General features: G+C 41.8%; 6 protein-coding genes across 9 annotated transcripts; 4 read left to right on the top strand and 2 right to left on the bottom strand.

The window, feature by feature from the left end:
- Nucleotides 1–60,229: 60,229 nt before the first annotated feature.
- Nucleotides 60,230–104,749, top strand: IREB2 (iron responsive element binding protein 2; the record flags this gene model as incomplete). 3 transcript variants are annotated; one of them, XM_079701100.1, is made up of 20 exons in its annotated part: nucleotides 77,681–77,796; nucleotides 79,224–79,361; nucleotides 80,473–80,720; nucleotides 83,015–83,100; nucleotides 83,596–83,779; nucleotides 84,807–84,946; nucleotides 87,405–87,576; nucleotides 89,490–89,590; nucleotides 91,641–91,757; nucleotides 92,832–92,991; nucleotides 93,786–93,921; nucleotides 95,104–95,188; nucleotides 95,561–95,717; nucleotides 96,030–96,154; nucleotides 97,799–97,903; nucleotides 98,000–98,142; nucleotides 100,614–100,761; nucleotides 100,847–100,969; nucleotides 103,742–103,927; nucleotides 104,639–104,749. In XM_079701100.1, the coding sequence occupies 20 exons, from the start codon at nucleotides 77,696–77,698 to the stop codon at nucleotides 104,747–104,749; spliced, it is 2,766 nt and encodes a 921-aa protein (XP_079557226.1). The 3 variants fall into 3 exon arrangements, with proteins under 3 accessions (XP_079557227.1, XP_079557226.1, XP_079557225.1); XM_079701099.1 differs by having other exon boundaries at nucleotides 77,696–77,796; nucleotides 80,473–80,691; nucleotides 83,031–83,100; XM_079701101.1 differs by lacking the exons at nucleotides 87,405–87,576; nucleotides 89,490–89,590; nucleotides 91,641–91,757; ... (9 more) ...; nucleotides 103,742–103,927; nucleotides 104,639–104,749 and adding an exon at nucleotides 60,230–60,314 and having other exon boundaries at nucleotides 77,631–77,796; nucleotides 80,473–80,691; nucleotides 83,031–83,100; nucleotides 84,807–84,955.
- Nucleotides 104,750–115,225: 10,476 nt separating this feature from the next.
- Nucleotides 115,226–133,868, top strand: HYKK (hydroxylysine kinase; the record flags this gene model as incomplete). The annotated part of the gene is made up of 4 exons (XM_079700435.1): nucleotides 115,226–115,571; nucleotides 116,487–116,626; nucleotides 125,992–126,175; nucleotides 133,408–133,868. The coding sequence occupies 4 exons, from the start codon at nucleotides 115,226–115,228 to the stop codon at nucleotides 133,866–133,868; spliced, it is 1,131 nt and encodes a 376-aa protein (XP_079556561.1).
- Nucleotides 133,869–141,689: 7,821 nt separating this feature from the next.
- On the top strand, nucleotides 141,690–146,327 carry PSMA4 (proteasome 20S subunit alpha 4). The gene is made up of 6 exons (XM_079701036.1): nucleotides 141,690–141,841; nucleotides 143,114–143,191; nucleotides 143,514–143,602; nucleotides 144,065–144,195; nucleotides 144,681–144,804; nucleotides 145,925–146,327. The coding sequence occupies exons 1-6, from the start codon at nucleotides 141,705–141,707 to the stop codon at nucleotides 146,077–146,079; spliced, it is 714 nt and encodes a 237-aa protein (XP_079557162.1). The 5' UTR covers nucleotides 141,690–141,704; the 3' UTR covers nucleotides 146,080–146,327.
- Nucleotides 146,328–161,395: 15,068 nt separating this feature from the next.
- CHRNA5 (cholinergic receptor nicotinic alpha 5 subunit) lies at nucleotides 161,396–212,143 on the top strand (the record flags this gene model as incomplete). 2 transcript variants are annotated; one of them, XM_079700723.1, is made up of 6 exons in its annotated part: nucleotides 161,396–161,522; nucleotides 199,849–200,000; nucleotides 204,735–204,779; nucleotides 206,327–206,436; nucleotides 208,104–208,935; nucleotides 211,982–212,143. In XM_079700723.1, 6 exons carry the CDS (start codon nucleotides 161,396–161,398, stop codon nucleotides 212,141–212,143), a joined length of 1,428 nt encoding a protein of 475 aa, XP_079556849.1. The 2 variants fall into 2 exon arrangements, with proteins under 2 accessions (XP_079556849.1, XP_079556850.1); XM_079700724.1 differs by lacking the exon at nucleotides 161,396–161,522 and having other exon boundaries at nucleotides 199,878–200,000; nucleotides 208,104–208,805; nucleotides 211,982–212,006.
- A 4,239-nt stretch (nucleotides 212,144–216,382) lies between these two features.
- CHRNA3 (cholinergic receptor nicotinic alpha 3 subunit) lies at nucleotides 216,383–239,994 on the bottom strand (the record flags this gene model as incomplete). The annotated part of the gene is made up of 5 exons (XM_079700725.1): nucleotides 239,860–239,994; nucleotides 239,702–239,746; nucleotides 238,464–238,573; nucleotides 223,403–224,414; nucleotides 216,383–216,511 (listed from the first exon to the last, which is right to left on the bottom strand). Exons 1-5 carry the CDS (start codon nucleotides 239,878–239,880, stop codon nucleotides 216,383–216,385), a joined length of 1,317 nt encoding a protein of 438 aa, XP_079556851.1. The 5' UTR covers nucleotides 239,881–239,994.
- A 6,015-nt stretch (nucleotides 239,995–246,009) lies between these two features.
- On the bottom strand, nucleotides 246,010–263,869 carry CHRNB4 (cholinergic receptor nicotinic beta 4 subunit; the record flags this gene model as incomplete). Its single annotated transcript, XM_079700239.1, has 6 exons — nucleotides 246,010–246,150; nucleotides 249,587–250,574; nucleotides 251,667–251,776; nucleotides 251,880–251,924; nucleotides 259,381–259,529; nucleotides 263,815–263,869. 6 exons carry the CDS (start codon nucleotides 263,867–263,869, stop codon nucleotides 246,010–246,012), a joined length of 1,488 nt encoding a protein of 495 aa, XP_079556365.1.
- Nucleotides 263,870–288,358: the final 24,489 nt, after the last annotated feature.

The following is a 288,358-nucleotide window of genomic DNA, read 5'->3' as shown; positions in this document are numbered from 1 at the left end:
TTCAAGCCAACAGACACAGAGCCTTCAGTGCTTTGAAAAACCAAACCAGGAAAAGTTTGGCTGGGCCTCAGTGGCTTCTAAATCAAGAGCTGAGATGAGAACGTGGATGTGGGGAAGGACTAGACTCTATTCAAGCCTCTCCCAGGTGGCATCTCCCTGTGTGCTCACTATGGCTTGGGGAGCCAAGTGGGACCGCTGGGACGTGGATTTGCCACTTAAACCCTGATCCGGATGAGCCCTCTGTTGAGGAGCTGGTGTCTGAGTTCTGGGCCCCAGCAGTCTGGGAGGACCAGCAGAGGATGGCTGCCTGGTGAGAGGCAGGAAGGATATCTTTGCTGAGCTCCTAGGAAATCTGATAGGACTTATTTCATGTAATACAATCCACTCTTGTGTCCCTGGGCTTTTGCATATGCTGATCCCTCAGCCTGGGACACCCTCCACACTCTGTCCATCCGGTAAATTTCTAATTTGCCTTCAAAATTTAGCTCAGAGAGTATCTCTTCCAAAAAACTTCTGTGACAGTTTGAAAACATGGCTGCAATGGGGTTTTTTTGTTTGTTTGTTTTTGTTTTTTGCTTCTCCTCCCATCAAGAGGTAGATTCTACAACCCCATCCCTTGAATCTGGTTGGTCTTTTTTTTTTTAAATAAATGTATTTATTTATTTGTTTATGGCTGCGTTGGGTCTTCGTTGCTGCGTGCAGGTTTTCTCTAGTTGCGGTGAGTGGGGACTACTCTTTGTTATGGTGTGTGGGCTTCTCATTGTGGTGGCTTCTCTTGTGGCGGAGCATGGGCTCTAGGTGCGTGGGCTTCAGTAGTTGTGGCACGCAGGCTCAGTAGTTGTGGCTTGTGGGCTCTAGAGCACAGGCTCAGTAGTTGTTGCACACAGGCTTAGTTGCTCCATGGCATGTGGGATCTTCCCACATGGGAAGATTCTTCTTCTTCATGGGTTCAAACCCATGTCCCCTACATTGGCAGGCGGATTCTTAACCACTGTGCCACCAGGGAAGTCCCTCTGTTTGGTCTTAAGACTGCTTGACTCGTAGAGCACATTGAAAGAAATGCTGCATGTCTTCTGAGGCTAAGTCGTAAAAGGCCATGTAGCTTCCGCCTTGTTCACTGGGAACACTCACTCTTGAACCCCTGAGACACCATGTAAAAAGTCCAACTACCTTGAGACCACCATTCTGGAGAGGCCACAAGTAGGCACTTTGGTCAACAGTCCCAGCTGAGCTCATTCTTCAGCCAGCCCAGCCCAGACACTCAATCTTCAAGTCACCTCCAGCCATTAGAGTCACCCCCACTGAGGCCCCAGGCATCATAGAGCAGGGAAGACACAGCCCCACAGTGCCCTGTCCAAATTCCTGATCTACAGAATCTGCAAACACACATGGTTGTTTTGTGCCACTAAGTTTTGGGGTGGTTTGTTTTGGAGCAAGAAATAACTGGAACACCACCCTTGACTCCTCTGGGCAAACTTCAATGCTTCTTCCCTTATTGTTTTTTTCAGAGTTCCTCGTGCATCGTTCCAACAGAACCCTGGCCTACTGGGCTGTAGTTGTCTCATTACATGCCTATCTCTTCTGCTCAACTACGAAGTCCTGGGGAGATAGGGGACCAGGGGCTGTATCTCCTTCATCTCCATATTTCCATGCCCAGGAGCTGCACTTATCAGACGTTAGCAGATGAGAAAGAGAGAGAGAGAGAGAATGAGGATGGCTTGGGGAAGCCCTCAGCAGGTCCAGCTGTTACAGACAACAAGGGATGTCTAGCCAGGTGAGCAGCTGAAGGATCCCGTGGGAGCTGACACAGCAAAGGTAGCACTCTAGGCGGGAGGCCACAGTGAGACCCACAGCAAGGATGACCTGAAATTAAGCCACTGAGGTAAGTGGCAGCCTCAGGCTCCTTCCATTGGTACCAGCCATTGACAGAATCAGTCTCAGAGGCTGGAGAGGGGCTGAGCCCACGATGAGGGTGAAGTGGCCTCCGTCACACAGAAAGGAGAGCTCTGGGGCCAGGAGCCAGGGAGACTCATTTGAGAAACAAAGGTTACAACAAGCCTCGTTCAATAATAGATCTGGTTGCTTATTTAGATCATCATGATCTGGGGTGGGAGGGGGTGGGGAAGGGGCAGGTATGAGGGAGCTGAGCAGAGACCCAGATATGCTAACAGAAGTGCATCTGCCAGAGAACCCACTTAGCCCTGCCTTTGAACAGTGGAAGCCTCAAGCTGAGAGAGTATTTTCATTTCTTTTTCTTAGGATAATTGTTCAGAATTTACTTGGGAACCCAGTCCTGGAAATGTTAATAGCGGGGAAAGTTAACCCAACCTGCCCTCGCTGCCTTGAGTTAGGAGGAGAGACGGCATGCCAAGTGAATCTGGATCTGGATCTGGATTTCAGGGTAGAAGGATTCAGGCTGCAGAGCCCAGCTCCCAGGCCTGCCCATGGGACCTTTTGGCATAGCCCGAGGCTTCTGGAGAGAGGGCAGTGTTCTTGTTTGAGCCTCAAGCAACCTGTGAGGTTTCAGAACAAGGATACTAAAGAGAAGGAAGAAGAAGATTCATATTTGTTGCGACATATGTGCCAGAAACATTGCAGTCGTTGGCAAACGATCCTCATCATAACCTTTTAGATGTGTATCTGTGGTCCCACCTTACAGCCAAGAAAACCGAGATTCAGAGAGCTTTAGCGAGGAATTGCTGCAGTCTGATTTGGGATCCCCTAAGGGACAAGGGAGGAAGCACAGAAGGGCACAGACCCCTGGGTCGATGTCTCTGTGACCCCCTTGGTGGCCTCGGAGTTCCTGTCTGCACAGAGAGAGGGCTGACTTGTGATTCCACCCCGACCTCTGCCACTCACAAGCAGTGCGACCTTGGGCAAGTCGCTCACACTTCCTGTGCCTCTACTTTCTCATCACAGAGTTCAACAAGAGTTAATTTTCAAAGAGAGGAGGGGGCCCCTCCCTTCTTCCACTGCCCATCTTTATGGAGTATTGAATGTAGAACGTGGCATCAGTCAACGGCAGAGCCCAAGAGTACAGGGACCCACACCATCCTCCCCGTGGGCGTCTGGGGCTTTGGCCGTGGCAGACAGTGTGTGCTGTTCCCTGGGGAAGGGTAAGAGCCCCACGTCTGAGCAGCCGCCCCTCCACGGAGGTGGTAAGCCCTGTGCTCTGACAGGCAGGCGCCACTCTGGGCTGTGAGCTGAGGCCTTCCGGCAGGCAGTTTTCTAAGTGGCTACAGATGTGTTGTGAGATCATCAGCAGGCCAGCTGCTGACGAGAAGAAAAGGTCCTCCAGCTCTCAGGCCTCCACTCAGGGCTGCGCTTCCACCTCTCAGGGATGGGGCAGTGAAAGGAGGGATGGGAAGAAGACACTTGTGAAAAAGACCCACAGAAAAACTGCTGTGCTGTCTCGGGGTGGGATGTGTAATCACAGGAGGTTTGGGGGGAGATTTTGCTGGCACTTTTTTTCCAGGATGTTTTCCAATGAAAAAATGTAACAGCCTTGCCCTTTCTGATGAACTAAATATGAATGTCAGGCAGGCATTTTATTCCAAATAGGCAATGTGGTACAAAATTTAAAAGTACCAGGGGGAACTTAATACAAACTAGGTCTCCCTTCCAAGTCCCCAACTCCTAGAGGCCATACCATTACTACTTCTTATGTGGCCTCTGGGAGATACTCTGCATTTTATAAGCATGTACTCATTATGCTCATCACTGTTACACTAGCCCACAGGTCCACACCTCGCTTTCCCCTGCTCTTCTTTGTACCCGAAGAGGCTGCCCCTCACTGGCTACTGTTTCCAAGGTACTGGGTCAGCTGGCTTCAGGTTGAGCACAAGTCAAGGGGAGGCACCCAGCAGGAGATAAAGGGCAAAAGAGGAAGAGAAAAGGTCCTCTCTTCCCCTCCCTCTCTGCCTTGGGTGGTTTCTCGGCAGCAGCTGCGTCTCCTCCATGGATGGGGGACAGACCCACTGAGACTCCAGCCTCTCAGCCCCAGGGACAGCCTCATCCATTTGTCCTTCCAGTGGACAGGTCCAGCAGCTTCCTTGAGCTGCTAGTTTCTGAGCTGCCTTGCCTTCCCCTATTTGGTTTCTCAACTCTTGCCTCGTTTGTCTAATCAATTTCCTGAATTAAATTCTCTCTGTCTAAAACACCTTGGGTGGTTTCTGTTTTTCTTACTGGACAGACTGATTCCCTCATTTTTTAAAACTCTTGCGCAGCTGAAAACTCATGGGTTCACATAAATATTTCCCCTTTTTTCACCCAAATTTTGACATGTTATATATGGTTCTGCATCTCCCCCCCCTTTCTATTGTTTACTGATATGCCTTGTAGGATTGTTGTTGGGTTATATATATATATATATATATAACATATATAGAGCTACCTCTTTTTTTTTTAATAGCTGCATAGGATTCCTTTGTGTGCACTACAGTTTATTCAACCAGTCCCTATGATGATCACTGAGGCCTTTTCAGATGTTTACTATTATAAATAATTTCTTGGTTAATATCCTTTCCTTATGTTACTTCACTCATATGGAGATCTAGCTGCAGGATAAATACCTAGAAGTAGACATGCTGAGTAGGTACCTTTACAATTTTGATAATGATGTCAACTTGCCCTGCAGAGAAGTTGTGCCAACTCAGTCCCCTGTGCAGCATCCTGCATTGAGAGGCTTGTGAAACCCTGGACTGTAAGTGTCCTGAGGGCAGAGACTGTGTCTCTTTTGCTCACTAGTGCACCCCCAGTGCCCAGCATGGTGAAAGACTCTCAATAAATATTGTTGAGTGAAATTGGTAAATTGAAAGGTGCTATGGATGAGGCCAGGTCAGCAGCCTCCTGCTCTTGAATAAGTCCCTTGGATGTCATGATCTCAGAGCCCCCTCCAGCTCTGGAATCAAGGGCTTCCAAACCTGGCAGAGCATCAGAATCATTGGGAGAACTTTAAAAATGAAAGGTCCTGGACTCCATGCAGGGATTCAGCTGCAATGGGCCTGAGGTGGAGCCTCTGGTGGATTGTGAACCATCACCTAGATCCCCCTCAGGAATGAATGGCTTTCTCCCCCAGCTTCTGGGAGTGCTGCTGGCAGGGAGTCCTCAGCTGCCAGCTCTCTCTGGAAAATGTCTTGACTGGAAGAGCAGCCTTGCCCAAGGTCATATCCCTTTCCGGGGGCAACTGCATCTAATAACTGGTCAACGTGGGGATATAAAGGCCTGGCCCTGATACTTCAACTCATGACAAATTTGAAGAGTCATCCCAGCCTCAGAACTGTACACAGGGCCAGCTGAGGCTTCTATGGAGACTACATCTTTTCCCTCTGCTCAATCCTGTTTCCGTCCTCTCCCTTCCACAGGTGTTGATCCCAAAGGCACTTCCTAATAAACCCCATCTCAGAGTTAGCTTCCCAGAGAACCCAACCTGTGACAAGGTCCTGGAATCTGTATCTTAACCCCCTCCCCCTCAGTGATGTGACCTGTAGCTTCTGCCCACTGTGAAGGTTATTTTGGATGCATGAGATTTTAATGGTTTTACTTTCTTGGTGCCATAGACCACCTTCTCAGAATAATGTTGTTAAATACAAAAAATAAAATACATAGGATTGCAAATGAAAACAATTATATTGAAATATGGTAATCAAAATATTTTTTGAATTCTGATATAGTCATGTTTGTTTCTTTATTAACCCCTCAGTTAGGATCCAGCAACACATCTAACAACTACCCTAATTTTGAAGTAGTGAGGAGCATAAACCATATCGCAAGATAACCATGACAATTGTAATGTGATATGAAAATGTTGGTGATTTCTGTGGGGACAGAATTCCAAGTGCTACTAATACTACTGGGGTTTGTTGCTTGCATTCACAATGGGACAAAATGCTGAATTACATTTAGAGGTTAGGGAAAATAAAGGTGTCATTTTTGTGTGTCTAAGTCCACAGACCCCTCTGAATTCTATCTGCAAATCTCTGCTCCAGTGGGTGACCTGCTCCAGTGGGTCCCTTGATCTAGTGGGTTCCTTGGTCTAGTGGCTGTTCTCACTGTAAGTCTCCAGTTGGGATCTACTGCCAAACTGAGGGCAGAAGGTTTTTAAACAAAGAATGTGTGGGATGTCTGGGGGCCTCTCTAATCTCTGCCCTTAAGCGGGGTGCAGGCAGAGAAAGCTGAGCCGGCAGAGAAAGCTGAGCCTAGAGCATCATCGCTCAGCAGTGCAGGGGAAAAACCACGCCTCCCGGTTAGAGCAGGTTTCTGGTTACACCCAGAACAAGGCGCCAAAATGTTTTCCAAGTCCTCCAACTGGGCTGCCTCTTCCTCCTGTCAGCAGGGGTTGAGTTTCATCTGCTTTTGGCCCTGATGCCCCATGAAAGGCCAGCCAGCTCCTGCCCAGGTGGGACGGCCCTTAGCCTAGACCCACAGCAAATGCACTGGCTTGTTAAATTAAGGGCAAAATCCACTCAGGGCATGTTAATTCCCTCACTCCTTTGAATAAGTAATTGTGATTTATCTGCCCTGAAGCCTGTAATGTGGAAACTAATGTAATGATGCTGGGGGTGGGTGTTGACTGAGTGTCTTAGAGGTGTGATCCATCAGAAAAAGAGGAAAAAGTGAGAATGCTGAAGACGGCAGGGAAGGGTGGGGAAAGTGGGTAGCTTTCTAAAGAGGAGCCTCCTGAAGTTTGGGCCGCTGGCAGCAAGTGACAAGATGGAAAGCTTACCTGCTACAATGCATGCCCCACTCCCTGCTCCAGGGCCACCTTGCACTGAGTGATGTCACAAAGGTGGCAGTTCTACATCCAGCCCCATCTCATACTAGCCAGCTGACATTGGCAAGTCATTCACGTCTTTTAGCATCAGTTTTCTCATCTCTAAAATGGGACAGTAATACCAATGTGGCCAATCTCGCAGGGTTGTTGTGAGGATTGAGTGAGAGGACGTGGGGGAATACTTTGAGATTTTGTAAATGCTGAACTTCTGTGAAATAAGTTCATATATTGGGGCGGGGGTGATACAGCTGGGTAAGCGGAGCCGCTGTGTCCAACTCTACATGTTGCTGACTGTTCAAGGGAGTCTGGCATCCAGCTCCTACCCTACTTGCCAAGCCATTCACCCTGGCACAGGACCGTGGAGGGATGCCTTTTTATGGTACACAGAGTGTCCCTGCCTGCCCTTGCAAACCCAGGCCACATCCAGCTGGAGGGAGGGAAATGAACCTCTGCCTTTTCTCTAATGGGCTTTTGTGGCACTCTTAGACTATAACTATTTAGTGGAGACGTAACCGCAACAATCTCAACTTGTTTCTGTTACTATCTATAGAGATAATTTTTAAAAACTGTAGATAGGGGTTTTTTTTGTTTTTTTGTTTTTTTTTTTTTACAGCTTAGTACATAGTAAATGCAGCTACAGTTCAGAGGGCAGACTATCCAGTACTGAAGAGAGGTGGCTGTGACCTGGCTGGGTGGCAGGCAGATGTCACACTTGCTTTGTGGACTACCCACAGGCAACCGGATCATCAGAGCTGCCTTTAAATTCTCCCTCCTGGCTTCCTGATTCCCCAACATATTATTGTTTTCAGTATAAAAATCCTGGTTTGGGAGGTTTGCAAAACTTTCCCTTGCTCTTTCTGATCCTCGGCACAGAACAGGGTCAGTCCCCCGTAGTTACAAGGGATGTGGTGGCTGGGGAAAGGGTAGCCATCTCTCGGCAAGGGGTGATATCTCGGGTCCCAGGGGCTGAGGGAAATGGGAACTGTGGTGGACTGAATGATGTCCCCCCAGATGTCCATATCCTAATCCCCGGAACCTGTGAATGTTACCTTTTATGACAAAAGGCATTTGAAGATGTGATTACATTAAGGATTTTGAGAAGGGAAAATTAACCTGGATTATTCAAAAGGGCCCGGTGTAACCCTAAGGGTCCTTATAGGAGGAAGAGGCCATGTGACAACGGAAGCAGAGACTAGAGTGATGAGGCCCGGAGCCAAGGAATGCTGGATGCCACCAGGAGTGGGCAGAGGCCAGGAACTGATTCTCCCCTGGCCTGCAGGAGAACCAGCCCTGCTGACACCTTGATTTTAGCTTCCTAAGACTCATTTTAAACTTCTGAACTTCAGAACTGTAAGAGAATAAATTTGTGTTTTAAGCCACTAAATTTGTGGTAATTTGTTACAGCTGCAATAAAGAATGAATACAGTAATAAACCTGGTATACATGATCTAAAAGGCCCAGTGTGGAGCTGGTATGACTTCAGAAACACCCAGAGTTGCCCTATGTCAAAACTTCACTCTCCATGTCTAAAATTTGATCGTCAAGGCTACCAGGAATAATGACTAACTTTAATGAGCGCTTACTACGTGCCAGGCTTGTGGTTAAGTGCTTTAATATAAAGCCTGTCTCCCTTTGGTAGAGAGGTCCTCAGCTCTGAATATTAATTAGAATTCCCTTAGAGTATTAAAAAAATAAATAGGGGCTTCCCTGGTGATCCAGTGGTAAAGAATCCAGCTTCCAATGCAGGGGACGCAGGTTCAATTCCTGGTTGGGGAACTAAGAACCCACACGCCACTGGGCAACTAAGCCTGCACCACAACTACTGAGCTCGCGCACTTCAGTGAGAGCCGTCCTGCTGCAAACTACAGAGCCCAAGTGCCCTGGAGCCCGCACGCCACAACTAGAGAGAAGCCCGAGTACAGCAACAAAGAGACTGGGTGCTGCAAATAAGACCCGACACAGCCAATAATAATAATAATAGTAAAGAAAATAAATAATTTTTTTTAAAAAGTCAAGGAGAGGTAGTAATTAAAAAAAAAAATAGGCATGAGAGCCTCACCCAAGACTTTCTGAATCAGAATACAGAGGTGCAGCCTGGGTATCTAAAAGTTTTAATTGCCCCACAGATGATTCTAATACGCTCCAAAGGTTGTGTCAATGTACACAAAATGTATAACACACGTCAAAGATTTGTTTAATTCATAAATGAGGGAACCCAGAAGAATGGCAAAACTTGTTCAAAGGAGGGCAAGAGACACTGGAGTATATATAGTTACTGAAAGGAAAATGCTGGAATAAGATTGCTAAATTAGATAGAAAACTGGTTATGTCCTACAGGACAATCAAACCATAACCTTTAGGGTTATGCTTTTCTGAATGTCTGGAAATCATTTGTAGCTTATCAATTTTCTAAAGTTAACATCAGTTTTTATGAAGTCTGGTCCCTAATTAATGATAAATAGTAAGTCAAACAAAGTTACATCCCTAGAGCCAGTAACCCTTAGGCAACCCTTAGAAAATGCTCTAGGGGGACTTTTAAAGGGCACATTTTTGTCTTATTTCCAAGTTTTGGGTAATTCCTCTACATTAGGGCAAGTGGTGGTCCCTGTTAAAATGCAAATGCCCCTGGGCCAGGAATACTTCTCACTGATTTTAGGAGTCCATTCAGGCCTTTATTAGGCCAATATGCATTCATTGAATACTTGCCATGTGTAAGGCCTTTGGGGGTATGGAGATGGATAGGACCCTCACACACTGTACAGAAAGAGAAGGACACATACATACAGATAATCCATACTTGAGGCAGTAAGTTAAGGGCCTTAAGGTCTGTACAAAGTGCCCTGGGATTTAACAGAGAAAAATAGCCCTTCAGGTTTGAGAGATGGAGGAAAAATCCATGGAAAGAGATGGTACCAATAAAACTGGACTTTGAAGAGTGGGTAAGATTTCCATAGGAGAAGATGGGAATGAAAGGCCTTCCAGGCAGAGGGAACAGCATGAGCAAAGGCCCAGAGGCAGAAATGTTTAGAGGAATAGTGAGAAGGGTAATTTTGCAAAGAGTTTTCTTAGGAGGTCAGTGAGAGAGATAAGGTAGGACAAATAGTCAAGGATGGGACCAAAGAGCAGCATGAATGCCAAATTAAGGGATCTGGACTTTATCTAGTTGACAACCAACAACCATGGCTGGTTTGGGGCCAGAAGTGGGCCAGTTTAGCTTGTGAAGAAGGAATTGGATGGGAGTACAGGGCATGGAGGGAAGAGCCCCCACTGCCCCTGACAAAGGTTTTAAATGTCATGGTTTGGAGGTGTCAGCTCTGGGCATGACCTGACTTCTCATTTGGCGTCTATCTTTTCTGCACCCAAATGGAAGTCCTTCAGGTTCAACCTCCTGGAAATCCACCCCAGTTTTAAGATCATCAGAGGCCACGGTGGAGAAGGGCCTGCACCCTGTGCAATTAGCACTTCAGAAAGGGAGGCCTCTTCTCCCGGGTTCTAATTGCTACCTGCTCCCAACTCTGCCCCCAGGAGCCGGGTGCCAGGGGCCAGGTCTTCGAGGGGCCATCACCCTGCTGGGCCTTTTCCCTCACATAGGACACATTGCTCAGTCAACCCCACTCCTCAGGCACTCCTTTCCAAACCATCCTGGTGAGGGGTATGGTTTCTGAGAATACCAGTCTTGGGGGCAGATAAATCAGGATTCAAATTCTGTCTCCAGCACTTTCTTGCCAACTTCAGCTGCCTGAGTCTTCAATTCCTCAGCTGTAAAATGGGGGTAACAATAGTGCCTCCTCTGCAGGGCTCACGTGGGATTAAGTGAGTTGATGTATGAAGACAGCCAGCACCAAGCTGGCACACAGTACGAGCTCAGGCATGGTGGAGAGCGCTAGTAACAAGCCCTACCTGCTCCTGGAAGCCTTCTTCACTTTTATAAATTTTGGAGAGGAAACCATCTTAGACCCGAAGGACGCCTGGGTTTTAGGCTTTTTGTGGGGGAAGAGGCCACTGTTAGTCCTTGAGCAAGTCCCTGCCTCATGGGGAACTTCAGCTTCTTCCTTCGTGAAATGTTGGGACACACGTGGATGGTACAGGTTGGGCCAGATAATCTCTGGGTTTTTCCAGCTGCGGGGGTTTGTTTTATTCATGCCTGCAAACCTCTGTCCCTTCAACAACTGGTTATTGAGCCACCACTATGGCCAGGCCCTGTGGGGACATGGCCGAGAACAAGGAGGATATGGTCTTTACCCACAGGGTCCAGCCAAGGCCCCCTCCAAGGTGCTACCATGCTCTCCTTTTCACAGCCACTGGGCAGCCTGGCCATGGGCAGCTAATGCAGGTTCCCAGGAAATTGGGATTCAACTCTGTGCCAGGCCCAGTACCAGGTGCTGAGGCTACACAGGTATGAGGCGGGGCTCCTGCTGTCGAGATGGCTCACAGTTGGAGGGGGGTCGGGAGTACATATACAAGGGTGCACAGTGATAGGGAACCAAGAGGAGAGAATCACGCCTCCATTCGAATGGGCTGCAGAAGGTTCCCAGAGCTGACCCCTGCAGAATGGGTGGTTTTCCAGTGGGAGAGGGAAAGGGAGTTCCAGGCAGAGGTAACACAGACACAAAGACCTGGAGGCGTTCCGTGCAGGGGAGCGTCTGGAGCATGGTAAATAGAGAGGGGAGGTAGGCGGAGAACCCTGAAATGGCCCTGCAGTGGAATTTGGACTTTATCCTGCAGACTTTGAGGACCAGAGAAGTTTGAGTGTCAGGTGACCATATTTACACTTTGGGATGTTCACTCCGGTTGAAGTGTGGAGGAGGGCCTGGCCGAGGCAGGAATAGCAGCAGAGGCAGCTGAGGCAGATGCAGGGAGAAAGGATGAGACAGTGGGGGCCCCAGACCAAGGGTGGCAGTGGGAATGGGACTGGGGCGTGAGGTGGAGGTCAGGGCATGGCGGTGGGTTGGACATGCTGGGGGGAGTCCAGGAGGCCTCCAGGATGCTGGCTCGACCACAGGGTGGAGGGAGAGGCTAGTCACTGAGGTGGGGAAGAGGAAAAGGAGCAGGTGGGGGGCAGGAGGGTTGAAGATGGTGGGTATGTTTGAAACATGGTGCCTGGGAACATAGGATCTCAGGAGCAGAGGCCCAGCTGGGTACTGTGTGCGCCGACAGCAGACAGGTGCTAGTAGAAACCCAGGTGTGAAGGTCTCAGCCCAGGAAGGGCATCTTGTATGAGAATTGAGGACTGAGGCAGAGCACCGAGGGCCACCACCACTTTAAAAATGCTCCATTTTCTTCTGATTGTAAGAGTAATACATGCTCATTATAAAAAAAATGAGGCCAGTTTTTTGGCATCCCTCCTTGTTTGTGAAGAGATTGCTTATTCATCCAGTCATTGTTTATTTATTTATTTTAAAATATACGGTTTTTTTTTTTTTAACATCCTTATTGGAGTATAATTGCTTTACAATGGTGGGTTAGTTTCTGCTGTATAACAAATGAATCAGCTGTACATATACATATGTTCCCATATCTCCTCCCTCTTGCGTCTCCCTCCCACCCTCCCTATCCCACCCCTCTAGGTGGTCACAAAGTATGGAGCTGATCTCCCTGTGCTATGCGGCTGCTTCCCACTAGCTATCTATTTTACATTTGGTAGTGTATATATGTCCATGCCACTCTCTCACTTTGTCCCAGCTTACCCTTCGCCCTCCCCATGTCCTCAAGTCCATTCTCTACATCTGCGTCTTTATTCCTGTCCTGTCCCTAGGTTCTTCAGAACCTTTTTTTTTCTTTTTTAGATTCCATACATATGTGTTAGCATATGGTATTTGTTTTTCTCTTTCTGACTTACTTCTTTCTGTATGACAGACTCTAGGTCCATCCACCTCACTACAAATAACTCAATTTAGTTTCTCTCTTTTTTTTTTAGATGCTAAATATCATTAAATTATTATATAATTTAGACAGTAAATATGGTCTGTTTTTGCTTCTTTCCAATAGAATACATTTGATCACATTTTTACCAAAGAAATATGTCGGGATAAAGTTACTACTCATATTAAAAAATAAATTATAATATTTTAAAACTTAGCTTAACCATGTGTCTTTACTTTATCATAAAAATAATTTTTTCATCTTTGATTTTATTACTCATTATTAGACATGCATTCATTCATACCACCACAAAACATAAAATCTGAAGTATTATTTTCTTCGTATTTTGAAGGTACGTCTGGGTGTATGTCAGAAGATGCACCTGGTCTGTAAATGTCAGCAGAAGTAAGTTTAAGAGGCATTTTTTTACATAAGCAACAGCTGCAAGATATTCTGCTACAAAAAGAGCTATCCTGTGTCATTGCATTTCTACCAACCAACATCTAGGGCATGGCAGTGAGGAAAGTGAATTGAAGATTGTAACACTAAATGGTAAATAGTATCTTTTTTTTTTTTTTTTTTGCCAGTGGTAATGGATATGTAAGGATATTGACAACAACATTGGAATAACAGAGGAATTGAAAATGCTATACATTGATTAATGGGAAACTAGCTAAATTAATTATATTGCATATATACAATAAAATACCATGAAGAAAGCAAACACATATATAGTCTTTGGTTGAACCATATACCATTCTAAGTGTTCTACATTACATATACTATCTCACATAATTTCCCAACAATACTACTACTATCCCATTTTACATATGAGACAAAAAGTTAAGTAACATGCCCAAGATGACACACATATATATATATTTTTCTATGTCATAATATTGACATTCAGTCCAGTAATCCTCTATTGTAACAGCTCCTTTACTTTGCAGTGAAAATTGATTTGTATATTTTTTGCCTCTGAGTCCTTGTGGGATTTTTTTTTTAATTCAAACAGAAAGTCACAAAAAATATGATCATCCTCATCAGTTCACTCAGTCCCATGTAATTAATTTTTTTATCTTGATCTTTTGTTAGCACTTTTATGAATTCATCAGTTTTCCATTAGAATTCTGAAAATGCTTATTCATTCAGTTCAGCAGTATAGTCAGTTACCAGAAACCTGTACTTGTCAGGGTCTTTTCTATGAATTCCTTGAAGATTAAACCCTTTTATAGGAACATTTTTGCAAAAGTATCAGAGTACACCCAGAACTCTCTGTAAATGACAAAACACTTAAAAATGACCACGGTTAAAGATTTGATGAAAGTTCATAATAATGCAACTGACAAGGAAATTTAGTTATTTCTGAGATATACATTTTAAAGTAATAACTAGAATTATGACTTATAACATTATACTAGAACATATAAGATTTTCAGAAATTTCATGTAATGTCTGAAACATTTATATTAACATATTTCCATAAAAATAACCCAAAGAAAGTTTAGTATTAGTTGTTTTTTTTGTCTGTTTGTTTGTTTGTTTATACTGCAGGTTCTTATTAGTCATCAATTTTATACACATCAATGTATACATGTCCATCCCAATCGCCCAATTCAGCACACCACCATCCCCACCCCACCGCGGCTTTCCCCCCTTGGTGTCTATACGTTTGTTCTCTACATCTGTGTCTCAGCTTCTGCCCTGCAAACTGGTTCATCTGTACCATTTTTCTAGGTTCCACATACATGCGTTAATATACAATATTCGTTTTTCTCTTTCTGGCTTACTTCACTCTGTATGACAGTCTTTAGATCCATCCATGTCTCAACAAATGACTCAATTTCGTTTCTCTTTATGGCTGAGTAATATTCCATTGTATAAATATGTGCCACATCTTCTTTATCCATTCATCTGTCAATGGACACTTATGTTGCTTCCATGTCCTGGCTATTGTAAACAGAGCTGCGATGAACATTGTGGTATACGTCTCTTTTTGAATTATGGTTTTCTCTGGGTATATGCCCAATAGTGTGATTGCTGGGTTGTATGGTAGTTCTATTTTTAGTTTTTTAAGCAACTTCCATACTGTTCTCCATAGTGGCTGTATCAATTTACATTCCCACCAACAGTGCAAGAGGGTTCCCTTTTCTCCATACCCTCTCCAGCATTTATTGTCTGTAGTTTTTTGTTGTTTTTTTTTTTTTTGCTGTACGCGGGCCTCTCACTGTTGTGGCCTCTCCCGTTGCGGAGCACAGGCTCCGGACGTGCAGGCTCAGCGGCCATGGCTCACGGGCCCAACCGCTCTGCGGCATGTAGGATCCTTCCGGACCGGGACACGAACCCGTGTCCCCTGCATTGGCAGGCGGACTCTCAACCACTGCGCCACCAGGGAAGCCCTGACTGTAGATTTTTTGATGATGGCCATTCTGACTGGTGTGAGGTGATATCTCATTGTAGTTTTGATTTGCATTTCTCTAATGATTACTGATGTTGAGCATCCTTTCATGTGTTTGTTGGCAATCTGTATATCTTCTTTGGAGAAATGTCTATTTAGGTCTTCTGCCCATTTTTGGATAGGGTTGTTTGTTTTTTTGATATTGAGCTGCATGAGCTGCTTATAAATTTTGGAGATTAATCCTTTGTCAGTTGCTTCATTTGCACATATTTTCTCCCATTCTGAGGGTTGTCTTTTCGTTTTGTTTATGGTTTCCTTTGCTGTGCAAAAGCTTTTAAGTTTCTTTAGGCCCCATTTGTTTATTTTTGTTTTTATTTCCATTTCTCTAGGAGTCATTATTTATTGAGGACCTGCTATGTGGCAGGCATGATGCTAGGTCATTCTTTTTTTTTTTTTCAACTTTATTTAGGTATAATTTACATATTGTAACACTCATCCATTTCAAGTATACAATTCAATGATATTTAGTAGATTTAATGAGTTGTATAACTACCACCTTAATCCAGTTTTAGAACATGCATAAGATCCCTCTACCCACTTACAGTTAGTCTCTATTCCCACCTCTAGCCCCAGGCAACTGCTAAGCGATTCTGTCTCTATAGATTTAGCTTCATTCTGATCTCTTCAATTGCACAATTTCGGTTGTACCTCACAATGGCAGCCCTTCTTGTTGTCGCTCAGGGCATTCATAGCAATCCTCGGCCCTTTAACACCCCAGTGCCAACAGCCCAATGCCAATATCCCTTTGCCCATATGCCATCATTACCAACCCAGTGCCAATATTCACAGCCAGCATCCCAAATCCACACATCCATCCCATTACCAATATATCCCACTGCCCCATCACCAACAGCTCTTCCAAGAACTAGGCGGTCCTTTGCTGCCAGGTGCTCTTCTAAATGCCTGGTAATGCCACCTCTGTCCCACTCATGTGTTTCCATGCCACCCCACTTTCTGACAGTCCCTCACCGCCAATAAGTATCCAAGGAGCCAAAAGAGCACAGACGAAAGACTTCTCTGCCAAAGAAGAATCAAGGCAGACCTCCAAATGCAGAGGGACCCAAATGAAAAGGAAGTAATTCCACCCCCTTGCTCTCAGAGACACCCTCCCCTCAACTACTGCACTGCGATTTTATGACCCCAGCCTTCAAGTGGGCACTCAGTACTGCTAAACAAACCTATCACAGCTGCCCTAGGGAATTTACTTTTCCACTCCCTAGAATAACCATTTAATACACTCTTCTTGAATCTCCAATATCTTCTCCCACACCCAGTCACACTTAACTTATGGTCTCATCATCCCACCATCTATTCACCATCCCACTGTACTTAAGCCTACACCTCACCTTCCTTTCTGTTACATGAGATGAACTGTCAGTCTAATGGCAGCCCCTACCCCCACTCACCCCTCACTCCAGATCCCATCCCATCTCTGTGGCCTCTTTCAGGATCTTGCTCCTGCAGCCAGCCCCTCCCCTTCCTGTATTACCCATTTCCCCCTCTCTGCCCGGCCACTCTCATCAATGTATAAATATCCTTTAAAGAAACCTTTCCTGGGCTTCCCTGGTGGCGCAGCGGTTGAGAGTCCGCCTGCCGATGCAGGGGACACGGGTTCGTGCCCCGGTCCGGGAAAATCCCACATGTTGCGGAGCGGCTGGGCCCGTGAGCCATGGCCGCTGAGCCTGCGCATCCGGAGCCTGTGCTCTGCAACGGGAGAGGCCACAACAGTGAGAGGCCCGCGTACTGCAAAAAAAAAAAAAAATTTCCTGATGCCACAGCAACCCATTTCTCTCTTCCTTTTCACAGGAAAACATCTCCCGAGTGTTGTCTCTATTTGATATCTCCCTCTTGTTTTACTGCCCATTCTTTCCTCAACCCATTGGGGCATTTTGAATAGGTGCTTGTAACAGCATTTAAAAAAAACACACAAAATGCAGTATAGTGAAAAGGAAGGTTATCCCCTTCCCCTGCTGCCAGCAACCCAGTTTCCCTCCCCAGAGGCAATTGATAGTCCTCGTTTCTCATTCCATATAGAATTAAATACCTCAATCCACTCTGAATCTACTTTTATCTCCACCCACACCAGTGACCTCTCTCAGGCCAGAGCCAGTTCTCTGTCTCTATCTTACTCAAGTTCTCAGCAGCATTTGACGTGGTCTACCATTTCTACTGTATTTTCCTCCTTTCTCTCTCTGGCCATTTTTTCCCAGTCTCCTTCACTAACTCCTCCATCTCTTTTCATTCTCTAAGCGGTCGGTGGTGTGCCCCGAGCCTCGGTCTTTAATCCTATCCCTCCCTAGGCATTCTCTGCTCTCAGGTGACACTGTAGCTCCATATCTTTTCTATATGCTGACAAAAACCACATTAAAAAAATCTCCAGCCCAAGATCTGGAGCTCCAGACTCCTAAATGTTAATCCCCTTGCATATCTGAATGGCATCTCCGATTTAGAAAAATACTGATTTCCTGCTCCAAATACTTTCCTTTCAGGAAGTGATGGCATCATTCACCCATTTGCTCAGACAACAGAGCTTGACCTTCCCACAAGCATCCAATTCACCGGAAGACCTGTCTGCCCCCTTTTCAGGATATATCTTGAATCCAGCCTCTTCTTACACTGCCACTATGACCCCCCCCAACCCAAGTCTCCATCTTCTGTCATCTGGAACACAAGAGCCTCTTCCCTGTTCTCCCTGCTTCTGCTCTTCCCCCCAAAGCTACAGTCCTTTCTCCATACGGCAGCTGGAGTGAGTTGGAAAATATCACTCCTCTGCTTGAGACACAAGCCTTCTAATGGTTTCCTGCTTTGCTTAGAATAAAATTCCGCCACTTCACTGTGGCCTAGCATGATCCTACTCTCCCCCGCACCAACCCTCCACGCCCGTCCCCTGTCATTCTCCTTGGAATGCTTTTCTCTCAGACCCTCAGGGGCTGCCTTTTCTCACTACTTCTAAGGACACAACTCAAATGTCACTTCCTCCAGGAAGCCCTCTCTGACCACTGTCACATCTCTCTACTTGTTTTTTTTTTTTTTTTTGCGGTACGCGGGCCTCTCACTGTTGTGGCCTCTCCCGTTGCAGAGCACAGGCTCCGGATGTGCAGGCTCAGTGGCCGTGGCTCACGGGCCCAGCCGCTCCGCAGCATGTGGGATCTTCCCGGACCGGGGCACGAACCCGTGTCCCCTGCATCGGCAGGCAGACTCTCAACCACTGCGCCACCAGGGAAGCCCCTGTTTTTTTCATCTTTACAACCCTTCTCAGGTCCTGAAATTACTTGTGTACATGTCTATGCCCCACTGGAATGCAAACTCCTTGAGGACGGGGTCCGTGATTTGTTTCATACTTTTTAATCCCTCAACACCTAGAACAGTGCCTGGCACATGGAAGGAGCTCAATCCATGTTTGCCGATTGACTCCTAAAATGAAAGAACAAGCTTATAAGTGAAGGGTAGGGTCTGTAAGGGCTGGGAGCCCTTCTGAGCATTGTCAGATCATCTGTGGTCTCTTCAGTGTTAAAAAAAAAATTCTCCAGTACAACCCTCCCCATCAGTCCCACCAGAGACTTGGCAGAGGTCAGAAAGGTAGTCCTATTTAACTCCTTCCTCCATTGTCCTCACACCCACAAACCCAGCAGAATCTGCATCTGGCTGCATCGTCGTACTACAGGCTTGTAAATGTAAAGCCTCCTCTTCCCCCACCCTTCCTCTCCCTCTCTCCCCATATTTCCCCTGTGATGTCAAGGGGAAACAAGCTGGCTTCACATCAGACCCAGAAGTGGGAAAGACTTCTACACTAACTTATCTCCCCACAGGGAGACACAAAATTTGCCCATAAATAAAAGATTTTATTACTTAGCTTCCACATTAAATTTCATCGGTCTACAGCATGTGTTTCATTACAGCAGACACTAACATGTACTTAAAAATGAAATTCTGAAATGCAGCCCTGGCTTGCAGAATTCTAACAAAGAGACTCCAGTGTGGTCTTAGAGAGATGCTCCAGATTTCACCTTCCGAAACGGCACTGGTCATCGTGATTCTTAAATTCGCAGGGCACTTTGTGCTGATTTAACATGTGGCATTAGAGGCGGCAAAGATGTTCCCATGGTGTCTCTAGCTGCTTCTATCTACTGCTGCTTCCATCTACTGCTGCTTCCAATCTACTGCAGGCTGGAAAAAAAAAATCCCGCAGCCAACGATGTTAGAATGGACTCCTAAGTAAGCATCAAGACCCCCCAAATGAGAGCTGAGAATTCTACGTGAAAGACACAAAGACTTCATGATAGCTGTTCTTTCTGTCCACTAGCCTTTTTCCTTTCTTTCTTTTCTAAAACCTCCTTTGTTCTTGACTGTGCTCCAGAGAAATGCTTCTCATTTGTAAATATGCATCACCTGGGATCTTGTTACAATGCAAGTCTGATTCAATAGGTCTGGGTGGGGCTTAGGTCTAATAAGCTCAGGTGATGCTGTTGTTGATGGTCACTAGAACGCACATCGAGCAGCAAAACCCTGGAAATGCCCCCTCCAATATGATAGCCACTAGTCATGTGTGGCTATTTAAATTAAAACTAATTAAAATTAAATGCAATCCAAAATTTAGTTCCTTGGTCGCACTAGCCACGTTTCAAGGGCTCAACGGCCACAAGTGGCCAGGTGCTACCATCCTGGACAACACAGATGCTGAACATTTCCATCATTGCAGGAAGCCCAATTGGACAGCAGTGCTCTCCAGAGCCGAAGGAGTTGGAAATATAACCCCCAAAGTGTGATATGTGACATTCCCTGACACCCCCAGAGTGGCCAAGTGCAGACAAAAATCTACTTGAGATCAAATGCATAAGCACAGGTATCATTCTGTCCAGGTGAAGTCCTCAGTCTTACACTGCATTTTTCCTCTTCCTCACGGCCAGGCCCACCACTATAGGTGCATCTTGTCAGTCATGACCGTGGCCGTCACTTCTGGGAGACGTGGAGCAGTGATTCAGTGCAGAGGGAAGGTTTACAACCTGCCCCCACCAACCCACCCCACCTCCCTTCCCCTCTTTATTTGCTAGAGGGTCTGGAATGTGGAGGGGGAGTTTACAGGACAAACTGCAAAGAAACTGAGACCCTTTGTCTACTGCTTCCACTTCTCTGAGCATCTTCATTCCACGAAGAGGAGGGGAGACGAGAATGCCAGAGAACTGAGTTGATTCCACACACATTGGAGCAATAAAGCAATGAGACCCAGCCCCCTCCACTCAAACCGATCTGGGCCGCCAATTGCTGCAATAATTCACAGCACAAAATTCTCCAGCAGGGGAATGAGGGAGGGCGGAAAGATTTTCCAAGAATGCCTTTCATGTGGACCCAGAGCTGTCATTTTCCCAGCAATTCTGTGAACCAAGACCTGGGGCAATTGCCCAAAGTGCATTTGGTGAACATGTGGCCAGCTGTAGCAATCACCCCGAGAGGCGCATAACTTGGGGCCCCAGAAATGCCTGCCTCACCGCCCTCAGAGTTCATGGCCCAGCAGGGCTGGAAAGGACCAGAGAATGGGGCAGCCTTGCTATCTGCCTGGGGAACTGTTGTCCCCAGCTAAGCAGTGAAAGGCTGGCCTGGAGCTGAACCCAAGCAGCCTCCTTCCTTGGGCAAGGACTCTGTTAATTTGCATTGGAACTGCAGCCTTATGTCTATAGATTCACAAGAAAGGCTGATGCCATCCATCCCAAATAGTCGGGTTAATCCTTCAACCAACCAGTAGAGATGTAGCGGAAGGAATGCTGGTGCCTGAGTCAGAAGAACTGGATTCAAAGCCCGCTTCTGGACCTTACACAGCATGGGATTTTGAGCAATTCTCCTTTCCTCTCTGGGTCTCAGTTTACTTCTCTGTAAAGGAAGGATAATACCTATTTTCGGGGTTATTCAGCATTTGGTACACAGGACCAAGTGCTCAGTGAAGGTTGACCTACCCATTCCATACTTACTAAGTGCCAGGTGCTAGGCAAGACAGTGGGGGAGATGATGGTGACACAGCCCCTGTCCTCATAGACTTGATTGTGTGGAGAGGGAGACAGACATTCATCAAAGAGGCACATGAAGGGCTTCCCTGGTGGCCAGTGGTTGAGAGTCCGCCTGCCGATGCAGGGGACACGGGTTCGCGCCCCAGTCCGGGAAGGTCACACATGCCGCGGAGCGGCTGGGCCCGTGAGCCATGGCCGCTGAGCCTGCGCGTCCGGAGCCTGTGCTCCACAAAGGGAGAGGCCACAACAGTGAGAGGCCCGCGTACCGCAAAAAAAAAAAAAAAAAAAAAAAAAAAGAGGCACGTGAAAAAGCGTAAAATGACAACTGTGGCAGATGCAACAAAGAGAGCAACAACCTGCAATGAGAATCTGTCTTGGGGAAAGTGACCTAGTCAGGGAGGCTGACTTCTCTGAGGATGTAATGACTGAACTGAGAGCTCAAAAGTTATACAGGTTAACTAGGCAAGTGAGGGGGTGGGGGGGAAGGACACTCTAGGCTTAGGGAAGATATGTACGAAGGTCCTGTGGCAGGAGAGTACTTGGCTGTCCAAGAATCAGTGAGTCAGAGGACACATGGAGGGAAGAGAGACTGGAAAGGGTGTTGAGATAAAACTCTGCATCTACCTCCTAGGGCCCTATGCTAGGTCTTGGAGGTCAAGCCGATTATAAACATGCCTGCCCTCAAGGAGCTTACAATGTATTAGAACAGGATGATAACTGTTAAAAGTTTCCTTTCAGTGTTCTTTGGTGTATCAAATACATTATTGCCTCTTGGCCCATGGCCTGTAAGAAATTAAGATGATGTCAAACTTGCCCACTTGGAATTTCTAAAACCCCTGACCTCTTACACACACACCTAGCTCATCTGCAAGGAACCGAGAATGAATCAGACCCAGCTTCCCAAAGAAGTCCAGGGATGGTTACAGAGAATGAATCCAGCCTGACCAGAAATGTCCCTTCTCTGCAAAATGCCCTGCCCTCTTCATACTGGTCTCTTGAAAAAGAAGATGGAAAGTCCATGTGAATCACATCCCATTTTCCTTCTGACCACACAAATGGTTTGCATTAGGCGACCATAGTGCTTTGCTGCCTTCATTCTTTCCAGATGAGGGTAGGACTGCAGACATCATTGGATGAGTGAGTGGGGTGATCGATGCCTCCAGCCAATCGGAGGGAGCTTTCTGCTGGAGACAAGAGAAATGCCCCAACCCAACCCACTTGGAATGGCTTAACCTGAGAATGAGAGACCCTTGACCGGGGAAGAGGAAGCCGTATTCCCAGTAATAGGTACATCTTTGTTCTTACCCTAGGTGTGGCGGCACCCTTTCCTGCTCCATAGCAGGCGGCCTAATGGTGGTGACAGTGGCAGGAGAAGCAGCAACAGCAGGGAGTAGGACTCCAGTACTAGGTGGTTATTGGAATGGGAATGAATGTTAGTCCACAAACACTTTATTAATCTATAACGGAACTAAATTTGACTGGTGAGCCCCCTTCTAGCAGGTGGTAGAAATTTAATCTCAGTCAATTTGGAAGTTTCCCTCCCTGTTTTATTTGGATTGTGCCTAAGCGTTGGGGAGGTTGATGGGGAACCAGGGGTGGGGGGAGGGGAGTGGATGGTTCGGTACGGAACCTGATCCTCCATGTGGTCAAGGATCCATGTGGGCATCATCCACCAAGGCAGCCTGATCTTAGCAATATAGTAGAGTGGTTAAAGGAACAGATGCCAGAGCCAGACTGCCTGGGTTCAAAACCTAGCCGTCTCTTTTACTGGCCCTGTGACCTTAGCTAAGTTATTTATCCTCCCAGTTTCCTCATCTGTAAAATGGAGATAATAATAGTGCCTACCTTACTGGATTGTTGTGAGGACTAAATGAGTTAATGCATGTGAAATGCTTTAGAATAAATGCTATATTTAATGAATATTTTCTCCTCTTTATGTGGGGGTTTGACATTGTTATCCTCCCCCATGCCCAGTGGCCTGGCCTTTCTGTGTTCCCAGGACCCCATCCAGGCCATTTTTAATCACACAGGACTAAATGTGGTACCAGCATCAAGCTGGACCCAGAGAGCTTGGGGAAGACTCTCTCCAACCCCAGCTGGCCTGGACACACGCCACAGCCACCACTTCTGCCCCCATTCCACACCGGACACTTAATCTAGAAGAGGGCAGAGCACAGATCCCATTCAATGCCACCACCCAGCCTCCAGTATCCACAGTCTTCATCTTCCTCTGCCTCTCCTCCTACTTTCCAACCATAAACTTGTTTCTCCTCACTCATCCTCATGTCTTAGTGCCATAAATATTGCCAGGACCTCGGCAATATTTGGCTTGAGTTTGTGACTCATAGCCAAAAAGACTGTTTTGGGGGTTCTGCTGTGTCATCTCTTCCAACAAGGAGCAAGGAAGGAATCCTTTGACTGGTGGAAAGGGGAAGGGCCAAGAGGTGGAAGGAAATGTTGGGGGTTGGGGAAACAGGGCCCAACTAAGATGTCAAATGTTTTCTCCCCACATGTGTTGTCACCTTACTGAGGATTCTGCTCAGGGCTAGTGCCTGGTTGTAGGAATAGTGGTGTTAGTGCTGGAGGCCTGCTGCTACGGGACCATGTTGTACCTCTACACACTCCAAACAGAGCTGCAGAGCCCTTTAGGTCAAAGGTGGGAGCACTTGGGCTTCCCTGGTGGCGCAGTGGTTGAGAGTCCGCCTGCCGATGCAGGGGACATGGGTTCGTGCCCCGGTCCGGGAGGATCCCACATGCCGCGGAGCGGCTGGGCCCATGAGCCATGGCCGCTGAGCCTGCACGTCCGGAGCCTGTGCTCTGCAACGGGAGAGGCCACAACAGTGAGAGCCCCGTGTACCGCAAAAAAAAAAAAAAAAAAGTGGGAGCACTTTAGGAGAATCCCTACAGTCAGTGTGTCAGGAAGCATGTTCTCAGCACAGCAAATTGGTCCAGCCAGTGATTGTTCCCAGGTGCACAGGGCGCTCTGCCAGCTGCTGATGCCAGCATTGCAGCGTGTTTCTTGCTAACCAGCCCTATCAAGCTGATTCTGATTACACAATGGTACTTACCCCTGGCAGAGAGGACCAGCTATATACATCCTTCTAGAGCCAGTTTCTATGGAAACCTACTGCTCTTCCTTTCCTTTCTAGCTTTACTCTCCTCCTTACTGGGCCTTGAACACACCAAGCTTGTGACCACCCCAGGGCCTTTGCACTAGCTGTTCCTTCTGTTCTGATAGCTCTTTCCCCAGATATCCACATGGTTGGCTCCTTCACCTCCTTCAGATCTTTGATCAATTGTCATCTTATCAGTGCGGCTTTCTCTAAGCATCCTATTTCAAACTGTTATCCCACCCCTCCCCATTCTCCACTCCCTTCCCTAATTTATTGTTTTCCAAGGCATTTAGCACCATCTCTCCTATTTATTGTTTATTCTTTCTCCCCACCCAATGAGGGCAGGGACTTTGTCGGTCTTATTCATGGCTTTATGAAAGAAAGATGAGATGAAAGGGCCTCACAGGAGCTCTCTGCCTTCTCTGTATTGTGTACACAAAGCAATAAAGCCCAGAGAGGTTAGGTGACTTGTCCAAGACCACACAGCCATTAAAAAGAGAAGGGGAATCTCTCCTAGTTAATTTCTAGCGAACTTGCACATCCTGCTTTTTCCAGCCTTCCTGTGGGTTTCTCACATATTGCCAGTACCTGTCATTCATTCCCTTCCATCTCTAGCTGTAGAAAACCCTCATCCTTCCAGGTACACCTCAAAGCCTTCCTGGGTGCCCTCGTTGGGAGTGACCCTTCCCTCTTGGGAACTGCAGGTTCTCTTTCTCTGCCTCGTGAAGGCACTTCCCGGAGTCAGCCTTGTATTATAGTTGTTTGTGTAATGACTAGGCATTGTGCAACCCCAGGAAGGGGCTGCACTTCCCATCTCAGTATCTCCCGTCTGCACCAGCCCCCAGGAAGGGAGTACAAGTATGAAAACAGACTCTCTTCAGCTTCAGTCCTTCCACATCCGCCCCCAAACAACCATTTCTACCTGAGAGCTCGAAAGAAGGAGAGGGACTTGGTGACACATTACTGACCCAGAACATGAAAGAATGAACGGAGGGATAACTCTCTCTGACTTCCTTCTAGATTGTTCTTTCCTTATGGGCAGGAATTGTGTGTGGTAATTCTTCGAAGCCCCCCACAGTACCTGCCTCTGGGTTTGTAAGAGGCGTTTAGCCCTCCTTATGAAAGGAAAAATGGAAGGAATGGTAGAACTAAGTCCAGACCCGTTTCAAGTTCAATTCTGGTACTGTGACTGTGCTGTCAGCTCTTTCCCGATGCTTTGCCCCACACCCCACACCCCCCGATGGGAGGGTCAGGCCCAAGTCAAATGCTCTGCCCCCAAGCCCAGAGGGGCTGGCAGGTCCGCAGCAGGTGCACCCAAAGGGCAGGACCACGGCTCTCGGGCAGACTCCAACGGGGCCAACATCAACAGGGAAATGATGAGGGGGGTTGCAAACAGACCTTCCTGGGCCTTGGTCCTCCTGTCCACCGCCCCCCCGCAGCACAAATCTAAACAATTCAAGCTCCCGCTGACAGCTGAGATGGGGGAGGCAAACCCCGGCTGGGGTTTCCAGCTTGGATTTCACATAACGAGCCTCTGGAATCTGGGAAGTGATTACAAGCCCACTGGAGAGGGACCACCTACAGGTCCTGGAACCTTTCATCGCTCTCCCACATGTGGCTCGATGGATGTTGGGCTCACCAGGAAGCTGCACTTAGATGAGAAAGATGCAAAACACAGACTCCATAACAGCACAGTTCAGCAGGGCAGGGCTTGAGAATTCTGTGATGGAGGCGGGGGTGAGCCCAGGAGAAGAGGGATTGGGTCTTGGTTTTCAGCATTCTCCAAGAGGCGAGGCTTGAGGAGGGCCCAGAATGCACCCTAGCAACTCCACATCTCGTGCAAGTCCCATCTACGGGCCCGGATGCGTTTATTGAGTACCTATTTTAAAATCAGGGAACTGGAGAGAACTTGGGTTTCATAGTCAAACTGCCTCATTTACAGATGAGACCACCAAGACAGAGAGAAGGAAGGTGGGTTGCCTGGCATCATACAGGCTGGGAGGGGCTCAGCCAGGCCTCGGCCTCAGGCCCCTGTCCTGGTGCTGTTAGCCCACCTGGCCATCCTCACCCAGTTTAGAGCCAAGAGGGAACCAAGCCAGGCTGGGATCCTACCCACTCATTCCTTGTCTGAGGGGCTGAGCTACTGGAAGCCCAGCTCCTTGCTGGGTGCTAGGGTTGGGTTGGGGGGGACCAGTGACAGCCCTGTGTGCTGGTCACTGTGCCAGGTACTTTACCACATCCTCTCACTTCCTCCCTAGACTCCTAGGAGGTGGTGGGACTCGTGCTCTTTATTTTACAGACGAGGCAACTATGGCTCAAAGAGGGTAAGTCACTTGCCCAAGGTCATACAGCTGGAAAGTAGTGAAGATGTGATTCGAACCCAGGCCAATCTGACACCAAGCCTTTGCCCTTCCAGTGTGCTAGGCTCAGGGAAGATCACCTGGTACGGTTGAGGCACAAGCTGTCATACAAGGTTAGGAAGAACTTTGGGAACTATAGCTAGGAAGAGAGAGAAAGTGGCATCTTTGAGGCCAGAGATTCTTAATCACAGAAGTATTAAGAGGTTACCGGGCCCCCAGGCGGTCACATAACCTCTCTGGGCAGCTTTTTTCTGCTCTGACTACAAACACAGAAACACAGATTCTCCAGCCAAGAAAGGCCAGCTCGTAAAACAGAAAGCTTCACAGAGATGGGGCTTCAGGGAAGGGTCACAGGAATCGTCCTCAGGTTCCTCTGGGGAGGCAGAGGAGTTCAGTGATGCTGGCAACAAGATAATACCAGCCTGGGTATCTAGAGGGCACTGGCCAGGGTGAGGCTCAAGGGAGCAGGCAGGGCTGGGGACGTGGAAGCCCACCAGAGTGCAGCCTAGCCTTGGGCCAGGCCCAGAAACCAGTCCTGTTAAGCAAAGCATTGCACAACCACATAATTAACTACATTAATTGAGAAGGTCAACTAACTCATTCCAGCTCTCTGAGGCTCTGGTCAGAGGGGGTGGGAGAGGGCAGGCTCCTGAGTTCCAGGGCAGTGTGTCCATGTTGGTTTAATTAGCTCCATGATTTCTGCTTGCCTTGGGCAGAGCCTCGCAGGCCAGACCCCTGGCAGCTGCCTGGCATCCTTAGAGGAGCCAGGAAAAGAGGGGGATACCCTAGGGCAGTGGGCGGGGTGCAGACGGGAGTGGATTGCTTGCCCAGGGCAGCCAGGACAGGAAGTCTGGGGGTGGCAGAGCAGTGATACAAAGACCAAGGCTGGAGGTGCTGTTGGTAGAGCTCAGGTCAAAAGGACCAGGAGAGGGCTTCTCTGGTGGAGCAGTGGTTAAGAATCCACCTGCCAACGCAGGGGACACGGGTTCGAGCCCTGGTCTGGGAAGATCCCCCATGCCACGGAACAACTAAGCCCGTGCGTCACAACTACTGAGCCTGCGCTCTAGAGCCCACGTGCCACAACTACTGAGCCCATGGGCTCAGTAAAGCCCAACAACTAAAGCCTCCACGTCTAGACCCCGTGCTCCGCAACTAGAAGCCACAGCAATGAGAAGCCTGTGCACCGCAAAGAAGAGTAGCCCCCGCTCACCCCAACCAGAGAAAAGCCCATGTGCAACACCGAAGACCCAACGCAGCCAAAAATAAGATAAAAATAAATAAATTTTTTTAAAAAAGAGAAAATGCTTAACTTAAAAAAAAAGGGCCAGGAGAGGTTGTCAGTGGGAAAATGAGGCCAGCAAGCTTGTAGAGTGTAAGGCAAGTCAAGGCAACCAGTTCAAGACAGAGTCATACGAATGCAAGGGTGTCATTGGCCAAGTTTGGGAGATTGCCAGCTATGCATATGACAGACTAAAGGCCCTCAGCAGCACTGAATTTTCGCAAAAAATTAGGACTGCAGACCTCTAGGAAAAGTCACAGAACTCAAAGAATACTAATAAAGGTAATGAAAAAATTGGGAAACTAGAACAATGGTTCTCAAAGTGCAGTCCTGAATCCGTAGCATTAGGGTCACCTGAGAACTCTTAGGAATGCAAACTATCAGGTCCCACCCTAGGTCTACAGAATCAGAAAATCTGGGAGTGGGGCCCAGCAACATGTGTTTTACACCAACCTACAGGTGATTCGGATGCATGTTAAAGCTTGAGACCCACTTGGCTACTCAAAGTCTGGTCCACGGACCAACATCATCAGATCACCTGTAAGCTTGTTAGAAATGCCAAATCTCAGGCCTGGCCCCAGACCTACTGAATCAAACTCCACAGTTTAACAAGATCCCTAGGGGGTTCACATGTACCATACAGTTTGACACTTGAGCTCCAGCCCTGGGATTCTTTGGTCTGAGAATGGATGGGTCTCTAGGACAAATAGATGCAGATGACAAGTGGGCCACATAGATCCCGTCATAAGCAAGGGCTGCCCTCGTCTCTTCATGAATCCACGCTACTCCCAGAAAATGTCGCCGAGAAGAATAATGGCTGCACTAAGCCTGCAAACATACCCCACCTAGACATTGTGCAGAAAGCAGATTGCTAAGGCAACATTACAAACAGCCTGATGGGAATATTGATATTCCACAGGAGACAGCTGGGGCCCCCGAGATGCAAGCAGGCTCCCAGTCCTCTGTGATGTGGAGATGATTTAAGAAGAAGCAGCTGAGGGTGGCTGCAAGCAAGTGAAAGACCCGCAGGGACACTCCTGGGAAGACAAAGCTGCTGAGACAGGAGGCTGGACCCATGACCTGTCATCCTGTCTGCCTACAGTGACCCGGGTTCTCATTCTTTCCAGGGAAACCAGCAGGGCAGCAGTGGTGATGAATTATAGGAGAGGAGCTTGCCTCTGATGGCTCTAAGCCAGAATATGAATGGCTTTATCCTCATGACACCAGAAATAATCCCTTTCTCTCCCATCTCCCTGCTGGCTTCCTGGTGCCTGATTCTATCAGACTAGCCGTTCCATACCCGTTAATAATAGCTGCTAGTTATTATTTAGTGAGAGTTTACTCTGTGCCAGGCTCTGGGTTAAGTACTATGTGCCTACTTTTTTCACTTAATCCTTTTAACAATTCCATTAAGTAGATAGCACTATTTTGGGTTTTCACTAATAATTAGGCATTTACTAAATACTATTAGGATTTACTACTCTACCGATGGGGAAATTGAGACTAGAAGAAGTTAAGTAGCTTTCCAAAAGTCAGCTGGATGGAAAGGTGGCCAGACATCCTGACTCCAGCTTCTCCACCAAACCACTGTCTCTGTTACTCAAAGTGTGGTCCTACGGCCGGCAGCTTCAGCATCCATTTGGAAGCTCGTTATGCAGGACCCAGACTTACAAACTCAGACTCTGCCTTTTCACAAGATCCCCCAGGATTGATATGCACGTTACAGTTTGAGAAACATGCCTGGTTATAAATGCCTCCCTCCCTTGTAATGATGCAAATCCCACTCGCGTGAGGGACACAGCTGATATAAGTCATAGACACTTCAACGGGGATGTTTCAGATTGTCTTTGGGGAGCAGGATGTTAGGCACCCAGAGGGAGCACCGGGTGCTAGAGGGACACAAGGGAGGGGGAGGGAGAGAGAGGGAGGGAGGGAGGAAGAGAGAGAGGGAGAGGAGTGCATGCCTTCTTTAGAAACACATTGTCCTAGAAATCTGCCTTCCCAGGGTGAAGTTCTGCCTGCTTTTGTTTTCTGCATGTTGCAGTCTGGAGAATTGATGGCTCCTGCAGACACCAGTGAGAAAGAGATGCAAGAAAGCATTTCTGAGTTTCACTTTCCTTGGGCCTCAGCAACCTTATCTGGTGCGGATCATAATCCTGCCCACCTCCCTCGCAGGTGTGATTTAAGGCCTGCCAGTGTGGGAAATGATTCACAGGGTTCAGAGTAGAACACAAGTCTAGAGCACAATCCTTATTATTAGGTTGACCAGGTGCCTGATCGCTCTGTTCTGCAAAGCCGCATTATAAAATTATTTGCTGACAGGCCAGATCTGGATCCCTCTCAGTGCTACCCCCGCTCCCCTCTGCTCCTCGCACTAACTCGAGGGCGTTCCTGGACCAGCTTCCTCTCTCCTGATACTGGCACAAAAACAGCATCTGCCTGTTTATGATTCTGCTCTTTCTCATGGAATGTGGTCCTTTCAAGGCCTTTGATGACCGTGCCTTATGTCCGTCATGGTCACTGCATCACAGATCCGATTCCAAAGGTCAGTGTTACCTGTGTTTAAGAGTTCAGGATCAGGGGACTTCCCTGGCGGTCCAGTGGTTAAGACTTCACCTTCTAATGCAGGGGGTGCGGGTTCGATCCCTGGTTGGGGAGCTAAGATCCCACATGCCTTGTGGCCAAAAAAATCAAAACATAAGACAGAAGCAATATTGTAACAAATTCAATAAAGACTTTAAACATGGTCCACTTCAGGGCTTCCCTGGTGGCGCAGTGGTTGAGAGTCCGCCTGCCAGTGCAGGGGACATGGGTTTGTGCCCTGATCCGGGAAGACCCCACATGCCGCGGAGCGGCTGGGCCCGTGAGCCATGGCCGCTGAGCCTGCGCGTCCGGAGCCTGTGCTCTGCAACGGGAGAGGCCACAGCAGTGAGAGCCCCACGTACAGCAAAAAAAAAAAAAAAAAAAAGTCCACTTCAAAAAAAAAATCTTAAAAAAAAAAAAAAGAGTTCAGGATCATCAGAGCTTAAGTCCCAGCTCCGCTATGTATTAGGTGTACGATCCTGAGTGAGTTTCTTTATCTATCTCCCTGTGACTCGGTTTTCTCATTTGCAAAGTGGGAATAATAATAGTCCCTAATTTACAGGATTACTGGGAATATTAAATAAAATACTACATGTGAAAAACTTAGCGAGTGCCAGCATTTAGCTGATACCCAGTAGCTATTATTTATTAAACTGTATTTCAAAGTCTCTTAAGATACATCAATTGTGAGACATCCGTAATTTCAGAGACGTTAAAATATTTTTATTCATTCAACAGGAAAAGTGTTCCAAAGCCAAAGATGTTTGGGAACTATCAAGTTTCTCTCCTGCCAGATATCTCTGAACCTTTAAACGCTGCCTTCCAATGTGATTTCCAGGGTAGTTACGGCATTCAGTATTTCCCAGACTTAGTAAACAGGAACCCCTTTTCCATGGAGCATGTAGAGCATTCTGTGGAATACAGTTTTGGAAGTGCTGACCTAGTCCAATGCTCTAATTTCATAGATGGGGAAACTGAGGCCCAGAGAACAGAAGAGGCTTCCTGAAGTTAGCTGGTTAAGTGGTGGAGCCCAGCTCACTGAACAGCCCATCTGGAGCCTCCTCTGCTAAACCAACTTCTCCCCCACACTTAACCTGTCACCTGTGGCTCTCCTCACGCTAACCCTGAGAGGTCCCAAGGAAAGGGATCCTCTCCATTGTACAGACACAGTCCCCTGGACACAGGGTGATGGGCAGAAGTGGAACCCAGATCCGATTCCTTGGCTTCCTGCTGTATTTTCTTAATACCCTAAAAATTGTGACTCTGGAGGGAATGAGGTACGGGACTGGGAGGGAGCACGTGAGCAAGGAAGGTCTGAAAGGCCTGGGGCAGGAGGTGGTCTCAGTACAGACAGGCTCCAAACCAGGCTGACCTCCCCTCCTGAAGCAGTATTTCTGGGCCAATCCCATCCTCTCCCATGGTGGGCTGAGCTGCAGGCCATCATCCATCTGCCCCACCAATCTTGGTCAAACAGTGGGGGTGGGATGAGGGAGGAGGTACCAGACATACTGCCCCTCATTTCACACCTGCCTGTGTGCAGAGCCCTGTGGAATGGAGGGCGGACCTCCAGGTTCAATGTTATTCCATCACGAATGAATAGCCACAGGGACTCACTGGGCAGATCAAACCACATATATGAAGTCCACCGGGAAGTTCTTTCAGCACGGCAGTTAATTTGATGACTGCTTTGTTTTAAGAGCAGTTTGTGTTTCACTGCCTAAGGTGAATTACTCTGAGGAGTTGTTAAGAAATTCTTCAACTTTTAAACCTCAGTATGATGTTTGTCGTCAAACATGATTATTTTCACAGACTGAGTGACTCACAACCTTTTCCCCTTTGAGATGCACATGATGGATGATGTTTATCCACATGCTTGACCCACCCCCAATGGGAATAGACTCCCTCGGATCAGCAAAAATGGTAAAGAATGGCCGCCCCAAGTGTTGGTGGGAAAGGTTAACTTTTATACATTGCTAGTGAGAGTATAAATTGATATAGACCCAATAGAGAACAACTTGGCTGCACCTGATGAAACAAAACATGTAATTTTGACTGTGTTCCCTATAAACCTGCAATTCCATCTTTAAGGATGTTCCAGAGAGGAGTTCAACATGTACACAGGAAACACCTCCAAGGATAGTCACTACAGGATGTCGGTATTCATGGAAAACTGAAAACAACTCAAGTGTCCATCAATAGGAGAGAGACTGAGCAAAATATGGTATAGTCACATAATGGAATATTTCACAGCAGTTAAAAGGAATGAATTAAATCTGTATGTAACATTTAGGATAGATCCCAAAAATATATTGTTAAGTGAAAACAGAAATTTACTGTTTGATACAAAATTTAAATTCCATTTATATAAATTCTCAAATAGAAAAATCAGTACTACATATTTATCATAGATGTATACAAATTTATAAATGTAAAAGAGAAAAACACAGACTGAAAGGAATCTACCACATACATGATAGTGGTTGTCCCTGAAAAGGGGAAAAGGAGTGGGATGTTCTGAAGAACGAAGGGAACTTCACTTTCTCTGTAAAGCTATCATGTCAGTTGCATCTGATGAATCTCAGATTCTCTTGACTTCCCGTCTCCTGAACCCTTGACCACTTGCTCTGCCTCTGGCACTCCACAGCAACTGACACTCCGCAGGCCCACCTGGTTCCACCTGAGGCTGACTGGCAGCATGCCCAGAATCTTGGGTTCTCGCATCATTTCCGGGCTTGAATGAAACAGAACCTGGGATCTGCAGCAGGGCCTGGGGTCTGGCTTCCTCAGTGGCCGCCCAAAGGGGCCAGGCATAATGCAGTGGCTCTCAGGTGGGGTGATTTCCCCCTGCAGGGGATATTTGACAATGTCTAGAGACATTTTTGGTCGTTAGACCTGGGTGTGTGGGGGGGTACTACTGGTATCCAGAGGGAAGAGGCCAGGGATGCTGCTAAACAGCCTACAAGGCACAGGATAACCCCCCTACAATAAAGATTCGTCTGGTCCAATGCCCATGGTGTCGGAGTTGAGAAACCCTGGTGTAGCGGTTAAGAACGAAGTCTCTAGAAAGACTAGCTGTGTGACCTCAGACGAGTTACTTCACCTCTCTGTGTTTCAGTTTCCTCATCTGTAAAAAGAGCATAATAATTGTATCTACTTCATATGGTTGTTGTGAGAATTAAATGTATTAATAATTAAATACATTAATAATTTAAAAATAAATTTATTTAATTTTGGCTGTGTTGGGTCTTCGTTGCTGCGTGTGGGCTTTCTCTAGTTGCGGCAAGCAGGGGCTACTCTTCATTGCGGTGTGCGGGCTTCTCATTGTGGTGGCTTCTCTTATTGTAGAGCACAGGCTTCTAGGCACGCAGGCTTCACTTGTTGTGGCTTGTGAGCTCTAGAGTGCAGGCTCAGTAGTTGTGGTGCATGGGCTTAGTTGCCCATGTGGCATGTGGGATCTCCCCAGACCAGGGCTCGAACCTGTATCCCCTGCATTGGCAGGTGGATTCTTAACCACTGCCCCACCAGAGAAGTCCCTTAAATACATTAATAATTTATGTCAGTGAATGTCACTTTGAGAATATAATAGTAATAATAGTAGTAGTAACTCTGCCATGGAGAATAGTAACATTGAACATGGTAATATTTTTTAAGGAAGCCACTCACAAACTTCAAGCTTCAAGAGTTACAAATATTTCACAATATACTTCACAAGTTATGAATTCTTAAATGCACACTTTCCCCACACTTTGACCTCTCTGTACTCAGGGTGTATCATACAATCATGGTTGGCAGGTGGCCATCACACAGAGCTGTCACTGTCTGCACACGTGCATAAAACTTGGAAGGAAATCCTGGAGACAGCAGAGAAGCCCCCCTTTTAAGAAATGGTACATTGGGCTTCCCTGGTGGCACAGTGGTTAGGAATCTGCCTGCCAGTGCAGGGGACTCAGGTTTGAGCCCTGGTCCGGGAAGATCCTACATGCCGCGGAGCAACTAAGCCCATGTGCCACAATTACCAAGCCTGCTCTCTAGAGCCCGCGAGCCACAACTACTGAGCCCACATGCCACAACTACTGAGCCCACATGCCACAACTACTGAACCCCACACGCCTAGAGCCCGTGCTCAGCAACAAGAGAAGCCACCGCAATGAGAAGCCGGCGCACTGCAACGAAGAGCAGCCCCCGCTCGCTGCAACTAGAGAAAGCCCACACATAGCAACGAAGACCCAACGCAGCCCAAAATAAATAAATAAATATTTTTTAAAAAGAAAGAAATGGTGCATCACTCACTGTTGATGGCTCAGAGGACAATATTATGTGAAAATATGGTCATTAGTGATGCTGAATCAAAAAGTGACCCAAGATTTGCACTCTTCTGAAGGGAATTCATTTTGCTTACATATTTCTTCTTATGTATGTACAAAAGTGATATATTATCAAATGCCCATGTCTAAATAAATGAGAGATTTTTTAATAAGGACATGTTTAAAAATTCTACATGAGAAAACCTTGTGTCATAGTTTACTAGGTAATGTTCTTTTTCTAGTGGTACATAAAATAATGGTGCATCTTACAATTTATGACATCATAGATTTGATGAAATGTGTAATAATCATACTGTCATTTACTGAGTCCTTATAATGTGCTAATCAGACTGTATATATTACCTCACTTAATCCTCTTAACAGCTCTATACTGTATGTACTATTATTGTTCATATTTTGCTAGTGAATAAACTGAAACTCAGAAGTGAAATAACTTGTCCAAGGTCAACAGCTGATAAGCAGAGCTAGGACTCCAAAGCCTTGGGGCTCAACCTTTGAATCCTGGTTCAGAACTACAGTCAGAGCCTGTGTCTTATTTTCCAGGTGTTAGCAACCTAACGCACGGATAGTAAAAACAGAAGGTGGCTGACCCAATGCTCAGCAACCTGTGGGCTGGTCTTTGTGCTGCTATTTCTCCTTCCCTACCCCAGTTTCTTAGCACCACCAGACCTTCCCCAGCATAGCCCCCTGCCCAGTCCAATGGTAGAATACAACCAGAACTGTGATCAACATGGAGTACCACATTTCAGAGACTGCTGGTCTCCAGGCTTCCCTAAGGAAGAAAAGTTCATGTGCTGCACAGCTGAGAGGGGCTTAAAAGGATGGAGATGTTTTACAAGCTTTGGATTAAAATCATGTGGTCCTAGGCTGAACCACATCTTTAGAATTTTTCATTTATTTTCTCCCTTATAGTAAACTTCTGTCTCTGCAGATTCCAGCAAATTGCAGAGCAAAACACAGAGTCATTGTAACCAAACATCCAAAGGTAATTATACAACGGCATTACCAATGTGCAAATAATAAAAGCCAATTGTGAAGCCTAGCAGATGTATCCTATTAGCATCACCAAGACTTGATTCCAAACTATGTCTCCTCTCCAGCAGTACATGCCTTCCCAAGTCTCCCTGTGTGTTGGTGGAAGAGAAGATTGGCTGTTTGCAGGGGGTGTGGGGAGATGGTAAGCATTGCACCGGGAATCGAGAGACCTGTGTTCTTAAAGCTTGTGTGACCTTGAGCAAGACGCTTGACTGTCTATGCCTCATTCTCCCCTCCTTTAAAATGTGTGCCTTCCCCCGCCCCCCGCCCCCCACCGCTACCCCAGTTTCTAAAACTAAATGGCAACTCTCGTTTACTCTCTCCCATAACCCTGTGGAATCTGGTTTTCATTCTCATCATCTTTCAGGGCCTCTGAGCAAGTTCCTGTGCCCTGTTTCTCTCAGCAAGGATAACTACTTCCACCTGCCTTTGTAATTGGTTCCTGGGACAAGCAAAGCCTCTTGACAAGGCTGGGCTGCCTCGTGTGTGTTGGATAAATGCTTGAAATATGGATTTTCTCCTCCCTCACCCACCCGTCCCCAGGGTTCAGAGCTGAATGCATCAAGAAGTGCTGCTGTTGGCATTGCAGCAGCAGAAGTTTTGCTTTTCCTCTGCATTGTGACTCACTCACTCTGATGAGCAATGAAAAGATTGGGGTCTAGACAGTCTTGGATTATTTCCTGCCCCGTTCTCCCACTCAGGTCGTGGAAGTTGGCAACTTCAACAACTCTTTGCATAGAGGCCTAGAGAGGGGATGAGATTTTCTCAGTGTCTCACAGCAACTTATGGCTGAACTGGGATGTCAGTCCTGGTGGTCTGACTCCAAGTCCAATTATCAGAGTGAGAGAGTCAGAAGAGTCTGGGCTATGGATTCAAACTGACCTGATTTTAAACCCAGCATTGACACAGGCTCACTGTGTCTCTTCTGCTTCCTCATCCCTGAAATGGAAATAATAACCACCTCACAGAACTGTGAGCATCAGACAGGATAATGTATATGGCACTCATGCTGTCTTGGGCTTAAAACTAGAAAAGACCCAAGTGACAACTGCTGGCACTTTAATGGGGATAGAGAGGAAGTGTTATTGCCCCACAAAAACAGGGAATTTGGGTTAAGGTAAGATACCTAGCAGGACAGGACTCTTTTTACTTGAGGGACCTTAAAACACTCCCCATCACTTAAGCATATGAAGAGACAGGAGTCTCACTTGTTAAAGGGAGAAGTGTGAATCAAAACTACCCTGAGTATCATACATAAATCATACCTCAATAAAGATAATTAAAAAATAACTACCCCAGGGCTTCCCTGGTGGCATAGTGGTTGAGAGTCCACCTGCCGATGCAAGGGACACAGGATCGTGACCCGGTCCGGGAAGATCCCACATGCCACAGAGTGGCTGGGCCTGTGAGCCATGGCTGCTGAGCCTGCGCATCCGGAGCCTGTGCTCCACAGAGGGAGAGGCCACAACAGTGAGGGGCCCACGTACTGCAAAGAAAAAAAAAAAAAAACTACCCTGAAATTGGTAAAGATCAAAATTCCTGGTAACAGACGGGTATCAAAGGGTGTGGGGAAGTGGGGGCATCCAGTGCAATGTCTGAGGAGGGCAACTTGGCAAGAGTCATCAAAATCAGTCATGTCCACGCTGTTGGGTGCAGCAATTGCACTAGTGGTAGCTGGTTGCAGACGGCCCCTCCACCAGTGCGGTAACAACCCCAGCTCCTTTGGTATAAAACACGCCACCCGCACTCGAGCGCCGAGTGGGCAGAGGCAGCTTCACTTAGAACTGGTTGAGGTGTGGGTGAGGTGATGGGCGTTGTTACTAACTTGAGGGGAAACAGTTTTGTGCCACTAGAATCGCAGAGGGGGCTGGGGCTGGGGAGCAGCTCCTGGTCACGAGGGGACCACTCTGGGAGGGCTTGGAATCTGGCAGACCTGCCCATTCGTCCCTGCTCTTCTACCTACTAGCTGTGTGGTCTAACACAAGTCACTCAGAGTTGCTTTTCTCCATCTACTCACTGAAGATGGTACCACCTTCCATGAAGAGTTGACATGAGGATTAAATGAAATCCACAGGAGGACCTGGCTCAGTGTCTAGTGTCTGGCCAGCAAGCAGTGAAGGTTTTTCTCTTCTCCAGTTTATCTATGTATCCCTCTTCCTATCTTTTTCTCTTCACCTCTCTGTTGCCTTTTTTGTAGTTGTGGCCAACACTCCCCTGCATCACACCCCAGCAGCTTGGAAGAGCATATTTCAGACAGTGATGGACCCAAGAGGCAACGGCTCATGTCTTAGCTTGAAGCTCCAACCTGTTCTGCCCTCCCTCCCTCCCCCTGGTCCTGAATGCCTGGTACACTGAGTTGGCTTGATCCTTGCCTTAGGCGCCTGGATTTCCTCCACTCCCTGACAGGGGCCCCAGCCAACTCCCCAGTGTGGTTTCGGTTTGGCTTACACCTCTGGTGCAGGCTTCTTCCTTTGTCTGACTGTGGAACCTCCCCCAACCACACACCTTAGCAGAAGAGGTGGGAATTCAGATCCTGTCTCCACTAGTCATATCAAAAACAATGCGCTTTAGAAACAAACAAACAGCCCTTTTATTTTAAAATAATTATAATCTTGCAGAAAGTTGCAAAAATAATACAGAGGTCCTAAGTACCCTCCACCCAGCTTCCTCCTATGGTGACATTTTACACGTCAGCATTACACTTCTAAAATATGTGTTTGGGCTTCCCTGGTGGCACAGTGGTTGAGATTCCACCTGCCAATGCAGGGGACACGGGTTCGAGCCCTGGTCCGGGAAGATCCCACATGCTGCGGAGCATCTAAGCCTGTGAGCCACAACTACTGAAACCTGCACGCCTAGAGCCTGTGCTCCACAACAAGAGAAGCCACCGCAATGAGAAGCCCGTGCACCACAACGAATAGTAGCCCCTGCTCGCCACAACTAGAGAAAGCCCCCACACAACAACAAACACCCAACGCAGCCAAAAATAAATAAATTAATTAATTTAATTAAATAAATAAATAAAATATGTGTTTGGTACTTGTACCATCTGGGCAAGAATCTAGTATAGAAAGAAGATTTAGTGGTTCAAACCTTGTCATTGCAAATCTTCTGTTCCATCCCTCCCTGAAAGGCCTGGTCTTCCCTTTCTCCAGGACATTGTTCACTCACCGCTTCTGCCCAGAAAGTATTCTTTATCAGCCAGAGACTCAGGTGAGCTTAAGTCAAAGTGGAATTTACTGGAAAGCTATTGAACTGCACCGGAATCCGTGGGAAGACCAGGAGGCAGAGCAGGAGCCAGGAGAAGGACAAGGCATCCAGAACTCCCTGGTCACTTCCTCAGAATGCTCCCAGGGCAAGGAGTAAATGTCCACTGCTTTGCTTTGTGCTGTTTTTCCTGTCCTTTGCCCTCTCTTTGTGAAGCGTTTCCACGTCACCCCAGGCAGAAGTGGCTCACACATACAGCCCTTCCCAGCTGGACTGTGTTTCTTTGGGGTCAAGTTCTCGGTCTCTATATAATCTATAATATTTATTCAACATAGGCAACCAAGAAGTATTATGAATAAATACATTTGGGGGCTTCCCTGGTGGCGCAGTGGTTGAGAGTCCGCCTGCCGATGCAGGGGACACGGGTTCATGCCCCGGTCCAGGAAGATCCTACATGCCGCGGAGCGTCTGGGCCCGTGAGCCATGGTCACTGAGCCTGCGCATCCGGAGCCTGTGCTCTGCAATGGGAGAGGCCACACCAGTGAGAGGCCCACATACCGCAAAATAAATACATACATACATACATACATACATACATACATACATACATTTGGCACCAGAGGCAGTTAATTTATTTTACCAAATTCTTTGGCCTTCATACATAACCAAAATGAGGGGAAAACTGCCTCTTTTCTCTTCATTTTTGACTCAGTGAGAGTGCCAAAGCAGTGAGTGAGTGAATTGGGCTTTTAAAATCACTAACAAAGCTTTTAAGGAGCCCATGAACTTGTAAATAACAGCTACAGAAGGTTTTAATTAGCATGATGTGAAAAAAAGTCACTTGACCTCTAGGTGCCCTTCTTTAAAAAGTGGGATAATGAGAGTGGCCACCTGCCTAGCTCACTCGAGGCACTAGTTCATTAATGAGACCAGTGGTAGCAAGGTGCTTGGAGCACTTTGGATGAAAGAAGGAGGAAAAAGCTCTCCAGATACTAACTGTTATAATGATGGTTTTAGCCAAAAGTCCTATTATATCTAGACTCCCTCTGGTGACCAATTTAGCATACTGTATATAATACATTCTGAATTAATTAGTTTCTACAGCCTCTTGGTAGACTGGGAGTTGCCAAATGACAGTGGTTATGCCTTTGCTGAGCCACCATGAATATATTCTCTTGGTGGTTAGCCCTGCCATCTTTTTCATGCCGGGCCATCTCTCTGCCTTTGCTTTGGTGCTTTGCTCTCCTCGACAGTTTTCCATTTGAAAGCCAGGCTTTTCAGTGCTGCTGTGCAGTTTGGGGAGCATCATTGTCACCATCCTTAGATCTCTGGACATGGACACAGGAACTGATTCATTCTGTTTGGTTCCAGAAAGCAAAACTGGCACAGGTGAGACAGAGAAGCACAGGTTTCAGCCCAACATAGAAAACGTTTTCATAGCCACACTTTCATATTCAATGGGCATCTCGCAGTCAGTACCCTGTCCCCAGAGACAGAGCCTGTTTGACAAGGGTTCTTGGTTTGTAGACATCCAAATGTGCTCCAGTGAGTTTTAACAGAAAAGAGTTTATACAGGTGGACTGTGCTTAACGTCGACTCCCTTCCGCCTTCATGTGTGCCTTCCTCTAATGGCAAGGCCGGAAAGCTAGTCTGTGTTTCCCAGGCTGGCAGATGGGCTGGCACAGAAGGTAGAGGTGAGGAGGAAGCCACAATTCTACTGGGTCTACTGATTTTTTTCAGTGGCCCTTGCAGAAATTCCAGCGTCCAATCACTAGCTTTATGAGTACCGGGAGGCAGAGCACAAGGCATTCACTGGTGTAGACTAACAGGCACAGTGGGACTCCGTGGTGGAGCTGCAGCGGTGGTTGTGGTTTCTGATCATGATGGCGTCCTGATTGTGACACTTTGATAACCATAGAGGCTTCTGGACTGTGGCAACATCCGTGTGGTGCTGGAACCAGTGGCGTCCTGATCACAGACGAGGCAGCAGCTCTCTTGGCCCCTCTGAGAGTCATTCACGCGACTTCAGCCTAGAGTCGTATCTACAGCTCTGCCATCAACTCTAAGCCCTTTCATACCCTGTAGTGAATCATTTTCTGCTTAAATGAACTAGAATGGACTCTGTCCTCTGTTATAGAGCCCTGGCCGTTACAAAAAGATACATAGAGCCTAACAAATCACTGGGACTCTGTCTAGGGTGAGTTTACGGGAACAATTCACAAAACTACACTGCAGATCTGAGCTACCAAGGGAGCTGTTATTATGTGACAATCAGGACTGTCCTCACCTGCTCACCCCAGAATCATGCCAAGTCTACCCCGTCCTGTGCCAGCAAAACAGATGTCCATGCTCCACCTCCTTCTCCACATAATTCAGTTCTGAAACAGAGTCTCACACGGATGCATTTGACCAGCAGAATATGAATCACAACCAGATCCTGACCTGCAGAGGAGCCTTGGAAATGTAGTCATTAGTGGTTTAGCCTCTACAGATCAGAAAGGAATCATGTGAGCCAGTCCACAGTATGTACTACAGAATCACTGACTTTTAGGGCTGGGAGAGATCTTAGAGAGGAGGATAGTTCAGCCTTCAGAGACAGATGAACTTGGGTTGTCCAAGTTAGAGTCAAAATTACAGCTGGTAAGAGACAAAATCCGTGAGTACGAACATCTGGCCCTGTCTACCTGCTCCACTTTCTCCCTCTGAAACTCTGACAGGTTAAGGAAGGAATTCCTGCATTTGTTGGGAGTCTAGACCATATATACCCAGTGTCCAGGGATCCACATTATTTTTCCAAAAGGAAACACTATGGGATTTGGAAAACTTCTTTCCTCTGAGTTAGGCTAAACTGGTTTCAAATCCTGATTGCTACACGTTGTCGGTGTGGCCTTAGACAAGTCACTTACCCTCTCCGAGCTTCGGTTTCCTCTTGAGCAAAGTGGGCAATTGTAATGTCTGTTTAAATGGGTTTTTGCAAAGCGTGAAATGTCAAAATCACCTGACATACAGTAAGTGCTCAATAAATATTAGTCCTGTGATTCCCAACTCTTTGGTATTCAGTCAACATGTAGTTATATTTTTATGCAACATGAAAATATTTCCTAAAAGAGCAACAGAATTTAGAATTCTCAGAATTTACCATGGAAACTTAACCCTTCAATTACTGCATAAGCCTGCAAACGTCTCCAGGCCCATTCTTATGTTGGCAATTTTTCAGGCAAATGCCCCAGTGTAAGCTATATCTAAGATGAGAGTTACTGGGAAAGTTTAGTGCCTTCCATAAAATTGGCGTTTATTCATTATGAAGCAGAAGGGAGGCCCATTAGGACCTGTTGCAGGAGCACACACTGACTGAGAACTGTTCCTAAGATGTATGACTTGGGGCTGATCCAAAGGAAGCCTTCAACTTAGTGCAGTTTGATGTTCCCACTGTAAACACAGGCTCTCCCAATCCTGACTTCTTTCTTATTCTTTCCAGGGACAACTGGTGAGGCTCAGAGGAAAGAGTTGTGCCCCAGGAATCACTGGAAAGCTGGATCTCACCTCCCTTTTTCTCTCTCTCTGGGCCTCAGTTGCTTCATCTAACAAAAAGGGCTAGGGCTAGAGGGACTTCCCTGGTGGTCCGGTGGATAAGAGTCTGTGCTTCCACTGCAGGGGGCACGGGTTCAATCCCTGGTCAGGAACTAAGGTCCCGCATGCCACTCCCCCCACGCCCCCCAAAAAAAGAGGGCTAGAAGACTGTTATATCCTCGTGCCAGCCCCCACCTCCCTCCCAGTGCTCAGATCTGTGATTCCAAGGCTTAATGGTGGGCTCACCCGCTAGACGGGAAGCATCCTGGGACTCAGGAGATAGTATACAAAGGCAAAGGTCTCTACCTATGCAGAGCAGCTATTTGTTCAAACAGAGTCTTAATTCCTAATGATCTCACGAACTATACATATTGGACTCAGCTCATACAGGGCTAGGTCCTAAAGTCAGGACTTAAAGATCCTCTTTAGTCAAAATTACCCTTGAAAATCCCCAAGATTGTATCTGCATTGCATGACAATATCATCTTTCAATAAGATCAGTACAGCCAGTTTTTCCTCTAGTTTGGGATAATTGAACACCAAATACAGTAGTAGCCTTGTGTCTGGGGACTGTGTTGTATGAAAATAGAAAATGTTCAATGCTATAGACACATCCAGTGCTGGGAGATAGATGCTCACGTTATGAAAGTTTGAGTTCCACTGAGGGGAGAGATGCAGGGGCTGGGCAGGCAAAGTGAAGTCCAGAGGAAGGACAGGAATGGTCCTTGACACCAGGAGCAGGGGGAATGTGTAGGGTGGGACTCCAAAAGGTCAAAGGCCAGCAGGATGGGGGAGGGGCTCCAGAGATCAGGCCAAAGTGACGCAGTGATGCTGAAGGGGTCCTCAGCAACCCTGCCAAGCGCCCTCCAACCCAACCACCCTTCTGCTCAGCACTGCTTGGTCTTAAAGGGCCCTTCCCCTACGTCTGCAAAGAGATCTTCAGAAAAGGCTCAGATAATTATGTCATCTATGTTGAGAGAGAAGTGATCCTACTGAGATGTGGAAGATTGGGAAGATTTCGGGGAGAACAAGGGTGCTGGGTGGGTCTGCATAGCCAGGGAGGATGGGGGCAGCATTCTGGCATGGGAGACAAGTGGGAGGCAGGGCAAAAATAGCAAAAGCAGAAATGCTGAGGTGGGGAAGCTCAGGACCTGTTAGATGGCCAGGTGAGCCAGGAAGGTGAGACATTAACAGGAATGGAAACACGTGTCCTGAGCCAGGTACCAGAGGGCTCAAATATCAGGCTAGAGACTTTGGACTTCGGCCTTTGTGTAGAGACTAGGGGTTTTGAGCAGGAAAATTACTGTAATCAAAGTTGATTCTCCTGGAAGCCCAGCTGGTCAGTGGGGTGCAGGTGGATGCCAGTTAGGAGGTCAGATAGGAACCGAGGCTAGAGATAATCCAGGTCCCATATGGGGTAGTGGTGAGAGCATGGAAAGGAGGAAGGTAGGAGAAGGATGCAGCATGCTCTGAGCTCAGGTACCTGGGAGCCAAACTTCAATTCCTTCCATGTAACACAATGTTGATCCCCTACAGTTCTTTCTGAATGTCAGGACCAAGTCACCCCATTTCCAGAGACAAAGCTTCTTGCTTTAGAAACACACAAAAGTATTCTGGGTCCTAAAACTAAGAGAGAGTGTGAGCTTTTGTGACCTCTGGCCCAGGACTGAGAAGTCTTCCCTAGAGCTATGGGGCTCTCTGCTGCATGGATTTGAGGAGTCTCAGCTTGTCTGTCTTCTGCTTTTAAACAATTTCCCACCATCATTGCTGCTGACACCATAGGCATACTCTCAACTGGGAAAAACCTTTCTAATTTGAAACTTTAAGTGATCAGTTAACTAAGGTCACAGAGACGGAACTGACCAGAGATCAGTAGAGGTCCCTGCCTCTGATGTTCTCCACTCTGCGTTCAGAAAAATGAATTAAGTACTCTCTGAGCTTGCGTATGGGGTGCATTGACTCATGCATCCACTCAACAAATATGAATTGAACACCTACCATGTGCCAATTCTAGGCACTGGGGATACAAGAGTAAGTGAAACAATCAAGTCCCTGTCCTCATGGAGTCCACATTCTAGTAGGGGATAGACAACAAACAGTGAGTTAAATGTACAGCATGTGAGATCATGGTAAGTGCTACAGAGAGGAATAAAGCAGAATAATAAGCATAAGGAATGCTGGGATTTGCCATTTGTGTTGGGTGGTCAGGATGGGCCTCAATGAGCAGGTCACATTGGAGCAGGGACCCAGAGAAAGTGAAGGGCAAGTCATATGGGTGTCTGGGAGGAGTGTTCCAGGCAGAGAGACCTGCAAGTGCAGAAGCCTGGAGAATGGATTGTGCTGGGTGCTCAAGGAATAGCAAAGAGGCCAGTGAGGCTAATGTAGAGTAAGGGGAGGGGTAGGGGTAGGAGGTGAGGTCAAGGAGGGGGCAGATCGCGGAAGGCCTTGGAGGTCACGGTAAGGACTTTGGCTTTTTCTCCAAGTGAGATGAGAGCCAGTGTGGACTTCTGAGCAGAGGATGACAAGAGCTGGCTCCCATCTGGACAGACTCCCTCTGGCTGTTGTTTTGAGACCAGTCAGGAGGCCACTACGATAATCTGGTGGTAATTCAGATCAGGGTGATCTTATCAGTGGGGGAAGAGCAGACGTCTGTAGGAGTAAGGCCCAGGGCATCTGAAATTTGAGGAGGAAAGGTCAGATTTTAACATTATGAGCTTTAGATGAACAGCCCCCAAACAAGTGCTTGCCCTCAAGCCTGACCCTTCTAGTCCAGCCCTGGGCTCTGAAGGCTATTCTGAGAGAAGAGTTGCTGCAGGGTTTTGAGTAGGGACAAACTTTTTCTTTTTTTAATTAATTAATTTATTTTTTGCTGCATTGGGTCTTCGTTGCAGTGCATGGACTCTAGGCGCACGGGCTTCAGTAATTGTGGCACATGGGCTTAGTAGTTGTGGCTTGCAGGCTCTAGAGCACAGGCTCAGTAGTTGTGGTGCATGGGTTTAGTTGCTCTGCGGTATGTGGGATCTTCCCGGACCAGGGCTCGAACCCGTGTCCCCTGCGTTGGCAGGCGGATTCTTAACCGCTGTGCCACCAGGGAAGCTCAGGGACAAACTCTTTTAGAATAGATATCAAGCCTAGCAGGATGGCTGCTTTGAAAGGGCCATTTGGGTGTCCTAAGTGTAAAAAAGAAAATCAGTTTTCATTGCCACGTTAGAGGACACAATTGGGAACTTCATTCCCTGCTTGCTCCCTCAGCGTTTCATTCACCACTGGTGCCAAGGACATTCAGTCCTTAATGTCGCTGTCATTCAAAGAGACAATGCCTCATGCTGCTGCCCCCCAGAGGCTACTAGCCTAATTGCAGCCCAGGCTGTACCTCCCAAACTTCACCGTGTTTTCTGAGCACAAACCATGGGCTCCACGTGCAGAGCAGCATGGCAGAGCCCTCAGAGAACTAAGACCAGAAGGGTGACTCTAAGATGCCCAACCCCGGGGCATCTGGCCTGCATTCCCATAAGGGATGTGGGACTGGGGGCCCAGAATCTGGTTTCCCATTCCTGCTTGGCTCTCATCTCACTGGATAACTCACTGTGGAACTCAAGCAAGACCCATGCTCAAAGAGCAAGCCCTTAAACTGGACAGTTTCTCATTTTCCCTTCCTGCTCTGACATTTTAAAAGTGCTTATGGAATCTATACATTAAATGGAGTATGGTCTCCATATCATCCCCAATTCCTTTGAGATTCTTGCACCCTTCATCTCTCTCTCCCCAAACATCCCTCCTGGCACCCAAGGAAACCTGGGAAACCACACTGCAAGGCTCCTTCTGGGCCTGCCTTTCCTGCCTGTGCCCCAAGATTTTTGGAGTTTTTTTCTTCTTTTGCTCATCAAAACTGACCACTCCTAGTTCCATCAACTAACTAAAGAGAGCTAATGAGGGATTATATTTGTCCACATCTCTGGAACCTTGGTTTTTAAATCTGTACAACACAGCTAATAATAATATTTATCTTCAGGGTTATTATGAGGATTACAAATTCTTTATGCAAACTGTCTGGCAGAGTGTCTGAGGTATTCGATAAATGGCAGACATTAGTTTAGAATGGACTCAGCTTAGACATCATCTTCTCTAAGAAATCTTCTTTGATTCCACCAAGTGGGGTTAAATGTTTGTCATCTGTGCTTCAAAGACTATGGAAATAATTCATTGAGTACTGGATATATGTCCACAACAGACTAGACACCTTTGGTCAGCAGAATAATCCCCTCTATCCCCCACTCCCAAGATGTCCACATCCTAATCCCTGGAACCTGTGGGTATGTTACATTACATGGCAAGAGGGAATTAAGGCTGCAGATGGAATTAAGTTTGTTAATCAACTGACTTTAAGATGGAGAGATTATCCTGGATTATCCAGTTGGCCCAATATAATCACAAATCTCCTTAAAAAGTGAAAGAGGGAGGTAGGAGAGTCAGAGGAAGAGATGTGATGACAGAAGCAGAGGTCTGAGTGAGACCATTGCTGGCATTGAAGATGAAAGGGAGCCCAGAGCCAAGGAATGACAGCAGCCTCTAGAAACCAGAAAAGGTAAGAAAATGGATTCTCCCCTAGAGCTTCCAGCAGGAATACAGTCCTGCTGACTCCTTGATTTTAACCCAGTGAGACCCATTTCAGACTTCTGGTCTCCAGAACTATAAGATAATAAAACTGTGTTGTTTTAAGCCACTAAATTTGTGGTAATTTGTTACAGCCACTGTTAGGAACTAATACAACCCCTCACATACATCTAATTTGTACAGTTATCCAAGTCACCATTGTTATTGTTCCCACTTTACAATTGAAAAACCTGCAGCTCAGAGAAGTAATTTGTCAAAAACTGCACAACTAATAAATAGCTATCAGATCTTTCAATGCAAGTTACAAAAAACAAACAAATAAAACACAAATTGGCTCAACCTATCTGGGGGGGGGGTGGGTATTGGCTCAACCTGTCGGGGGGTGGGTATTGGCTCATATAACTGAAAAAAAATTCCAGAGGAGGTACTTGTGGAGACCAGGCAAGGCTTGATCCACAAGCTAAAAGGAAGACACCAAAAATCCAGTATTTCTCTATCTCTTGTGTCTGTTTTCCAGAATCTTGGCTTCATTCTCAGGTTCCACACAGTGGACCCCATGGCTCCAGGCTCACCACTGTGGTGGCAAAAATGGCTACAGCAATTCCAGATGTCACAACCTCACTCCCCACTTCTAGAGGAAAAAAGAAACCTTCCCTTTTTCAGACGGCCCAGCAAAACTCTTGTAGTGATTTGTTGCTTCTAATTATGTTAAACCCCAATTCCTGGGCTAAATACTGAGCCCCATGGTGGACCTGTGAATGAGGGGTGGGGAAGGGTTGAATTGCCTGAAAGGAGATCAGAGTCCTTTGGGCAGGAGAAACAGACAATTGATATCAAATGTCCACAGTGCTGGCTAGGAAAGGTCCACCACAAAGTTTCTGAGTTCAAACACTACTGCTTCCCAGTAAAGTCATTTTCTGACTCTTTGGACACATGGTCATTGTCTGTTTATCTTTCAGTGAGACTAAGGGACAAGCCTGGAGCCATCCTAATCTCCTCTGTGTTCCCAGCCCCTAGCCCATGGCCTAGCTGAGATAGATCATCAGAGAAATGTTTTTTGGTCACTGGGGCTGCTTTCTCCAAGGAAGTGAGCCATTCAGGAAGTGCTACCTTCCTCTGATTCTGCGTGAAGCTGTGATGGTGCCCAAGCAAGCTAAATGTTTCTGAGAAAATGTAAGTACTCCAATGGATATAAGCAGTGGCTTGGATTTAAGCCAGTTTGAGTTGGATGTTTCTTTTACTTGCAGCTCTAAAAACATCCTAACAGATACAAATGCCTTATGGGGTGGGTGTTGTGAAGATTTAAATGAGATAATGCATGTAAAGTACTTAAACACGTTTAACAGGTGATAGATATTATTATTTTTATTACCACTTATAATGACATTATTAATGAGTTCCTCAAGGGCAGGTTGAATACTGCCCATTCTGGAATGTAGTAAATAATATTTAAGTAATGGTTGAAACAAATTGAAGTATTCAGGGCACCACTTTACAAGGGTTAAGTTTCCATCAATTGAATTTTTAAATGCAGGTTATATTTTCAAATTCACTAAGATAACTTGCTATTTACAGAATTTTCCTGTAGAAAATTATTTTTCAATGATAAGTCATTTCATAATTCAAATCATTTATGTTTAATTCGCCTGTTGTACAAATTTGGAAATTCTTATATGCATGATCAGGTTTCTTCCATTCATTCAGTAGTTTACTCATCCATTCATTTACTCAGCAACTTTTTGGAGCAACTGTCATATGCCAAGCCCTGTGCTGGACATAGGGAGATAGAGTTAAAACTTGGCCCCTGTGTTCAGGGAGTTCACAGCCTAATGAATGAGCAGACAATAAACCAAGAATTACAGCAATGTGGCTAGGAGGGCAAGAAAGAGGAAGCCCAGGGCAGAGGTGGTGGGAAGTGGGTGAAAGCAGTGAAAGCTTCATGAAGAGGAGCCTCTACTGTTCCTGAAGGACAACTAGAAGTTAGCTGGTGAATGTGCAAAGGCTTGAGGTAACATAAAGCTTATTTTCAGGGAAATCCAAGTATTGACAGCATTGGTTCTGTATGGGTACAGCTTATGTAAGAATGACGCTTGTATCAAGAGGTAAGACGGAGAATAGGCGAGGATGAAGTCCAAAGGGCCTCAAATGCTGTGCGGGGAAGTTCAGATTTTATCTTGAAGACAATGGGGAGAACTTTGAGGGATTTTAAGCAAACATGATCAGATTCGTGTTTCAGAAAGACTATCTTGGTGGTGATAAACAGGGTGATTGGAGCTGTGGCAAGAGGGTGGAGGAGGCACGCCTGAAGCAGTTAGGGGGAGACCAGTTAGGAAATGACTGTTAGGTGAAACCATGTAAAATCATGATTTTTTTTTTTAGAAAATGGTCAAATGTCATCAATTCCATACGGTTCAACCTAATACAGTGGTCCAGGTAAGAAATGATCAGAGCCCCAATGAAGGCAGAGGCAGAGGAGATGAAACCAAGAGATATTTAGGAAGTCTAATTTGATAGGATACCATGATTTCTTTGGTAAGAGGGACAAAGGAAAGGGCATTTGTCCTAAACTGGAAATATACAATCACAGACTATATAAAATAATTCTTGAACCTAGAAGAACACTTACTTCAATTAGTTTTACAGCTGAGGGCTGATAAATTCATTCATTTGGATACAACAACACAGTGTGTTTGGGGCTGAGTTGAGTCTGAAACCCAGGTCTCCTGACTATTCCACTATTCTAGCTTCACTGCACCTTGGATATTCCAAGAAGATATTTGTGTTAGTTTCCTGGGGCTACCATAACAAAAATACAACTAACTGGATGGCTTAAACAACAGAAATTTATTGTCTCACAGTTTTGGAGGCTGGAAATCTGAAAACAAGGTGTTAATAGGGTTGGTTCCTTCAGAGGGCTATGGGGGAGATTCTGTTCCAGGCCTTTCTCCTTAGTTTGTAGGCACATCACCCTGATCTCTGCCTTCATGTTCACATGGCATTCTCCCTTTGTGTGTGTGTGTGTGTGTGTGTGTATGTGTGCCCATCTCTTCACATGGCTGCCTCCACTTTGTATATCCATGTCCCTATTTTCTCTTATAAGGACACCAGTCCTTAGTGTCCCCACAGGAGACACAGTCATAAGGACTCAGTCATAAGACCCACCCGACTCCAGTATGACATCATCTTAACTAATTACATCTTCAACTACCCTATTTCCAAATAAGGTCACATCCTGAGGTACTGGGGGTTAGGACTTCAACATATGAATTTGCAGGGGGACACAATTCAACTCATAACACTACTTCTGAAAGTCCTACATCATGTTACTGGTGGTAATTCTGTCTTTTCCCTTGGAAAAGGAAATACGGATCTGAGGAATAAGAGTCTTTTCTTTTTCCTTTATATCTTATCACAATGCCAAGGATAGTGTTCTACCCTGCAAGTCTGTGTTGACATACCTGCTGGCAAGAGACAGGGATTTCAGTGAGTTTCTAAAAATTTTACTGTGTGGTCTACTCGTATTAGCGGAAAGAAAAAACTCTTAACTGCATTCCATTTGACTATATGGGCAGAACATGTGGTTACCTGCTTTGGTTGTACAATGGTTCCCTTTGATTTCATATGCCAAGGGCAGGCAGCCAACTGCTCTTGCTTTACCTGTGATCAGGCTCAGCAGTGGCTTCCAAAGGGAGCTGAGGAATGGCAGGTGTTCCTATTCATCATGATGTTGGTTTTTTAAGACATGGCCTTTATTTTGGAACTATCAATAATTAAATAGGCTTTCTCTGGGTAGAATTAAAATGTAGGTTAGAAGGACACTCAGGGCTTAGCTATTGAGAAGCCTTACTGAGAAAATTTAAAAGAGTGTGGGAGTCTCCACCCCACCACTCACAGTAACTGAGACCATGTTTAACCACAAAGCTGTGGATGGGTAAAAACATGGGCTCTAGAGTCCCACAGACTTGGGCTTGAAACTCTGCCCTGATTTTACATTAAGAGTTGGCTTAGTTACCAAAAAGGGAACTAAGTAAAATCAGGTGCTTCCTGATATGATGCACTGAAAAGGACACAACATTGCTTATATAGTGCCCCCTCCAAAAGCGCATAATCTAAATTTAATCATAGAGAAACAACTGGGCAAGCCCAAATTAAAGGACATGCTGCAAAACAATAGGTATTCTTCAAAAATGTCAATGTCATAAAAGAAAATGAAAGGCAGGGACTTCCCTGGTGGTCCAGTGGGTAAGACTCTGCACTCCCAATGCAGGGGGCCCGGGTCTGATCCCTGTTCAGGGAACTAGATCCCGAATACCACAATTAAGACCCAGTGCAGCCAAATAAATAAATAAATATTAAAAAAAGAAAAGAAAATGAAAGGTAGAGGAACTGTTCCAGATTATAGGAGACGAAAGAGACATGACATCTAATGGAATACTTGATCCCGAATTAGATTCTGGATTGGGGGAAAACGTTCCTTGAAAGAGCAATATTGGGAAAACTGGCAAAATTTGAATATGAATTATAAACTAGATAATAGTATTGTAGCAATGTTAAGTTTCCTGAATTTGATCATCATACTGGGGTTATGTAAGAGATGTTCCTTGTTTTGGGGAGATACATGATGTATTTAGGGTTGAAGGGTTGTAATTTCTGTAACTTACTCTTAAGTGGTTCAGGAAGAAAACTAGAATAAAAAATAATGAGGATTGGTAATTATACTTAAAAATACTGTATTGATATTTGAAAGTCACTAAGAGAGTAAATCTTAAAAGTTCTCACTACCAGAAAAAAAGGTAACTGTGTGAGGTGATGGATGTGTTAACTAACTTTATCATAGTAGTCATTTTACAACATATATGTATTATGAAATCATCATGTTGTGCACCTTAAACTTACACAGTGTTGTATGTGAATTGTACATCAATTAAGCTGAAAAGTAAATAAATACCCCCCCCAAATTATGAGGATCTTATTTATGTAATATGTAAATAGAGAGAGAGAGAGAGAAAGCAAATGTGGCAAAGGGTTAACATTAATTAAATCTAGGTGAAGTATATTAGAAAATTTATTATAATTTTCTCACAATTTTTCTCTATCCTTGAATTTTTCCAAAATAAAAAGTTTAATTAAAAAAGAAGAGATGAACCAGACTGGATATTGTCCAAGACATTGAACTAAAAAGGTGCAAAAGTATTACTGGAGTGTTAAAAATCTAACTAGAAATGTAACTTGAAAAAAATGTATTGTGAAAACTTCTCTTTGGAGAATACGAATGTGATTGGAAAAAAATGCTTATACAACTCACTTGTGGTTGAGAGATGAAGTTCCTAAGGGCAAAGCGAAGGATTCGTGGACAGTTACTGTCATTTTTGGCTTTTTAGGGAAGGTCCTGCTTCTCTACCATTCCCCTGTGAAGTTCTCAGTCTCTCTTCTAAATAAAAATGAATTACATATTTTTTTAATGTTTAAAAGAGAACCAAATTGCCAGCCTCTCTTTTTAATCTGGTTCTGCCAGCTGTACAACCTTGAACAAGTCACTTCATCCATTCAACAAACATTTATTTAGTACCCACTCTGTGCCAGGTACTGTTTAGATGTTGGAGAATTGGCAAGGAATAACATAGATATGGCACCTGCCCTCATGGAGTTTACAGAACAGTGATATGTGACAGATACTAGGGGTTGCCAACATTACAGGAATTTCCTTTTCTTCCTTGCTAATAAAACTCCAATTTTGCAGAAAGCAATCTGTGAGGGGGAAAGCCATGTGTGCTACAGATTGGGAGAAAATACTTGCAAACCCCATATCTGACGAAGGACTAGTATCTAGAATGTATAAGGAACTTTCAAAAGTAATGAAAGGAAGAAAGAGAGAAAGAGAGAGAGAGGAAGGAAGGAAGGAAGGAGAAGGAAGGAAGGAAGAAAGAAAGAAAGAGAAAGAAATAAAGAGAGAAGGAAAGGAGAAAACGAAAGGAGAGAAAGAAAGAAAGAGAAAGAGAGAGAGAGAAAGAAAGAAAGAGGGAAAGAAGGAGAAAAAGAAAGGAGAGAAAGAAAGAAAGGAAGGAAGGAAGGGAGAAAGAAAGAAAGAAGAAAGAAAGGAAGGAAGGAAGAAAGGAAGGGAGAAAGAAAGAAAGAAATCACTCCAATTAGAAAATGGGCAAAAACATAACACGCGTTTTACCAAAGTGGATATAGAGATGGCAAATAACCACACGAAAAGGTGTTCAATCGCATTAGTCATTAGCAAACTGGAAATTAAAACCACAATAAGGTATCACTTCATCCTTATCAGAATGGCTAACATAAAAAATAGTGACATCACCAAGTGCTGGTAAGGATGTGGAAAAACTGGATCAATGGACCACTCATATCTTGCTAGTGGGAATGTAAAATGGCGCAGTCACTTTGGAACAGTTTGGTAGTTTCTTTAAGCACTAAATATGCAGCTACCATACAACTCAACAACTGTACTCTTGGGCATTTATTACAGAGAAGTAAACATTTATGTTTACCCAAAAACTTGTACATGAATGTTCAAAGCAGCTTTATTCATATTAGCCCCAAACTTAAGTCAACCCAAATGTTTTTCAGTGATGGCTGAACAAACTGTGGTACAACCATATCATGGAATACATCCAGCAATAAAAATGAACCACCTAGTGATACAACAACCTGGATAGATCCCCAGGGAATGATGCTGTGTGAAAAAAAGCCAATCCCCAAAACATTATATACAGTGTGATTCCATTTGTATAACATTCTTGAAATGACAAATTATAGAAATGGAGAACAGATTGGTGGTTACCACGGGTTAGGGGATGATGGAGTATAGCCTAGAAGAAATGTGGATGTGGTTATAAAAGGGCAACATGTGGGATCTTTGGAAATGTTCTGTATCTTCACTGTGGTGGTGGTCACAGAAATCGACACATGTGATAAGATCACATAGAATTAAATACACACATGTTCCCAACAAAAGAGTGCTTGTAAAACTGCTGAAATCTGTTTAAGAACTGGGGAAGACTGGGTGAAGTGTTGTATGGAATCTCCATTACTCCTTTTTTTTTAAATTTATTTTTATTTTATTTATTTTTGGCTGCGCTGCGCGCAGGCTTTCTCTAGTTGTGGCAAGCGGGGGCTACTCTTGGTTGCTGTATGCAGGCTTCTCATTGTGGTGGCTTCTCTTGTTGCAGAGCACAGGCTCTAGAGTGCAGGCTCGGTAGTTGTGGCACATGGGCTCAGTTGTTCCACGGCATGTGGGATCTTCCTGGACCAGTGCTCGAACCCGTGTCCCCTGCATTGGCAGGCTGATTCTTAACCACTGCGCCACCAGGGAAGTCCTCCATTACTTCTTATAACTGCGTGTAAATCTACAATTATCACAAAATAAAAAGTGTTTTAAATGGGTGACTTAAATCTCAGTAAAGCTGTTAAAAAACACACACACAACAGAAAACAGGAGGGTGTTTTTGATTGTCACCATGGGAGGGAAGCACTTTTAGAATTTAATGGATATGAGATTCCCATATTCCATAGGACAGAATTTTACAGCAAAGAATCAACCTCCCCCATGGAACATGCTGCCAGATATTCAGGTAGATAACACACACACAAACAGAAGAACAGTAACAACATATATGTTTATACTTATCTGAACATAGAACTTAATCCCATTTACAAATAAATGTAAAAGTAATTTGTGTATTATTTTAATACACTCTGAATTTTCCAGGAATGCTAATATTGTGTAAAAAGAGGAAAAGTTATTTTGTTTTTCTTGGAACTTTGCCAAGAATTATTCCTCATTCCAGAAAATCAACAGTGACAATGCTTCCAATAATATTTGAGTCACCAGTACATTTCATTAGCCTCCATTTAAGCCGGTCATTCATGATATATATATATATACACATATGTAATTTATTATATAAATGCATTTATTATATACATGCATTCTATATATATATATATATATATATATATATATATATATTTTGCCACATGGCATGCAGGATCTTAGTTCCCTGACCAGGGATCAAACCCATGCCCCCTGCAGTGGAAGTGCAGAGTCGTAACCACTGAACCACTAGGGTAGTCCCATGATATATATTTTTGAATGATATATGTATTTAGTCCTTATTTTGAAATGTCAAATATAAAGTGTTGACTATATTTGGTTAAATATTATCTTATGTTCTGTAAAATCATTATAAGTAGATGCAAGCATCTGATTACATCATGTTGTGTAATGTAGATGTGCCTGTGTACCTCCATATTGTAATCCATATTATTTTCTAATAAATTACTTTAAAAACTTTTAAAATACTATTAAAGTACTTTTAATACTTTCTCATAAATTTCTAAAAAATTACTTTTATTTCTCTTTTATATTACAGTTAGGGCATTATATAGATTATTTGTAATATGTGTAATATTACACATTACATTACACATATTTGTAATATATGTAAGTTATATTATCTATGAGTTTCATGCCAGGATGAGTAAAGGAGACATTACAAAATATGTGTCTTGAAAAGAGGGTGTTGAGTTTGATAGAGTGGAGAACTACTAGTCTAATTTCTTGTCAATGAGAGGTCTGTGGAGGATCTTCAGGAAAATATTTTCTTCTGTGATTAAAAAAAAGAGAGGGGCTCTGCACCACTTTCCCTCCCTCTTTTGGAAGTTCTAGGACACATAATGCTTCTGTATGATGCAGTCATCTTGCAACCAGGAGGCAACAAGTCTGAGAAACAAAAATTAAAATGCTGAGAAGCGCGGGGCCAAAATATGGAACGAGGCTGGGTATTTGATGGTGTCACTGATCTATTGCACTAATCCTAGAACTGCCAACTGTGGATAATTATAGGTCTGCATTGTTTAACCCACTGTTAGTCGGGTATTCTCTTGCACGCAGCTAAAAGTATCTAACCAAGATATGGAGAATACAGTAAATGGGCAATTACAATCAAGTATAATAAAGTGCTCTAATTGAAATAGAGGAAGATAGGGAAGCATTTCTTCACGTTCCCAACCCAAACTGGGGGTTGGGGGGTTGTCAGTGAGTATTTCCTGTAGGAAATACCTGGTCTAAGGCCTGAAGAATGAGTAGGGGGTTAGCAGGACAGGGCACAGGAGAGTGTTCCATATAGAGAGAACAGCAAGTGAAATACTACAGAGTGACAGAGCAATGATTCTGCCAGAAAGCAGGTTTCCTGAAAAAGGTATAAACAATAGGTATGAGATACCAGATCAAATCCTGACTCAGTCACTTGGTAACTGTAAGTTACTTAGCCTCTCTGAGTTTCAGTTTCATCACCATGAAAATGACAGTTATGGTAGTTCTCATGTCCTAGGGTCTTTCTGAGAAGATTGTCACAATCATCTAGACAGGAAATGTTCAAATCTAGACCTGGGTGGTTATAAAGGTGCATAAGTAGAGGAAACATATTGGGGTTTGCTTCGACAAGGCTTGCTGAGTCAGTATTTAAAGGGAGAGGGTACAGGATCAAGGATGATGTGTCGGTTTCCAGCATGGGTAACTGAGTGGTTGATGTGCCATTCACTGTTACAAGCAATACAAAAGGAGTAGTGGATTTTAAGGGGGAAATTACGGAGTTCCGTTTTGCAGATTTTGAATCTGGGGTGCCTGTGGGATGTGGAGGCATCCAATAGGTACTAGAATATACATCTCTGAGCTTAGGAGATGTGTTTGGGTTGCAGGTAGACAGGGAAGCAACAGCATATAACTAATAACTGAAACCAAAGGAGAAGGTGGGACGTGCCAGGACAAGTGGTGAGAGGTGGTGTAAGGTCAGAGCCCTGAGATATATGTAATACCCAGGACATTTAATGGCTGGGAAGAGGAAGTGGGGCCTGCAGAGGAAACTGAGACGGAGCACCCTTAAAGATAGGAAGAAAAAACAAGCAGTAGCGTTTTAGATCACGAAAGCTGATAGAATAATATTTCTCAACAAGGGGAGAGATCAAGTAGAGTAAGGGTTTAGAAACGTGATATTAACAAGTGGAGTTATGGCTGACCTTGACCAGAGGCGTTTCTAGGGGGTGGAAGGCAGATTGGAGAGAGATAAGGAGTGGGAGGGGAAGGTCGAACACTAGCAGCTCCTTCTGCAAAGTTGGCTGCCAACGGGAGATAAGACGGTAGAGAAGAACGTAGGGACTTGAGGAGCGGATGTGGAGGAGGGATGGAGGCTTAAGCATGATTAACTGCCACTGGGAAGGAGCCAGTAGGAAGAGAGAGACTGAAGCTACGGTGAGCGCTTCCTACGTGCCAGATCAGTTCTCCCATCCTCTCCAGAGAACACGCGTGTAGGCTACACATATGACAGGTTTAACCTAAGGCTTTATCTTCAGGGGAAAGAGGTTCTCAAGCTGTTTTTCATAGGAGTTCCAATTCTGCCCCTCTGCCCACCCCCCACCCCCCCACATCACCGGATACCCCGAAGGAGCCCCAACACTGCTGGATCTCACAACCTCAATTGGACACTTGAAGCCACAACTAACGGATCTCTAAGAGTGCCAAACTAGTGACGCCAAAGCCACAGCCTCCCCGGCGTTTCGCCCCAGCTCGCGAGAACAGAAGCGATTACGCACGGAATCGTTTTCTGACTGGCTCCGCCCCTTCTCTTTCTTTGTTTCCAAGCCGGAGGATCTCGCGAGAGTTTGGCGGCAAATCCCGCGAGCTGAGACCTGGGGCCGGTTCTGCGGCTCTCGCGGTGTTTGCGCGAGACTGCTCCTTTCCTGCTTCCCTTGCCGGTCCGGCTGCTTTCCTCCCCCTCTTCCCCGCCCGACCTCCCCCTCCTTCCCCCGCGGGCCCCCTCCCCGCAGGGATAATATGGTCTCCGGCGATGGACGCCCCAAGTGCAGGTTAGTTTCAGTTCACCGACTAGATCTGGCAGCTGGAGACGCGTGCTGCCCCGGCTCCGAGTTCTTTGCTTCTCTCTCCTGGAGTTGCTCGGCCGGCGCCGGGGCCCTTCGGGCTCAGGTTGTGCTCCCTTGGGGCCTGCCTGCTGGGCCGCACTCTGTGCGCCCAGGCCTCGAGGGCCCGGCCTCGCCGCCCTCGTCCCTCAGCGTGACCCCATCAGGGCCGTCCGCTCCGCCGCTGGCCTTGACTCGTGCCGGCCTTGGCCCGTTGGCCACTGCTGGCTGCCAGCGGCTTCCCGGTACTTCTCAGTAGCACTAGGGTCGAGGAAAGGCCCACCATCTTCTCCCCGCCCCCCATTTGTAAGAGATGAGGGTGGGGGCTAGTGTCTCCTTGGTGGCGTCTCACGCAGCTAGTTGTTTATTCCGCTGTCCAGCCTCGAGCCCCTCCCTCTATCTTTGCCTCTGGAAGCAGAGTGGGGGGTGGTCAAGGCCGAACACTGGTCAGCCAGTTCTCGGACCATTTATTGCAGCGCTGGCTCTCCTCCCCCCATCCACCTCCCTCGCTTAACTCTCAATAAAAAAGGAAAAACATTATATATTCTCAAAAAGTGAACAGTGCTTATCGCTTCTCATTTCGGACCAAGGTCCTAGCAATGTTGGGGGTCCTGCCCACCTACTGCAGTGAATCTGCACAAAAGATCTGAAGGTTCTTTAACCTCAAGGCTGCCTCCCCGCCACTTCCCCCAAGAACCTTAGGAGCTGGGGCACATTCAGATAAGTCCCCTGGGTCTTTGACTTGGTAGTTAAGCTTCAATTCGTACAAAACCAGAAAGACGTGTCTTTTAGGGAGTATCTGCTAATTTACCCAGATATTTTGTTGTTCACCTTTACCTTTAGTCTTAAAGCCTGTGAAGGTCTTACCTGATAAGCTGTTTTGGTTTGGTTTTGATTTTATTCCTGTTGTTGAATGCTGTGTAAAAGTCCATCTTTTGGTTATTTTTTAAAAAATCAGTTCTTCTAACATAATTGTGGCGTTGTCCTGTCTGTATTTATGCAATTTTCAGGACATGTCTTCACAAAACATGCCTATTCATCCTTTAAATCATTCTTATTGTCCCTTTCTAGGTATTCTTTATTATCACATTTTCAGGACTTAATTATTTTACTTTCTAAGTATTCTTGCCCCTTTCTAGGTATTCTTTATTATCACATTTTCAGGAGTTAATTATTTTACCAGTTTTTATTTGACAAGGGTCATGGCTTAGAGTTTTACTGTCCAATACAGTGGACACCAGCCATATGTGACTATTTAAATTTTAATCAATTAAATAAAATTAAGAACTCTGTTCCTCAGTCGCTGTAACCACATTTCTTTTTTTTTCTAATTTATTTATTTTAATTTATTTATTTTTGGCTGTGTTGGGTCTTCGTTTCTGTGCGAGGGCTTTCTCTAGTTGTGGCAAGTGGGGGCCACTCTTCGTCGCGGTGTGTGGGCCTCTCACTGTCATGGCCTCTCTTCTGCGGAGCACAGGCTCCAGACATGCAGGCTCAGTAGTTGTGGCTCACGGGCCCAGTTGCCCCGTGGCATGTGGGATCTTCCCAGACCAGGTCTCGAACCCGTGTCCCCTTCATTGGCAGGCAGATTATCAACCACTGCGCCACCAGGGAAGCCCTGTAACCACATTTCAAGTGCTCAATGGCCACGGCTACCTGTAGAAAATACAGGTAATATAGCGTAAATATAGAAAATTTGCGCCATTACAGAACATTCTTTTGGACAGAGCTGGTTTCTAGGTATTTTCACTTTGAATAAGGTAATTTGTAGCAGTGTTTAATGAAAGTATAATTTTTTTTCAGTTTTTATTAGACAAGAGTCATGGCTTAGAGTTTTACTGTCCAATACAGTGGACACTAGCCACATGTGACTATTTAAATTTAAATTAATTAAATAAAATTAAAAACTCTGTTGCTCAGTCGCTGCAACCACATTTCAAGTGCTCAGTGGCCACGGCTACCTATAGAAAATATAGGTAATATAGCACAAATATAGAAAGTTGGAGCCATTACAGAAAATTCTTTTGGACAAAACTGGTTTCTAGGTATTTTCACTTTGAATAAGGTGATTTGTAGCAGTGTTTAATGAAAGTATAATTTTTTTTTCAGGATATGCCTTTGAGTACCTTATTGAAACATTAAATGACAGTTCACATAAGAAGTTCTTCAATGTACCTAGACTTGGAGGCACCAAGTATGGTAATGTTGCTTAAATTTTCTTGGATTTGTTTAGTTTCTAATAATAAAAATGCATTTGTCGAGCTGAGTTGAAGAAATTTTAAATTTATTCCCACCATGTCGTAGCAGGTACACCTACACATATGTCTAACATTTTAAAAGCTTCTTGGGCTAGCTTTTGTTTGAGGAGGATGTAAGTCCATACCATAGCTTCTCATTTTAAAATCTAAGTTAGTTTAGTAGTGATTTTTACCCCCAAGAAATTACTAATACAATTTAAAAAACAACAGAAAGCTGCCAGATGATATTCTAGAGCTATTAAATGTATATTTTAATTTTCCAAGTGAACAGTGTCACTATCCTTTGAATAGGAATCATCAGCAGGGCCCACTGATTTGAGTTGTTGACCAGGGCATGGTTTGCCCTGGCTTGTGCCCTGACACTCTTGGCAGACCTTTGCAGGCGCCTGACCGGGATCAAACCTTTCACTGAGGTTTCAGAAGAGTGAACTTGGCGGAACCCCAGAGTATTGGATGGAAGTCTTTACTTTATTGACAACTAAGTAATTTTCTCAACCAGGCCGGTGAAGGGAAGACCTGTTTGGAAGAGTGATTTAGATTATTCTTTTCTGACTTTTCAGTGAAAAGAAAAATTAAATGCCAAATCTGTTGCAGTTTTGGAGGGAGCTTTCCCTAACCTTGGTTTTTGTTTTTGTTTTTTCCTTCTTCTTGTGTTACTTAAGAAGATTGCTTTTGTGAATTTCTGTAGATTTTGGTGGGTTTAAACGTTCTAGACTAGCAGTATTTTCTTGTACATTCTGAGAATATTTGGATACTTCAGAGTATATTTTGGAGAAGATCCCTATCCTAGAATTAGGTTGCCATTTAAAAATAAACAGTTCACCAAAATCCTTTACCTTGCATGTTTAGTTGCTGTGATTTGTATTGAGAGGTTGGTCTTTTCTTAGTGCCATGTGTCTTTCATTCACATTTATTTTGTTTCTTCACTGATGATGAGTTTGTATTACTTTTGAAAAGGGAACAGCTAAGTTGATTATATACAAGAAAGTTCTTTTATTTCCCTTCTCTCAAATATCTAGTGATTCTGGCCTGGAAGTTTCTTAACCCACATTTTATAGCTTAGTAAAGTAAAAGAACATATATGAGGATGTTTTTTAATTTGAGTATAAGTTCTTTTTATGGGTAATTTGTGGAAATGTGCCTACTTGAAGAAAGCCTGTATTTCCCAAATGCAGGAAATCAGTAGGAAACTATCAAAACAACTGTAAAATGCATTGAAAGAGTGATTAATAAAGTAAGAGCTATATTATCTCTGGAAAATAAGCTGTCACAGGCATCTGTACATAACTGAGTTCCAGAGTACCAGGGTTTTTATAACCATGATAAATATAATAAGAGAATGCCTGTAAATACAAATGCCTTTAAAACAGAAATTTGGTTTTTATTTCTGTGGGGTTAAAACATTGTTTTTAATAGAATGGTTTTGTGAGAGGTTTACTAAGTAACTACCTAAATAATTTCTTAGTAATTACTTAGTAGGGAATAAAATTTGGAAGAAGAATTGACTTCGAAAGAAAGGAGCAACTTGAGTAGAAAAACAAAAAGTCCTTGCTGCATTTTTTTTTTTTTTTTTTTTGTGGTACGCGGGCCTCTCACTGTTGTGGCTTCTCCCGTTGCGGAGCACAGGCTCCGGATGCGCAGGCTCAGCGGCCATGGCTCACGGGCCCAGCCGCTCCATGGCATGTGGGATCCTCCCGGACCGGGGCACGAACCCGTGTCCCCTGCATCGGCAGGCGGACTCTCAACCACTGCGCCACCAGGGAAGCCCCTTGCTGCATTTTTGGAGGGACCAGATTGAATGGCCTCCCAGACATGTGCTTAGGAGAGAGACATTGCTTTGGTAATCACCAGGGTTCTAGACCACTGCCCTCTCTGCTTCCCACATTCGGATGCCTACCAGGCTGAGAATCACAGTTGTAGTGAGTAACTTAATGAAGGGCAAGTGTTCTAGCTCTCTTATATGTTGGGGAGGAAAGATAGTTGAGAACACTCTTCTAAGCTCCCTGCTAACTGTATCAGGAATGCCTGCAGCTGCAAGGAACCAAAAACCTACTGTACAGTGACTCTAACAAATAGGGGTTTATTTTTATCACCTAACAAGAAGTCTGGATGTGGACATACTGGGACTGTATAGCACCAACATCAGCAAGGACCTAGACTTCTCACTTTTTTCTGTCTGCTTTCATTTTGGGGGTTGCAAATAGCTGATGTACCTGCATTAGGTCCATGTTTTAGGCAGCTGGAAGAGCAAAACAGAAAGAAAAGCCCACCCCAGGAGCTTTTGCCTGTATCTCCTTGGCCAAAATGTCATCTCCACTCTCGGCTTTAAAGGCTGAAAGATGGTGTATTTAGCTTTCTGGATTTTGCAGTAGAGAAAGACAAGGGAGAAGTGGTTGGGAGTGGGCAGTGAGTGAACTAGCCTAGACAATCTGCCTCACTAACAGTACCTTCCCTTATTAAGTGTGTCTTTAGATAGAGTACAACACAAATTACTTGATTTCTCCTTTTTTATTGCCATTTTATCTTTTCGCTTCCCAAGTTTATATTCAAGGTATCTTTTTTTTTTTAATTAGTTAATACCAGCCGTTTCCTTAGTCAGTAGTTCTCAAACTTCACTGTGCATCAAGATCAGCTGGAGGCTTGCTGGGCCCCATCTCTGGAGTTCTGATCTGGGGTAGAGACTGAAAATTTGGATTTCTAACAAGTTGCCAGGTGATAACTGATGCTGCTGGCCTGGGGCCATATTTTGAGAGCCACTTAGTTTTTTTTTTTTTTTTTGGCTGCGTTGGGTCTTCGTTGCTGCACAGGGGCTACTCTTTGTTATGGTCTGTGGGCTTCTCATTGCGGTGGCTTCTCTTGCTGCGGAACACGGGCTCTAGGCGCTCAGGCTTCAGTAGTTGTGGCATGTGAGCTCAGTAGTTGTGGCTTGCGGGCTCTAGAATGCAGGCTCAGTAGTTGTGGCGCCTGGGCTTAGTTGCTCCGTGACATGTGGGATCTTCCCAGACCAGGGCTCAAACCCGTGTCCCCTGCATTGGCAGGTGGATTCTTAACCACTGCGCCACCAGGGAAGTCCTATACTCAAAGTATCTTTATGGAAGTGGGCATATTGTACACGTTGACCACGTTTTAAACTTTCATAATTTCACTAGTGACAAAATGCCTTTTTAATGATCTGGAGCTGCCTGTCTGGCACTCCAGTGCATTGACTACAACCTTAGAGATTTTGAGTGACTCTCTTAAGTAGATCTCTGAATTTGAAAATATACCTGGTTCCAAGGAAGAGAGAAATCACTGTTGCCTGGAATAGTCAGAGACTGCTTTCTGAAGGAAGGAGGACTTGAATTGATGTTAAACAGAGGAATCACAGAGGCCAGTCAACACTTGGGGAATTAGAATGACCAGCAAGCATAGTGGAAAATGAGTAAGGGGGAAGACAGTGAAGAGACTGGCCTGGCTCTAGTGAAACATATTTTAGAGAGTAGCTGTTATTGGGCAAGAGGGCCTTCAGCCTGGTGTAAAGCCTCAGGCCCCCTTCTTTATCTCAGGTTATCTCATTCATCTTTCTTTTTTCCTTCCTAACTGCTTGCTTTTTAACCATGGTACTGCTTAGTCCTGTAGTAGAGCCAGGACTTGGTTTTCCAAATCCTACCTTGTAATCTCTGAAAGAAAATCTGTATTTAATTTTTTATTGATTATAAGAAATTAGGTTGGGATTGGTAATCAAAGACAAAAACATTATAGGCAGTGTAGAAACAGTTTCATTTTTACGTGCATATACAAATACATGTAAATGTGCTACTTAACAAAAAATACAGTATATATTGTTTTGTAACCTTTTTTTATTTAGTATATCATGAACATCTTTCCATGTCATTGAATACAAGTATCCCTTGCTATCTGAATCTGTCTGGTTTCTGAGTCAGGGATTATCAGTTTGAGTAGAAAGGGATACCTGTACTTTTCTACAGCTTCTACTGTACTGGCTGCATGGTATTACCTATATGAATGGATCATGGTTTAGTTAGCAGATCTTTGAATATTGAGGTTGTTAACCAACTTTTCCCTGTTTATAAATAAAGCCGCTGTGTGTGTGTAGTAGTTAAATTTTGATGCAACCTTATTATATAGTTACCAGATTGAAAGTATTGCTCCCTCCACCCGCATCACTTTTCTTTTTCACTTTTACTGTATATGTACTGTCTTTTCCAGTCTTTGTCCTTGAATATAAGGAACAGAAACTCACTTAACTCAGCACTCAAGAAAGAAGATGCTGTTACAGTTTCCAAACTTCCAAAGGCAAAGGAAGAAAGCACAGTCAGGCCTCATGGGAACTAGAATTTCTAAGCCAGAGGCTGTTCTTTCTGTCATCTGTTTCTTTTTGAAGATCTGCTCTCCAGTTTTCTGTCTCCACAGCCCACTTTACTTATTGGTATTGTGTAATACCCAATATAGCCACTACCAGCCATTCTTTGTGTGTTATGATTAGCTTACCAGCCAGTTAAGACTGTATCTCTAGATGACTTTTTCTCCTATTGTTTTAACCTATAGTTAACCTATGGTTTGGCTGGGCAAGTCAGGCATCTATTGCTGGTCAGTTATCTTGCTGGTAGGAACACAAGTCCATGTTTTCTAATCTTGTCTCTTCCATGCACTCTGGAAAGGGCTGTAAGTTCGGTAAGCAATGAAATAGTTTGCTTGTAATGTTTACACACAATACATAACTTTCTAAGGATTACCTTTACCTAATGTGATTCTATTCCATCTACAATCATGCACTCACCACCCTCCACATTTTGTCCAACGGTCTGTTGGTTTTAACTGTGCTTTTGTAGACAATTTCTATTCTAGATTAGGTCCTTTGGGTAGCAGAGAACAGACACCCACTAGCTCAAGTGAAGAAAGATTGATTGTAATGATACAGAGCTCCCGGGCAAATGAAAGGTGGCTGTATCTCAAGAAAATGGGCAATGAGCCAAAAGTGAGGGAGCTCTTTATTTTTTCTCTCAGGGCTTCAGATTCCTGGCCCTCTTCCACTCTTCTGCTCCCTCTACTTCACTGCAGACAAGCTGCCTCTGCCTACTAACTTTATACGTGGCCACAAATGGCAACCTCTGTCTCTAGCTTAGCTCTTAACAACTTTCTGGTTCAGCCTGTGTCCTGATTGCAAATTCCTGAGAGAGGAATCTATATTTTTTCCACCAGGCTGTTGGTCATTCACCTGCCAAGGGGTTGGCTTTTGCTTCAGCACTGTAGCCAGGGAGGTAATGGGACACTGAGCACTGTCTATTCCATGGATGGCGGTTTGGACAGGCACCATGAAGTATGCCTGTTATGTTAGCAGATAGTGCTAGATGACATGCTTACCAGGAGCAAATGAGAAGAGTGAGTGTGTCTCTACCTTTATCAATAATAGATATTATTTTTCTGGTTTTCTCTACCTTTGTCAGTGAGTGAAAAAAAAATCTTAAAGAAGCAGGAATCCGTTTTCTCTTTCTGCCTTCTTGGACTCTCCATGGCGATACTAAAAAACAAAACAAAACAAAACAAACAAAACAAAAAAGGTCTGAGTTCTTTATTGGAAATCAGTTCCATTCCAGCCTGGTACTGGTTAGAGATATAAACAGTACCTTGAGTAGTGAGACGTGGGTGTGAGTTAATCCTGTTGCAAAGTCTGGGGTTACAGGGCCTTCTAGAACAGTTTCTTAATCTTTTCTCCAGGCTCCTGGCCTTGAACAGGGTTTTTAGTTTACCCTAAAGCTACTCTACCAGTCCCCTTGCTCTCTTAGCCTGGACTCCAAAGATAGCCTCCTTGAGGCTTTAGGCAGGCCTAGAGTGTTTGAGTGTTTCCCCTTTCCATCAGTCTTCAGTGTATTTCTCTTTCATATTTAGTTTATCTAAAGCCTGTTGTTAATACTGATATTTCCTATGGGTAATTTCTCCATCTACTGTTTAAACCTGGAATTAATCACTTTTGAGAAATAACAAAACCCTTTTACATTATCTATCTTCACTACATTGCTTTGTGTTAGGGAGGATAGTTTTATGCACATGAGGAAAATGAGGCTAAAAATCTCAGTAATATGCCTAAGGTCACATATCTTCTAAGTGAGAAGATCTGGTCTTAGACTCATATCTTTTGACTTCAGACCAACACTTTTCCCCCCTTAATACCATTCTGTTTCCCAGCTTAATAAGGGCAGTAATAAAGTGCTAGTGTTTATTGATTATTTACTATATCCATTCTATAAGTTCTGTTATTACCCACTTGGCCAGGGTCCCGCTACTCAGTACCATTACCTAAAAAATGATAGAGGAGAAACTTGATCAAAAATCTGAGATTCCAAAGTCTATGCTTGTAAAACTGCTACACTAGGGGTTGTATGCTCATGTTTATAAGGACCATAGAGGCACCATAAACAAGTGAAATGGCCCTGGCTGGAATTGTGGCAAGCAGGAGAGCAAATGCTCTATATAAAAGAGTAGGTGCTACTCAGTTCCAGCAGAAATGTGAGGTTGGTGTTGTAAAACTTTCTATTTATCTTAAGCCAGAAATTTGGATTTTCATGTAAAAAAATCTCTGGTTTTTCAGTGTTGGCAATTAAACTTTAAAATGTTAAAAACTGTGTAGAACAAACGAAACACATCTGCAGGCCAACAGTTTGCGACCTCTGCACTGAGAGATAAATTATATTGCCTAATCATAGTAGCAGCCACTTAGCCTTGAGTGGTAAGATCTACAGTCCTGGAAACCTGGATATGCCTTTCATCAGCTGCCTCCCATGTAAAATAGCAGACCTCGGCATCTTTTTCTAAAGCCTGAACCACCTCTTGGATCTTACACTGAGTAATTGATCAAAAGGATATCTGTTGTTAGCAGTTCATTTCAGAAGTATGATAACACATGTTATCATACTTTTTCAGTTTAAGCCACAAGCTTGTTCTGGTTCCCCGCATGTCTTTTTGATTATCTTTAGAGGATTAGCTTTCCAGATTCATAGGATTCTGGAAATTCCTGGTTAGAAGAGGTGGTATTAATCCAGCCCAGTTTTCTATTGATATTCGGTGCATGCATCTCTCAACAATGCTGTTTAACTCATTCAGCTAAGATTGAGTACTCAGATGTTTCTGGCGGGTGAAAGATGGCTAAGATAGCATCGTTGTGCTAAAGAAAGCACACAGTTCAGTAATGGAGAATGTAAGTACAGTGCCTTAGTATGTTGTAACAGTCTCAGTCCAATCAGGACATAGAATAGGGGAACTTTAATGTAAATAATTATTAACTGTGATACAAGAGTAATTGTAAGATGTAAGGAAATTCTTTATGGTACCTGTAGGGCTGACAGAGAATACCCAAGGAAGGAAAAATTGGAAGGGTGTCAGGTACCATTGAAGAAGGTGTGGTTCAGCTCGTTAGATCGCAGAGAAGTTTGCTGGTTTGGTCAGACTGGAGCTGGTCTGGAGTTGCTGGGCAGGCAGTAGGCCATCATCTTGAGTACATGCAGGGGAGTAGGCAACCAGCAACTGGTACTGTGAACGTGTATTGAGAGAACAGATGCTGGCAGGGGCAAGAGCCCTTCACGATGTATGGGACACATGGGGGCTTGCAGAAACAGCAGCAGCTCGTTGTGTGACCCTCCAGGCAGCTTCATGGGAGCTCTGGTTCCCGTGTTGAAAGGGCTGCGGTGATACTAACAAATGTGCGTGTCGGTATTTTTTATATATTGTATAATAAAATATGTCCACATTTGGAAGATCTGTGTAACTTAGTGAACCTTTATTTCTCAAAGATCTTCAGTGAACACAGTGAGCAGAGAGTGGTGGGACTAGATAATGAGCAGACAGGCTTATTACTTCATTCATTTTTGAGAAAATGTCTGCCAGATATCCATATTTGAATAGTCATAGTTGGTCATTTGTTCTTTCAAGTGAAAATGGTGTTCTTTGGAAAAAGTGGCTAATTTAGCTTGTAATTCAATCACACAATGTTTTTCCCTTGAGCAATGATTGTACTTTGGTTTTGAGCAGAAATGCTGTATACACTTCATTGTTGTCACACAGAATATTGAGACCTGACCTCAGTGGTTGAGATTTAATAAAATTAACACTTTTTCTGCTTCATCAAGGACATTATTAAATGAAACTGGTATTTTGCCTGAAAATGAACGATACAGTGAGTACAAGTACAATTTGGTGCCACTGCTTTGAGTCCTGCTAAGGCATCAGCAGTTTTATCCACTAGTTTTTGAACCTTCAGCGCATATGTCAAAATGGTGGAAAAAGCAAATAATGTCTTAGTTGACCTTGCAGATTCCCTGAAAGAGTTTCAGGGCCCCCCCAGGAGTCCAGGGACCACACTTTGAAAACCACTGGTATGGGGCATGTATGGAGATAGAAAGATGAACTAAAGAATCTGGGTGAGAGATGACATAGTAGTGGCTTATACTAGTTTTAGCGGTGGTGGTGATAGAAGTAGACAAATTCAAAATATATATAAAAGAGGTGTCAAGGATGTTGCCTAGATGCTTTGGCATAAGCATCTGGGTGGAAGGTGGTGCTGTTTACTGAGCTAGGGAACACAGGTGGTAGTGATATGGGACAGGGGCAGTGGGGAAATCAGAGTTCAGTTTAGGTACTAGTGAATTTGGGAACATATCAATATTCAAGTAGAGATGTTTGTGAGGCAATTAGCTGCATGGTTCTGGAGCTCAGAAGACAGATCTGGACTGCAGAAAAATATTTTGGAGTTATTGGTATAGAGATAGTCCGTTGAAGCCATAGGATCAGTTAAAACTCCTGAGAGGAGACGATATGGAGTGAGAAAAGAAATAAGCCTAGATATGAACTCTGAGGAACTCCGACATTTAAAGATCAGGTAAAGGAGTAGAGGTCAGCCAGGAAACTGAAACAGGACTGCCAGAAAGTGTTGAGAACTGTAAAAGTGCCAAAATTTCACTCTCCTTGTAGGTTAAACTGACAGTTTCATAGATGCTGGCAGAAGACACAAAACTCTTGGATCAGAGACAATGGACAGTTTATTACCCACAGCAAAGCAGTGTGCTTGGTACCAACATTTGTTGAAGAAGGCCAGGTAATACCTGCACACAGAGATTGTGTTACAGAAAATGAAGTCTGACTTAGGGAACCCAAATCTTTTATAATGGACAGTAAGCATGCCTGCCGTTTGCTCCAGAAAGAGACACTATCTTTATCTTCCAAGGCTATTCACTATATTAACATCTTTTTCAAGATAGTCTGGAACAAAGGCAGTCATTGCTTCTGTGTGCAAGTAAGGCAGAAACGTGAGATTGGAGACATGGAGAATGGTATTGTGAAAGCCAGTAGAAAGAATGTTTCAAGAAGGAGGAAATTGTTAGCTCCATTTAATATTGTTGAGAGAATATTGAAACTCTAGTTAGAGCTGTTTCATTGATATTTTAAGAAATCACATTGGGCTGGGCTGAAGAGTGAATGGAAGTGTAGAAGTATAAAATGAAATGTGTAGAAAAGTGGACACTGGGAATATAGGTGACTCTTTCAAGAAACTTGGTTGAGAGTTTGAAGAAAATAGTACTTGGAAGCTGTGTGTGTGTGTACACGTGTGTATGTGTGAAACTGGGGCTAGAGACTTCAAATGCTGATGGGAAGAATCCAGTTGAAGGATAGATTACAGAAAAAGGAGAGAGAATTGATGACTCATGGGTCCTAAAATGTATCACTGGGAATTGGATGCAGAACTCCTATAAAAGTTGGCATTTAGTAGGAGGAGGTCCACAGCTGCCTTCTTAACTGGGAAAAGGATAAATCGAGAGGTATCTAGGCTTGTGTGTAAAGTAGGAGGAAGTGAAGATAGGAACTATTAGTTTTTATTTATCTAGGAGGTAGGAAGTGGGGCTAGATTCTGTAGGAGGCAAATAGAGATTTGATTTTAAGGAGAGTAGTTGAAGGTATGAATGAATGATTGTGGAGTGTGGGAAAACAAGCAGATCAGAGAAACAAAGTAGAATTTCTGAGTGAATGGTGAGGACCCAACTGAGGTTGTAATCGTGTATTTATATTGGTACCAGTTTCTCTGGTTGATGTTTTAGGGATTTGTTTTTTTCCTTCCTCCTCCTTTCACATCACCACCAATAAAACCACAGTGAACTACTTCGCAACCACTAGAATGGGTATTATATAAAAAACAGACAATAACAAATGTTGGGAAGGATATGGAGAAATGAGGTCACTTCATACACTGCTGGTGGGAATGTAAAGTGGTGTGGCCACTTTGGAAAATAGTTTGACAGTTTCTTAAAATATTAAACATAAATTTAACATATGACCCAGCAGTTCCATTCTTAGGAATCTACCCAAGAGAAATAGAAACGTTCTCTACACCAAGATTGGCAAATGAATCATCTCAGCAGCATTATTCATAATAGCTGAAAATTGGAAACAACCGAGATGTCCTTCACTGGGTGAATGGATAGACAAAATTTGGTATAGCCATACAATGGAATACTCTTAAGCAATAAAAAGAAATTAACTATAGATACATGCTACAACATGGACAGACCTCAAAAGCATGCTCAGTGAAATAAGCCAGACACAAGAGACCTTATTGGATGATTCCATTTGTATGAAATATACAGAAAAGACAAAACTATGGAGACAGAGTAGATCAGTAGTTTCCAGGTGTGGGCAAGGAGAGGACAGGGATTAACAGCAAATGGGCATGAGGAATCTAATTAAGTGATGAAATATTCTAAAACTGATTTATGGTGCTGATTGTACAACTTGGTAAATTTGCTTTAAAAATCATTGAATTTTATCCTTGGAAAGGGTGAATTATGTGTAAAATATGCCTCAATGAAGTTCTTTTTAAAAAGAAAGAACAGTTCTTCATAAGTGGGAAGGTGATGTGGGGTTCACCAACTGAAAGGACAAAACAGGTTGGTGTTTTGGTGTTTTGATGGACAGATAGGATAAAAGAACAAAGGGGAAAAAGTGTACAGTTTGGGGAAACAAGAGATTTGACCACATGGAAGCTAAACTGCTTATGTGAGGGGAGGTACAGACAAGCAGGTGCTGATGGATAAGGGAGAAAGAAAGTCCTCATGGTGTTGAAGAAAAGGTGTGAGAATGGGGATCAGAGAGATTTGGAGAAGGAACTTTTACGATGGTGTAATTGGAGCATGAGATAGATAGTATGTGGTGGGGGGCCATAGGGAGAATACGGAAGAAGAAAGAGATTAAGGGCCTTGGTGAACTTTGTGCCTGATCCAGAGTAGGGATATGGAATTAATATTGCTAAAAACAAACTAGAGCACCTGTGTCCATTTTTCCACACCTGCTAGCTTATTCTCTACTGTTAGGGCTCTGGAGTATCTACCTATAGATTTACTTTAAGGATTAAATGAGATAATGTAGGTAAAACACATTGATATTTTCTCCTTAGTAGATCCTAAGTAAATAACTGTAGATGTTACTGTTTAAATAAAGTTGAGGAAGAGAATTGTATTAGTTTTCCCTTACTATGTAATACATTAAACCAAAAGCTTTGTGGTTAAAGCATTAGTAAACATTTATTATCTCACAGTTTCTGTGGGTTAGGAATTCGAAAATGGCTTAGTTGAATAGTTCTGGCTCAGGATCTCTCCTGAGGTTACAGAAGGGGTTAGTTGGGGCTGCAGTCATCCAAAGGCCTGACTGGAGCTAGAGGATCTGCTTCTAAATGCGGCCCATTCACACATGGCTGGCAAGTCAGTGTTTGCTGTTGGCACAGAGGCCTCAGATCTGCTCCACATGAGCCTCTCATCAGTGCTGCTTGATTGTCCTTGTAACGGGCTGCCAGCTTCTCCCAGAGTGAGCAGTCTGAGAGAGGAAGGCTAATGCTGGAATACTTTTATAATCTAGCCTTAGAAGTCACACACTGTCATGGGCCTAGAGATTATCATACTAAGTGAAGTAACACAGAGAAAGACAAATACAGTATGTTATCACTTATATGTGGAATCTAAAAGAATGATACAAATGAACTTTTTTACAAAACAAATAGACTCACAGACATAGAAAACAAACTTATGGTTACCATTGGGGAAAGGGCAGGGGAGAGGGATAAATTAGGAGTTTGGGATTAGCAGATATGTACTACTATATATAAAATAGATAAACAACAAGCACCTACTGTATAGCACAGGGAGGTAGATTCAATATCTTGTAATAAACCATAATGAGAAATGCATCTATATATCTATATCTGAGTCACTCTGCTGTATACCGGAAACTCACACAACAGTGTAAATCAACTATACTTCAATGAAAGAAAGAGAGAGAGAGAGGAAGAAAGTCCCCCACTGTCATCTCTGCCATACTCTTGGTCATACAAACAACTGATCTTCAGTGTAGGTTATGTGAGAGCATGAATGCCAGGAGGTGAAGATTACTGGTATCATCTTGGAGGCTGGCTACCACAGAGAGAAATAAGAAATAAATTGTTTTTGTTTGGGGGAGAGGGTGTTTATTTGCATCTTCTCTTGCTGTAGGCCTCTAGTAGTTATTCTGAAATTAGACGAATCTGCAAGTTAGTGCTCCTTAGTGACAAAATGTCCAGTTAACATTTGTGATTCTTTTTTTCTTAGCACACTGTTATCTGATATTGCTTTTTAATTTAATATTAATTTTCAAATGATAGAGTTAAAAAACAGACCACTGAAATTATAACCAAAAGAGTAACCCTGGCCCAAATTTCTACTCTGCAGAGAATACTTATTTTTAATTCTTTTGGCTATTTGTTTTGGTAGTGTCCTCCATATTATTAAATAGTCTTGCTTATACAGCTGTTTCTTGATTTTTCAATTTTAGACTTTACTTTTTACTATGGAAAATGAGAATTTGGCACTTTTCTTCTCCCCTACATATATCCCATTTACCTCTTCCTAGTATAGTTATAATTTTTGGTTAAATCAATGTTCAGTGCTTATATTATGACTGTAAATATTCTCAGCCAATCCATGTAGTAAATGATGATTGCATCTCATTTCTCTTACAACTTTGTATTTTTTTTCCTGGAATTAATGACTGTCTTTTTGTTTGCTTAGTTTTCTATGTCTTTATCAATACTTCATCTCCAAACTCTCCAAAAGAACTAAACTCCTTCTGGTATAATCAGGTAATCTATCAATTAATTTTTTTCCCTTCTCTTAGCAGCATACCATCTGGACTCCATCTTCGATTGCACTGTGGCTTACACGGTATTACCCTAGAAGAGTCTCTGTGCTTTCCTGTGTCAAGAGACTATTTCCTAGATATTATGATTTTTTATTTTCCACTTACTTCCTTGTTTTATAGAACATATCCCAGTAGCTTCCTAAGAAAGGGTGCCTGAGAAGTAAGTTTTTGAGACGTTGCCTGATTAATTGATAGTTTACCTGTTCACAGATTTCTAGGTTGGAAATTCTCTTGGAATTTTGAAGGCATTGTTACATTGCCTTCTAGTTTCTTACACTCCTCTTAAGAAATTGCAGGCTATCCTGATTCCTAGTCTTTGTTTCTGATTGCCTTTCCCCTATGTAGACATTTAGTTTCAGCTTTCTCTATTCTGTTCAGTCCATTACCAGTCAACCAAGGACTATTTTCCAAAATTTTGTTAGTTTTGCTTCTCTCTGTTTCTTTCTTTGTTCTTGTGAGTTTATAATTTTTTTATTTCTTTACTGTTTTCTTAGTGGGTTGCAGGAGAGAGTGGAGATAATTACTGGTGTTTATTTTACCATATTTTACTAGAAATCTGACAAAATGCTTTTTATAAAGCTATTTAAAACAAAAAATATTCCTGAGATTGTTTTTCCAGAATAATTAACCAAAGTTAATTTTGTGTTTGCTTCTGGGATAATATTTTACTTCTCATCATTTCCAAATGTTCTGTTAAAAAAAAAATGTCCCCTCTGTAATTCCTCTTGGTTTGGGGGGCTTCATTATGTTTCTCATTGAGGTAAGAATGGAAACGAATATTTGTTAAGTACCTACTGTTTGTCATAATATGTTTGTTTGAGGGTTTTACATGTACTAGATAGATGCTGAGGTAAGATATTCTTCACATATGTTAGGTAGCTGGCATTCCCATTTTAAATGAGAAAATTCATCAACTTGAGTTGCTTTCCAAAGGTCATACCTATTGTAAATAGCAAATACTGGCTTTGAATCTAGTATTTCTGATTATGTAGTCCCTTATCCTTTTTACTTACAACTTCATTAATCTTCAATTTGTGTGTGTTAAAATTTTCAAGCATAGAAGTAGGGAGAGAATAGTATAATAACCCACCGTGTATTTGTCAGCTAGTTATCAACATTTTGTCAATCTTTTGTTTCAGATATTCCACCATTTTTAAAATCTGTAAGTGTACTCCAGTATACATCTCTGATGTATGAAAGGACTTCTTATAACTAACAAAATTAACAGTAATTCCTTAATATGATCTAAAACCCAGTCCAAGTTCAGATTTCTCTGGTTGTCTCAAAAATACATTTATTCAGTTGGTTTGTTCACACGGTATCCAAATAGGATCCACATGTAGCATTTGGTATTTATGTCTCTTAAATCTCTTTTAATCTATAATATTCATCCTCTCTCCTTTTTCCATGCCATTTTTATGTTGAAGAAATCAGGTTCTTCTGTAGAATGTACTACATTCTGGATTTGATTGCTTCTTCATGGTTTTATTTTATTGTTGTACTATCCCCCATATTTCTTGTTAACGAGAAGTTAGAGCTGGATGTTTGATTAGGTTCAGGTTTATTTATGTATGTATGTATTTTTGCAAAGAACATCTCCTAGCTTATATTTCCTATTTCATCAGGAGGCAAATAATATCTATAATGTCCTACTTTTGGTGATGCTGAGTTGGGTGTAGTTGTTCTCAGCTTGATCCATCCATTATAAGTTCCCCATTCATATATCACCTCAGGATTTTAGCATCCACTTATTATCATTGTATAGATCCATTGTTTCATTAGGTGCTGCACATTGGTGATTTTTCTAATCATATCACTGCCCTTCTACATTTATTAGTTGTAATTCTGTTATTACGAGGAACTTTCTCCTCTTTACTGTTTTGTCACTTGAAATCAGGAAAGACAAGATTAATGATTGATTTTCCCCCCTTTATTTGTCAGTTTTCAGAGTAACGAGTTTCTGTAGCAAAAGAGTCATTATGAACTAAGGGCTATTTATATATTTGATATATTTTAGTGTATTATAGTCATTATTCATTTTGTTGCTCAGATTGATCCATTAGTGTCCCCATTAGTCTTTGATAACTTCTTTGGTTTCTGACACAGGATGTTCCAGGCTCATTTTGTGCATATCCTTCCCCAAATACGGAACTAACCATTTCTCCAAGGAACTCTGTTTTTTTAAAAAATGGGAAATAGTATTTAGAAACAGCAACCTGAGTTGCTAGTGGTTCAGTACTATTGGATTGTCATCATTTTAGGCATTTTCACTAATCAGAGATAGGAAATACGTACATATTTTTTAGAAAGAGAAAAATCATGAGTTTGTCCTGATGATACCTATTGAAGTGTAAGTTTTTTTTTAAACTAGCTACTCTGATTTTATACTTGTACGTCATTACTCTTAAATCTTGGTTCCCAACCATAGTAACAAAAGTACTTTTTGCTTTCTTCTCATTGTATATATGACAATTTCAAAACTACAATATCAGTACTAATGACTGAACATAATTTGTTTTCTTTGTGGATCTTTTTGCCCTTAGTATATATCCTGCTAGGGAGATACAACCAAAATACTATATGGCATATATATATATATATAAAGTTTTTTATTTTATCCTTTCATTGTTCTTTCTGGGAGGGAGTATATATTATTATATATTTAATATATTTAAAATTATAGTTTTTAGTTTTATATTTAATATATAATAATACATATTCTTATACATATTTTTTTTACTCCCTTTCTTACTGTAAAGGTATATACTATAAACATTGTTTTGCATTGCTTTTTCTCTCAATGGTACAGTCTGGAGATGACTTCTTTTTTATTTTATTTATTTATTTGTTTTTTGGGCTGCATTGGGTCTTCATTGCTGGGCACGGGCTTTCTCTAGTTGCGGCGAGCGGGGGCTACTCTTGGTTGCAGTGCGCGGGCCTCTCTTGTTGCAGAGTACGGGCTCTAGATGTGCGGGCTTCAGCAGTTGTGGCACATGAGCTTAGTTGCTCCGCAGCATGTGGGATCTTCCCAGACCAGGGCTCGAACCCGTGTCCCCTGTGTTGGCAGGCAGGTTCTTAACCACTGCGCCACCAGGGAAGCCCTGGAGATCACTTCTTATCAGCATGCAGAGATCATCATTCCTTTGAGCAGCTGCATAATAATCTATTATGTGGGTTACCATTACTTAGCTAATTTCATACTGATTTAGTCTTCCATTTAAGTCCTAAGGAAATACTTCTTTGTGGCAAAATCTAGTGTGAGAATATAATAGGATCAAAAAATTTTTAAATATTGAAATCTATTTCTCTCCTTAAACTGGTAATCAAGAGTTACTGACAATTTTCATGAAATGAATTTTATTCACCTAAGCACCCTGGTTTATTTTTAAACCTTAACTATTTTTGATGGAAATCCTTTAAATTTATTACAAACTTTTACACAGTTTAAACATTTTTTGCCATAATTGGGATGTTTTCATTATTGTATTTAATTCTAATTATCTGTGCTTTTCAGTTTTTCTGTGTTTTCCCTGAATGTTAAGTACTTGTCAGTCTCATATGCCCAAGTCAGTACAGCTGTTGTGTGAAGTTTTTTTAATTAATTAGTTAATTAATTTTTCATTTATTCTATTAAAGTTTAGGTGAAGGTTTTACCTCTGCTTTTTCAGGGCCTCAGCTTACACACAGGAAAGTCAAATTTATAGAAAGCCTGGTATTAACAAGAATGGTGTTTCACTCCCTGTTTACTAGACTAAAAATTTTTTTTATATTGAAATATAGTTAATTTACAATATTTTGTTTCAGGTGTACATGAAGTGATTCAGTTATATATATATTTTTCAGATTATATTCCATTATAGGTTATTACAAGATATTGAATATAATGCCCTGTGCTATACAGCAAATCCTTGTTGCTTATTGACTAGACTAAAATTTTTTTAATTGAGAAAACAAAGCATCTGTGTCTGTATCATTTTGCTATTGTAATTTTTACAATATGTAGTTATGATTATTCCCTTATTAATAGTAATATTTTCTCTTGAATCAGATGTTCTGCCTTACTCAATACGGGTCCTGTTGGAAGCTGCTGTGCGAAATTGTGATGGCTTTTTAATGAAAAGGGAAGATGTTATGAACATTTTAGACTGGAAAACCAAACAAAGCAATGTTGAAGTGCCCTTTTTCCCTGCCCGTGTTCTTCTTCAAGATTTTACGTGAGTGATAGGTTTATTTTTCATGATGAATTTTCAGAGTGTTCGCTTTTTAAAATTCAGACTCCCTGATGGCTCTCTTGTTTTTTAATTATGAAGATTAGTTTATAAATTTAAAAAGTTGCTTTTTCTAAACTGAAGCTATTTGTCAAAAATTAGGCACTTTTTTTTTTGTACCATTTATTTAAAAACTACTTTTTTCTAACTGCCTACTTGTCATCTCCACATAGCCAATAGGCTTCTCAATTTTAACATATCCAAAACTTCATTGCTCAGCCCCCCTCATGTATTCTTTCCAAGTTTTTTCTGTCATATTGAATGGCACTATAGTCTCCTGTTTGTTTAGAGCAAAAATCTAGGAGTTAACCCTGGTTCCTGTCCTTTGTACATAATCCAGTCTATCAGCAGTTTCTGTCATCTCTACCTTTGAAATATACATATCCTGAATCCAAATACTTCTTACCATCTCCACCACAGTCATCCTGATTCTAGCCCCATTCTCACTTACCTGGACTATAACTATAATAATCTGTTAAGTGGTATCCCTGCTTCCATACTTGGAATGTATAGTCTTGTCTTTTCACAGTAGGTGAAGTGACTTGGTTAAAAGATGTTAATCAAGGTCATATCATTCCCCTATTCTCCAATTGGCTTCCATTACACTTAGAATAAAGTCTTTACCATAGCTTGAAAGATTCTACCTAATCTGTGTGTCCAGAGATTACTTATTGGAAGAATTAACCTTTAGCTGAGTTTTGAAGGAGGTGTAGGAGTTAGCTAGACAAATAAGAACATCCCCTTCACCCACCCACCTAAATCTGGTTTGTAAGCTACTGCTCTGTGTACCTGGTATATGCTGCTACTGTAGTACTTATGATACTATTCTATAATTGCTACTTTATCTTCCCTACAAATTCCTTGAGACCAGTTACTCTCCCTTATTTGGCCTTATACCATTGGTGTCTAGCACATTGAAGGCATTTGGTAAATGCTTCTTATATAGTTGGCTGTAGATATATATGTAGATATAGATACAGGTCCATCTATATCTATATCCATATATTTAGTGGGTAACTTTGGAGACAAGAAGGCACTAGGAGTGAAGAGGCTGGAGCTGGGGAAGAGGGAGGGGTATCTTAAAATTTAAGGCAAGAGAAAAAATTCCATAGGCAGTTTCCTTGAAGTTCTCTTACGCCTCTAAAAATCATCTGTTGTATTTTTGGCACATCTACCTTTGAGCCCTCAAATTCTCAGATAATATTTAATATTAATTCTCATTAAACCAGGATACATCTAACTTTGGATAACCTGTACATTATCAAACATGAATGCAAATTAAAAAGGAATACTTTTTAAATTTAAAAATGCATATTAATCATCTGAGCATATATAAAAGAAGAATTAGAAGTTGATCATTCTTTATTTTTTAGTGGAATACCGGCAATGGTGGATTTTGCTGCTATGAGGGAGGCAGTGAAAACTCTTGGAGGTGACCCTAAGAAAGTCCATCCTGCCTGTCCGACAGATCTCACGGTTGATCATTCTTTACAAATTGACTTCAACAAATGGTACTTTAATACACATATTTATAAAGACAGCCATGCACGTTGACTGGCAGCCAGTCCACTGGGAGTGTGTGGTATAGAAGAAAGGGAATAGAGATAATTTGTGCCAGAGTAAAGTTTGCTACAGTTAGTATTGACTAATATACAAAAAGAAAAACTGGTGAAAACTTTATGTATTGGTGAATTTTCTTTTTAACTCAGTCTAAATTTAAACTGATTTTCATGTTTGTATATTTCTGCTGCCATTTTTTATAGATATGTATAAGCCTAGGACCTGCTTTTTGGAGTGAATATCTGAATTAAGCCTTCATTTCCTTTTTGTTTTTTAACTTCCAGAGAGAATTTAAAGATGTGAGCCTTTAATGTCTAAATTGGTGATTGAAAACACTGAGCTTACTACAGCTGTATTTTCCTTCCACTGAAATAAATTTCTTATACTTAAAAGGTCCTTTTGACTAAAGTCAAACTAGAGAAGACATGATTCTGTTTTCATGTACCAGCTTTCTTTTTACGTTCCCTGGAGTAATGGAATAAGGCTACAATTTATTAAAACCTGTGAGAGCCTTTGCCCTCTAGATTAAACGATGGCTCTGAACTTCTTTTAAGTTGTTAGATGGGAAAAAAAATTGATTTTGCTACTTGCCAAAAGTTACTATATGAAAATGATTTTAGTGGCACAATTTTTTTTTAATCTCCATAAATTTAAATAAATCAACTTTTTTTTTTTTTTGGTAATCTGAAATTTGCTTTTTTTTTTTTTGCGGCATACGGGCCTCTCACTGCTGTGGCCTCTCCCACTGCGGAGCACAGGCTCCGGATGCGCAGGCTCAGCGGCCATGGCTCACGGGCCCAGCTGCTCCATGGCATGTCGGGGGATCCTCCCGGACTGGGGCACAAACCCGTGTCCCCTGCATCGGCAGGCGGACTCTCAACCACTGCGCAACCAGGGAAGCCCCTGAGATTTGCTTTTGAAACCTGAAATAGATGATATATTAACCTTTGAATAACATTCAGTTGTTACTTCCAGATAGCATTGCTGTTGTGTGCTTTTTGAAGACCTAAATTTCTGTAACTTTTAAATGGTTTTATTTTGTTTCCTTTTTTGGAACGATAGTGCAATACAGAATGCTCCAAATCCTGGAGGTGGTGATCTACAGAAAGCAGGAAAGCTTTCTCCACTTAGAGTGCAACCTAAGAAGCTTCCCTGCAGAGGCCAGACTACCTGCCGAGGATCGTGTGATTCTGGAGAACTAGGCCGAAACTCAGGAAGATTTTCTTCGCAGATCGAAAATACACCCATTCTATGTCCTTTTCATTTGCAACCAGTGCCTGAGTATGAGATGTTTTTAAAAATATTTATTAGTACCAGATTATTTTTCAGTTAAGGAAATCACGTTTATTCTCCTTCCCCTCCTGATTCCTGTTACATTGCCTTCATATTTACTGTGCTTCCTATTGTACTGAAAGAAGCAAAGTTAATTAAAATGGTAGTCTCTAAATACCATGATTTATTTCTGTTCCTTTGAAGAAAACTTTTCTTAAGAATTTTCTATAAATATATTTAATTTTTGTAACTAATGTAGACAGAAAATTATCTTGAACTGTAAATTTTTTATTTTAGTGAATTTATACCATTCACATGCTCATTATTCATTCAGCTTTCTTTTATGAAATCTATATTTTTAGCTTTATTTTCCTATTAGGCGATTTCTTATTCTTTTTATTGCATTGAGATCTCTGTGTTAAGAATATTATCATTATCATATGTTATAAACTTAATGAGCCCTTTTAGATAAGCAGTTTCCTATATAATACCATGGAAAGTAGTAAACCTGCCTGGAAAAGAATCCCGTTCTTAAGAGTTGGTTAAATTTCCTAATAGGCAATTTTTCAAAATAAAAACAAGAGTTCTATAATTTGAATTTTTATATGCTATAAAGTTTCCAAAGTCTTAGTCTTATTTTAAGAGAGTTATGTTGTTTATCCCATTGTTACTAGACTGTTAAGTTTTTTAAAGACGAGTTAAAAATGACTTACACTCTTTCAAATTGAAAAAAATTTAACACATTTAAGATTTAGGCTAGCTAAGGATAATATCAACACATATTTCATCATAAGTACCAAATAATATATTAGTTCATTTGTCCCTAAATTGGATCTTTCAAATTCTGGGTAGTTCTAAATTTTGTGCTCAATATAGCTGTAAAGCCTCAGGTTATAAGTGAACTCAGGTGCTCTTCCTTTCTAAGAATTCAATATAATCTGTGGGTCCTTTGCCATCAAATCATGACAGTTTTACATTTATGTAAGTACTCCTTATTCCCTACCTGGCTGTCCTGATTGTTAGGGACATGTTGAATTTTGAGATTAATTTCTCTTCTTATTTAGAAATTAATTTCTTGAAAAGGAAGATTTATTGATTCAAAAAATCATTGATTTTCTTGGGTATCTTTTTATAACTGGTATGAAGTGCTAAGATGGTATGTTTTTATTTCTAAAAATCCAATCTGGTGTAACATTTCCCCTCAATTTTGACTCTAAATTACAAAGTATTAAGATCATATATGTTATAGTCCCTGGTTGTATGAAAATAGTAACTCTTTCATGTGCTTTAATGCATCAGTGAAATATTAATTATAGACTCAAACAAGAAATTGAGGGATAGAGAGTTGAGAGCATACATTTGGCACTTGAAATCACTGCCTGATTTGAAGTCAGGTTATGAGCTAATAAATATTTGTGTGGTACTTTGTAGCTATATATACTATGAAAAGGTAAGATAATTGGAGTGGCTCTAGAAAGCTATGTTCCCTGAGGTCCTAAGAAAAATCTCATTAAGATGTGCTATGGCTTCAAATGATCACTCAGCAATGAATTATTAATCTTTGTTTTTTTTTAAAAAAAGTTGACAAACAACTATAATTATCTGGACCCTGGAGGACATGTATAATTTAAGTTATATTGATATTCTAGTCAACACTTAAATCACCAGCTGGCAAGTGAAATAAACAAAGCTGTTAGAAATAATTTTTTTTAAAATATCCATTAGATAAAAATAGCTTCCTAAAAATGGTACTATGTTTACTGCTTGGCAGTGAATTGTTTTTATCTCTTAGTTTACATAATTCATGTAAAATATATTTATAATCCATATAAAGTAAAATACTACTTTATATAAAATAGAACCTTCATTTTAGGTGAGATGAATATAAAATTTTTACCAAAAGCTCTTTTTAAACTATAAAGTAATGTTGAGTTGTCATTCTTACATTGTAATAATCAACAAGTATCTCCTAGTTTAACTGGTACAAGAGTTAAGTGGGTGGAGATGTACATGCTTATTTTTCATTAAGCTACAACCCTTCTTTTTCCTTGCAGTGGAAAATCCAACAAAGGTTACCATGCTACTTTTAATATTTTAGCCAAATCTCACAGTGATACATGTTAAGTACAGTTTGGGACACTGGTGTGGACCATGGCTTAAATAATTAAGTCCTTGCAGTAGCTTTCTAGTGTTACTTAAAACAGAGCTTCCTTGTTGAAAAGAAAATAACTGATTCTGAGAAGTCTAGTAAACTGCTATTCCCAGAATTTTTAAAATATGTAGACTTAGAAACAAGGCAAGTCTTTTCTGTAATACATATATTTAATGCCAGTTCTTCTTCTTTTTAGACCTGAAACAGTATTAAAAAATCAAGAAGTAGAATTTGGCCGAAATCGAGAGAGGCTTCAATTTTTCAAGGTATAAATGATTGGGGGGAAATTTTTTAATAGGAGTTTATGAAATATTGAAAGGTTTGATTTTTATATCTTTAGAAGTTTTTAAACACTAGCAGTAGAACCCTTTTTTACTTTTTTTCCTTCAAATAAAATCTTAATCAGAAACCCTAGTGTATAACAAAATATTAAAAACAGTGGCTCTAATTCAAGTGAGCTTGGAGGGTCTTCTACTTGGGCCTACCCCTTTTCCCATCCCTGAGAATCCTTGGAATGTAGTTGAAAGCTACTGTTTATCTGGACTATTGGAACATTTTTCTTTGACTTAATTTTGTTTTAATCTGCAAAATGAATATATTTAGGTTTAGTATCTGTGTATTTGTTTTTATGTACTGTAAACTTTGACCATGATGCACACTGGTAAAATATTTTTAGTGTCAGTATTTATTTATATGTTGATTATGAGGCAAATTCAGATATATGCTAACAGTTGGATTTCTTAAATTTAAATAAAATACAGTGGAGTTCAAGAGTTTTTAAGAATGTGGCTGTAATCCCTCCTGGAACTGGAATGGCTCATCAAGTAAACTTAGAGTATTTGTCAAGAGTGGTTTTTGAAGAAAAGGACCTCCTCTTTCCGGACAGTGTCGTTGGCACAGATTCTCATATAACCATGGTGAATGGTTTGGGGATTCTGGGGTGGGGTAAGTAAATGACTAAATATATTTAATTCTTTTGGGGAGAGGATGTCAGGAAATTTATAAAAGAACATAAATAGCAGGGTCTTTATAGCCTCTTTGAGGCTGTTTTTTCACCTATAACAGCAGCAACAAAAGTAAATCTTAATTCAAGTGTTTGTGGACAGTGTGGTATAAGAGAGAATTTATGAAAAGAAATGTGGACCTTGCCCAGCACAGCACTACCATTTGTGGAGTGGTTAGTGATGATGATGATGTCTATGAAGGTGATGTGCTTATTACTCCCTTATTTAAAGTCCTTCAGTGGCTTCTCCTAGCATTCTTTGTAAATCCAAATTTCTTCTTTTTTTTTTTTTTTTTTTTTGCGGTACGCGGGCCTCTCACTGTTGTGGCCACGCGCAGGCTCAGCGGCCATGGCTCACGGGCCCAGCCGCTCCGCGGCATGTGGGATCCTCCCGGACCGGGGCGCGAACCTGTGTCCCCTGCATCGGCAGGTGGACTCTCAACCACTGCGCCACCAGGGAAGCCCCCTCTTCATGTTTTTCATAGGGCTCTTCACAACCTGTTGCCTCTTTAGCCATTTACCCAAACACATCTTTTATTTCCCTGAGTGGCCTGTGCTATTGCACCTCATGGGTTTGCATCAGCTATTCCCTCTGGCAGAGTGTATGTACTCTTTTATAGGGTGCTATAATTGTTGGCTTTTTGTCTTTATCATTAGACTGAGCTTCTTGAGGTTGACAAGGGCTGGGTTCTATTCATACTGTATCTTGAGCATAGCATAGTACCTAGCATAATAGATACTAAATGTTTTCTGAATTTAAAATAAAGGTAAAAATCAGTTTTTTCCAACCATGTGAGTGGAGTCATTCTTTTGAGAAGACTTCAGTTCCATATCTACAGTAATAGCATTATAGTAATTCTGTGCAAGGTACTGTGTAAGACAAGCTCGTGAAACACCTAGAGATTTAGATGTTGCAGAGATAAATTATCTTTAAATGCGCTATACTCATATACCTGTCTGTTACATTAGGGGTTGGAGGTATTGAAACAGAAGCAGTTATGCTTGGTCTGCCAGCTTCTCTTACTTTACCAGAGGTGGTTGGATGTGAATTAACTGGCTCATCGAATCCTTTTGTTACATCCATAGATGTTGTTCTTGGCATTACAAAGGTAAGTTAAAATTTTGCTAGCTGTGTAACTTAGTGGACATGATTTTTTTTGTAAGTAGAAGAGCCCCATAAGAGCAGGGATTTGGGTTCATCACCTCATCCTCAGCACTCTGATGTTATTAGCTATGTCATCATAGTACTAATAGCAAAATTTAACCCTTTATACTAGTAAGTACAAAACAATTTGTTGTGTCGTTGTTCACTTGACATGTTAACTCATTTATTCTTCGTTACAAGCCTATGAGATTGTTACTATTACCATCCTTATTTTAATTCTGTGAAAACTGAGACACAGTAAGGTTTAATGACTTAACCAGAGGGTCATAGGGCTGAATGGTCAGTGTAGAACAAGGTTTCCCACCCAGGCAGTCAGGTTCTTAAGTCCACGCTCTTAACCATTATGCCTTATTGCCTCAGTGAATGTTTGTTGCCTTCGTGGATTAAAAAAAAAAAAAAATCGTATTTAGGAAATGTCTAATTGCATCTCCTTTAATACTTATTTGAATCATTTGTCCCCTGAAAACTATTACTGTATTAGATAGTACTTTAAAAAATATAGGCTGTAAAAATGTGGTAGTGTCAAATTTTTCTATTGGCTATTTTAACATTTAAAAAAAAAAATTGTCACTCTGCTGTACACCTGGAACTAACACAACATTGTAAATCCACTATACTTCAATTAAAAATAAAAAGAAATGATAAAAGTGTTATATAGAAATTTTTTCTCTGAATTTTTAAAATATTGGCTGCATGCGTTTAATATATGTACTGTAGGGTTTCCTGAAGACAATAATTTGTAACTCTCCATCCTAAGTTTCTAGTTTTCACTAACTTTATTATAATGATTAAGTCCCATTTCATTAAATGAATGAACCTGGGAAATGTTCCACAAATAATTCCAATTTGGATCCCAGCGTCTCAGCATTTTCGGTTAGATTACTGGTCTGAAGGCTTTCAGAATACTCCGCAGGGAAAGTAAATGGTATCGCCTCCCTCACCATTTAGTATTGATCCCTCTTCCCTAATTAGAAAAAAATTGATATCTTGCAGAAATGATTGATTCAGTGTGTGGTACCAAAAGATCAAGAAGTTAAATAGAGAATTGAAGGATTATTCCTAAAGGAAAAGGAATATCCCATTATAATTTTAGAAAAATCAATTCTTTTCCTTCACACATACTGAAAATTAATGGTGCTTTTTAGATTCCTCCAGCTATATTTTTTCTTAACAATGTTCTATGTATACTTTTGACATTTTGGCTTATTGATGCAAAAATTAAATATGTAGGTGTATCTTTTTTATTATTTTGTCCCATATTTGAGGTCGTGTTCTATTCATGATCTTTGTAGGATTAATCATATGTTGTTTTTCAAAATGTATATTGTGGTACCTCATTAATTTGGGGAAAGCAGCATTTGGCTTACTGTATCTAATCTATATGGCTCTTATCCTCAGAAATAAAACAGTGAAAATTAGGAAACATGTTTCTTTTAGGGTTGAGTTTCTGCATCTATAAAACGTTTGGATTAAGTGATCCTTAGCACTTATAAAATGTTAGAGCTTAATATTATTCATAGGTTGAATGTTGTTTCTTACTTCGTCACTGTGCTGAGCAGTCCCTCTATACCATTCTGACAGCATTTTACAATTGAGAGAAGGTGGGTAGCTGTTTTTGGTTACTTAAAAATTAGTAATAAGAAAAATGATTTTAGAAGGAATTAAGTTTGAGGCCACATGTTAAATCGTATCAAAATGAAATTTACCTAGGGGGACTTCCCTGGTGGTCCAGTGGTTAAGACTTCGCCTTCTAGTGCAGGGGGTGCGGGTTCGATCCCTGGTCAGGGAGCTAAGATCCCACATGCATCGTGGCCAAAAAAAACAAAAACATAAAACAGAAGCAGTATTGTAGCAAATTCAGTAAAGACTTTAAAAATGGTCCCCATCAAAAACAAAAAATCTTTAAAAAAAAAAATTTACCTATAATTAGTGATGCTGTAAATATTTGGATCAGTAGTTGGCATTCAAAGAATTTTTATAGCAGTATATAATTTTTTGAATTTAAATACACAGTTTCATCAATATATTAGTATTTCACTAAATCTAAGATGCCATCATTGGTTAGAAGCACCACTGTTTTATGTGCTGCTAAGAAAGAAAGAAGACTGCCAACTAACAGACACACCATAGAGTCTAAGGTATACTCTGATTTCAGACATTAAAACGGGAATCTTAGCCATTTTGAACTTTCAAGCCCTTTTCTACCCTAATAGTAACATTTGACCACTCTTCTATTGACTGTTTACCTTAAAATACCTGGAAAACCAGAATGAGTTGATGTTTCATAAAAATAACAGAGGACCTCTTTCACTGTCAGTAGTAATAGATTAAAAATTAGATTTTATAGTTTTCAGAAAATCCATGCTAATTTTGTGTGCGTTTCTGTGTATCTCTTTATATAGCACCTCAGGCAAGTAGGAGTGGCTGGAAAGTTTGTTGAGTTTTTTGGAAGTGGAGTTTCACAATTATCTATAGTAGATCGAACTACAATAGCAAACATGTGTCCAGAATATGGTGCTATCCTCAGCTTTTTCCCTGTTGACAATGTGACATTAAAACATTTAGAACATACAGGTAAGACGATATAAGATCACTAGGATAAATGTGTTACATTTCCAATGTGTCTATCTGAAATATTGTATAATAAATTACTACCGTGTACATGTTATTTAATGTTCATGAAATTGTCTTATTTCAAAACAGCAGCTTTGAAATAAACTGCATCAGATGTGTTTAAAGAGTGTTGTGTCCTCAAACCTAGTCCACTGCGACCCATTTACAGCAGTTTAGAGGAGTTATTCAAACTGCTGATCTTTGCCTCACGTTTTCCCAATAATTAATAATGGATACATACCTCCACCCTGTTAGTGATCAGAGGTTGCAATTTAATGGAAGTCAGGCTTGCGCACATTCACAGCTGTTCTCTTCTTCATCCAGGAAGAGAGGAGCCACGAGACAGAGTTTGGGAACCAGTGCTCTATTTAAAGAATAAGCACATAATTTTGTGAAAAGCAGCATAGGGTCACAGGTTCCAAATTCTTATTGTAGCCTGATTAACTAGGAACTTTGACCACTCTTCTGTTGACTAATATAGAAAATACTTGCAAAACCAGAATGTGTTGGTTTTATAAGGCCCCTAGTCTTTAAAAAGCAGGTTCTCTTTATTTGATCCACTTCTTTTTTTAAGAGATCATTACTGAACTACTAATCTCATCATAAGTATATTGGGGAGATACATTCTAGTATTCTTCAGTTTGGGGGCAGATTATGATAAGTCAAATGGCAAAATGGATGACTGGTCCTTTGGAACCTTGGAAGGAATGGTCCTCATAGAATACAGAGTTTTCTCTAAACTGGATTTTGGGTAGTAGAATGTTCAAGAGAGAAATGCCTTATTCCTTACATATTGATATGAGTTAATGTCATAATGATCTGTCACTGTGTAACAAATTGTCCTAAAACTTAGTGGCTTAAAACAGCAACAATCATTTATTGCTGCATAGTTTCAGTGGGTCAGTAATTCATACAGGTACAGATTGTCTGTGCTTCATGATGTCTGGAGCCTCAACTGCAAGACTTAAAAGCTAGGGCCAGGAATCCTGAAGGTTTGTTCACTTGAATGTCTGGCAGTGAATGCTGGCCATCAGCTGGGAACTCAGCTGGGACTGTCAGCCAGAACACCTATTTGTGGTTTCTGAATATATAATCTGGGCTTTCTCACATGGTGGCTTTTCAAGGGTTGGTAACCTGAGAGAGCAGGGGTGTGGAGGGTTGGGGAGAGAGAAGGTACATGCCAGTTAGCCAGCTAGCCAGCTAGAAATTACATTGCTCAGGTTTAAGGGGAACGAACGTAGATTCTACCTCTTGATGGATGAATGTCAATGTCACATTGTAAGAGAACATATACCTTAGGATAGATGTTGTTGTGGCAACAGTTACTTACTTCTCATCAAGCTAACATAACTACCAGCATGTTTAATTGGAAACTTTATTGTTAACATCTAAGTTCTTTTAATTTCTGGAAGATCTTGTTAAATCTCTATCCTGCTCTGTAAAACTATTCTTAACTTTCATTTACTTTATTCTTTCATTTTGACTATTATATTAATGTTGCTTATTGTTTAGGGAAGGTAATGAATTTCATCTTTCATGGTGGCTAGTGATTTATTATGTTGAATTTTGTTATTGGTTTTTCTCTTGCAAACAATATTTTTGTGAGTTTTATATAACTGGCTCAGTATTTCTGATCTTGTCTGTGATTGAGTAACTTTTAAAAGGGGGGATTATGGTATGTATTTTATAAAGAGTTTTTATGAAGGGTAAAATTTTTACTATTGAGAATAATACCAATTTGTAAAGAAATCTTTTCTGAGTGCTTAGTAATAAGTAATATTTGCTTCTTGCTCATCACTGAAATTCGGCATCGTTACCCCCAAAGATTTAAAAATTTCTGAAAGGATTTTTATTGTTGTTAATCATCTTTTTAGGTTTTGACAAAGCCAAACTCAAGTCAATGGAAACATACCTTAAAGCTGTGAAATTGTTTCGAAATGACCAGGATAATTCAAGAGAACCTGAGTATTCCCAGGTATATACACAATAACCCACCTAATAGTAGTTAAGACTGTAAATTCTGGAGCCTGACCACCTGGGTTTGAATCCCAGCTCTAAGACTTACCAGCTATACAACCTGGGCACTTTTTTAACCTTTTTGCCTCAGTTTCCTCATCTCTGAAATATGAGGATAATATCTGCCTCATAGGATTCTTAAGAGGTTAAGTACAAATTCATTATGACAGTTTCAAGCACATAGTAAGTCCTCAGTAAATGATAGCTGTTATTATTTAACAAGTTAATGTTATTTGTGACCCAACTCTGATTTTATTCATTAATTTTACATAGATTTATATTACAGTAAATTTTGTGACATTTTGTCAAGTCTCAATTTTTAGTACCGAAAATATAAAATTGACTCAATTTATCGGTCTAATTTTTTTCTATTTTAGGATAAGAATACTATAATCTACTCCCCAAATATCAATTTTGATGATGTCTGCACCTGGTTAATGTCTATACTTTGTAAAAAATCCACCGTTATGAAGGGGATATACAGTTATGTGATCTTAAATGTTACAGATATTTTTACAGTCTAAGCAAGTATTTCTCATCTTTTGGAAATTTATATTGAAGTAGGTAGAATTCACTTTCAGGAAAGTTGTAATAAAATTCACTTTCTAGAAGTGTGTCAGGGATCTAAATCAACTTGGTGTTATCATTTGTATGGTTAACTGTTAAGCTCTTTTTTCTTGGGAAATCCATTTTCTCACCCAGCTTTATTTTTCTTCATAGCTTGTATCCCTCCCTGATACCTATCAATTTGTATAATTATTTGCCTGTCTTTCCCTCACTAGAATGAATACAAGTAGGCTCCATGAGGACAGGAACTTCACCTGCTTTGTTTGGCACTCTGTCCCCAGCTCCTAAAAGAGTGCATGGCACATAGTAGATGTTCAGTAACATGTTAGGTGAATAAGTGAATACATATAGTATATTGAGTGCCATATAGAATCCATAGGAATTGAATTTTTGTGATGTTCTGGGCAAATCTTTTAACTTCTCTGATTATTTTCTGGTCCCTCTCAGTACCATTTATCAAATCTAGTGCTCTGTCCACATTTTTTTTAAAAAGGGAAAGAATAAGAACAATTAAATGGAAACATTTTGGTGGTATAATGAAATGGAATAAATGTGCCTATTAAAAACCTGACCAGATAGATGATAAGAAATAAAACTAGAGTTCACCAGGATGTTGATTTCAAGAGAAACTCATACATACTTAGACACAGACTAGGATCACCTGGATCCATGAAATAAAAGTGTAAGAAAAGCAGGTGTTTCGGCTGTGCTCAACCAGAATAAACAGGGCTGTTAAATAATGATGAAAGTCATAGTGAAGAAAAATTTGTTTGAATTGATTATACACAAATAAAATGTACATAGGGAAATGGTAGAAATACCAGAAGAAATTAATAGAAACCTAACTGGGAGGTGGAATTTTTATAAAATATGATTTCTTTTAAACCAAGGAATAAAAACATGGTCTGCAGGGGCCTGGCTAGCTAAACTAGAACCAGGAGTAGAAAAACCCTTTTCTGCTGCGTCCCCCAAGCACCCTCTATTGACCAGACATAACATCGTACAAGCTGAGAAAGGAGAAATGTTTACTAAGCCCACCTCTGTTATCACAGAGCAGGCAAAGAAGGATGAATTTGGAGCTCAGAAGCAATAAACTTAGCTGGCACAGGTATCTACTTTATCATCAGGCATGTGTGAAGACAGTGTTATCTTTGTGAGAAAAAACCATTTGGGGGAAAAGAATTTTATATAGACTGTATGGTTGGTGTTGTGCTAGTTTGCATACTGGTCTGCTAGTCTTTTAGCAAATTTTTATATATTACGTTTCATAAATTAAATGGAGTTGTTTTAAAATATTTCTTGGGAGTGTATATCACCATTAAAACAAATTGCATTAAAACAAATGTGAGCATATTCATTCTGCATCAGAAAGTAGTACTCAAGTTGGAATCTGTACTTACAAATTCTAATTACTTTTCTCCCTCTTTTCTCTCATTTCCTAGGTGATCCAGATTAATCTGAATTCAATAGTTCCATCTGTCAGTGGTCCAAAAAGACCTCAGGATAGAGTTGCTTTGACAGATATGAAAAGTGATTTCCAAGCTTGCTTAAATGAAAAGGTAGATTGCCTTATTTGTCAATACACTTTGTGCTAAGTAAGTAGTGAAGAACTAGCAGGATGACCCATGAACTCAATCAACTGCTGTATTTTTATATGTTATTGGCGCACACCAGCAGCCCCCTCCTTTGCCTCTGTCCAAAGTGCAAGTCAGACATTTCATGAGCTTGTTCCCAGATCCACTGTGAGGACCAGAGGTTGATTGGGTATTTTTAAATAAAAATTAAAAGTTAAAAATTGAGTTTCTTAGTCATGATAGCCTCATTTCAAGTTAAATAGGTACATGTGGCTATGGCTCTTGTATTGGACAGCATAACTATTGAATATTTATGTCATCACAGAAAATTCTGTTGGGCAGCACTGCTCTAGACTTTTGTGATTTCTCAGACTAGGACAAAACCACTACACTGTTGTGATTACTCTCTTAAAGTCTGGTAAATTAACTAAATACCAAGAGACCTCTTTGACTTTCAGTGTTTGTACTTCCCGTCTTGAGAATCATGGCTTCAATCTTGTCACTTTTTCTATTCTGAGAACTAGTAGCTGGCTTTCTTTTCAGAGCCTTTCTTTTTATAATTTCTTTTTTCTTTTTTTTGAGGGAAATGTCAAACTTCTACAGGAATAAAATAGTGTAATGAATTCCGGTGTCCCTCACTTCAACAATTACCAACTCATAACCCATCTTGCTTCATCTGTTCTACATACATATAGACACACAGGATCATTTTGAAGCAAATCTTCAAGGCCATTTTTAACAGAAAAAGTTTGTACCATCTCCTGAGAATTACTCTTAAGTAGGAATGAATAAAGAACAGCAAAGCCAAATAAGATCTGGATCATGAGTAGTTGGCTGCACTCAGTAGGTAAAAGCTTAGGAACACCACCAGACTCCTGTCACGATTATTCAAATTGATGCTTCAGCTGAATTATAACTACTGAATGTCATGGACCTTCAGCATCACTCACAAATAGTCAGAACTTACCAAATGTCAAGGATCTGCCATATTTTCTACCAGTCTTTTTTTCTATACATATCCAGAATATTTAGTTTATATTTATGTGCAAATTTGTATAGGTTGGATTTAAAGGCTTCCAAATTGCAGCTGAAAAGCAAAATGATATCGTCTCTATTCATTATGAAGGAAGTGAATATAAGCTGTCTCATGGATCTGTGGTCATTGCTGCTGTTATCAGTTGTACCAATAATTGCAATCCATCTGTCATGCTTGCTGCAGGTAGGTTGCGGTTTATAGCCATACATTTTCTGTTATATTCACATTCTGTTTCTTAGATTATGCATGAGTATTGATGCCTGTGTTTGATCTTGAGAACCTGAGTTTTTAATTAGGTTTTAAGGAGCCTAAGTTTGATTTATGTTATTAATTTTGTTTTTATTACAAAGAAGGTGAATTTTTAAAATTATAACATGGATCTATGAGTTTTAGGTTGTATCTGTTTTATCTGTCAATTTAGAAGTATAGTTAATTAGCAGATCTCTTGAGCTACTAGACATTTACCATAGCAGTGTACTAGATTCAGTTGAGACACAAAGGAAGTAAAAGATTATTGACAAGGAATATAAATGAAATCAATTGTATGTACATGGAACAATTCATTAATCATATAAAATCAAGTATAATAAATGTTAAATTGCTATTAGTTCATTACGATTATAGCATTTAAAATGGTTCATTTAATGATATGTATTATATGTGTACATGATGTTATTATATATCCTTTTCCATTTGTGTGCATGATGCCATGATATCAGATTGTATATTAATAATTTATAATGTAAAAGCTAGTATATCTACCACAATTTTTTATTTGTTTTAAATGAAACAAATCAATAGAATAAAGTGAACAAAATAATGACAGTAAATGTGTGAATTTTAGACTTTTACCCTAACCTGTATTGGAGGTGACCTGTAAAATAAACCATAAACCCTTTCTTACTTCCTACTTTAATATGAGGGAAAGAGGGAGAGAAACATTGCCATAATAAATTATTGTTTATTTACTATTGCAGGTCTTTTGGCTAAAAAAGCTGTTGAAGCTGGTCTGCATGTTAAACCTTATATAAGAACAAGTTTATCTCCAGGCAGTGGGATGGTTACACATTACCTCAGTTCAAGTGGAGTATTACCATATCTTAGTAAGCTCGGGTAAGTGATGGTTACCACTCTTTATATTGACATTGGTATTCAGCAGTGATTGAAACTACTTGTTAGGACCTTTCATATACAAAAAGAAGATAGAAAAAAAACGCTTTAGTTCTACTTGTTGCCTTGCCATTACCACAAAATCTTTGAGGCCGTATCACTCAGCAGACATTTACTAGGCATATTCAATGAGCAGCAAGGCATTGTGTTGGCTACAAAGAAGTAGGAGATGTGATCTCTAATTTAAAGATGGAAACACAAGACAAACAAGTAAAACCAAGTAACAGTGACAGACAGGTAAGGGATGGTACCAAGTACTACATAATTTGCATGAGTCGTGTAGATCATCAGTTTTCAGAACAGAGTGAGATCTTATAGGTTGCATTATTAACTGAGTAAATTATCTTAATTGAGGTTTTGTGAGATTATTGTATCCATTAAGCATAGGTTAAGTTGTCCCTGAACTTTGGAGAAAATAACGTATTTTTTATGTACTAAAAAAAATAATTGATGCTAGCTGTGTTTTCACTGTGTATTTTGGAACATAGTGTCTTATGTAAATCAATTCTTTTGCAAAACTGCCTGCCAAGTTTTAGGTTTTTTTCTTTGTTTAAAAGAGCAGCTGAAAGTAATTTTGAGGATTATACCTGTAATTTTTAAGTTATATCATCTTGCAGTTTTTGTCAGGAGCTTTTCTTGGGTTTAGTTGGTTGAGAATTAAAAGATTACTCCTATCAGAGTATCCAATTACAGTGCCTCTTTGGGGGCCTTTGGTCAGATTGTTGCAGCCAGGTCCTCTTGATATTTGACAGTTTAAACCCCTTTGGAGGAAAGTATAATATCTATTTTTTGAATGGTCATGTTATATTCCTAGCGAGTAGTATCTGAAGAATTTTCTTGCATAGTGTGATAAGTTTTGTGTCAGATTTAGTTAACCAAATTTAACTAGGGAGTGTCCTAAGTATCAGGGCTCTTCAGAGGTTTGCCTTCAGTACAGATAGCATGCCTGAGGGTCAGACTTGATTGCTCAAAAGCTGTGAAATGAACATGTTGATGAAGGTTCGTGTGTTGTGAATATTCTCTTCAGCAATCTTACTACAGTGATGGAAATGAAAGATAAGACTTGTCCTTTCTTTATAAATGTTGTGATTTTCTGTCCAATCACATTTATTTTTTGAAATGCAGATTTGAAATAGTTGGCTATGGATGTTCAACATGTGTGGGAAATACAGCACCCTTATCAGAAGCAGTTTTAAATGCAGTAAAACAGGTAAACTGTGTGGATCAGTAAGACATCCAAATGGTTTTTCCTAACTGTATTTCACTATTATCAAAAATATATATTAATGTATTTATACTTCTGTAGTCCTTGCATCTCTTGGAAAGAGTAACCTATCAATCATAAAATGATTCTTTGAAGTCATTTTTAGAACCCTGAACTAATTCCTTAATAGTGTAAGGAATTATTTTAGTTTATTTACAGTACTGATAGTTCTGTACCTAATAATTGGAAATAATGCTTTTGGTTATCATGCCCTCAGAAGTGTAATATTTGAGATTTCTTATATGTGATTATCCACATTTGTACCATCTCTTGAATTGAATATATTCATTTGTGTTTTTTGTTTTTTTGTTTTTTCAGGGTGATTTGGTTACTTGTGGAGTTTTATCTGGAAATAAAAATTTTGAAGGTCGTCTTTGTGATTGTGTTCGTGCCAATTATCTTGCCTCTCCACCCTTAGTGGTAGCTTATGCCATAGCAGGCACAGTGAATATAGATTTCCAGACAGAGCCTTTAGGTATCTTTTCCTTTATATGTATACATATATACCTGCGCACACTTTTTTTCCCCAAAAGTTGTACTTTTGAAATGTTTCCTAGACTGTTCATTTATTGAATTACTTCAGAAAATCTTATCATGATGCATTACTAATTTTTGATTCATATGAAGAATATATAATGTGCAAGTAATTAGTTCTTTCAGCTGCTTACACCTGAAGCACTCTTGTTGAATAATATACTTGGTTTCTATGATGTGTCTTTGAAAAGATGTGAACATTTTGAGGGAGTTACTTTTTATACTAAATTTCATATGAAAAATTTTTAACCAGGTACTGACCCTACTGGCAGGAATATTTACCTACATGATATTTGGCCTAGTCGAGAAGAAGTTCATCAGATAGAGGAAGAACATGTTGTATTATCCATGTTTAAAGCATTAAAAGAGAAGACAGAGGTAAGACTCTCATTTGTTTCTTAAAAGGTTTAATAAAGTGGCAGTGTTTCTTTATTTCATGTATCTTTCTGAATGGAATCAAAATTTAAATTACATTATTTTGAATACACAGTGAGTGACATTTTGTATCTGGAATCTCTAGTTTCTAATTAAGAGTATCAGAATTGATTTATTTACTCATTAGAAATGTATAGCAAACATTTATATTTGGCATCCTGAACATGGACACACTTCATAGAACCTGCCCTTGTTTGTTGTTACCATTCCAATGGTTCAAAGTTCAAAAGAAACAAGAGCAGACATTGAAATCTCCCTCCCACCCATTCCTTAGCCATCTACTTTATCTCCTCAAAGGCAACCAGTTATGTCAGTTTCTTAAGCATTGTTCCAGAGATGTTTTGTGTATCTAGAAGCTAATACATACATTCACACTTTTTAAAAAGAACTTAGAATATAAATATGAGAGCAAAAATGATAGTTATTCACTTAACAAATATTTATTGAGCCCCTAGTATGTGCCAGGCACTCTTCTAGCTGTTTGGAATATATCAGTGAAGAAAACACAAAGTTCTCAAGGGGAGAGGCAGATAGTAAATGGTAGACAGAATAATTAGGTAAATTATACAATATGTTAAAAAGTAATGAGTGCTGTAGAAAATTACAGAACAGGGTAAAGAGAACCAATTGTGTAAAATTTGTGGAGTAGATTGCAGTTTTATATAGGATAGTTGAAAACATGGTATTTGAGCAAAGTTTTGAAGGAGGTGAACAAGTTAGTCATATATCTGAACAAAGAACAGGGCTTACCAGGTAGAGGGACCAGTGTAAAGCCTTAAGGAGGGAACCGTAATGAAGGCAGTGTGACTAGAACATAGGAAGTAAGAAGGATGGTGGTAGGAAATGATGTCCAGATTACATAGGGAATTTTAGGCCATTATTAAAATTTAATCTTTTACTCTGAAGTGAGATGGGGAGCCATTGGAAGGTGTGGAACAGGAGTGTCATAATCAAAAAGATTGCACTGTCTTTGAATTGAAACTATATTGGGGCAAGAGGATTGGATAGTAAGAAGGATAGAGTCAGGAGGACCTATTGTATGTAGTAGTCCAAAGTGAAAAATGGTAATAGCATGGAACATTTGGGGTAGCAGTGGAGGTGGTGAGTAATGGTGAGATTTTGAACATAGTTTGAAGGCAGGACTAATAATACAGTGATGTAGGACAAATATGTTGGGGAAAAAAAGGTTTTTTCCATGATAATATCCTTAAATATTAAAAGTATACCCCAAAACACACTTAATGTTTTGTTTAAGTTAAGCAACATGTTTAGATCTTTCTAAATTCTTTAGCTTTTCTGGGGTTCTGTAAAGTCTTTCACATTCAGTTTGTATTGAAACTTAACTCTTAGGGCATTCCTGAAAATCTGGTATATTGGAATTCGATGAGCAAATTTTATCAATTCAGTCCAAAAATGTCATAATTTTATAGAATGCAGTGTCTTAGCTTTCTTTCCAAATGCATGAGGCCTATTTTCTTTTTTTAATTCTAACCTAAGTACTATGTTAATTTCCTCATTTTCATAAACCTCTTTTTCTGACTCCATTTTATCTTTCTTTTGGTTTATCAACCAAAACCATATTCACAGATGGGGAATAAACGGTGGAATTCTTTAGAAGTACCAGATTCAGTTTTGTTTCCATGGGATTTAAAGTCTACTTATATCAGATGTCCTTCATTTTTTGATAAGCTTGTAAGTACTTTTTTACTATTTGATATTTTAAAAATTGTTTGAAGTTTAAAAAACCTCATGAAGAGTTAAATGCCTTCAACATTTTTTACCTTTTAGACCAAAGAGCCAGTTGCACTCCAGCCTATTGAAAATGCCCATGTCTTATTATATCTGGGAGACTCTGTCACGACAGATCATATATCACCTGCTGGAAGCATTGCTAGGAGTAGTCCTGCTGCTAAGTATTTGACAAACAGAGGGTATGTGTACATGGTTATAGACTGTTTTTGTTTTATCTTTCTCATTAATTAAGAGGCTTTTACTGGTCATGTTTCTTTATCCAGTAAATTACATGCTATCATGGGTGCCTGACTGTCTATGTATTTGACCTAAGCAAAAACTGGGATACCTGTTGTACCTGCTTTTGCTTGTAACTTTAGAAATTGAAATTGCTATTTTAAATTGAGCCCTTGTCCATTAAATAAACAACTAATTGGAAACAGGAGTTTTCTTTTTCAGTGCTACTTTGTTGAAAAGTCAGATTGGTTTGACCTACCAAATAAAGCCTGATGGTTCTAACCATCTTCCAGTGTTGGACTGCACAATTTAAATGTGTGTATTTTGGGCTATAAAATGTACATGTGTGAGTCTAGGCTTGATCTGTATCAAATCAAAAGACAATGAATTTCTGCTTCTTGAGTGTAAAATTTCACAAGAATAATAAATGTGAATGTAAAGGAGATCATTTACATAGGATATATAAATCCAAAACTAGAAAGATTTTGTTTCATTTATGTGTGATTAATAACGTAGAGTTGCTCGGTTATCAAAGAACTGTTTTGACACCAGAGACAAAATTTTGCTAAAGGTAGAATTTGTGGTATTGCTGCCTGATTAGCTTTTTGATTCTTGAACTATGCAAATGATAAGACTTTTCATTGAAATATCTTATAAAAATCAGTGCTACATAGCTTGGTTTGACATGTAATACTGCATAGCTCTTACTATAATCTCATTAGTGCTATTGTGAAATCTGTGTTTGAATTTATTTTCTAGTTAATTGTAGTTTAGTGGGAATTAAAACACTTTTTGGTAGAAATTGCTAATAGCAACTCCATTTGGTATAATTTGATGAAGATAAATCAGTTTGTTTTACACACGGCTTTTGTTCATAGTGGTGAGAAATAAAATAAGTTTTATTTCTCCCAAATATTTTTTAAAAGGTGATTTCCATCTTGGTCGTAATTGTGACAAAGATTCCAACCCCCCCCCAAAGAAAAAGCCACCACTTCTCTCAAATACACAATTTTTATATTTATTGTAATTGCTGATATGGATTTCTTAGCACAGTTAATACCGTAGTTTTCATCAGTTAAAAATTTTATTTTTAAAGACACTCAAACCCCTCTCCATCTCCATCCTGAAGTACAGTGTTTAAATGTACATCCTGAGATAAGATGTTTAAATTAGAAGAATATTTGTTGTCTTTACATAAAAGACCAAATTAGAGACTGATGGAAGTTGGTTATTGATTCTTGAGATGCTTATGCTCAGTTTTCTCGTGTCCCTAAAAGGTCATTTATATAGTAACCAATCCAGTAGCAATGAATATCCATAGCACACAGATAATGGTGTCTAAATACCAAGTCTTAGGACAAGCAGCCATTTCGTCTTAGAGAAATGGTTGATTCCAGGTTTGGCCCTGGAAAATATACAAGATGATTCTAGATGTCTTATACCAAAAGCAAAAGAGCTATAGAGACTACCAAAGAGTGTTTTAATTCCCACCAAAGTACAATTAACTTCCAGCCTTTCTGTCAAAAGGTCTCAGGAGCCAACTTGAATCTGTCACTGCTCAAAGATGGGACATGTTGAGCATCAATAAAGTTTGTCTTCATAGAAGTTTTCCAGCTAAAAAATGAAGAAGGAATAAGAGAAATAGAGTATCATCATTTTGCAGTCCCTAATGCAGTCTAGACAATGATGATCAATCACTGGTAGCATTCCAGAAAGAGAAAACTGGGTATCATGTGCTCCTGATGGAAGTAAGACCTATGCAGCATTGTTGCAAAAATTAAAAACCCAAATCTTGTCAAGTCACTAGATTTGACATCTGGTTAACAAGAAATACAGGAGGGAGAACAACATATGAAATGATACTGTGGAGATGCAGTCAGCACGGTCTAGATATAGGAAACTACACTACAAATGACCTAATTTCTTTAGATAAAGTATAAGAGGAGACAAAAAAGGAGAGGGAACATATAGATTAGAAAAGACTTGAGATCAACTGGATGAATTTATAAACCATATTTGGATCTGATTGGAGCAAACCAACAACTAAAAAAGTAATAGGAAAACCAGGGACATTTGAATATTGACTGGCTAGCTGGTATTAAGAAGTTCGGAGGGTTTTGTTTGTAACAAGGTAGTATTTTTAAGTCCGTATCTTTTAGAGAAACATACTGAAATGTATACAGTTAAAATATGATATCTGAGTTTTCTTCAAAACAGTCTCATGGAGGATGATAAGAGAAGAAACAAAGATTCCATGAATTGATTATTGTAGAGTAGTGATAGGCTCCTGGGCATTCACTGTTCTGTTTTCTCTACTTTTGTGCATGCTTGAAATTTTCCATAATAAAAAAGTGTTTATGAGTAAGTTTTACAATTTAATAATGTGATTATTTTCCATCTAAAATAAAAACTAACTTTCATAACTTTGTTGCAGCCTTACCCCTCGTGAATTCAACTCTTATGGAGCCCGAAGAGGTAATGATGCTGTGATGACAAGAGGCACTTTCGCAAATATCAAGCTTTTTAATAAGTTCATTGGAAAACCAGCTCCAAAAACAGTTCATTTTCCATCAGGACAAACGGTAAGGATGTATACAGAGTATTTAGGCAGTTGCTAACTAGATCAAAATTTGTATTAAAATTTCTTATGTTTGTTTTAATCTACAGCTAGATGTATTTGAGGCTGCAGAGCTGTACCAGAAGGAAGGTATCCCACTGATTATTTTAGCAGGGAAGAAATATGGTTCAGGAAATTCAAGAGATTGGGCTGCCAAAGGACCATACTTGCTGGTATTGATTCTTAAATTGTATCTTAAACTTCAAAGAGTTTTAAATATTCCCTTTTGTCAGTAACATCCTGTCAGAGTTCATTTTGTTCATTTAGACTTTGTATGCCTACTTGGATCTCATCTGTGGGTGTTTTTAAGTGACCTTATATAATACGTTGTACTAATCTAGTTGCATTTTAATACTCTGAATTTAATTAAACTTACATGAGTCGTATTTGTGAAAATAAATGTGGTAGAGGGAAAGGGTATTCTGTCTTAAATTATTGCTTTATAATAATAATTATTTATACCCATTGGTAGGTTTTTTTTTTTTTTTTAAGAATTTATTTATTTATTTATGGCTGTGTTGGCTCTTCGTTTCTGTGCGAGGGCTTTCTCTAGTTGTGGCAAGTGGGGGCCACTCCTCATCGCAGTGCGCGGGCCTCTCACTATCGCGGCCTCTCTTGTTACGGAGCACAGGTTCCAGACGCGCAGGCTCAGTAGTTGTGGCTCACGGGGCTAGTTGCTCCGCGGCATGTGGGATCTTCCCGGACCGGGGCACAAACCCGTGTCCCCTGCATTGGCAGGCAGATTCTCAACCACTGCACCACCAGGGAAGCCCCCGCATTGGTAGTTTTACTTGCCCCCTTTTCATTTAATTTTCTCTGATTTGCTCCATCAAAGGTTAACGACTCAGAGATAGTGGGCCACGTTTTACTTTTATCTTTTTCCAAATAGGTGATATTGGTCCCTGGCTGTCTGCTAGGAAGACATTTCTGTTGAGACTGTTTCCTTGTTGAAGAGCAAATAGGGGATCTGTTGGAGAGAATAGTCCTGTGACGTGTGCTCTCTGCCATTTCATACTCACACTGTGCTTCTCTTTACAATTGTAGTTGTTGAAAAGGCTGGTCAAAATACAGCCCTCATAGCTATTATAATCATACAAACATCATTTGTTTTGAATCTTTAATTCCCCTCCCCCTTAAAATGTAAATACTCTAAGGAGTTGTGGGAATAAGTCTAATTCTTTCGTCTTTGTAAGATAATAATTTTAAGTACCAACATACTTCAGAGATACTCCAGTTTCGGTTCTTCACCACTGCAAGAAAGTGATTATCACAATAAAGCGAGCTGCACAAGTTTTTTGGTTTCCCAGTGCATATAAAAAGTTATGTTTACACTGCACTGTAGTCTGTTAAGTGTGCAACAGCATATCTAAAAAAAATTGTACATACTTTAATTAAAAAATACTTTATTGCTAAAAAATGCTAACCATCATCTGAGCCTTCAGCAAGTCGTATAGTAACATCAAAGATCACTTGTCACAGATCACCATAACAAATAAAATAATAATGAAAACATTTGAAATATTACAAGAATTACCAAAATGTGACACACACATGAAGTGAGCAAATGCTGATGGAAAAATGGAGCCTGTAGATTGCTTGACACAGAATTGCCAAAAAACTTCAATTTGTTAAAAAACATAGTATCTGCAAAGCTCAGTAAAAACAAGGTATGTCTATATCATGAATATTAATTATAGGTATAGGTTCCCTTTTTTTCCTCAAGTTTTTTTAGCTTTTTTTGTTGTTGTTGCGGGCTTTCTTCATATAGCTGTTGATCCTTAGCTGTCCATTCAGTTAGACATTAAAAAACTGATTACAAGCTGTGGTTGTGAGCTGCATTTTGTTAGTGGGCCTTACTAATGATAAGCTACCTTTTTCATTGAGATAACCCTATATGTTAGTATCTGTAACTACTTTCTCTGGGCCATTCAGTGAGACCCATTGAAGAAACAGACTTACTCCCCCCATTTCTGATAGTATTCTCACCCAGACTTCCCGTGAGCCTAGTGTTCCTCCTCAGTCTAGAGCATCCATCCTCTATAGGATGATGGCACTCCCAAGGGGTGCAACAAAATCTTACTCTTTTTATGTATGAAGTATAGATACACATATAAAAACAGATACACAGTATATTTGTGACATTAAATTTTGGGGGGGTGGGCAATGAGGAGGAAGATGTGATTAGAAGGGAAATGTCTAAAACTCCTTAGGAGGATAATAATGAAAAAAAGTAGAGAAACATGGGTCTTTAGCTGATTTTGTCCAGAGAATAGCCTCCTCTCTTGAGTGGGAACTGAGCTGGAGATCTTACTGCTTTTTATAGACTTCTGACTAGTATCCCAGTGTTCTGAGAAACTCATGCCTCTGAGTCTCAAGCCTTTTCTAGGTTCTTTGTTGCAAATTGACTCAAATCTTACTGGTATCACCCTAGTTTCAGTTTATCAGTTTGTAGTTTCAACATTGTCTGCTAAGTCAGTTACCTGTCTCTGTTTTCTAAATATTTATAGAATTTGCACATCCTATTCCCTTTGTTGCTATGGGTTTACACTTCTTTATTCTTTTATTTCAGTGGCAATTTAAAAGGGAGTGTTGATGAACACATATGTTAGATCTACCATAATTAAACAGAAATCCTCCTGAGCCCTTTTTGAGTTTAAAGCAGCTGCCCCCAATTATAGAGAGTGCTTACTATATGGTAGGCACTGGCAGTACTTAACCCTGGAGTGGCTGAGGGGCAGTTAGAAGGAGTTAAGGAGCTACTTAGAGAAAAATAAACTATAAAAGATTTCTTTAAATACTTTGATATAACATTGACCTTTTAGTATGGGGTATTGGGTTTAAAGTTTTTACAGAAAAGCCAAAAGTAGAATTTTTTTCCTTTTAAAATGCTCAGTAAAGCAACTTTCAGAGATGAATGGAGGAAATAAAATGCATGTTTGTTACAGGGTGTGAAAGCTGTTTTGGCTGAAAGTTATGAAAAAATTCACAAAGATCATTTGATTGGAATTGGCATAGCTCCACTTCAGTTCCTTCCAGGAGAAAATGCAGATTCTTTGGGCCTCTCTGGCAGAGAAACATTTTCTTTAACATTTCCTGAAGAACTGTCTCCTGGAGTTACGTTAAATATAAAGGTATATCTAAAATTCTCAAATATATGATTGTGTACTATATATTTAAATAGATGGTTGTAAATTGAGTAAGAAACAATTACTGTAAATTGCATACTAATGTCAGTTAGTGAACAAATTGTAGTTTAAGAAGGCTCTGTTTTCTCTGTACTTAAACGGATGTTAATATAGTTGATGTTCTCCGAGGAAAAGTAAAAAACACCGTATACTTAGTCCAGAAAGAAGACATGGACTTCCAGTTACACACGTTAACTTCCTTTTCCTCATTATAAGCTCTCTCTGTCCTGATCTAATTTTATCCCAGGCGCGTACACCACTTTAGGAGAAGCCAAAATTGAGTGTTCAGGGTTAGAGTAACACAGACTTTACAACCAAGAAAAAAGGAAAAAGTAGCAATATTATATGCAATGAATATTTAACATAAAATGAACATGAGTAACAACTTCCCTAATTAGTAAGTCAAAATCTAAATCATTTGATTTAATGTTTTAGGTGATACGATGCTTGTTATTTAGAATTAGGGACAAAAATAACGTGTTTTTCTACTTAGCTGTGAAGCCTGTGGTTTGGTATCTTAGGTGTTTTCAAGCAGGAGAAATGTTTCTCAGAGAGAATATGAGTATAGTCATTGAATATGAAGACAGATGGTCTTAACCACTAAGTAAAACTTTGTAGATTTTACCACTCATGTGAGATGTTTTTGTTTGTTTAAAGACAAGCACTGGAAAAGTATTCAGCGTGATTGCTTCCTTTGAAAATGATGTGGAAATAACATTGTTCAAACATGGAGGATTATTAAACTTTGTGGCACGAAAATTCTCATAGTATCTACTCACCATGGATACCTTTCATAACTGGTAACTGCAAACAAAGCCTTTTGTGCTGGACCCAGGAATCCTTACCATGGAGCTGCAGATAGTCCCAGTATGCTCACTTATCTCATCCATGGATGTAAATGATTATGAATCAATGTAGTGACTGAAATGAAATCTTCTTGATTTTAAATAATATACGAATGGTGCTATTAACATTGCTAAAATCAGCGTGTGAAGTGTGTTGTGGAAGAGGCCTGTAAGTATGGGGGGATATTTTATCAGACCATTTTGTAAATAAAGGCAGAATTTGAACTTGTGTTAAAGATTCTTATATGAGTAACCTTCCTGAAGTCTTTTGTTTAGTTTTGCACCTATAAAACTGTATACTACTGTTTGTTGGTTTAAGAGTAGCAGATTGAAATATAACAAGCCAGATAACTAAAATTGTGGAAGGTGAAATCTGATTTATAAGTGGATTTTCAGATATATTCGTTCCTTTTCAGAATTGAGTTGCACATAGTTGTCATTCTTAGTTTGTAATATAAGCCAGGGTTATCCTAAGTCTCAGTCTAACTGCAAGGGATAGAACCTGCCCCATACACAATCATTCTGTCCAATCCAGCCAAGGTTTCCTCCACATCAGAAGGTGGACTGTTACAGAATACAATTGATTGCGTAGCACCATGTATTGGCAGTGAAAATATGTATCACATATGCAGCCCTTAATTTTTCAGTAATTTGCTACTGTTACCCTGGCAAGCCTCAGATGGCATTATATCAATTGGATTATTTTGCTCACTCTGTGTGATACTGTAACTTCCTATAACCTAATATTTTAGGTATTATTAACTAAAAGTCCACACTCTTTTATGGTTGCTAAAGAGAACTTTATTTAATCATTAAACGCTAACATGATTTCCTCTAGATTTTTAAATTATCCACCCTAAATTATATGGTTGTTCAACCCTAAACATTTTTTAAATGTTGGTTACTTCTTAATTATTTAAATCGATTTCCTGTCATTTTGAATCATTTTACCTGGGATGCACGATACTATTAATTATATATGCTTTTGCTAACCGTCAGGATAAAACACTTAAGTTATTGCTGTCTGAATACTGTATTTTCTCTATTTGCATGTCTGTTTATCACATCAAATGTTATGTCAACAAGAAGTTTGTCAACTTTTAAGAAAAAGGTTGGATAATTAATTCCAAAAAGTCCTATACCTTTTTTTAAATTAAGAAATTAAACTTAGCAGGCAAAAGGTTAATTGTAGTGATTTTTTTCCCACATGGAGATCATCATATGACCTAGTTAAGTTACTGCAATTCAGAATTAGCTCACATTGCACAGAATAAAGAATTGTTTTTTTTAAGCTAAAATGCTGAAATTAGCAAACCAGTGGGTAAAGACCACTGAGAACTTTGCACATAATCAAATCATACAATCTTTCGAAAATATTCTGCAAATATGTGTTTAGACAATTAGATGGACTAGAGTTTGGCAAAATGATTTCCCTTTTATTTAAATTTTTTATAAATATTTTCTTTGATACTTTCAAATCACATTGTGTTCTTGATGTTTTATAATGCTGTGTATTTGTCAGTGCATATGTTTTTAATTTACATGAAAACATGAATTAGGGATGGAGAATTTACAAGTTGAACATTAAAATATCTGTTACAGGCTTTGAAGAAATGATAATCCAGATTGTTACGTGTGGGGAAAACATCTGTTTTATTTTTAAGCCATACTGTAATATAATATGTAACCTACGGGCAGAGGCCTGGGCATCATCATAAACAGCACATCTAGGAGATGAAGAGATGATAGAGCTAGCCAGCTATGAATTAAACATTTATATTTCCAGTCTACCCAGTCCAGTAATAATACAAGCAGATCTTGTATTTCAGGAACAAAATCAAGGTTCTCTTAATCTCTTGCTTATATACAATGAACCAAAAAGCTTGGTAAGCAATGGCTATCAGTTTGTGAGGAGAGTCATGGATGTATGTCCCAGAGCATACTTATATTTCTGCCTCCAGCCAAATTCTGTGTTTGCAAAAATGTGGCCCCTGTTGGTTTTTATTGTTTTACTTATCTCCTTTGTTGAATATATCTGGATAATTTTGTATTCTAAAAAAATACACAAATATTGTGGCAGGAAGTATAATAGGCCCCTTAGAGAAGGAAATTAGTGTTGTGACTTTGAAAGTACAATTTCAAAGGTCATTATCAACAGCAGTATTTTTGTTATATTTTAAGAAACATTATGCTACATACCATTGCCATATTTCATGCCTTTGGGTTGCTAATCGCTGAAAATGTCGTCCAGTCACTGAATTGCCATTAGTATACCTAAAAAGTTTCCAAGATGACAGTTGTTACTTCCTGTTTTATCTCCAAGCTGACATTTGAATGAGAGGTATTAGACTCCCTTTCGCTAAATTGCTCAGTTTTTCACTGGGAATCAAAATTCAGTGGTACTAAAGGACAAAAAGTACAGCTAAGACCTAAATCAGAATTCTAGTTGTTTGCATATATGGTAACAGTGTTGTGTGCATTCGCCTTCTCAGTGTTGAGTGAGAGGATGAGGAGAAATTATTTGACTGACATTTTTCTGTGGTTGAATTAAAAGACACCTTTCTTTTGCCTTCAGGTTTAGGAGAAAGTGCTAAGATACTGGATGTTGACCCTATCTTAGTTTGATTTGGAGTTATAAAAGAGAGGGGAAGGAGGTGAACTTAGTCTTCTTTAGTGACTTTTCCCCTAAAGTGTGATAGTGCTGATGTTTCTATCAATTTTACACATGGTATGTAATTATGAAACCATATATCTCACTTAAGTAAATATAAATCATTGTCTATTATTTAAAGCCAACAAAACAGTATAACAGTTTTAAGTTCAATAATTTTAAGTATTGTATAGAAATATATTGGAGGCAAAGTTCAGTTGATGACAATTGTGTATATGTTACTGATGCTGTAAATTATTTTTAATAAAGAAAACTGTATTATCACATATTTGACTCTTGTTATAAAATATTTTGTGGTAATTAAAAAATAAAATATAACTTAAAAAGAAATAGGATACCATCCAGAAATTTCTCTTCAAACATGTTAGTTAAATGTTCAGACATTAGTTATTCCCAATATAACTGCCAAAATGAGAATGAAAACCAAGATAAAGTTTGCAGTAGGAATAGCCTCGAGGAAACAATAAGTAAAGTTGAACTTGATTCAAGGGTTGTTCCAACAGGTACTTAGATTCATGGAATAACATTTTTAGAGTTGAAAAGACTAATCTCTCACCCAAAGCAGGATCCCTTGTCTAAATAACATCTAACTGGGTGACCTTTTCTTGAACATTCAAGAGATGGGAGACTGTGCTAGGCAACCCATTCTGATGAATAAGTTGGACCCTCCACAAGTTGCCCTGAACATAACCTCCATACTCTAGATCTTTTTTTATGGAGGTAATTTATGTTAAAGTGAACATTTAGGACTGAATTCATCTCATGCTACAAAGTTGTGTATTACAGGAGGAAAGGGCCTTTTCTTGATGGATGCAGGATGGAGGTGCTATGTTTTCATGAGCCTCTATGCTTTAGGACCAGCTGGTGGTGTCACTTCTCCTTCCACTGGCTGTTCATCAGCACTCTCTTGAAGCAAGTCATCTGGAGCTGGGAGCCAGGGCCATGAGCCTCTAAAGTAATGTTTTGTAAGTATGGTCAGCTGCCCACTGATCTAAAAATATCTGCCCTTTCTCCCACTCTTAATAGCAACCTAAATGAGTAATTGAAATCTACTAAAATTTGGTATTCATAAACTAAAATTAGTACATTATTAGTTTTCTCAGGATTCCAATTCAGTATCCTAAGATTTATTTGCTTTACAATATTAACACAGACACATGGTGATAGTTTGAATATTTGAATATCCAGAGTTTTTGAGGAAGCCTAGTGCAACACCAGTGTTCCATTTTCTTAGTTTATGGTTTTCACTTGATGCCACCTTTGTTTTTTAATTATAAATTAGTTTAGCTTCAGCTTGTTTTAATTTGATGTGTTTGGCTGATAAGTTTTCCAAAATATCAGATTATAAAGCTTGTGTTTAGTATACAAAAATGGAACATTTATTGCAGAAGCAGATGTATATGTAATCCCACAGAATTTGCTTGTGTAATGACAATTGTGTTGTCTCTGAATTTTGTGTTTACATGATGATGGCACTGAATTTTTAGCATTTTAAACAACCTGCAATATATAGTTGTATCATAAAACTAGTGGGCTATTATGTTTTATAGGATGTTTTATAATATAAAATCATATCTATAATCTCACTCTGCAGATTGTTCATTTTGTTTCACTCCAATTTTTGATCACTAAACTGAGAGCCAATATCTAAGTGTCCTAGTGGCCAGGTGGAGAAGGAAAAAACTTGTTAATACAACAGTGACATGACATTTCTTGTCTATCAGATTGGTGGAATTTTTTCGTTATCATGGTATCCAATATTGGCATTATTGAGGAAAAACATGATTTGGTAGCATGTATTAAGAGCCTTAGAAATGTTCATTCTCTTAGACCCAGTAATATGACTGAGCAGTGTATTTTAAAGACATTAACCAGATCAATAGAGGTGGAATAGTGAGAGGGAGGAGAGGATTCAGGACCTGCCTGAGGGAAGAGAATGCAGAGGGGCCTAACAAGGCCATTGGGAGTCAGATTCTGGTTACAGATAATCCAAATCAAAGTTTGTCTTTGACACCCTAAAGGAATGAGACATCAAGAATGCTGCCCTGGGGCTGTAAAAAAGCCCTGCTACTTGGAAATTAGAAGTGAAGCAGATAAGAACCATATCTAAAGGGAGAAAAGAGGCGATCTCTCAATAGATGGTTGATAGCGGTTTGGGAAACCACCAAGTCAATCAATCAAGGTCACTCTAACCAGAGTGTGCTGTATCCTGGGTGGCGGGGGGCACAGGGGGAGAGGGAGATGTGCATGGACAAAAACAGACCAAGTTGCAGACATGAGTGATGTCTAGAACTCTCCTCCAGTAGAGAAAGTGCTCTGTACTGTCAGGTTCTGCTTGGTTGCAGACGTATCTCAAACTGGCTATCAGAGCCAGGTGACCTTGACAATTAAGGTCACCCAGCCAGCCTGGCTGTTATGCTATGATTCCCAAGGCAGCCTCCTGATAATCATGTGGTTCTGCACTTCCCTGCAGAGGGAGAATCCACTGATTGAACTACCTAAATAAGGATTCTGATCCAATTACCAGTTCTATTTCTCAGTGTAAATGAATCACTTATCACACCAGACCTGAACTGTGGTCACCTCAGCCCCCCGGGTGACCTGTTAGGGCGTACTTCACGCTTCCTTTACATCTTGAGAGTAGAAAACTCGGCACTGTGCAAGAGCTTAAACTAGAAGTTGGGTGACCAGGTCTGGTTGAGGCTGTGTGCCCTCTAGACTTCAGTTTCCCCATCAATACAAGGAACGTGTGGACATAACTGATAAATTAGACAATTTCACGTTCTAACATTCCAGTATCCTGGGAGAGCTAGGTCCTGTGCAGAACGCTGCCAGGCCAAACTCCCAGGTCCTCCGAGCTGAACTCTTGCTGTTTTGGGGGACAGGATGGGTTTGAGGCCACCTCGGCCACGCTTGCAAAGCCTCTGGGATACGTGTTTCCAGCAGGAGCGAAGGGAGGGCGAGGAAAGAAAAACGAGGACGCGAATTCTACCCAAACAACTAGAATCCTGAGATAAGGCCAAGAAGCCTCCACAGCTACGTGGTCTGGGAGGAACTGCAAGGTGCCACTCAAGAGCTGAAAGCCTGCTAAATGGCTACTCACCAAGGGGAGGGGCGGGGCGGAATCTGGAAGAGCCAATCATAAACAAGAAATCCAGTTTGGTAGTGAGGTAGCCGAGTTCTGACTGGGGTGACCACCGAGAGAAGGCGGGGCGGGATTGCAGAAAGACCATCCGAAGCCAGATCTCGGAATTTCTGTTCGCAGCCTCTTCGGCAGGCCGGGGACGGGGCTGGAATAGCACAGGTCGGCCTGGACTGGCCTCGCCTTCCAAGAGTCTGCGCTGATTGGCTGCGGTGGGATCTCGAAGAGCCAATCAGAAGTCAGGACTCTCGGCCCCGGACGAGGGGCGGACCCAGGAGCTGCGAGTCTGGCGAGACCTCCGAGCTAGAGCGCAGGACTGCGTCTAGAGTCCCGGGCTGCTGGAGAGCGGGAGTCACTTCAGGACCTCGGGTCGTTGCGGGTGAGCTGGGTGGGGAAAGCAGAGACGAACCCCAGAACCCTCTGGGAGGCTGGCCCAGAGAGCAGGGAGGCTTGTTGCAAGTCGGGCCAGGAGTCATGAGCCTCGGGCTTCTCCCGTCCTTGATCCACATCAGACTCGCTGCGTAGGTGATGCGCAAGTCACCTTCCTCTCTGGATCGCACCTGTAACCTAGAAGGGCTGGGTTGAGATCCCAGAATTGGGGCGAGGGACCCGAGAAGCCATCTGGTCCAACCCTGCCAGACCTGTGTGGAGACCCCGACAGAGGGGAGGTACGGCGCCTGGCACTCACGGCCAGGTGTCTGGTGGGAACAATTTCTAGGGCTCGACTGGACCTCACTAATGTAATAACGCTCTGAACTTGTGTGTCCTCCTCCTCCCTTATTTTCCTGACTCTTCTGCAGCCCGCTCGCCCACCGCTCTTTCCCTCTCACCCAGAAGGAAGACACTCACAGCACCCGTTGTTGTCCCGTGAGCCATGGTCGCTGAGCCTGCGTGTCCGGAGCCTGTGCTCCGCAACGGGAGAGGCCACAACAGTGAGAGGCCCGCGTACTGCAAAAAAAAAAAAAACCCAAAAAAAAAAACTATAGATTCTAGTTTCCCTGCCTTTCTGTTTCCTGATCCCCTTTGAGGGTAAACGGCCCCATAAGCCTATTGAGTAAAGGCAACCCACCTTTCGTTAGTTACTCTGATATTTAATAAGACTCTGGGCTGGGGGTACAGAGATTTACTGGGTATAATCCTTGCTCTCCAACCTTGAAAGGACATAGCAGAAAGAATTGCAAGTCAAGAAGGGCAATTTGGAAGACATGCTAAGGTAGAATTTACTAGACTTGGTAACAATTTGAGAGTGAGGGAGGGGAATCAAGAATGACTCCTGTTTCTTTTCTGGTATACTTTACACAAAGTGCAGAGTTTAAGGTCCAGCTCCCCTGGTTGTAGGACAAAGGTTTTGAGATTCTGGCATAAGTCCTGGAGCTGGAAAACATTTGCTTCCTGAGTGCTTTCTCAGAAGCCAAGTGAAACACTGTTGGCAGGAAATATAGATCAACTACCTACAGGATTTGAGTTCCCTTCTTTGCCCCCTCCACCCATACAAAAGACATTTGGTTAAGACAGACATCTCTTAACATATTTCTCTGTATTTACTTACTTACAGCAGCTGACTTGATCTGTGTCATTAGTTCCATAATTTGGAGTCTGTAGACAAAGGAAAAAAGGCAAGTTTAAGCTCAAAAAGAAAGAACTTTAGAAAGAGAATGTTAGCACTAGAAGGGATTTTTAGGGATGATCTAGTCCGACTCCCTTTTAGAGGAGATGTGAATAGTCCAAAATTTCAGAGGCTAGGTATAAAACATGTTTTATTTCTCCCAGCAGAGCAACTCTTTTCCTCATTAAAAAAAAAAATTGTGGTAAAATACACTTAACCAGCACAACTTTTTGTTACACCAGGCTGTCTTTTGATGGCTAGAGCTGCCAACATTGTTTTACATTGCTTTAGAAAACAAGGGCGCTTCATGTAGAGGCTTAACAAACCCCATTCAAGAATGTTACAGAAGCATTTTCTAGACTGGAAGGCAGATTGGCCTTCACTAACTGCCTCTAAGGGTCCTTCCAATTTTAAGTATTTATAATTCATATCAAATTCAGAGTTATCCTGACATCTTTAATGCTTTAGGATTTGAAAAATTACTCCAGGATTTCATCTTGAATTTAAAGCTTTAGTTCATATTACGTTCTGAATATGGGCCTTACACCTGTTTATAAATCTCCAGAAGGAATGTTAAAAATCCCATGTGAAGTCTTAAGCCCATATACAATGTGACGGGATATATTGGTTCCCAGAAGTTTCAGGTGCAAAGATGGTTTCAAACCCCATTTAGGCTTTGTCACATGTCTTTAGTAAACAAAATCTGAACGACTTAATTTGCTTCTGAAAGCAAATGCACTGGTCAGAAAGCAGACATGAGAAGCAATTGGCAAGAATGCAATAACTATAACAGGTGGTGGAAACCTACAGCGGCACAAGGGGCTATGCAAGTTTAGAGACAGGAGGAATCACTTAGGTTAGGAGGATCAGGCAAGGAGGGATGGGGAGGGGACTAGCATTTGGGGTTTATACTCTTATCACTTGAGTCATCAGGCTATAGTCTTGGGGCTGAGTCAGGGAGGGGGTCATATATGAGAGCCCTAGTGTACCTCCCTGAATTTTATCCCTTTCCCTTCACTGGAATAAGTTGGACTTTGGCTGTCATAGATCTGAAGTGATTAGACATTAACAGGCGTATGCTCCGATTTGGGGAGCTCTGAGAAAGTCCTAAGACCCCACCCCACCACCTGTCCTAGCCAGTCTCTCACAAAGCCTTTTTTTTTTAAGGTAAAATTTACATTCAGTGAGATTCAAAGATCTTACTCTGACCTAAGTTTTAAGCTAAGTTTTGACAAATGTTTACACCCATGTAACCAAAGCCTAGTCAAGATACAGAACATTTTCCTCCCAGAAAGTTGTTCCCTCATGCCACCTTCTTGCCAGAAGCAACAGCTGTTCTGATTTCTATCAACAAGAGCTGTATATTAGATTCTTTTTATATAATATTACATCATTTGAACAGCAATCTAAATTGCACCCTAAAATGCAATCCATCCCCAAGATGTTATTAATTATTTGCAATTTACTATGAAGGAAGGATTGGAATAAAACTATTTTAGGAAAAGGGGAAGCGAGATTGCAAGGATCTTAAATATTTGGGTCCTAAAGGGTATTCAGAAGCCTTACATTGCCTTCTATATATATATGCTCAGGAAATATGCCAAGTATGTGCAGCAGAGGGTGGCATTATCAAGGGGAAGAAAACAGTCTCCCCCATCCTATATATCCAACTCATATTTACTAACTCAATTCAAATCCATCTTCTCAAGAATATCCTTAGGCTGTAGTAATTTCTGTCTCCCCTGAATTTCTACCACAGTTTTTGTAGGTATTAATTTCATAGGTCATATACTCAGAAGCACCTTTACTTTTTGTAAGCGACCTTAATTTTTTTTTAATTAATTTATGGCTGTGTTGGGTCTTCGTTTCTGTGCAAGGGCTTTCTCTAGTTGCGGCAAGCGGGGACCACTCCTCATCGCGGCGCGCAGGCCTCTCACTATCGCAGCCTCTCACTATCGCAGAGCCTCTCGTTGCAGAGCACAGGCTCCAGACGCACAGGCTCAGTAGTTGTGGCTCACGGGCCTAGTTGTTCCGTGGCATGTGGGATCTTCCCAGACCAGGGCTCGAACCCATGTCCCCCGCATTGGCAGGCAGACTCTCAACCACTGCGCCACCAGGGAAGCCCCCTTAATTTTTATTTTAAGCCCCTATTCTGCTTAACAGTAGAAATTTTATTCTTTACAATTTAAGGTAAACTCAGTCACTTCAGTGATAATTCAGTCATTTCAGGTTTATACCCAGTTCAGTGTTTTCTTTGGCATTCTATCAGTTTATCACTTACTGCCTTATAACTTGTTTTGAACAGCTTTTATGTTTTTTATTATTTGGGATATCTGTGACCATGAGTTAACTTTTCAGAGCCCTCTAAGTGCATTTCCTGTCTCCCACAGTGCTTCACGTGATGCTTTGCACATCAGTCCACCCTTCAAAGTATGTGCAATAAGCTAGATGATGACCTTTATAATTTAACACAGAAAAGTAAGATCACTGTATTTGAATTTATATTTTAAACCAAAACTGATGGTAATATAGTCCAAAGTACATAATTATGGATTAGGAGTCTAGAGTGCTGAGTTCTCACTGTAACTTTATATATAATTTTGGGCAAGACACTAACCTCTCAGGACCTAACTTCCTCCTTTAAATAAAGTTCATGGTACTGGGAGGGGTGGAGGAATTGGTGATACCAAGGTGCTTTCCTGGTCTTCATTCTGTCCCTGGAAACATACCTTTTGCTTGCGAGGTGAGTTTAGAAATCATTTATGGTACAAGGATTTTTATTCACTGCTTTTTTATCTCATACACTCATTTGATTTTTTTAACTTTATGAGTGAAAATTCATAATCAAGAGAAGTACAAAATCAGTACTGGGAAACATTATTGGTCTGTCTTAAGAAAAATACTTTAAATAAGTATATTCATTATATGTCCTCTTTCTAGTTTATTTGTTTGAGGTTTTTTTTTTTTTTCCTTAGAAATGATGTCAAGTGGAGATGGTCAGCAATCACAGGCTCTTACCAAACCCACTGTCAGTGAGGTAGAAGCCTCTGCATTAGTAGAATCGGTATTTGGATTAAAAGTTTCCAAGATCCAGCCACTTCCTAGCTATGATGACCAAAACTTTCATGTATGCATTTCAAGAACCAAAGACACTACAGATGGCCCAAATGAGTATGTCCTCAAAATAAGCAACAGCGAGTCAAGCAAAACTCCAGACCTGATTGAAGTGCAGAGTCACATCATCATATTTCTGAGAGCGGCTGGATTTCCAACGGCCTCCGTGTGTCGTACTAAAGGAGACAACATAACCTCTCTCATGTCAGTAGGTACGAGACTACCACTGGTCGTCATCTGTCCATGTGCATTACTGCATTTTGGCCACAAGTAGAAATATCAAGAACAGGTACGTCATTCCAAGTGTAGGCAGGGTTACTTTTTCAGCAGTTGGGAGAAGCCACAGCATCACCCAAGTAGAGACTGGGGCTGTGATTCAGAAGTGGTTAGAGCCTGAGTCTGGTGTAACTCTTCTGCCTGGGAAGGATCTGATGGATGAACAACTAAGGGGACATGTGGAAACTAAGGGAACTTTTATTTTTAATTAGGAAAATAATTAAATATTTTTATTCATCAGATCAGCTATATATTTCAGTGCTATGATCTTGTAGAAAGAACACAGAATAAGGAATTTTAGATCCCAGCTCTGTAATTACTGTACATGTGACCTTGGGTACACAACTTAAATTCTTAAGGAAACCTCATCTGTGAAACTTGGTTCCTCTCAATTCTAAATGCTAAGATGTATCTTTCTTTTTTTTTTTAAGATGTATCTAATAGAGTTCTCCAAGTAGCAGTTTGTCCCTAAAGAAGCCTGTGATTCTGAAACACTCATTTCTTTATCATACCTTCCTCGATTTTAAATTTATAAAAAATGTTTTTTAGGCCTTCACTTACCAGAACAGGTGATTTATGTTTAGAGCTAAGGCCAGCAGACTTGGGGCCACAGTTATGTTAGTATGTAAATGGCTGGTCCCAATGTTCTAATGTCTGTCTATTGTACCTGCTTGCTTGATCCATTCGGCCCTGCTTCACAGAATCCTGCTGACTTGTCCTAGGTTAGCGTGTTTTTTCCCTTGTTCTGTATTATTCTTTGCAATAGTAATTGGAAAGGCAGAATAGCTTCTACTCTTTTTTCTTTTTTTTTTCAAGAATAATTGACAGGATATATACTTCCATCCATCTAGATAGCGGCTCTGAAATCAAAAGCTACGTGGTGAGGCTGCTGACTTATCTACCAGGAAGGCCTATAGCTGAGATTCCCATCAGCCCCCAGCTATTATATGAAATTGGAAGGGTAGCTGCCAAATTGGATAAAACACTAGAGGTAAGATTTGGGGGTTTATTTTGCTTATAAGAATTTTTTATTTGTTGGTTTTGATTTATTTTATTTTAAATACACCTAGGGTCAGACTCTCTTTTTATATGGTGCCTCTTAATGTGTTAGGAAGGAAATAGGGTAGTAGATGCATACATTTTATGACAGTAAAAGATTTCTTTCTGCCCAGGTCTGTACTTTACTAGTGTATTAGCAAGATTACCTACATCTTTAGAAATCCACGGTATTCTTTATGCTGCTCACTGAAAACCGTCTGCATTCACAAATTAAAACCTTAAGTTTTCATCCAGATAAGACATAGCCATACCTCTATATGAAGCAATAGCTGTGTTACAAATGGATTGAAATGACTTGTGTTAAGGATGTTGTGGTTCTATAGAAATGGTACCTTGTTTGACAAATATTTTTCCAGACCTACCAAAACATCTTCATTTAATCAACAAATGTTCACTAAGTACCTCTTCTATGGCAGGCACTGCGGGAAAGGTAAAGATTCCCCTGTCCTAGAGGAGTGTGTTCCAGGGGGACAGATAGACACTTTCTTGAAAAAGTAAACAACAGTTTGTATGAGTAAAACATTTCCAATTACTCACTAAATCCTAGCCAGTCTACCTCGACTATCCCTCCCTGCATTCAGGTGTTTTTCTCCTTCAATGTATTCTTTATACCAGTTCAGATTTACTTTTTAAAATTACAGATCTGACTATGTCAGTTCTATAGTTAAAACCTTTCGGTGGCCTCTCACTGACTTCAAAGTAAAGGCCAAGGTCCTCAGCGTTTCTTTCAGACGAGGCACTGTGTGGCCTCATCCCTGCCTCTCCCCTGCTCAGTCTCATTGTCCATGTCTCCCCTTTCATGCTTCTCTTACCACCAGGATAGAACTTCCCGTCATTCTCTGAATGTGCCTTTCTGTTTCATGCATCTGCGCCTTTGCATTTGCCATCTTCTCAACCAGTAATACATTTTCCCCTGCTCTGCAAAATTCCTACTTATCCTTCAACACACAGCTCAGGCACCACCTCCTCTGTGAAATCTTCCCTGGACCCTTCTTTCTCTTCCCAGGCTGTATGAAGAGGATCACTTCCTTCTCTTTGCTTCATCGGAACTTGTACATCTTGTCAACTCATATGATTCTGTGGGTTGACTGGCCTCTCTGCTCTTCTTGGTGTTAATTGCGGTTACTCATGCAGCTATATTCAGCTGGGAGTTCAGCTGTGGTGCTTCAGATCCTCTCCATGTGTCCTCTTCTCTTCACCTGGTGTCTCATCCTCCAGGATGGCCTTGAGCATCCTTACAACACAGCTGCTGGCTTCCAAGAGAGAGTACCAAGAGGACAAGCCCCAGTGTACAAATGCTTATCAAGCCTCTGCTTGAATCATGCTAGCTCATATTCCATTGGCCAAAGCAAGTGACATGTCTAATCCCAAAGTCAACTGGGAGAAGCTGCACAAGGGCATGCACACCAGGAGGCATGGTTCATAGGGAGCCATCAGGGTAACAGTCTATCATGTATGGTATTGTAATTTTGTTGCTTGTGCTTCCTGTTACATATGCTACATAAGAAGAAATGACCTTCTTAAGAAATTGGTCTACATCTTAATTACTCGTCTTTTATCCTTCATGTCTAGCAGTGTCAAACACATAGTAGGTATTCAAGGAGGGCTTCATAAAAAAAATGTTTAACTAAAAAAAAAACTCTTGAGCTAGTTCTTAAAAGTTTCAAATCCATCAGTCAGTCAGAGAAAAGGAGGAAGGGTGCTCAGTGAAAGAAAAGAGCATGAAAAAATTATGGCAGTAGAATGACTATGTTCTAGAACCTCTGGATAATTCACTGTGGCTGGAGTATAGGGGTTAAACCTGAGAGAGACAGGGGATAAAGTTGGAAACATAGGGTGGAGTCAGATTTTAAAATATGTCATCATATATGACACTAAGGAGTTTGGACTTTGTCTTATTTGCTTGCTCAGTAGGGAGACTTGGAGGGTTTTTAAACAGGAAAAAAATCCTAATTTATAGCCCTCTGAGGGCCAATATGATAGGTAGATTGGCAGAAAGCCAGAAGGGAGGTAGGGGATGCATCTAGGAAGCTAATGCAGTAATCAGGAAAAAGCTGATTGAGGGCTTGAACAAAGAAAAGTTTCAAGATATATTTAAGAGACAGAGCCAACCAAATTTGGTGACTGATTTAATGTTAAGGGTGTGAGAGAGGAAAGGACTGAGCAGGACATGGACTGTAACCTGGGTCTGCTGGAAGACAACTCCATTCTAAAGTAGTCAGGGTTCTCCTCTGGTAGCAATCGAGTGGTTGCCTCCACAGCCTGGAACAAAGGACCAGAGGGAGGGGAAGGGGGAAAATATCAGAGATGGGGTCTAGAAAGTGTCGAGATCTGTGGAAGCTAAGGCTTCCTGCTGTACAGGAAAGCAGATCAGCCTCTACGCATTTCACATGTGCTCCATTATTACCCGGTGGGATCAGCCTGCCTGCTCTCACTCCCTGATTCTGTCCACAGTTTTTTTTTTCTATCTGGTTGGTGCTTTAGAGAAAAGAGTAAGGTAGAGCCTTAAGGAGAGCTAAGTGAGAGATGAGACAGGGCTGAGAACACTTTAACAATAAGTTTTAGGAGATTTTTTAAATTCTCTCTACCTTCAAAGACTTGATATTTATAGTCTTCTGGGAACAAGGGAAAAATTCTTTGCTACTTTATGGTAGAAGTGTATTTCTTGTAGGCAGCATATACATGAGTCTTGCTTTTTTATCCAATCTGATCATCTGTGACCTCCAGTTGGGATGTTTAGACCATTTACATTTAATATGATTTTTTATATGGTTAGGTTTAAGCCTATCATCTTGATATTTGTTTTCTATTTGTCACATCTATTCTTTATTCTCAAATTTGCTTTTTTTCCTGCCTTCTTTTGGTTCGTGTATTTTTAAATTTCATTTAATCTCCTTTGTTGGCTTATAGCTATAACTCTTTATTTTAGTGGTTACTTTAGGGTTTATAGAATACATCTTTAACATCACAGTCTATCTTCAAGTTATATCACTTCATATATGGTATATGCTCCTGACATAGTATACTTCTGTTTCTTCCTTCCTGTCCTTATTCTATTGTTGTCATACCTTTTACTTATACATTGTTATTATTTTTGTTTAAACTTTCAATTATCTTCTAAAGAGATTTAATTAGGAAAAAATGATATATTTGCCTATATGGTTACCTTTTCCAGTGCTCTTCATACTTTTTGTAGATCCATATTATTTCCTTCTACCTAAAGGACTTTCTTTAACATTTCTTGCAGTGTGGGGCTGCTGGTAATGAATTTTTTCAGCTTTCTTATGTCTTTGTTTCACCTTCTTTTTTTTTGGTTTTTTTTTTTTGCAGTACGCTGGCCTCTCACTGTTATGGCCTCTCCCGTTGCGGAGCACAGGCTCCGGACGCACAGGCTCAGCGGCCATGGCTCACAGGCCTAGCTGCTCCGCGGCATGTGGGATCTTCCCGGACCGGGGCACGAACCCGTGTCCCCTGCATTGGCAGGTAGACTCTCAACCACTGCGCCACCAGGGAAGCCCTCACCTTCATTTTTGAAAGATATTTTCATTGGACATAAACTTCTAGGTTGACTGTCTTTTCCAACATGCTTTAAACACATTGCACTACTTTCTTCTCTTGCATTATTTCTGACAAGAAATCTGCTGTCAGTTGGTTTCTCTAAAAGTAATATGTCCTGTGTGTGTGTGTGTGTGTGTGTGTCCTTAAGATTTTCTCTATCTCTACTTTTGAGCACTTTGATCATGATGTGTCTTGGTATAGTTTTGGTCATGTTTCTTGTGCTTGGTGTTCTTTGAGCTTCCTTGAGTGGATACAGTTGAAGCAGTTTGGTGCTTTTGTGTCTCGCTTTCAATACTTGCTGGGTGGGACCAGGGCTGGGTTTAGTCTAGGGACAATTATTTCCCTCTGTTAATGCAAGACGCTTCTGAGTTCTCTACCCAATGTCCCATGAACTATGAGTATGATTGCTGGGAACAGGCGCTATTCCTGACCCTGTGTTTCCAAGTACTATTCCCTCTAATCCTTTCAGGTGGTTCTTTCCCCAGCATTGAGGAGCTTCCTCATACTCATACACTGATCTGCCAGATTCTCAAAGGGAACATTCTGCAGATCTCTAGAGTGCTCTCTCTCTCTGTAGCAACCTGTTTTCTGGTCATGTATCCTGCAAACTCTAGCAGCTTTGGTCTTCCTAGATGCTCTGCCTCCTCAACTCAGAGAGTTCCCTGGGCTCTGCCTGGGTCTCCCCTCTCTGCACTTCCACCTCTGTCAAGACCAAAATCCGAAACAAACTCACCTCGTTGGTTCTCCATCTCTCAGGGATCCCTGTCCGTCATTGCCTGATGTCTAGTAACTTTAAAACTGTTGTTTTATATATTTTGTCCAGTGTTGTAACTATATCAACCAGGAGGGTAAACCCTGTTACTCCCTCTTGGCCAGAAACTGAAATCTATATTACACTCGAAATATTTAGTATTTATTTACCTTTTTATCCCCAAATAGAAATAACTCTTTTTTCTGATTAAAAACCCTTTCAGTGACTCATTAAAGAAAGTCAGATAAACATACAAAAAAATTTAAAGTTAATAGTAATCCCATCACCCCAAAATGAGTCACTAAAGTATACATTCTGTGAGTTCGAGACCACACTATCCCATAGTTAGTGCTCAGTAAATGTTTGTCAATTGAAAGACTTTTCTCTATGTTGACAATAATTACCATTTCACCTTGCACTCTATTTGTTTATTCACTAGATATTTACTGAGGGTTTGGTTAGTAAATGTTTAAGCATTTCTGTCATAATAGTTTTCAATTAATTTGGGGCAAATCCATTTGTGGGCATCCATTAAAAACATCAATTTCTGGGGCTTCCCTGGTGGCGCAGTGGTTGAGAGTCCGCCTGCCGATGCAGGGGACGCGGGTTCGTGCCCCGGCCTGGGAGGATCCCACATGCCGCGGAGCGGCTGGGCCCGTGAGCCGTGGCCGCTGAGCCTGTGCTCCGGAGCCTGTGCTCCGCAAGGGGAGAGGCCACAACAGTGAGAGGCCCGCCTACCGCAAAAAAAAAAAAAAAACAAAAAAAACATCAATTTCTGAACATTAATATAATTCAGATTGAAGTAGCCTCTCCTAATTAAGTGTACATTTAGGAAATTTTCTTCATATATTACTTTTATTTAGAAAGACCTTTGAATGGATTGGAAGGCTCAGGAAAGTCTCTCTGCCATCCTCAGAATCAAATCTACAAAATGAGCTGTTGAGATGAGTGTCTGTTACAGAGGACTTCTTTATTACTGATCTTTCCTTCTACACTACCTGTGGCCTTTATTAATATGCCCGTTGCCATTGAGGTTTCAACTTTTGCTGCTAAATTCTGAAATGGAAAATACAGTTCTCAGGGGGAGATAGCACCACATTATTACTGACAGCGAGTTCTACTGTGTAGTTAACCACCTGCCGCTCTGCTGTGCAACTTATCTTAAGTTGTCTCGCAGGGGGCAGGGGAGTTCTAGAGGAAACCAAGGGCATTCCCCACCAGGTATTATAATGCATTTTATCATGCTTTATTCCCATTGTTCATCCCCTCACCTAACCTCCCCCCATGCCTTTGCAGGTGGTAAGTTTTTTTTTGTTTTTTTGGTTTTTTTGTGTTTTTTTTTTTTTTGCGGTATGCGGGCCTCTCACCGTTGTGGCCTCTCCCGTTGCGGAGCACAGGCTCCGGACACGCAGGCTCAGTGGCCATGGCTCACGGGCCCAGCCGCTCCGTGGCATGTGGGATCTTCCCGGACCGGGGCACGAACCCGTGTCCCCTGCATCAGCAGGTGGACTCTCAACCACTGTGCCACCAGGGAAGCCCCAGGTGGTAAGTTTTTAATTTCTGTATAAGCACTAGGAACCACGGAGTCTGCACAAGATACCACACTGGTGCAGAATTTTAATCCCAGGGCTGTGGCAGAGGCTGTGACTGCTCTGCTGGGGATGTGGCTGGGCCATTGAAGTTTCCAGTGGCTGGGCAGGCCTGGGAGACCCAGAGTACAAGGAGCCCAGAGTACAACGCAGTTCTGGTTGTTGCCAGAATTGAGTGTTCACAAGTGAAGGGACCAACTGATCTGTACTGGAATTTGGTTGCTGCTTGGTTCACAAATGTGCTGGAGGTCAATCTTAGGAGATTCATTTAAGTATAAGAAAGAAGAAAATATAGGGTGGGCTTATGAGTATGAGTGTGGTCAGAATTTCGTAGCAGAGGAAACAAGGTGCTTGAGAAATGGAAATTGGTGTGAGAGGTAGAGTGAGGAATAGAGGTAGAGTGAGGAATAGAGGTAGAGTGAGTTTAGATAGGCTAATAAAGAGTAGTGATTAAACTGTCAGAAACTCAGGTTGGTGTGCTAAGGAGCCAAATGATGGAAAGGCCAGAGAAGTCAGGCACATAAGCTGCAAGGTTCACATTCAACAAACATTTATTGAGAACCTATTATGTATGAAATCTTTATTTCATGTCTTAGTTTATCAACAGATGACTATCAGGTTGGTATTTTTAAAATTTTATTTTATTGAAGTATAGTTGATTTACAATGTGTTAATTTCTGCTGTATAACAAAGTGATTCAGTTATACTTGTGTATATATATTCTTTTTCATATTCTTTTCCATTATGGTTTATTACAGGATATTGAATATAGTTCCCTGTGCTATACAGTGGGACCTTGCTGTTTATCCATCCTATATATAATAGTTTGCATCTGCTAATCCCAAACTCTCAGTCCTTCCCTCCCTCACCTCCCCTTTGCCTTGGCAACCACAGTCTGCCCTCTGTATCTGTGAGTCTGTTAATGTTTTGTAGATAAGTTCAGTTGTGTCATATTTTAGATTCCACATGTAAGTAATATCGTATGCTATTTGTCTTTCTCTTTCTGACTTACTTCACTTAGTATGATAATATCTAGGTCCATTCATGTTGCTGCAAATGGCATTATTTCATTCTTTTTATGGCTGAGTAGTATTCCATTGTATACATGTATACAATATACATGTATCACATCTTCTTTATCCATTCATCTGTTGATGGACATTTAGGTTGCTTCCTAGGTTGGCTTTAGGTTGCATTTAGGTTGGCTATTGTAAATAATGTTGCTATGAACACAGGGGTGCATGTATCTTTTCAAATTATAGTTTTGTCTGGGTATATGACCCGGAGTGGGATTGCTGGATCATATGGCAACTCTTTAGTTTTTTGGGGAACCTCCATGCTGTTTTCCATAGTGGCTACACCAATTTACATTCCCTGTGAGGTTGATATTGATACCTGATCTTACTGTTAAGGAAACTAAGATCTGAGATATTAAGTGATAAAGCCAGTTGAAACCTAGATCTGTCTGATTCCAAGTCCAGATCCCAAATATTCTTCCCACTACTCCATACCAGAGTGGGATGCACGGGGTAACAGTGCTACCATTTTAGAAACTGACTCGGAGCCTTCCCTGAATGGACGGTTGCTCTATTGCAAACCCAACAAGAGTGTTATATTTTGCCTTCTTTAAAAATTTTTAATATATTCACATGGTAAAAATATCAGTACTGAAGAAGTACTGAAAGGTGTAAAATGAACCTTTTTTCTCTCTACCATCATTTTCATTATTAGTTCCTTTCCAGTCCTACTCCCCAGAAGTCACAACTCCTAACAGTGTTTTCAGTGCTTACTGTGTAGAGTATTTTTGTGATCCACAGTGACATTTAACACAGCATATGGTCAGGAGATTCAAAACCATGTCATGTGAGGAACAACTGAAGGAACTAGAAAGGTTTACTCTACAGAAGAGACTGAGGGGCAGAAGTGCTGTCTTCAGATATCAGGAGGACAGTCATGTGGGAGAGAACTAATCCTGTTCCTGTGGCCCCAGAGGTCACAGTTGGAACCCATTGCATAGACACTATGGGAGAGGCAGATTTTAGCTCTGCAAAAGAGAGAACACACAGCCATCTCAATAAGGGTAAAAAGTACCTCCTGCAGGAAGTATTCAAACAGAGGCTACATGACCACTTAGCAAGGACATGATAATGGTAACAGGAGCATCAGGGGGAGGTTTTCAAACTCCAGGTCATGAGAGTGGGTGTTAAAATCAATTTAGAGGAACATTTTTTAAAAAATAGAATAAAGTGAAAAATCTCAGAATACAGCACATGTAAGGTTGTAAGTATGGTTACAGAAACTTTTTTCCCCTAGGTGTGTGTTACCTGTATACCAGGTTGCAATGTAAAACGTATTTCTTACTGCAAGTCATGGTCAAAAAAATTTGAAAGCTACTCCACTGGGTGGACACCAAGACCCCTTCAGGCACTCACTGTGTGAAAGGGGTCTGGACTGGAGTCTGCAGACCCGGGTCCTCCCTCAGCCCCATAGTGGCAACTCATCATCTTTCTCTGAACTTTTCTTCATTTGTGCAATGATGGTCAAAGTCATTTAGAACTTTAGATAGAGTGGTCAACATCTAAAGGCCTTTCTAATTCTAGAATTTTCTATGCTAAGAATATTCATTTATTCAATAGATATTGCTTGAGCAGTGCCTTCTATGTGCCAGGCACTGTTCTAGATGTGGGGATACAGAAGTGAACAAAACAGGCCCAAAACAAGCTCCTGACCCTCATGGAGCTTATGTTCTAGCAAGGATACCAAGGTAAGTAAGGAAATCATGGTGACTGTTAGACAGCATTTTGTGCTAAGTGCTTACAAAGAAAAAATAAGCAGAGAGGAGGGATATGAAGTATTGGAGAGAGGGTTTAAATTTTAGATGGAGTGGTCAAGGAACCCTCCTCCAGAAGGTGATTTTTGAGTAAAGACCTGGTGGAAACGAGGGCATTAGCCATACGGATTCCTGGGGTCCCCAGGAGGAGGAAACAGCAAACGTAAAAGGGTGTGGCATGTTCCTTGAACAGCAGGGAGGCCAGTGTCAGTGTGGTTAGAAGAGAGTGAAAAAAAGTTGTTGAAGATGAAGTCAGAGAGGGAGCAGGGGGCCCAGCACAGAGTTCTTTAGAGCTGCCTCCATTCCTTTGGTAGGCCGCAGATAGTGACACCTATCTTTGCCCAGTTGTGAGGATCGGGGAAGATGGGAATGTGTTCTCAAAACTATGAGATCCTCTAGAAATATGTTATTACCACTTTGTGGATGAAGGTAAATGGAGCAAGTCAGTGACCATGAGAGAATGCCAGCTCTTTCCCTAAGGCATACCCAGCCCACTCTTTGGAGGGTGCGGACCTCTCCATAGTGGTTGTGCTGTTAAAAGTCTAAGAGTTTCTTTGCTTTTGATTTAGAAATTCCGTCACCCAAAGTTAAGTAGTCTTCATCGGGAGAACTTCATCTGGAATCTGAAAAATGTTCCTCTTTTGGAGAAATACCTGTATGCCTTGGGCCAGAATCGGAATCGAGAGATTGTCGAACAGGTTGTTCAGCTGTTCAAGGATGAAGTAATGACCAAATTAAGTCATTTTCGAGAATGTGAGTATCCCCCCATTCAAATCAGTATTTTTCTTGATTTTTAAATTGTCAAATTTCAAACCATCAGCAAATATGGAGGTACAACTTAGCTTTATCAAATCTTAAAACTTTGTCAGATTTGCTCCTGTTGCTTTTAAAGAATAATACTTTCACTTCCCTTAAAATTGCTACATTTGAAGCCCCCTCTAATCCCTTAAAATTGCTACATTTGAAGCCCCCTCTAAACTTTACATGATTCTACCTCTCCTCTCCCTACTAAATTTGCATACGTTTTAATATTACTACATATGTATGTATTCATAAATTACCTACAGTAGTATTTTGCATGCTTTCAAACTTTAGATAAATGGCATCACACTGTATATTATCATTCTACAACCTGCTTTTTTATTCAACATTGTTTTTCAGATTGATACATTTAATATGTGTAGTTCTAATTCATTTAGTTGGTTAGCTTTAACTGCTGAATAATATTCCATAGTGTGTGTGTGTGTGTGTTCCATAATTTATTTTAATGTAATTTTGGGGGGTCTATCCTCTTGTTAATGGAATTTTAGTTGGTTCCTTTTTTTTTTTTCTGTATAAATGATGCTGCAATGAGCATGCTAGGGCATATCTCCTTATGCACATGCACAGCAATTTCTTTAGGGTATAACAAACCTTCTGACCCAGAATGAAGTACTGGTCAAAGTGCAAGGAACTGAGGGGGCATTTCTAGTAAAGCCGAGGATAGGCTTTGAACATCCTTTTTGTCCTCTGCTTTCTGTAATAGTCAGCTCAGGCTGCCATTAATAAAACACAAATGACTGGGTGGCTTAAACAACAGAAATGTGTTTCTCATAGCTCTGGAGATTAGATGTCTGAGATCAGGGTGCCAGCACGGTCAGGTTCTAGTAAGGACTCTCTTCTCTCTGTGTCCTCCTCACATGGTGGAGAGAGAGCCAGCAAGCTCTCCAGTATCTCTTCTCATGAAGACACTAATCCCATCATGAAGGCCCCACCCTCAGGATCTCCCCTAAACCTAATTATTTCCCAAAGGCCTCATCTCCAAATACCATTGCACTGAGGGTTAGGGCTTCAACATAGATTTGCAGGGAACTCGGGGTGGGGGCGGTGAGCGGGCACAGTTCAGTCCAATAGCACTTACTTTGTGTAAACACAGTGTGGTAAAAAAAAAAAAAAAAAAAAAAAAAGGAGTTGATTTTTTCCCCCTCAAACCTGTTTCCCCCTCCCAGTCATCTTCATACCATTAAAATAGTATCCACCATTCGCTTAGTTAATCTGACCAAAAACCTACAAGTCATCAGCTTGACTTTATTCTTTCTCCCACACTTCACATCCAGTCAAATTCTATCAGTTCTAACTTCAAAGAATACCCTACTTCTAACCCTGTTACCCACATTTACTACCACCACTTGGTCCAAAATACCATCATTTCTCAAATGGATTATTGCTGTAGCCTCCTAACTGGTCTCCCTGTCCTGTCTCCCTGCAGTTTATATTCACTTGTGTCTTCCCTTTTTTTTTTTTTTTCTTAATATTACTGCTGTAAGATTATCCATGTTTTTGCATGTGGCTATAGCTTACTTTTAACTTTTATTACTGTAGAGTATGCGATTCATAAATATACCACACGTTAGCTATTCTACTCTTCAAAGATATTTGAGTTCTTTCCAGTTTTGGTCTGTTAAGAACAGTGCTCTGTGAATATTCTTGTGTCTCTTGCTATACATGTTCATGAGTTCTTTGAGTATATGACTTCATGAGCTCAGGGGTAGGATTGCTGAGTCATAGTTCATGTCCATTTTCAACTTCAGAGATAATGCCAAACAAGGTGGCATTATTAATGCCAAGGTGGTTGTATGACTTTGTACCGCTACTAGCAGAGAATAAAATTTATATTCCTCTACAACCTTGGTACTATCAGACTTTAATTTTTGCCAATCTGATGTATGTGTAATGGTTGCTTATTGTGGTTTTAATATACATTTCCCAATTATTGGCCATTTGGATATATTCTTTTGTGAAGTGCCTATTCAAGTCTTTTCCCTGTTTTTCTATTGGGATTTTTTTCTCATTAATTTTAGAAGTTCAAAATATTTTCTGGATACAAGCCCCTGGTTGGTTATATGTGTTACAAATATTTTGTTCCATTCTGTGGCTTGTCTTTTCACTCTCTTCATGATATGTTTTGATGAATAATCCTTAATTTATTGGTTTCAAATATATCAATCTTTTACCTCATGGTTAGTGTTTTCTGAAAAAAATTTTCCCTACCTGTGGTCATGAGATATTACCCTATATTATCTTCCTAAAGTTTTAGTTTTTTGCCTTTCATAATAGGCCTATAATCCATCTGGAATTTATTTTTATATATGGTGTGAATTTTTCTTATGGCTGATAAATTTTCTCACCAACATTTATTGAAAAGCCATGTTTTTCCTTTTGTTTTCCAGTACTACCTCTGTTGCAAATCAAATATGTCTTTGGACTCTATTTTACTCTGTTGGTCTATTTGTCAGTCTCTGCACCCATACCACACTGTGTATCAGCTAGGCTAGGTCATGCTGCAGTAACAAATAACCCCCAAATTCTTGTGGACTATAATAACAAAGGTTTAGTTTCAACTCAAGCTGCAGGTCTATCATGGATTGACTAGGGCTCCGTGTTTTCTCACTTTGGGATTTAGACTGATGGAACTTTCATCAACTGGAATGTTGCTATGGGGAAAGAAAACGTAGTAAATTGTACGCTGGATCTTAAAGCTTCTGCCCTGAAGTGATGTCATTTCTGTTCATATGTAAGTGACCAAAAAAAGCCGCACGGCCGCATACAACTTTTGGGGAAGCAGGGAATTTCAACCCAGCATGCTCCTAGAAGGAAGATAACTGGAATATTTTTGAGCATCCCTAAAGATTACCATAGTATCTTAATTTCTTTAACTTTTTAAGTCTTCATATCTGGTAGAATATGTCCTCCCACCTTCTTGTTCTTCTATAAGAGGGTCTTGAGTATTTTTGGTCCTTTACATTTCCATATCAATTTTGGAATCAACGTGTCATGTTTGAAGACAAATTTTGTTGAGATTTTGGCTAGATTTTGGCTAGAATTGAATCTATATACACATTTGGAGAAAATAGGTATATATATTTATATTATAAGATTGAATAAGATAATCCATGAACATTGGTCTACCTCTCCATTGATATAGATCAATAAAAGATATATATGATGAAATTTTTGATCATCCTTTTACTGTTGACTTCTACTGTAATTGCATTATGGTCAGAGAACATATTTTGTATCAGTGCTATCAAGTAGAATTTTCTTCAGTGATGGAAATGTTCTGTATTTGTGATGTCTAACACACTAGCTTTTATGTGGCTACTGAGCACTTGAATGACTAGTGCAAATAAGGAATTGGATTTTTTATTTTACTTAATCTTAATGAATTTAAATGGTAACTTGTGGCAAGTGGCTACTATGTGGGACAGAGCAGCTCTATAGGATTTTAGTATTCTGAAATTTGTTAAGATTTACTTTATAATGAAGCATTTGGTAATTTTTTAAAAATGGTCCCTGTGTGCTAAAAAGAATGTATTCAGTAGGTGCTGGGTACAGAGTTATATATATGTCCAGTAGGTCAGGTTTGTTAATCATGTTGTTTAAGTTTTCTATACTACTGAGTTATCTTTTTGTCTGCTTGTTCTAATAATTATTAAGAAAAGTATATTTTAAATCTCCCAGTCTGAGTGTGGATTGTCTATTTTTATTTGTATTTCTGTCAAATTTTGCTTTATATATTTCAAGGCAACATGCATATAAAATTTGAATTGTTGTCTTACGAGGAAATTGTATCTTTTATCAATATAAAGTATCCTTCTTTATCTCTGCCATTGTTTTCTGCCTTAATGTCTACTCCATCTGACATTATATAGCTATCCTATCATATTTTTGTTCTCTTGATTTTTTCTCTTTTCCATTTTTTCTTTTCCTTTTTGCCCTTCTTTTCAGTGAATTGTTTTTGTGCTAATTATTTTTGTCTTTTTTTTCTCTCTCCAGCAGTTTGAAAATTATATACTCTCTATTCTTTGAATGATTACCTTAGGAATTCTAACATGTGACTTTAACTTATCAAAGTCTGATATTATTCAAGACAATACAAGGACCTTAAAATACTTTCATTCCATTTATCTCTTTCCTGACTCATATGCTGCTGTTTTAGTAAACTTTAATTCTATATTTTCACCACAAAAGACATTATTATTTTTGTTTTAGAGTCTAGTTTATTTAGATTTACTTATATATTCCCTTTTGATCTTCCAGCACCCCAAACCTTCTGTCTGGAGTTATTTTATTCCTGCCTGAAATACAGCCTTCTGAATTTCCTTTAATGCAGTTCTCTAATGGTGAACTCTCTCTGATCTTGTCTGAAAATGTTTTTTATTTTGTCTTCGTTCCTGAAGGAGATTTTCACAGCCTATAGAATTTTAGATTTCATGGGTTTAGAATTTTAGAATTCCACTGTCTTGTAGCTTCCATTGCTGCTGAGAGGCCAGCTGTCAGTCTGTTGCTTTTGTCTTTTTCTCCTTTGGGATGCTTTTCAGATGTTTTCTTAAAATAATTATTTTTCGGGCTTCCCTGGTGGCGCAGTGGTTGAGAATCCGCCTGCCGATGCAGGGGACACGTGTTCGTGCCCCGGTCTGGGAGGATCCCACATGCCACGGAGAGGCTGGGCCCGTGAGCCATGGCCGCTGAGCCTGCACGTCCGGAGCCTGTGCTCCGCAACGGGAGAGACCACAACAGTGAGAGGCCCGCGTACAGCAAAAAAAAAAAAAAAAAAAAAAAAAAAAGAACAAGAAACTGACTATAGACACTGAACCAAAGACTTCAGTAACTAGAATGATCAGGCACAGAATATAGTCACCCAGCAGCCTGGTTGGCATTTGGTTTCAAGGCTATATTTTTGTCCTTCTGCCTCCTTGGACCTGCAGTAGTCTAAACAGTGGGTTGTAGCAGATTTTGTCATCCTTTTAAGAGTTAGGAAGCCCTCATCACTGCCTCCAGCTTCATGTGGTGAGTCTGTTTCCCAAGCAGCAGGTAGCATTTTAAGTTCCTTCTCCCAAAGGGGGAAAGCACACTGCTGATCTGGAACACAATAGACAGGCCTGTGGCTTTATTCCTGCTCACTGCACTGCTTGTGCTTGGCATTTCTATTCTGTTTTTAGCGTATAAATCTACCTTGGTTTTGAGGCTGGCTGTATATTTATTGTTTTCTCTTTTTACTTTTATCATTGCTGTGTATATTGGGGTTATCAAAGAATGAATTCACTCTGCCATCTGGATCAGAACTCTTTCTTTTCTTTCGTTAATTCTCAAATTCAACAACTTTTGTCATTTTATTCCAAGCATTGAGTAGCTGTATCATTTCTTAATAGGCCATTGGACATGTGAAGAGAAGCAACAAAATGAGAGAGGTTCTTGCATATACAGATTGCATTAGTGAAGTAACATTTCATTGATTCTAAAACGCCATTTGACTGTACAAGATATCCAATTACTTTATGAACCTCTAGGAAGAAAAAATATTGCCAGTGAAACTATGACATGGCATCAATTGTATGATGAACCCCAAAATCAGAAGCATGTAGTTTACAGTAATATTCATTGCTTTTACAGGCCACCAACTGTGCCATATCACTTAACATGAATTATACAATACTAACTCATATAGAAGAAATCAGCATTATATTTAGAAGCTAATATTGTGGACTTTATATCATGTACTTATTATAAAGTACATGACTCACTGCTTCAGTAGGCATGGACATCCCCATCTCCTCCTAATCCTCACTCAGAGGTTTATTTATTTATTTATTAAATAAATTTATTTATTTTTGGCTGTGTTGGGTATTCGTTGCTGCACGTGGGCTTTCTCTAGTTGCAGTGAGCAGGGGCTACTCGTCGTTGCAGTGCGTGGGCTTCTCATTGCGGTGGCTTCTCTTGTTGTGGAACACAAGCTCTAGGCGTGCAGGCTTCAGTAGTTGTGGCTCGCGAGCTCTAGAGCACAGGCTCAGTAGTTGTGGCACACGGACTTAGTTGCTACATGGCATGTGGGATCTTCCTGGACCAGGGCTCAAACATGTGTCCCCTGCATTGGCAGGTGGATTCTTAACCACTGCACCACCAGGGAAGTCCCCTCACTCAGTGCTTCTCCAACTATCCATGGTAAAAGTTTGGGTTTTTCTCCCACCCCACTGCAGCCTGATACATGGCCCTACTATTCAAGATTAGTTCACAGCTCACACCACATATGACTTACCATGCACATTTGACAACACCCAAACTGGCCTATACTGTTAATGAGATAAGGCCCCTGTCATACTCTTTGATGAAAAATCACTATGAAATTATCTAAACAGTCTCAACTTCTGTTTTTATTTGATGCAGACTAATAACAGTTTGTGGGCCAGCACTAGTCACAGGCCCCCCAGTTTGAGTGGTACTGTCTTAAAATAACACCACCTATTCCAGTAATCAAAAGACTGGAGACGGGCTTCCCTGGTGGCGCAGTGGTTGGGAGTCCGCCTGCCAATGCAGGGGATGCGGGTTCGTGCCCCGGTCCAGGGGGATCCCACGTGCCGCGGAGCAGCTGGGCCCGTGAGCCATGGCCGCTGGGCCTGCACGTCCAGAGCCTGTGCTCCACAACGGGAGAGGCCAGAACAGTGAGAGGCCCGCGTACCTCCCCCCGCCCAAAAAAAAAGACGGGACATTCGGAATTACCTTGTCATCAGAAATTTCTTTTAGAAATCCTAGATTAAAATAAAGGCACATCTGGTTCATTCTAGGACTCTTTGCTTCTTATAATAATATGAATACACACACACGTAGGGGTGTGTGTGTGTGTGTGTGTGTGTGTGTGTATGTGTGTGTGTGTATACAGTTCTTTTCCCTTTACTTGGCTCATAGCCAAAATCAGGTGTTCACAATGACTACCGTCTCCATCTTCTGGCCTTGTATTGATGAGAAGCAAAAGCAAAAACAACCACCAAAATTAACTGCTTTTATCCTTTTCAGAGGAAATTATTTTATTTCAAGAAAAAGAGGGATTAGCTCTTTATCTCTGCTTATCAAATTATCTGAATGTCCATACCTGAGGAAGAGAAATGGAAAGAGAATGAACTAGGGTATTGAACAACTGTTTTTACTTGGCTTGGTTTTTCTCCTTTCAGGTATCAATCATGGAGATCTTAACGACCATAACATTTTAATAGAGTCCAGCAAGTCAGCCTTTGGAGATGCTGTATATCAAGTGTCTGGGATTTTAGATTTTGATGATATGAGCTATGGCTACTATGTGTTTGAAGTGGCAATCACCATCATGTACATGATGATTGAAAGCAAGACTCCTATACAAGTAGGAGGTCATGTCCTTGCAGGGTTTGAAAGTGTAGTCCCACTGACACCTGTGGAGAGGGGTGCTTTGTTTCTACTTGTATGCAGTCGTTTTTGTCAGTCACTTGTCTTAGCTGCATACTCTTGCCAGCTATACCCAGAGAATGAAGAGTATCTCATGGTTACTGCAAAAACTGGGTGGAAGCACTTACAGCAAATGTTTGACATGGGCCAGAAAGCTGTAGAAGAAATCTGGTTTGAAACTGCCAAGTCCTATGAATCTGGGATCTCCATGTGACCAGATAAAAATTCACACTAACTTGGGTAATTAAAAACCAATAGGACCAAATCTAATTCCATAAAGGGTTTCCCTGCATAGTTAAAGATGAATTGGTGAAACATTGCAATGCACATGAAACCACTAAGCTCTTCTAGCAATTTCATGACCATTTTTTAAACCTAAGAAAGTACTACATGAACAAGCATGTCTTTCTATGGGTCTCACTTGCCTTGTGTATCAAACATGTAGAGTGATATTCTGAATCAGATAATCTCTCAAGGTCTGTTGCAGCCCTGAGATCAATGATTTTTTTAAACTTTGAAAGGAATATATATGTATAGACATATTCACGTATTTTAAATAAGTGGATGTAACACGCAGACCTAGTTAACATATCACCAATACAGCCTTCTCCCATCTCTTTGTTGTCCAGAATCCCATTGTACCCTGTCTTCTGTATGGCACATCACTTGGTATCACGGATGATGGCTGTGTAGTCATCTAGCCTAAGAGCTATTTGAGGGCAGAAACCATGTGAAACTTTTTTTGTCTTTCATCCCTTTTTACACCTGGTATAGTGCCTTTCCCATGGTCTTTAAAAAATTTACAAAATTAATGTATCCTAGAAGAAAGGCTGGAGAAAATAAGGCACACATAATGCCTTAGGAGGAAACACAGATAGTATTCATAAGAGAAAGCTTTAACTTGTTTGAGAGGGCAGATGAAACTGTAACTCCAGAGATAGATGCCAGAACTCACTGGAACTGCAAGGAAGCAAATAACACACCCAGGCAAGGCCACTAACTCCTGAAGTACCGAAATTGTTTTCATATCGATACTAAGAAAGACCCTAAGTGGATATTTTAAAATTCTCTACAATTTGTTTCTTTTCATATGAATATGTAATATTGAAGAACATAGCTCACATGTACTTGACTTTAATCATACCACTGTATTTCCTTCACTGATTTCTCTTCATGTCCCCCTTAGTATGATATAGTAAATAGCTGTTTACTTCTTGTCATTTTAACCCTCCATTCTCTAGAGATGACTCAAGTCTAGAACCCTGGCCATTCAAACACCTTCTCAGTAGTTATCTCTTTCGATATGTATGAGAACACATTGATTCTATATCTCTCCATCTAATGACCTACCTATAGAGCTATCTATACTCCCCAAACTAGGTCTCTCTCTGAATTTTCTTGTATCACTCTTGTATCACTCTTATATTCACCTTTAACTTCTCTGCACCTCAATTTCCTTATCTGTAAAGGTGAAGTAGTACCTATCTTATAGTGCCTGTAGTACCTCATAGAGTTAGTTAGCTGTGAGGATTTCTTAGAAATTAATGCAAAGTTCTTAGCACAGGACTTGGCACATAGAAAAGGCTTAATAAATACTTACTAAATGAATGAACCAGGTTACCCAAACTCAAAATATTGGAGAAGTTTTCTTTTTGCCTCTCTCATATTCAATCAGTGATCTGATTCTTAGGAATCAGGATTTTAGATCGGTAAATGATGATCAAATCCCTGTCCTTCCTGCCTTACTGTTTAACAATATATAATAAAAACAAATATTTATTGAGTACTAAGTATTTAAAAGAAAACTCTCTCTACTCTCACAACACTTCTGACGCTAAACATGTGTTGTTTTCCTTCGCATTAAACAATCCTGACACCAACTGTTTGGAGCTAGAGCAGACCCCCAGGTTAAGGGCTCGGTCCCACAAAACTGCCTCCACTTCAGATGCCAGTCTCAAGTCCTAGGTTGTACTTCTGACCAACTGGCTGTAAGTTGGGGGTTCCCATGACCCCCTCCTCAGGTTCTATAATTTGCTAGTACAGCCCAAAGAACTCGGGGAAATGCTTACTTAATGTTTATTAGTTTATTTTAAGGGTATAATAATAAATGGACAGAGGAAGAAATACATAAGGTGAGATCCAGAAGGGTCCTGAGCCCAGAAGCTTCTGCCTCTGTGGAGTTGGGGGTGCACCATGCTCCTGGCATGTAGATCTGTTCACCAAGCCAGAAGCTCTTGAACCTCTTTGGTTAGGGCTTTTATGCTGGCTTCGGTTGATCAGATCATTGACCACTGGTTGATCAAATCATCTCCCTTCCCCAGAAGGTGGGGGGTGAGGCTGAAAGTTCCAGCCCTCTAGTCACTTGGTTGGTTCCTCTAATAATCAGCCCGCATCCTCCAAGACTCACTTCATTAGCATAAATTCAAGTGTAGCTGAAAGGGGCTTCTTATGAATAAAAAAGAGGCTCCTCTCTCCCCTACCACTCAGGAAATGACAAGAGTTTTAGAAGCTTTGTGCCAGGACCGGGGACAAAAAACAAACATATATTTCATATTATATCACAGGACTTTACATGCATTATCTCATTTAATCTCCACAAAAAAAAAAAACCGTGAGAAATGTATTGTTATGATTTTTTAATAGATCTTTATTGGAGTATAATTGCTTCACAATACTGTGTTAGTTTCTGTTGTACACCAAAGTGAATCATATGTCCGCATATCCCCTCCCTCTTGAGCCTCCCTCCCACCCTCCCTATCCCACCGCTCTAGGTCATCGCAAAGCACCGAGCTGATCTCCCTGTGCTATGCCGCTGCTTCCCACTAGCTAACTATTTTATATTCGGTAGTGTATATATGGGACTTAAGTAAACTTAAAAGCTTTTGCACAGCAAAGGAAACAATAAACAAGCCAAAAAGACAGCCCTCAGCATGGGAGAAAATATTTGCGAATGAAACAACAAAGGATTCATCTCCAAAATATACAAACAGCTCACGGAGCTCAGTATAAAAAAAAAAAAAATCCAATTAAAAAATGGGCGGAAGGCCTAAATAGACATTTCACCAAGGAAGACATACAGATGGCCAAGAGGCACATGAAAAGATGCTCAACATCACTAATTATTAGAGAAATGCAAATCAAAACTACAATGAGGTATCACCTCACGCCCGGTCAGAATGACCATTATGAAAAACTCTAGAAACAATAAATGCTGGAAAGGCTGTGGTGAAAAGGGATCCCTCCTGCACTGTTGGTGGGAATGTAAATAGTACTGTTGTGATTAATCCCCATTTTCAGATAAGGAAATAGATGCTTTAAAAGTTGAAGCAATTTGCTCCAAGAGAGCCAGGGACACACACCACTTCCTCCTCTCCTTTCTCCCCTCCCCTCCTCTCCTCTCTATGGGCTCACATACACACCTGTGTTAGGAGGATCAAATGACATCATTCACAGGAAAGCACTTATGCTTCTCAAATTTAAGGGGTTGTGATTTTTATCTGGGTTGACCATTCAGGAAACGGGGGACTAGAAAAATGAACTAAAACTTGCATTTCACTCCCAGACCAATGTTCATTTTCTTATACCATGAAACTCTACAGACTTCCTGCTTGCTTGCTCCTTCTGCTAACATGGATTCTCTTCCACTGAATTATCTTAATGCAAATATTGCTGACCAACTCTTCAGATATTTAAATACGGGCTGCCTTGCATTGATATTTTACTATTTGGTGTTTGCCCTAGCTTATCTCCGATCAGTCAGGTCAATGTAGTTTATAAACTTTTTGGTGGCATAAATTGAATAATGTTTATTTCATTATCTTCAGAACCTAGCTTGGTGCCAGGCCCCTAGCACAGCCTTAATAGAGGACCGTCTGATGAACTGTTAGAATGAACGCACGTCTACAAGTGCTGGTCTTTGGTTCTTTCCACCAATGAGGAGGAAAACCAGTTCTAGATTTGGGAATCAATACCATACCTCCAGCAAAGACTCTACTCTTGCAAGTATCTTTTTCTGTCTGGGCTTTTATCCCCTCTAGACTGCAACAGAACTTTACTTTCTGGTGTTATTATCCTTAATCTCTCCATCTTACAGCCTTCATATTAGGGCCAGATAAAAACTCTCGTTACAATCTATTGCTGTGTGACAATTTAACCCAAAACTTAGTAGACTGAAAGCTCAATTTTTTATATCTTATGGATTCTTCAGGTCATGAATTCAGACAGGTCCTGGGACAGCTTGTCTCTGCTCCACAATGCCTGGGGCCTCAGCTGGGAAGACCTCAATGCTGGGGGAGATTCAATGATGGGGGACTAAAATCATCTAGAGGAATCCTCACTCACAAATCTGGCCAGTCATGCTGGAACCTCATCCGGGCTGTTGGTGGAATATCTATCCATTTGGTCTCTGCTTGCTCATGGCATGGTGCCAGGGTTCCAAGAAACACCTTCCCAAGAGAACAAGACAGAAATTTATTTTTTATGACCTGCGTTTGGAACTCATATGATGTTACTTCCGTTGCAGTCACAGGCCCACCCAGATTCAGGGGAAGGGGACACAAAACCTCTCAATGGGAAGCATCCATGCCACATTGTAGGAGGAACATGTGAGATGGGGGATCATGAGGCTTCATCATCCTAAAACATCACTTTAATTCTCTTTTCCCACTACCTACAGAGAAAAAATTCTGGCATTGAAGGCATTCTACAGTTTGGCCTAAAATGCCTTTCCTCCTTTCCTCCCTTTATTGACGTCTCTTCACTCTGGCCAGACTGAGCTACTCTGTCACCGAAACTTGTTAAACTCATTTTTACTTCTGTTCTTTTATCTCAACTGATCCCTCTTCTTTTGACCTAATAAATTCTACCTCTCATTTAAAACTCTTAATGCTTAATTCGTCAGAATGAACTAGGGTGGCAGGGATCCTCAGAGAGATTACATAAGTTACACTGCCACCTAAGGATGCTTTCAGAACACCACCTGTCTGGCTGTGGCCCTTGCCATTTTGCCTTGGCTCACCTCCCTATGTGCCTGGGAAGCAGAAACGAAAGGAGAGACCTCAAACCACAACTCATTCCCAGGTTACCTCCTTTTCAAAGCCCAGATCCCTCAATAATAATTTTTTGCCCAACATGAAGAGGACAAAGTCCCTACCCTGTGGACCTCTTCTTCGAGGAGACTATGAGCAAATGACTACACATTAATTCAGACCTAGTCAAGCGTCTAGCTCGAAGAAACTTAAAACATGAATAGTAGACAGTTTACATAGAGACTGAAGGCAGATGAAAAACAGAGTGGAAAGGAGAGATGGATAATGAACACATAAATAAACATGACAATTTCTGTATAGAAGATAGCGTGTGTGTACGCTGATGGTAGAGTATTGCTTTAACTAGGTTGGTCAGGGGAATCCTTTCTAACGAGGTGAAAGACAAGAGGAGAAGACTAAGGTGAGAGTTCTCCCAAAGGTGTAAACCCCATCATAATATGCTTTATATGCCCCAAAATGCATGTATCAGCAATAAAAGTGGAAGACAGATTCAAGAAGGCAGGTGATGAGAAAAGGCAGAGTGAAAGGTAACGTCTGACGTGCTTGGGTCCGTTTTGAGAACAGGGCAGGAAAGACAGGCAGTTAACAGGCGGTCCCACACCAGTGCTCTCCTGGGCCAATGACTTAGTGCTGAATAGAAAGCGAAAGTGAAAATAAAGCGCAAACAGTGGAAAAGGGACATTAGCTATAATTCCACTTCCTCCTTGGCCAGGGTCTTCCTGCCCCGCTCCCCGTGTTCTAGTGCCCCCTCATCGGGCTGAGGGTCCCTGCCACTGCCTCCTAACCTAACTCCGCAGCTCCCACGAGGACAACCGGCGCTCGCTCCGCCCCCCAGAAGGAGTTCCGCGTCCTCGGCTGCCCCGTCCCCCCGCGGTGGCTCTGCGCACGCGCGGGGGCCATATTAGCAGCGGATACTCAGGCAGTGGTGGTGCGTTTTCTCTCGCGGAGAAAGAGCTCCGTGTAGGCTCTTCAGCGTCTCCCCTCGGTGAGCCTTTGCCCCCTGCGCACTCGCGGAAGCTTGGCCGCTCTCTCCGCGGGCGGGGATCCTGAGCGTCGCGGCAGAGCTGGTCCCGGCCTGCAGCGGCCGCCGAGGAACCGTAGACACGATGACTCTGCACCGACTCCTTGGTGATGGACCGGCTGCGGGACTGGCTCCGGACGGCCGCCGTCGGGCTTCTCTGCACTGAGCAGGCACCACGGGGATGGGGACGCTCGAGTGGCGGGGCGGGCGCGGGGCCGGTGGGCAGGACAGAGTTGTAGGGCTGCCTCCGTCACTGTAAGAGTCCGTAGTGAAAGTGAACCTGGGGGAAAGGAGGTGCAGGTGAACTCGCCTCGGGCCGTTGTCCTCCGTCTGGCGTGGAGATGAGAAAGTTGTGTTCTCTCGCGAATCAGAAGCCCCGGCGGTCTCCTCTCTGTGCTCTCCTGGCTCTCTGCTCAGGGCCAGCCTTACTTTTCACCTGCGTGTTGCAGCAGCCTCATAACTGGTTACCCTGCCCCAGTCTTCACCAGCCAGAGCGATCTTTCTAAAATGCCGGTCAGCTCCTGTGGCTCTTTGGCCCAGCATCATTCTTTGGAGCCCCATTGCTTAAGAGGTAGCATTCATAGTTTTTACCTGGGCACGCGGGCCTTCGGGACCTGATCCCTGCCTACCTTTCCATTTTTAATTACCGATATTCTAGAATTTGGGGAAATTGGCTCTGGAGGCCGAAGTTTGGCTTTTCCACCAAATCACGCTGAGCCCCAGTGTTGTCTTTTGCAGTAATAGTAATGATGCCAAAGATTACCATCCCGCTCCTCCCCTTCATAGTTCAGGACCCCGTATCATTCCCTGGAGAAAGCTTAAGCCTCTTAGCTTGGCATTCAAAGCTCTTCATGGTCTGGATACTTGCTTAGTTCTTTAGTTTTTTCATATTTTTTTTAACTTCAGCAATTTCTCTCGCCCATTAAGCTATCCTGCCTCAGTGCCTTTTGCTCAAGCTTTCTCCTCTGCCTGGAATGCCTTTCCCTTCTTTCTTCCCCTTAGACCTAAATGTTCTCAGCCTTATTTCTGCCTCTCCCATCTCTAATTTGGGCTCATTCTCTGTATGTGTTCCGCAAAAAATACTTTCTTGATTTTCTCCAACGCTCTTCCCACTCTACCCTTAGTGCCTCTGTTTCCATATTGCTTTATAATTGTCCTTCTGTGTCTTCTCCCTCACCTGGCCACCAGACTGTACGCTCTTTAGGAAAGGGATTGCTCTTACCCATGCTGGCATTCCAGCATTTGGCATAGTGCCTGGTGCACCGTAAATGTTGGCTGAATGAAGAGAGTGAAGAAAACATTTTTTTTTTCAAGTCAAGAAATGCTTTTTTAATTGTAAGTTTCATTTTAATAATTATCCTATTTTCTTTTTACAGGAATTATCATAAAGTTTAGAAAACATGGTGAGTTAATACACATGCCAGTAAGCTGTTGCCTGATAAATTGCATTGCTTGTACTCAGCTTACAGACTTGCATGAGAAAATTGAAATGGAATGATGTCTTACCAGTTTCCTCCCACTCTCTGAATTTTGTATACCAGGATGTGTTCTGTAAAATGATTTGTGGGTTTACAGGAGTTGGCTTACTAAAAGTGGGTAGGAATCACTTGTACGTTTTTCCTTTGCAGTCTCGAAGATATGACTCCAGGACCACTATATTTTCTCCAGAAGGTAAAATATAAATTGTTTGATCTGTCTCAAATAAAAAAAACATTTTTTAAGTGTTTGAATTTTAGGGGTGGGTGGGGAATCTACAAACTTTTTTTAATACTAAGTTGTTCATCCTTTCTGTAGTTTGAAGTAATGATCACCAGGTTGATTATGTACATCATAGGACTATGAGTAAAAGTGGGACTCTTATTTGTAGCCCTCCAGTGTTGTTGCTGTTTTCTCTTGAACCAGTGGTGCAAGAACAAGGAAGAGAGTCTTGGTTTCTCACTGCTTTTGTCTTGTAGGTCGCTTGTACCAAGTTGAATATGCCATGGAAGCTATAGGACACGCAGGCACCTGTTTGGGAATTTTAGCAAATGATGGTGTTCTGCTTGCAGCAGAGAGACGTAACATCCACAAGCTTCTTGATGAAGTCTTTTTTTCTGAAAAAATTTATAAACTGAATGAGTAAGTGAAATCTTAGGGCAAACATCTCGTCATATTTTGAGAGGGCTATTCCATGTGACATGATAGAATTGAACAGTTTGTTCTGTTTTTACTTCTGAAATTTTTTCCTTTTAACTTACTCGCTTGAAACTTCCTTGAGGCCCAGGACCATATGTTATTCTTTTTAAGTGCAGGGTCAAGTACTTAGTGGAGAAACAGTGTTGTATAGTGATAAGAGTTCAAGCTTGGTAGTCACACAGCTTTGGGTTAAATCTGGGCTCCACCAATGCAAGCTGTGACTTCACACCCATTGTTTAACTTCTCTGGGCTTCAGAGCCTACTAGAGTGGTTGTGGCAGTTTAATGAAATAAAATAAAATGAATGAGATAAACTGCCCAGTGTTTGGCATATAGGAGGCCCTCAAGGTAATGTTTATAATGGTTACTCAGGAATTATTTTGAATTATACTGAATCTTACCAAAGAACAGGCCTCCTGAAGGTCTGGGAAAAGTTTAGACAAGCCCTGTACACTTAGTGAAGTTTCTGTTACAGTTGGGTGTTCAGGGCTTTGCAGCTAGCAGAGAGCTGGATTTGCTCATTGGAGACTTTCCCTTCAGTGGTGAGCCAGGTGAATTCTGGTTATAGGGCCTTTTTGACACACTCACCCAAGAAAGTGTCAGCCCTCCACAGAGTCACTGTTGGGCCCCTCAGCAGCTTGCAGGCTTGATTAGGCACAGTGCCAGAGGGTGTGGAGGCTGTAGGAGAGCCGGGGCAGCTTTCAGGGAACTGGGGGGTAGAGAAAGGAAATGCACCCTCCCTGTAAGCCTAGCCCTGAGCTTCCTAGGCAGGCTCATAAAATATCCTGCCCTTCCGGTCCCCTCACCCTCACCTCCATCAAGTTAGGCCTTAGGAGATGAGAGTACTTACTACCCAAGAGCGTGGGGTAGTCTGTCTTCCTGTCTGGCAAAACCTTTTTCTTCTTTGTGGTTGAATCTTCTTGGGATTTACCCTAGCTTCCTAGTGTTTATTCTCTTGCCCTGTTCACAGGGTGGTGATGGTAAATCCATCTGTTGTGAAGAACTTAAGTGTGCATTTGTTTATCTTATGTGTTGAATGACATCAAGTTGAAAGTTTCCTACAAAGATAAAACACACATAGGTTTTGTCTGAAGGGTGTAGCAGCTGAGAGGAAGCATGGTGAATTTCTAGTAGAGCTTAGTACTTTCTAAAACTTGTAAAATACCCCTGGTAAACATCTTCTCTGCTTACAGATAAATGTCTTTCTTTTCCTCAGGGATATGGCCTGCAGTGTGGCAGGCATAACTTCTGATGCTAATGTTCTGACTAATGAACTGAGGCTCATTGCTCAAAGGTATGGTCATAAATACTGTAATTGATGATATGTAAAATTAGTTTAGATGTTTCTAAGAACTCATTCTTGTAAAGATTAAAGTCATTAAAAACCTATTAATTGCAAATTACAGTGTTTTTTTCTTTAACCAAACTTGTAAAATATTAGTTACTGTATGATTATTAAGATGTTACCATGCCCTCTACTCTCCCCCTTTAGATTATTTATAAGTGACTATTATGTTGGCCCCATGGCAGAGATTTCTTTTCAGAGGGTATTTTGCTTAGAGTGTGTATATAGAGTGTTTGAGAAAACTATTCATATGCCAGTTTCTTTATCCTAGGTATTTATTGCAGTATCAGGAGCCAATTCCTTGTGAGCAGTTGGTCACAGCACTGTGTGATATCAAACAAGCTTATACGCAGTTTGGAGGTACTGAAACTTTTGGAAATTTTATTCCCAAAAGATAAAACGTTTTATGAGTGATAACCTTTTTGAGATGGTAAAATGAAATTGAAAATGAAATAAATAGACACTTTTCATACATTCTCACTTCATGAACTAACTGGCTTCCACTATGTAGACTATCAAACATTTTATTAATAGACTATTGAAAGGCCAAAATAACATTTTCAAATCAGGAAACAAGTTGCTTTTTACATAATGATGAAATTTAGCACTGGTCCTCTTTGTCTTTATTCCCTCTCCTGGCTGCATCCAAATCCTAGAAACAAAAGTGGAATTTTTGATGGAGCTTATCTATGGTGGCCAGAACACAGAACAGTTTATGAATGCTTAACTTCACAGAAAAGGGGTTAGCCACTGAGCTCAAATAACCATAGTGATACTAAATTTAGATTGTGGTATGTTTAGCTTTTTTTTTCTCTGTTAAAGGAAAACGTCCCTTTGGTGTTTCATTGCTTTACATTGGCTGGGATAAGCACTATGGCTTTCAGCTCTATCAGAGTGACCCTAGCGGAAATTATGGAGGATGGAAAGCTACATGCATTGGAAATAATAGCGCTGTGAGTATTTTTGTGTTGCTATAGAATGTAGCAAAGGGTCTAGTAACTGCCATAGTTTTAAAGTAGTGATGAGTGTAAACATTTTAAGGTAGCTGCAACAGCCTTAATGTGATATGAAAATATCTGTGATTTGTATTGGTGATGAAGTCACAGGTACTACTACTACTACTAGGGCTTATTGCCTACAGTAATAACGAAAGGAAGTGCTAATTTTCAGTTAGAAGTTGTGAAAATAAGATCTAGTTCCCCCGTCTCCCACATACTAGTTCACAGACCCCCTGAATTCTGTCATGGATACCTGGGATTCATTCATAGATCATCAACATCCCTCCTTCGCACCCCTATCCCATGTCAGCCCTCCCTGCCATCAAAATTGTTTATGTTGGTTATAATGCCAATAATAATTCAGGCATTATTCATGTTCCTAAAAATCGCAAAAATTTAAAGGAAATTCTCTTATGTTGATTCTTCCTTATGTTTTATAGGCAGCTGTGTCAATGTTAAAACAAGATTACAAAGAAGGAGAAATGACTTTGAAGTCAGCTCTTGCCTTAGCTATCAAAGTCCTAAATAAGACCATGGATGTTAGTAAGCTCTCTGCTGAAAAAGGTAATTTATGTCCACTCCTCTAATTTGTTTGCTTAGTGAGGGAATTGATTGAGTAGGCCTTTAACATGTTATCATAGTGCACTGAAACAGCAGCCTTATAAGTTAGGTGACCTTACAGCTATTTCCTAAGACTTGACCAAGGTCAACACTGACAAGTTCTGGAGCCACCATCGCACACTACATAACAAGCTTAAGGACTTGAGCCTGAATGTTCTCAATATTCATAGTTAAATCTGATCCATGCTATTTTATCTTATCGACTTCTTGACAATGATATCTGTGCTCATGTGTACATATAATAAAGAATATGAAAGTAATTATATGGTTATATATGTTTGGTGTCCTTTATCAGAGGTATAACATTTGCATGAGTTGTACCCTCTGTTCTTCTGAATCTACTGATCTCTTATGTTAAGCCCATGTTTGCAATTGTAAATGCTTTATTTAACTAAAGTTATATGACCATATAAAACAATATTTGTAAATAATGTTTTTCAAAAATTGTCATAAATTAACGTATTGATTTAGTTTAGGATAACTTAGCTCCTGGTGTTGCTTTAAAAAATGCCATTTACTTACAGATTGTCCTCTTGTCTACTTCTACCTAATTTCAAGGAGGCACTACTCAATTTTCCCTTCTCAAAATTTCTCCTCCTTTTGGCATTAGTCTGCTTTTCTCATCCATAGTCATGGGAGCTGCTTTTCATGCCTTTGTTTTGAAAAGAGATTTGAAAAGTTCATGAAAAATAAGTGTAAGTACTGGTTAAAGATTTTGGCTGAGCCTTCAGAGGTTCTAACGAGGAAACTGGTTCTTTCTGGTCAGGCCAGCTAGAGCAATTGGCTGGTTGTACTTTTTCCACAAAAGTAACAGAACAGCAGCTCAGAAAGTTAGTATGGATGAAGATAAAGATGATATTAATGTAAAAATATTCATAAAAACATTACAATATTGAAGGTATTTTGTTTCCATGAAAGTATCCATGAATTACATTAAGCAGAAAACTTGGAAAAGTGGTGTACTAAGGCTCAAATGGTATGAAGAGATTAAACTGTGGTTGCTTATTAAGTGTTTTGGCTAAGTATGGCTGCCTATATTACAAATGTGTGTGTTTGCTTCTAGTGGAAATTGCCACACTAACAAGAGAGAATGGAAAGACAGTCATCAGAGTTCTCAAACAAAAGGAAGTGGAACAGCTGATCAAAAAACATGAGGAAGAAGAAGCGAAAGCTGAGCGTGAGAAGAAAGAAAAAGAACAGAAAGAAAAGGATAAATAGAAGACAAAATCAGGGATTTTATAACTCATTTGGGGCACCATTTCAGTGTAAAAACTGTCCTATTCTTCCACATTGAGAAAGCTTTGACTTTTTTTTTTAACTTGTCTAGTGGGAAAATAGGATGGTACCAACTGAATTGGGTCCTTGTTATTGCTGTCCAGGTGAATATTGTAATGATGATTACCCTTTATGGACATCTTAATCACCCTCCCCCTCTTTTTTTTTTTTTGAATAAAACTTGGAAAGAATGGAAACGGTGAAGGAAAAAATTCTCTAGCAATAACTGTTAAAGATACCAGGATTAATAGGGCTGTGGTCTTTTCACGCTTTATGTATACTGTGGCTACTCTTGCAGTTACTTTTTTTTTTGGCTGCGTTGCATCTTCATTGCTGCGCGTGGGCTTTCTCTCGTTGGTGCCGAGCGGGGGCTACTCTTCATTGCGGTGCCTGGGCTTCTCATTGCGGCGGCTTCTCTTGTTGCAGAGCGTGGGCCCTAGGCCACAGGCTTCAGTAGTTGTGGCTCGCGGGCTCTAGAGCACAGGCTCAGTAGTTGTGCCATACAGTCTTAGTTGCTCCGCCGCATGTGGGATCTTCCCGGACCAGGGATCGAACCCGTGTCCCCTTCATTGGCAGGCGGATTCTTAACCACTGTGCCACCAGGGAAGTCCCAGTTGCTTTTAAATAAGATGTTAAAATGGACAGAAATGTAAACATCATAAAAAGAGAAAGGTGGGAACTGTGCAATGAAGATTTTCTATTCATTGTTCCCCTACCATCTTGGAGAACCTGTAGCCCAATTTGAGCACAACAGCGAGCTGTCCTTCTCCTAGGCCTCATATGATATTACCCTATCAGAAGCCTATCTAGTGAAATAAGAGTTGTTCACCAACCTTTGATACTGATGGATGTTCATACTGGACTTTAAAATTGTGTGTGTGTGTGTGTATGCACATACATACGTGCAAACATAGTAAAACGCGAAAGGTAGAATTAAAATGAAAGCCCTGTGTATCCACTACCCAGCTTCAGAAACAAATTAATCAGTACTTTTGAAGCCCCCTGTGTGTCCCTTTCAGGCCTCATTCTTCTCTGTTTCCCTGTACCCCCGAGAGGTGACCACTGCCTTGAGCTCATCATTCCTGTAAGCTACGGGTTTTCCACTCTGGTTTTCTGCCCTTCTACTCCAGGTGGTCCTGGTAGGTCTGTCTATCAGATAATCCCACTCCTTTCACAAAGGTGAGCACATCACTCAGTCTGGCCAGATTACCATATCTGTCTCCAGGGATGGGTTTGAGAATGAACGTGTGGGCTGAGCCAAACCAGACTTGATATGTGGATGTGAGGAAAGAACACTGAGGGTCCTGCATTAGGACCAGCTCTCCCAGTCGTCAGCCCAAGCCATGTGGAAGGTTATGCAAGGGAAACTAAGGCCACAGAGGAAAAAGAACCAAAAGATGAGAATAGTTCAATTTGGCCAAAGGGAGCTCCACCGCTGAGCTTGGCTTAGGATGCTGTCACTTAGAATAGAAGCCTCTGATGGAAGTGCTGTAGGGCAGTGCTACTTAAAAGTGTGGTCTGTGGAGCATCACCTGGGTGTTTGCTAGAAATGCAAATTCTAGCGTCCCATCCCAGGCCTCCTGAATAAAAATCTTGGCGTAGAGCCCAGCAATCTGTTCTACCAAGCTCTGCATGTGTTTCTGATTCATGCTGAAGTTTGAGAAGTGCTTTGCTGCATATTGGAATCATCTGAAAAGCTTTTAAATTTCTTTGTACCCAGGCTATACCCCATACCAATTAAAGCAACCTCTGCAGTGGACCCTGGCATTACCATTGCTCGAAATCTCCCTGGGTAATGTAATGGACAGCCAGGGATGAGAACCAGTGCATTGAGCCATAGCAGTGTTGTCAATCAGATCTGGGGTCCCAGCCTAATCCCTCATTAAGTGCTCTTAAGGATAGCAGTGTCTTGGAGTTTTCTGCACGTGTTGGTGTTCAAGCTATTTCCAAGCCCCTTTGACATAGTGCTTTTTGAATCTTCTAAATTTCTCTTTATACAGTTGATTCTTGTTTGTGGTAGCCATGTTCTGTAAAGTCAGCATGAATGCTGAATTAGCAAATTCTGAGCCACTGCTCCTAGTGAAATAACAGGTTAGGTTCCTTTGAGCCTCTGGTTACAACACTTTCATCAACAGATCAATACATAACCTTGTTTTATGTGTGTTTCTGTTTAGAGACATTTAATGTACGTTGGTACTTCATTATATTGAACTCATGGCCAACAGCACTTTAACTCATACCTAAATGAAGCTTAATTAACGCATATATTTTCTATGTAAGGCACATCACAGCCGCCTTGTGTTTAGGAACACTAGCAAGCACTATACTGAAGGGACATTTTAAAAAGTGAAATCACTAACAAAAAGCACAAAAATTCAAAAAGCGTAGCACAAAAATGACCAAAAGAACACTTGTTTACAGTATGAGCTGAAGCAAGAAGGCAGAGTGGCCCCTTGTTTGACTTCAGCTGGGAAAATGGACATCAGGCAACAAATATTTCCATGGCTCTGTGCCTGTCCACAGTGACCAGGAGAGCGCTGTGAGTATTGGTTTTGGGGTTAAAGGCAAACTTGCAAATGCAGAATCTGTACATAATGAGGGTTGACTGTATGTCATAAAATGACCTTTCAGTCTCGCTATGCACAGAAGTAGAGGTAGATGGAGAAGTGAACTGCTAAATCCTGTTGGCTTTATCTCCAGAATGTATCTGGAATCCAACCATTTACCACTGCAGGTACACTGATCCATGCCACCATTCTCTCTCACTTGGACTATTGCTACAGCCTCCATCTGCTTCCTTCCCTTCAGCCAATTCTCAACACAGCAGCCTTTCAAAATGTAAGATTGTGCTCCTGGTTTGCTCGAAACTCTCCAGTAGCTTCCCTTCTTGCTCAGTAAAAGCCAGATTCTTTACACTGGTTTACAAGATGCCCCATATTCTGGCCCCTCTGCTACCTTCTCTTCCACCTTGTGCTCTCTTCCTCACTGTGTTCATCAGATGAGCCCCCTTGTTCCTTGAAATAACAAGCCCTCTTCCATCCCAGGGTCTTTGCACTTGCCATTCCCTCTGAGTTGGGAATACTCTTCCCCTGGGAACATCAGTATGGCCCACTCATCTCGTGCAGGTCTCTCTTTCAATGTCACCTTATTTGGCTACTTCCTACAGAAGAGCAGTCTATTCCCCACACACTCACATTCTCCTTCTCCCTGCCGAGTTTCCTCCATAGCACTCAACACCATCTGGCCTGTTTACTGTCCGCCTACCCCACTGGAATATAAGCTTCCAGAGCAAGGACTTTGTTTTATTCAACAGCTATTTTCCAGTACGTAGAACAGAAACTGGTACCTATTAGGCAACAAATAAATATTGATGAAGGAATGAATAGTGGCTCTTGATATGGTGGAGTGAAATCCTAAAATACACCTCCTTTCCATCCAGGTCAGTAGAACTGGTGGGTTTTCCATATTCTGATCACCACTTCAACACGTGCTTCGGGTTGTGACAGCTTCAAAGACTGTAGTGGGTAAGACAGCTTAGCATATTTTACCACCACATTAGAAGCAAGTCTTCAGAACTTCACCCAAAAGATGGGCAAATTTTGACATATTCACCCTTTTGTTGAAATAATTTCATACTGTGAGGGAAAAGTAGAAGGTGGGGTTGCAGCAGGGGCTATTCTATAACTGGGTTTTTTTCCTGCTCTTGGGCTGACTGCTAGCCTAGATTCTCACCCAGCTTCTTTTTCCTCTGTTCTGTGGTGTATTTTTAGCCTTAGATTGCAGACCCCTCTGGTTCCTGATGACGCATCCCAAATGTAAGTTTAGCAATCCTCATCTGAACAGGGGCACTCCTCCACCTACAGCAGGCATTTCTTCCTCTCACCTGGGCAAAACTTGTGGGTTCTCACAGGGGCACTACGGGTACAAGAGCACCTTAACAGAAACAAATAGGAAACCAAAAGGCTAAAAGTTTCAAATCTTGAGTCAAACTTTAAAATCAAAATCTTGAGCTGATTTCATTTTGGTGAGTTACAAATCACGTTTTTAAAAATAAATCGTGGAAAAAAATCATGTTCCTGCATATAATTTTATTGCTGGTGTTTTTCTTAATCAGAAAATAAGACTTGAACTTCTACAGTCCAGCACTTTGAAAGTTCCATGAAAGTATTTGATTTAGCAAATACTACATTCTGGAAAAAAATCAGAAAGTGGATTCATTTCTTTTTTTCTTTATATTTACCATGTTCCTGGTAATTTTAGGTGATGTGGATTCATGGATTAGTAAGACATGTCCTCAGTTCTTTTCTTTTTTTAATTGAAACTGTATTTTAATTGAAATACAGTTGATTTATAATGATTCAGGTGTACAGCAAAGTGATTCAGTTACATATATACATATATTCTATTTCAGATTCTTTTCCATTATAGGTTATTACAAGGCATTGAATATAATTCCCTGTGCTATACACTAGGTCCTTGATGTTTATCAATTTTATATATAGTAGTGTGTATATGTTAATCTCAAATACCCAATTTAACCCTCCCCTCATCCTCAGTTCTTAATGGGCAGTCTTGCAGGAAAGGCAGGGCTGTCATCAACTACTTAACAATGTGGAGAATGTGCTAGACTCCAGGTGGCTGTACACTGAGGTTAGGGAGTAAAGGCAGAAGGAACTGCTTGTGTAAAGGCCTGGCAGTGGGAAAGCTTCACATTTTTATGGAAAATCAGTCTCTGAGCAGAGCTAGAGCATAGCTTATTAGGGGAAGAAGAGGAACAAGAGATGAGGTTGGACACATATGCTAAGGAGAGAAGACAGCTTCACAGATCTTGGAGTTTGTGCTCGATACAATGCAGAGGCTGCTGAGATTCTTAGTAAATGAGAGAAACAATTAACACTCGAACTCTTCGAGTCCAGAAGATGGATTAAGTAGGAAGAGACATAAGGCAGGGAAACCAGATAGGAGGCTACCGAAATAGTCAGGCAATGAAGGATGAGGGTCTAAGAACAGAGAGGAGGGAGGCTCCCACACAGTGAGGGATGAGAGAGAGGGAGTAGAGGATGACTAGGGTCTCTAACTCAGGTAAGTAGTTACAATCTAATTTAAAAAGACATTAAGTGAATATGATGAACTACTCTTAAAATTTCCTAACGTCTTTTTTCTTATTGCTGTTTTGGCTTAAAACCAATATCCCTGGGAGGGAAGCATTCTGCAAACAATATTGCACATTACACAGTGAGTAAAACCATGTCAAATGCTTTATTTTTCTTTTTCTTCCAGGTATTGTTCATTTGTATTCTTTTTTGCAGTGTCCATCTCCTTTGCTCAGTTTTCTATCAGAGCATTTAACTTCTAAAAAATTCATTTTTGATGCAGGGATACTGAAGGCTTTTTGTGTTTATGCAGGCAAGACTATCAATCATTTATAGTTCTTGTTGTTAGTATCATGCATATAAAGTTGTTCCTCATGCCAAAGTGTATAACATACTTCTAGTAAATTTGTGGTTTTATCACTTTTATCATGTGCAATTTTATTTATTTATTGTTTGAATTGAATTGAATTTATTTTATTTTTTATTTTATTTTTGGCCACATTGGGTCTTCGTTGCTGCACGCGGGCTTTCTCTAGTTGTGGCAAGCAGGGGCTACTCTTTGTTGCGGTGTGCAGTCTTCTCATTGTGGTGACTTTTCTTGTTGTGGAGCATGGGCTCTAGGCACTTGGGCTTCAGTAGTTGTGGCGTGTGGGCTCAGTAGTTGTGGCTCGCAGGCTCTAGAGCGCAGGCTCAGTAGCTGTGGTGCATGGTCATAGTTGCTCCATGGCATGTGGGAACTTCACGGACCAGGGCTCGAACCTGTGTCCCCTGCATTGGCCGGCAGATTCTTAACCACTGCGCCACTAGGGAAGCCCCTATCATGCGCAATTGTAATATATAACTGGTATCTATTTTTAAAAGGCACTATTTAAGTTAATCGTGCAACTTTAATTCCATTGTTCAGGCTAATTGTGAATTGTCCCTTCTTTTTTTTGGCTAGATATTGTTTTAATGAGAATTATAAAAGACCAAAACCATTTTTTTACAAACTGCCCTTTTTTTAAACAAATGATTTGCTTTTAGTTACAAATACTCTGTAAGACGATGCCTTCTTTTGCAAAACCAATAAGTACAAGAATAAATTTTAAACAGATGTTATTTGTCCAAGATATTCGGGGGGAGGAAGATAGCCTGATTTTTTTTCCAGTATTAAAAAAAATGAGTCTTCCCTAAACTTTCAAAGAAAAAGTTTGAAGTTATGACTCAACTGGAGAAAAAAAAGAGAGAAAGACCATCTTATAGCTGCTTTAAATAGCTTCTGATAATTCTTCTGATGTTACCTTTCCTTTCCAGAACTCATATCTTCACAAAATAGTTGAATTTAAAATATTTCTAATGAACTGATTAATGGGGGAAAAAGAAAATGAATGAATTCAGAATGACATGAAATAAGATAGTTATTTGCCTTTCTTGGTTTATTTACTTATTTATTTTTTGGTAACAGCTTTATTGAGATATAATTCATAGACCATACAATTCACTCATTTAAAGGGTACACATCAATGACTTTTAGCACAGTCACAGAGTCATAGAACTATCACCACAATCTTAGAACATTTTCATCATCTGGGAAGGAAATCTTGTACCAGTTTGCCATCACCCCCAGGTCCCTCCTCAGCCCTACACAACCACTAATCTACTTTCTGTCTATACAGAGTTGCCTATTCTGGGAATTTCATATAAATGGAATCATATACTATGTGGTCCTCTGTGACTGGCCTCTTTCACTTAGTTTAATGTTTTCAAGGTTCATCCACGTTGTAGCGTGTATTGGTATTTCATTTCTTTGTTTACTAGATGAGAGAAATAATAGAATGAATTCATCTCCTTTTATTACTGAATAATACTCCATTGTGTGATTATACCACATTTTATCTATTCATCAGTTTGGGGACATTAGGGTTGTTTCTGTTTTTTGGTTATTATGAGTATTGCTGCTTGAATACTCATGTATATGTTTTTGTGTGGACATGTGTTTTAATTTCTCTTTCTCTATATACCTAGTAGTGGAACTGATGGGTCATATCTTGGTTAATTTTTAATCCATATTTATACTATACATTCATATTAACAATTCAGATTTTAAAAGTAGTCTACTTTCCCCTATTTTCTCCTGTAAGAGCCCAATAAAAATGGGAACTGGCTTGACCCCTTGAGTAAACGTACATATATGAATTCATTAGTTATCCTTGAAGTAGGTCTCACAGTTGGAGAGGATTTTGGCTTCCTTTCATCCTGGCAGGAAGAATGTCTTCTCTAAGTTCCTTTATGCCTAACACTAGGAAAGGTCACGTCTTTGATTCTGTACCCAAGAGCCTTATATAATAATATTCTCTGAAAAAGTCAGTCCGAATGACTTTGAGAGAATACAGAACGAGAGAATCCGGGGTAAATTGTCTTCTGAGTCCTAAACAATCTAACAACTTGCTTTTCCCGATCACAAAAGCAGTACATGCTCACTTTGGAAAATACACAACAAATTAAATAATAATTGCCCTTACTATCTTGCCCAGAGTTAGCCACTGTTAACTTATTTCACTGGCCCAGTTTAGCTGCAGAATAAGTGTACTGGTAGACTCTGGCAAATTACAGAAAAGCTATTTTATTTATTTATTTATTTTAGGTTTAATGTGAGTTTTATTTATTTATTTTTAAATTAATTTTTATTGGAGTATAGTTGCTTTACAATGTTGTGTTAATTTATACTGTAAAGCAAAGTGAATCAGCTATATGTATACATATATCCCCTCTTTTTTGGATTTCCTTCCCAGTTTGGTCACCACAGAGCACTGAGTAGAGTTCCCTGAGGTATACAGTAGGTAGAAAAGCTATTTTAAAATAGTCTTAAATGAGAATTTAAAATACGTTTTTTCCTTTTCATTGCTCTTCTAAAGCATTTTGCAGCCTTAGAACACCCTGTTTCTCAATACAACAGAGTAGAAGCTATCATTTGTTGAGTACAAAAATGTGTCAGTTACTGTATATTTATCAGTGCTAATTCTCACTGTAACCTTGTAAAACATTTAGTATAATTGTAGCACTGAGGGCCTACAATGTGCTCAGTGATTTAGAGGCAAACTTTCTATTTATGTAGCTGAGAAAACCAAAGCTCAGAAGAGGTGAGTCACTTGTGCCAAGTCACACAGCTCCAGTGCCACCACTGCAGTGCAAGCCATTGCTGTCATCCCTGGCCTGTGCTTCTATGGGAGGCTCCCACACTTGTCCCTCTCCAGGCCTTTTCCCCTTAACTTCTAGAGTGTTTTCAATTTGTTGAAAACTAAAGAATACTTGAAGTCACCTGTAAGGAAAAGGATATATTTGATCCTTGGTTACATCAGATCTTCTCAGTCACTGGTGAAGCAGAGTTGAAATTGCTGTTGTGCTTTTGATGCCCATTTGATCTCTCCAACACTCTGCGAGATAGTAGATTGGGAAATACAGAAAGGTCTTGACATATTGGGGAGTGCAGTCTTTGGTCTTTGGTGTCAGATAAACACCAGTGTGAATCCTTGCTCTGTCACCTCCTAGCTATTCATTCAACAATTATTTGAGAATCAGCTATTTGTCAAGTTCTCAGGATGATACAGTGAACAAGATAGGTAATGTCTCTGCTTTCATGGAACTTACTGTCTAGGGGAGGAAAGCAGAAAATAAATAAGATTATTAATCAGGCGTGTTATAGAAGAGCAAGGAGAGATTGTGTCTCGTGTGAGACAGCTGTGGAACTGGAAATTACCAAATGATTTCCAGTTTTGAGAGACTTGGATCAGGTGTCTTAGAATTAGGTTAAAGAAAATCGATTCTCTGGAACAATCAGTGCCATACATTAACTTTCAGAGGGAGTTTTTTGTATTGCTAAAAGGTTGCTCATCTGGTCTTATGCATATAGAAAACTTGACATCAATTAGTAATCACTAGCTAGATGAGAAAGTGAACCTTGCTAAATAAATTAGAGGAGCAGATAATTAGAACAGAGTCCCAAACATAGTAGAGAAACAGCTCCATTTTGATTTTAATTTATCCTCACATCCCTAAACGCCTTACATGGCAGCTTACAAATTACAAATGGAAGAGAAATATATTTAATTTTGAATTTTTTGAATGTTTTTGAGGATCATAACTTCTTAATATCCCTTGATTGAGGTGGGAGTAGTCTAGGGACAATTAAATTGGCAATCAATGAATTAAATTCTAAGAGGACAATTCTCCTGGTGCAAAGCTACAAATTTCTGGAGCATTTGTGGTCTATACCTGCAGTATACTTTGTCCTTTGGATTTATTTTTGGTATATGTGGCAGTGTCTATAAATACCTCTCATTTCTAGAATAGAAAGAGAGTGAAATATAGGCTGTATATTTGATAAGAATATGAAGAACATTTCATTTAATGCAATGAATATTTACATATTTCTAATAAATTGTGTTGATCTAATACACAAATGTTGAGCTTTTGCATAATAATTGCAAATCTGCTGAAGGAATTTATCTACAGAAATCCGTATTTGTGGGTTTTTTTACTGTAGAAATTATATTTTAGCAGCTTTATGGAGCTGTCATTGAGGTATACAAATTTGATGTTTAATATACATATACATTGTGAAATGATCACCACAATCAAGCTAATTAACATATCCATCACCTCTACATAGTTACCATTTTGTGTGTGTGTGTGTGGAGAAGATTTAAGATCTATCCTTTTGCAAGTTACAAGTACACAATAGAGTATTGTTCATATTTGTCTTTAAAAAAATTCTTTCATAATATGATTCATCACTTCCAGATATAAAAGTTTTCAACATTTAGAGGGCATGGGATATTACAGTGTACTTTCTTAAGGTGGAAAACAATATCTTCATTTATAACAAGAGCTGGTATTTGTTCAGGACATATTATAATTTATTTTGTTTTGTAATGAACTGCCATTTTTTGTACTCTTGTGTTTTTCTATTGGTAATTGGGTCTGTGACATTGTGGTGTATATATTTACGCATATATGCTATTATTAAATTCTGTTGAGACAGCTCAGTTTTATACATGGTTTATACTTTTTGTGATATTTGATTTTATGTGCTATTTAGCTATTACAATCTAATACAAATGTGGCCAATTAATTTTCTTTTAAAGCTCTCTGCATTAAAATATGTCTGCTCTTTTACGTTTTGATCACAGCCATTGAAATAGCCCCTGAAAGGGACCTTTTATTTTTATATCATTTCTTTTGAAGAATTGGATTTTAATATCCTGTCAATACTTGCTTTTTTTCCCCTTTAATCTGTGAAAATGAATTTAACTTCAACAGTAAAATTGACAGCATCCATTTTTATCTTTAATTACCTTTTCAGTTTGTCTCTCCAAGGCTCACAGCAGAATTTATCACCAAGCCATAATGGAAATGCTGAATGGAAGATTCAGAGAATCTGCCTAGCTCTGAATTTAGCTCAGTTGACCCCGTTAGAAAAAAGAAAAGTGAACAACAACATTGACATAAAAGACAACTCATTAGGTCATACCACTTGCAAACGACAATGTTTATTTTTGATTCCTCTTATTTATTTGGCCCCCTAATTCCCTTCTCATGTGCTCTTTTTTAACTCCAAAGCACCAACTCCCCTTTGCTTAAGGGTTTCGTAAAGTGCAAAAGCACATCAGAGAATAACTGCCACACAAATAATAATAACTGCCAGCTATTGAACACTTGGGCCCTGCAGCTGAGTGCTTGCTTTACCAGCTTTATGTCCTGCAAGGCAGGCTTTAAGGCTCTGGTTTAAAGATTAGGGATGGGGTCTACAGAGAGAGATTCAGTTTAGTTTGAAGTCAGGCCACCTGGGTTTGAATCTCTGCTCACCATTTTCTCCCTCACTAATGCAGAGATCTTGGGCAAACTACTTAACATTCATTTATTCATCCAACAAACATTTTGAGCATCAACTGTGTGCTCCATATACTGGGCACCCACCGGTGGATAACAGACACAGCTGTTGCCCATCTGGAGCTAATTTTCTATAGGGGGAATCAGGCACACTAAAATTAGGTCATTAAAAATTGTGACAAATGTGGTGAGGGGAGGAGACAGGGCACACTGATACAGAGTAATAGGCAGAGGGAGTGGAAGACCCAGCTTAGGTTGGTTTGTCTCTCAAGAGGTGACCAATAAGCTCAGTCCTGAAGGAGGAGTAGTAATTAGGCAAAGCAGGGGAGGAGGAGGGCTGGGGAGAGAATAGGGCAGGCAGAGCGAGCAGTTCATGTCAAGGCAGGACCATGCTGGCTGGTTCCAGAGACTGAAAGGGGCCAGTGACCCAGGAACACGGTGTGTGTGTGGGGGCGGGGGGGCGACATGTCAATGCAGGCAGCAGGGGCCACTCTAATGGGTGGCAAGGACTTGGGATTTTGGTTTTTGGGGTTTTTTTTTGCGGTACGCGGGCCTCTCACTGTTGTGGCCTCTCCCGTTGCGGAGCACAGGCTCCGGATGTGCAGGCTCAGCGGCCATGGCTCACGGGCCCAGCCGCTCCGCGGCATGTGGGATCTTCCCGGACCGGGGCACGAACCCGTGTCCCCTGCATCGGCAGGCGGACTCTCAACCACTGCACCTCCAGGGAAGCCCTGTTTCTGTTTTAAGACGATCACTCAGGCTGCCCTCAGAATGTGCTGGAGAGTGCAGGTGGAGTCTAAGCTAGAGATAAGCATGGACTTGACTATAGTAGTAGGAGAGGAGGATTGAGATATGGATTCCAGATAGATTCAAGGTAAACAACACTTAAGGTTGAATTAGACTTGGTGGGTGAAGCAGAGGGAAGAACCAATGATGACCTCCAGGTTTTTCGCTTGAATAATTAGTTGGATGGTGGTACCATGGATTGAGATGGGGAGACTAAGAGGACAAAACGTTTTGGGACATAATTAACTGACATGTCCAAGTGACGATGATGTCACATACACAGAGTTGAGATTAGCACCTGAGTGTGAATCTGGTCATTGCCCGTATGTGGAAGGTATTTAAAGCCAGGGAAATGGATAAGATCACAGAAGTGGGGGGAGTAGGGTGGAGGCAGGGGCAGAGTGTACAGAGAAAGAGATAGGTCCCAGATTTCAGCCTGTGGAATTCCCAACATGCGGAGTCTGGGTGAAAGAAGAGGAACCTGCCAAGAGCAGTGAGAAGGAGAGGTCAAAACAAAACAAGGGTAATAAAAGTACCACACTTCTAATACTGCTGGAGTTTAAATGTGCTAGTATATTAAAAAGTGCTTAGATTATTATATTCTCCCACTACCTAGCAAGGTTAATATGATAATTATTATATTCCATTTTCTATGGCAAGGCACTGACTGGCTAGTGGGTATTATAAAGATGAATAAGACGTAGACTCTAAGCCTAGGACCTCATTATCTAGTAGAGGACATAAGATGTATAGAGAAATGGACCAAAAGATGGAACGTGGTAAGTGCTGTGAGAGAAATAAAAGTGTTCTGGAAGTTCAGAGAAGGGAGAGGCTGTGTCTGGTGGGGGAACCAGGGTAGGCTTCAAGGGGCAAGCGGCATTTGAAATGGGTCTTGAAGAAAGGGTGGGTTTGTATATTCAGGGAAAGGGAGGAGTAGGATGGGCGAAGGCAGGAAAGTGTAACAAAAATTCCATAATCTTCAGAGGAAATGTGGTGTCTGGGATATGGGTGCACTGTAGACTGTATGACAGTCCCTTTGGTCAAATCTCAGAAAGTTGGTAGACAGATGCTACTTTAGGGAACCTTTGCAGGTGGTGGCCACAGCAACAGCACCAGTTTCCATTGTCATTTGATCAGCCAGCGTTTCCTACCAGTGTGAAAACGCCTGTTATCAGAGTCAGGTGCTGCCACCATATCCAGCAACTGAGAGTAATTGGTGTATCATTCTAGAAAAAACCATCCAAGATGCATACATTATATTCTATAATTATTTGCTTGGATTTTAAAGTGACCAACAAATTACACACTTTGCCTTTCACTTAAGAACAGTAACAACAAGTATTACTTTTTTCACAGATTATGTAAATAACTGTTGTTCTCATGGTTGTTTTTTTTAATAATTTTACCCCTTTAATCATTTTTTAAAATTATTTATTTATTTGTTTATTTTTGGCTGCATTGGGTCTTCGTTGCTGTGCGCGGGCTTTCTCTAGTTGTGGTGAGCAGGGGCTACTCTTCGTTGCGGTGGGCGGGCTTCTTATTGCAGTGACTTCTCCTGTTGCAGAGCATGGGCTCTAGGCACGCGGGCTCAGTAGTTGTGGCACACGTGCTTAGTTGCTCCATGGCATGTGGGATCTTCCTGGACCACGGCTCGAACCCATGTCCCCTGCATTGGCAGGCAGATTCCTAACCACTACACCACCAGGGAAGTCCGTTCTCATGGTTATTGATATAACACTCTGGGGAGACCTAGGAGTCCCAATTATGCTTGCCATGGCTCAGCTAACAGCCATTTAATTCTATTTTTTCCACTGATAGGTGCTGTGACCTTCAACAGTTATTCAACCACTCAGTTTCAAATCCCCTAGCTGTAGAAGCAGAATAACACTTTACTTTCTCCAAATACAGTTAGGGTGAATTGCATAAGTGTCTACATGCCCCATAAATTCTTCAGAGCAAAATAGAAATAAGGGACAATAAGTACTGTCTTTCCTTCTTATGTAGAAGTGTAATTAGTGACAACCTGGTTATCATTTTCTGTGGCCCCTTTCTTTCCCTAAGTCCAGCTTAAGCAGACTAGTTTCAATGGATATTGTTTCCATTTTCCTGATGATACTTAGTTGGGGAAAAAAGTCTTAACTAATTTTCACCTTTGGATTCTTTGCAACCAGGTTTAGTTTTTAAACAGAGTCAGAGTCTGGAGCTTGGAGTGATATTTCTGCTTACAAGGAGTCTTAGAGGTGTCAAATCCGTAAAGCTTTCTGTGAAGAATCAGAGAAACGCACTGCCATTGAAGTTCAAAGATGATTTGCCTGAATCTCTTCAGCCAGATGAAGCTTTCTAATCAATTAAGAATAGAAGGGATGAAATGTATGATCTAGTGCGATTTGAGATGGAATTCTAGCAGTCATTATCAATCACCATCGGAGTTGCTAGTGTCTGCGGCAGATGGAGTCACTAACATTTGCTAACGTTAACTGATGGCAGCATGGAGGGCGTTGTCCGCATTTGAGACACCTGCAAATCATTTCTGTGGATGGCTTGAATGAGTGTCAGAGCTGGACCTTCCAAGTCCTCTAGCTTATCCTCCTCCTTTTAAGGATGAAGAAGCAGGCCCAGAGAGGGAGGGTGACTTGCCCAGTGTCGCCTCGCTGGTCCTCTGTTGGGGATCACTTGGCTCTCATAACAGCGTTCTGAGGCAGGCAAGCTGCGACTGGTATTTACCTCGCAAGGAAGAATTTAGTGGGCAGCAGTGTTGAGTGGAGAGAGCTTCAGCCAGGAGCCTAGGAGTAAGTGCCCTTCCACTATGTTTCAGCCTCCCGCCTGTTTCCTTTGCGTCTCTCATCAATAACTTTATTTATGTTTACTGGTTTTCTGTCTGCTGAGAGTGGTCTGTCTGTCTGGTTCCCCTCTTGGTGCTGGGCACGGAGCAGACATTAATTAATGGTAGTTATCATAGGTGTGCAGCGGCTTGCCCAAGGTCACTCTGTGGTTAGACTAAGGACCCGCCTGTGATGCCATCCTCTGGCCTTGCCCTTCCTGGGACTCTGAGCTCCAACATCTCACCCGCCAGGTGTCGGGCCTGGGAGGCGGGGCCAGAGTGGTGAGGAGGGGCCAGGTGTGAAAAAGGCGGAGCTAGAATGGATAGTGTGGGGCCAAAACCCGGGCCTGGGGAACGACGGGGCGGAACGGAGGCGGGGCTATGAGTGGGGGGGCGGGGCCAGAGACGACGAGGCGGGGCTGGGCGGTGAGAGGTGGCGGGGTTTGGGCGGGGTTTGGGCGGGGTTTGGGCGGGGCTAGGCTTCCCGAGCCTCTTCTCGCGCCCAGAGCCCTCCCAAATCCGGCGGGCAGTGGAGGCTTACCCCGGCTCCAGCTGAGGAGCCTGTCAGCCCCTCCGCAGCTGCTGCTAGCCTTTGGCTCCAACCCACACTCCCGGCTCGGTCCCTCGAGTCCGCGTTCCTCACGCGGCCGTCGCGAGACGGCTCCCTGCGTTCCCGCGCGGGTCCCGGGCAATGGCTGCGCGGGGGTCGGAGCGCAGGGTCCTCAGCCTCGGGTCCCGCCCGCTCCGCTTCCTCCTCGTTTTTCAGCTGGTCGCCGGGCGCTGGTGTCCGGAGGGCGCGGGAGGCGGCGTGCCCGGAGGTGAGCCTGGGTGGCGGAGGGCGGTCCGTCTTCGGAGAGGGCGGCGGGGCTCAGGGCCGCCGGGGTGAGCCGGGCGGGGACCGCGGGGAGGCCGGGGCAGCTCCACGCCGGTGTCCGGAGAGCGGCGAGGCTGCGGCCCGCACCGAAAATCTTGTTATACGGAGGGCGGTTATATTTTTCTCCTGGGGGCTTGGGGGTGAGGTTTCAGTTTAAATGCTCAGATGTGTTCATTTAAATGCAGAGAAAAGGCCTCTTTGATATTTGTTCCATGACCCGCATCACTGGAGACTGCTGGGTGACTTAGTGTGTACTTCGATACAACTTTTTCAATAAAGGATGCCGTCGTTATCCAGCAGGTCTTTCCTTTCTTGGTTTCAGCTGGGCTTCCCGCGTAGTTACTTTATTCACAGGCAACTATGAAGGCTCCTTGGACTTAATACTAGGGATTAGGATTTGATCTTCTACCCCTTGGCCCCGTCCTCCTCCCCAACTCGCCCCTTAGCATTTGAAATGTTCCTTTTTGCCCGAAGATGAAACATGTTAGCTGTAGAAGGCTGGGCAGCGGGCTAACCATTTGCATCCTAAATTCCTCCTTAGCATCTTGGAATAGAGCTTTTTCCCAGCCTTCTCTATTTCAAAATGTTTTGGACAGGAATAGAAACAACAAAAGAAAATGCTTAGTACTTTTTAAAATTCAAAGCTTCAGAAAGTTTGAGTCTGCCCTCTCAACACCTTGAAGAAAAATACTACTACTTATGGAGCACCTATGGTGTGATCTAAACATAGAAAAAGTAAGACTCCTTTAAGCAAGAGGTAAAAGCTGAAGTTCACTACACCAATATTTCAGTTTTTATGAGTGAGGAAACTTTATTTGGGTATAAACAGAACCTTTTCTTGTCTTTCCTTCCTTAAGGTTTTTAAACTCTGATTCCTGATTCTAGGAAGTGATAATCTTGAAGGCTAGAATTATTTATTGCAGGGTGTATTGCTTAACGAAGACTGTAGAGAAAGAACGTGGAGGATGACTTAAACAAATAAATCCTGTGCAGAGAGATTCATAGTTTAACAGAAAGAAAGGAATGTGATTTTGGAGCCAGGCAAACCTGGGTTCAAATTATGACTCTGGTGTATCTTGACTTGGACAAGCTTGTCTCAGCGGTCCTCCTTCTTTGAAAAATGGGGATAATACTGCTTACCTCTGAGTCATTTTCAGGATTAAATAATACGCGTGAAGTGCCAGGCACTCTGCCTGGCACTCTAGAAAACAGTAGTCTACTCCTTTTGGTGAAAGTGGAACTTTTTTCATCTGTTTTAATATAAAACATTGTAGCCAAGATTAATTGGTGTAAATAGCTATCCGTTCATGCTTGGTGTACAGTGTTACATCCAAACAATCAGAGCTGATTAATTCCTTCCTGCCCCCACTCTTCTTAGTGAATACCTCTCTTATAATAACCATCTTGTTGGATTACATTTATATATTTTTTTCTCTTGGTCCCACATGAGCTCCTTAAGAACTGTGATCTTATGTGTATCTTTGTATCTCTAAGACCTAGCTTATTGCAGCAGTCCAATAAATGCTTGTGGATGAATGAATGGAACAGTAAGATCTCTCTGGATATCAGTTTCCTCATCTGTAAGGGGAGGGATCATGAAAGGCTTCCCTCTCAGACTCTAAAATCCCAAGATTCTGGTGCTCTTAGTAAGTGATCATTTGAAGAACAAAGTGATGTCGAAAGAATGATGGAATTGCACACTTGGCTCCTAATTGTTAATATGCTTTGGTATAAAACTGCTGAAGTACTGTCTGGAATTGGGAGACCTGCCATTAATTTGCTGTGTTTCCTTGGGCATATTGCTTGACCTTGCTGAACCTTTAGTTCTCCATTTTTAAAATTAGAAGGTGGTTGTAGATGGATTTCAGGTCCTTCCAACTATAATTAATTTTATATTTACATTTTATTGTTTTCACGTTCATCTCAGGATCTTAATAACTCTTCCTTATGGTTTTCTGTGAGCCAATCTCTAGGAAAAGAAAATGTCTAGTCTGCCAGCAGCTATACTTATTTGGCTGGTGGAAGGTTACAGAGCTGTGAAAGATACTCAGGAGGAAATTTTGTCTGTATTAAAGTATAGATAATTAACCAAGTATATTAAGATAATACGAGCCTTTTAAACTGACCTGACCATGATTACAAGAGTGATTTATGGAAATTAGGTAGTCATTAGTCAGTTATATTTCTTAGCTGTGTAGTTGTGTGACATTTTCAATGGTTGAAACTTTATTATTAGTATATGTAGGGGCTGAGTTCTGTTTCATTCAAAGGAAAATAAAATAATTATTTCATAGAAAATGAGAGCTATGAAAGATTCTTTTTCTTCTCACCTTTAGTCATTTTCATTAACACCTTAAGAAGCTAATAGAAATACACATATAGCGACTGTCCTCTCTACTTTTGTTATGATTATATCCAAAAGAGTATCTGGATGCCTTATGTAAGGATATAAACTTTTCATGCAGTTTAATTTGAAATTAAAAATTATTTTTGTTTCCTTGCAAATACTAAGTATGCTTTATGAGCTAGACTAAGCACCTGGAAGATAGGGTTTTATTTGTGTATCTCCTGATACGTTTCAGATGAGTTTGTAAATGTAGCCTATGGATGGAACTTTGAAAAAGTTTTCAGTCATTTCTCAGAATAGGGTTTTTTTTTAACCTATAATCTACAAATTAGATCTAGTAGGTAATTTTTATAATTAGGATATGAGTTTTTAGTACAGTAATTTAAGTACAAAACATTTTTCTTCTAATAGCATTATTTTTCTCCCCTAAGAATTGTAATTAAATTCTTTCAGATGTAATTTTAAGTTTAATATTAAATAAGCATGTCTTGACAATGAGAGTTGGTAAATACTGGAATAGTTTTGGGAAAAAGTTTACAATTTGTTTCTTTAGAAAACTGCTCTCCAGAACAGCAAAGGTATCGTTTTATAATGACAATATAGAACTAGTCTGCTCTGTGACTAAAATTTTAATTTAAATGTTCTGTTTCCTTTTTGGGGAAGGATGCTATTATTTCTCCTGTGTTTAACTCAGTGACCTCATGTTCTTTTCTTTTAAAGAAGAATTATAAAATATAGCCTTTTACCAATAAAGATAGGAATTAAATATGAATATTTGAATTCTGACAAAAAGGACAATATGAACTTCTGATATTATGTTTCTTTTTATTTTACGATCAACAGTGTATATATGGAGTTGGGCAAAACTGCTTTTCCTCTCAGTCAGTGCTTCTCAACCTCTGACGTTTGGGGCTGGATATTTCTTTGTTATGGGAGATTGTCCTTTGCCTTGTAGGTTGTTTGGCAGGAAGCTTGGCCTTTATCCACGAGATGCCAGTAGCAGCCACCAAAAAATACCTCCAGATATTGTCAAATGGGCCTTTGGGGACAAAATTGTCTCCCTCTTCCCCCACCGTTGAGAATCACTGCTCTAAGTCTTGTAGACCAGGGCTCCTCAAACTTTAATGTGCACAGGAATCCTCTGGGGATGTTGTTATAATGCAGGCAGTGGTTCAGAGGTGGGGCCTGAGGTTCTGCATTTCTCACAAGGCCCTGAGTGATATGGATGCTGCTGGTCAGAGTACCACACCTTGAGTAGCAAGGTTGTAGACAGTTTCCCATTCATATGAATTGGATGGATTTTTAAGAGGATCCAGTGATAGTAACTATGGAAACAGAGAATTTACCATGAACTATAGCCCAAACAGGATAAGGCCAATAGAAACTAAGCACTATCCCACCAGCCTAACAAATAGAGTTGTCTTCCCATTTCCATGTTTCCTTCCAGTCCCCAGTATTCATTCATATTTGGACAATCCTAAGAAGGAAATTTGCAAGAGTCTTTTTTTAAAAAATATTTTAAGTTTATTTATTTCATCTTATTTATTTTTGGCTGTGTTAGGTCTTCGTTGCTGTGCGTGGGCTTTCTCTAGTTGCTGCCAGCGGGGGCTACTCTTCGTTGCGGTGCGCAGGCTTCTCAGTGTGGTGGCTTCTCTCGTTGTGGAGCATGGGCTCTAGGCGCGCGGGCTTCAGTAGTTGTGGCTCACGGGCTTCAGTAGTTGTGGCTCATGGGCTTCAGTAGTTGTGGTGCATGGGCTTCGTTGCTCCGCGGCATGTGGGATCTTCTTGGACCAGGGCTCGAACCTGTGTCCCCTGCACTGGCAGGCGGATTCTTAACCACTGTGCCACCAGGGAAGCCCTGCAAGAGTCTTAATCAAGGTCACACAGGCTATAGTGAACTGAGGCAACTTCATGTTCCATCGGGTGTTTTAGTTCATGACACTGTAAATATACTAGCTCATAATATGTATTTATTGCCTGTTGAGAGGTGTCAAATTACGATAGTGAACTCTGCATTTATTCAATCTGATGATGCTTAAACTTTTAAAGTGTGCAAGTTGTCTCTTCTTGAAAACTATTGACTCGACCTAAATTTAACACTGCCTAAGGTCATTTTCTTACTGCAAGTGTTCTGAGAGGGCAAGATGTTAAATTAGGTTTACTAAAGCATATCAGTTACAGAGAAACTTTATCTGATAATTCTGTGATAAAAATCAATAGAAAATATAATGAAAATCCTAGAGTAAAAAAAAAAACCCTCTGCATTTCATCTGTAATACTTAAAATAATGACTGGTAAGCATACCTATTTGCCACATTGAAAATGTTGGATATAGTATGCATTTCTTCTCATTTACAAAATGGTTGGTTATGTTCACTTTTTTATCTTGCTATTGCTTAAAATAGCCCTCCTAGCACTGCTGCAGAGAGGATCTTTTAAAAAGGTATACAAGACACTTTTTGTTAACTTAAAAAACATACAAGCAGACTTGTAGGGAAAGATTACTCCAGGAATACCTTAATTATTAATTGAGTATATATAATATATACCACTGTTATAAACCTTTTAGATACGTTATCTTTATTTCTTCCTATGGTGACCTGTAAAGGAGAAAGGGAAGGCTATTGGCAGTAACCAGCAAAATTTACAACATGAATACCTTGACTCAGCAGTTCTACTCCTGCGAGTTGGTGTCATAGAAGTCCTTGTACAAGGATGTTAACTACAGCATTTTTCCATTGTAGCATGGTTAGAAATAACCAAAAACTAAAGACTGTATAAATGCCTACCAGTGGTGAAAGCTTACATAAATTATGATACACCCATAACCCAGACTGCTTTGTGGCTTATGAAGAAAGAGTGAGATGGATGGATGTACATTGACCTAGAGAATTGAATGACAGACAGAAGCAAGTCGCAGAAGTTAAAAAGAAAACATTTGTTCTTCCCCTGTGTGTGTGTGTGTGTGTGTGTGTATTTTAAGATGTGTACACAACAGACTTAACAGTGGTTAGCTTTGCAGGAAGGGAGATAAGGAGGAGGAGAGGGAGATTTCCTACTCTTAATGTGCTTTTGGTTGGAATCTTGACAATGATCATACATTACTTTTGTCATTAAAGTATTATTTTTTTTAAGATTTTTAAAAACGTGGACCATTTAAAAAGTCTACTGAATTTGTTACAGTATTGCTTCTGTTTTTTATGTTTTGGTTTTTTGGCCACGAGGCAAGTGGGATCTTAGCTCCCTGACCAGGGATTGAACCCACACCCCCTGCATTGGAAGGCGAAGTCTTAACCACTGGATGGCCAGGGAAGTCCCTAAAGTATTCTGAGAACAGAAACAAATCTGGGCTCTAGTTCTACACCTGCTGCTTACTGGCTACTGTTAGACCAGTGACTCTCAACCAGGGGCAGTTTTGTGCATCCCTCCCTCCCCCCCACCAGGGGATATTTGGCGATGTTTGGCCATGTTTTGGGTTGTCACATTGAGGGGGTGTTATATGCAGTGGATGGAAGCTAGGGATGCTGCCAAACATCCTGTAGTGCATGGGACAGCCCCTGTAACAAAGAACTCTCTAGCCCAAACTGTCAAGAGTGTTGAGTTGAGAAATTCTTTGTTAGACTTCAGGGCTGCAGCCATGTTCATATATGCAGGGGGTGCCCTTCACATTGTGGGGTGTTCTCGGCATAGCCATACAGTTTATAATTATGATATGATGAAAGTAAATAAATATGCAAACTTGTCCCCAGGAAGGCAGGCACCAGAGTTTTCTGCTTTACCTCTAGCACCTAACAGAGGCTGGCATGGGAAGCAGGCACTCAACAACTGTTGAATGAATGAATGAGCTAAACTAGGTATTACATGTTAGGCTCTAATAAACTCAGGTTGTAGCAGATGCTAAAGATTTAAGAAGAATTTATGGAAGAAACTTAAAATTATAGCAGGTGTTGTCTGTTAATTTATCTTTATCTAAATATTGGTAAAGGGCTACTATTGTTCATATTTAGTTGCAGAACACCTTGGCTGACTTTTTTCAATACTTTTTGATAAGAAAATCATGATTCTTCATGGAAGAATGCCAATAGAGGACACTATTGTGTCTTATCTTCCTAGAATTGGTTTTTAAAATCCTTATCTATTTAGCTACCCACCGAATTTAGTGGAACAAACTTTAAAAAGAGTTTTCAACTACCTTAGACACTACCTGACATAGTGAGATAATGTACTTTTTCATTTTGCCGCATAACAGTGAGGCAGCAAAGCAGAAGTTATCCTTTTTATTAATGTTTTATAGTGGAAAAACTCAAACATACACAAAAATCCTCAAGTATAACAAACTCAAGAGTTCTTGCCATTTAACAGTTTTCAACATTATGCCAACAGATATCCTTATTTCTGTAAATTAGAAAATGGGGGGACTTCCCTGGTGGCGCAGTGGTTAAGACTTTGCGCTCCCAATACAAGGGGCCCAGGTTCGATCCCTGGTCAGGGAACTAGATCCCAAATGCATGCCAGAACTAAGAGTTTGCATGCCACATCTAAGGAGCCCACTGGACGCAACTAAGGAGCCCGCAAGCCGCAACTAAGACCCAGTGCAACCAAATAAATAAATAAGTAAATATTAAAGAAAAAGAAAAGAAAATGGGGAAATTTGGGAAATATGGGAAAATGGGGAATTTAACACCTATTTAGTGGTGCTGAGTGTTCAAATTATGGTTTTCAGCTTTGCGGTTTTGCGCCGTTTCTTAATCACCATACTAAAATTAAAGATCAAGGTTACATTTCTTTGAAAATGTATGTGGTTTCAGTAAGTGACTTAAAAGTGAAATTTCTTCTATAGGTCATTCTTTTAATTCCTCAAACTTGAGACAATACCAGAGTAATGATACTTGGAGTTACAAATGGATTTGTAAAACCCAAATTTAAATTTCTCAGAGAGTTAATGGCAGTATATATATTTGCACTTTTTACATATTCAATTTAGTTTTTCTCTTGTATTTTTAACTACTTCAGAAGAATTGCCCATTAATTATTTTTGTTGTTGTTCTTGTCCTATTTTCAGTGTGCTTCACAGCTTGGTTCTCTTTGTTTTTCTGAGATATGTGATTTATGTGCTATTAGTAGGTTGGTATTCTAATTATTATTATTAGCTGTAAAGGATATAGACTTGAGGAGAGCTATTCACTGAACTGTCATTGCACTGTGTTGAGAGTGCCCGATGCCACAGACATGTTCTTCCTTCTTTTTTTTTTGCAAAGTCCTGTTGTCTAGAGTAATCTGTAGGTAGATGATCTTTCTTGGGCTATTGTGGAAGTTTTAGGTAGAAATCAGTAGCTCTGCAGGCAGTGATTGCTTTGTGGTAATATTTTTGTGTGTTTGCCTTTAGGGGTCTTTCAGTTATCATTACTTTAGCAATCATTTATGGACTAATAAGAATGACCCTGTGGTGGCATTTATAGGAACAATTTTATTTAATCCTCACAATAACCTTATTAGGTAGGTATTGTTTTAGACCAGTTTTACCGATGAAAAAACTAATACGCCAAGAAGTTAGGTAACTTGCCTTCAGGTCAGACAGTAAGTATTAGAGGCTAGATAGAACCCAACCTGTGGACTTAAAATCCTGAGTCCTTAGCCAGTATGTTATATTAACTCTCTTCATATTCAAATCTGAGTAAGACAAGGTCTCTCTAACTTCCAAGAAGCTGTCTAGTGACTCGTAATCCTTAACAGTAAAATTGTGTATCTCTTGTGACAGTTGCTTTCACAACCAATGATGAAATTCTGAATTATTAGAGATAAATGGGAATCATCAGATGGTACTGACTCCTTTACCCATTCATATATTCGTTCAACAAATGGAGCATCTACTATGTGCCAGTATGTTGTTAGGTGATGGGGTTATGATGGTGAATAAAACACAGTACCTGCTGCCATTAGTTTCCACCACAGTGGGGAAGACAGACTTTAATCAGATACATCCAAGATTGTATAATTACACCCCAGATAAGGAGCATGGTTCTCTGCAGAGGGACCTAATGGAGACTTTGGGGGCAGGACAGGGTCCTGAAGAAGTTGAGATCTGAAGGATGAGTAGGAGTTAGCTAGGTGAAGGGGAGGGAGGACATCTCAGAAGGGAAGAAGAGCACTCCTTACAGGAGGGAATAGTGTGGTGTGTTTGAGAAGCTGAACCGGCCGTGTAGCTGGAGAGAGCAAGGGAGAGAGGCTACAGGGGACAGATCGGGCAGCGTTTGGCCTTAAGGATTTTGGTCTATCTTAATGGAACGCTACAGAAGGATTTTAAGCCAGGGCATAATATCAGATTTGTGTTTTGAAAAGATCACTTGTGTATCAGTGCAGAGAACCAATTGGAGGGGGCTAAGAAATTGCGTGGACACCACTTAGGGTAGTAGGCTTGCCCTCGTCCTGATGAGAGATGCAGATAGCATGTGCTAGGATGGTGGCCATGAGGCTGTTAAGAAATGGATGGATTTGAGAAATATTTAGGAGGTAAAATCAATAGTTTCCTTGTGGATTGGCAATGCAGGTGGTATGAAAGATAACTCCTAGGTTTTTAAGTTGTGGAACTAGGCAGATGCTGGGACCACTCATTGTGATGGGGAATACCGTCAGGGGACCATTTGGGGGAAGATCATGAATTTGGTTTTGCGCATGTTGATTTCATATAAATTAGAGAACTGTGACATATGGAGGTTAACAGGTAACTAGTGGTGCTGAGTATTCAAATTAAAGCTTTCAGCTTTATGGTTCTATGTCCCTTCCTCTTCACCATACTAAAATTAATGAGCGAGATTACATTTTTTTGAAACTATGTGTGGTTTCACTAAATGACTTGAAATTTTTGGGGGAAATGGGTATTCAGGTGTGGACCGAGAGGAGAGGTCTGTATAGGAGATACAGATTCCATGAAAGCAATCTCTCTTTTTCCTTAAGCTTATTTTAGTTGTTATACCCTTCGAAATGACCTTTTGGGATTCTCTGTTGTAAATAAATGGAGAACTAGAGTAGAATTTCTAGAATCTGCATTGTTGAGTGCAATTTTATAAGCCTCCTGAAAAATTACTAAAAGTAATTGTTGGGTACCCTAAAAAAATTCCCTGCCAAAGTAAGGATTAGATGTGCTTAAGCCAGTAGTTTCTGAAAGACTATGCTTGATTGGTGTTTCTGAAAGTGTGTCCTGAAAACGCAAAGCATCCCTGAGGTCTATCAGGTGGTCAGCACTGGAATAATATTTTTTGCATACATTTTACATACTTGAAATGTAAGATTAATTGTTTTTTTAAAGATGTGTGTGCCATTGTGTTCTTAATGTTTGCATTTTTAAAGAATGTATATGTAACGAATTGTCCTAGCTAACATGTTAATGTTGTGGAGTTTCTCCAGGCTTCATGTAATTTAACGGTAGTTATTGACATTAGCTATTGCATTATATTCCATTTTTAAAAAATGGATCAGTGGCTCGAAAATAGTGATGATGAATAATAATGTACGATTCAGAATTCTGCTATAATGTAGTGTGTGTACAGAGTATAAATCTATACGTGTTGGGACAAATGTATCTGCAGATATGGTGATTTCACATATACTCCCCCCAAAGGAAAGCAAAACAATGATTAGCTGGCAATCAGATTTCACCCTATCAGTAATCCATTCCCTAGTACCCAGGGGTTATTTTATTGTGAAACTTTGTCAAATAATGGCAGCCTGAAAAGCATTTGTGACATTTTCAAAGGATAGCGGCCTCTCTGGTGAACCAGTTATTTTCTTGAATAAATATAAAATAACTTTACAGTACAAAATTGATGAATTTTGTTGCTGAAGAGGCCAAGATCCCAGAGATGACATTCAGAGTAGAATGAGTTCCATGCGCCCAAAAGGGCTTTAAGGCTTGCTAGTGGTAAGCAGCTTGTGAATCCAGGCACAAGTTATTCTGCTAGAAGAGAAAGCAGAGTGACTATTACTAAAGTCCCTTTATTAAATGACAGCGCTAGGGACTTCCCTGGTGGCACAGTGGTTGGAAATCTGCCTGCCAGTGCAGGGGACACGGGTTCGAGCCCTGGTCTGGGAAGATCCCACATGCTGCAAAACACCTAGGCCTGTGTGCCCCAAGTACTGAGCCTGCACTCTAGAGCCCGCAAGCCACAACCACTGAAGCCCGGGCACCTAGAGCCCGTGCTCTGCAACAAGAGAAGCCACCGCAATGAGAAGTCGGCACACCGCGACAAATAGTAACTCCCACTCGCCGCAACTAGAGAAAGCCCGCGCACAGCAACAAAGACCCAGTGCAGCCAAAAATAAATAAATATATTATAAATTAATTAATTAATTAATAAATGACAGTGCTAGATGTCACATGGTCTTAATAGCATACCAAGTGGAAGAGTTATTACTATCACTTGTGTGCTTTCAGGTATTTTGCCTTTTGGTTAGACAAAACCACTAAATGCAGAGCACGAATCACCCTCTGGTTTATGCCTGGTACGTATGAGGGAGGTGTGCCGGGTGGCATTTTATTTTCATCCCTGGGGACTCAGGTTACAGAAGAAGAGATTTTAAATTTATTTTGGATCCTTTTGTGATCTCTGATGTAGACTGGAAAAGTGTTTTGAGAACAGCTCTGACAGCACCAACTCTGGGCAGCAGGGAAGGGTGTAGCTCTGCAAGTAAGCGGTGTTGCACAGCGTGGCCGGGTCCTGCACTTTCATTCACAGAGAGCAGCTGGTGGGGACAGCATGCTTCCTGACCTCGGTTCAGTGTTGAAGGGGATATTAAACAGTTGTGAATAAGAGCAGATCACAGGCACCAGGCATGTCTTTCAGCCTGGTGCATGAAGAAATGGGCACTCTGTGTAAGCCTCTGCTTTTCTGCATTGCACTGTCCTGGTTCTCAAGGGGAAAAGTGTACACATGAGTTCTTAAACTTGTGGGATTTGAGAGAAACATTTTTTTCATGACATTAATAATGCCATTTTTTCTGATTTCAGATGTTCTCAAGTAGCATAGCTCCTTGGTACAGTCATATCTTGAATAGTTAGAAGTCATCTATCAAATTTAGTTTTGAGGATGTCAATGTGACAAGATAATATTTTTGAAATATTAATGCCCTCTTTATGTTGTTCCTGGTTTTTCCTTGTACCTCTTGGCTCTTCCCCCTACCTGCTCAAGCTAGCTAATTCTGTGCTCATACTTTAGAGAAGGAACGTGATGTGCCAGCAGACAGTGGGTCTAGGAGTTCATTTTTGCCTTTTTCAGTTTCAAAAACGTGGACCGTAGAGGGCAACTTAGCATAGCCTACATAATGTTAGAGCACAGCTTTTCCTTGACAGGAGGAAATAATTCCCTGGGCTTGCAGAGGAGGAAAAGACAGAAGAGATGGACAAGAGAAAGAGTCAGTAGGACTCAGGGTGAAGGGACTGGGCTTGAAGGACACTTGGATAGAAGCCCATATAAAGCCCATATGATGCAGCACTCAGGTCTTTTTTCAGTTCCCTGTTTTTTGTTTTTTTAATATTTATTTATTGATTTGGCTGCGCCTTGTCTTAGTTGCGGCACGCGGGATCTTCTTTGCCGTGTGCAAGACCTTCATTGCAGCATGCAGGATCTTTTACTTGTGGCATGTGGGGTCTAGTTCCCTGACCAGGGGTCGAACCTGGGCCCCCTGCATTGGGAGCGTAGAGTCTTAACCACTGGACCACCAGGGAAGTCCCCAGGTCCCTGTTTAAGTTGAATTTCCGGATCTGCCAATGCTTGCTGCCATTCCTGAGAGCTAGGATTTTCTTAACTAGTAGAAATGAAAAATAAGAAATCAGTTAACCAAGGGCCCTGACCTATGGCTCAAGCACCAATCATAAAGATAGATGGTGAAAGATGATAGCACCATCCACCTTACGACTAAGGTCCAGTTCTTATGTAAAAATATTTTTTCGTGGGGCTTCCCTGGTGGCGCAGTGGTTGAGAATCTGCCTGCCAATGCAGGGGACACGGGTTCGAGCCCTGGTATGGGAAGATCCCACATGCTGCGGAGCAACTAGGCCCGTGAGCCACAACTACTGAGCCTGCACGTCTGGAGCCTGTGCCCCGCAACAAGAGAGGCCGCGATAGTGAAAGGCCCACGCACCGCGATGAAGAGTGGCCCCCGCTTGCCGCAACTAGAGAAAGCCCTCGCACAGAAACGAAGACCCAACACAGCCCTAAATAAATAAATAAATAAATAATCCTTTCCTCTACCAAAAAAAAAAAATATATATATATATACATATATTTTCACTTTTATTCCAATAACTAAGTAATTTCAAAACTTTACCTAATGTCAGCAGTCTTCCTGTGTGCTGAACGCACACTGAGATGTGGGAAAGTTTAAGAAACTTGTAGCCTATCTGAGGAGTATGGCTACTTGAGAATTATTTTTTTCATTGAGTTTGGTATTTTCCCCCTTTCCTTTTTTGTACTCTCCCTTTCCCATCTCTTCTCTCTCCCTCCTTCCCTAACCCCCATCAATATCCCCCCATATAACCCGTGTTAATTACCCTTGTTGATTTAGTATGCAAAATGCCATAATTTTCCTCAGGCGTATATAATTGTATAGGTAGATAGATATAGATAGATTTTAATAATTGATTATTTTACAAAAGTAGGATTACATTATAGTCTTTTCTATCCCTTCTTTCCCTTTAACAATACCTCATGAAAATCCTGAAGCCTTTTGCTGTGTTTTGTTCAGTTCAAGTTTTTATTTGATGCAACTTATTTGATGCAACTTATTACAAACTCCTTGTTTTGTTGTTGAAATTTCAGATGCCATCTCTGTGGGTGATAGTTTCAATTGTAGTTTTTTTTAATAATTAAAAACTTTAATGGTGGTTTAAAAAATAAAATTTACCATCTTAACATAAAATTTAGCATAGCATAAAATTTACCATCTTAACCATTTTTAAGTTCAGTAGTATTAAGTATATTCACATTGTTGTGCAACAGATTGCCAGAACTTTTTCATCTTGCAGAGCTGAAGCTCTATGCCCATTGAACAACTTTCCATTTCTTTCTTCCCCCAGGCCTGGGGAACCACATTCTACTTTCTGTTTCTGTGAGTTTGGCTACTTTAGATACCTAATGTAAATGGAATCATGCAGTATTTGTCTTTTTGTGACTCGCCTATTTCACTCAGCGTAATGTCCTCAAGGTTCACCCATGTTGTAGCCTGTATCAGAATTTCCTTCCTTTTTAAGGCTGAATAATATTCCATTCTGTGTATATATCACATTTTGTTTATCCATTCATCTATAGATGGACATTTGTATTGCTTATACCTCTTGTAAATAAAGCTGCTATGTACATGGGTGTGCTAATATATCTCTTTAAAATCCTGATTTCAGTTCTTTGGGAAATATGCTCAGAATTGGAATTTGTGGATCATATGTAATTCTATTTTTAATTTTTTGAGGAACTGACATATTGTTTTCCACAGCAGCTGTACCATTTTACATTCCTACCAATGCTGTACAAGGTTTCTAACTTCTCTACATCCTTGCCAGCACTTGCTATTTTCTGTTTCTTTAATAGTAGCCATCTTACTGGGTTTGAGGTGATATCTTGTGATTTTTCTTTTAAAGATGGTGTAGCTATCTTTTTTTTTTTTTTTTTTTTTGGCTGTGTTGAGTCTTCGTTGCTGCACACAGGCTTTCTCTAGTTGGGGCAAGCAGGGGCCACTCTTCGTTGCAGTGCGCAGGCTTCTCATTGCGGTGGCTTCTCTTATTGCAGAGCATGGGCTTTAGGCACGTGGGCTTCAGTAGTTGCAGCATGCGGGCTCAGTAGTTACGGCACACGGGCCCTAGAGCCTGCAGGCTTCAGTAGTTGTGGCACATGGGCTTAGTTGCTCTGTGGCATGTTGGATCTTCCCAGAACAGGGATCAAACCCTTGTCCCCTGCATTGGCAGGCAGATTCTTAACCACTGTGCCACCAGAGAAGTCCCCATCTTGTGACTTTTCATTTACATTTCTCTAATGATTAGTGACGTTGAACATCTTTTCATATGCTTGTTAGTCATTTTAATGTCATCTTTGGAGAAATGTGTATTCAAGTCCTTGGCTGATTTTTTAATTCGGTTATTTGGGGGTTTTGTTCTTGTTAAGTTGTAGGAGTTCTTTACATATTCTGGATATTATCTCCTTATCAGATATATGATTTGCAAATATTTTGTCCCTTTCCAAAGGTTGATTGCAGAGAGACCATTTTGTATTATTATTATTTTTTACATCCTTACTGGAGTATAATTGCTTTACAATGGTGTGTTAGTTTCTGCTTTATAACAAAGTGAATCAGCTATACGTATACATATATCCCCATATCTCCTCCCTCTTGCCTCTCCCTCCCAGCCTCCCTATCCCACCCCTCTAGGTGGTCACAAAGCACCGAGCTGATCTCCCTGTACTATGTGGCTGCTTCCCACTAGCTATCTGTTTTACATTTGGTAGTGTATATATGCACATGCCACTCTCACTTCGTCCCAGCTTCCCCTTCCCGTGTCCTCAAGTCCATTCCCTATGCCTGCATCTTTATTCCTGTCCTGCCCCTAGGTTCTTCAGAACCATTTTCATTTTTTTTTTAGATTCCATATATATGTGTTAGCATACAGTATTTGTTTCTCTTTCCGACTTACTTCACTCTGTATGACAGACTCTAGGTCCACCCACCTCACTACAAATAACCCAATTTCGTTTCTTTTTATGGCTGAGTAATATTTCATTGTATATATGTGCCACATCTTCTTTATCCCTTCATCTGTCGATGGACAGTTAGGTTGCTTCCATGTCCTGGCTATTGTAAATAGAGCTGCAATGAATACTGTGGTATATGACTCTTTCTGAATTATGGTTTTCTCAGGGTATATGCCCAGTAGTGGGATTGCTGGGTTGTATGGTAGTTCTATTTTTAGTTTTTTAAGGAACCTCCATACTGTTCTCCATAGTGGCTGTATCAATTTACTTCCCACCAACAGTGCAAGAGTGTTCCCTTTTCTCCACACCCTCTCCAGCATTTACTGTTTGTAGATTTTTTGATGATGGCCATTCTGACTGGTGTGAGGTGATACCTCATTTGTAGTTTTGATTTGGATTTCTCTAATGATTAGTGATGTTGAGCATCCTTTCATGTGTTTGGTGGCAATCTGTATATCTTCTTTGGAGAAATGTCTATTTAGGTCTTCTGTCCATTTTTGGATTGGGTTGTTTGTTTTACTGATGTTGAGCTGCATGAGCTCCTTGTAAATTTTGGAGATAAATCCTTTGTCAGTTGCTTCGTTTACAAATATTTTCTCCCATTCTGAGGGTTGTCTTTCTGTCTTGTTTATGGTTTCCTTTGCTGTGCAAAAGCTTTGAAGTTTCATCAGGTCGCATTTGTTTATTTTTGTTTTTATTTCTGTTTCTCTAGGAGGTGGGTCAAAAAGGATCTTGCTGTGATTTATGTCATAGAGTGTTCTGCCTATTTTTTCCTCTAAGAGTTTTCTACTGTCTGGCCTTACATTTAGGTCTTTAATCCATTTTAAGTTTATTTTTGTGTATGGTGTTAGGGAGTGTTCTAATTTCATTCTTTTAAATGTAGCTGTCCAGTTTTCCTAGCACCACTTATTGAAGAAGCTGTCTTTTCTCCACTGTATATTCTTGCCTCCTTTATCAAAAATAAGGTGACTGTATGTGTGTGGGTTTATCTCTGGGCTTTCTATCCTGTTCCATTCATCTGTATTTCTGTTTTTGTGCCAGTACCATATTGTCTTGATTACTGTAGCTTTGTAGTATACTCTGAAGTCCGGGAGCCCAATTCCTCCAGCTCCATTTTTCTTTCTCAAGATTGCTTTGGCTATTCGGGGTCCTTTGTGTTTCCATACAAATTGTGAAATTTTTTGTTCTAGTTCTGTGAAAAATGCCAGTGGTAGTTTGATAGGGATTGAGTTGACTCTGTAGATTGCTTTGGGTGGTATAGTCATTTTCACATTACTGATTCTTCCATTCCAAGAACATGGTATATCTCTCCATCTGTTTGTATCATTTTTAATATCTTTCATCAGTGTCTTATAGTTTTCTGCATACAGGTCTTTTGTCTCCCTAGGTAGGTTTATTCCTAGGTATTTTATTCTTTTTGTTGCAGTGGTAAGTGGGAGTGTTTCCTTAACTTCTCTTTCAGATTTTTCATTACTAGTATATAGGAATGCAAGAGATTTCTGTGCATTAATTTTGTATCCTGCTACTTTACCAAATTCATTGATTAGCTCTAGTAGTTTTCTGGTAGCATCTTTAGGATTCTCTATGTATAGTATCATGTCATCTGCAAACAGTGACAGCTTTACTTCTTCTTTTCCAATTTGTATTCCTTTTATTTCTCTTTCTTCTCTGATTGCTGTGGCTAAAACTTCCAAAACTATGTTGAATAATAGGGTGATAGTGGCAACCTTGTCTTGTTCCTGATCTTAGTGGAAATTGTTTCAGTTTTTCACCCTTGAGAATGATGTTGGCTGTGATTTTGTCATATATGGCCTTTATTATGTTGAGGTAAGTTCCCTCTATGCCTACTTTCTGGAAGGTTTTTATCGTAAACAGGTGTTGAATTTTGCCAAAAGATGTTTCTGCATCTATTGAGATGATATCGTTTTTCTCCTTCAATTTGTTAATATGGTGTATCACATTGATTGGTTTGCGTATATTGAAGAATCCTTGCATGCCTTGGATAAACCCCACTTGATCATGGTGTATGTTCCTTTTACTGTGCTGTTGGATTCTGTTTGCTAGTATTTTGTTGAGGATTTTTGCATCCATGTTCATCAGTGATATTGGCCTGTAGTTTTCTTTCTTTGTGACATCTTTGTCTGGTTTTGGTATCAGGGTGATGGTGTCCTCGTAGTACTAGTTTGGGAGTGTTCCTCCCTCTGCTACAGTTTGGAAGAGTTTGAGAAGGAGAGGTGTTAGCTATTCTCTAAATGTTTGATAGAATTCGCCTGTGAAGCCATCTGGTCCTGGGCTTTTGTTTGTTGGAAGATTTTTAATCACAGTCTCAATTTCAGTGCTTGTGATTGGTCTGTTTATATTTTGTATTTCTTCCTGGTTCAGTCTCAGAAGGTTGTGCTTTTCTAAGAATTTGTCTATTTCTTCCTGGTTGTCCATTTTATTGCCATATAGTTGTTTGTAGTAATCTCTCATGATCCTTTGTATTTCTGCAGTGTCAGTTTTTACTTCTCATTTTTCATTTCTAAATCTATTGATTTGAGTCTTCTCCCCTTTTTTCTTGATGAGTCTGGCTAATGGTTTGTCAATTTTGTTTATCTTCTCAAAGAACCAGCTTTTAGTTTTATTGATCTTTGCTATTGTTTCCTTCATTTCTTTTTCATTTATTTCTGATCTGATCTTTTTGATTTCTTTCCTTCTGCTAACTTTCAGGTTTTTTTGTTCTTCTTTCTCTAATTGCTTTAGGTGTAAGGTTAGGTTGTTTGTTTGAGATTTTTCTTGTCTCTTGAGGTAGGATTGTATTGCTATAAACTTCCCTTTAGAACTGCTTTTGCTGCATTCCCTAGGTTTTGGGTCATTGTGTTTTAATTGTCATTTGTTTCTAGTATTTATTGATTTCCTCTTTGATTTCCCCAGTGATCTCTTGGTTATTTAGTAGTGTATTGTTTAGCCTCCATGTGTTTGTATTTTTACAGATTTTTTCCTGTAATTGTTATCTAGTCTTATAGCGTTGTGGTCAGAAAAGATACTTGATACAATTTCAATTTTCTTAAATTTACCAAGGCTTGATTTGTGACCCAAGATATGATCTATCCTGGAGAATGTTCCATGAGCACTTAAGAAACAAGTGTATTCTGTTGTTCTTGGACAGAATGTCCTATAAATATCAATTAACTCCATCTTGTTTAATGTATCATTTAAAGCTTGTGTTTCCTTATTTATTTTCATTTTGGATGATCTGTCCATTGATGAAAGTGGGGTGTTAAAGTCCCCTACTATGACTGTGTTACTGGTGATTTTCCCTTTTATTGCTGTTAGCATTTGCCTTATGTATTGAGGTGCTCCTATGTTGGGTGCATAAATATTTACAATTGTTATATCTTCTTCTTGGATTGATCCCGTGATCACTATGTAGTGTCCTTCTTTGTCTCTTGTAATAGTCTTTATTTTAAAGTCTATTTTGTCTGATATGAGAATGGCTACTCCAGCTTTCTTTTGATTTCCATTTGCATGGAATAAGTTTTTCCATCCCCTCACTTTCAGTCTGTATGTGTCCCTAGGTCTGAAGTGGGTCTCTTGTAGACAGCATATATATGGGTCTTGTTTTTGTATCCATTCAGCCAGCCTGTGTCTTTTGATTGGAGCATGTAATTCATTTACATTTAAGGTAGTTATTGATATGTATGTTCCTATTACCATTTTCTTAATTGTTTTGGGTTTGTTATTTTGGTCTTCTCCTTCTCTTGTGTTTCTTGCCTGGAGAAGTTCCTCTGGTATTTGTTGTAAAGCTGGTTTGTGGTGCTGAATTCTCTTAGCTTTTGCTTGTCTGTAAAGGTTTTAATTTCTTCATCGATTCTGAATGAGATTCTTGCTGGATAGAGTAATGTTGGTTGTAATTTTTTCCCTTTCATCACTTTAAATATGTCCTGCCGCTCCCTTCTGGCTTGCAGAGTTTCTGCTGAAAGATCAGTTGTTAACCTTATGGGGATTCCCTTGTATGTTACTTGTTGTTTTTCCCTTGCTGCTTTTAATATTTTTTCTTGGTATTTAATTGTTGATAGTTTGATTAATATGTGTCTTGGCATGTTTCTCCTTGGATTTATCCTGTATGGGACTCTCTGGGCTTCCTGGACTTGATTGACTATTTACCTTCCTATATTAGGGAAGTTTTCAACTGTAATCTCTTCAAATATTTTCTCAGTCCCTTTCTTTTTCTCTTCTTCTTCTGGGACCCCTATAATTTGAATGTTGGTGCATTTAATGTTGTCCCAGAGGTCTCTGAGACTGTCCTCAATTTTTTCATTCTTTTTTCTTTATTCTGCTCTGTGGTAGTTATTTCCACTATTTTATCTTCCAGGTCACTTATCCGTTCTTCTGCCTCAGTTATTCTTCTATTGATCCCTTCTAGAGAATTTTTAATCTCATTTATTGTGTTGTTCATCATTGTTTGTTGGCTCTTTAGTTCTTCTAGGTCCTTGGTAAACGTTTCTTGTATTTTCTCCATTCTATTTCCAAGATTTTGGATCATCTTTACTATCATTACTCTGAATTCTTTTTCAGGTAGACTGCCTATTTCCTCTTCATTTGTTTGGTCTGGTGGGTTTTTGCCTTGCTCCTTCATCTGCTGTGTGTTTCTCTGTTTTCTCATTTTGCTTAACTTGCTGTGTTTGGAGTCTCCTTTCTGTAGGCTGCAGGTTCATAGTTCCCGTTGTTTTTGGTGTCTGCCTGCAGTGGCTAAGTTTGTTTCAGTGGGTTGTGTAGGCTTCATGTTGGAGGGGACTGGTGCCTGTGTTCTGGTGGATGAGGCTGGATCTTGTCTTTCTTGTGGGCAGGACCACGTCCTTTGGTGTGTTTTGGGGTGTCTGTGACCTTATTATGACTTTAGGCAGCCTCTCTGCTAATGGGTGGGCTTGTGTTCCTTTCTTGCTAGTTGTTTGCCTTGGGGTGTCCAGCACTGTAGCTTGCTGGTCGTTGAGTGGAGCTGGGTCTTAGTGTTGAGATGGAGATCTCTGGGAGAGCTTTTGCTGTTTGATGTTACGTGGAGCTGGGAGGTTTCTGGTTGACCAATGTCCTGAACTCAGCTCTCCCACCTCAGAGGCACAGGCCTGACACCCGGCCGGAGCACCAAGATCCTGTCAGCCAGACGGCTCAGAAGAAAAGGGAGAAAAAAGAAAGAAAGAAAGAAAAAATAAAGTTTTTAAAATAAAAAAATTTTAAAAGTATTAAAAAAATTGAAAAGTAATAAAAAAATAAAGAAGAGAGCAACCAAACCAAAAAACAGATCCACCAACGATAACAAATGCTAAAAAATATACTAAAAAAAGACAACCCCCCCAAAAAAAAGAGACAGACAGAACTCGAGGACAAATGGTAAAAGCAAAGCTATACAGACAAAATCACATAAAGAAGCATACACATACACACTCACAAAAAGAGAAAAAGGAAAAATATATATATATAAAAAAAGGAAGAGAGCAACCAAATCAATAAACAAATCTACCAATGATAATAAACTCTAAATACTAAACTACGATAAACATAAAACCAGAAACAAATTAGATGCAGAAAAGTCTACAAAGTCTACACTTGCTCCCAAAGTCCACTGCCTCAATTTTGGAATGATTTGTTGTCTATTCAGGTATTCCACAGATGCAGGGTATATCAAGTTGATTGTGGAGATTTAATCCACTGCTCCTGAGGCTGCTGGGAGAAATTTCCCTTTCTCTTCTTTGTTCTCACAGCTCCTTGGGTTCAGCTTTGGATGTTGCCCTGCCTCTGCATTTAGGTCACCTGAGGTCATCTATTCTTCACTCAGACAGGACAGAGTTAAAGTAGCAGCTGATTAGGGAGGTCTAGCTTGCTCAGGCCACGGGAAGAGAGGGGTACAGAATGCGGGGCGAGCCTGCAGAGGCCAGCATGACGTTGCAACAGCCTGAGGTGCGCTGTGTGTTCTCCCGGGGAAGTTGTCCCTGGATCATGGGTCCCTGGCAGTGGTGGGCTGTACAGTCTCCCGAGATGGGAGGTGTGGATAGTGCTCTGTGCTTGCACATAGGCTTCTTGGTGGCTGCAGCAGCAGACTTAGCGCTTCATGCCCGTCTCTGGTGTCTGCGCTGAGAGACGTGGCTCACTCCTGTCTCTGGAGCTCATTTATGCGGTGCTCTGAATCCCTTCTCCTCGCGCACCCCTAAACAATGGTCTCTTGCCTCTTAGGCAGTTCCAGACTTTTTCCCGGACTCTCTCTGGGCTAGTTGTGGCGCACTAGCGCCCTTCAGGCTGTGTTCACGCAGGTAACCCCAGTCCTCTCCCTGGGATCTGAACTCCGAAGCTGGAGCCTCAGCTCCCAGCCCCCACCTGCCCTGGCAGGTGAGCAGACAAGCCTCTCGGGCTGGTGAGTGCTGGTTGGCACCGATCCTCTGTGCGGGAATCTCTCTGCTTTGCCCTCTGCACCCCTGTTGCTGTGCTCTCCTCCGTGGCTCCAAAGCTTACCCCACCCTGCCCACCCGCCATCTCCACCAGTGAAGGGGCTTCCTAGTGTGTGGAAACTTTTCCTCCTTCACAGCTCTCTCCCAGATATGCAGGTCCTGTCCCTATTCTTTTGCCTCTTTTTTTTCTTTTGCCCTACCCAGGTACGTGGGGAGTTTCTTGCCTTTTGGGAAGTCTGAGGTCTTCTGCCAGCGTTCAGTAGGTGTTTTGTAGGAGTTGTTCCACATGTAGATGTATTTCTGATGTATTTGTGGAGAGGAACGTGATCTCCACGTCTTACTCCTCTGCCATCTTGAAGGTCTCCTTGTATTATTTTTGCTAATACCCTTTTGAAACTAAAAAGCAACTATATGAATTCTGTGAATTAATTTATAAGTAGAGTTGTTGAACAGTTTTGGAAATATATGCATCTTATAAATCAAAGCCTATTTAGCAAGTAGGTTAATTTTTTTAACATCTTTATTGGAGTATGATTGCTTTACATTGTTGTGTTTGTTTCTGTTGTATAACAAAGTGAATCAGCTGTACGTATACATATATCCCCATATCCCCTCCCTCTTTCCTCTCCCTCCCACCCTCCCTATCCCACCCCTCTAGGTGGTCACAAAGCACTGAGCTGATCTCCCTGTGCTATGTGGCTGCTTCCCACTAGCTATCTATTTTACATTTGGTAGTGTATATATGTCCATGCCACTCTCTCACTTCGTCCTGGCTTACCCTTCCCCCTCCCCCTGTCCTCAAGTCCATTCTCTACGTCTGTGTCTTTATTTCTGTCCTGCCCCTAGGTTCTTCAGAACCATATTTTTTTTAGATTCCATATATATGTGTTAGCATACAATATTTGTTTTTCTCTTTCTGACTTCACTGTGTATGACAGACTCTAGGTCCATCCCCCTCACTACAAATAACTCAATTTCGTTTCTTTTTATGGCTGAGTAATATTCCATTGTACATATGTGCCAGGTCTTTATCTATTCATCTGTCGATGGACGCTTAGGTTGCTTCCATGTCCTGGCTATTGTAAATAGTGCTGCAATGAACATTGTGTTACATGACAAGCACGTTAATATTGTATTAGACAAATTGTTGTTTTATGGCAGGTATTAACACATTCACAATGTTTCAGTTCAACTGTGAATTGTTTTTATTTTTATTTTTTGGACCTCAGTTTCAATGAGGAGACGGTAGAGTGTTCTCCCTCATTTTGTTCAGATTTTCCAAGGAATGCATACAAGGGAGTCATCATCGATCCGAGCACATGCTGGGACGCTGCAGAACCTGACAGGGCAGGCTGCGTGGCTCCGCGGAGGAGCCATTGACCCCCGAGTACTCCAACAGCCTGGGGAATCCACAGCCCCCAGGCCACTCAGCAAGAGGAACGGTCAATCCATGCTTGCAGCCACTGGGCCCATCTGCGGAAACCCTAATATCCAGTGGCACATCTTGGGGTGCTTGAAGGCCTACCGTCCTGAGGTATCCACAGCCACTCTCGGCACCCTGGGCCTACCTCACTTCTTCCAGGTCTCCCTACCACCTCCAGTCCTCAGACCACACGAAGGTCTTCTTGTCTTTGCCGACAGCCAGCCTTGCCCAGCAAGTGCACCTGAGAAGTAGACAGAAATCACACAGGCTTCAGAATTGGACCTGGGTCCTCAGAAAACACGATTCATGCAAACATTTACCTGGGCGTGAGCCCTGCACCTGCTTCCCGAGTACCTCTATCACTTAGGAGAACTGTATGCATGTCTGACAGCACAACTGTAGGAAGGTAGGCACGTAGGTGGGCCCGCGTGTGAGAGGGTGTATGTGTGTGCGCGTGCGTGCGTCTGTGATTGCGCGCGAGGACGTGCTTGCGGGTTTCTTTGTGTGCCTCTGTATCTGCGTCTTGGTCTCTGTGTGTCCCTTTGCTCCTCTGCAGAGCCTCGAACAGTAAAAGCCACACCTTATACACAGAGCCCTGGCCTCGCACCCTCCCACTGAATGGAGAAAGACCCCAGCCGCCTTCAAGAGGCCGCATGCGAACTTTGACCCCGATGGGCTGTTGAAATAGGCCACGGGCTCCCACTCTCCAGCAGCCCCGCCTTCTGACCAAAGCACATAGACTTGAGGGACTGGCCTCCTGGCCGTGGGTATGATATCTATGTGGACCTGGAGACCCTGCCAGCTACTAGCACATCTGATGTGCACTTGGGGCCACTCCCAGCGCTTCCAGGAACAAGGGGGGCCTCCCATGAGTAGGCTGACACTGCCCTGCAGCTGGCTACAGGCAAGATGCAGCCTGTCTTCCTCTCAAGGGGCCAAAGGAATTCAGTCCAGGTGCCACTTCAGGCCAACTAGGCCAGATCACCTTCCGGGTACCCGCAGGGACACTGACAACGGGAAGCAGTGGTCTTCAGCAACCATGACCCAGGGTCAAACCCCACGGCAGAAACTAGGCCACCTTCCCAGCCACGTTTCGGCCAGCTCCCCAGCTGGCGGGATTTGCGGCCCAGACCCCCGAGGAAACGCTCAAACACTCAAATGCTCGACAGCCTTGTCCCACGTGCCCTCCTCCTGCTCGCAGGGCGACTCGACCCAACTGAAAGCCACAGATGCCATGCAAACACGCGGACACTGAGCACCAGGGAAGACAGCAAGCATGTCGGCTTTGATGACGGCGACCCCACCCCATGCATCCTGGCAGCTCTCCTCTGACACAGCGACACTACTGAGGACCTCACAGAGATCCAAGGCACTGTCCACGAGGACCACAGAAAGACTTCAAATGGAAGACCTCTGCCACGCAAGGGGACCTGGAACCCTGAAAGGGAGCAAGTGGCTGTCCACGGCAGCTGTGAATTGTTGTTTTTACATGACACAGTATTGTTTTTCAAACCTAGCTCAGTTTCTATCCATAGCTTCCCTGAACTGTACAAAGACTTCATTCAGTGACCTGTGGAGAACAAAAATATTTATTTTTGTCCCAATGAATTGAGACTGCTTGTACACTTTTGGAGAAATATGTGAATTTATAAAGATTTTGTATATACTTGTTTAGAAAATTGATTACATCCTTTGATGCACAGAAGTTTTTAAGTTAGATATAGTCTCATTTGTCTGTTTTTGTTTGTATTGCTTGTGTTTTGGTGTCATTTCCAAGAAATCATTGCCAAATCCAGTATCATGAAGCTTTTCCCCTATGTTTTCTTCTGGGAGTTTTATGGTTTTGGGTCTTAAATTAAGTCTTTAATCCATTTTTAGCTGATTTTTGTATATGGTGTAAGGTAAGCATCCAACTTAATTCTTTGACATGTGGCTAACCAGTTTTCCCAACACTATTTGTTGAAGAAACTGTCCTTTCCCACATTGAGTGGTCCTGGCACCTTTGTCCTGTAAGCCTTTTAATGACTTCATAATATTTCATGTAATGGATATATTATACTCTCATTGTTTGTTTTGTTTCCAGATTTTTGCTACAGTGTTTACTGTGGTAAACATTCTTGTGCATATGTCATTATGTACTGGTGCTTTTATTGCTATGGGAGTTAGGTGTGGGGTTGCTGAATCAAGGGAATATATATTTTTTGATAAATTTTGCAAGATTAAAATATTACAATATTACTTTTCCAAAAGGCAGTAGTACTTTACATTTCTATCACCAGTGTTTGAGAGCAGCAGATTCTTCTTTTATCCTAGGACCATTGGTATTAGGAAAGCCTCTCCCAGGGGAGGGATCACATATATGACTAAGAAAAATAAATATGTTTCCCTATATTGTTATATATGTTAGTGCTTAACATTTAAATGCATAAAGAGTCCCCTATTCTCATTTTCCATAACCTCAAGAAGCCTACTGAGTAAGAGGAAAGAGGATTGATCTGGGTTGCAATTAGAGTTCTGTGATTAACTGGCACTTAACCTATAAAGGTGGAATCACTTGATATGGAAAAACCATGGACTTGGGTGACAAACCTGGCTTCAAAGCCTTGTGACAAGTCAGCTTCCCAGCCTTTTGCTGTATGATCCTGGGCAAATGTCATCCTTTCAGAACTTTAGTCTCTTCACTTATAAAGGATGTTCGCACATTTGCTGTTGACACTTTAAAAATGTACTGTTGAGGTTTACAAAGAAAAAAAATGTGCAGTTGATATTACTCAAATGCTGGCTTAGTCCATTTGGGCTGCTATAGCAAAATGCCACACACTGAGTAGCTTATACATGACAGGAATTTATTTCTCACACTTCTGGGGGCTGGAAGTCTGAGATCAGTGTGGTTGGATGAGGGCCCTCTTCCAGGTCTCAGACTTCTTGTTGTGTCCTCTTATGACAGAATGTGCTAGGGAGCTCTCTGGAGCCTTTTTATAAGGCCCTATAGCCCTGTTCATGAGGATTGCACCCTCATGACTGAAGCACCTCCCAAAGGCCCTACCTACCAATACCATAACCTTTGGAGGTTAGGATTTCAACATGAATTTTGGGAAGAAACAAACATTCAGACCATTCAAGTACCATAATCTATTATTAAAGTAGTTATCAAAATAGACTATTAAAGGCAAAACCATGGAGACAGTAAAAAATTCAGTGATTGCCAGGGGTTGAAGGGGGAGAGATGAATAGTCAGAGCACAGAGGATTTTTAGGGCAGTGGAAATACTGTAGGATGCCGTAATGGTGGGTTCATGCCATCATAAATTTGCCCAAACCCATAGAATATATAACATCAAGAGGCAATTGTAATGTAAACTATAGATTTGGGTGATAATGATATATCAGTGTAGGTTCATCAGTTGCAAGGAATGTTCTGCTCTGGTGGGGATGTTGATAATGGGGGAGGCTATGCATGTGGAGGGGGCAGGGCATATAAAAATCTCTGTACCTTCCCCTCAGATTTGCTATGAACCTCAAACTGCTCTAAAAGGTATTATTTTTTTTAATTGTTTATGATCACCATAGTAAGTCTGGTTAACATCCACCACCATACAGAGTTACAAATTTTTTTCTTGTGATGAGAACTTTCAAGATTCACTCTCTTAGCAACTTTCAAATATGTAACATGGTTTTATTAACTACAGTCACCATGTTGTACATTACATCCCCATGACTTATTTTATAACGGGAATTTTTTACCTTTTGAGCCCCTTCACCCATTTCTCCCACCCCCCACTCCCTGTTCCTCTGTATCTATGAACTGGGTTTTTTTTTTTTGTTGTTTTTCCTATTTTTTTTTTAAAGATTCCACGTATAAGTGAGATCATATAGTATTTGTCTTTCTCTGTCTGACTTATTTCACTTAGCATAATGCCCTCAAGGTCCATCCATGTTGTCGCAAATGGCAGGATTTCCTTCTTTTTGATGGTTGAATAACATTCCATTGTGTGTGTGTGTACACGCGCACTTGCACGTATTATGTGTGTGTGTGTGTATATATATCACATTTTCTTTATTCATCCATTGGTGGACACTGAAGTTGTTCCATATCTTAGCTATTGTAAGTAATGCTGCAGTGAACCTGGGTTACATATATCTTTTCGAGTTAGTGTTTTTGTTTTCCTTGGGTAAAGCCCCTGAAGTAGAATTGCTGGATCACATGATAGTTATATTTTTAATTTTTTGAGGAGCATCTATACTGTTTTCCATAGTGGCTGTACTGATTTACATTCCCACCAATAGTGCACAAGGGTTCCCTTTTCTCTACATCCTCACCAGTGCTTCTCAGTACCTTTTCATGTACTTGTTGGCCAGCTGTATATCTTCTTTGTAAAAGTGTTTATTCAGATCCTCTGCCCATTTGTTAATTGGATTGTGTGGGGTTTTTTTTTTGCCATTGAATTGTATGTGTTCTTTATATATTTTGGATATTAACCCCTTATCAGATATATGATTTGCAAATAATTTCTCCCATTCTGTATGTTGCCTTTTCATTTTGTTGGTAGTTTTCTTTGCTATGTAGAAGCTTTTTAGTTTGATGTAGTTCCACTTGCTTATTTTCGCTTTTGTTGGCTTTGCTTTTGGTGTCAAATCCAAAGAATCATCACCAAGACCAATGTCAAGGAGCTTACTGACTATGTTTTCCTCTAGTTTTATGGTTTCAGGTCTTATGTTCAAGTCTTTAATCCATTTTGCATTAATTTTTTTGTGTATGGTGTAAGATAGTGGTCCAGTTTCTTTCTTTTGCAAATGTCTGTCCAGTTTCCCCAGGACCATTTATTGAAGAGGCTGTCCTTTCCCCATTGTGTATATCTATCTATCTATATACATTTTTAAAATTGAAGTATAGCTGACTTACAATATTATATTAGTTTCAGGTGTACAATGTACTGATTCAATATTTTTATAGATTACACACCATATAAAGGTATTGACTATGTTCCCTGTGCAGCATATTACATCCCTGTGACTTATTCATTTTATAACCCATTGTATATTCTTGTCTCCTTTATCATAAATCAGTTGACCATATATGTGTAGGTTTATTTGTGGGATCTCTATTCTGTTCCATTGATCTATGTGTCTGTTTGTATGACAATACCATACTGTTTTGATTGTTATAGCTTTGTAATGTAGTTTGAAACCAGGGACCGTGATCCCATCAGCTTTGTTCTTTCTCAAGATTCTTTTGGCTATTTGGAGTCTTTGGTGTTTCCATACAAATTTTAGGATTGTTTATTCTGTTTCTGTGAAAAATGCCATTGGAATTTTGATAGACATTGTATTGAATCTGTACATTGCTTTGGGCAGTGTGGACATTTTAACAATACTAATTCTTCTAATCCATGAGCATAGTATATCTCTCCCTTTATTTGTGTCTTCTTCAATTTCTTTCATCAATGTCTTATAGCTTTCATTCTACAGGTTTGTCACCTCCTTGGTTAAATTTATTCCTAGGTATCTTTTTCTTTTTGATGCAACTGTAAATGGGATTGTTTTCTTAACTTCTCTTTCTGATAGTTTGTTATTAGTGTATACAAAAGCAACAGATTTTTGTATATTCATTTTGTATCCTGCAACTTTAAACTGAATTCCTTTATTCTAAAAGTTATTTGATGGAGTCTTTAGGGTTTTCTCTCTGTATAATATCATGTCATCTGCAAATAGTGACAGTTTTACTTCTTCCTCTCCTATTTGGATGCCTTTTATCTCTTTTTCTTGCTTAATTACTCTTGCTAGGATTTCCAATACTATGTTGAATAAAAGTGGTGAGAATGGGCATCCTTGTCTTGTTCCTGATCTTAGAAGAAAAGCTTTCAGCTTTTCACCATTGAGTATGATGTTAGCTATGGACTTGTTGTATATGGCCTTTATTATGTTGAGGTATGTACCCTCTATATCTGCTTTGTTGAGAGTTTTTAATCACCAATGGATGCCGAATTTTGTCAAATGCTTTTCTGCATCTATTGAGATGACCATATGATTATTTTGAATGATATTTTTATTCAGCAGGTTCTTATTAGTTATCTATTTTATACATATTAGTGTATATATGTCAATCCCAATCTCCCAGTTCATCCCACCAGCACCACCCAACACCCCGCTTTCCCCTCTTGGTGTCCATACATTTGTTCTCTACATCTGTGTCAACCATATGATTTTTATCCTTCATTTTGTTAATGTGTATCACACTGATTGACTTCTGGATATTGAATCATCCTTGCATCCCTTGAATAAATCCCGCTTGACCATAGTGTATGATTGTTTAAATGTATTGTTAAATTTGGTTTGCTAATATCTTGTTGAGGATTTTTGCATCTATGTTCATCAGGGATATTAGTCTGTTATTTTCTTTTCTTGTGGCATCCTTGTCTGATTTTGGTATCAGGGTAGTGTTTGCCTTGTAAAATGAGTTTGGAATTGTTCCTTCCTATTTTTTGGAAGCGTTTGAGAAGGACTGGTATTAATTCTTCTTTAAATGTTTGGTAGAATTCACCAGTGAAGTGCTTGTTTGGTCCTGGACTTTTGTTTGTTGGGAGAAACAAAGTCTTAATTTTTAAAAAATAGTCTATTCCTGGGAAAGTTATAAAACATCAAAAAGAAATAAGGAAAATAAATGCAGTGGCATTGCACATTAAGTTTTATGTTTATTAAGAACTCTTATGGGGTAATTGTTCAAATAGCTTTTCTAAAGTTTATACCTATACTGTTTGTTATATTTTCTCAATTCTGATTTACTACTATATTTGTACATATATTTCTCAGTCATTAGTTAGTCATAAAGAGGTTCTCTTTTAATAACAGCTTTATTGAGATACAATTTACATACCATATAATTCATCTATTTAAAGTGTATAATTCAGTGGATTTTACTATATTCACATGTAGCCATCACCACAGTTGATTTTAGAACATTTTCATATCCCCCCCAAAGCACTCCCTCTCTAGGCAATCAAAAATCTGCTTTCTGTTTCTATAGATTTGCCTATTCTGGATATTTCATGTAAATGGAATCATATAATATGTGGTCTTTTGTGACAGGCTTCTTTTATTAGCATAATGTTTTCAAGGTTCATCTAAGTTCTAGCATGCATCAGTAATTCACTCATTTTATGTCCAAATAATATTCCATTAGATATACTATGTTTTATCCATTTATCATTTGCTGGGCATTTGCGTTGTTTCTACTTTTTGGCTATTATGAATAATGCTGCTATGAACATTCATATACAAGTTTTTGTATGGACGTCGGTTTTCATTTCTCGTGAGTATATACCTAGGAGTGGAATTGCTAGGTCTTTGGTCACCCTTTAGCTCTTTAGGAACTGCCAGACTGTTTTCCAAAGCAACAATACCATTTTACATCCCCACTAGCAGTGTATGAGGGTCCCAATTTCTCCATATGTTTACCAGCACTCGTTATTATCTGTGTTATTTATTATAGGCATCTTAGTGCGTATGATGTGGTATCTCATGGTTTTGATTTGCATCTTCCTGATGGCTAAAGGTTTTGAATATCTTTTCATGTACTTGTTGGCCTTTCTTCTTTTAGATAACTTACCTATTTTTAAATTGGGTTGATTAGGTTGTTGGGTCTTTTATTATACAAGTCCCTTGTCAGATGTATGATTTACAAAAACTTTCTCCTGGTTCCCTCTTTTTTTTAAAATTTTATTTCCTTTATTTTTTTATACAGCAGGTTCTTATTAGTTATCCATTTTATACATATTAGTTTATATATGTCAATCCCAATCTCCCAATTCATCATACCACCACCCACCCACACCACTTTCCACCATTGGTATCTATACATTTGTTCACTACATCTGTGTCTCAATTTCTGCCCTGCAAACCGGTTCATCTGTACCATTTTTCTACGTTCCACATACATGTGTTAATATACAATATTTGTTTTTCTCTTTCTGACTTACTTCACTCTGCATGACAGTCTCTAGATCCATCCACGGCTCTACAAATGACTCAATTTCGTTCCTTTTTATGGCTGAATAATATTCCATTGTATATATGTACCACAACTTCTTTAATCGTTCATCTGTCGATGGGCATTTAGGTTGCTTCCATGTCCTGGCTGTTGTAAATAGTGCTGCAATGAACATTGGGGTGCATGTGTCTTTTTGAATTATGGTTTTCTCAGGGTATATGCCCAGTAGTGGGATTGCTGGATCATATGGTAATTCTATTTTTAGTTTTTTAAGGAACCTCCATACTGTTCTCCATAGTGGCTGTACCAATTTACATTCGCACCAACAGTGCAAGAGGGTTCCCTTTTCTCCACACCCTCTCCAGCATTTATTGTTTGTAGATGTTCTGATGATGCCCATTCGAACTGGTGTGAGATAATACCTCATTGTAGTTTTGATTTGCATTTCTCTAATAATTAGTGATGTTGAGCAGCTTTTCATGTGCTTCTTGGCCATCTGTATGGCTAAGACATTTCTTTGGAGAAATGTCTATTTAGGTCTTCTGCCCATTTTTGGATTGTTTGTTTGTTTTTTTAATATGGAGCTGCATGAGCTGTTTATATATTTTGGAGATTAATCCTTTGTCCATTGATTCGTTTGCAAAAGTTTTCTCCCATTCTGAGGGTTGTCTTTTCGTATTGCTTGTAGTTCCTTTTGCTGAGCAAAAGCTTTTAAGTTTCATTAGGTCCCACTTGATTATTTTTTTTATTTCCATTACTCTAGGAGGTGGATCAAAAAGATCTTGCTGTCATTTAAGTCAAAGAGTGTTCTTCTTCTGTTTTCCTCTAAGAATTTTATAGTGTCTGGTCTTACATGTAGGTCTTTAATCCATTTTGAGTTTATTTTTGTGTATGGTGTTAGGGAGTGTTCTAATTTCATTCTTTTACATGTACCTGTCCAGTTTTCCCAGCACCACTTATTGAAGAGGCTGTCTTTTCTCCATTGTATATCCTGCCTCCTTTGTCAAAGATTAGGTGACCATAGGTGCATGGGTTTATCTCTGGGCTTTCTATCCTGTTGTATTGATCTATATTTCTGTTCTTGTGCCAGTACCATATTGTCTTGATTACTGTAGCTTTGTTGTATAGTCTGAAGTCAGGGAGTCTGATTCCTCCAGCTCTGTTTTTTTCCCTCAAGACCACTTTGGCTATTCGAGGTGTTTTGTGTCTCCATACAAATTTTAAGATTTTTTGTTCTAGTTCTGTAAAAACTGCCATTGGTAATTTGATAGGGATTGTATTGAATCTGTAGATTGCTTTGGGTAGTATAGTCATTTTCACATTATTGATTCTTCCAACCCAAGAACATGGTATGTCTGTCCATCTGTTTATATCATCTTTAATTTCTTTCATCAGTGTCTTATACTTTTCTGCATACAGGTCTTTTGTCTCCCTAGGTAGGTTTATTCCTAGGCATTTTATTCTTATTGTTGCAGTGGTAAATGGGAGTGCTTCCTTAACTTCTCTTTCAGATTTTTCATCATTAGTGTACAGGAATGCAAGAGGATTTCTGTGCATTAATTTTGTATCCTGCAACTTTACCAAATTCATTGATTAGCTCTAGTAGTTTTCTGGTAGCAACTTTAGGATTCTCTGTGTATTGTATCATGTCATCTGCAAACAGTGACAGTTTTACTTCTTCTTTTCCAATTTGTATTCCTTTTATTTCTTTTTCTTCTCTGATTGCCATGGCTAGGACTTCCAAAACTATGTTGATTAATAGTGGTGAGAGTGGACATCCTTGTCTTGTTCCTGATCTTAGAGGAAATGCTTTCAGTTTTTCACCATTGAGAATGACGTTTGCCGTGGGTTTGTCGTACATGGCCTTTATTATGTTGAGGTAGGTTCCCTCTATGCCCACTTTCTGGAGAGTTTTTATCATAAATGGTTGTTGAATTTTGTCAGAAGTTTTTTCTGCATCTATGGAGATGATCATATGGTTTTTATTCTTCAATTTGTTAATATGGTGTATCACATTGATTGATTGGCATATACTGAAGAATCCTTGCATCCCTGGGATAAATCCCACTTGATCATGGTGTATGATCCTTTTAATGTGTTGTTGGATTCTGTTTGCCAGTATTTTGTTGAGGATTTTTGCATCTATATTCATCAGTGATATTGGTCTGTAATTTTCTTTCTATCTTTGGTTTCGGTATCAGGGTGATGTTGGCCTCAGAGAATGAGTTTGGGAGTGTTCCTTCCTCTGCATTTTTTTGGAAGAGTTTGAGAAGGATGGGTGTTAGCTCTTCTCTAAATGTTTGGTAGAATTCACCTGTGAAGCCATCTGGTCCTGGACTTTTGTTTGTTGGAAGATTTTTAATCACAGTTTCAATTTCATTACTTGTGATTGGTCTGTTCATAGTTTCTGTTTCTTCCTGGTTCAGTGTTGGAAGGTTATACCTTTCTAGGAATTTGTCCATTTCTTCCAGGTTGTCCATTTTATTGGCATAGAGTTGCTTGTAGTAGTCTCTTAGGATGCTTTGTATTTCTGCCATGTCTGTTGTAACTTCTCCTTTTTCATTTCTAATTTTATTGATTTGAGTCCTCTCCCTCCTTTTCTTGAGGAGTCTGGCTAAAGGTTTATCAATTTTGTTTATCTTCTCAGAGAACCAGCTTTTAGTTTTATTGATCATTGCTATTGTTTTCTTTGTTTCTATTTCATTTATTTCTGCTCTGATCTTTATGGTTTCTTTCCTTCTACTAATTTTGTGTTTTGTTTGTTCTTCTTTCTCTAGTTCCTTTAGGTGTAAGGTTAGATGGTTTATTTGAGATGTTTGTTGTTTCTTGAGGTAGGATTGTACTGCTATAAATTTCCCTCTTAGAACTGCTTTTGCTGCATCCCATAGGTTTTGGATCATCGTGTTTTCATTGTCATTTGTCTCTAGGTTTTTTTTTATTTCCTCTTTGATTTCTTCAGTGATCTCTTGGTTACTTAGTAACGTATTGTTTAGCCTCCATGTGTTTGTGTTTTTTATGGGTTTTTCCCTGTAATTGATTTCTAATCTCATAGCATTGTGGTCCGAAAAGTTGCTTGATATGATTTCAATTTTCTTAAATTCACTAAGCCTTGATTTGTGACCCAAGATATGATCTATCCTGGAGAATGTTCCATGCGCACTTGAGAAGAAGGTGTAATCTGCTGTTTTTGGATGAAATGTCCTATAAATATCAATTAAATCTATCTGGTCTATTGTGTCATTTAAAGCTTGTGTTTCCTTATTAATTTTCATTTTGGATGATCTGTCCATTGGTGTAAGTGAGGTGTTAAAGTCCCCCACTATTATTGTGTTACTGTTAATTTCCTCTTTTATAGCTGTTAGCAGTTGCCTTATGTATTGAGGTGCTCCTATGTTGGGTGCATATATATTTATAATTGCTATATCTTCTTCTTGGAGTGATCCCTTGATCATTATTTAGTGTCTTTCCTTGTCTCTTGTAACATTCTTTATTTTAAAGTCTATTTTATCTGATATGTGTATAGCTACTCCAGCTTTCTTTTGATTTCCATTGGCATGGAATATCTTTTTCCATCCCTTCATTTTCAGTCTGTATGTGTCTGTAGGTCTGAAGTGGGTCTCTTGTAGACAACATATATATGGGTGTTGTTTTTGTATCCATTCAGCAAACCTGTGTCTTTTGGTTGGAGCATTTAATCCATCACGTTTAAGATAATTATCGATCTGTATGTTCCTATTACAATTTTCTTCATTGTTTTGGGTTTGTTTTTGTAGGTTCTTTTCTTCTCTTTTGTTTCCCACTTAGAGAAGTTCCTTTAGCGTTTGTTGTAGAGCTTTGGTGGTGTTGAATTCTCTTAGTTTTTGGTGGTGCTGCATTCTCTTAGCTTTTGCTTGTCTGTAAAGCTTTTGATTTCTGCATGGAATCTGAATGAGATCCTTTCCTGGTAGAGTAATCTTGGTTGTAGGTTCTTCCCTTTCATCACTTTATGTATATCATGCCACTCCCTTCTGGCTTGTAGAGTTTCTGCTGAGAAATCAGCTGTTAACCTTATGGGAGTTCCCTTGCATGTTATTTGTCATTTTTCCCTTGCTATTTTCAATAATTTTTCTTTGTCTTTAATTTTTGCCAATTTGATTACTATTTGTCTCGGTGTGTTTCTCCTTGGGTTTATCCTGTATGGGACTTTCTGCACTTCCTGGACTTGAGTGGCTATTTCCTTCCCCATGTTAGGGAAATTTTCGACTATAATCTCTTCAAATATTTTCTTGGGTCCTTTCTCTTTCTCTTCTCCTTCTGGGACCCCTATAATGCGAATGTTTTTGCATTTAATGTTGTCCCAGAGGTCTCTTAGTCTTTCCTCATTTATTTTCATTCTTTTTTCTTTATTCTGTTCCGTAGCAGTGAATTCCACAATTGTGTCTTCCATTTCACTTATCCATTCTTCTGCCCCAGTTATTCTGCTATTGATTCCTTCTAGTGTATTTTTCATTTCAGTTATTGTATTGTTCATCTCCATTTGTTCTTTAATTCTTCTAAGTCTTTGTTGAACATTTCTTGCATCTTGTCGATCTTTGCCTCCATTCTATTTCCAAGGTCCTGGATCATCTTCACTATCATTATTCTGAATTCTTTTTCTGGAAGGTTGCCTATCTCTACTTCATGTAGTTGTTTTTCTGGGGTTTTGTCTTGTTCCTTCATCTGGTATGTAGCTCTCTGCCTTTTTTCTTGTCTATCTTTCTGTGAATGTGGTTTTTGTTCCACAGGCTGCAAGATTGTAGTTCTTCTTGCTTCTGCTGTCTGCCCTCTGGTGGATGAGGCTAAGAGGCTTGTGCAAGTTTTCTGATGGGAGGGACTGGTGGTGGTAGAGCTGGCTGTTGCTGTGGGCAGAGCTCAGTAAAACTTTAATCTGCTTGTCTGCTGATGGGTGGGGCTGGGTTCCCTCCTTGTTGCTTGTTTGGCCTGAGGCGACCCAACACTGGAGCCTATGCAGGCTCTTTGGTGGGGCTAATGGCAGACCCTGGGAGGGCTCACGCCAAGGAGTATTTCCCAGAACTTCTGCTGCCAGTGTCCTTGTCCTCACGGTGAGCCACAGCCACCCCCCGCCTCTGCGGGATACCCTCTAACACCAGCAGGTGGGTCTGGTTCAGTCTCCTATGGGATCACTGCTCCTTCCCCTGGGTCCTGATGTGCACACTACTTTGTGTGTGCCCTCCAAGAGTGGAATCTCTGTTTCCCCCAGTCCTGTTGAAGTCCTGCAATCAATTCCTACTAGCCTTCAAAGTCTGATTCTCTAGGAATTCCTCCTCCCATTGCTGGACCTCCAGGTTGGGAAGCCTGACATGGGGCTCAGAACCTTCACTCCAGTGGGTGGACTTCTGTGGTATAAGTGTTCTCTATTTTGTGGGTCGCCCACCCAGCAGTTATGGGATTTGATTTTATTGTGATTGCGCCCCTCCTACCATCTCATTGTGGCTTCTCCTTTGTCTTTGGATGTGGGGTATCTTTTTTGGTGAGTTCCAGTGTCTTTCTGTTCATGATTGTTGAGCAGTTAGTTGTGATTCCGGTGCTCTTGCAGGAGGGAGTGAGAGCACGTCCTTCTACTCCGCCATCTTGAACCAGTCTCCCCTCATTTCCTCTTTAAGCAGTGAGGGAAGAAAAACTACTCTTAAGTAACTACTGTGATCAATACTAAGTATTATACTTTAGGAATGCCAAACTAAAGAAATGATTCCTACGTTCCAGGATATTGGTTTCTTTGGTGACCCAAGACTTATGTGACGTAATTGAAAAATAATGCAGAACAGTATGATATAAATGAGAACAGTATAGTACAAATGCCCCTGGATTCCAAGGAACCTAGGTTGAAAGTGATTGATTTAAAGTATTTATTTTGAGTAGGTTGAGCACATGTTAACTATTCACAACAACTTTTTTTTAATATATATAAATTTATTTATTTTTGGCTGCATTGGGTCTTCACTGCTGTGCACTGGCTTTCTCTAGTTGCGGTGAGCAGGGGCTAGTCTTCGTTGTGGTGCGCGGGCTTCTTATTGTGGTGGCTTCTCTTGTTGCGGAGCATGGGCTCTAGGCGTGTGCGCTTCAGTAGTTGTGGCACGTGAGCTCAGTAGTTGTGGGCTCTAGAGTGGACTCTAGAGTGCAAACTCAGTAGTTGTGGCACACAGGCTTAGTTGCTCCATGGCATGTGGGATCTTGAACCAGGGCCCCAAGCTTCGTCCCCTGAATTGTCAAGCGGATTCTTAACCACTGCACCACCAGGGAAGTCCTCACAACAACTTTTAAAATATAATTTTTTAGTTTGATTCAGTTTCTATAGAATTTAGCTTATATACAGTATCACATTTTTGGAGCCAGTCCTTACTACTGGGCTGTAAATGTGGATGCTGTCTTTGATTACCAGTGTATTTCCAGCATCTGGCATGGTGCCTGATACAAGGCACATTCTGTTAAATGTTTGTTGAATGAATGAATGAATGAACAAACACTGGTGTGGGCTTGAGGTCTCAGCATGTGATATTAAGTTCTTTTAGAAAGTTGTCACAAGGTGGAAGATGTTAGGGTGGAAAGAGCAAAAGGTAGAGGGGAGGCCTTCAGACCTCTGCCACTGATGAGTTCTATAGCACTGGCCTTTCTGGTCATATATCCTCATTTGTGAAGTGAGGGAATGTATTGGATCATCTCCCTCTTAATATTTTGAGGTTTATGAGCAGTATAAACTTAAAACATTTAGAACCAGCTAAAGAAACATGACCTCTAAGTAGAATTTGAGTGCACCATTAAGGTTTTGTGCTAAAATACCACTGACCTTTGCACCTGGCAAATTTTATCTTTTTTTTTTTTAAGTCTTAGGCCCTAAGGTAATTGTATACAAATGTATAGCAAACAAATGTATGACAAATCTGAATAATTTGTTCAATATTTATATATTTGTATATTAAAAGCATGTAAATTAAAGCATGTTTATTTTACATTTATAGTTGATCAATAAACTTTAATATGTCTGTTTTCTAGGTTTGGAATTTTATGACATGCAACCCCCCTAGCCCTGGTAATTTAAAAGCTTTTGTTACTTAGATTTTAAATTACTCTGTATTAAGTACTGAGTGCTTCTTTCGGAATTCAGCATATTTCCATGTGAATAATCTGATTTAACTAAGAAATATATCTGAACCAGAGTGTCCCTTATTGATCACAAACATTTTAAAATCTCCTTCATTTTAAAATCGCCTTTGACAATAGCCTAAATAATACTTTGGTTCATTAGTAATGCAAAACTTTTTTAAAGTAGAGGTATTTGGTGGGAGAGAAGCCAATTCACTAACTTTAAAAAATTTGTTATACAGGATTAGCTGAACCATCCTTTGTTGCCAAACATGAAGATAGTTTGTTTAAGGATTTATTTCAAGACTACGAGAGATGGGTTCGTCCAGTGGAACACCTGAATGACAAAATAAAAATAAAGTTTGGCCTTGCAATATCTCAATTAGTGGATGTGGTAGGTGTGCATATCATTCCATATTCAATTTCACACAGATCTATGGAGAGCCTATTGTGTGCCCAGGCACCGTGCTCGGCTGCAAAGATTACAAAGGTGAATGAACATAGTCCTTTTCCTCCAGGAACTCACCAGGGAAAAACAATTATTGCACCACAGACATAGGAATACTGTATGTTTATATAATCTTGTGTAGTTTAGAAATCATTTTATCTCATTTGGTAATTAAAATAGGTCTATTTTTTAATAAATTCAAAGATATTAAACCCTTTATATGGAAGTTTCTCCTTAAATGTGTTAAAAAATATGACCAAAAAGTCAAAAATTTTAAAAGAAAAAAAACCAAGAGTTAGAGTTGTAGATTTTTAGGACCGAAAAGGGATCTCAACAGATCATTGCCTCAGTATCACACTTAAAACATTTCTTGGGTTTTTCCATGTGACATTTACCAGGTAGTAAATTCCCCATCATAACTTGTTCTTATTGTCAAGAGATTATTTCTATTTTAAACTAAAAGGTTCACGCTAATTTTTAAACTAGTTTCTTCTTTTTCTGATCATGTTAATCAATAATTGTTTCCCTGTTGTGTTCCCAGAATAGTCAAATATGTGTGTGTGTTTGTATGGATGGATATAGATAACATTTATAGGTGTGCCTTTATTTTCTGATTAGAGAAGCAATGCATGATTTTTGGAAAGAGTTGAGAAAGTTCAAAAAAATACAAATAAGAAAATAAAACTTGACTGTAATTCTACCACCCAGAAATGACCATTGGTAACATTTTGTTGTATTTCTTGCCAGTTTTTTCTTTGTGAATATGTTACAAAATTGAAATATTATTTTAGATATAATTTTGATTACTGCTTTTTCCCCTATTGTTACATGATGAACATTTTCTTATGTTATTACATAATCTTCAAATGTAATTTTTAATGGCTATATTTCATTTATAATTTATTTAAACATTCTCTTATTGTTGGCAGAAGCTTGTTCCCAATTTTTCCTATTATAAAGGACAATGATGAATATTTGTACGTAAATGTTTGAATTTCTCCTTTCCTTAAGAAAGGTGATAAATCAAAGGATATACATTTTTGAAGTCTGTTGACTGATATATGTAACCTAATTGCTTCCAGAATGATCAATGAATATGGACTCTGTGCTTGATCCTTTGCTAGGCAATACAGGAAGATTTTAAATATAAATTAAACATAGCGAAGTAGGAAGTAAGTTAGTAGGGCTTGCTTTCAATTTTTCTTTCTAGCTGGGACTGTCAGCATGTAAATGGAGTAAGTGTAGAATGCTGCAGTACTAAATCGTGATGTCACAGAGATCTGGGATTTCAGATCTTGATGACTGAGATTATCAAAGAAGCCTGGGTAGAAGAAGTGGCACTTGAGCTGGGCTTGTGCTAAGTGTAGGATCTGGCATGCAGAGAGGAAAGAACCTTAATAACAAGGAACAGTATAATCACAGGTACATAAGCGATACTGAGCCTTTTTGTTCGGCTGTTTAGATTGATGATCTGACTGGATGGTAGAGGAGGTGAGGAGTGATGCCTGTGTGCCACTGTGCCTTTGCCCCTGCCATTGCTTCTGTTTGGAGAACTTTCCTTCTCAGCACAAGCCATTTATCCTTCAAGGCCAAATTCATCTGTCAGACTCTGAAATCCAAACTTCCTAAGACAGTCTCTCTTCTGTTCCAGTTACACTGACTGGCACTCATGTGCTGGCAGGGCCGCCTCAAAGCAGAGTGAGCTTTAGTCCTTGTGTCTGTCCCAGAGCCTAGCATGGCGTCTGGCATGTAGTAAATGCTGAATGAATGAGAGATCTGATGGGTAACAGACATGGTAAAAGCAGTACTTTAAGAGGATCAATAAGATAGTTAAATACATACGTGGCTTCAAAGAGTGAAAGATTAGAAGCTTGAGAGGCAAGTTAGACCAAATATAAAAAGGAACAGGACTTGACCACTGAATATGGAGGGAGGTGTCTTATTTTGAAGCCTAGGTGGTTAGAAGGGTAACCAATTTGAAAGAGAAAATTGGTTGTTATGGGGGCAGGGCAGAAAAGACAACGGGTTTGCTTTTGGTATGAGGTCATTGTGGTACATTCAAAAGAAAATGTTCACTGAGGCCCTTGTAAGGTCAAGACTGGCTCCGAGGTGAGAGATGAGGCTGAGGATGTCAGTTTGGAATTGCTGGCCTGGGGATGATTGTTGAAAACTTTGAATTGATGCAGTTTTAAAGCAGAGAGAGCAGGAGCCTGATCCTTGAAGAACATTCATAGAAAGTGGTAGAAGCAAGGGTTAGCCAAGCAGAGACATTGAGGAAGGGCTGCTTCTTGAGAGAAGAGCCCAGAAAATATACGGTCAGTGACAATGAGAGGGGAGGAGGACTGGAGTCAAGGAAGATGAGGGTCAAGGGCCCTGGACATTGATAGAAGCTTCACTGAATTGCTTCTCAGTGGGTTTATGTTCCTTTTAATCACTAAGGTCTTTGCCCCGCAACCTTGTGATCATGTTTAGTGGCTCTTCCTTGAAGTTTCCTCAGATTCCTATCTTATTTCCTATGTGTTCTCGCTCTGTCTTTTTAAAATATCAGTGTTGGCTTGTTTGTTTTGATTTTATTTTTATGGTCAGGTTAAAAAAAACCCTATTACCCCTAAAACTTTTCTGCTATGCTTATGTAGTTAACATTTCTTTATCTGTGGTTTCCTCCTGAGTATCATCATACATTTGTCTTCACTCAGTTTGGGTTTTTTTTTAATTAATCAATTTATTTATTTATTTATTTTTGGCTGAGTTGGGTCTTTGTTGCTGCACGCGGGCTTTTTCTAGTTGCGGCAAGAGGGGGCTACTCTTCATTGTGGTGCGGGGGCTTCTCATTGTGGTGGCTTCTCTTGTTGCAGAGCGCAGGCTTCAGTAGTTGTGGCTCATGGGCTCTAGAGCGCAGGCTCAGTAGTTGTGGTGCAAGGGCTTAGTTGCTCCGCGGCATGTGGGATCTTCCCGGACCAGGGCTCGAACCTGTGTCCCCTGCATTGACAGGTGGATTCTTAACCACTGCGCCACCAGGGAAGTCCCTCAGTTTGGTTTTTGTTGCATCCTGCACTGTGTTGAACACGCGATAGATGCTCAAGGGATACTTGAGGTTAAAAGAGGCTGTATCCCCTAAGGCAATGGCTAACCCACATCTTTGGGGCCAGTTGTGAACTTATGGGTTTTTCTTTTATCTCTGTTACTATTAAAGATACTAAGTATGGACTAGGTCCTAGCTCACAGAGCAAAATCTATGTGTGTTCACATTTTTCTGGTGAAAAGTTCTATAATTTTCATTAGATTCTCAAAGACGGCCTACTGCCATGCAGCATCACAGGTAATATGTTTACCAGAACTTTCCTAATTTTTAATGCCTCTGGTTAGAACTTTTGTCTGAAAGGCATATTCTAATACAGGGCTCAGCAGTTATTCTGGATGGTGTGTGACTTTGGGGTGGACAGTAGAGCTGGTGGCGTAACATTTAAATTTTGGAGTTTTGAGTTTTAGAATCGGTTTTACCATTAATTGGTGGTGTGATTTTAAGCAAGTTGCCTCACTGGGTCAGTTTTCATATTTGCAAAATGAAGGGATTACAGTAGATAAAATCTCTAGGTCCTTTCCAGCTCTAGTGTTTTAATCAAGGAAAATTGCTCATTGGAAGACACAGTGTAAGAGGGATGGCCATGCTGTATTTCCTAGGACCCATTCTTTCCATGTAGGGACCTAACAGCTGTCTTTGTCCCTAAGGATGTGCTTCCTTCTGGCCTCCTCCTTTCTCCTAGGTCATTCACTTGTTGTTCAGATGGGATAGGGAATGGAAACACTCCAGTCACCTAAGCTATTTATATCCCATCCTCTCTACCCAACTGTAGGGATTGCCTCGTGCTTCTGTGTGTCTGTGTGCTCTGAGCATTGTCTCCTACACAAGGTCTATTTGTGGTTGATGATCATGATGATCTTTTACTGGTTCAGTTGGCTCCATGATATTTCAGTAAAACTTAATGAAAGAGTTATCACTTTAATTAGGCCTTGAAAATTCAGTGAAGGACTGGCATAAGTGAAGGTAAGACAGCAGGAAGGTGTAAGTAGCAAGGACCCCTGGTCCTCTAGAAAAGTAGGATGTAAAAGCTTTATGAAGTTGCCATTCAAGGGTCTGACCTCCATATTTTTTTCTACGTAACAGCTCCATGGAGAGATTCAAATATGTGCCTCAGCAGAAGCAAATGACAAGTTATAGTCCCTCAAGAATGCACACATTGTATCTCACTGATTGTAAGATGCATATTTTTCCACATTTTAGCACTTCTGAAGTCAAGATGTCTTATAATTAATGACAACTTACAATTCATTATCAGCCTTTTTCTTTCTTAGTGCTAAGTACATAAAATAATGTTGTGATTCTTAGATTGCATCTTAGATTTGAGGAAATGTAGTAGCTGAGACTATTAATATTAAATCTAAAAATGGTGCCAGTGGTGTCCTTTCGGGCAGCTTATCTGAAATACAGAGTATGTTGGAAGGAATAATGTGAAATTAGGCTGGGAAAATATCCTGCTTTTCTAGAGAACCGGATTGATGAACAGAACGTAGGTATTATATAGAGAGGAGTGTTTATATAAAACTGAGAAAATTCTTATTTAAACAATTATTGTTTCCATAATTGAAATAATCAGCCTTATTTAAATTTTTATTTCATAGGATGAGAAAAATCAGTTAATGACAACCAATGTCTGGTTGAAGCAGGTATGTATAAAATTCAAAGGGTCACCCAACTGTTGACTGGTGCCACTGTTATTACAGGGTTTGTAGCATGAGTATCTGGTCTTGGTGGATTGGCAGGAGGCTGAAGGATGAGGTAGATGGAGTCTTGTATTCGTTCAGTTAATATTATTTGAGTGCCCGCTATATGCCAGGCACTGTTCTGGGCACTGGGGAAACAGCAGTGAACAAAACAGACAAAAGTCTAGGCCCTCAAGGAACTTCATTCCAATGGGGGGAATAAATAGGAAGTTATATGGTACCTTTCAAGCTGATAAGCTTGGAGAAAAATACACTGGGAAAGCAGATAGGGAGTGTTGGGGACTGTACTTTTAAATAGGATGGGCAGGGGAAGTACTGCTGAGAAGGTAATATTTGAACAAAGACTTGAAGGAGGGGGAGAAGCAAGCTATGTGAGTATCTGGGGGAGGACTGTTCCAGGCAGAGGGACACAAATGTGAAAAGGTCCTGAGGCTGGAGGGTGCCTGGCGTGTTCAGGGAGCAGCAAAGAAGCCAGCTGGCTGGAGGTGAGTGGCCATGGGATGGTGCAGGAGATGAGGTCAGTGAAGCAACAGGAGGCCGATGGGTGTTCCTAGCATAGGTTATGAGTAGTGGCTTCTAGGCCACTCTAGGGTTTTGGCTTTTACTCTTAAGTGAGATGGGAACAGGCAAGAATGTAATGATTTATTTTTATGTTCATAGTCTCTCTTATATAAAGGACTTCTTTTCTTTCTGGGCCAGATGTCCCCAACTGCTGTTGAGTGCTTCCCTTTGTTCTTTATTATTGCTGATTTTTAATACCTACTGCCAGTTTCCTAACCCCCAATTCCTGAAAGACATGTGTGCTTTCCTTGGGGTGCAAGTCTTTTTTTTTTTTTTTTTTTTTTTTTTTGCGGTATGTGGGCCTCTCACTGTTGTGGCCTCTCCCGTTGCGGAGCACAGGCTCTGACGCGCAGGCTCAGCAGCCATGGCCCACGGGCCCAGCCGCTCTGTGGCATGTGGGATCTTCCCGGACCAGGGCATGAACCCGTGTCCCCTGCATCGGCAGGGAAGCCCGGGGTGCAAGTCTTGACGTGATCACAGAATTCTTACTGTGTGGAGGTAGGACAAGGTGTTTAACTATGTGAAATGTGTAATAAATCCAACTGCTCTTTGCATGGACCAGTACAGCCAGTCATTGACAAGACAGCTAGAAAAGAGAATGTTTCCCTTGAACTTGGACTTTAGGTGCCCATGGCTGCAGCTCCTGGGCATGGTCAGCTGGTGGGAGAAGAGGTGTTGAGCAGATCCATGAACGTATGCAGCTCTGGTCCTTGCCTGTGTCTCCTGAGGACCATGGCTAGAGCCACCACATGAGGGGACAGGGCTATATCCTCCAGTGCCCATAAGAAGGACGTGGAGGTGAGTTTTCTTTATTGGGAGTAGAGGTGACTTCGTGTCTAAAGTGTCTGGATTTGGCAAAGAGAGTATAGCTTTCAGTGTTTTTGACTGTTAATGTTATTGAAATTGAGTCAGGTTTCTTTGTTTTAAAGGAATGGATAGATGTAAAACTGAGATGGAACCCTGATGACTACAGTGGAATAAAAGTTATACGAGTCCCTTCAGACTCTCTCTGGACGCCAGACATTGTTTTGTTTGATAAGTAAGTTATATCCAGAATACCATTTTCTGTTTCCAAAAGAAAACAACTGTATTACTATTAGGCACTAGTCATTTTTCTTCCTTTTGAAAATTGTTTAGCTATAAAGTCAGAGGACTTAATCTTGTGTTCTCTCATTTCATGAACCTACAAATAGGTTCTGTGGATCCTCTCCCTTTTTTTGGTATATTGTTTTCTGATCATAAGTGTTCTTGGATTTCAAAAATTTGTAAAACATTTGGGAAGTCCAAAAAGGTATCAGGAAGTTGGGGGGAATATAACTAATCCCGTTATACCATCACTTGGTAGCAACCACTGTTATAAACTTACATGTATGGTGGACTTACTCTGTGCCTGGCATTATGCTCGGTGCCTTATCTTTATTCATTCAGTTCTCAAGATAACCTTATGAACCAGGTACGATCACATCTATTTGACAGATGAGAAAATGGAGGCCAAAGATAGTTACACTTGTCCAGGATCACACAGCTCACACGTGGTGCGTGGGGAGTAGCCTGACATCCCCATTTACACTCTTATTTTCTAGGCTACATATTTGGCAGACTGCCTTCCAGATTTTTTGGTAATGGTTAAAAATAGTTAAGGTCATCCTTTATGTTTAAATGTGCATCCTTCTAATTTTGCTTTAAATACTGTATAATAATTTCCCACAGTAAGGAATGTTGGACTAATTATTAACTCATATTTGTAGGTATTCTACCTAAGTGTGTTTTGAGGATGGTTTTTAACTTAGGGGAGAGGATACTTCTGGATGCCAGTTTCATTTTTTTCTAGGACCAACCACTCCAGGACATTTCTGGGAATTTGTGCTTATCCTAATGCACTTTGTCTTGTTTGCAAGAAGGCATTGACATGAGGACAGAGCAAATGCTAAGCAAAAAATATCTCTCACTTTTCAAACCTTTACCTCCATGCTTCTCAACGTGGAAGGAGTGAACAAAGCTGCATGCAAGGAGTGAACAAAGCATGATGCAGCTTCCTGGAGCATCATTTTACTCTAAGTCATTGCAAACATTTTTATATTTAACATGGATATATTACATAGGAGTGTGCAAAAGTCACATGAATTTTAAGATAGAGAACAATATTTCGAAGATAGCTCATGTTGGTGGTGATGTTTCCTGCTAGACTTCTCCAGTGCGTGAGTTCACATGATGGCAGAGTTGGAGAGGGATGGCTGTTTTCCAGGGCTGTGCCCAGCTTGGGGCTGTTGTTCTTTCCCTGTCAGTGTAGGAAGCATCCAGTATCTGTCATGGAGGGAGAGGAGCACTGAGGGAAGAGGGGGGCGTCTAGGAGTGTGGATTCAGGTTCTGGCTCTGTGCACATCCCTTGTTATCAATAGCCTAATTCCATTTTGTGTGTAATCAAAGTGAAATCATTTCAACCACTTGAATCTCAGGATCCTGTGAATATAGATCTGTCAGTCCTGGAGTAGATATGGAAATAGGGGTTTAGTTTCAATGGAGTTAGATATTTAAGGGCAGTGTCCTTAAACTAGAGTCCCCTACGTGGAGCAGGTATATCTCAAGTGTAATAATTTTAAAAAGTATTTCATGCTATGGTATAGGTTTTCTTTTATATTAGGCTTGTAAAACGCATGCCCGGGGTGTTTAATCTCTGCATTGTTACTGTGCATGTGTGTATTTCAGTGCAGATGGACGTTTTGAAGGGGCCAGTACGAAAACTGTCGTCAGGTACGACGGCACTGTTACCTGGACTCCACCGGCAAACTACAAAAGTTCCTGTATCATTGATGTCACATTTTTCCCATTTGATCTCCAAAACTGTTCCATGAAATTTGGTTCTTGGACTTACGATGGATCACAGGTTGATATAATTTTGGAGGACCAAGATGTTGACAAGAGAGATTTTTTTGATAATGGAGAATGGGAAATTGTGAGCGCAACAGGAAGCAAAGGAAACAGAACCGACAGCTGTTGCTGGTATCCTTACATCACTTACTCCTTTGTAATTAAGCGTCTGCCTCTCTTTTATACCTTGTTCCTTATTATACCCTGTATTGGGCTCTCGTTTTTAACCATACTTGTCTTCTATCTTCCTTCAAATGAAGGTGAAAAGATTTGTCTCTGCACTTCAGTACTCGTGTCTCTGACTGTCTTCCTTCTTGTTATTGAAGAGATCATACCCTCATCTTCCAAAGTCATACCTCTGATTGGAGAGTACCTGGTGTTCACCATGATTTTTGTGACACTATCCATCATGGTCACTGTCTTTGCTATCAACATCCATCACCGTTCTTCCTCAACACATAACGCTATGGCTCCGTGGGTCCGCAAGATATTTCTTCAGAAGCTTCCGACGCTGCTTTGCATGCGAAGTCATGTAGATAGGTGCTTCAGTCAGAAGGAGGAAACTGAGAGCAGCCGTGGACCAAAATCTTCTAGAAACACACTGGAAGCTGCACTTGATTCCATTCGCTACATTACAAGACACGTCATGAAGGAGAATGATGTCCGTGAGGTCTGTGACTGCATATATTTACAAATGCAGATCTGTTTTCATTCTAAGTCGGGCAAACAGCATGACCCTTAAGACTAAGCATAGCTTGAGGGCCAGAGATGTTGACACACTGTTCAGTAAAAGATCTTTACTAAAATTTCAGTTAAAATATCTGCAAAATGTGGCATGTACACAAATCTCACGTCTCCTTTTCCCCCATCAGCATCTTGGATGACTTTTGAAAACACTTTGTGTTATGCTGACTGTTCTGTTATTCTAAGGCATAGTAATCCTGCTGTTTGGTTTTTGGCTCTGACGTGATTAACTGTTTTAATTTGATCTTCAGTAACTTTGTTTCTGGATTCTATAGTAATCTGCAGGCACAACTGCATTATAGTTTATCAAAAGTGATTTCATTTTTTAAAGAATGAGTCTAATGGAGCCTTTATAAATACAGCCAAGATATTTTTCTAGAATAAATCTTTTTGTTGTTCACTTATAAGAATGTTAGCGAAATCAAAAGCAGTGAGGTATTCTCAGGTGTTATATATTATACATCAACGTGTACAAGTGAAGCTTAGTGTAGTACTTAATAATATGCTTAATTTGCTTAAAAACAAAAATTTGCTCAAAACTTTATTATAGAAAAATAACTCACTGGCTCCTTATTTAAGGTTAATATTTAAAATGCAAGAATTGAACTATGAATACATTTTATTAATGTGATCATATTGAATTGGAGTTTTCTTTCAAAACATGTAATATTTCAGTCTTGTCACTATTCTTTATTTCTATTGTGTAATTTATTTATTTATTTATTTATTTATTTATTTATTTATGGCTGCGTTGGATCTTTGTTGCTGCACGTGGCTTTCTCTAGTTGCAGCAAGCGGGGGCTACTCTTCGTTGCGGTGCACGGGCTTCTCATTGCGGTGGCTTCTCTTGTTGCAGAGCACAGGCTCTAGGCGCATGGGCTTCAGTAGTTGTAGCATGCGGACTCAGTAGTTGTGGCTCGCGGGCTTAGTTGCTCCGAGGCATGTGGGATCCTCCCAGACCAGGGCTCGAACCCACGTCCCCTGCATTGGCAGATGGATTCTTAACCACTGTGCCACCAGGGAAGCCCTGTGTAATATTTTTAAAGCTATGACTATAGTACTATTTTCATAATTGAATTTACTTTGAATAGTCGCACTAAAATTATATGAATTCTCTCACAGATATAGAGGACAAACTAGTGGTTACCAGTGGTGAAAGGAAAGAGGGGGGAAAGGTAGGGGCAGGGGACTAAGAAGTACAAACTACTATATATAAAAAAGCTATCAAGATATATTGTACAGCACAGGGAATATAGCCAATATTTTATAATAACTTAAATGGAGTATAATCTATAAACATTTAGAATAACTGTGTTGTACACCTGAAACTAATATAATCAAAAAATAATAAAATAGTACTTAGAATAAAAAATGTATATGGATTCTAATCTCTAAAGCCTTTTTAAATGGAAAAATTTCTAGCAGGCGTGGTAAGCAGGTGGAATGAATCCGGTAAAATAACAGCCCTCCCCCCAAAGGGACATTTGACATATGTTTCTAATAAACTTTTAAAAAAATTTTATTGAAGTATAGTTGATTTACAATGTTGTTTTAATCTAATAAACTTTTTTTGTGTGTGTGTGGTACGCGGGCCTCTCACTGTTATGGCCTCTCCTGTCGCAGAGCACAGGCTCCAGACGCAGAGGCTCAGCAGCCATGGCTCACGAGCCCAGCCGCTCCGCGGCATGCGGGATCCTCCCGGACCAGAGCACGAACCCGCGTCCCCTGCATCAGCAGGCGGGCTCTTAACCATTGCGCCACCAGGGAAGCCCTCTAATAAACTTTTAATGCTTGTGGATCATAAAGTTTCTATTTGGTGTAAGTATAATTAGTTTATAAGGTGAAGCTATCAATGGAGTCTTAAAATATACAGATATTAGGGGCTTCCCTGGTGGCGCAGTGGTTAAGAATCCGCCTGCCAATGCAGAGGACACAGGTTCGAGCCCTGGTCTGGGAAGATCCCACATGCCGTGGAGCAACTAAGCCCGTGCTCCACAACTACTGAGCCTGTGCTCTAGAGCCCACGAGCCACAACTACTGAAGCCCGCGTGCCTAGAACCCATGCTCCACAAGAGAAGCCACCACAATGAGAAGCCCGTGCACCACAACGAAGAGTAGCCCCCACTCGCCACAATTAGAGAAAGCCAGTGCCCAGCAACGAAGACACAACACAGCCAAAAATAAATAAATAAATTTTAAAAAATACAGATACTAGATAATGATATGGATTGAGATGGGATTTAATGAATGTCTGCAAAGTGTTGTGCAAAAGGATCCGGGCTCCTTCCAAGAGGGCCAGTAAATGGGGTTTATTTTCAGGGGAAAAACTTATAAGTAGAGAAGCAGTAGGGTGTTTGTAATCCTCTAAACTCTATATTATCCTGAAACTCGGGGCACAGTTCCTGTAGAAGACCCGGTGCTTCATAGAGAACAGGGGCTAGGGAAGCTCGTGGTCAAGGAAGTGGCCTGGTGGGAGGGAACCTCTGGTGCTCGAGGCCTGGTCTCAGCCTGCCCTTTCCTTGAGGTCACTCACACCTGCTGAGCCAGCTCCCTGCTTGGGCTGCGAAAACAAGGAGGGAATGAGCTCACCAGAAGCTCTGAGCTCATGAGCTTAGGTTAAAATGGTCCCTAGGAAATCCTAGGAAAATAAAGCAGGTGAGGTGAGGAAGAAGATTAACAGCTGTTGAATACATATTATTCTGAACCAACTTTTAATTTGTCATGAAATTAACTTCAGGCTGGATTATCTTCAAAAATTAAAATAAGTAAACACTACTGGGCCGAACAAGTAATAAAGATAACTGTATATAGTAAGAATTTAAAAGATGTTTTAAAGTTTATTATAAAATATCTAAGTACTATATTTTATTAAAATTCTATCAAAATAACCCACTTATATTACAAGTTGACGTGTAAATTTATGAACTTTGTGTCTTAATTATTTAACATGGGTATTTTGTTTTTTGATACAGGTTGTTGAAGATTGGAAATTCATAGCCCAGGTTCTTGATCGCATGTTTCTGTGGACTTTTCTTCTGGTTTCAATTGTTGGATCTCTTGGGCTTTTTGTTCCAGTTATCTATAAATGGGCAAATATAATAGTACCAATTCATATTGGAAACGCAAATAAGTGACACTTCCCTAGGGGCTGTAGTAGGAATTTAGTTAAAAGGCACATATCTCTTATGGCACCTATAAAATTATGAAAATGTAAATTGTGTTTAAAATTTGATGCAAGCTTCAACAGATTAACAGACACTAACATCAGTTTATCTTAATAGATTGCCCATTAGAACATCTACCTGCATGACTGAAGTAATAACTGGCTGAATAACATTTGATCTTTTAAAAATAGCAGCACACAGTATTATCTAAACTGTACTAGTAAAAATCTAATGTTTGTATCCTGTCAATTAATTCTGCTTTGTAATTAACAGTTAAGTTCATCTTTTGACTGTGCTGGAAAATTCCTGTTGTATTTGAAGACTGATTTCATTTGGTAAAGGTACACATTTAAAAATTCTCTCTGTCCTGTATTCATTGGGTAAGAGCTAATCTTAAGTATAATATATTGCTGTATTAAATAAGCTGACTACTTGGTATGATAATGATTGAATGTGATGCTGCTTTTCCATAACCAACATTTTTTAAAAATGAAAAATGGGAATTGGAAACTCCTTTAAGGCTTACTTTATTTTGTAGATGCGTAAACTGAACAATTATTAACTATTTTTACAGCCTACCTTCCATTGTGAAATCATACACTAGATAACTCGTGTTGACATGCAGTAGCATATCCTTAACATTCATTTCAATCCTTTTGTCCACCTTTCCCCACAATTAATAGAACCACCTTCTATATAAATTCTGGTAGCATCTTTTTATCTTTGATCTTAGAAGTGTCCATGACAACTAAGTGAATCCCATTTTAAGAACACGTCTGTGGATACTACTAAATTGTTCTGTGAGAAAACCATCTTCTAAGATTAAAGGTGGTATTGTAATTATGTATAAGCATATTGTTACATACCTGTGATGTTTCAATTATATCTCTTTCATTCCAACAGTTACAGTACTAGAATATTAGTGTTGCAAGGGCCTTTAGACGTAATCTGGTCTTAGCCTATTACTACTTACTTATTCAATACAGTATCATGTATCACAGGTAGACAAGTTAAAATTTCATCTCTACTGTCATACAGAGTGAAGTAAGTCAGAAAGAGAAAAACAAATATCGTGTATTAACGCATATATGTGGAACCTAGAAAAATGGTACAGATGAACCGGTTTGCAGGGCAGAAATTGAGACACAGATATAGAGAACAAACGTATGGACACCAAGGGGGGAAAGCAGCAGCAGGGGGGATGAATTGGGCAATTGGGATTGACATGTATACACTGATGTGTATAAAATTGATGACTAATAAGAACCTGCTGTATAAAAAAATAAATAAAATTCAAAAAAATAAACAAAAACAGAAAAAAATTTTTTTTCATCTTTAATGTCCCTGACTCAGCTATGACCAGGAAGAAAATACTGACAGAAATCTTGTATTCGATTTTGAACTCTTAGCTCTTGAGAGAACAAATGCCTTATTTATTTATAGTAACAGGTCTAAGTTCAATTCAACACTCTTTGGAAGGCAGAAGGGATCCTGTCTAATTTGCCTTTTATTTTAGGCAGGTGTTTAATGCTATTTAGTGAGTGAAAGTCTCCTCGTTCGATGAGTTTAAATTGCCAGTTGGCTGTCATAGCATGTATATATCACCGATCCCTCTTATTATATCTCCACTACTATTACTTTAAAATTTTACATGTAAACACATTTTATAGAAATCTTCTTTCGGCTTACTGAAACATGAGCCACAGTGGGCTGCAATTTTGTCAGTTTTAGTTTTGCATAGGAAAAACATCATAATGACTAATGAGAAGATTAAAATGGTCTCTGTGAATCATCATCTCTTGCCAGTGGTTATTCAGATTCAGAAGTGGAGTATGGGATACTCTCTCCTTAATAATTTGTCTAAAGCAATGGTTCTCAACCAGGGGCAGTTTTGCCCCTGAGGGGCTATTTCTGGTCATCACACCTGGCAAGGGATGGGGGTATGTTATTAGCATCTAGTGGGTAGGGGCCAGGGTGCTGCTAAAGATCCTATAACGTACAGGACAGACCACCCCCCCCCAACACGGAATTATCTGGCCCAAAATGTTACTAGTGCTAAGGCTGAGAAACCCCGTTCTAAAGGTTCATTAACAATGACTGTGTGACTAGGCATAATTTTTCATAGTATAATAATTTAGAATTATGCAAGATAAATAACTGAGGCCATCTACAATGAGGGCATGGTCCTTAGACTCTTGAAAAACAGTAAAAAAAAAAAAAAAAAAAAAAGGTGCATGTTAAGAAATGATAGTAGTGAGACCTTACTGAAATAGTATAAACTGCAAGGAGATTGTGAGCTAAATAAGAAAACCATTGGGGGCTTCCCTGGTGGCGCAGTGGTTGAGAATCTGCCTGCTAATGCAGGGGACACGGGTTCGAGCCCTGGTCTGGGAAGATCCCACATGCCATGGAGCAACTAGGCCCGTGAGCCACAACTACTGATCCTGCGCGTCTGGAGCCTGTGCTCCGCAACAAAAGAGGCCGCGATAGCGAGAGGCCCGCGCACCGCGATGAAGAGTGGCCCCCGCTTGCCACAACTAGAGAAAGCCCTCACACAGAAACAAAGACCCAACACAGCCAAAAAATAAATAAACAAATGTGGGTTTAAAAAAAAAAAAAAAAAGAAAACCATTGGGAAATCCGTTGTGATACTGAACAAAACGATTTTTCGCATTTCTGAACAGTAAGGTTTTTTTTTTTAATCCAGTTACATCTCGACCACTAAAAAAAAAAAAACAGTTTTCATATTTAGTCCATTTTTACATGGTCCATAGCACAGCATGCTACTTATCACTGTAGAAGAATTATATTCTGACATTACCTTACCCAAAAGGCTGGTTCAATATTCATTTAGCCATAATTCTCTTGACATTTTTCTTGCATGAATCTTTTTTTTTAACAAAAGTCAAGACAACTGGATAATAAGTAAACCTTGAAATGTCAAAAGCAAAGCCAGTAGCTTGATGATAGGAAGTGATGATAGGAAGCTCTATTAAGAAAAAGCTTAAGTGTCAGACCTAAAACAATAAAACTCTTAGAAGAAAACAGGACAAATGCTTTATGACATTGGATTTGGCAATGATTTCTTGGATATGACACAAAAAGCACAGGTAATGAAAGAAAAAGCAGACAGATTGGACTTCATTAAAATTGAATTTTGTGCATCAAAAGACACTATTGACAGTAAAAAGGCAACCCACAGAATGGGAGAAAATATTTGCAAATCATATATCTGATAAAGGATTAATATCTAGAATACATAGCGACCTCCTAAAACTTAATAAAAAGCGCAATTCAAAAATGGACAAAGATCTTGAATAGACATTTCTCCAAAGAAGATACACAAATGGCCAATAAGCACGTGAAAAAATGCTCAAAATCACTAATCATTAGAGAAATGAAATCAAAACTACAATGAGATACTGACTCACAACCAATAGGTTTGCTATTATCAAAAAAACAAAACAAGTATGATGAAGATGTGGAGAAACTGGGGAGAATCCACCCTTGTGCATTGTTGGTGGCAATATAAAATGGTATAGTGGTGGAAAACAGTATGGCAGTTCCTCAAAAAATTAAAAATAGAATTGCCATATGATCGAGCAATTCCCCTTCTGGGTAAATCCCCAAAGGAACTGAAAGCAAGGTGTCGGAGAGAGTACACCCATGTTCATAGCAGCATTATCCACAACAGCTAAAACATGGGAGCAACCCAAGTGTCCATCAACAGATAAATGGATAAGCAAAATGTATATACTTAAAACTATTATTCAGCCTTAAAAAGTAAGGAAATTCTGCAATATGCTACAACATGGATGAACCTTAGGGACATTCTGTGAAGTGAAATAGGCCAGTCACAAAAAGACAAATACTGTATGATTCCACTTATATGAGGTACTTACAGTAGTCAAAGTCATAAAGACAAAGTGTAATGATGGTTGCTGGTGGGAGGGGAGAATGGGGAATTATTGTTTAACTGATCTATAGTTTTACAAGATGAAGAGTTATGGGGATGGATGGTGGTGATGGTTACACAACAATGTGAATATATTTAATACCACTGAACTGTGAACTTAAACATGGTTAAGATGATAAATTTTATGCTAAGTGAATTTTACCACAACAAAATATAAAATTAAAAAAACAGTGAGCTCCCTCTCCCCCAATACACATAAGTAATAACCTCATAAGTAACACACAGTTTAGTGCTTATGCATCATCTCTGGCCATCAAAGGTTGCAGAAACAATCCTGCTGTCCCTAAAATGCACACCAGAATGAAAACCCACAGAAATATACGATCAATCACCATGGCAACATACTTCCAGTCGTCTTGAATCTGAAAGACAAAACCAAAGATCATGAAAGAGGAAAAAATAAAGCGGGAAGGAAAAGGCAAGGTGAACACATTTTCAATATTGAGTATCTAATAAACGTGTTTCAGTAGAAGAAGCCATTCTGCCTGCCAATATGCAAGAAACCTTTTTTTTCTAATTGATGTAGTCTGAGGAAATCTACCATTCTCAAGTTTCTCTTTATGCACTAGAGAAATAGGAATAAAATATCTGTCATATTAAATCTGTTTTAAATCAGAAATTTCTTAACATCTACGTAACCCTTTTTTTCCCCCCAAATTGAATTCCAATTTATAAAGTTAGTTAAAACCAGTTACTTGATTTACACCTCTGCAGGAGGATTCTGGGCCTTTGTTAGAATAGCTAATACAATCCAACATAATTCAAAGGACTAGCTCTTATCCAGTTTTAGATACTAATTTCCTTTTAACGTCTGTTTCAAAAATGAAATAAGCACATCAGGGCAAGCCCATCATCACTCTTCCTCTCCCACTGCCCCCTCTCCACAATGCCCAACTAGCCAAATACCATCTTCAATTAGAAGGCCAAAGTATCATGGAATTCTGTACAGTTATAGAACAGGTTCAAAATCAGAAATAGATGCTGACCATAAAGTGAAAGATGGAAGAAAGAGCAAGACTAATTGTATATAAGACAGCTTCAATTTAGGCTTGAAATAGGAAGGAGAACTGCACATTAATTATACTAGACAACTCAGAAAGGAAACCGTAATTGGACTGAGAAAAAGAGAACCCACGAATCAACTGATTTTGAAGAAATCACATAATGAAGAGGCAGCATGTGATTTAGTAATTTCATTAAGTGCACTGAAATGGGGCTGGGAGACAAGGATTTTATTTCACCATTATGAGCCTGAGTGAAAGCATCCCTCCAATGACACTGAGAAGTCAGTGGATTAGAGCTATAATGCCCTATTCGCCACCGGTTACTTTACTTGAATTCCTAAGACTTTGGGTGTAAAAGATTCCAATATACAATAAACCCTGTGATTCCTGCCCACCCCCTACTGGCTAAACCTCTTAGGGCCTAGGAGGCAGTGGGGTGGGAAAACCAAGACTTGTTAGAATCCCAGTTCTGCTCCTTTCTAGGCATGAGAATCTGGGTAAATTATGTGACATCTCTCAGCCTCAATTTCCTTCTTGGTAAATGGGGGATAAGAACAGTACCTACTTCAGAGAGTTGTTATGAGTATTAAATGAAATATGTGCCTGGTACAGGGTCCTTAATGAATCATACCTACTGATATTAATGCTGATTTTAAAAATGACCATTAACCAAGTATAAATCTCCCTCTGAGAGCACTTCACATGGTTTAGCCTGGTGAAGAAAGAGGGGACTTGGGTTTTACACATGAATACAAACAGTGCTGCTAATAGAGCCGGGTGAAAATTTTATGTCTAACTCTGAGTCTTTAAGGCACAATGATACTGGTCATTCTCTGGAAACTTTGGCACTAATGATGCATGAACAGGTAGATGCGTGTTAGGCAGAATGGTGAACTAGCCCAAGCCCCTGGCTCTGTCTCCCAGCCCAACCCTGGAGATGTCCCAGAAACAAGAGGAGACTGTGCCTTAAGGATGGTCAGAAACCTGGGCAGGTGTGGCCTGCTGAGTGTGAGCATGCGGTTGGAAGAGGAGGGTCTCGGTGGAGGGAAGGACTGGGGAAGGCTTGGTTGTGCTCTTCTCTCCCCCAGCCCTGTGCCTCTTTCCAGCCTGCCATTCCCAGCCCAGAGATGCAGGCAGGGCCACTTGTCAGCAAAGTAGGGCCTGGCTGAGGGGAAGAGCAGAGCAGAGAAGTGCCCACTGACTGGTGGGGCCTGAGGCTTCCCTCCTCGCTCCCCACATCAAAGATGAACAACTGCAGTTGAGTGAAAGGGACGTGGAGGAGATCCTCATCGACAAGGTCAGCTGGAGGGGAGGAAACGCCCCTGAAGGGGCGTCTAACCCAGTTTGTGGCCATGTGGGTCCTCTGCCTTGGGAAGCCTGGGTTTGGGCCCCCCAAACACAGTTCAGTAAGGATGGCTGACACCCCCAGAAAAGGTGAGTTTACAGGCCCCCAATACACAAACTTAGGTATTTGAAAGAAAATTCATGGAACAGATAGGTTAAGGATTTAAACTAAACAAGACAGTCTTTTGAGACTATCCAGATAGTCATTGGATAGGAGAGAATATTGGAGACACGAAGTTAGGAACAAGCAGTGTTATAGAAGAATCAAGTGGAAATACAAGTGTGAACAACAGACAAGTCGCAATAAAGAACTCAAGAGCTGGGATGACTGGCAAGGGTAAATACAGGCCCGGAAAGAAACAGGGAGGAGAGTAAGGACCTCACCTGGGGCAGCGATGTAAAAGAAAAGCTAGGAGATGGAGAAGGTAGGAGCAGAGGTATCCCATCTGTACAACAACAGTTCAGGGAAAGAGAAAAGAGGGGTGAACAGGAGATCTTTACAGAAATAACGTTGACTTCCCCAGAGTTAAAGCGAGATGAAAAACCTTGGAATTAAATGGCTCACAGGAATGCCAAACAGACTAGGAGAGACCCACATCAACACGTTGTGTTTGGTGTCATTCGATTTCTCTACAAACAGAAAATTCTAATAGCTTCTAGATAGAATAGATTACTTGCAAAGGAACAACATTCCGATTAACTTGAAACTTTTTCAGAAACGACACTGAGGCAAAAAGGCCATGGAGTGTTATTTAAGTATTTAAGGAAAAGAACTTCAACCCTAGAATTTCGTATCCAGCTAAACTCGCACTTAAAAGTGAGGGCACAATACAGTTTTAAAAAATATATTATTTATTTTTGGCTGTGTTGGATCTTTGTTGCTGCGTGCGGGCTTTCCCTAGTTGCGGTGAGTGGGGTCTACTCTTCATTGTGGTGTGCGGGCTTCTCGTTGCAGTGGCTTCTCTTGTTGTGGAGCACGGGCTCTAAGCGCGTGGGCTCAGTAGTTGTGGCTCGTGGGCTCACTCTAGAGTGCAGGCTCAGCAGTTGTGGTGCACGGGCTTAGTTGCTCCGCAGCATGTGGGATCTTCCTGGATGAGGGCTCGAACCCGTGTCCCCTGCATTGTCAGGCAGATTCTTAACCACTGCACCACCAGGGAAGCCCCACAATACATTTTGAAGCCTACAGGCCCCAAAAGGTTTACCCATAAACACTCTTGAGAAGGCATGCCAACACAAAGAAATAAATCCAGGAGGACACCATAAGATAGATGTGAGGGGTGACTATAGACTAAAAAAAAAAAGGAAGGTCAAAAACCAAAACATATATTCATGAAAAACCAAAACTAAAGCTCTAGTAACACCCAGGTAACCAAAGCAGTGAGGAAGATCAGACGGGAAGGACAGTGGGGTGGGGGGCAAAACACAGATACTTAAAAATGTAAGAGACCAATTGATATGGAAATGGAACTTGAGCATGGGTTTAAATCAGTTAGGAAGAGCTAGTAGAAGAATAAAAATAAAGCACATGACTTTCAACCAGCAAAACATATTCAAACTTTCTAGTAAACAGCAAGAACTGAGGCAAAAAAAATAAATAAATGGAAAACATGAAATAAGATGGCCAAAATTTAACCCTAGAAAACAGTAATTACAACACATGTAAATAAATCATTGATCAGAAGTCTGACTCTAGTTGGAATGAATGAACTAACAGATATACATACATATATATATATATAGATATATCTCTGTATCTGAACCAAACAAAACAACTTGTATCAGGGTTATTAGCTCAGAAGATCATGTCTCTGATCTATGCACACCTCCAAGACCTCAAGAACAACTCATACAGTGGAACCAACTTCAAATGATCAGCCGTCAAATCTGTAAAACGGAGAGTATTAACATGAGACCACAAGCTCCCTAACTAGTTTTCTTACTTGTAACCCAATCCTAGCCCTAACTCTGAACTTAGAGTATTAAACACCTCACAAGTGTAAGCAAGTAGGGGTGACCAACACAAACAACTTGAAAAGAGAATAGCCAAGGCAGGTGACACGATGACACTCCTGTCCCTTTGGGATCTGGTGTGTCCAGGGACAGTCATTCACAGGCTCTCAGCACCCTCAGGAGATGGCTCTGGGAGAACTAAGCCTGTTCATTCCAAGCTCCTAGGAGCCCAGGACAGTTAAAACCAACCAAGTTGGAGCCAGGGAATTAGGAAATTAAAATACCTCTAAAAAACTCTTATGTAAACAGCAGCATGTCCGTCACACAGTAAGAGAGAAAGAAGGCATCCTTCAGACAGCCTGACTCTCCTCAGAGCACTGAGTAGGCATCTTTATTCTAACACTTGCCACCCTTTCATAAACAGGTTGCAATCCACTGGACGGTGGTCTAGATTTCTGCTTTCTCTGGAAAAACAATGGGACCACATTCACCTGTGGTAACAGATGACCAGAAGTGAGCAGTGGCTGCCCCTTGAGATGAACCATGTGCCTCTAGCTGGCCACATTCAGGCTATTTCACTAATTTACCTTCCTGGCATTTCAGCTGTGACTTCCCTTTCAGTAACTTTTTTTTTTTTTTGCTGTCTGCCTCCATCACACATCTTGTGGAAACTCTAACACTAACTAAAACCCTCGTGAAACTCTTAACACCTTGTATGGTTCCTAGTAAATAATTTTTGGAATAAAGATAGTTTCTAATAGCCCGACAAAGACGATGGGTACTTAGATCTCAATCTTTAGTAAATTATCTCTCAAAAGAAGTGATTATTTTAAAAGTGGATAAAGAAAGGGTAGAGAATATCTGCAAAAGTGATTAGTGTTAGACAAGTGAGATTCTCTAATCATGTACTTAATGTCCAACAACTGCTTCAGGGACTTCCTGGTGGTCCGTGGTTAAGACTTCGCCTTCCAATGCAGGGGGTGTGGGTTCAATCCCTGGTCCTGGAGCTAAGATCCCACGTGCCATAGGGCCAAAAAACCAAAACATAAAACAGAAGCAATGTTGTAACAAATTCAATAAAGACTTGGAAAAAAAAAAAAAAAAAACCAACCGCTTCAACTGAATTTAAAGGAGGGCCTGACTTTTTGACTAAATTTCTGGTATCAGTGGGAGGTTTTGCATTGTTACAGTCACAAGACGGGCTCAGAGTTGCTCAGATGGGTGGGGTGAGGACACGGGGCCACTGTTGCTATCTCCCTCCTGTCTCATCTTTTTTTTTTTTTTTTTTTTTGCGGTACACGGGCCTCTCACTGCTGTGGCCTCTCCCATTGCGGAGCACAGGCTCTGGATGCACAGGCCCAGCGGCCATGGCTCATGGGCCCAGCCACTCCACGGCATGTGGGATCCTCCCGGATCGGGGCACGAACCCGTGTCCCCTGCATCGGCAGGCGGACTCTCAACCACTGCGCCACCAGGGAACCCCTCATCCACTTTAATATGCCGTTCACAGCTGAATAAAAGAGGCTCCAGACATTCCCTACCAACATTAATTACCTACAGTGCATCAGGAGCTGAAATTATCTGGTAATTAGCTCTTTGCTAATAATCAACTTAAAGCAGAACCAGTTAATTTTAAAGCAGAGCTTTTTAAAAAATTATTGAACATGATTCTGGTAACCTTGGGGGTAAACAGAGTGGGAGCAGCCAAACACCTAAGTGTAAAGCTTCCCCATTACTAATACCTATCACTAGTTCTAGCATAAGATTTTTGAAGGAAATAGAAGTTCACCCAATTAAAAAAAGATGGGCAAGAGTGTGAATAGATATTTCACAAAAGAAGATATCCAAATGGCCAATAAGCATATGAAAAGGAGCCCTAATCATTAGTCCACAGGGACAAGAAAGGCCACTTCACACCCGTTTGGCGAGGAAAGGCAGCAGCTGGGACTCTCAAACATTGCCAGGGGGCGTGTCAATTGGCTCAAACCCTTTGGAAACCTGACAGTGTCTACTTAAGTGAAAAATACACCTCTCCAATGATCCAGCAATTCCACCCTAGGAATGTAGCCAGGAGAAACGAGTGTATATATTCACCAAATGGTATGTATAAATTTATAGCAGCTTTATTCATATCGTCCCAAACTGGAAATAACCAAATGTCCAACAACTGTAGAATGAATAAACAGAAGGCGGTGTTGTCATACTGTAGAATCTTACACACCAATAACAAACCAAAAGGATAAACCTCAGACATCTTTGTACACTTTGCTGAATGAAAGAAGTCTGATATGAAAGTTTATACTATGCAATTCCACTTATATGAAGTTCAAGAATAGGTAAAATTAATTAACATAAAAGAGGTCGGGATCAGTGGTTACTGAGGAGGGAGGGAGGGGGTTACTGACTGGGGAGGGGCACAAGGGAACTGTGTGGGGCACTGGAAATGTTCTATATCTTTACCTAGATCATGGTTACGTGGGTGTACACGTAATGTAAAAATTCACTGAGATGTAGACTTAAGAGGTGTGTACTTTATGTAAATTACTCTTAAAGGGGAGTAGGGAGACACAATTAGTAAAGTTTAAAATGTCAGCTCAGCTGATCAATACTAATTGGAGATCATCTGACCTCATGCCCTCTTCCAGCCTACCTCCTAATCCACTCACTCAGCATCAGGTGTTCCAGTGGCCCAAACTGCTGGCAGCCCAGCAGCTAAATGCAGGGCACCACATACTCACAACCTTTATCATCCCATTTTACAGATGAAAAGACAGACTCACAGAGGTGAGGCGGTGTATCCAAGGATAAATAACTGGTAAATGAGGAGCTGGTCTGAACACAAGCCACTGATGCCAGTCTAATTCCTTAACCCCACCCTAAGCCTTGCCCACAAGGAAACAATAAAATGTTTGTTGAATGAATGAATGACCAATGTAATAACAGACATATCCTTACCTCTTTGGCTTCATTTTGTGCTTTCATATTTTCAGCAATATACTTGACACTTTGGATAGCTTCTTTGATTTCTGGTGACAGAGCAGAGAGGGACAGCACGGCATTGACAGATTCAGAACTGGAGCTTCTCGTGAGATTGGCACTGAAATTCAGGATTTTGACCCTGCGGTGGTGGCAGTGGCCACATAGCCCGTCCTGGCAGGGGTAGCCTTCTTTGCAGCTCTTGGACTCTATGTGGCTGAAGCAATTCAGGTTTGAGAGCTCAGCGCTATTGAAGGGTCTTGGCCTCTGAGTGTTACCTTCGCTGCTTGCCGGCCTGGTCATGAACATGACCCTGGGAAGAAAGTTCAGGAATATGGTCTTCACCCACATGGGCATCGTGTGCGTGGTGGGGGTCCTATAGTGCACGTTGAGCACGAAGACGGTGATGACGATGGACAAGGTTACAAAAATCATGGTGAACAGGAGGTACTCGCCGATCAGGGGAATCACCAGAGAGGTGGACGGGATGGTCTCAGTGATCACCAGGAGAAACACAGTCAAGGAGAGGAGGACCGAGATGCAGAGGGTCACCTTCTCGCCGCAGTCAGAGGGCAGGTAGAAGACGAGCACAGTCAGGAAGGAGATGAGCAGGCAGGGGATGATGAGGTTGATGGTGTAGAACAGGGGCAGGCGCCGGATGTACAGCGAGTATGTGATGTCCGTGTAGATCTCCTCGCAGCAGTTGTACTTGATGTCATGTTTGTAGCCGGGGGCTTTGATGATGGCCCACTCGCCACTCTCCCAGTAGTCCCTGAGGTTCATGGAGGAGCCGATCAGGACCAGGTCGATTTTTGCCTTGTCATAGGACCAGGAACCAAACTTCATGGTGCAGTTCTGGTAATCGAATGGGAAGTAGGTCACATCGATTTTGCACGAGCTCTTAAAGATGGCCGGGGGGATCCAAGTCACTTCCCCCGTGTACTTGAGCAAAGCTTTGGTCTTGTCGTCCACCTGGAAATCCCCAACAGCACTGCGGAGACAAAGAGGAGGTGTGCGGCACACAGGTCATTACCACGTGGTCATCTTGTCCAGCTTCTCCCGCTGCCAGCAGGTAAACGGCAAGTGATGATTTGTAAAACTGCAGAATATGAGAGCTCAAAGTGCTGTAAAAGGTCTCGCAGTTCACCATCCCATTTACCAGTGGGGATACTGAGGCCCAGGACCCCCCAACCCCCAACAATCTGACACACTCATCACCCCCCCGCCCTGGGGCATGTCATGGGTTCATTCCACACCATACAACTCCCAACTTGATATTTATGGAGACACTCCCAAATGCCAGAGATTTTTTTTCTCCTTTAATTGAAGAAATAAAAGGAATTAATGAAAGTGGTCATCAGGAGGCAGGTGTTTAGGTGACCTTTGGGGATATTTGCCACTCGCTGTCCCTACGGTTTGGCCCTGGTAATGCCTCCTCATTCTGTCTGCATTGGGAGCCCAATGTGTGTACACACACGGATGTCAAACCAGACCGTGGACCTGGAAGGGGCTGCAGAGACCACCGTAGGAGCCCACTGCCATTAAACTGAGCCTGTTAGATGGGTCTATTACCAGGCCCTATCTCTGGACCCTGGTTCTACCGTTTACCAAACTCCCCATTCCTCCCTGTACTGTTTTAGAATGAATAATCATGTTTTCTGATTCCTTGTCTTTCAAACCCAGCATGACAGGTTCCTTTGCCTTCTGTGTCCCTATCCTTCCCCATTTTCTCCCCATGTTCCTTCTCCCTTCTGTTTAGCTATGTGCACCCTTTCTATGCAGAGACATACATTCTTCCTAGAATTGGCTTGTTGGTATTTATCAGCTGGTTTGTGCAGTGGAAGATTTGCTGACGACCAGCTCAACACCCTGTCCAGTCTCGCATCTGAGCATGAAGCCAGCCAGTCCTCATGACAATGGCCTTGCCCAGTGAAAGCTCTTGACATTTCCGTGGGTCAGCCCTGTTGATTTCTTAGAGTTCTGCATTTGAAGGCATGTATGTCCTTCTAAAGGGAGCAACCACTATACCCATTTGCCTGAAGAGCTGGAAAAAAAAAAAAAAAAGACAAACTTGAACATTTAGGGATATCCTGTCTGGTTGTTACTGGATAGCACTGTGTGAAGACAGGAGGGGGTGTGTCCAGGGCCTGTCTCCTTGTTGGTCTCTGGCCCTCCCACCCTCACGTGTGTCTGTCGAGCAGGACAGTCGATACACGTGAAGACTTGATGTCAAATCCACTACCCGCCTTCACTCCAGCCGGCTGGGTTGTCCCAAAGGTGCCCTGCTGTGTTTATATGTTCTTAGCCCCACTTTATCCTACTGGGCCCTCAATTCCCCACAAGAAGATGATTCACAGCTCCAGGAGGAAAGCAGGGGTATGAGAAGTGGGGAGGGGGTGGGGACCTGCACAGCCCCAAGTGGACTTGACCATGTTGGGCACCAAGGAGTCCTGGGAGGCTGGCCTACACTATGCAGAGGGCTGAGAGGACCCCTGGGAAGGCAGAGGCCTCCAGAACAACTTTCCTTAGGGCATCCTGGATCAACAAAATGGACCTTCAGAGCCCAGGGACTAGTCCAGGGCAAAGTATGGCCCACTGGCCTGCCCCCTATTTCTGTACATAAATTTTTATTGGAGCACACAGCCATACCCATTTGTGGTCTATTGTCTGCAGCTACTTTTAAGCTACAAGGGCAGGACTGAGTAGCTGCGACAGAGACTCTAAGGCCCACAAAGCCTAAAATACTTAACTACCTGGCCCTTCACAGAAAAGCTGAATGATCCCTGCTTTAGTCTGATCCCCTCATTTTACTGACGAGGAAACTGAAGGTCAGAGAGCAGGACTCGCTTGCTCAGGGTCCCACAGAGAGTTTGTGGCAGAGCCCTGACCAGTCGGAACTTGAGTCCTCAAGTCTGTGTGTCCAAAAGGCCAAACACTGGAGATCAGCTTACCTTAGTTGCTGGTGCACATGTCTGCTATTTTCCAGGGATCCTGGTCACTGTGGCGACTGCCTACAGACGCCCGCAGCTGTGTCTGCCCAGACCAGGAGGCCTGCTTGCTGACAGTGTCAGCGGCCTAGCTCTGCCACCAGGAGACCGAAGATGAAGACCTCGCTGGGTACCAGGGTCTGGCAGAGCCCCAGCCACAGAGACGGCACTCGGTAAGTACTAGCTGACTGAACGGATGACCAAAAAAATAAATGAAGCTCTCACCCCCCTGCCTGCCCAAGAGATGGCTGGCAGCAAGGGTCAGCTGAGGGGGAAAGGTCTCACTCAGCCAGTGTGTTGCTGAACCATGTGAGTTGATTAAAAAAAGAAAAGGCAGGGTGGGTGCAAATGATTAGTTGAGGTATCACTTTAATAGAAGGAAAGAGTAAGAGCTGAAGTGGGGCGAGGGTGGTGAGTGGTATGAGAAAGACCACGATGGCATCCGTTTCTTTAACCTTTCCAAATTTCCTCAGAAAAACAAGGCAACAAGATAGCAAAAGAAAAATCCCACTGCCCACGTGGTCAACAAAGTTAGGTTACATGGAACTCCAAGAACCTCAGGTGTGAGAGAGTGGGGTCGAACCACCACCACCAGCGGGAACTGCGTGGGATTCGGGTGGGATTAGCTGCTGTGGAGGTGGCTGAGGGAAGAGGAAGGGGAGTTCTCCTGTCCCCAGAGCCCCAGACAGAAATCACCAAGAGGTATCTGCCCCACAAAAAAGAGGACCCCGCTCTGCACTGCATCCTCAGCAAGGGGAACGGTGAAACAGAGACGGCGCCACAGGTTCCGGTTTGTGGGAGAGGACAAAAAGATGGGGAGCCACCAGGGTCTGCAGAGGAGGCTGGGCTGGGCTCGATCTCAGAAATACCTCCCACCCCAACTGCCTTCCAGAAGGACAGAGACCCACCCAGAAAAAAGCTGCATAGGGTAGGCTTCAAATTGAACAGCGTGGGAAACTGAGGGTAAGAAAAAGAAGATGGTTGAGAAAGTAGAGAAGCAGGTGTCTAGAAGTGGCAGCTCTCAGACTGTGGAGGTGGCTACACGGAGTATTTATATGCTTCAAGGGAACCACTTGAGGAGGGAACTCCCAAGCAGGTGACACAAGAGACCCACCCTTACCCACTCCCATCCCCTCTGGGAACCTGTCCTAAAAGTACAGCAAAGGCCATCTATTTAAACAAGAGCAACAGAAAACGATTAGACTGAACCTCATATTAACATATTGTAAGAAAAATATGAAAAGTAATTGAATAACAATAACATACAAGCAGACAAGTGCACACCGCAAATATATAACCTCAGAGAAAACCATAATTCAAAAAGAGACATGTACCAAAATGTTCATTGCAGCTCTATTCACAATAGCCCGGAGCTGGAAACAACCTAAGTGTCCATCATCGGATGAATGGATAAAGAAGATGTGGCACATACATACAATGGAATATTACTCAGCCATAAAAAGAAATGAAACTGAGCTATTTGTAATGAGGTGGATAGACCTAGAGTCTGTCATACAGAGTGAAGTAAGTCAGGAAGAGAAAGACAAATACCGTATGCTAACACATATATATGGAATTAAAAAAAAAATGTCACGAAGAACCTAGGGGTAAAACGGGAATAAAGACACAGACCTACTTGAGAATGGACTTGAGGATATGGGGAGGGGGAAGGGTAAGCTGTGACAAAGCGAAAGAGAGGCATGGACATATATACACTACCAAACGTAAGGTAGATAGATAGTGGGAAGCAGCCGCAGAGCACAGGGAGATCAGCTCGGTGCTTTGTGACCGCCTGGAGGGGTGGGATGGGGAGGGTGGGAGGGAGGGAGATGCATGAGGGAAGGGATGTGGGAAGAGATGTGTATGCATGACTGATTCACTTTGTTATAAAGCAGAAACTAATAAAAAATATATATATAACCTCAGAGCAGATGATGAAACTGATAATCCGACATTACAAATTAAGCTAATAGAAAGAATGATCTTTAGAAACTTTGAAAGAGCAGCATAAATTAGAAATAGAAAAGTTAAGAATTTGGGTAAGCAACAGGAGGATGAATAAAGAACTGACAGAACTTAGGAAAGAATGGGAAGAAAGAAGTTTAAAAAATCATTTTAGAAATAAAAACTAAAATGTAACAACAAGCAGATACCATGGAAAGTATTGTGATGAAAATAAAAAACAGAAAGGAGAAAAAAAATTCTTTTAAATCAAAAAGAGACAAAGAAAAAGAATTTGAGAGAAAATAATATGGAGAGAATATAGGTAAAGCAGTTCAAATATATGTGAAAATGGAGTTCCTGGAGAGATAAAGCAATAGAACAGATCTTAAAAACTAATTCACAAAAAGTTTACTGGAATAAAAGAAGGCTTATTATGTATATGGTACAGGGTAAAACAACTAGATTTTAAAGATAAAGGATAAAATATCTTTGGGTTACCCAAGAAGAAGAACAACCCCCTTGTAAACAAGCTGACTATGCATCCCAATTCATCCAGGACAGTCCTGGTTTACATCTGTGGTCCTGGCACACTTATTAAGAGTCCCTTTTCTCTCCCCAAAGTCACCAGATTTTACAAGAAAAAAAGAAAATTAGACTGGCAATCGTTTTTGACAGCAACACTTCATACCAGAACATGAGTCAGCATTTTAAAGATTTTCATGGAAGGAAAATATGAGCCAAGGATTTTATATCAGCAAGATGACCTAAAAGTATTACCTAAAAAGGCTACAATGAGTTATGAACTTGTAAGAACTTAGGGTATATTGTGTGTCCACGAACACTTTCTGGGGATTCTACTAGAGAACGAACTTCAAAGAACAAAACCATGGCAGGAGAAACTGGCATAAGAAGGTAAAAAGTGTTTCTAGTGTGTTGAAATGAAAAGAAACTGGGCTTCCCTGGTGGCGCAGTGGTTGAGAGACCGCCTGCTGATGCAGGGGACACGGGTTCGTGCCCCGGTCCGGGAAGATACCACATGCCGCGGAGCGGCTAGGCCTGTGAGCCATGGCCACTGAGCCTGCGCATCCGGAGCCTGTGCTCCACAACGGGAGAGGCCACAACAGTGAGAGGCCCGCGTACCGCAAAAAAAAAAAAAAAAAAAAAAAGAAAAAGAAACAAAGAAAAGAAACTCTCACCAGAGGTTTAGAGAAACTGAAGTCTTAGTTAGGAGAGAGGAATTGAAGGATATTCCTTAAATCTTATTTTCAGTTTCAGATTCCAAGGAAATTCCTTATGATATTTGCTCCTCTCCATATCCGACTGAAGCTTTTCACTATGTCTCTCAGCATTGTTAAAAGCACACATCCCTAAAGCACCCCAGCTGTTCACCCAAGATTGCCAGCAAGAAAACAGCTATGAAATTCAAATCATAAGATTAAGATCTGTGCCCACTTTCTTAATTCTAACTTAGCAAAAATTCTTACCACCCTGCTCAGCTCCTTAAGAGCCTTTGGACCAGGAGATTGCTAGGATGGCTCACATTCTGCAAACCAGTTAATTTATCTCCTGTCCCAGTTCTTTAAGGACCAATTGCATGAAAGAAACATATTTATGAATGCTGTCTTTTCTTGGGAAAGCAGTAAACAAAACACGGACCTCTAAGAGTTTTATAGTTTCTGGCCTTCCATTTAGGTCTTTAATCCATTTTGAGTTTATTTTTGTGAATGGTGTTAGGGAGTGTTCTAATTTCATTCTTTTACATGTAGCTGTCCAGTTTTCCCAGCACCACTTGTTGAAGAGGCTGTCTTTTCTCCATTGTATATTCTTGCCTCCTTTATCAAAGATAAGGTGACCATATGTGTGTGGGTTTATCTCTGGGCTTTCTATCCTGTTCCATTGATCTATATTTCTGTTTTTGTGCCAGTACCATACTGTCTTGATTACTGTAGCTTAAACCATAATTCAAAAAGAGTCATGTACCCCAATGTTCATTGCAGCTCTATTTACAATAGCCAGGACATGGAAGCAACCTAAGTGTCCAGCGACAGATGAATGGATAAAGAAGATGTGGCATATATATACAATGGAATATTACTCAGCCATAAAAAGAAATGAAATTGAGTTATTTGTAGTGAGGTGGATGGACCTAGAATCTGTCGTACAGACTGAAGTCAGTCAGAAAGAGAAAAACAAATACCGTATGCTAACACATATATATGGAATCTAAAAAAAAAGGTTATGAAGAACCTAGGGGCAGGACGGGAATAAAGACGCAGACCTACTAGAGAATGGACTTGAGGACATGGGGAGGGGGAAGGGTAAGCTGGGACAAAATGAGAGAGTGGCATGGACATATATACACTACCAAATGTAAAACTGATAGCTAGTGGGAAGCAGCCACATAGCACAGGGAGATCAGCCCAGTGCTTTGTGACCACCTAGAGGGGTGGCACAGGGAGGGAGGGAGATGCAAGAGGGAAGAGATATGGGGATATATGTATATGTATATTTATAGCTGATTCACTTTGTTATAAAGCACACACCATTGTAAAGCAATTATACTCCAATAAAGATGTTAAAAAAAATAAAAACACGGACCATCTTTGGAGTGGTTAAAGAACACTTCTCTTTTAACCCATGACTAGAAAGTGGGATTCAGCCAAAAACGTAGCTTCTCTAGTCCCAATACGAACAGTAAAACATATTGATTTGTACTAATACGGCATACAAACCTAAAAATAGAATGCTTTAAAATCTGATTAGACTAATTCTATACGAAGTGTTTTGTTGAAAAATGCTCAGTGGTTTTTTAAGACATTAGAACTCCAGAGATAAAGCATGGTTACAAAATTGAAGTCTGTCAATACCTGGAGAACAAACTAATACACACTGTAAAATATCAATTAAAATTATGTTTGTCTAATAACAGAAGTTAAATGTGGAAGGTGTCAGGTTTGTATGGGCTTAGGAAAGAGAGGCAGGTTTTGGAGGTGCCACAACGGGCAGATTCAGATAGGCAGAGGAAGAACCTTTGAAAGAGGGAAAAAGGTGCAGCTTCCTGTGGCTGGTGGGCAGATGCACGTGTGCAGCAGGGAGGGAGCATTGGTCGGGTGAGTAAAAGAATGAAGCTTGGAGAGGAACCAAGATGGCGGAGTAGAAGGACGTGCTCTCACTCCCTCTTGCGAGAACACCAGAATCACAACTAGCTGCTGGACAATCATTGACAGGAAGACACTGGAACTCACCAAAAAAGATACCTCACATCCAAAGACAAAGGAGAAGCCACAATGAAATGGTAGGAGGGGCGCAATCACAGTAAAATCAAGTCCCATAACTGCTGGGTGGGTGACTCACAGATTGGGGAACACTTATACTGCAGAAGTCCAGCCACTGGAGTGAAGATTCTGACCAACCTGCTAGTGTTGGAGGGTCTCCTGCAGAGGCGGGGCGGGGGTGGGGGTGGGCGCTGTGGCTCACCGTGAGGACAATGACACTGACAGCAGAAGTTCTGGGAAGTACTCCTTGCCATGAGCCCTCCCAGAGTCTGTCATTAGCCCCACCAAAGAGCCCAGGTAGGCTCCAGTGTTGGGTTGCCTCAGGCCAAACAACCAACAGGGAGGAAACCCAGCCCCACCCATCAACAGTCAAGCAGATTAAAGTTTAACTGACCTCTGCCCACCAGAGCATCAGTCAGCTCTACCCAGCACCAGTCCCTCCCATCAAGCCTCTTAGATAGCCTCATCCACCAGAGGGCAGAGAGCAGAAGCAAGAAGAATTACAATCCTGCAGCCTGTGGAAGAAAAACCACATTCACAGAAAGATAGACAAGATGAAAAGGCAGAGGGCTATGTACCAGATGAAGGAACAAGATAAAACCCCAGAAAAACAACTAAATGAAGTGGAGATAGGCAACCTCCCAGAAAAAGAATTCAGAATAATGATAGTGAAGATGATCCAGGACCTCAGAAAAACAACAGAGGCAAAGATCAAGAAGATGCAAGAAATGTTTAACAAAGACCTAGAAGAATTAAAGAACAAACAGAGGGCTTCCCTGGTGGCGCAGTGGTTGGGAGTCCGCCTGCCAATGCAGGGGACACGGGTTCATGCCCCGGTCCGGAAGATCCCATATGCCGCGGAGTGGCTGAGCCCGTGAACCATGGCCGCTGAGCCTGCGTGTGCGGAGCCTGTGCTCCGCAGCGGGAGAGGCCACAGCAGTGAGAGGCCCACGTACTGCAAAAAAAAAAAAAAAAAAAAAGGAACAAACAGAGATGAACAATACAATAACTGAAATGAAAACTACACTAGAAGGAATCAATAGAAGAATAACTGAGGCAGAAGAACGGATAAGTGAACTGGAAGAATGGTGGAATTCACTGCTGCAGAACAGAATGAAGAAAAAAGAATGAAAAGAAATGAAGACAGCCTAAGAGACCTCTGGGACAACATAAACGCAACATTCACATTATAGGGGTCCCAGAAGGGGAAGAGAGAGAGAAAGAACCCGAGAAAATATTTGAAGAGATTATAGTCGAAAACTTCCCTAACATGGGAAAGGAAATAGCCACCCAAGTCCAGGAAGCACAGTGAGTCCCATACAGGATAAACCCAAGGAGAAACACGCCGAGACACACAGTAATCAAATTGGCAAAAATTAAAGACAAAGAAAAATTATTGAAAGCAGCAAGAGAAAAATGAAAAATAACATACAAGGGAACTCCCATAAGGTTAACAGCTGATTTCTCAGCAGAAACTCTACAAGCCAGAAGGGAGTGGCATGATATACTTAAAGTGATGAAAGGGAAGAACCTACAACCAAGATTACTCTACCTGGCAAGGATCTCATTCAGATTTCTTGGAGAAATCAAAAGCTTTACAGACAAGCAAAAGCTAAGAGAATTCAGCACCACCAAACCAGCTCTACAACAAATGCTAAAGGAACTTCTCTAAGTGGGAAACACAAGAGAAGAAAAGGACCTACAAAAACAAACCCAAAACAATTAAGAAAATGGTCATAGGAACATACATATCGATAATTACCTTAAACATGAATGGATTAAATGCTCCAACCAAAAGACACAGGCTTGCTGAATGGATACAAAAACAACACCCATCTATATGCTGTCTACAAGAGACCCACTTCAGACCTAGGGACACATACAGACTGAAAGTGAGGGGATGGAAAACGATATTCCATGCAAATGGAAATCAAAAGAAAGCTGGAGTAGCTATACTCATATCAGATAAAATAGACTTTAAAATAAAGAATGTTACAAGAGACAAGGAAGGACACTACATAATGATCAAGGGATCAATCCAAGAAGAAGATATAACAATTATAAATATATATGCACCCAACATAGGAGCACCTCAATACATAAGGCAACTGCTAACAGCTATAAAAGAGGAAATCAACAGTAACACAATAATAGAGGGGGACTTTAACACCTCACTTACACCACTGGACAGATCATCCAAAATGAAAATAAACAAGGAAACAGAAGCTTTAAATGACACAGACCAGATAGATTTAATTGATATTTATAGGACATTTCATCCAAAAACAGCAGATTACACTTTCTTCTCAAGTGCACACAGAACATTCTCCAGGTTAGATCACATCTTGGGTCACAAATCAAGCCTCAGTAAATTTAAGAAAATTGAAATCATATCAAGCATCTTTTCTGACCACAATGCTATGAGATTAGAAATGAATTACAGGGAAAAAAACGTAAAAAACACAAACATATGGAGGCTAGACAATACGTTACTAAATAACCAAGAGATCACTGAAGAAATCAAAGAGGAAATCAAAAAATACCTAGAGACAAATGACAATGAAAACACGATGATCCAAAACCTATGAGATGCAGCAAAAGCAGTTCTAAGAGGGAATTTTATAGCTATACAAGCCTACCTCAAGAAACAAGGAAAATCTCAAGTAAACAATCTAACCTTACACCTAAAGGAACTAGAGAAAGAAGAATAAACAAAACCCAAATTTAGCAGAAGGAAAGAAATCATAAAGATCAGAGCAGAAGTAAATGAAATAGAAACAGAAAACAATAGCAATGATCAATAAAACTGAAAGCTGGTTCTCTGAGAAGATAAACAAAATTGATAAACCATTAGCCAGACTCAACAAGGAAAAGAGGGAGAGGACTCAAATCAATAAAATTAGAAACGAAAAAGGAGAAGTTACAACAGACATGGCAGAAATACAAAGCATCCTAAGAGACTACTACAAGCAACTCTATGCCAGTAAAGTGGACAACCTGGAAGAAATGGACAAATTCTTAGAAAGGTATAACCTTCCAAGACTGAACCAGGAAGAAACAGAAACTATGAACAGACCAATCACAAGTAATGAAATTGAAACTGTGATTAAAAATCTTCCAACAAACAAAAGTCCAGGACCAGATGGCTTCACAGGTGAATTCTACCAAACATTTAGAGAAGAGCTAACACCTATCCTTCTCAAACTCTTCCAAAAAATCGCAGAGGAAGGAACACTCCCAAACTCATTCTCTGAGGCCACCATCACCCTGATACCGAAACCAGACAAAGATACTACCAAAAAAGAAAATTACCAACCAATATCACTGATGAATATAGATGCAAAAATCCTCAACAAAATACTGGCAAACAGAATCCAACAACACATTAAAAGGATCATACACCATGATCAAGTGGGATTTATCCCAGGGATGCAAGGATTCTTCAGTATATGCCAATCAATCAATGTGATACACCATATTAACAAATTGAAGAATAAAAACCATATGATCATCTCAACAGATGCAGAAAAAACTTCTGACAAAATTCAACACCAATTTATGATAAAAACTCTCCCGAAAGTGGGCACAGAGGGAACCTACCTCAACATAATAAAGGCCATATATGACAAACCCACAGCAAACATCATTCTCAATGGTGAAAAACTGAAAGCATTTCCTCTAAGATCAGGAACAAGACAAGGATGTCCACTCTCACCACTATTATTCAATATAGTTTTGGAAGTCCTAGCCACGGCAATCAGAGAAGAAAAAGAAATAAAAGGAATACAAATTGGAAAAGAAGAAGTAAAACTGTCACTGTTTGCAGATGACATGATACTATACATAGAGAATCCTAAAACTGCCACCAGAAAACTACTAGAGCTAATCAATGAATTTGGTAAAGCTGTGGGATACAAAATTAATGCACAGAAATCTCTTGCATTCCTATACACTAATGATGAAAAATCTGAAAGATAAATTATGGAAACACTCCCGTTTACCACTGCAACAAAAAGAATAAAATACCTAGGAATAAACCTACCTAGGGAGACAAAAGACCTGTATGCAGAAAACTATAAGACACTGATGAAAAAAATTAAAGATGATACCAACAGAAGGAGAGATATACCATGTTCTTGGATTGGAAGAATCAATATTGTGAAAATGACTATACTACCCAAAGCAATCTACAGATTCAATGCAATCCCTATTAAATTACCAATGGCGTTTTTTACAGAACTAGAACAAATCATCTTAAAATTTGTACAGAGACACAAAAGACCCGAATAGCCAAGGGAGTCTTGAGGGAAAAAAACGGAGCTGGAGAAATCAGACTCCCTGACTTCAGACTATACAACAAAGCTACAGTAATCAAGACAATATGGTACTGGCACAAAAAAAGAAACATAGATCAATGGAACAAAATAGAAAGCCCAGAGATAAACCCACGCACCTATGGTCAACTAATCTATGAGAAAGGAGGCAAGGATATACAATGGAGAAAAGACAGTCTCTTCAATAAGTGGTGCTGGGAAAACTGGACAGCTACATGTAAAAGAATGAAATTAGAACACTCCCTAACACCATACACAAAAATAAACTCAAAATGGATTCGAGACCTAAATGTAAGACTTAGATGAAAACATAGGAAGAACACTTTTTGACATAAATGACAGCAAGATCTTTTTTGACCCACCTCCTAGAGTAATGGAAATAAAGACAAAAATAAACAAATGGGACCTAATGAAACTTCAAAGCTTTTGCACAGCAAAGGAAACCATAAGACGAAAAGACAACCCTCAGAATGGGAGAATATATTCGCAAACGAATCAATGGACAAGGGATTAATCTTCAAAATATATAAACAGCTCATGCAGCTCAATATTAAAGAAACAAATGACCCAATCCAAAAATGGGCAGAAGACCTAAATAGACATTTCTCCAAAGAAGACATACAGATGGCCAAGAAGCACATGAAAAGCTGCTCAACATCACTAACTGTTAGAGAAATGCAAATCAAAACTACAATGGGGTAGCACCTCACAGCAGTTAGAATGGGCATCATCAAAAAATCTACAAACAACAAATGCTGGAGAGGGTGTGGAGAAAAGGGAACCCTCTTGCACTGTTGGTGGGAATGTAATTTGATACAGCCCCTATGGAGAACAGTATGGAGATTCCTTAAAAAACTAAAAATAGAATTACCATATGATCCTGCAATCCCACTACTGGGCATATACCCAGAGAAAACCATAATTCAAAAAGACACATGCACCCCAATGTTCATTGCAGCATTATTTACAATAGCCAGGTCGTGGAAGCAGCCTAAATGCCCATCAACAGACGAATGGATAAAGAAGATGTGGTACATATATACAATGGAATATTATTCAGCCATAAAAAGGAACGAAATTGAGTCATGTGTTGAGCCGTGGATGGATCTAGAGACTGTCATACAGAGTGAAGTAGTGAAGTAAGTCAGAAAGAGAAAAATAAATATAGTATATTAACGCATATATGTGGAACCTAGAAAAATGGTACAGATGAACCGGTTTGCAGGGCAGAAGTTGAAACACAGATGTAGAGAACAAATGTATGGACACCAAGGGGGGAAAAGCTCAGTGGGTTGGGGATGGTGGTGTGCTGAATTGGGTGATTGGGATTGACATGTATACACTGATGTGTATAAAATTGATGACTGATAAGAACCTGCAGTACAGAAAAACAAACCAAAAAAACAACTAATACTAAACTTTCTTTGGGTTATTTGTATGGAAATATGTTAATATAAATGTTTCAAACATTACATGAAATTTCTAAAAATCTTATATGTGCTGGTATAATGTTATAAGTCATAATTCTAGATATTACTTTAAAATGTATATCTCAGAAATAACTAAATTTCCTTGTCAATTGCATTATTATGAACTTTCATCAAATCTTTAACCGTGGTCACGTTTAAGTCTTTTGTCATTTACAGAGAGTTCTGGGTGTACTCTGATGCTTTCGCAAAATGTTCCTATAAAAGGGTTTCATCTTCAAGGAATTCATGGAAAAGACTCTGACAAGTACAGGTTTCTGGTAACTGACTGTACTGCTGAACTGAATGAATAAGCATTTTCAGAACTCTAATGGAAAACTGATGAATTCATAAAAGTGCTAACAAAAGATCAAGATGAAAAAAAATTAATTACATGGGACTGAGTGAACTGATGAGGATGATTATAATTTTTGTGACTTTCTGTTTGAATAAAAAAAAATCCCACAAGGACTCAGAGGCAAAAAATATACAAATCAATTTTCACTGCAAAGTAAAGGAGCTGTTACAGTGGAGGATTACTGGACTGAATGTCAATATTATGACGTAATATGAGTGTGTTTTGTGTTTGGTAGTTGCAATCATTGTTGCTTTTGTTGTGGTCATCCATTAGAAAAAAAGAATGAAGCTTTCCTGTGGTCTAACCATGGGGCGCAGCTGCAGCCTGACTTACAGGGAAGGTCAGGTTCTGCCTTGGTGACAGAAGCCCACCCCCATGTATTTCCTTCCTTGCCCTTCCTCCAGTCTGTAATTGCATATTTGGATACTGTAACTCATTCCTGTCTTCCCTGGTGTGTCTGATAAACTCCTAGAGGCAAGGGGGAGGGTATCTATCTTGTGCCACAGTGTCTCTAGGACCTGGCATATAGTAGGTCAATAAATACCTGTGGAATGAACCAAATGAATGGAGCTCTCTTGGAAAAGGTCCCAGGAAGACCAGGCTGTAAAGCACAGCAGGCCAAGGACCCAGGTCCAGGCTGACAGCCCTGAGAGGTGGGGGCCACCCAGCACCTTACTTGTTATACAGCACAATGTCTGGCTTCCAGATCTTCTGTGCAGGGACACGCATGAACTCCGCTCCATTGTAGTCGGAGGGGTCCCACTTCAGCTTGTAGTCATTCCAGATCTGGGGGGAGAAGGCAAGGAGGGAGATGGGGGCAGTGGAAGGACAAGCATGGTTTTACTTCTTTTGACCCCACTCATCTTGGTGACCTCCCCACCTCGGCTGCACGTCAGAGCCGCCTCTGCAATGCAGACCACACTGGCCCGTTCCTCATGTGGGTGCTAGTGGGGAGACAGCACTGGGCTGAGTGTGCAGGCTGCCTCCTAGCTGCCCCCATGAGTGGGGCAAGCCCAGCCCCCATCAATCAGTCAGGACCACTAGGGCTTTCTCCAGTCATTTCCAGTGCCAGGTCCAGGTCCCTGCCTTAAGCTCCTGCTGTTTACATTCCTGAAATGGCTTGGACATGCCATCAAGCCCCAGTAACGGCGCTAAGGACACACAGAACCCTCTTCCACCTCCGGGTTGAGCAGGGTTAGCCTCTGAAGGGTCTGAGGAAGGAGCCATGATCCCACCAGGGCCCAGGAAGTGTTTGGGTGCAGAGGCTGGGAGATGTGAGTCCTGAGCACCTGAGGGGAGAAAGGTGAGGCTATGGCTGGAGGGAACGTGTACCATAGGGTGCTGAGTGGGCACCGTGCCCATCTGGCTTGCCAGCCTCCTAGGAAGGAAGCCTGAGCTGGTGTAAGGATCACCCTTAGGCCAGTGAGTTATCTGTCCATGTCTGCACAAAGCCTCCCTGGGGAGAACATGTGGAAGCCCATTTCTTTGGTCCCAATCTGAACAGGAAAATCCAGAACCCCGGCTTCCACCCTCCCAACAACAACAACGGCATATGATTCTGACTTAAGGATGAGTTTTTAGCAAGAGGAAGGGGAAGAGGTGCCTCAGGCACCACCCTAGAGTCGGGGCCAGGGCTCCAGGCCCGGGTCAGCCCCATTTTGTCTGAGCATGGAGGTCTCTCTTTCCAGGACGCAGTCTATCGTCTGTGACTTGAGGGGCTGGGCCCTGCAGTCCTTCCACAGGGGTGTAGAGCAGTGTATATGACCCCAAGCCCAGGCAGAGACAGACCAGCCAGTCAGTGGACCTCAATCTGGGTCCACAGGAGTGAAGTAGGGGTTTTAGCCCTTGGTTCACAGACAACAAATAAAGTAGTCACCACCAGGGGGCAGCAGTACCCAGGGTCTGATCACTTACTTGCTTGAGCCACAGGTTGGTCTCCATGATCTGGTTTACTTCATCCTAGAAAGAGAGATTAAAGTAGATGGTGAATTACAAAAACAAGGCTAGTTCTGGGAAAGGCTATTCCAGAAGCTCCATACCCCACGGCCACGGCTTGTGGCTCTGGCACTCACCACCTTCACCAGCTGAGACATGGACACTTCAAACTGGATGATGACTGGATCAGACACATTGGCCACTGGCCTGATGATCTCATTGTAATCTTCGAACAGCCGCTCAAACAGACGATGCTCGGCGTCGGAGGCTCTGGCCACTGAGGGAAGTAGCCCCGTCAGATCCTGGGGAAGTCACTTTTCCCCTCACCAGGGACACCATCCACCTACAGCTTCCTCTCCATCTGCTGAGGGTACTCTCTGGAACTCCAGACTTTCAGACTAGTCCTACTCCTTGAAGTTAAAGACTAGGAAACTGAGGCCCAAGAGAGAAGGGATTCCATCAGGTCACACACATTCGTTGAGAAGCATAATGATTACAAGCCTGGGCTCTGAATTTGGATAGATCTGGTGCAAATCCTGACAGACTACTTGTGAGCTGTGTGAGCTTAGGCAAGTGGCTTAACCTCTCTAAACCTCATTTCCTTCATCTGTGAAAGATTATAAATGTATCCACCTCTTAGGGTTGTTATGAGTGAAGTGCTTAGCTCCATGCAGGCATATGGTAAGAGCTCATGAACCGTCCTCACCATCTTCGTTACTGCATGGCAGCAGTGTGATCCAAATGCAATCTGCCTGCATACAGCCACAATGGAGAGACGACCAGTCCACTCCCAGGGCAAGAGTACCCCAGGGCCCAAGGGAGACTACAACCTAGGACTGGGGCTTTCCTTCTTCCCACCCAGGACCCTGTAGGGGTTTGGCCACCAAACATCTTAGAAGCGGGTGCCTACGTGGCCCCCATGATCTCAAGAGTGCGACCCACGGTTCCTGCTGATGTTGTCTTCACATCCTGATCAAAGACCCTTCCCTCTCTGAAACCCTTGGGGACCCTCTGTTTATAAGCCACACTCCAGGCATCTTGAGTCAGCTGTCTGTTGTTTCTCACAGATCTGGGAAAAATCTGGGGAAGGGATGAGGGGAATCCTTTAAGTCCAACCCAACTTCTCCAGGGATTTTGACTGTCCCCCCCAAATAAAGAAGGGGCCACATTCAGGAGCTCGGTGGGGAGTGTTCCGCGCTCTGAGTAGTGGGGGCCTCAGCACCGGAGGGGCAGGAACAGCGCTCTGAGTGCACGGTCACGACGTGGTCTCCCAACAGACTTCCCCACCCAGCTGCAGGGACCGCCTGCAGCCCTGCCAAATCCCTCGTCCCCTGGTATCTACCACCCCTCCCAGGACACTCAAAAACCTTTCTGTCAGGGCCGGCTTCTCCCTAACAGCCTCCTCTTAGAGACCGGGCAGAAGGCGAAGGCGGGGAGGTGCCAGGAGTGCGGAGAGGCGAGGACAAGGAGGAGAGGCTGGCGCCCCTTAACGACTCCCCTCTGCCCCAGGTGGCCTTGATCAAATCTTGAGCCCTCTCTGGCCTCAGTTTCCCCATCTATTCGTAAAACGAGGAGGTGGACGGGATGCAGACAGTGGAACCCGCGGCCTGGGCGTGTCAGTTCAGCACCCAGTGCGCCAAGCAGGACGATGGGCAGGGCCGAGACTCGAATCTGTAACGCTGGGCTGTGGAAGGAAGGGCCCCAGTGCGGGCCCTCCTCGCGCCTCCCGGGAGCGCACAAATCACTCTCAAGGATGGGGCAGCCGAGGGGGAAACACGCACCCCCCACCTAACTCGCCGCCGGGCCGGAGCCAGTCCACGCGAGTTTCGGGTCCCCAGCCACGGCGCCCTTCTCCCCACCTCCTCGCGCTGCGCTCCGGGCCGCATCCCCTTCGGACCCCGCTCGGGCGGGGCGCCCGTCCCTCCAGTCCCCCTCGCCCCGCGCCCGTACCTGGCAGCAGCAGCAGCAGAAACGGCAGCAGCGGCGGCGGCGCCCAGGGAGGCAAGAGCTTCGCGGCGCGGACTCCGCGCGGCTGGGCGCCCATGACTGGTCTGCCCTCTGGCCAGAGGTTCCGCGCGGACCAGGCGGGCGGCGTGGGGCGGAGAGCAGACCGAGCAGAGCCGGACGGTCGGGAGCTGGCGGGACAGTGGCGAAGACAGACTCCAGGCGCTGCCCGCCCACTCGGAGCGGGACCAGGGCGCGGCGCGCGGAGCCCCGGCAGCTCCAGCCCCACCCCCAACCCCGGGCGCAGCCCCGCCCGCCGCCGTGGGGTTTCCGAGCCTCTGCGGGGAGAGAGGTGCGCTCGCGTCCGAGAACAGGGATGCGCTGGCCCTCCAGTGCGCTGTGCTGGGCGGTCTCATCCCTCCCTCTGTAGTCGGTGTAGCCCACGGACGGCTCCGCGCCGGGCCAATCCGGGCAGGTACTGGCAAACCACGGGGAAGAACAGGGGTCGAATCTGTTCCTGGCTTCCTGGGTGAGTGCGAGTCTCTCCTTTCCCCGGGCTTGGGGACCACCGGGCTAGACGGACGGTCGCCGGCCTGCCTGAAAGGTTCTAATACATTCTTAAGACGAGGACTCAAGATTTTGACACTATTAAGTAATTGTTAAATATTTTAGGAGTGATAATAGTATTTGTGTTTTTAAGAGTCCTTAGGGTTACCATGAGGAGGAGGGTTGGAGTCAGTTGAAACAATATCGGCCATTGAGTTGGTAATTGATGAGGCTAGATGAGAAACACCTGGAGGTTTGTTATCCTAGTCTACTGTCGAATATGTTGCAATGTCTTGATAAAAAGTAAAACAAAAGACAGAAATAACAAAATTAAAAATAAGTCTTGGAGATGGAGCCATCAGAGAAAGCACTGCCCTTCCTGGCCCCTGGACCCTGCAGAACCTCCTCTGCCCACCGGCCCATCTGCACCCTGGGTGCACCAGGATGGTTCTGTGATGGAGCAGACCACCCTGGGGCCCCTTGGTCTCTCGGACCACCCACCAGGAGTGGGGTGGGGTACCTGCAGGCTTCCTTGGAGTTCCTCTATCACAGGACAGGTCAGTCACCTTTATTATTTCCAGAATGGGTCACCTACCCACATTAAAACCAAACAAAAGGAGACATTTTGCAGGATTCAGAAAATGTTTGTAAGAATTGGGACTCACTGTCAGGCCCCCATTTCGAGAATTTTCATTCTCCTGACAAGAATCCCTTTATCTGGAAAATATTGCAAATCACATATCCAACCAAGGACTTGTATCCAGAACATATAAAGAACCCTCAAAACTCAAAAGGAAGAGTAGATGGGTATGAGTGATCTTATTGGGGTGATGTCAGTGTTCTAAAACTGGGTTATAGTGATAAACTTACTAAACTCATTGAACTGTACACTTAAAATGTGTGAATTTTATATGTAAATTATACCTAGTTATTTTTAAGATCTCAAGTAAGAAAACTAAAACCCAGTTTTACACATGAGCAAAAGAGTTAAACAGACACTTGACCAAAAAAGGCAAAAAGCTCACGAAAAGATGTCCAACATTTGCTGCTAGTGTTGCAGCAAAAATAGAAATGAGACTTCCGTTTTCTGATAAACAAGGAAAATAAGGAAACAATGAACAGGCTGGGGAAACAACATAAACAGGCCTGAAAGAGTTAATCAATCGTGGTTATTCTTTAGCTGTTACTTCTAGCAAACACTTGTAGCTAGACGTCCTTCACAAAGCTGATTACTCTCTGACTCCATTTGAATTACCCTTTGCACCTGGCATTTCTTCTCCCGCTACACTCCCTTGTAGCACTCTTCATTTCGGACAGAAGGTCCTGGGCTGATAACTTCAGGGACACCAGACCCGGTTGTTGAGCCACCTGATGACAGCTTTGGCCATGAATTTGTAGAACAAAAGAAATGCAAGACCTTCATTACTTTGAGCTTTATCACCTACCCTAGACCATGAACCCCAGGCTATATAACCTTTCCCTATTCCCCAGGGAAGGGGGCACAGCTCTTGAGGCTCTAGCTTGCTGTGCTACCCCCTTTGCCAGGCAAAGATTAAAGCCATTTTTCTCGTTTGTCCAAAACTCTGTGTCCATATTTCTTTTTGGCATCGGTACACAGAGAGCCAATATTTTGGTATCACTAGCCATTAGGGAAAGCAAATTAAAACCAGCGTGATATACCACTTAACAGCCACTGGGATGGCTAAAATAAAAAAATACTGTCAATATCAAGTGCAGATGAGGAAACAGAGCAACTGGATCTCTCATACTTTGCTGGTGGGAATGCAAAACAGTATGGCTACTCCAGAAAACAGTTGGACAGTTTCATATAAAGTTAAACATACTCTCCCCATATAACCCAGCAATCACATTACTGAGTATTTATCTAGAAAATGAAAAGTTTTGTTCACACAAAATCCTATAAGTGAAATGTTTGTAGTAACAGTATTGATAATTGCCCCAAACTGGTAACAACCTAAATGTGCCGTATGATGGATGCAAAAGAACAAACTATTGTTACACTCTTCAACGTAGATGAATCTCAAAGGCATTAGGCTGAGTGAAAGAAGCCACTCTCCAGTGGTTCCATACTAACGTTGGTGCGTGCAGGATCTTTAATTGTGGCCCGTGGGATCTAGTTCCCTGACCAGGGATTGAACCTGGGCCCCCTGCATTGGGAGCATGGAGTCCTAACCGCTGGACCACCAGGGAAGTCCCCATTAGAGGTTATTCTTTTTTTTTTTTTTATAAATTTATTTATTTTTGGCTGTGTTGGGTCTTCATTGCTGCACGCAGGCTTTCTCTAGTTGTGGTGAGCGGGGTCTACTCTTCATTGTGGTGCGCGGGCTTCTCATTGCAGTGGCTTCTCTTGTTGCGGAGCACGGGCTCTAGGCGGGTAGGCTTCAGTAATTGTGGCAAGTGGGCTCAGTAGTTGTGGCTCACAGGCATAGTTGCTCTGCGGCGTGTGGGATCTTCCCAGACCGGGCTTGAACCCATGTCCCCTGCATTGGCAGGCAGATTCTTAACCACTGCACCACCAGGGAAGTCCCTAGAGGTTATTCTTGAAGAGACTAAACTATAGTGTTGGAAAAGCTCAGTGGTTGCAGGGGGTTAGGGGTGGAGGGACACGTGACCATAAAGGAGTAGCAGGTGGGAGCTGTTTTGGGTGATGAGTGACTCCTACATCCCGATTACATGAATCTGTACATATGTTAAAATTAATAGAACAGTACCTAAAAAGTCAGTTTTATTGTATAATAATTTTTAAAATAGATTTTTTGAAAAGTCCTCCTCCGTCGCACAAATATTTTGAGTGCTTACGACATGCCAGGCACTGTGCAAAAGACAGTATGTAGGGGAAACCAATCAGAGCATCTGTGAGGGAGACACACCTGACCCAGCCGGGATAAAAAGCAGAACATGACCAGGGCCGCGGAGCATGGAGGTGGGGAACCAGGGAAAGCTGCTGAGGGGAGGGGGCATCTGAGATTGAAGGAGGAATAGGAGCCATGTCTTCATTCAACAAACATTTATTGAGCACCTACTATGGGCCGAGCTCTGTCCTAGGCCCTGAGGATACCGCAGCGAACACGAAGGGCCAGGTCCCTGCTCTCACGGAGCTCACACTCTAGCGGGTGAGAGCCTCGGGTACTGAGGGCTGCTGGAGGAAGGTGTCGGGGTAACGTGGCTGTGGGGAGAATGCTTTGGAATAAGTGACTGGGGAAGGCCCCTGGGGGAGGTGACATTGGACAAATGATGGATTGGAGCAGAGCCCTGAATGATGCAGCCGTGGGAAGAGCTTACGAGACATCTGGGGAAGAAGGTTTGGGTAGAATGTACAGCAAATGCAGAGGCTCTAAGCTGGGAAGATCTTGAAGCATGTAAGGGACTACAAGAAGGCCAGTGAACCTAGTGGACAAGGAGGGGTGGAGGGAGATGGAGTGAGAGGTAAGCCGGCACGCGGACCAGATGCCTGGCACACTGTGGGTGCCACTGCTACACGCATCTTTATCCCCAGTGCCTGCTTCAGGGAAGGAAGCCAGGCCGGAATTAAGGTGTCCAAAGGCCCTCCTGCAGCAGGTTTCCTGGGGTTCCTCCAAGGCCTTCAGAGAGGATGGTCCAGGCCCCCCCATCCTTGCCCCTCCCATGTCCATGGCTGTTTGATGGGGCTGATGGCTGACAGACTCATTTATTTAGGGCCTCATCAGCCGTGACCCAGAAGGAAGCAGCAGACTGTCCGTCTGGCCACTCACATCATCACACCCCGCATCCTGGGGGCCTCAGACATGCAGGGCAGCCTAGGGCCCTTCAGAAGGCGTGTGGGTCTGGAAGAGGGGAGGTAGGAAGAGCCCCACAGTGCCGAGCACGCACACAACCACGAACACCCACAGGAACAGCCGGTCCACCACCATGGCCACGTACTTCCAGTCCTCAATGACCTGTGGGCAGACAGAGGGGCCGGTTACAGGCGCCGAGCGCGGAGGTCCTCCCTGCTTTCCCTCCTCCCCCGAGCTGGGGCCTCACTACCTGGCCAGGGACCCCACTACCTGGCCAGGGACCCCGTAGGCCACTTAGAACATGGAGTGGTAAGTTCTGAGTCTGAGGCTGGTCTTTCAGCTGGGTACCTGGGTGCCTCTCGAGTCCTCAATCCACCCCTACCCGCCCTGCATGGCATCAGGGAGCCACTGGGAACCAGGCTGTATGGGAAGGTTAGGAATGGAAGGGGTTATAACGCCATATATGTGATTCGAAACCAAACTGGATTATAAATAAGGGGAATGAAACCTGAGGATCACAAGGCCCCTGCTCTCATTTTCACCCCAAGTCCCCTGCCTGAGCTGGCTTCGCCCAAAGGAAGACTTGAGGTGCACCTAGCTGAGAGGCGGTTGGGCAATGGGACCTGCAGGACACCTGGAAATCCTGTTTAATTTGCTCAGTTCCATTAATGGCAGTGTCTGCTAGTTCCTGTAATTAAGACCCGGCCTCCTTCCACATCATCTGGGTTTCTCTCCACCTCCTTCCCTGTTCCCCCATCTTCTCAGGCCCAGGTGTGGGGTATAGGATTGGCAGAAACATGGCTAGCCTCCTGAGGTGCCACCACAGATGTGCCTGCCTCCTTGGCCTGGGGGAGATGCCCCCAGAGAGGCCCAGCATTCTGGTCTCCCTTCCCCTCCCCCGCTTTCACACCCCAGCCTGTCTGGATCCTTCTGCATGCGTACTTGTCCTGGTGGAGAGTGGCTGCATCAGCAGAACTCAGCAGAGGCTCTGGAGCTGGAAATTCGGGCAGCAATGGGCAAGCGATGTCAGTGACCCAATTTGTCAGAGCCCTGGTCAGTGGTGTGCATCTCCCCTCCAGGATGATCCCTGCTCAACCAGCCCCACACCCCCAGCCAAACACAGCTGCTGTTTCCTAGATGCAGCAGGCACCTCCCACTTTCCACACGGCACTCTTGGGTTTCTTTATGACAGCCCTAATTGCAAACAACTCTGTGTGTGTGCGCATGTGTGCACGTGTGCGTGTGTGCATGCGCGTGTGTGTGTACGCACCTTTCCCCCTCTTTTTATATTTTTGTGCTATTTATAGTGACCAGTTAATCACCAGGGAGGGTGAAAGTGCTGAAGATGAGAAACAGCCCAGGCTGGCTTAGGGGCGGGCATGCTCTGGAAGGGAAGAAAGCCTCTTCTCTCCAGCTAGACATGAGAAAGTCGATCAACCAATAAGGCCCCCATGTGTGTCAGTTCAGGGCAAGGCACTGCGAAGGGCAAGGAATGTTAATGACATCAGAAAGATCTGAGTATGGAGCTTGGCTCTGCTCTGTGCCAGCTGTGTGACCTTGGGCAAGTTAATGAGCCTCTCTGGGCCTAGCTTTTTTTTCTATTGTAGAATCGGGATTCAAGTAAATGACACTTCACAGGTTCCTGTCAGAATTAGCAGTAACATACGTCACGTCCTGGTAGAGTGCCTGATGTGTGGTTGGAGCTCAATGAACACTGGCAAATATAATAACTGTGGGCCCTGCCTGGCTCCTTCCCACAAAATGCTTTTAATTAATTGAGTTAGAAAGAGGCAGAGGCCTGTGAGTGTCTAGGGGGTAGTGAGACCTTTAGAAGAGAGAGCTAAGGATGCGGGTGGCTCAGCCAGGGCTACAGGAGACCAGTTTCTCAACCTGCATATGCACAGGAACCAGCGGGGATCTGGTGAAAAATGCAACTGCTGGACCACCTCCCACAGAGATCCCAGCTCAGTCAGAACAGGTGGCCCCAAAGCTGTATTTTGAAAAGTTGCCCAAGTGGTTCCTAATTAGCCAGGAGGGCCCCAGTCTGTATATTAATATTTGGGAGTCAATGAATTAGGTGATACTGAGCTACTGAATGGTTCTGAACTAAAGCAAGCATAATTAAATTAATTTTTTAGAAAGTGAAATCTGATAATCCTGTAGAGCTGTGCGTCTCAAACTGGACCGAGCCTAGGAATCCCCTGGGGATCTGGTGAAACTGTAGCTGTTGAGCCAGCAGGTCTGGGGTGGGGCCTGAGATGCAGCATTTCTAAACAGCTCCCAGGTGAGACCGGTGCTGCTGGTCCAAGGACCACACTCTGAGGACAAGGGTGTAGAAGAACTTGTGTCCTATATTCCGCTTGTTAGCAATTCTTTCTTTTTTTCACAGTGTAATTTTGGAGCTTTTCCACCCTGCTCTTTTCTCTTGGCACTAAATAATGGAATTCCCGTGCTTTCCCTTGAGAATGTGGCTAGTGAAAAGGAATCACAGAAAGGTAAGAACAAGGCGATGCCCTCCTTTTCACATGCAGCTGCATGTTGTGCCGTAAAAACCTGTTCAAAGAATCTGATTTGATAAGGTGTTAAAATGCAAACATTCCCAAGACTCTGAAGCTTGTTCTCCAACACAGTCTGGAAATGTGTGTGAAAATTTCTAACCGTACCATCACATTCTGTGTTTAGTTATAAAATTGTCCCTTGAAGCATTAACTTGTTCAGAGGAGTCGGTCAAGACACCTAAACTCTAGAACTCGCGGCTTTGTCCTGTGGAAGTAAACTTAACCTCTTTTTAGAAATCTGTAATTGTACTTGATAATTTATTATCCTGGTAGCAATAATATTTAAATGGATGGTTCTATACTCCTAAGAGTTATAAATGTTTGTATGGCTTCTTGGCAAGCCTGACAAGGATGGGAGCATATGCCCTTGGTGCCCTGGCCCACCTGTGTCCCTAAAGGCTGCAGAATCATTTTCCAGCCCACGACAGCCTTCCACTTTCTGCCTGCTTCTCCTCTCTTCTCTGCCCCAGGGCTTTCTCTAGCACCAAAACTGCTTGCTCCACAACCAGCTGGCAAAACCAGGAAGTGCAGGGGAGTTAATGCCCCCAAGGTTACTAGAGCCTTGGGGATGGGAGCTAATGGGCAAATACCCTCCTCCCTCCTGGGGGATGATTCTGAGGCTTGCTGCCATGCTTCCAGCTTCCGCAGAGGCTCTCTTACTGGACTAGCCCCCAGAGCCCGTGGCAGTATCCTTCTCACTGAAACCGACCTTGGCTTTCCGCCTTTCCCTGTCTCACTTTCTCCGCTTCCTCACTGTGTTTCCTGGGGTCACTTCTCAAAAAAACTCCCTCTGCCCAGGTGCTTATATCAGGCTCTGCTTTTGGGGAACCCACAACAAACCAAAAAGGATCACTTGGACTTCCTTCCTATCCCTCGATGCACGAAACTAGAATAAAACTCATTTCAGTCTTGGATTCCTTATTCAAACAAAGAGTTTGAGAACCCTTGTCTCATGAATTAACTTCAGGAAATGGGAAACTGACTGTATTATCCCAGCCTCTTCCATTGGGCGGATGTTGGGGGCTGGGCTAGCAACTTACACTCTGGTCCTGATCATCACTCTTCATGTGCTGGGCAATGAAGCTGACACCCTCTAAAGCCTCCTGCACATCCTGCTTGAACCTCCCAGAAGACCTCAGCCGGAAATCCCTGGGGATACCCGCTGAGTCAGAGCCGGCTGGAGACTTGGGAGCGGCAGAGGCAGGGTTCACAAAGTACATGGAGTTCCCGTAGAGGTTGGAGGAGCTGGCGGGGCCCATGGCCGAGGCGGTGGTGGCGGCCTTGGACTTGGTCAGGTGAGCCTGGCTGGGCTGGGGGGCCCTGAAGGGGCTGCTGTCAGGGCGCTTCATGAAAAGCAAAGTGGGCAGCTTGTGTAGGAAGCAGCGCTTGACCCAGGGCGCCATGGTGTGAGTGCTGGGTGAGCGGTGGTGCACATTGAGCACACAGACGCTGGTGACGATGGAGAAGGTAACCAGCACCATGGTGAACATGAGGTATTTGCCAATGAGCGGCACGTCGAGGGAGGTGGGCGGCACGATCTTGGAGATGAGCAGCAGGAAGACGGTGAGCGCCAGCAGCACGGAGATGCACAGCGTCATCTTCTCACCACAGTCGGAGGGCAGGTAGAAGACGAGGATGGCCAGGGAGGTGATGAGCACGCAGGGGATGATGAGGTTGATGGTGTAGAAGAGCGGCTTGCGCTTGATGATGAAGTCGTAAGTCACGTCCACATAGCTGGGGTCCTGCGGGTTCACCGTCCTTCGCCCAGGGAGGGCAACTATGTCCCATTCACCACTGGGGGTGAAGTCATCCATGCTGGCCGTGGGTGACTTGAGGACCATGTCGATCTCTGTGTGGTCGTAGGTCCAAGAGCGGAACTTGAGGGTGCAGTTCTGCTGGTCAAAGGGGAAGTGCTTCACCTCGATCTTGCAGGCACTCTTGTAGATGGCAGGGGGCAGCCACATGATGCTGCCACTGGAGCGGACCACCACATTGGTATAGAGAGACACCTCGTAGGTACCGTCGGCACTGGGGGTGGGGGCAGGGCATGGATGAGAATATCATGAAATCCATAGATGATGCCTGGCTGTTCTTAGAACTCGCCAAAGAGCCCTGCAGGATTATTTCTCACTAATCACTCTTCCAAACCCCCATGCCCTCACTGGAAAGGCCTGCTTTACTTGGCAACTGCCTGGCGGCGAGAGCCCTGCCATGAAACAGCTTGAAGGCTTTACATAGATTTGCTCATTTAAGCCTCACAACAGTCCAATGACGTGGATATTATTATCATCCCCATTTTACAGATGGGAACAACAAGGCTCAGAGAAGTTGTCCTCTTCAAGGTCAGAAAACTAGTAAGCAGTACAGCTAAGATTTGAAGTCAGGTCTTTCTGTCCTTAGACCACCTACTCCTAATCATTTCTTGCTTCTGCTGGTACAACTACGACCTGGGAAGTCTCTTTATCCCCCTCCACCTACCTGAGATATTTATGCATATCAAGTCAGTGCTACCAACACCCAACACTGACAAAGCAACCAAAGGTCAGAAAGAGGACAGTATGGGGCTTCCCTGGTGGCGCAGTGGTTGAGAATCTGCCTGCCAATGCAGGGTACACGGGTTCGAGCCCTGTTCTAGGAAGATCCCACATGCCGCGGAGCAACTAGGCCCGTGAGCCACAACTACTGAGCCTGCGTGTCTGGAGCCTGTGCTCCGCAACAAGAGAGGCCGCGATAGTGAGAGGCCCGCGCACCGCAATGAAAAGTGGCCCCTGCTTGCCGCAACTAGAGAAAGCCCTCACACAGAAATGAAGACCCAACACAGCCAAAAATAAATAAATAAATAAATAAATTAATTAAAAAGCAAGTTTAAAAAGAAAGAGGACAGTATGGAGGACAGAAAGAGCACTGGACTTGGGGTCAGGATGGTGGCCCTGGTCCCAGCTGTGCCTGAGTGAGTCACAAGGCCCTCCCCATCTCTGGCCTCCAGTTCCCCATCTGTAACTGAGGGTGCTGGCTCTGCTCATCTCTAATTCCTCTTGCAGCCTGACAGCTTGGAAGTCTGGGTGAAGCACAGGACTGGAGGCCTGGCCCTCACCACCTTGGCCAACCCTGCCACTTAACTTGTTGTAAAGCACGATGTCAGGCAGCCAGATGCGCTTTGCGGGGATCCTCAGGATGTTCACACCCTCATAGCGGGAGCTGTTCCAGGCCAGGCGGTAGTCTGTCCATTCCTGAGCAGACAGGCAAGGCCCCGTCACTTGTAGGTCCCTCGCCGCCAAGGGGCAGCCCTGGAGAAAACACCTCCTTGGGCTGGGGACCCGGCAGGGCACTTACCTGTTTCAGCCAGACATTGGTGGTCATGATCTGTTCTCGCTCATTCTGGGGAGGGAAATGAGGTTATCAGTTCACCTGTTAGGAGGTGATAGACCCCACTTTATCAAGCAAAAGTCTCTGAGCTCCAAGGCCATGTGACCAACCACCAACTTAACATCCTTGGAGGGCTCAGACGTATTTCCCACCCAACATGCCTGAGACAAACCTCATGATCTTCACCCAGACCTGGGCCTCCACTGGCATCACCATCTCAGTGAATGGCATCCCCCAGCCATACAATTCCACAAGCCAGAAACCTGGCAGTTGTCCCTGATCCCCTGCTCTCTGATCCATAAGTAAGTCCTGTAGATTGTACCTCCTACATGAGTCTCAAATTTGTCTGCTTCTCCCCATCGCCTCTGCCACCATCATCTATTACCTGGACTATTGCAGTAGCCTCCCAACTGGCCTTCCTGCTCTGCCTTGGCCTGCCTTTCGTCTATTCTCTATAGAGCAACATGGGTAATCCTTTTAAAATCTCAGCTCCTCAGACTACATCTCTCTGCTGAAACCCTCCACTCCCCTCCCGTCTCAGGTAAAGTGAAAGCCAAAGTTCTGCCCAGGGCCTACAAGGCCATCCATGATCTGCCCCCCTCCCCCAGCTCCACCCCCATTAACTCTAGTACCTCTTACCTCAACACTTTCCTGTTTGCTCATCCCACTTCAGCTATATGGTCTCTTTGCTTCTGCCTTTGCACATGTTATTCCCTCTTCCTGGAAATCCACACAGCTGACTTCCTCACTATCTTCAGGTCTTCCCTGACCTTTCCACATAAAATAGCACCCCGTTCCCCTCTCTCCCTGCTTCATTTTTCTTCTTTTTTTAATTAATTAATTAATTAATTAATTAATTTTTTCGCTGCGTTGGGTCTTCGTTGCTGGGCACAGGCTTTCTCTAGCTGTGGCGAGCGGGGGCTACTCTTCATTGCGGTGCGCGGGCTTCTCATTGTGGTGGCTTCTCTTTGTTGCAGAGCACAGGCTCTAGGCATGCGGGCTGCAGTAGTTGTGGCTCGCGGGCTCTAGAGCGCAGGCTCAGTAGTTGTGGCACACGGGCTTAGTTGCTCCACGGCATGTGGGATCTTCCCAGACCAGGGCTCGAACCCATGTCCTCTGCATTGGCAGGCAGATTCTTAACCACTGCGTCACCCCTGCTTCATTTTTCTTTATAGCTCTTATCACCATTGGCCACCTCTATTTGTGTATTATATGCCACCTCCTACTAGCATCTAAGTTTCTTGAGGGCAGACAGCACCTAGAAGGGTATCTGGGATGTATCAGATGTGCAATAAATATTTTCTGAAGAATATAAGAATCCTACCACAATAATCCAGGCCACCATAATCCATCTCTCACCTGAACCACTGCAAGACCCTCCCAACTGGTCTATGACCACTCTGCACACATACCTCATACAGACACACATCTATGCTTCCTCTGCAGCCAAAAGAAACTTCCAAAGTTCCTGCCATTTCCCCCTTAATCCTATTTTTACTTAGGTCACTTCTGTGGCTTCCTTCACATATAAAATAAAAATCCAGCTCATTCACAGGGTCTGCAAGGTCTTGCCAACTTTCCCAGCTTCATTTCACCTTTATTCTGTGCCCTTCCCCCGACATCCGCCCCGACCCTGGCCTTCTTTAGTTCTCCAAATGTGTCTTTTGCTCTCAGTCTGTACCAATTTCCCTGCCTCCTCTTCACCAAGATAACTTCCAGCATCTTGATATCAGCTTGGGAATCACTTCCTTTAGGAAACTTTCCTGAATCCTCAACTAGGTAAGCATATCAGTAGAAAAAGGTTCAGTTGCCAGTAACAGAGAGCCAGAGTAACACTGCCTTAAATAAGTTTATTTCTCTCTTGTAACAGTTTGGATGTACAGGCATACCTCGTTTTATTGTGCTTCACAGATACTGCATTTTTTCCAAATCAAAGTTTTGTGGCAACTCTGTGTGGAGCATCTATTGGCACCATTTTTCCAGCAGCACTTGCTTACTTTGTGTCTTTGTGTTACATTTTGGTAATTTTTGCAATATTTTAAACTTTTTCATTATTACTGTATTTGTTACAGTGATCTGTGATCAGTATCTTTGATGTTACTACTGCAAAATATTACAACTCACTGAAGGCTCAGATGATGGTTAGCATTTTTTAGCAATAAAGTATTTTAAAATTAAGTTATGTATGTTGTTTTTTAGACATAATGCTATTGCACACTTAATAGACTACAGCATAGTGTAAACATAAGTTTTATATGCACTGGGAAACCAAAAATAATCATGTGACTTGCTTTATGGTGATATTCACTGTGTTGTGGTGGTCTGAAACCAAAACTGCAGTATCTCTGAGGTATACCTGTAATATGGTGGCTTTGCTCTACAAAGTCTTTAGGGACCCAGGTTCCTTCCAGATTTTTCTCTACCACACCTAGAGTGTGGCTCTCATCTGCAGGGTCCATAATGACTGCTGCAGCTCCAGCCATTACACCCACATTCCAGACTGTTGAGGGGTAGATGGGAAGAGGAGAGAGAGGATGCATGCCAGTTGTCTCCCCCCAACCCCAAATGTCTTGTATTAATTAGAGTATTTAGGCCATTTACATTCAGTGTAGTTACTGATAAATTTGGGTTTAAACCTACCATCTATCTGTTTTCTGTTTATTCCCTTTCTCTCTTTTCTTGCCTCATTTTGGATTAACGATTTTATTATCCATTTCTCCCAATATTAATGTGACTCTTCTTTAGGTAGTTACTCTGGAGTCTGCAATATGCATATACTTGACTTTTTAGCATCTAATATAAATTAGTTCTTTCATCACTTCCAGAACAAGGCAAGAACTTTAGAACATTTCAATTTCATCTACCCGCTCCTTACTTTTGGGTTATTGTCATGTATCTAATTCTACATATAATTAAAACCTTGCAAGATATTTTTTTGTTTTCTTATACTGTCAATATCAATTCAAATTCACCCATATATTTACCCTTTCTGTTGTGCTTCATTCTTTCCTACATTTCTATATTTCCATCTGGGATCATTTTCCATATTGGGTCTTCTTGTATTAAATTCTTTCTCTCTCTCTCCTGAAAACATCTTTATTTCACCTTCCTTTTTTTTTTTTTAAATAAATTTATTTATTTATTTATTTATGTCTGTGTTGGGTCTTCGTCGCTGTGCGCAGGCTTTCTCTAGTTGCAGTGAGTGGGGGCTACTCTTCGTTGTGGTGTGAGGGCTTCTCATTGTCGTGGCTTCTCTTGTTGTAGAGCACAGGCTCTAGGCGCACAGGCTTCAGTAGTTGTGGCACGTGGGCTCAGTAGTTGTGGCTTGAGGGCTCTAGAGCTCAGGCTCAGTAGTGGCCCACAGGCTTAGTTGCTCCGTGGCATGTGGGATCTTCCCAGGCCAGAGATCGAACCCGTGTCCCTTGCATTGGCAGGCAGATTCTTAACCACTGTGCCACCAGGGAAGCCCTCACCTTCATTTTTAATTATATTTTTACTGGTAGTATATTTCTAGGTTTGCAGTTTTTTCTTGCAGCACTTAAAAAATGTCATTCAATTTTCTGGCTTCCATTTTCAGCTGTTAGTTTTATTGTTGCTTCTGACTTTTGTTTCCCCCAACTGCTTTTAAGATTTTCTTTGTCTTTGGTTGTCAGGAGTTTGAGTATGATGTACCTGGGTATGATTTTCTTTGTATTTACCCCTCATAGGGTTCATAGAGCCTCTTGCATATGTAGCTTAATGTCTTTAGTCAGTTTTGGAAAATTCTCAGTCAGTATCACTTCAACCTTTGCTTCTTATTTTTATTCCCATTCTTTCTGGAACTCCAAATACACGTTAGACCTGACATTTTTATCCTGTATCATATTATCTTCTTTTCTGTATTTTCCTTTCTTTTTTCTATAATTTGCCTAGATATTTTTGATTGACCTCTCTTCCTGTTCATTAACTTTCTCTTCTGCTATGACCAATCTGCTATTAAACCCATCTAATAAATTTTAAATTCTCCATCATTATAAGTTTCTTGAACATATTAATGCATCACATTTTCTTTTTAAGAATGTTTATTTATTTTGTTTATTTTTAATAGTGGTAAAATACACATAAGTTTTACCATCTTAACGGCAGTTATTTAAAAGTCTACGTCTGATGACGCCAATATTTGAATCATCTGTGTGTCTGTTTCTCTTCTTTTCTCTCTTCGATTTTTCTTATTTAGTCTTGTCTTATTGCCTGCCTAGTAAGTTTTTACCTGACTTTATCTGCCTCCAGTGATGACTGACTTTGGCTTTATGGCAGGCAGATAGAGGAGGGACAGATCCCCTTCATCTAGTCTGTGACTGAGCTGGTTCAAAGCAGGTTTTAGTTCTTGTGAGGGCTGGTCTGTTCTTGATTCATTTTGACTCTTAGTGATGATCCTTGCAAGGTCCTCACCAAGGCCCCATCTCTTTAGTGGGGCTCCAATTCCAATTTGTGTCATCCTAGCCCTGTAAGAGTGCCAAGCATTCAGCTAGGCTTCCCAGCCTCTTAGCCACCACTCTGTAATCAGCTCCCTAGCCCCTTGGCTCTATACTGTTTACCAATCATCAAACGACAGGAAAAGCACCAGAAGCTATCAGGGTCACTTCCTGGATCCTGGTCCTTCAAGTCCTGGCTAAGCTCCCTAAGACCTTCAAACAGATTTGGGGGAGGACAGGCATTTTTGTCCCCCTTTTGTAATTGTTCTTGTGCAAAAGTTTCTGCAACAAGATACTCTGTCACTACAGAAAGTTAAAAACCTTCATCTGTCTTAAAAAATAATTTTTTTAAAGTTGAGGTACAATTTACATACAGTGAAGTTGAGGTACAATTCACATACAGTGAAATGCATAGATCTTAAGGGTACAGTTTGATCAGTTTTAACAATGCATTATTCAGGTAACCCACCTCCTTTCAAGGTATAGAACATTTCTACCACCCAGAAAGTTCTCTCCTTCTTTAGTCCGGTGCCTCAGTCCCCTTTACTCCCCCAGCAGCTGCCTTCCCAAAGGCAGTCCTGGCCTTCCCAAAGAGCTGCTTCTGAAGGCTTGCTGGCCTTACACAGCACAAACTCCCTGCCTGCTCCCTAGAAACTTCCATCTTTAAACTGGTTATGCCCATAACCCTCCCTCCTTGAAAACCAAATCCTGAAATACAAAAGGAAAAATAACCCCCCAAACCTCATATTTGTTCTGTACACAGCTTTCAGGATTATGACAGCTCACAGTCCTACACTCATAGGCATGGGGCTGGAGGCTCTGTGCCTTCCTCCTTCTGGTAACTTTTATTATCCCACAGGGACCACAGAGCAGATCTGGCAGGGGCAGCCTTAGCCTGGAAGTGTGGCTAGAGCTGCCTTCCTGTTCCCCCTCACCAGGGCAGCAGCTGCAAGGCAGCAGCTGCAGGGCCGCAGCTGGGCTCATTCCATTAAGCAAAAAGCCTTTGGCTGGACAATAACACTCAGACACCAGCCTGGGAGCGGCCTGACCGGAAGTACTTATTCCTTCCAGTTGGCCTGCGGAGGGGAGAGGGACAGAGAGCACAGGCTTTTCACCCCTCCCCCATTCTTGGGCTGTGCTTCCTTCCAGGGGAGGAAGCCAGCCATTAATCTGGCCAAAGCCTTCGTGAGGGCTATAGGTTGGAGGGACTGGGTTTGTGAGGGCTGAGTGTGCTAGAGAGAGAGGGTGGCAGTAAGAAGGCAGCCACCAGACCAGAGGAGGCTCAGCCGCACTGGTTGGCTCCCCAAGGCTCAGGAGGAGAGGAACGGTGGATTTCCAGTGCGCTGGCAAGGTCTTGGGAAAAGGAGTGGCCAGTCAGTGTGCAGGGCTGGGAGTCAGGCAATTTGGGATCTACTTCTGGCATCGCCAGAACTCCTGGACAAGGTCCTAGGTTGTTCATCTGATATCTTTTTCCATATGCATAAATTAAGGAATTTGCCTAAACTTTGAGACCCCTGACTTGGCCTCTAAGTCATGATTCTTTCATTCCAAAAATGCTATCTGTGCCTTTGCACGTGTTCTTCTCTTTGCTAGGGATATCCTGCCCACTTTGTGCACTCTAGTTTCCCAGTTTGGAGTCACCTGCCAATCCATATCCCAGAACCAGTTAAAATGCTTTGGCTTCAAGCATAGCTGGATGTTCAACAAAACATCCAACCACGAGTGGCTAAAACAATAAGGACATCTGTTATATCACATAACAAGAGAGCAGGCTAGTCATTTCAGCATTGGTTAATGCAGTAATTCAATGATGTCAGGATTCTAGGTTGTTGAAAGTGATGTTAGGACTCTGTGATTCTCTTGTTTTCCCCCCACAATCATAAGATGGAGGCCATGGCTCCCAATATAAAACCTTCACATGACAATGTCTATGGCAGGAAATGGCAAATCTTTTCTTGGGTCCCTTTTTGAGTGTGAGGAAAACTTTCCCAGAGGCCCCCACCCCTTTAGGCAGCCCCTACATCCCAATGCCAGGGCTACAGCTCTTGCCTAAGCCTTAACTGATTATTGGCTGGAGGAATAGAATTACCACGGTTAGCTACAACTTAACAATACGTGGCAAGGAGGCCGGAGGAGGGCCCATGAAGTTCGTGAGTATCCAATATCAAGTCACAGTTTTATTAACAAAGAAGTTGTGAGGCAGAAATGTCCACTGGGTAGGCAGCCAATGGGCCTGCCATAGACAAGGTGGGCCTCCAACATGGCCATAAGCTTCTCCTCTCTCTACCCTATCATCTCCCCCAGTCTGCTCAACAGATGACCTCACATACCCCCTACCTACTGGGGGGAGATAGGAACTAGGGTACAGAAACCGATGGTTACAGAGGCCCAGGTGTAGGGACAGGACCAGAGGTAGCTGCTGCATCGGTCTAGCCAACTGAGGGTCTGGGTAAACAAGGGCGGTCACTGCAGGTATGGAAATGAAGAATGGATTACAGAGTGCAAAAGTAGGGTTGTCATGGGGCCTCCCTGGTGGCGCAGTGGTTGAGAGTCCGCCTGCCGATGCAGGGGATACGGGTTCGTGCCCCGGTCTGGGAGGATCCCACATGCCGTGGAGCGGCTGGGCCCGTGAGCCATGGCTGCTGAGCCTGCGCATCCGGAGCCTGTGCTCCGCAACGGGAGAGACCACAACAGTGAGAGGCCCGCGTACCGCAAAAAAAAAAAAAAAAAGTAGGGTTGTCAGGTCTTGATGTGTGGATGTGGGGCCTCGTAGGGAGTGCTGAGGAAGGCGGAGGCACTAGGGAGTTCCCCTTCTCCCCTCTGCTATCTCTGAGATGGGGGTGCCTGAGGGGACCATGGCTCATTGTTAATCTTCCCTGTGGCCCTTTCCACATCCCCACGCACAGGTTTGGAACCCTGCCCCTGGAAGCAGCTCTGAGGGGAGCATGCCTATGAGGAGCATGTAGCATACTGTGTCCAGCCGTGGGGAAGGCACAGCTGCCCCCTGTACCTACCACACTGATGAGCTGCGCCAGGGAGAGCTGCAGCTGGATGGAGATGAGCTCTGAGGAGCTGGTGGCTGGGCGGATCAGGTTGTTGTAGCGGGTTTTGTTCAGGAGGTCATCCATGAGCTTCTCCTCTGCGTTGGCCACGCGGCAGTCCCCTGGGAAAACACAGTCAGATCTGCTGGGTCCTCATCCAGCTGATGGCAGTGAAAGGGAGAGCTGCGAGGGCCAGAGAGCACAGGTGCCCTCGGGGCCAGCTGGAGCAGCTAAGGGGCTGGCAGGCCTGCCTCTCCTTGGAGACTTCAAATTAAATCTACCCAAGACAGAGCTCAGCTCTCTCCTCCCACGCCCTACCTTTCCTCCTCCTGTTCCGTCTAGCAATGAATGGCACCCCACGCTCTAGACATCGAGTCCAAAACTTGGGCATCTATTTTGACCCCTTCCTTGGTTCATCCAAGGGGCCACCCAGTTCTGTCTATTCTACTTTCCAAATCTCTCAGTCTGTCCTCCCCTCTCCATCCCTCCTGTTCCTGGCTCACCACCCTGCCCCAGGCTCTTCCATTAGCCTCCTTGCTGGTCTCCCCACCCCCACTCTGCCCCTGCCATCATGTCCCATTCAGTGCCAGAGTGGTCTTCCTACAGCTACTGAACCAGAGCCCATCCCTCCCCGTAACCTCTCAGAGCTGTAGGCAGAGTTCAAATCCAAACGTTTTGGCTTGGCATCCAAAGCCCCTTGGCACCAGCATTTCTTCCTCAACCTGATCTCTTCTTACCTCTCCACCTCTACGCCCAGGTACTGTATATTTTGGCCATATATACTGCTTTCCTTTCCCCATGTGGCCTTCATTGTCTCACTTCTAAATCTTCAAGCACGCTCTTTCTTCTGCCAGGACGGCCCCCAGGCGACCAGCCGTCAAATATCTGAGTCTTCTTGTGCCAGGCACTGTGTTATGCACTGGGGGTAACAGCCAGCAAAAACCCTGGCTCCTGCCCTTAGAGAGCCTCCTGTGTAGTGGAGGAGAGACACTATTCAAACGTGGGTTTGTGTGCAGAGCTGGGGAGATGGTGGTGCTTTCGCTAAAAGAGAAAAGGCCTGGGCTAGGGGGAGTTTCCTGGGATCAGACTTGGCCCTACAGGGTTCAGGGTGCACCATGAGACACCAAATGGAGAGGTCCAGCTGGCAGTTGGCTCCTGGTCTGGAGCTTAAAGGAGAGGTCTGGGCTCAGAACCATACCTGCGAGCCAGCAAACGCAGCCTCCTGCAAGGAGCCTGACCTGGCTGGGAGCCCCACTGAGCTCCCACAGCCCCAGATCTGCCCCTTTTCACAGCCCAGATCTCTTGCCATGTGGTGTTTGGGTCTTTGTCCCATCTCCCTCACACGTCTGGGAGTGAAGGGGAGGTTCAGGAACTCGATCTTTCACTCTGGTGATGACAGGTAAGGGCAGTTCGGGGAGGGGCCTGGGAAAGAAGGAGCCTCAGAGGAAGGTCAGGGACACCTGAGCAGGAGACCCCAGGAACAGGCAAGAGATGTGGGTGTGCAGAGGAAACAGTGTCGGGGCAGGCAAGAAAGTGGGAAAAGGATAAGGGAATAAGGGAGGCTGAGGAGGTGGGGTTGGGTCTGCCGGCTCACCAGGCTCAGGACTGGGATTACATCCTCCGCTGAGGGGCCAGTTCACTCTGTTTTACCAAATCCCACCCTCTGGATGTGGCCAGAGGGCCCAGAGTGTGAACTGCCTGACAGAGCAAGTCTGAGGTGGACTCCTGGGTGGGTGCTGGGCTGGACACGAGGCCATGGGGAGCAGCCACCACCCTGCCTGCTCCATGCACTTTCCAACTCATTGCCTATCTGGAGCAAATGCAGCATTTAGTGCCCGTGAAAGATGCTCCCAGGGCACCTGCTGCCCACTGTCCCTCCCCCAGCCTGCCCCAGGCTGTCCAGAGGGGGTCCTGTGGATGCTTGGCCTACATTCTGAGCCCTGCCTCTCATACCCTGGACCCCCTCCCAGAGGCCAGCTGCTTGAATACCTGGAAGCCAGTCTGTAGCCCCAGGTTATAGCTGGGTCTCTCCCATAGCCCCTCTTTATTATATATATTTGAGTTGACCCATCATTTCAGCAGGGTGTGACTTGCCCAAGTCCATCAAGCATGTCTGGGACAGCTCGGGTCAGAATCTGAGGCTCCTGGCCCCCAGCCCTGCAGCGCTGGGGGAGGCTGGATCCCACATCTCTGCAGCCCCAGGAGGCTGGCGTACCTAGGTACCTGAGAGGCATGGGCTGCTCTGCAGGCTGCGGGGGCTGTGTTCCTGCTCCAAGCCCACCTGGGATGCTCAGGTTGCTCACCTCTGGGCCTGTCCTGCCTCTCAGTCGTTCAGCTGGCCCCCTCATCCATCTTGAGGGCCAGTTGTGGGAGCCAGAGAAAGAGGTTCTGAAAACCTTAGACCATTTAGTCCACTCTCTATTTCTTATCTGGGGAAACTGAGACCAAAGAGGGCGAGGAACTTACTCAAGGAGTCCCAGCAAGTCAGACGCAGAGCCAGTTAGAGGCCCTCCCCTAACCCCTGTGCCTTCTTTCGCGCCCTTGCTAACTTCCCTGTAAGGAGCCTGTCCCTGCAGAAGCCGTGTTGGTGTCCACAGCCAAGTGTGTACTCAGGCCTGTGCCTGTGTTTGTACTTGTATACGTGCATGGGGGGCAGAGGGGTTTCCAAACTATATTTGTTTAGGCTTTTCAGTCTACTGCTTGCTTTATGCCTATGAGGCCTGTCGGGTTCAAAAGACAAGGAACAGGCCTCTTATCCCCAGATGACAGGGGTGGCCCAGAAGAGGTGGAAGCTTCTGGGGCACAGTTGGGGGTCACCTCCCAGCCCTGGGGCCGGCACAGTTACACAAAGAGGCCACCACTAGGGGTCAGTCATGACCCAGTGATTCTGAGAAGGAGTGGGCCCGCCCTGCCTCTGTCCAGGGCCTTGCCTTCCTTGGCCTTCTCTGGAAAAACTGCTCCCCGCCAGTGAGGGGTTAACAGTCTGAGAGGAAGCCATGGCTGGAATTCTAAAACGTGTGAGTGTGTGTACAGTCTGAAAAAGCAGAGCTAATGGTAAAAATCTATATGGGTAAAATGGAAAGGCAATACCTATTGGTTTGGAATACAAACCACAGAAAGTAAAGGGTCAGTGGAATCTTGGCAAGTGGGCATCTGAAAGGCCGAGTGATTTTCAGTTGGGGATGTTTGTCCTTAACTGAGGGAAGGAACAAGAGATTTGTATTTATTAAAAGGCAGCTATGGATTTTTTCCAAAAAGTTGAGGTTTTTACGTTTTACAAAAAGCTCACAATATATTATCAGTAGCTTCTCCAATCATGTGCAAGAGTCACCTGGATGGTTGTATAAATGCAGATTCCCAGGCTCCATTTCCAGAGATTCTGATCCTGTGAGCCTAGGATGGGGCCCCGGGGATGTGTAGTGGGTGTTTCTGATGCAGGTGGCCCCAGGAAAGAAACACTGCAACTGACTCACATCTGAGTCCCTAAGTATGTAGTCAAGGCATATCATCCCCATAGAACAGATAGGGAAACTGAGGCCCAGAGAGGGTCACTGAGCAAGTGGTGACAGATCCAGGATGCACACATGGAGTGCAGACACCACCATCTTTGGTGAGATCTCCGCTTCCCTATAGGAACTTCATATGTCCCCCTACCCCTTACCACCAACACCCCTGGTGGTGTGTTTCTGTCCAAGGAAGATATAGCCCTGGTCCTCTAGGCTGACTAGGGCTTGGAGGACAAGCTTGGGCTGGAGGGTAGGAGCTGAAAGAGTCCTTGGAACTCAGGTGGGGAGACTGAGGCCGGGAGCAGACAATCCTCACCATATCTGGACTCTGCCTGGGAAGGGCTGACTGGATTTCCCTTCTGGGTGTCTGCAGGCTCCTGAGGGGCAGGCTCCACTTCACCAGCCCCGCACTAAGCCAAGCTGGCTGTCCCGGCCAGCCAACCCCTAGGAGTGGGTGACCAGAGGCAGAGGTGCCATAAAGGTGTGTTTTCTAGGAGATCCACCCCCAAACACACTTGGGCTGGCGAGTTGGGTAGCCCCACACCCCACCCTCAGGCTAAGTTTCCCTATCTACAGTAGCGCTGGGATTGAGCAGAGCTTCCTGTCTAGCGGGTACCACTCAGCCCCGCTGCCCAGCCCAAAGGCGCTCCATATGGAGGGTGGCCCTGGCGGCCGCGCAGAGGACAGCCGTCCCCACCCCAAACGTCGCAGACCCACTCATCCTGACCCGCCCCTGCTGCCGCGAGTGGGCTTAGCCCCGCCCACGCCCCCATTCGTCCCGGACAATCTCGGGCCACTCCCCTGGATGCTGGACACCCTCCCTTCCCTCCCACCTGTGGCCAGTCCAGCCGGGCTCTGGCCGACCCAGGCGTCCCTCCCTCCTTCCCCGAAGAGAACTCACCTCGCCCGCAAAGGGCAACCAGGGAGAAAAGGAGCAAGGGGAGCGGGCTTCTCATGACCGGCGGGGGCTGGAGAGGCAGCCGAGGCGAGTTCAGCGGTCGGACCACCCGGGCATCGGCGGCCGCGGGCAGGCGAGTGAGAGCCGGTGCCCACGGCCTCGGAGGTTTGAAGTCCTGGTGACAGCGGGCACTAGGACCCCGCGGAGAGCCCAGCCAAGCCCCGCTGGGGGGCAGCAGCTGTGAGCTACGCCCACAAGGGGATGGGGCGGGGCGGAAGAGACCCCAGGGGCGGGGCCGGCACCAACCCAGTGGGACTGGCTGTTTTCGGCCAACTGCCTAGGTTGGTCTCCCAGCGGTTGGCCTCTGCGCTTCCCGACCTACTCCGGCCTCCAACTTTCTTTGAAGGGAGGTCGGCGGGACCGTGCATGCACCCTTTGTACAGTTGGGGAGACTGAGGCAGACGCTGGTTCTGGATCCCTCTACTGTTGGGGAAAATGGTTGTACTCCAGCCGGGAAGTCCCTGGGCTTTGCCTGCCGTCAGGACTCAGGAGGTCTTTCAGAAAAAGATCTCAAGTCTATGCTCATGCGGTTTGCTGAAAAAAAGGAGCACTGCAGCGAGTGGGGAGTAAGCCAGCTGGAGTGGGGCGCAGCCATCTGCAGACATTGGGGAAAGGGCGCTTAGGAAAAGTGTGTGGAATTTGGGAGGGTGAAATAGCTCAGGGTCCCCTTACCTAGATTGGGTGACTGGGGAAGGGACAGGATGGAGCCAGAGTGGGCTGGCTGTGTCCTCCCCCTTGAGCCTTACAACCTGTGCTGACCCCAGGCAGCTCTGGTGACTCAAGGGAGCAAGCACCCCCTCCTCCAGCCAGGTGGTCCTGGGTAAGTGTCGGAATCAGTATCATTCCCTTGGGAGCTGGGGGACCTCACAGGATAGGCACCAGCGCCAGGGCAGCCCTACTTTTGGACCTGGCCAGAAGTGGTGCCTCAATCCAGGATCCAAAAGAGCCTTTGGCATATTCCTGTAGCCCATGGCACTCCTCGCTCACACTCCAGCTCCCCACCCACCCCCTCCCCTGTCTGGGTCCCATCAGGCAAACCTAACAACTGAGACTTCCCTGGTGGCACAGTGGTTAGGAATCCATCTGCCAATGCAGGGGACATGGGTTAGAGCCCTGGTCTGGGAAGATCCCACATGCTGCGGAGTAAAAAACCCATGTGCCACAACTGCTGAGCCTGTGCTGTAGAGCCCATGAGCCACAATTACTGAAGCCTGCGTACCCTAGAGCCCACACGCCGCAACTACTGAGCCCGCGTGCTGCAATTACTGATGCCCGCGGGCCTAGAGCCCGTGCTCCGCAACAAGAGAAGCCACCACAATAAGAAGCCCGCGCACAACAGCGAAGAGTAGCCCCTACTTGCGGCAACTAGAGAAAAGCCAGGCACAGCATTGAAGACCCAACACAGCCAAAAAAAAAAAAAACAAAAAAAAAAAAACTAACAACTGGAGGGAGGGTGGGAAGGGCAGGGTCTAGGAGAGTGATCGCCTACAAACGGCAGCTTTACCACCTTCTCTCCAGGACTCTCAGTCTTGCTATCATATTGCTTCCCCCAATGTCTTTTTTGCTATAACCTGACATGTTGACATAGTCTTTTTAAAAGAACACTGTTGAAATGGAGCTGACTTTCCCTTTAAGATGGCTTGGAGAATTAAGGTTTGAGTGCATCCTCTCTTCTCCAAACTGCAGTGATAAATAGGTGAAATATATAAAGCAAACCAAAAAGACATAGCCAGGCTGAAAAAATAAGATCTCCATGAACTAAAATCAAAAAGAAATACATCATACAGAGTGAAGTAAGTCAGAAAGAGAAAGACAAATACCGTATGCTAACACATATATATGGAATTAAAAAAAAAAAAATGTCATGAAGAACCTAGGGGTAAAACGGGAATAAAGACACAGACCTACTTGAGAATGGACTTGAGGATATGGGGAAGGGGAAGGGTAAGCTGTGACAAAGGGAAAGAGAGGCATGGACATATATACACTACCAAACGTAAGGTAGATAGATAGTGGGAAGCAGCTGCAGAGCACAGGGAGATCAGCTCGGTGCTTTGTGACCGCCTGGAGGGGTGGGATGGGGAGGGTGGGAGGGAGGGAGATGCATGAGGGAGGGGATGTGGGAACAGATGTATATGTATGACTGATTCACTTTGTTATAAAGCAGAAACTAATAAAAATAAATAAATAAATAAATAAAAAAAAAAAAAAAAAAAAAAAGAAATACAAAGTGCTGGGGGGGCTGAAGCCTGGAGCCTGCTGGGCTCTGGAAGCCAAAGGCAGTGGCAGGTCCTTAGGGATAAGAAGGGACTAAAAGACTCCTGGCTAGAAGCTGGGGGCTTAGATGTACCCCAGTCCCTGAAAGGATGCTAGGGTAGGGATGCTGCTGCTGATCTGTTGTCTGAGGCCCTAACTTCATAGGATGTGTATTATCCCTCATATACCACAGTATGGGAGCTTGAAAATGCCATAAAACTTGGAGGCATCTGCAAAACCTTAAGTTAGGTGAGCAAAGGTTGGAGGGTAGGAAGGGAGAGAGAGAGGAAGAGGGTATGATGTCCATTCAAAACAGCCTAACTTGTGCTGGAACGTAAGTAAAGTGCTCAGGGAATGATCCGGAAAGGATTCCACTGACCAGATCTGGGACAATTTTAGCATTAAAATAAATGACAATGATGAATGCTCATTGAATAAAATTAGAAACGTTAAGACTATATTGAAGTAAATAAATGATAAAAGTTTGATGAGAAATGAGGAACTTACATAGTTTCAAAGTACCTCCTCACAAAATACTTATTAATTATAAGGGGGAAAAGAGTTGACGGAGGAGAAACTTTGCAGATACCACCTGTGGTAGGCTGAATAATGATCCCCAAAGATGTCCACATCCTAATCTTGGAACCTGTGGATGCCACTTTATATGGTGAAAGGAACTTTGCAGATGAGATTAAATTAAAGGTCTTGGGATGGGGAGATTTTCCTGGTGGGACCGATGTAGTCACAGAGATCCTTATAAAGGGAGACAGGGGATCAGAGTGAGAGAATGTATGTGAAGATGGAAGCAGAGATTGGAGTGATGTATATATGAGCTAAGGAATGCCAAGGCAGCCTCCAGAACTGAAGAGGCAAGGAACAGATTCACCTTTGGAAACTTCAGAAGGAACCAGTCATGCCAGTACGTTGATTTTAGCCCCATAAGACTGATTTTGGACTTCTCACCTTCAGACCTGTAAGAGAAAAAAAATTTATGTTTTTTCAAGCCACTACATTTGTGGTAATTTCTTACAGCATCATTAGGAAACCAATATACTACCTTAACTAAGTGATCAAAATTAGTATCATGAATAATGGGGCAAATCAAAATTGTACATTACCTGATAGGATGCAGTACACAGAATTCCTTCTGTGATATTCCTGCCAAAGATGTATGACTTGAATCTAATCATGAGGATACATCAGACAAACCCAGATTATGGGACATTCTATAAAATAACTGATCTGTTATCATCAAAAGTGTCAAGGTTGTGGGGGCTTCCCTGGTGGCGCAGTGGTTGAGAGTCCGCCTGCCGATGCAGGGGACGTGGGTTCGTGCCCCGGTCCGGGAAGATCCCACATGCCGCGGAGCAGCTGGACCCGTGAGCCATGGCTGCTGGGCCTGCGCGTCCGGAGCCTGTGCTCCGCAAGGGGAGAGGCCACAACAGTGTGAGGCCTGCGTACCGCAAAAAAAAAAAAAAAAAAAAGTGTCAAGGTTGTGAAAGTCAAGGAGAGACTGAAGAACTCTTTCAGATAGAAGGAGACTCAAGTGACACCACAACTAAATACAACGCTTGATTCTGAAACAGATCCTTTTGCCATATAGGACTTTATGGGGACAACTGGCCAAATTTGAATGGGGTCTGGGGATCAGATGGTAGTACTATGTCAATGTTAACTTCTTGATATTGATGGCTATATTTTGGCTATATAGGAGATATCTTTGTAGATAATGCACATGAAAGTGTTCAGAAGCTTGTGTGGTAAATGTATTCAAAATGATGCAAGGGAGAAAAGTTCTGTGTATGGTACTTGCAACTTTTCTGTAAATTTGAGATTTTTTTAAAAAAAGCAAAGTGAGCCTACAAACCAAGATTTGAAAACATAAGCAATCAAAGGCTAAGAAAGGTAGCAAATGAAATAAAGAAATCGGCGAATTCACTCCAGATGAAATACATTTTTATAGAAGTATAACAAATAATTTTTAGAAAGAAAAGAAAAAGAGGAAATGCTACCCAAACTTATTTGTTGAGGATAGTATAATTATGGTACTAAACCAGACAAGGACATACAAGAGAATTATAGACCAATATGATTTATGGGTATTTGTCACAGGGAGATGGCATGGATTAGTGGTTAGTACGTGGCCCCTGGAGCAAGGCAGTCTGGATTTGTATTCTGGTGTCACTGCTAATATTCTCTGTGACCTTGGGGAGGTGACTTGACTTCTCTGTGCCTCAGTTCTCTCATATTTCAGAGGAGGAAATAACCTTCAAAGCAATAGGCCTTCTAGGATGAAATGAAATAATTCATGGAAAATGCCTTAATGGTGCCTGAAACATAGAAAGCACCTAATAAATGTTACCTATTATTAGTTTTCATGAATGTAGATTCAAAAATTCTAAATAAAGTAATACCAAAGTTGAAAACAGCAGTGTACACACAAAAGTAATGCATCATGGCAAAGTAAGGTTTATTCCAAGAATACAAGAGTGAGTCAACATTAGATAAATCACTAATGTACCTTAACAGATTACTCATGCAATGCAAACTGTTAGCAAACTAGCTTCCTTAACCTAATAAACATGTAGCAATGATCAGACTTAATGGTAAAATTTTAAAAGCAATTTCCATCAAAGTCAGGAATTAGACAAGGATGCCTTCTATCATGGTTTCTATTCAGCACTACACTGGAGGTCCTAAGCCTTCATGTGCTAGCTTAAGTTATATGAAATTGCCATTTTTTTAGGTCACAGGTTGCCCAACAGCAGCAATTTATATGATTCAACCTATAAAAGAAAGAAAGAAATTTAAGAATTGGAAAGGAAGACTACCTGTATGTGAAGACAATATGATTGTCTATGGAGAAAATCCAAGAGAGTATACAGATAAATAATTAAGACTAGTAAGAGAGGAGGTTGCTGAATTCAAGATCAACTTTAAAAAAATTATTAGTATTTTATACATGAGTAATACCAAATTATAACATGTAATAGAAAAAGAGATTCTATTCACAACAGCAACAAAAATCTGAGAATGCATCAAGCAAAAGATACACAAGACCTTTCATGCAGAGTATTATAAAAATTACTCCAGGACTTAAAGGAAGAACTGACTAAATGGAAATATATAACGTATTTATGAATGTAAGCACTCAAATTATAAAATGGAAGTACTTATATTTATGAACAGGAGGAGCTATATTGCAATTATATCACTTATTACCAAATTAATCTATAAATTTGATGTGATTCCCACACAAATCCCAATAGAATTTTTCATGGAAATTAATGCATGGATTGCAAAGTCCCTGTAGAAATCAAGGGGCCAAGAATAGTGTAGCAGACACCAATGGTGCCCTGCCCCTATCCCTCAGCATCACCAATCCCATACATGCCAGGGAGTTGATGCCTCCAAGAGCAGCCTTAGTGTATTAATCATGCCTTTTTATTTTCTGATGTTTTGACATCTGAGGCTTTGCTGATCCTGGAGAGACTCCCCCTCCCAGGGGTTAGCCAATTTCTAGAGATAATAAAGGACTCACCTGCAAGTGCAACTTTCATATGCAAACCAACCATCCAAAGCCCATAGCTCTCAACCACCTCCTTATCAGGCTCTTATGCTCCAGACCACTATCCATCTGCCCTAATCATCCTAGGGCCAAGTACTAGACAACTACAGATAGCTGATATGCCCTGGAGGCCACTGAAATTATTCAAACTAGTCAGTACTAAGCCTGCTTACCTTGCTTTGCCTCTCCTGCAGAAATCACAATAAAGACTCATGCTATGTTTCCTCTCACTCCCTCTGCCTCCTGACTGAACTTGGTGATTCCCCCTGTGGCCCTACATGCCATGCCATGCCTCCTCTTTCTAAAGATCTGTGGCAATGGAAAACTTCTTCCTTTATGACAGTCATTTCTATGTTTGTATGTCTTACCTTACCAGATTAAAACAAATCCTGGGTACATTTTAAAAATAGCCAATGAGGAATGAGAGTTAGTAGATAAATACTCCAGTTTCTTTGCCCCTCAGCTGGAGTAACTCTGAAGTGCCCAGTGAGACTGTGCTCAGGTGACCTTCCATCTTGCTCATTAATGCACCTCCATTGACTTTCTTTCTTTTCCTATCTCACTTCCCCACTGTCTTACCTGTTCTTCCTGGGACTGCTTTCTAAAGAAAATTCTTGCATCCAAATCCTTGTCTCAGGCTGTGCTTCTAGGGCAACCCAAATGAATACATTTTTAAAGAATAAGAATGGTATATGGGGTGGTGGTAATGGAACTTATTAAGATATTTAGACATATGATAGTGCCATAGAAATTAAGACAATGAAGTGTTGTCAAGGGGATGGACAAATAGACCACTGGAAGAGAACAAGAGACCCGTGACACATGGAAATGTGAAATGAGACAGATGTTTCCATGTAGATCAATGAGGAAAGGATGGAATGTTCTGTAAATGGTGTTGGGACAATGGATTATCCACATGGAAAGTAAACAAAGTTAGATCCCTAGCTCCCATCATACCAAAAATAAATACCAGGTTGATTAATGATCTAGTTGTGCAATGAAAAACTTTAAAAACTTTTAGAAGGAAATATAGGAAGATATCATGATGACTAGGGTAAATGTCTTAGTCAGTTTGGACTGCTATAACAGAAAACTATCGACTGGGTGGCTTTAATAAACATTTATTTCTCACAGCTCTGGAGGCTGGAAGTCTGAGATCAGATCTGCCACATGGTTGAGTTCTTGTTGAGGGTCCATTTCCTGGTTCACAGACAGCCACCTTCTCCTTGTATCCTCACGTGGCAGGGAGCAGAAAAAGAGAGGAAGCAAGCTCTTCATGTATCTTCTTATAAAAGCACTAATCCCATTCATGAGGGTCCACCCTCATGACCTAATCACCTCCCAAAGGCCCCACCTCCTAACCATCACATTAGGGGTTAGAATCTCAACGCATAAATTTGGGGTTGACACAAATATTCATTGCATAACAGGTAGAAAGTAATTTCTTAAACAAAATATTAAAAACATAATTCCCAAAGAAAAATGTTGTTAGGTCTGACTTCACTAAACTATTTGAACTTCTCTCCAACCAAACATACCTCAAATTAGGTTTCAAGAGAAACCACAGAGTGAGTGAAGATCCTTGCAACTCATATATCAACAAAGAATACATTCCAGAATACTTAAGAAATTCCTATAAACATTAATATTTTTAAAAGTTAACCAACCAAGGAAACAAAAAGGCAAATGCCACAAACACGTAATTCACAGGAGAGGAAACTTAAATGGCCCACAGACATAGGAAAAGATGTGGGGTTTTTTGTTGTCGTTTTTTAATTGAAGTATAGTTGATGTACAATATTGTGTTACTTTCTGGTGTACAGAAAAGTGATTCAGCTCTACATATATAAATATATATATATATTTTAGATTTTTCCCATTATAGTTTATTACAAGATATTGAGTATAGTTCTCTGTGTCCTTATTGTTTATTTTATACATAGTAGTGTATAAATGTTAATCCCAAACTCTTAATTTATCCCTCCTCACCCTTTCCCCTTTGGTAACCATAAGTTTGTTTTCTACGTCTGTGAGTCTGCTTCTGTTCTCTAGGTTTTTTTAAACATCTTTATTGGAGTATAATTGCTCTACAATGGTGTGTTAGTTTCTGCTTTATAACAAAGTGAATCAGCTATACATATACATATATCCCCATATCTCTTCCCTCTTGCATCTCCCTCCCACCCTCCCTATCCCACCCCTCTAGGTGGTCACAAAGCACGAGCTGATCTCCCTGTGCTATGAGGTTGCTTCCCACTAGCTATCTATTTTACATTTGGTAGTATATATAAGTCCATGCCACTCTCTCACTTCGTCCCAGCTTACCCTTCCCCCTCCCTGTATCCTTAAGTCCATTCTCTACGTCTGTGTCTTTATTCCTCTGCTGCCTCTAGGTTTTTCAGAACCTTTTATTTTTTTTAAGATTCCATATATATGTGTTAGCATACGGTATTTGTTTTTCTCTTTCTGACTTACTCACTCTGTATGACAGACTCTAGGTCCATCCACCTCACTACAAATAACTCAATTTCGTTTCTTTTTATGGCTAATATTCCATTATATATATGTACCACATCTTTATCCATTCATCTGTCAATGGACACTTAGGTTGCTTGCATATCCTGGCTATTGCAAATAGTGCTGCAATAAACATTGTGGTACATGACTCTTTTTGAATTATGGTTTTCTCAGGGTATGTGCCCAGTAGTGGGATTGCTGGGTCATATGGTAATTCTATTTTTAGCTTTTTAAGGAACCTCCATACTGTTCTCCATAGTGGCTGCACCAACTTACATTTCCACCAACAGTGCAGGAGGGTTCCCTTTCCTCCACACCCTCTCCAGCATTTATTGTTTGTAGATTTTTTGATGATGGCCATTCTGACTGGTGTGAGGCGAAAGCTGATTGTAGTTTTGGTTTGCATTTCTCTAATAATTAGAGATGTTGAGCATCTTTTCATGTGCCTATTGGCCATCTGTATGTCTTCTTTGGAGAAATGTCTGTTTAGGTCTTCTGCCAATTTATGGATTGGGTTGTGTGTTTTTTGATATTGAGCTGCATGAGCTGCTTGTAAATTTTGGAGATTAATCCTTTGTCCATTGCTTCATTTGCAAATATTTTATCCCATTCTGAGGGTTGCCTTTTTGTCGTGTTTATGGTTTCCTTTGCTGTGCAAGAGCTTTTAAGTTTCATTAGGTCCATTTGTTTATTTATTTATTTTATTTACAACCTTATTGGAGTATAATTGCTTCACAATGGTGTATTAGTTTCTGCTTTATAACAAAGTGAATCAGTTATACATATACATCTGTTCCCATATCCCTTCCCTCTTGTGTCTCCCTTCCTCCCACCCTCCCTATCCCACCCCTCCAGGTACTTACAAACCACCGATCTGATCTCCCTGTGCTATGTGGCTGCTTCCCACTAGCTATCTACCTTACATTTGGTAGTGTATATATGTCCATGCCTCTCTCTCGCTTTGTTACAGCTTACCCTTCCCCCTCCCCATATCCTCAAGTCCATTCTCAAGTAGGTCTGTGTCTTTATTCCTGTTTTACCCCTAGGTTCTTCATGACATTTTTTTTCTTAAATTCCATATATATGTGTTAGCATACGGTATTTGTCTTTCTCTTTCTGACTTACTTCACTCTGTATGACAGACTCTAGGTCTATCCACCTCATTACAAATAGCTCAATTTTGTTTCTTTTTATGGCAGAGTAATATTCCATTGTATATATGTGCCACATCTTCTTTATCCATTCATTGGATGATGGACACTTAGGTTGTTTCCATCTCCGAGCTATTGTAAATAGAGCTGCAGTGAGCATTTTGGTACATGACTCTTTTTGAATTATGGTTTTCTCAGGGTATATGCCCAGTAGTGGGATTGCTGGGTCATATGGTAGTTCTATTTGTAGTTTTTTAAGGAACCTCCATACTGTTCTCCATAGTGGCTGTACCAATTCACATTCCCACCAGCAGTGCAAGAGTGTTCCCTTTTCTCCACACCCTCTCCAGCATTTACTGTTTGTAGATTTTTTGATGATGGCCATTCTGACTGGTGTGAGATGATATCTCATTGTAGTTTTGATTTGCATTTCTCTAATGATTAATGATGTTGAGCATTCTTTCATGTGTTTGTTGGCAGTCTGTATATCTTCTTTGGAGAAATGCCTATTTAAGTCTTCTGCCCATTTTTGGATTGGGTTGTTTGTTTTTTTGCTATTGAGCTGCATGAGCTGCTTATAAATTTTGGAGATTAATCCTTTGTCAGTTGCTTCATTTGCAAATATTTTCTCCCATTCTGAGCGTTGTCTTTTGGTCTTATTTATGGTTTCCTTTGCTGTGCAAAAGCTTTGAAGTTTCATTAGGTCCCATTTGTTTATTTTTGTTTTTATTTCAATTTCTCTAGGAGGTAGGTCAAAAAGGTTCTTCCTGTGATTTATGTCTTAGAGTGTTCTGCTTATGTTTTCCTCTAAGAGTTTGATAGTGTCTGGCCTTACATTTATGTATTTAATCCATTTTGAGTTTATTTTTGTGTATGATGTTAGGGAGTGTTCTAATTTCATTCTTTTACATGTAGCTGTCCAGTTTTCCTAGCACCACTTATTGAAGAGGCTGTCTTCTCTCCACGGTATATTCTTGCCTCCTTTATCGAAAATAAGTTGACCATATGTGTGTGGGTTTATCTCTGGGCTTTCATCCTGTTCCATTGATCTAAATTTCTGTTTTTGTGCCAGTACCACACTGTCTTGATTACTGTAGCTTTGTAGTATAGTCTGAAGTCTGGGAGCCTGATTACTCCAGCTCCATTTTTCTTTCACAAGATTGCTTTGGCTATTCGGGGGTCTTTTGTATTTCCATACAAATTGTGAAATCTTTTGTTCTTGTTCTGTGAAAAATGCCATTGGTAGTTTGATAGGGATTGCATTGAATCTGTTGATTGCTTTGGGTAGTATAGACATTTTCACAATGTTGATTCTTCCAATCAAAAAACTCGGTATATTTCTTCATCTGTTTGTATCATCTTTAATTTCTTTCATCAGTGTCTTATAGTTTTCTGCATACAGGTCTTTTGTCTCCTTAGGTAGGTATATTCCAAGGTATTTTATTCTTTTTGTTGCAGTGGTAAATGGGAGTGTGTCCTTAATTTCTCTTTCAGATTTTTCATCCTTAGTGTATAGGAATGCAAGAGATTTCTGTGCATTAATTTTGTGTCCTGCTACTTTACCAAATTCATTGATTAGCTCTAGTAATTTTCTGGTAGCATCTTTAGGATTCTCTATGTATAGCATCATGTCATCTGCAAACAGTGACAGTTTTACTTCTTCTTTTCTGATTTGGATTCCTTTTATTTCTTTTTCTTCTCTGATTGCTGTGGCTAAAACTTCCAAAACTATGTTGAATAATAGTGGTGAGAGTGGGCAACCTTCTCTTGTTCCTGATCTTAGTGGAAATTGTTTCAGTTTTTTATCCTTGAGAATGATGTTGGCTGTTGGTTTGTCATATATGGCCTTTATTATGTTGAGATAAGTTCCCTCTATGCCTACTTTCTGGAGTGTTTTTATCATAAATGGGTGTTGATTTTGTCGAAAGCTTTTTCTGCATCTATTGAGATGATCGTATGGTTTTCTACTTCAGTTTGTTAATATGGTGTATCACATTGTTCGATTTGCATATACTGAAGAATCCTTGCATTCCATGAATAAACCCCACTTGATCATGGTGTATGATCCTTTTAATGTGCTGTTGAATTCTGTTTGCTAGTATTTTGTTGAGGATTTTTGCATCTATGTTCATCAGTGATGTTGGCCTGTAGTTTTCTTTCTTTGTGACATCTTTGACTGGTTTTGGTATCAGGGTGATGGTGGCCTCGTAGAATGAGTTTGGGAGTGTTCCTCCCTCTGCTATATTTTGGAAGAGTTTGAGAAGGAGAGATGTTAGCTATTCTCTAAATGTTTGACAGAATTTGCCTGTGAAGCCATCTGGTTCTGGGCTTTTTTTGCTGGAAGATTTTTAATCACAGTCTCAATTTCAGTGCTTCTGATTGGTCTGTTTTATTTTCTGTTTCTTCCTGGTTTGGTCTTAGAAGGTTGTGCTTTTCTAAGAATTTGTCCACTTTTTCCATGTTGTCCATTTTGTTGCATATAGTTGCTTGTAGTAATCTCTCATGATCCTTTGTATTTCTGCAGTGTCAGTTGTTAATTCTTTTTCATTTCTAAATCTATTGATTTGAGTCTTCTCCCGTTTTTGTCTTGATGAGTCTGGCTAATGGTTTACCAATTTTGTTTATCTTCTCAAAGAACCGGCTTTTAGTTTTATTGATCTTCGCTATTGTTTCCTTCATGTCTTTTTCATTTATTTCTGATCTGACCTTTATGATTTCTTTCCTTCTGCTAACATTGGGTTTTTTTTTTCTTCTTTCTCTAGTTGCTTTAAGTGTAAGGTTAAGTTGTTTATATGAGATGTTTCTTGTTTCTTGAGGTAGGATTGTATTGCTATACAGAACTGCTTTTGCTGTATCCCATAGGTTTTGGGTCATCGTGTCTTCATTGTTATTTGTTTCTAGGTAGTTTTTGATTTCCTCTTTGATTTCTACAGTGATCTCTTGGTTATTGAGTAGTGTATTGCTTAGCCTCCATGTGTTTTTGTTTTTTACAGATTTTTTTCCTGTAATTGATATCTAGCCTCATAGCGATGTGGTTGGAAAAGATACTTGATATGATTTCAATTTTCTTTAATTTATCAAGGACTGATTTGTTACCCAAGATACGATCTATCCTGGAGAATGTTCCATGAGCACTTGAGAAGAAAGTGTCTTCTGTTGTTTTGGATACAATGTCCTATAAATATCAATTACGTCCATCTTGTTTAATGTATCATTTAAAGCTTGTGTTTCCTTATTTATTTTTATTTTGGATAATCTGTCCATTGATGAAAGTGGTGTGTTAAAGTCCCCTACTATGATTGTGTTACTGTCGATTTCCCCTTTTATGGCTGTTAGCATGTGCCATATGTATTGAGGTGCTCCTATGTTGGGTGCATAAATATTTACAATTGTTATATCTTCTTCTTAGCTTGATCCCTTGATCATTATGTAATGCCCTTCTTTGTCTCTTGTAATAGTCTTTATTTTAAAGTCTATTTTGTCTGACATGAGAATTGCTACTCCAGCTCTCTTTTGATTTCCATTTTCATGGAATATCTTTGTCCATCCCCTCACTTTCAGTCTGTATGTGTCCCTAAGTCTGAAGTGGGTTTGTTGTAGACAGCATATATACGAGTTTTCTTTTTATATCCATTCACCCAGTCTATGTCTTTTGGTTGGAGCATTTAATCCATTTACATTTAAGGTAATTATTGATATGTATGTTCCTATTACCATTTTCTGAATTGTGGGTTTGTTATTGTAGGTCTTTTTCTTCTCTTGTGTTTACTGCCTAGAGAAGTTCCTTTAGTATTTATTGTAAAGCTGGTTGGTGGTGCTGAATTCTCTTAGCTTTTGCTTGTCTGTAAAGGTTTTAATTCCTCCATCAAATCTGAATGAGATCCTTTCTGGGTAGGGTAATCTTGGTTGTAGATTTTTCCCTTTCATCACTTTAAATGTGTCCTGCCACTCCCTTCTGGCTTGCGGTGTTTCTGCTGAAAGATCAGCTGTTAACCTTATGGGGATTCCCTTATATGTTATTTGTTGTTTTTCCCTTGCTGCTTTTAATATTTTTTCTTTGTATTTAATTTTTGATAGTTTGATTAATACGCGTCTTGGCATGTTTCTCCTTGGATTTATCCTGTATGGGACTCTCTGTGGTTCCTGGACTTGATTAACTATTTCCTTTCCCATATTAGGGAAGTTTTCAACTATAATCTCTTCAAATATTTTCTCAGTCCCTTTCTTTTTCTCTTCTTCTTCTGGGACCCCTATAATTTGAATGTTGTTGTGTTTAATGTTGTCCCAGAGATCTCTGAGACTGTCCTCAATTCTTTTCATTCTTTTTTCTTTATTCTGCTCTGCAGTAGTTTTTTCCTCTATTTTATCTTCCAGGTCACTTATCTGTTCTTCTGCCTCAGTTATTCTGTCTGCTATTGATTCCTTCTAGAGAATTTTAATTTCATTTGTTGTGTTGTTCATCATTGTTTGTTTGCTCTTTAGTTCTTTTAGGTCCTTGTTAAATGTTTCTTGTATTTTGTCCATTCTAGTTCTAAGATTTTGGATCATCTTTACTATCATTACTCTGAATTCTTTTTCAGATAGACTGCCTATTTCCTCTTCATTTGTTACCTCTGGTGGGCTTTTACCTTGCTCCTTCATCTGCTGTGTTTTTCTCTGTCTTCTCATTTTGCTTAATTTACTGTGTTTGGGGTCTCCTTTTTGCAGGCTGCAGGTTCATAGTTCCTGTTGTTTTTGGTGTCTGCCCCCAGTGGCTAAGGTTGGTTCAGTGGGTTGTGTGGGCTTCCTGGTGGAGGGGACTAGTGCCTGTGATCTGGTGGATGAGGCTGGATCTTGTCTTTCTGGTGGGCAGGTCTGCATCTCGTGGTGTGTTTTGGGGTGTCTGTGACCTTATTATGATTTTAGGCAGCCTCTCTGCTAATTTGTAGGGTTGTGTTCCTGTCTTATTAATTGTTTGGCATAGGCTGGCCAGCACTGTAGCTTGTTGGTCGTTGAGTGGAGCTGGGTCTTAGCGTTGAGATGGAGATCTCTGGGAGAGCTTTCGCCGTTTGATATTACATGGAACCGGGAGGTCTCTGGTGGACCAATGTCCTGAACTTGGCTCTCCCACCTCAGAGGCACAGGCCTGACACTTGACTGGATCCCCAAGACCCTGTCAGCCACACGGCTCAGAAGAAAAGGGAGAAAAAAAGAAAGAAAAAAAGAAAGAAAGAGAAAAATAAAATAAAATAAATAAAGTTATTAAAATAAAAATTAATTATTAGAAATTAAAAAATTAAAAAGTAATAAAAGAAGAAAAAAAAAGAAAAGAAAGTAGAGAGCAACAAACCAAAAAACAAATCTACCAATGATAACAAGTGCTAAAAACTATACTAAAAAAAAAAAAAAAAAAGAGACAGACAGAACCCTAGGACAAATGGTAAAAGCAAAGCTATACAGACAAAATCACACACAGAAGCATACACATACACACTCACAAAAAGAGAAAAAGGAAAAATATGTATATATGTATCATTGCTCCCAAAGTCCACCACCCTAATTTTGGGATGATTCGTTGTCTATTCAGGTATTCCACAGATGCAGGGTACGTCAAGTTGGTTGTAGAGATTTAATCCTTTTCTCCTGAGACTGTAGGGAGAATTTCCCTTTCTCTTCTTGTTCACACACTTCCCGGGGTTCAGCTTTGGATTTTGCCCCGCCTCTGTGTGTAGGTCACCTGAGGGTGTCTGTTCTTTGCTCAGACAGGACGGGGTTAAAGTAGCTTCTGATTAGGGGGCTCTGGCTCACTCAGGCCAGGGGGAAGGAGGGGTACGGAATGCGAGGTGTGCCTGTGGCGGCAGAGGCCGGCGTGACGTTGCAACAGCCTGAGGCACGCCATGTGTTCTCCCGGGTAAGTTGTCCCTGGATCACAGGACCCTGGCAGTGGCGGGCTGCACAGGCTCTGGGGAGGGGAGGTGTGGATAGTGCTCTGTGCTTGAACACAGGCTTCTTGGTGGCTGCAGCAGCAGACTTAGCGCTTCATGTCTGTCTCTGGTGTCTGCGCTCATAGACGCGGCTCGCGCCGGTCTCTGGAGATTGTTTAGGTGGTGCTCTGAATCCCTTCTCCTCGCTCACACCGAAACAATGGTCTATTGCCTCTTAGACAGGTCCAGACTTTTTCCTGGACTCCCTCCTGGCTAGCTGTGGCGCACTAGCCCCCTTCAGTCTGTGTTCACGCAGGCAACCCCGGGTCCTCTCCCTAGGATCTGACCTCCGAAGCTGGAGCCTCAGTTCCCAGGCTCCAGCCGCCCCGGCGGGTGAGCAGACAAGCCTCTCGGGCTGGTGAGTGCTGGTCGGCACCGATCCTCTGTGCAGGAATCTCTCCACTTTGCCCTCTGCACCCCTGTTGCTGCGCTCTCCTCCGTGGCTCCGAAGCTTCCCCCCTGCCCACCCCCCACCTCCCCCAGTGAAGGGTCTTCCTAGTGTGTGGAAACTTTTCCTCCTTCACAGCTCCCTCCCAGAGGTGCAGGTCCCGTCCCTATTCTTTTGTCTCTGCTTTTTCTTTTTTCTTTTGCCCTAACCAGGTACATGGGTAGTTTCTTGCCTTTTGGGAGGTCTGAGGTCTTCTGCCAGCATTCACTGGGTGTTCTGTAGAAGTTGTTCGACATGTAGATGTATTTCTGATGTATTTGTGGGGAGGAAGATGATCTCCATGTCTTAATCTTCCGCCATCTTGAAGGTCTCCTGTTTCTGTTTTGTAAGTAAATTCATTTGTTTCATTTTTTAGATTTCATATATAAGTGATATCATATGATATTTGTCCTTCTCTGTCTGACATACTTCACTTAGTATGTTAATCTCTAGGTCCATCCGTGTTGCTGCAAGCGTCATTATTTCATTCTTTTCCAAGGCTGAATAACATTCCACTGTATGTATATACACCACATCTTCTTTATCTATTCATCTGATGATCCATTCCAGGTCTTGACTATAGTAAATAATGCAGCTATGAACATTGGAGTACATGTATCTTTTTGAATTAGTTTTCTCTGGATATATGCCCAGGAGTGGGATTGCAGGATCATATAGTAACTCTAATTTTAGTTTTTGAAGGAACTTCCATACTGTTCTCCATAGTGGCTGTACCAATTCACATTCCCACCAGCAGTGCAAGAGTGTTCCCTTTTCTCCACACCCTCTCCAGCATTTATTGTTTGTAGATTTTTTGATGATGGCCATTCTGACTGGTGTGAGATGATATCTCATTGTAGTTTTGATTTGCATTTCTCTAATGATTAAAGATGTTGAGCATTCTTTCATGTGTTTGTTGGCAGTCTGTATATCTTCTTTGGAGAAATGTCTATTTAGGTCTTCTGCCCATTTTTGGATTGGGTTGTTTGGTTTTTTGTTATTGAGCTGCATGAGCTGCTTATAAATTTTGGAGATTAATCCTTTGTCAGTTGCTTCACTTGCAAATATTTTCTCCCATTCTGAGGGTTGTCTTTTGGTCTTGTTTATGGTTTCCTTTGCTGTGCAAAAGCTTTGAAGTTTCATTGGGTCCCATGTGTTTATTTTTGTCTTTATTTCCATTTCTCTAGGAGGTGGGTCAAAAAGGATCTTGCTGTGATTTATGTCATAGAGTGTTCTGCCTATGTTTTCCTCTAACAGTTTGATAGTTTCTGGCCTTACATTTAGGTCTTTAATCCATTTTGAGCTTATTTTTGTGTATGGTGTTAGGGAGTGATCTAATCTCATACTTTTACATGTCCCTGTCCAGTTTTCCCAGCACCACTTATTGAAGACGCTGTCCTTTCTCCACTGTACATTCCTGCCTCCTTTATCAAAGATAAGGTGAGCATATGTGCGTGGGTTTATCTCTGGGCTTTCTCTCCTGTTCCATTGATCTATCTTTCTGTTGTTGTGCCAGTACCATACTGTCTTGATTACTGTAGCTTTGTAGTATAGTCTGAAGTCAGGGAGCCTGATTCCTCCAGCTCCATTTTTTGTTCTCAAGATTGCTTTGGCTATTCGGGGTCCTTTGTGTTTCCATACAAATTGTGAAATTTTTTGTTCTAGTTCTGTGAAAAATGCCAGTGGTAGTTTGATAGGGATTGCATTGAATCTGTAGATTGCTTTGGGTAGTAGAGTCATTTTCACAATATTGATTCTTCCAATCCAAGAACATGGTATATCTCTCCATCTATTTGTATCATCTTTAATTTCTTTCATCAGTGTCTTATAATTTTCTGCATACAGTTCTTTTGTCTCCTTAAGTAGGTTATTTCTAGATATTTTATTCTTTTTGTTGCAATGGTAAATGGGAGTGTTTTCTTGATTTCACTTTCAGATTTTTCATCATTAGTATATAGGAATGCCAGAGATTTCTATGCATTAATTTTGTATCCTGCTACTTTACCAAATTCATTGATTAGCTCTAGTAGTTTTCTGGTAGCATCTTTAGGATTCTCTATGTATAGTATCATGTCATCTGCAAACAGTGACAGCTTTACTTCTTCTTTTCTGATTTGGATTCCTCTTATGTCTTCTTCTTCTCTGATTGCTGTGGCTAAAACTTCCAAAACTATGTTGAATAAGAGTGGTGACAGTGGGCAACCTTGTCTTGTTCCTGATCTTAGTGGAAATGGTTTCAGTTTTTCACCATTGAGGACAATGTTGGCTGTTGGTTTGTCATATATGGCCTTTATTATGTTGAGATAAGTTCCCTCTATGCCTACTTTCTTCAGGGTTTTTATCATAAATGGGTGTTGAATTTTGTCGAAAGCTTTCTCTGCATCTATTGAGATGATCATATGGTTTTTCTACTTCAGTTTGTTAATATGGTGTATCACGTAGATTGATTTGCATATATTGAAGAATCCTTGCATTCCTGGAATAAACCCCACTTGATCATGGTGTATGATCCTTTTAATGTGCTGTTGGATTCTGTTTGCTAGTATTTTGTTGAGGATTTTTGCATCTATGTTCATCAGTGATGTTGGCCTGTAGTTTTCTTTCTTTGTGACATCCTTGTCTGGTTTTGGTATCAGGGTGATGGTGGCCTCGTAGTACTAGTTTGGGAGTGTTCCTCTCTCTGCTATATTTTGGAAGAGTTTGAGAAGGATAGGTGTTAGCTCTTCTCTAAATGTTTGATAGAATTCACCTTTGACGCCATCTGGACCTGGGCTTTTGTTTGTTGGAAGATTTTTTATCACAGTTTCAATTTCAGTGCTTGCGATTGGTCTGTTCATATTTTCTATTTTTTCCTGACTCAGTCTTGGCAGGTTGTGCATTTCTAAGAATTTGTCCATTTCTTCCAGGTTGTCCATTTTATTGGTATAGAGTTGCTTGTAGTAATCTCTCATGATCTTTTGTATTTCTGCAGTGTCAGTTGTTACTTCTCCTTTTTCATTTCTAATTCTATTGATTTGAGTCTTCTCCCTTTTTTTCTTGATGAGTCTGGCTAATGGTTTATCAATTTTGTTTATCTTCTCAAAGAACCAGCTTTTAGTTTTATTGATCTTTGCTATCATTTCCTTCATTTCTTTTTCATTTGTTTCTGATCTGATTTTTATGATTTCTCTCCTTCTGCTAACTTTGGGGTGTTTTTGTTCTTCTTTCTCTAATTGCTTTAGGTGCAAGGTTAGGTTGTTTATTCGAGATGTTTCCTGTTTCTTAAGGTGGGATTGTATTGCTATAAACTTTCCTCTTAGAACTGCTTTTGCTGCATCCCATAGGTTTTGGGTCATTGTGTCTCCATTGTCATTTGTTTCTAGGTATTTTTTATTTCCTCTTTGATTTCTTCAGTGATCACTTCGTTATTAAGTAGTGTATTGTTTAGCTTCCATGTGTTTTTAATTTTTACAGATCTTTTCCTGTAATTGCTATCTAATCTCATAGCATTGTGGTCGGATAAGATACTTGATATGATTTCAATTTTCTTAAATTTACCAAGGCTTGATTTGTGACTCAAGATATGATCTATCCTAGAGAATGTTCCATGAGCACTTGAGGAAAAATGTGTTCTGTTGTTTTTGGATGGAATATCCTATAAACTTCAGTTAAGTCCATCTTGTTTAATGTATCATTTAAAGCTTGTGTTTCCTTATTTATTTTCATTTTGGTTGATCTGTCCATTGGTGAATGTGGGGTGTTAAAGTCCCCTACTATGAATGTGTTGCTGTCAGTTTCCCCTTTTATGGCTGTTAGTATTTGCCTTATGTATTGAGGTGCTCCTATGTTGGGTGCATCAATATTTACAATTGTTATATCTTCTTCTTGGATCGATCCCTTGATCATTATGTAGTGTCCTTCTTTGTCTCTTCTAGTAGTCTTTATTTTAAAGTCTATTTTGTCTGATATGAGAATTGCTACTCCAGCTTTCTTTTGGTTTCCATTTGCATGGAATATCTTTTTCCATCCCCTTACTTTCAGTCTGTATGTGTCTTTACGTCTGAAGTGGGTCTCTTGTAGACAGCATATATATGGGTCTTGTTTTTGTATCCATTCAGCCAATCTGTGTCTTTTGGTGGGAGCAGTTAGTCCATTTACATTTAAGGTAATCATCGATATGTATGTTCCTATTCCCATTTTCATAATTGTTTTGGGTTCGTTATTGTAGGTCTTTTCCTTCTGTTGTGTTTCTTGCCTAGAGAAGTTCCTTGAGCATTTGCTGTAAAGCTGGTTTGGTGGTGCTGAACTCTCTCAGCTTTTGCTTGTCTGTAAATGTTTTAATTTCTCCATCAAATCTGAATGAGATCCTTGCTGGGTAGAGTAATCTTGGTTGCAGGTTTTTCTCCTTCATCACTTTAAATATGTCCTGCCAGTCCTTTCTGGCTTGCAGAGTTTCTGCTGAAAGATCAGCTGTTAACCTTATGGGGGTTCCCTTGTGTGTTATTTGTTGTTTTTCCCTTGCTGCTTTTAATATGTTTTCTTTGTATTTAATTTTTGACAGTTTGATTAATATGTGTCTTGGCATATTTCTCCTTGGATTTATCCTGTATGGGACTCTCTGTGGTTCCTGGACTTTGATTAACTATTTCCTTTCCCATATTAGGGAAATTTTCAACTATAATCTCTTCAAATATTTTCTCAGTCCCTTTCTTTTTCTCTTCTTCTTCTGGAACCCCTATAATTCGAATGTTGGTGCGTTTAATGTTGTCCCAGAGGTCTCTGAGACTGTCCTCAGTTCTTTTCATTCTTTTTTCTTTCTTCTGCTCTGCAGTAGTTATTTCCACTATTTTATCTTCCACCTCACCTATCCATTCTTCTGCCTCAGTTAATGTGCTATTGATCCCATCTGGAGTATTTTTAATTTCATTTATTGTGTTGTTCATTGTTGCTTGTTTCATCTTTAGTTCTTCTAGGTCCTTGTTAACTGTTTCTTGCATTTTGTCTATTCTATTTCCAAGATTTTGGATCATCTTTACTATCATTATTCTGAATTCTTTTTCAGGTAGACTGCCTATTTCCTCTTCATTTGTTAGGTCTGGTGGGTTTTTATCTTGCTTCTTCTCCTGCTGTGTGTTTTTCTGTCTTCTCATTTTGCTTATCTTACTGTGTTTGGGGTCTCCTTTTTGCAGGCCGCAGGTTCGTAGTTCCCATTGTTTTTGGTGTCTGTCTCTAGTGGCTAAGGTTGGTTTAGTGGGTTGTGTAGGCTTCCTGGTGGAGGGGACTAGTGCCTGTGTTCTGGTGGATGAGGCTGGATCTTGTCTTTCTGGTGGGCAGGTCCACGTCTGGTGGTGTGTTTTGGGGTGTCTGTGGACTTTTTATGATTTTAGGCAGCCTCTCTGCTAATGGGTTGCATTGTGTTCCTGTCTTGCTAGTTGTTTGGCTTAGGGTGTCCAGCACTGTAGCTTGCTGGTCGTTGAGTGAAGCTAGGTGCTGGTGTTGAGATGGAGATCTCTGGAAGATTTTCGCTGTTTGATATTATGTGGATCTGGGTGGTCTCTTGTGGACCAGTGTCCTGAAGTTGGCTCTCCCACCTCAGAGGCACAGCACTGACTCCTGGCTGCAGCACCAAGAACCTTTCATCCACACGGCTCCTCAATTTGGGATGATTCATTGTCTATTCATGTATTCCACAGATGCAGGGTACATTAAGTTGATTTTGGAGCTTTAATCTGCTGCTTCTGAGGCTGCTGGGAGAGATTTCCCTTTCTCTTCTTTGTTCTCACAGCTCCCGGGTCTCAGCTTTCTGCATCGTAGTTTTGATTTGCATTTCTCTAATAATTAGAGATGTTGAGCATCTTTTCATGTGCCTATTGGCCATCTCTATGTCTTCTTTGGAGAAATGTCTATTTAGGTCTTCTGCTCAATTTTGGATTGGGTTGTTCATTTTTTATACTGAGTTATATGAGCTGTTTGTATATTTTGGATATTAAGCCATTGTCAGTTGCATCACTTACAAATATTTTCTACCAATCTGTTGGCTGTGCTTTCGTTTTGTGTACGGTTTCCTTTGCTGTGCAGAAGCTTATACATTTGATTTGTTTATTTTTGCTTTTATTTCTGTTGCCTTGGGAGACTGAACTCAAAAAACATTGATGTCACAGAATATTTTGCCTATGCTGTCTTCTAGGAGTTTTATGGTGCCTTATCTTGTATTTAAGTCTTTAAGCCATTCTGAGTTTATTTTGTGTATGGTGTGAGGGAGTGTTCTAACTTCGTTGATTTACATGCAGCTGTCCAGGTTTCCCAACCCCATGCTGAAGAGACTGTCTTTTCTCCATTGTATATTCTTGCCTCCTTTGTTGAAGATTAATTGACTGTAGGTGTGGGGGTTTATTCCTGGGCTCTCTATTCTGTTCCATTCAACCATATGTCTGCTTTTGTGCCAATACCATGCTGTTTTGATTACTGTAGCTTTGTAGTGTTGCCTGAAGTCTGCGATGGTTATGCCTTCAGCTTTGTTCTTTTTCCCCAGAATTGCTTTAGCAATTCTGGGTCTTTTCTGGTTCCATATAAATTTTAGGATTATTTGTTCTAGTTCTGTGGGAAAAAAAAATAGGAAAAAATGTTTATCCTCAATAGGAGTACGAGGATGCAAATAGAAACAACAATGAGATACTATTTCATATGATTTTGAAAGCCCTATAATGGCAAGTGATAGTAAGGATACAGAACAACAGGAATGCTCATATGCTGCTGCTGGGAATGAAAACTGGCACTGATTACAGAGAGAAATTGGTGCTGTGTCATGAAGTCAAAGGTGCTTATGTCAGAAGCCCAGCCCTTCCACGTCTTGGTGCATACTCACACATTTACACAACGATGTTCATAGTTGCCCTGTGTGTAACAGTGAAAATTTGGAAACCACTGAAATGTCCAGTAATAGGAACATGGAGAAATGCACTGTGGGATAGTCATACAATAAAATATGACGTAGAACCAAATCTGGCCCATGGCCTGTTTGTGTACAGCCGGGGAGCTAAGAAGAATGGTTTTTACATTATTAAAGGGCTGTAAGAAACAAAACAATGGCAACACAAGCAGAACAAAGAATGTGCAATAGAGACCACATGTGGCCTGCAAAGCTAAAATATTTACTATCTGGCTTTTTACAAGGTAAGTTTGCTGACCCCTGACCTAGAGTCATGTTAATTAACATTAAATAAGTCTTTAAAAAGTAGGTTTAGGGCTTCTCTGGTGTCGCAGTGGTTAAGAATCCATCTGCCAATGCAGGGGGCATGGGTTCGAGCCCTGGTCCGGGAAGATCCCACATGCCGCGGAGCAACTAAGCCAATGTGCCACAACTACTGAGCCCGTGAGCCACAGCTACTGAAGCCCGCACACCTAGAACCCGTGTTCCACAACAAAAGAAGCCACCGCAATGAGAAGCCCGCGCACCCCAATGAAGAGTAACCCCTGCTCCCCGCAACTGGAGAAAGCCTGCATGCAGCAACAAAGACCCAATGCAGTCAAAAATAAAATAAATAAAATAAATAAATTTTTTTAAAAAGTAGTGTTAAGCAAAAAAGTAAATTTTGAACCATCTTTACAAATCACAAATATTATATATGGATATATACATATTCAGTAACATTTAAAAATATGTTTAAAGATACCCACATAAGTAGCAGAAGTATAAACATTACAGGAGTGATAAACTCTAAGTTCAGGGAAGTGGTTACGTCTGAGGACAGGAAGAGGATTAAGCTTGGGGAGAGGTTCTGGGGGTTTCACTTGTATCAAAAATGCTTTTATTTCTTAAAACAAGAAAAGGAGATCTGAAACAAATATGACTAAGTGTTATTAAGTTTGAGAAAGCTGGGTAGGGGTACACAGTTGTTCATAATATGATTTCCTATAGATTTATGTATGTTTGAGATATTTCCTAATTAAAAAAAAATTTTATAAAAAAGAGTGCCTTTGGTGAGTAGGCCGAGGAGGACGATGACTACAAAATGAGTAACACCCTCCCTTCTGTGTGCCAGGTCCCTTGGCTGGCCTGGCCCCAGCTGCAGGCTGAGCAGTTCTCCAAGGGCCAGAGAGATAGGCTGCTGTCCTGGCTTGGGGCTCTGCCCATGACTGGTGCGTGCTCTTTTTGTAGTTACTCTGGAAGTGGGTTGGGCCAGCTGGCTCACCAGCTGAGGCCCAGGCTGCAGTGGTTCTGGCCAGAGGAAAAGAGTAGCAAAGCTACAGCAGACTCAGAGCCTGGTTTCTCCATCTGTAGTGAGATTGTAGATTGTGTGGTCTCCAAGGATTCACCCAGCTCTATTTTCTTGTGTCCAAGGTTGGTCCTGAGGCCTGTGGCTGATGCCCTGGGCTCCAGCCTCTCTAACCGAGGTAATAAGGGCTGAGCATAGGTCCGCCTCCAATTCCTGGCATTTAATCCCCATCCTGGACTTGCCTTTTCCTGTTAGTGCTTCCCTCTTAAGAAGAGACAAATACTGGACACACACACACACACAGACACATTCTTAGGCATCACCCAGCCACAAGACACGTAACTCTCCCCTTATTCCCACCTCCAAGGAGCCCAGAACTCTGTGAGGTTGCAGGCCAGCATTGCGTCTGA

This window comes from Hyperoodon ampullatus, assembly GCF_949752795.1.
Source record: "Hyperoodon ampullatus genome assembly, chromosome: 3".
In the NCBI taxonomy this organism is placed as follows: domain Eukaryota; kingdom Metazoa; phylum Chordata; class Mammalia; order Artiodactyla; family Ziphiidae; genus Hyperoodon; species Hyperoodon ampullatus.
This window is presented reverse-complemented; position numbering and strand designations above follow the sequence as displayed.

What these genes read in the sequence shown, in the direction of transcription:
- PSMA4 (XM_079701036.1), top strand. Translation starts at nt 141,705, where the DNA reads ATGGAAGCTATAGGACACGCAGGCACCTGTTTGGGAATTTTAGCAAAT. An exon ending in AAAATTTATAAACTGAATGA is followed by an intron (nt 141,842 to 143,113) that starts GTAAGTGAAATC and finishes TCTTTTCCTCAG; the next exon opens with GGATATGGCCTGCAGTGTGG. An exon ending in AGCTTATACGCAGTTTGGAG is followed by an intron (nt 143,603 to 144,064) that starts GTACTGAAACTT and finishes TCTCTGTTAAAG; the next exon opens with GAAAACGTCCCTTTGGTGTT.